This window comes from Piliocolobus tephrosceles, chromosome 15, assembly GCF_002776525.5.
Source record: "Piliocolobus tephrosceles isolate RC106 chromosome 15, ASM277652v3, whole genome shotgun sequence".
NCBI lineage: Eukaryota > Metazoa > Chordata > Mammalia > Primates > Cercopithecidae > Piliocolobus > Piliocolobus tephrosceles.
In genome coordinates, this window is record NC_045448.1 from 21,178,728 (window position 1) to 21,391,851 (window position 213,124).

The 213,124-nt window shown below is 41.4% G+C and overlaps 3 protein-coding genes, 1 non-coding gene and 1 pseudogene across 9 annotated transcripts in view; 2 read left to right on the top strand and 3 right to left on the bottom strand.

Annotated features, from left to right (window-relative positions):
- The first annotated feature begins 22,040 nt into the window (after positions 1–22,040).
- ITSN2 (intersectin 2) lies at positions 22,041–173,796 on the top strand. Of its 6 annotated transcripts, XM_026454744.1 has the most exons (40): positions 22,041–22,513; positions 55,151–55,214; positions 65,019–65,111; positions 66,698–66,761; positions 67,895–68,058; positions 69,697–69,900; positions 70,013–70,109; positions 71,615–71,754; positions 76,490–76,553; positions 78,208–78,345; positions 79,066–79,151; positions 80,137–80,399; positions 81,470–81,619; positions 84,488–84,628; positions 86,508–86,595; positions 93,861–94,000; positions 95,355–95,435; positions 104,378–104,514; positions 108,451–108,626; positions 109,624–109,721; positions 115,801–115,982; positions 116,293–116,437; positions 119,454–119,659; positions 123,436–123,500; positions 125,632–125,798; positions 127,467–127,512; positions 127,603–127,724; positions 129,505–129,601; positions 130,073–130,264; positions 155,631–155,752; positions 158,666–158,772; positions 160,290–160,473; positions 164,024–164,122; positions 165,832–165,999; positions 166,708–166,923; positions 167,493–167,614; positions 168,395–168,477; positions 171,391–171,474; positions 172,270–172,443; positions 172,890–173,796. In XM_026454744.1, exons 2-40 carry the CDS (start codon positions 55,184–55,186, stop codon positions 173,045–173,047), a joined length of 5,094 nt encoding a protein of 1,697 aa, XP_026310529.1. In that variant the 5' UTR covers positions 22,041–22,513; positions 55,151–55,183; the 3' UTR covers positions 173,048–173,796. The 6 variants fall into 6 exon arrangements, 5 of the variants coding, with proteins under 5 accessions (XP_026310529.1, XP_026310527.1, XP_026310528.1 ...); XR_003309545.1 differs by lacking the exons at positions 95,355–95,435; positions 172,890–173,796 and adding an exon at positions 170,414–170,445 and having other exon boundaries at positions 172,270–172,335; XM_026454742.1 differs by lacking the exon at positions 95,355–95,435 and having other exon boundaries at positions 127,603–127,613.
- LOC111554497 lies at positions 48,112–48,432 on the bottom strand (annotated as a pseudogene).
- LOC111554523 lies at positions 106,502–106,629 on the top strand. Its single transcript, XR_002735268.1, has one exon.
- Positions 173,797–180,812: 7,016 nt separating the features above from the next.
- Positions 180,813–197,486, bottom strand: FAM228A (family with sequence similarity 228 member A). The gene is given in 7 exon segments (XM_023229905.1): positions 180,813–180,840; positions 180,842–181,021; positions 188,488–188,638; positions 188,758–188,845; positions 194,299–194,367; positions 196,588–196,691; positions 197,379–197,486. Coding segments are annotated over 6 exon segments (609 nt in total). The 5' UTR covers positions 196,681–196,691; positions 197,379–197,486.
- Positions 197,487–202,470: 4,984 nt separating this feature from the next.
- FAM228B (family with sequence similarity 228 member B) overlaps positions 202,471–213,124 on the bottom strand; it is a 51,367-nt gene continuing 40,713 nt past the window's right edge. The window contains 5 exon segments of the mRNA XM_023229984.2: positions 202,471–202,750; positions 204,408–204,464; positions 207,931–207,953; positions 207,955–208,078; positions 210,633–210,740. Of these exon segments, the coding sequence (XP_023085752.1) occupies positions 202,714–202,750; positions 204,408–204,464; positions 207,931–207,953; positions 207,955–208,078; positions 210,633–210,740 (349 nt within the window). The 3' untranslated portion in view covers positions 202,471–202,713.

Genomic DNA, 213,124 nt, shown 5'->3' on the forward strand with positions numbered 1-213,124 from the left:
AAAGTGCTGGGATTACAGGCTTGAGCCACCGCGCCCGGCCTGTCAGGGTTGTTAAAAGATAAAATTATTTAGGCCAGGTGTGGTGGCTCACGTCTGTAATCCCAACACTTTAGGAGGCTGAGGTGGGGGGATCACCTGAGGTCAGGAGTTCGAGACCAGCCTGGCCAACATGGTGAAACCCCATCTCTACTAAAAATACAAAAATTAGCCAGGCGCGGTTGCATGTGTCAGTAATCCCAGCTACTCGGGAGGCTGAGGCAGGAGAATCACCTGAACCCAGGAGGCGGAGGTTGCAGTGAGCTGAGACTGCACCACTGTACTCCAGCCTGGGCAACATAGCAAGACTCTGTCTCAAAAAAAAAAGAAAAAATTATTCTGACCGCCAGGTGCGGTGGCTCAAGCCTGTAATCCCAGCACTTTGGGAGGCCGAGACGGGTGGATCACGAGGTCAGGAGATTGAGACAATCCTGGCTAACATGGTGAAACCCCGTCTCTACTAAAAAAAGATACAAAAAAATAGCCGGGCGAGGTGGCGGTGCCTGTAGTCCCAGCTACTCGGGAGGCTGAGGCAGGAGAATGGTGTAAGCCCAGGAGGCGGAGCTTGCAGTGAGCTGAGATCCGGCCACTGCACTCCAGCCTGGGCGACAGAGCAAGACTCCGTCTCAAAAAAAAAAAAAAAAAAAAAAAATTCTGACCTGTGTTAAAGAACAGTAAGACAGACTTTATTCTGGGGAACTGCTACAATGGAGTTTTGCAGTGGGGGAGAGAAGTTGGGCTCAACCCCCAATCCAACAAGGACAAGTGGGAATTTTTAGCCAAGGAGCAGAGTAAGGGGGTCAATGGACAGAAAACTACTAAGAGGAGATAGGAGGATTCTTGCTAAACAAACTTAATGGGATTGTTGCTAAAGGCAATCCAAGGACTTAGACACTGTGGGTGGAGGATGAAGAACCCAGCTATCAAGGGTGTGAGGGTCTCACTACACTGACTGGGCAGGATTCTCGCTGAAACTAAGCTATGCAGGCCCAGCAAGGACAGGGCCCAAGGCCTACTGCAGAGGACCGTCAGAGGAGCCTGACTAAAGTTCAGCCGAGGAGAAACTCTTGGTCGGGGTTTATAGATAAAGGGCTCTTTTTCTCTTGGTTTCTCTTTCCATTCTTTTTTTTTTTTTTTTTTTTTTTTTTACCCTTTCTAGGGTAAAATCAAAGTGTGATCCTGAGGGTAAAGGACCTGGGAGGCCTACTTTTTACCTAGGCCTTGATCTTGAAGTCCAGCCTGGCTTAGAAGATTAGAAAGGGAATGGGGCCACATTTCCAGCCTGCAAAACAGTAACTAATGTTGTTATTCTCCATTTATACATATTTTCTCAAAGATCTAGTGGGCTGTCCACCTAGGATCCAAAGTTTCTCTTTCACGCACACAACTAACTTTGATGATACAGCATTTGACTGAAATAGTAAACACAGACACACAAACACACACAAGTGCACACACACATATACATAATGATTTAGAAAGTAGGTATCTAAATATTAAAGCACCTTTGCTTTTCTAGACCTAGAAAATAGATTAAATAATACGCCTACTCTTTTTTTTTTTTTTTTTTTTTTGAGTCAGTCTTGCTCTGTCGCCCAGGCTGGAATGCAGTGGTGCGATCTTGGCTCACTGCAACCTCCATCCCCAGGGTTCAAGCAATTCTTCTGTCTCAGCCTCCCGAGTAGCTGGGATTACAGGCATGTGCCACCATGCTGATAATTTTTGTATTTTTAGTAGAGATAGGGTTTCACCATGTTGTCCAGGCTGGTCTCGAACCCCTAACCTCAGGTGGCCCACCCACCTCGGCTTCCCAAAGTGCTGAGATTACAGGTGTGAGCCACCAAGCCTGGATAATAATATGCCTAAATTTAATCTAAGACTCCCTAGCATGTGTCACAAAAAAGCAAAAATTGAATAAACTACAGAGCAATCCAAGCATTAAGACTGCCTTGTGCTTTCCTACTCAGTGTATAAGTAGAGAAGGCCTGGGATGTGCCAGGCACTGTGCCTGATAGCTCCTCACTTGAAATAAACTTACAAAAGAGATTGTATGCCCCCTTTAAAGATGAGGAAAAGGTTTAGAAAGGCTAAATTGACCAACACAAAACTGCTGGAAAGGCAGAATCAGGAGTTTAATTGGGATCTGACTATAGAATCTTACTAAAATTATTCCTATCATTTTCAAGTAATATACTTTAAACGGAAATGGCATCATAACACATGCTTTGTAACCTATTATTTCCAAATAATATGTCATGAACAATCTCATACTCTTCAAAGTCATCTTTTTAAAATAATGATTTTTAGGCCTGGCGCAGTGGCTCACACCTATAATCCCAGCACTTTGGGAGGCCAAGGCAGGCAGATTACCTGAGGTCAGGAGTTCGAGACCAGCCTGACCAACATGGAGAAACCCTGTCTCTACCAAAAATACAAAATTAGCTGGGTGTGGTGGTGCATGCCTGTCATCCCAGCTACTCGGGAGGCTGAGGCAGGAGGATTGCTTGAACCCGGGAGGTGGAGGTTGTGGTGAGCCAAGACTGTGCCATTGCCCTCCAGCCTGGGCGACAAGATTGAAACTCTGTCTCAAAAATAAAAATAAATACATAAATAAAATAATGATTTTTATACTTCTAGAAAAAGATAGCAGCTTAAGAAGACATGGTTGATTCCTCTCCCTCCCAGTTCAAAAAAAATGAAAAGGCTAAAGATGAAAAACAAGGAAAACTTTTCATCAGCACTGAAGATAGAGAAGAGAGGTATGCAAATATTAGACACTTTGAGGAATTTTGCTAGACTTGGGGCAGATGGCAACTGATTAAAGAATACACAGATAGGGATGGGCACAGTGGCTCACACCTGTAATCCCAGCACTTTCGGAGCCCGAGGAGGGTGGATCATCTGAGGTCAGGAGTTCGAGACCAGCCCGGCCAACGTGGTGAAACCCCGTCTCTACTAAAAGTACAAAAAATTAGCCGGGCTTGGTGGCAGGCACCTGTAATCCCAGCTACTCAGGAGGCTGAGACAGGAGAATCACTTGAACCCGGGGGACGGAGGTTGCAGTGAGCCGAGATCGTGCCACTGCACTCCAGCCACAAAGAGTGAAACTCTGTCTAAAAAACAAGAATACACAGATAGGCTGGGCACAGTGGCTTACGCCTGTAATCCCAACACTTTGGGAGGAAGAGGCAAGTGGATCACCTGAGGTCAGGAGTTTGAGATCAGCCTGACCAACATGGTGAAAACCCAACTCTACTAAAAAAAAAAAAAAAAAAAAAAGTAGCCAGGTGTGGTGGCCAGCACTTGTAATCCCAGCTACTTGGGAGGATGAGGCAGGAGTATTGCTTGAACGTGGGAGGCGGAGGTTGCAGTGAGCCAAAATTGCACCATTGCACTCTAGCCTGGGCAAGAAGAGCGAAACTCTGCCTCAAAAAAAAAAAAAAAAAAAAAGGAATCCACAGATAGGTTGCCAGATTTAGCATATGAAAATATAGAACGCCCAACTAAACTTCAATTCAGATAATTTTTATATTAAAAATTATTTTTACTATTGTCCCATGCAATATTTATTGTTGATCTTTTTTTTTTTATTATTATACTTTAAGTTCTAGGGTACATGTGCATAACGTGCAGGTTTGTTACATATGTATACTTGTGTCATGTTGGTGTGCTGCACCCATCAACTCGTCAGCACCCATCAATTCATCATTTATATCAGGTATAACTCCCCAATGCAATCCCTCCCCCCTCCCCCCTCCCCATGATAGGCCCCAGTGTGTGATGTTCCCCTTCCCGAGTCCAAGTGAACTCATTGTTCAGTTCCCACCTATGAGTGAGAACTATTGTTGATCTTAAACTGAAATTAAACTGGGCACTTTTACTCCAGAGCCATTCATGGCTTCCCTGAAGAAACTGCAAAACCTGGAAGGAATGAGAGAAGGAAGAAAGGAAGGAAGGAAAAGAGGAGGGAGGGAGAGGCTGGAGCTCAGGTTTGGAGGGATGAGGCTGAGATTGGAGGAGGAAAGGAGGGCTGATTACAAAGCTGAATCTGGAGTTTCAATTAGTTGCTGAGATCCTGTGGGTTGTAGTGGCCCTAAGCTCCAGGGATGTCAAGTGATATTCGGGTTTGTTTGCTTGTTTTGAGACAGAGTCTTACTCTGTCACCCAGGCTGGAGTGCAGTGGCTCAATCTTGGCTCACTGCAACCTCTGCCTCCTAGGTTCAAGCAATTCTCTGACTCAGCCTCCCTAGTAGCTGGGACTACAGGCGCACATCCCCATGCCCGGCTAATTTTGTGTGTGTGTTTTTGGTAGAGACGGGATCTCGCCATGTTGGCCAGGCTGGTCTTGAATTCCCGACCTCAACTGATCCGCCCACCTGAATCTACCAAAAAGCTGCGATTATAGGCATGAGCCACTGCACCTGGCCAATGTCAGATATTAAGTTGCAGACAGTCAAGAGTGGAAAAATGGGCCCTCTAGAACACAATTTGGCTATATATCAAAATATATAAAACATGAATATACTTTGACCTAGCAAGATCTTGTATAGCAATTTATTCTACAAAAATAATAAATATATTATTTAAAGTGTTGTGTATAATAACCAAAAATGGATACAACTTAATGGTTAATAAGAGAAGAATGTTTAAGTTATGATACATACATATTAAGGAATACTATGCAGTCATTAAAAATTATTTCATAGGCTGGGTGCAGTGGCTCATACCTATAATCCCAGGACTTTGGGAGGCTGAGGTGGGCAGATCACTCAAGCTCAGGAGTTGAAGATCAACCTGGCCAACATGGTGAAATCCTGTGTAGTAAAAGTACAAAAAATTAGCTTGGTGTGGTGGAAGACACTTGTAATCCCAGCTTCTTGGGAGACTAAGGCACAAGAATCACTTGAACCCGGGAGGCAGAGGTTGCAGTGAGCCGAGATCAAGCCACTGCACTCCAGCCTGGGTGATGGAGTAAGACTCTGTCTCCAAAAAAAAAAAAAAAAAATTAGATCATTTATTTTTATTGACATAGAAAAATTTTTACTGTATATGTAAGTAAAAAAGAGGCAAGCTACAAAACAGCATTATGGTAAGATTCCATTTGTGTAAGAATATATCTATATTTAAATATATATGCATTTGTACACATACAAAAATATCTGAAACGGTATAAACCAAAATGGTTTTTTTTGTTTTTTTTGTTTGTTTGTTTGTTTTTGAGATGGAGTCTTGCTCTGTTGCCAGGCTGGAGTATAGTGGCATGATCTCAGCTCACTGTAGTCTCTGCCTCCCAGGTTCAAGCCATTCTCCTGCCTCAGCCTCCCAAGTAGCTGGGACTACAGGCAGCCGCCACCACACCCAGCTAATTTTTGTATTTTTAGTAGAGACAGGTTTTTACCATGTTGGCCAGGATGGTCTCAATCTCCTGACCTCATGATCCACCTGCCTCAGACTCCCAAAGTGCTGGGATTACAGGCGTGAGCCACCGCACCCAGCCATACCAAAAGGTTAACAATGGTTTTCTCTAAGTAATAAAAATACATATGGTTATTTTTTTCTTTTTACTTATAACCATTTTATAATTTTTCTTAAAAATATACATTACTTGAGTAAATTTGTTTTTTGAGACAGAGTCTCACTCCATCAGCCAGGCTGGAGTGCAGTGGCATGATCTCGGCTTATTGCAACCTCCACCTCCCAGGTTCGAGCTATTCTCATGCCTCAGCCTCCCAAGTAGCTGGGACTACAGGCATGTGCCACCATGCCCGGCTAATTTTTGTATTTTTAGTAGAGACAGGGTTTACCCATGTTGGCCAGGCTGGTCTTGAATTTCTGGGCTCAAGTGATCCACCCTTCTCAGCCTCCCAAAGTGCTGGAATTACAGATATGAGCCACTGTGCCCAGCCTACCTGAGCACATTTTTTTAAGTTAAAAAAACTCTAGTGATCATATGCTTTGATTAGTTAGAAAATAAGATTGCAATTATAAAATGTGCTTTACTATTAAGGATGTCTAGTTCAGATAAATGAACACTGAGCTTCTACTGGGGACAGGCCATGTGCTGCAAGCTAGGGAGAGATGATGAATTGCACACACCCTGCCCTCCAAGAGTCTAAAGGCCACATTCCTTGCTGATGTTCCTTGGCTCTCAGCCTTGCTGGCTTCAAAACCCCATTTTGTCAGCCCACTTGAGATCATCTCTCATGTTAACCAAACTCACAGGGCCTGGTGAACAAACAGGGACAATGTGTTAATTGGTACTGAGAATTATCACAGTCACACAGGCCAGAGTAGAACTCTTTTTTTTTTTTTTTTTTTGTGAAATGGAGTCTCACTCTGTTGCCCAGGCTGGAGTGCAGTGGTGCGATCTCAGCTCACTGCAAGCTCCACCTCCCGGGTTCACGCCATTCTCCTGCCTCAGCCTCCCGAGTAGCCAGAGTAGTACTCTTAGCATGACCAGCATATGTTTTCCCTGAGAGGTGACCTACACAGGGAACCAACTTATAATTAGGATGTGGCTTGCTCACCCTGGAATCATACCAGTGGCAGGTAGTCACTTAAAAGTTTAATGGAACCCCAGTTAAAATAAACAGGTAGTATCCCTTCAATAAACATAGTCTTGCCAATGGAACCATAAATACCACAGTTTGAGATTATTTCCTCCCAGGAAAGTGGCTGGATGGTATAAGGATGTAGAAAAAAATCAGGCTGGGTGCAGTGGCTCATGCCTGTAATCCCAGCACTTTGGGAGGCTGAGGCAGGCGAATCACCTGATGTCAGGAGTTCAAGACTAGCCTGGTCAACTTGGCGAAACCCCGTCTCTACTAAAAAAGACAAAAATTAGTCGAGTGTGATGGTGGGCGCCTATAATCCCAGCTATTCAAGAGACTGAGGCAGATAATTGCTTGAACCCGGGAGGCGGAGGCTGCAGTGAGCTGAGATCGTGCCACCGCACTCCAGCCTGGGCAACACAGTGAGATATTGTCTCAAAAAAGAGGATATAGAAAAAAATTGGCCAGGTGTGGTCGCTCACGCCTGTAATCCCAGCACTTTGGGAGGCCGAAGTGGGTGGATCACAAGGTCAGGAGTTTGAGACCGGCCTGCCAAATATGGTGAAATCCCTTCTTTACTAAAAATACACACACACACACACACACACACACAGACACACAAGTAGTCGGTGGTGGTGGCGGGTGCCTGTAGTCCCAGCTACTTGGGAGGCTGAGGCAGGAGAATCACTTGAACCTGGAAGGCAGAGGCTGCAGTGAGCAGAGATCGTGCCACTGCACTGCAGCCTGGGCGACAGAGTGAAACTCCATCTTAAATTAATTAATTAATTAATTAATTAATAAAATTCAGTTTTTCCTACTGTAATAACACAGAATACTTCTGTGACCTCAGATATGTAGGGAGTTTTCCCATGCACACCAAGCAATTAATTCTGCAGCTGGTTCCTCTGCAGACACCAGCTGTGTGTTTTCTAACTCAATTCAATTCTTACACTGTTTACCTAGAGACCGAATCAGATCCCGCAGGTTGAGGGCTCAGTCTCGTAGGACTTCCTCCCACTCACATGCCAGTCACAAGTTCAAGCCTCTGGAACTTCGGAACAACTGGCTACAGTAGAATTGTCACAAACTCTTCTCAGGTTCTAATAATTTGCTAGAACAGCTCACAGAACTCAGGGAAACTCTTTACTTATGTTTACCAATTTATTATAAAGGATATTACAAAGGATACAGATAGCAACCAGATGGAAGAGATGCAAAGGGCAAAGAGGGCACACAGCTTCCATGCCCTCTCTGGACATGACACTCTCCAGGAACTTCTACCTGTGCAGATATCTGGAAGCTCCCCAAACTCAGTCCCTTTGGGTTTTTATGGTGGCTTCATTACATAGGCTTAATTGATTCAATCATTGGCCATTAGTGATCGGCTCAGTCTTCAGCCCCGCTCATGTCCTCCGACACTAGGGGATGGGGCCAAAAGTCCTATTCCTCTAATCATGCCTTGGTCTTTTAGGTGACCAGGGCTCATCCTGAAGCTACCTACCTAAGGGCTGTCAGCCACCCGTCATCTCATTAGCATACAAAAGACACTCTAACACTCCAGAGATTCCAAGGATTTTAGGAGCTGCATGTCAGGAAACTGGGACAAAGACCAGAATATATATTTCACCATATCACCAATGTGCACTGCCAAAATTTATTATTTTTTGATGTTGTAAAGACAAGGTCTCACTCTGTTGCCCAGGCTGAAGTGTAGCAGTAGAATCACAGCTCCCTGTAACCTTGAACTCAAACTCCTGGGCTCAAGTGATTCTCCCACCTCAGCTCCCAAGTAGCTGGGACTACAGGTGCATGCCACCATGCCCAGCTATTTATTTATTTATTTATTTCCATAGAGATGGTGTCTCACTGTGTTGCCCATGGCTGGTCTAGAACTCCTGGCCCCAAGGGATCCTCACACTTCAGTCTCCCAAAGTGCTGGGAGAAGCTTAGAGATTCTACTTTTATAACAACTGCCCAGGCTAACAAACCTGTTTCCTTCAGATTGCACTCTTAATACAGATTATACTCATAATACATAATTGCTCTGATCTGGAGCCATTCCATTTTTTTTCCCCCCTTTTTTTTTTTGAGACAGAGTCTCGCTCTGTCACCCAGGCTGGAATGCAATGGCACAATCTCGGCTCACTGCAACCTCTGCCTCCTGGGTTCAAGTGATTCTCCTGCCTCAGCCTCCCAAGTAGCTGGGATTACAGGTGCCCACCACCACACCTGGCTAATTTTTGTATTTTTAGTAGAGATGGGGTTTCGTCATGTTGGCCAGGCTCGTTTCGAACTCCTGACCTCAGGTGATCCATCCGCCTCAGCCTCCCAAAGTGTTGGGATTATAGGCATGAGTCACCGGGCCTGGCCCATTCTGTTTCTTTAATTTTTGTCTATTTTTTCTCTGCAACTTTTTATTTGGGTAGTTGAACACTGATCATGATCTTACTTTCTTAATTTCCCATCCTAAAAGGGATTTTTTTTTTTTTCGAGACAGGGTCTCACTCTGTCACCCTGGTTTGAGTGGAGTGGTGAGATCTCAGCTCCCTGCAACCTCCGCCTCCCAGGCTGAAGCGATCCTCTTCCCACAGCCTTCCAAGTAGCTGGGACTGCAGGAATGTGCCACCATGCCAGGCTAATTTTTGTATTGTTTGTAGAGACGAAATTTCACCATGTTGCCTAGGCTGGTCTTGAATGCCTGAGCTCAAGTGATCTACTCTTGTTGGCCTCCCAAAGTGCTGGGATTACAAGGCGTGAGCCACCGTGTCCAGTGCAACAAACTTATATATTAAATGCAGTTTTTAAAAATTAGGGAAAAAAGGGCTGGGCGCAGTGGCTCACACCTGCAATCCCAGCACTTTGGGAGGCTGAGGTGGGCAGATCACGAGGTCAGGAGATTGAGACCATCCTGGCTAACATGGTGAAACCCAGTCTCTACTAAAAATACAAAAAATTAGCCGGATGTGGTGGTGGGCGCCTGTAGTCCCAGCTACTTAGGAGGCTGAGGCAGAAGAATGGCATGAACCTGGGAGGCGGAGCTTGCAGTGAGCCAAGATCACGCCACTGCACTCCAGCCTGGGCGGCACAGCAAGACTCCATCTTGGGGGAAAAAAATAGGAAAAAAAAATACAAGTCAGGAAGAGGAGGTGAGATAATAAAATCTGGTGTGAGTTTGGTGAAGAGGTTGGGAACAACCACATAAGGCCTTCAGGAACTGCTTACTTGCTCCTCAGTCAGGGTCAAGCTTGGGCAAAATTCTCATCACAAGTATAAAACTAAGCCTGTATCACATAAATTGGTAGATACCTGGCACAGCTCTCTGCCTTGAGATGGTCACAAAGTAGTTGACCCTTGGGTGTAGCTTTCTTGGTTGCCACCTTACCTACCTAGAGTTTCCATGATAGGAAGCCAAGTCTACACAGTCTACTCCACATCCTGGGTTCTAATGAACACCCAAAAAGGGGTGTTGCAGAAGGTACACTCAAAAAGGAAAGTAAGCACATTTTCCTGGGCTTGACCAAGCAAGGGCAGGCCTTGAGCATACCTGCCTGCACAAGTGCATACACACACACACAATTATTTAGAAATAATTCTGCATTTTTATAAAAAATGTGTTGAACCGGGCGCAGTGGCTCACGCTTGTTATCCCAGCACTTTGGGAGGCCGAGGCGGACGGATCACAAAGTCAAGAGATCAAGGCCATCCTGGCCAACATGGTGAAACCCTGTCTCTACTAAAAATACAAAAATTAGTTGGGCATGGTGGCATGTGCCTATAGTCCCAGCTACTCGGGAGGCTGAGGCAGGAGAATCCCTTGAACCTAGGAGGCGGAGGTTGCAGTGAGCTGAGATTGTGCCACTGCATTCCAGCCTGGCGACAGAGTGAAGACTCCATCTCAAAAAAAAAAAAAAAAAAAAATGTTGAAGTAGTTATCAAGCAATTTTTTTTGTTTTTGTTTTTGGGTTTTGAGACAAAGTCTTTCTCTGTTGCCCAGCCTGGAGTGCAGTGGCATGATCATGACCCACTGCAACCTTGAATTTCTGGGCTCAAGCCATCCTCCTGCCTCAGCCTCCCAAGTAGCTGGCACTACAGGCACACATTACCACAGCTGGCTAAGTTATTTCATGTTTTTCTTTTTATTTAATTTCATACATGGGTGTTTTAGTGTTTAGGGCTTCTAAACACTGAATTCAGTCTTGGTGATACCAATTCCAGTATTTTTACAACTTGTTTATTTTTGAGACAGGGTCTGGCTCTGTCCGTCAGGCTGGAGTGCAGTGGTATGATCACTGCTCACTGCAACCTCCACCTCCTGAGCTCAAACCATCCTCCTACCTCAACCTCCCAGGTGGCTGGGACTACAGGCACATGCCAGCATGTCCAGCTAATTTTTTTTTGTTTTTTGTAGCGATCGGCTTTCACCATGTTGTCCAGGCTGGTCTTGAATTCCTGTGCTCAAGTGATCCACCTGCCTTGGCCTCCCAAAGTGCCAGGATTACAGGTGTGAGCCACTGTGCACTTACAGGTGTGAGCCACTGTGCACAGCCTTTTACAGTTTTTAAATTAGAATCACATGATGTTCATGTTCATCAGGCAATTTATATTTGTGTATTCTAAATTTCAACATGTCTCAGCCATGGGATACATTCCTGACTCATTCTAAGAAGCTATGAAAAGTATTCATCAGACACCAAAATAGCTCTTAAACTTAATTATACTTAGAGTCAGGATTTTTGTGCCAAACACTCAATACCAACCATTAATTATTATTTTCTAAATATTGAGAGTGTAGTATAAGCTGATAAGTACATGTCAAAACCTGGTCCCTGCCCCAAGGCTTACCGTATAAATGACAAAACTGAATCCATTTCGACTACACACTACATCAAATTAAAAGCAAGGCTAACTCAAAAGGCACAAAAAGTTCAAGGTCCTTTCCTTTTTTTTCTTTCTTTTCTTTTCTTTTCTTTTTTTTTTTTTTTTTGAGACGGAGTCTCCTTGTGTCGCCCAGGCTGGAGTGCAGTGCCGTGATCTCGGTTCACTGCAACCTCTGCCTCCCAGGTTCAAGCGATTCTCCTGCCTCAGCCTCCCAAGTAGCTGGGATTACAGCCGTCACCACATCCGACTAATCTTTAGTAGAAATGGGGTTTCACCATATTGGCCAGGCTGGTCTCGAACTCCCAACCTCAGGTAATCTGCCCGCCTCGGCCTCCCAAAGTGCTGGGATTACAGGTGCGAGCTAGTGCACCCAGTTGGTTCTTTCTGTAAATCTCTAAGAAGTTACTATAATTCTAACCAGAATTTGTTGATTTGAGGGTAGAATTTTGTATTTTTAATCTTCTAACAATGACATTGCTGCTGTTCCAGGAAAGAACATTGAACTTAAGAAGACAATGTTAGAGTTGTAATACAATTTCAGTTACGCTCTCCTGTTGTTCCAAATGACAAAATCCAATTGTAAAAGAAAGCCCTTTGCTATCACCTAGATTCCTCCTAAGCATTTAAAGGAATTAAAGTATATCAATCCATCTTAATATTCTCTCAGACAGTGCATATTGCAAAAAAGATTTTTAAAATAGACTTTGTTTTTTAGAGCAGTTTTAGGTTCACAGCAACAATTTGGTGGAGGGTACAAAAGTTCCCCACATATCCCATACCCCCACACATGCATAGCCTTTCCCATTATCAATAATCCCTCAAAATTACAGCTGATGACCTGAATTGACACATCATTATCACCCAAACTTCATAGTTTAAGTTATAGTTCACTCTCGAGGTTCTACTTTCTGTGGGTTTGTACAAATTTATTATTATTTATTTCACTTTATTTATTTATTTTTTGAGACAGTCTCACTCTGTTGCCCAGGCTAGAGTGCAGGGGTATCAACATAGCTCACTGCAGTCTCCACCTCCTAGGTTCAAACTGTTCCCTGCCTCAGCCTTCTGAGTTGCTGGGACTATAGGCATGTGCCACCATGCCCCGCTAATTTTTGTATTTTTAGTAGAGACAGGGTTTCGCCATTTGACCAGGCTGATCTTGAACTCTTGAGCTCAAGCAATCCACCTGCCTCTGCCCCTCAAAATGCTGGGATTACAGGAGTGAGCCACCGCACTGATCAAATTAAAAGCAAGGGCAAAGATACTACTCTGTATCATACAGAGTGGTTTTGCTGCCTTAAAAGTTATCTGCCAAGCTGGCCGGGCGCAGTGGTTCACACCTGTAATCCCAGCACTTTGGGAGGCCGAGGTGGGTGGATCACCTGAGGTCAGGAGTTTGAGACCAGATTGGCCAACATGGTGAAACCCCCGTCTCTACTGAAAATACAAAAATTAGCCAGGTGTGGTGTCAGATACCTGTAATCTCAGCTACTTGGGAGGCTGAGGTGAGAGGATCATTTGAACCCAGGAGGCAGAGGTTGCAGTGAGCCAAGATCGTGCCACCTCACCCTGGGTGACAGAGCAATATTCTGTCTCAAAAAAAAAAAAAAAAGGGCTAGGCATGGTGGCTCACACCTATAATCCCAGCACTTTGGGAGGCCGAGGTGGGCAGATCATGAGGTCAGGAGTTCAAGACCAGCCTGGCTAACATGGTGAAACCCCATCTTCACTAAAAATACAAAAATTAGCTGGGTGTGGTGGCACACACCTGTAGTCCCAGCTACTCGGGAGGCTGAGGCAGAAGAATCGCTTGAACCCGAGAGGTGGAGGCTGCAGTGAGCTGAGATCGTACCATTGCACTCCAGCCTGGGTGACAGAGTGAGACTCCGTCTCAAAAAAAAAAAAGGTGATCTGCCAGGCATGACGGCTCATGCCTGTAATCCCAGCACTTTGGGAGGCTGGCAGGAGGATTGCCAGAGCGCAGGAGTTTTAGACCAGCCTGGGCAACATAGGGAGACTCCTGTCTCTACAAAAAATTAAAAAAAAAAAAATTAGCCAGGCATGGTGGCACTCACCTGCAGTCCCAGCTACTTGGGAGGCTAAGTTGGGGGAGGGTCACTTGAGTGTGGGAGGTTGAGACTGCAGTGAGCCATGATCTCACTACTGTACTTGAGGCTGGGCAACAGAATGAGATGCTGTCTCAAAAAAAAAAAAAAATTATCTGTGCTCCACTATACATCCCACACTCTCTCTATTGAGAAGATGAAGCACAAGTGCAGAGATGAGACAGAGAGGGTCCCTGGACAGTGTTCAGTCCCTAATTCCATTTTGCCTGGTCCTACTCCTGTCCTTGGTGACACTGGCACACTCACCTTACCTTGTATATAATTAATTCTTTTTTTGCTTAAGCCCTTTGAGTTGATCCCTGTTATTTGCAAACATCTTAACTGATACAAATACCTGGTCACTTACATACAAAATTAAGAGTTTTATATTTCCCTATACAAAGGCATAAGAAAAGCATCTGCTGAAATTACCGAAATGGGAAGTGAGGCTTATTACTTTTTGAAACACATGAAAAAAAATCTCACCACAGTGAGCCTTTGGCTTAAGGAAGCTTTGTTCAATAGATTTCACCGAAGGAGATGTTCTCTGCAAAGCTTTGATCACTATCTTTGCCCAGAATAACTTTATTTTGAATGTATCAAAAGCTTTAGAAAACATTGAACTGAAAATCATAAAAATAGAGACTTTTATTATGTTTGAAGAGTTCTATTTCCTAGAACTATTCTATTACACAACGAAAATAAACTGGGCCTCTCCCAGGATACCACCACCAGCTTTTGTTTAAACAGGTCATACAAAGTAGTAATAGATAACTTCTACAAAAAAATGCTATTAGTGCTTATATCTTGGAAAAAGAAGAAACTAGACAGAACTTGGAAAAGAACCACCTGACTATTCTCATCTCGTAGGAGAATCTTAAAAATCCCCTGAAGGACTCCAGAGAATTAATCTTGCTGAAATGTAGATGGCATATCCTATGTCATAATATTTATTTTTTTCAGCATCCAATGGCATTTAGTGAACATTTAATGGAGCCAGGCACCATGTTGCTATCTTGTTTACTCCTACATCCTCTTTGCTTAGCACAGTCTTAGGCATATGAAAGGCACACAATAAATATTTTTGATGAGCAAATGAATAATAAAAGATAAATAAGACTCAACCCATGTTTTCTGGTAAGCAGAGAATAAAACAATTTGTGTGATGAGACAATAACTAAATGATGATTTAAAAACAACCATCTTTTGAATATTTTATATAAAAACTTATATGAATTGATAAAATAAGAATACCATAAAACATAAATGGACAGTGTCTTAATCTTTTCAGGCTGATATAATAGAATACCATAAACTGCATAGCTTCTAAACAACAGAAACGTATTTCTCATAGTTCTGGAGCCTGGGAAATCCAAGATCATGGCATGAGCAAATTCAGTGTCTGGTGTTGGCCTACTTTCTGTTTCATAGATGATGCCTTCTAGCTGTGTCTTCACGTGGTGGAAGGGACAGGTAGCCCCCTGGGGTCTCTCCTTCTTTTTTTTTTTTTTTGAGACAGAGTCTCGCTCTGTCACCCAGGCTGGAACGCAGCGGTGCGATCTCGGCTCACTGAAACCTCCGCCTCCCAGGTTCAAGTGATTCTCCTGCCTCAGCCTCCTGAGTAGCTGGGACTACAGGCGTGCACCACAACACACGGCTAATTTTTGTATTTTTAGTAGAGATGGGATTTCACCATGTTGGCCAGGATGGTCTCGATCTCTTTGACGTCGTGATTCGCCCGCCTCAGCCTCCCAAAGTGCTGGGATAAAGGCCTGAGCCACCGCACCCGGCCTCCCTGGGGTCTCTTTTAAAGGGCACCCATCCTATTTGTGATTAGGTGATCTAATCACTTCTCAAAGGCCTCACCTCCCAATACTATCATCTAGAGGGTTAGGATTTCAACATGTGAATTTTGGGGGGACACAACATTGACTCCACAGAAGATGGAGAATGTGAATACTTCACAGAGGAAAATAATTTTATCAATAAAAAAGCCCAGCACTTTGGGAGGCCAAGGTGGGCAAATCACAAGGTCAGAAGTTCGAGACCAGCCTGACTAATATGGTACAACACCATCTTTACTAAAAATACAAAAATTAGCCAGGCGTGGTGGTGGGCGCTTATAGTCCCAACTATTTGGGAGGCTGAGGCAGGAGAATTGCTGGAACCTGGGAGGCGGAGGTTGCAGTGAGCCGAGATTGCACCACTGTACTCCAGCCTGGGTGACAGAGTGAGACTCTGTCTCAATAAATAAATAAATAAATAAGGAAGGCCGGGCGTGGTGGCTCACACCTGTAGTCCCAGCATTTTGGGAGGCTGAGGCAGGCAGGTCACCTGAGGTCAGGAGTTCAAGACCAGCCTGGCCAACATGGCAAAACCCCGTCTCTACTAAAAAAATAAAGAAATTAGCCAGGCATGGTGGCAGGTGCCTGTAGTCCCAGCTACTCAGAAGGCTGAGGCAGCAAGAATTGCTTGAACCCAGTAGGTGGAGGTGTTGCAGTGAGTGGAGATTGAGCCACTGCACTTCAGCCTGGGGGACAGAGCGAGACTTTGTCTCAAAACAAACAAACAAACAAACAAATAAAAGCCAAAACTATCCTGTTGAGGAATGGCTTCCGAGGTTAATTTGCAAGCAGTGTACTTTTTGTTCTTTCTTGCTCTCCTTCATGGTTCTACTAAATTAAACATCCTTAAACTATAGGCACAAGAAAAGGAAAAAAACATATCCACTCTATACACGCAACACAAAAAACAAAAACAGAAACGGCAAATAGCACCGAGCACCAAAATCCTAATCTCCGTCTGAGCCCCAATGCAGAAAACTCTCCTGATCTGGCCATTCCTCCCTAGGGCAGATGAGGATGTTAACCAGCTTGAGGATGCAGGGCCCCACTTGGGGCAGTGATTGCATAGCTCTAAGTTTTAGATGTTCATCTTGTTTTCATGAGAGAAGTTAAGACAGGGCAAGTGTCAAGTATGTCATTTAAACAATCAAAATGTGGCCTCGCATTTGCCTGTGGCTTACCCTTGTAGATTGTTCTGTCCCCTGGCATTAGACCAAGGGCAGCTATTCCATTTCCATCTCCCTAGGGCCGTGGAAGAGGCAGTTAAGCAGTTATCTTTCTTAAATTTCATTGACTTAAGGGCTGGGCATGGTGGCTCACGTCTGTAACCCCTGCACTTCGGGAGGCCACAGTGGGACATTTCATTGGCTCAAGACATTATCTGGGAGAAGAAAATGTCAATACTACAAAAACAAAACAAAACAAAACAAAACAGCCTGGCCAGACCGGGCCAAGCAGTACAAAATGATCTGATTCATTGTATACTTTGAATTACAAAACTGTTGCTACCTAACCCCAGAAGAGCATGGCCTATGTTTCTCTAATTAAATAAGGAAAATAAAATCACAACTAGGCATGGGAAAATTCTCCAAACACAAGGCAAAAACCTGATTTTACCTCTCTTTCTTCATACCAACCAAAGTGAGGCAATCACAAACAGCACTTTACTCTAATTCCCAGGATTGTTATAAGGATTAAATGAAATAATGAAAGTACTCTGCCAAGTGCAAAACGCTACACTGATATTAGTTACGCTATTATAAGAAGGGAAGTGGTATCACTCCAGGTTTGTGCTGCAGACAGCAACGACATAAGCAGACAGCTGGGCATATCTGCCAGACAGGAAGCATTTCTGACTCTTGAACACAGATTGAATTCCCTTTTGCTGAGCTACACCTGCCAGACTGGAAGCCCCTGGTGCTTTGGCGATGAATGAACACGTCCTGTCCAGGGACTTTAGGGCCTCGCCCAGTCTGGCCTATGACTCCACCCTGCAGTGCTGGCCTAGGCCCAAGTCTGGGCTAACTTCCCCCTTCAGTTTGCCTGGTACTGCCTTTCCGGTACCATCAGGCCTCAAGTCAGAGTCTCAAGTTATACACAACATAAGTGGCCCAACAATGAGAACACTCTTTCCTTCCATGCCAGGGCTGGGAATTTCCCTTCTCTCCTCTTTCCCCTGAAGTCACTCCTATTTCCACTTCTCTGCTTTTCTTCTGCCCCGGACTCCACAAGGGGATCTGTAAGGTCAAGAAGCTAAGAAAAGATCCAAGGACCAAATTTGTCCCATTCACCATTCCTGTGAATCCAGTCTCCACTGCTCCTCACCTGTGCTCGCTCCTTATGAAGTCCTTGTTTCTAGTGGCCAGAACATGGTAGGGTCTTTTAAAAATTATTAATTAATTAATTTAAAAAATATATAACTCATACGTACTGTTCACATGGAACTCTTCCCCACTTCGGCCTTCAAAGTTCCCATCTGAGTATTTGCTACAACCGCCAAGATCTGCGCCTGCATTGGCTCCAAACAGGCCTGTGCCCCAGGCTTCAAGTCTCAGGGCAGAGCGTCTGCAGGGCTGGGAGCTTGGGATTGGGGGTTTGAAAAATGGGGAATGGCGCCGTCTGCTCAATCCTTTTCCTCCCTCTTCCTCTGCTCCTCCAGCACCATCCATTTTCGGGGTTAGTTTGTTTGGCAGGTGGGCAATATTATCATATGGAAACTCGGATCCTCAGGAAAGCATGAAGAGTGCCCAAAATAATAAATATCTGGATAAATTAAGACTATTTTTGTTGCCTGTATCCTATTAATTTCTTTATAAATTATTTATTTAAAACTTGGCTCACGCCTGTAATCCCAGCACTTTGGGAGGCTGAGGCGGGCGGATCACCTGAGGTCAGGAGCTCAAGACCAGCCTGGCCAGCCCTTGTTTCTACTAAAAATACAAAACATTAGCTGGGTGTGGTTGTGGGAGCCTGTAATCCCAGCTACTCAGGAGGATGAGGCAGGAGAATCGCTTGAACCTGGGAGGTGGAGGCTGCAGTGAGCCAAGATCGCACCATTGCACTCCAGCCTAGGCAACAAGAGCAAAACTCCATCTCAAAAAACAAAACAAAACAAAAACAACCCCCCCCTCACCAAAGTTATAGCATTGTCTTGGAGGTAAAAGTATAACATAATATATGAGCTCCAGGTTCTCAAAGTCTTCCTACTCTATATGATAATGTATTTATCTTATGGGATGCTTGGAGTCTAGAACTGCTGCTTCTACCTATTCTATACTCTTTTACATTGCAGGCTTGTTTTGAGGGTAAACATGGTTGAAATGGGATACAGAATGGAATCTTTGAAAACTAACGTAAGGGGAGATTGATAGAACATAAGATATATATGGTTGAGGAGAAGGATCAATAATACACGGAAAAGAAAACAGATCGAGACTAAATGCTCCCAGGGTAAAAGCTAGGTCACCAGGAACAAGTCTAAGAATCTTGCCTAGATTGTGGCAGAGCTAGAGGAAGAGAAAAGTAACATGGTAGGACTTAACTCCTCCAGGTATTTGATTTCCAGCTGGTGCCAGAAGTAAAGAAAAGGTGGTGGGATTTGGAGAATACTAAGGAGGAAATGTGCCGATAACTTCCAAGGGCTGCCCTATGAGAAGAGGAAGTCCAGGAACTGGGGTGGCGGCTGCATCATCTATAAGTGAATCATGAACACTGAGAGACACTAAGGATGATGAAGGTCCTGGGCAGACAGTACTGGCTGCTCCACGTGCAGAAATTCTTGATGAATATATTGAGTGCCCTGTAAGACGGTAAATGATAAGGATGAGGATAGAGGATGGGTGTAGCTAGTGTTATAAGCCTCATAGGAGAAGGGGTTTTTGCATGTGGGTGGAAAACTAGGATCTGGAAGCAGTCAAGGAGCAAGGAAAATGTTTCTTCAGCCACTTCCAAGGTCTGTGCTTCCCTCCTGTATTCCATTCTTTATCTTGTTGAATAGAACTACCATTACCCAAAAACCCAAGGACTCTTTACTCCTTCTTCTCGTTCCTTATATCCAATCAAGACCAATCAAGACCAGCCTGACCAGCCCTTGTCTCTACTAAAAATACAAAAAATTAGCTGGGCATGGTGGTGGGAGCCTGTAATCCCAGCTACTCAGGAGGATGAGGCAGGAGAATCACTTGATCCTGGGAGGCGGAGGTTGCAGTGAGCCAAGATCGCACCATTGCACTCCAGCACCAAATGCTTAATATTCAATCACCAAATCCAATCACCAAATGTTTAATATCCAATCACCAAATGCTTAATATTGCCCAAATTTATCCCTGAATTACACAGGGTGGGAGGTATGTGTGAGAGAGAAGATAGATAACTAGAGGTGCTTGTATTTTGGACTGTGATAGAGTAGAACAGGATGGACAAACTGGCCTCAAAGTTCTGAAGGGAACTCTGGGATACAGTTATTTTAGTGCTTGGGATACTGTAGGCATGCATTCAGGACCCTGATTTCCACCAGAGGTTGTTAGCTTTTTGGTAGGGAGGCTTTAAATTTAAAAAAAAAATTTCTTTATAAGCATCTCTTTCTACAAATTCCATTTTTGTCCTGCTGAGGATTTGGCACCTCCTTTAGAAGGAAAGAGGACTCAAGGTGAATTGCACCAGGTCTAGAAACCCAAAACACAAATGACATTGGTCAAAGGATGGGAGAAAAATGAAGACTAGCTATGTGCCTTACAGGAATAAAAAATAGGTTTTACCTCGCAGGCCAACTCTCTGGAGCACTATGTTGTGAAGGATTCTGGGGCTTTGACTCTCAAACATGGGTTCCAAAGGGGCACATCAGTTAACCGGTGAAGTGTGCAATGCGATTGAGGCCATGTGCTCAAGATTGCTATCCTTGGCCTGGGTAGTTTGTTTGCAGATGGGGACAGATTGGCTGGTCCCCAGCAAGTGAGGGGCCTCCTAGACTGATACAAGAGTCAGGCCTCTCTGTGTCACTGAGGCTCAGGACCTGTTTGTCAGGTCTTGGTCAGGTTCTAATCGAAGAGTTAGGAAAAACACTGAGTGTGAGAGCGGGAAAAGCCTGTTTATCATCATGGAAGTTTGGTCAATTCCTTGTGAGCTGGCTGGCCAGTTCAGATAGGCCTAGGTTTGGAGCCATTTCACCTTCACCAGCCTCAACAGGTAAGGAATGAAAGGATGCCATGGGGTAATTCGATCCACACAGATCAAATCATGGGGATATGAGTTTTGGACCCCGGACCAGCCCTCACCCTGCTTCTAAAAGCCAAAAGAAATCTTGGGTCTTTGCCGGGAGTGATGGCTCACACCTGTAATCCCAGCACTTTGGGAGGACGAGGTGGGCGGATCACCTGAGGTCAGGAATTGGAGACCAGCCTGGTCAACACGGTGAAACCCGTCTCTACTAAAAATACAAACAGCTGGGTGTGGTAGTGAGTGCCTGTAATCCCAGGTACTTGGAGGCTGAGGCAGGAGAATCGCTTGAACCTGGGAGGCGGAGGTTGCAGTGAGCACAGATCAATCGCACAGATCGCGCCACTGCACTCCAGCCTGGGCAATGGAATGAGACTGTCTCAGGGGGGAAAAAAAAATAGAAATCTTGGGTCTTATATCCAAAAATCTTGAGTCTTACATTTGGTTACGTTCTTTTTTTTTTTTTTTTTTTTTTAGACAGAGTTTTGCTCTTGTTGCCCAGGCTGGAGTGCAGTGGTGCAACCTCAGATCACTGCAACCTTTGCCTCTCAGGTTCAAGCGATTCTCCTGCCTCACTCAGCCTACCCAGTAGCTGGGACTACAGGCGCCTGCCACCACGCCCGGCTAAATTTTGCATCTTAGTTTCACCACGTTGGTCAGGCTGGTCTCCAACTCCTGACCTCAGACGATCCAACCGCCTCGGTCTCCCAAAGTGCCGGGATTACAAGAGTGAGCCACTGGGCCCAGCCGACATTTGGTTACGTTCATTAGGAAACACTAACTCCTCCCTCACCCAAATCAAAATAAAGCCTTTCCCTTAAAGGAGACTCTTGTCAAGGGCAAGCCTTTGGGATACGGTGGCGACTTAAATTGAAGCCTGGTCTTTTGTGAGGAGACGAAGAACCGGGAGGGGAGAAAGGAGACAAATTCTGAGTTTGAGCTTGGCCTTTCCCTTGGCGAGCGGTGTGGAGGAAAGTTTAGCTTCGTCGTGCTAGGCTCTATGGGGACAGAGTCTTCCTACTGTGTGACTAGCGTGGAGGATGCTCCTTGTGGGCGCTCCGCGTGTGTCACGGAGGAGGGCGAGGAATGGTGAATGGATGACAGAGGGTATGGTTAAGTCCTCCAGGTCCCAGAGAAGGGTTCAAGAGGCCTGTAACAGACCCATGGGCAAAGGTGGGATCGACCTCCTTCCCACCTTCCACCCCCCAATTCCCAGAGAATTTATGCCCCCACATCAGTGGAGAAAACTTCGGCGAGTGAGAAGGTGCCAGGGAGAGCCCCGTGGCGGGGTGCAACAGCGATGTGGCAGGCACTGCTTGGGACTTTCCAAAACCCCGGGGTCTGCCGTGGCAGGAAAAGCACCACCCAAGTTCAACATGTCACCTCGGAGAGGAGGAGCCAGGTGGGTCTCCGCAGCTCCAGGAAGGGCTGCCCGGTCTGGGGCTTTGGGGCCTCCCCGAGGGCAGAGAGGAGCGCTCCGGACCCGACCGATTCGGAGCAGACTTTCAGGGTTCAGTGCCCCGGAACTCCGGGGGTGAGGAGCCACGCCCGGGCAGTTTCGGGCTCCGGAGGGTGGGGAGTCGGTGCCCGGCAGCGGGCGGGCCGTCAGCTGCCCGGCCCGGCGCCTACCTCCCCGCCCCCCGGCTTCCTGCGGAGGCCGCGGCCGCCATGTTGTTGTGGGGCTGAGGCGGCGCCCGCGGAGCCCTGAGCGGCTGTGACAGGCTACGCAACAGGTTCGCTGGCGGCGGCCTGACGACCAAGCCGGCTGCAGCGGCGGCGACGGCGGCAGAGCAGGGTCTCCCGGCGCCTGCCCGCGCCCAGACTGCCGGTGCTGAGGAGCGCGGAGTCGTGCCGTGACGTGCGGGAGGTGCGGCGAGGGCGCCAGGTGGGTGAAGCCGCTAGCGGGGCTGCGGGAAGGCGCGGGGCAGGTGCGGGCGCCGCGCCCGCTGCCGGGAGGCTCCCCCGACCGGGCTGAGGCGGCTGCGCGCTCCGCACGACGGGGACGAGTCCTCGGGAGCACCGGCGCCCCCTGAGCTAGGCCCCTGGCGGGCTCGGCCGTGCCGGGCGGAAACCTCCGGCCCCAGGTTCCTTCCCCTGCCGCCCGGCCGGGGCGGACGCCGCGGGGGGGCCCGGGCTGGGCTGCCCCTTCCTTGCAGCCGAGCCCTGGTCCCCGACCGCGGCCTCGTCTGGCAGGTGGCGGACGCCGGCAAGGGTCGGGGGGCGGCGTGGCCCCCTCACTTTCGGGGTGCAAGCAGAAGAGAGCTCTGGGGGCACCCGCACGCCTCCTCGGGGACCCATTTTATTTTCGCGGAGTTGGTTTTCCTTCCTGGCAAGGGTTAGTGCGGAATGTCAGGTGAGCTGCATCCCAGTGCGTCAAAGTAGCCCGAGTCACGAGTGGACAGTGGGCGGATGCTTGGCGTCCACCGCTCGCGTTTCTCCGGAGTTGGAAATGTTAAATTTACCTTCGGCGTTATTGACTTGCAGGATATACAGGAAGCACCGAGAGATGTAATCTCTCAGGCCAGATAAAAGTTTATTTTTATTTTTATTTTTTTAAAGACGTCTGCATATGTATAGTGAGTGGGTAAACCGAGGCTGAAACTGCAGATGGCTTTGCATCCTGTAGAAAGATGCTCCATTTGAATTTATTAATTATGCGCTTTGTCGCTCCAGAATTACCAATGGCAAGTGTGCTTTATTTGAAACTTATGTTAATACCGAAATAGGAATATGTTTTGATGAAGCCGACCCCTTTATGATAGGAATTAAGGTTAGCACAGAAATGACTTGCTTTGCTCTGTGCTTCTAGTTTGTTTCACTGGTGTTTGTTTGCTTACTCAGAAATAGGCAAGGTGTGACTTGAAATTTTATATTGTTAGCTCAGTTTAGGTAGCATAAGCTCTTATAGGTTAAAGCTTCTTAAGCGTTTCGAAAAATTGCCTCTCTCCCTGTGCTGGTGTGCTATGTTGTTAATCAGTGATAAAACCTAAAAGCTACCTAGAAACATCGCATAAAACATTTACACGAATTAGTAATGACGTCCTTCAAAATTTAAAGATACTGACAACTCTGATGTGTTTACCTTGAGCTCTTTTTGGCCGTGCCTGTCACTCTCTTGTAATTACAAAAGTAAATAAAGTGGATTTATTTTATGTTTTTGAAAACGTGGAAAAAATGTTCATTGCTGCTATTTTGATGTAGTATTAATAAGCAGTTGAAAAGCTTGCATTTTTTCGCCCTTCCATGTATTTATAACTATTCCCTGTGCCCACCTTTATAATGAAAGGTAAACTCGTCCGAGAAAACTTGACCTGTACAGAATTATTAAGCAGGGAGGTACCATTGTTCGGTACCTCTCAAGGCTAAAATCTTGATCTCTCCTGAATATGAGGAGGTGTGTTAGGCATGTTCTGGGGATTGGATTAATAGTGTTAAAAAATTTGTATTTTCACAAAAATAGCATGTACCCGTCACCCAAACTCAGCAGCTTTCAAGACGCTTTTTTTTTCTTTCTTATTTTAAAAAATCATTTAACCTTATGTGGTTAGTGTATCTTTTTTAAAGAGTGGGAAATTTCATATGTAACCGTAGGATTTTTAGTTTAATGTATTGTAGAGTTTCACAAATTTCCATCTTTAGTAAGACAAAAGGATCACATGTTGTCTGTCTCCTTCAACTATACTTTGTTCAGTATAAAATATATCTACCATGGTTGTCATTTATCGAGCACGTAACTGCATGTTAGACTCTATGCTGAGTGTTTTACATAATCGTTTAAAGCTTACAAAGGCCCTAGGAGTAATTATTATCCTCCCATCAAAAAGATAAGTGAAATGTTAACCTGAAGTTTGACTACTTTCGGTCTCTGAGCTAGTAAGTACAATAGCCAGGTTTCAAACCAAGATCCTTTTAACTTCAGCACCTGTGCCTTATCTGGTATAGTCATCTTGGTTCATTAATTTAAAAAAGAGTTATATAGGTCGGGCATGGTGGCTCACGCCTGTAATCCCAGCAGTTTGGGAGGTTGAGGCGGGCAGATCACAAGGTCAGGAGTTTGAGACCGGCCAATATGGTGAAACCCTGTCTCTACTAAAAGATACAAAAAATTAGCCAGGCATGGTGGCGCGCACCTGTAGTCCCAGCCACTCAAGAGGCTGAGGCAGGAGAATCGTTGAACCTGGGAGGTGGAGGTTGCGGTGAGCTGAGGTCGGGCCACTGCTCTCCAGCCTGAGCAAGAGTGAGACTCTGTCTCAAAAAAAAAAGAGTTATATGGGCATTCAGTAAAAAAAAATGTGTTGAGTGAATGAGTGAAAGTACATATTAGTCCATTAGGTAGCATGTTTACATATTATATTTACTTGTAAAACATATTACCAAGTTGCAGAAATGATTCAGAATAAACGAATTACATTACCAAAAATGTGATATATTTATTACTATCTAACATGCATTTTCTTTTTCTTTTTTTGGATTCAAGTTTTTTTAGTACCTTATTTATGGAAAAAATTTGTAAAAAACTATTTTTGAAGACAGGCAGACTTTACTGTGCGCCCATTTTTTTTTTAATTAAAAAAATTAATTCTTAAAAAATTACTTCTTAAAAAAAACAAAAAATGGGATACACGTGCAGAACGTGCAGGTTTGTTGCATAGGTATACGTGTGCCATGGTGGTTTGCTGCACCTATTGACCCGTCCTCTAAGTCCCCTTCCCTCATTTTCCCCCCACAACAGATCTTGGTGTGTGTTGTGCCCCTCTCTGTGTCCATGTGTTCTCAATGTTCAACTCCCACATAGGAGTGAGAACATGCAGGTGTTTGGTTTTCTGTTCCTGTGTTAGCTTGCTGAGGATGATGGCTTCCAGTTTCATCCGTGTCTCTGCAAAGGACATGATCTCATTCCTTTTTATGTCTCCATAGTATTCCATGGTGTGTAGTATCACATTTTCTTTATCCAGTCTATCATTGATGGGCATTTGGGTTGGTTCGGTGTCTTTGCTATTGTAAATAGTGCTGCAATAAACATACATGTGCATGTGTCTTTATAGTAGAATGATTTATATTCCTTTGGGTATATACCCATTAGTGAGATTGCTGGGTCGAATGGTATTTCTGGTTCTAGATCCTTGAGGAATCACCGTACTATTTTCCACTGTGGTTGAAGCAATTTACATTCCCAGCAACAGCGTAAAAGCATTCCGTTTCACCACAGCCTCACCAGCATCTATTGTTTCCTGACTTTTTAATAATCACCATTCTGACTGGCATGAAATGGTATCTCACTGTTTGTGTGTGTGTGTGTGTGTGTGTGTGTGTTTTCTTTTTTTTTTTTTTTTTCTTTTTTTGAGACGGAGTCTCACTTTTGTTGCCCAGTCTGGAGTGCAATGGCACGATCCCGGCTCACTGCAACCTCCGCCTCCTGGGCTCAAGCGATTCTTCTGCCTCAGCCTCCAGAGTAACTGGGATTACAGACGCCCGCCACCACGCCCTGCCAATTTTTGTCTTCTTAGTAGAGACAGGGTTTCGCCATGTTGGCCAAGCTGGTCTCAAACCCCTAACCTCAGCTGAGCCACCTGCCTCGGCCTCCCAAAGTTCTAGGATTACAGGCTTGAGCCACTGCACCATGCCCGGCCATCATTGTGGTTTTGATTTGCATTTCTCTGATGATCAGTGATGTTGAGCTTTTTTCATATGTTTGTTGGCCTCGAAAATGTCTTCTTTTGAGAAGTGTCTATTCATATCCTTCGCCCACTTTTTGATGGGTTTTTTTTTTTTCTTGTAGATTTGTTTAAGTGTCTTGTAAATTCTGGATATTAGACCTTTGTCAGATGGGTAGATTGCAAAAATTTTCTCCCATTCTGTAGGTTGCCTGTTCACTCTGGTGATATTCTTTTTTGTTTTGTTTTGTTTTGTTTTGTTTGTTTTGTTTGAGACAGAGTCTTGCTCTGTCTCCCAGGCTGGAGTGCAGTGGGGCAATCTTGGCTCACCACAATCTCTGCCTACCAGGTACAAGCAATTCTCTTGCCTCAGCCTCCCGAGTAGCTGGGATTATAGGCATGTGCTACCACGCCAAACTTTTTTTTTTTTTTTTTTTGAGACCAAGTCTTGCTCTTGTCCCTCAAGCTGGAGTGCAATGTTGCGCGATCTCAGCTCACTGCAACCTCCGCCTCCCAGGTTCAAACGATTCTCCTGCCTCAGCCTCCCAAGTAGCTGGGATTACAGGCACCTGCCACCATGCCCGGCTAAGTTTTGTATTTTTAGCAGAGACGGTGTTTCATCATGTCCAGGCTGGTCTTAAACTCCTGTCCTCAGGTGATCCGCCTGCCTTGGCCTCCCAAAGTGCTGGGATTACAGGAGTGAGTCACCATGCCTGGCCTTTTTGTATTTTTTTTTTAGTAGAGACAGGGTTTCATCATGCAGGCCAGGCTGGTCTGGAATTCCTGACCTCAGGTGATCCTCCCACCTCAGGCTCCTGTAGTGCTGGGATTATAGGCGTGAGCCACCGTGCTGGCCTGATGATGGTTTCTTTTGCTGTGCTGAAGCTCTTTAGTTTAATTAGATCCTATTTGTCAATTTTGGCTTTTGTTGCAATTACTTTTGGCATTTTTGTCATGAAGTCTTTGCCCATGCCTGTGTCCTGAATGGTATTGCCTAGGTTTTCTTCTAGAATTTTATGGTTTTGGGTTTTACATTTAAGTCTTTAATTCATCTCGAGTTAATTTTTATATAAGGTGTAAGGAAGCGGTCCAGTTTCAGTTTTCTGCATATGGCTAGCCAGTGTTCCCAACAGCATTTACAGAATAGGAGATTCTTTCCCCATTGCTTGTTTTTGTCTTGTTTGTCGAAGATCAGATGGCTGTAGATGTGTGATGGTATTTCTGAGGTCTCTGTTCTGCTCCATTGGCCTATATGTCTGCTTTGGTACCAATGCCATGCTGTTTTGGTTACTGTGTGCTGATTTTTTTTTTTTTTTGAGACGGAGTCTCGCTCTGTCACCCAGGCTGGAGTGCAGTGGCCGGATCTCAGCTCACTGCAAGCTCCGCCTCCAGGATTTATGCCAGTCTCCTGCCTCAGCCTCCCGAGTAGCTGGGACTACAGGTGCCCGCCACCACGCCTGGCTAGTTTTTTGTAGTTTTCAGTAGAGATGGGGTTTCACCGTGTTAGCCAGGATGGTCTTGATCTCCTGACCTCGTGATCGCCCGTCTTGGCCTCCCAAAGTGCTGGGATTACAGGCTTGAGCCACCGCGCCCAGCCTGTGTGCTGATTTTAAAGGCAGAATTCCAAGTGTGAAGTAGAAAAATAAGAATGTTTATAATTAATTCTGTAAGTGGATAGATCTAAAGTTGAGGGTACATCAGAAATACTGTATTTTTTACTTGAGTTCATTTTTTGGATTTTGTAACATCCTACTGCTGTAGAGCGCAGACACTAATGTTAGAGTTCTCTTGGGTAAAGTGTGAGTATAGGTATTCTTGAGGAGGAGAAACTGAACTGGTCTTAAAGGATCTGAGAGCAAAGAGGAAGTGGGAGAGGAAGGGAGGGAACTGAACAGAATTAGGACAGTTGCAAGAAATATGTATTTTCACAGCTCCAAGAGGGCAGCATATTTCATTTGCAGAATGTATAGTGTTATTTCAAGAGGTTCATTTAAAATATAATTTCGTAGATACATCAGGACATTAAATGATTTATTTACTTGTGGAGTTATTCAGCAGTGGATTATGGTAGACATTTAGTGGATTAGGAGACTATTACCAGACGGTAAACACTCGTTTTATTTAACTGTTTCATATTCTTTAGATCATTTTCTTCACAAATGCATATTCCTTTTAGATAAATTGTATGTGATTTTAATACAAATTTCATTTATTTTCATCATAACTGTAGAAGATAAGAGTACAGCCTCTGAAGTTAGACCTCCTGCTCCCAGCTCTGACACCAAATAACTACATTATCTTGGGAAAGTTACTTTAATTCTCTTCAGTTTGTTTCCTCATGTGTGAAATAGGGAAATATTACCTAGCTCCTAGTGTTGTTATATGTAATCTAAAGTGCTTATTAGCACAGTGACTTCTGCTTAGTGTAAGTGCCTAATGTTGCCTATTATTTTAACTTGGTTCAGTGAGAAATTTCAAACTAACCTAACATAGTTCTTATTTTGGTCTTTGTTTTACCCCGTGACTGGAAAGGAAATTAGCCTTTTTGCCCTTAATTTTTAATCTTACCATCGGAATAATCTATATAAGAGGGCTGGAAAGTAGGGTAGAACAGACCCACAATCCCATTGGGCTCAATTTCCAAATTTGTTTTTAACATTCCCAAGGAGCCTATGAAAATGTTTAGTGAGGCCTTCTTTAAAGTGTAATTTATCTTGGGCCAGCCCCACAGTTGGTAATGGCCCTGGGCCTGAGACCTTTCCAGGATGGGCCTGGTGATGGTATCAGTGATAACGAGGTAACCATGATAACTTGTAAGGACTTGTAGTGTAGGGCTTGGCACTTAGTAAATATTGATGATGGATGGCTGCTGTTTTCATTTTTCATAATGATAAATATGCACATTTATATCAAAATGTAAGTTTTAAATTGTAAGAATATAAGCAGCTTCCATGTTATGTGGTCTAACTGAACTTGATCACAAAGTAGCTTTATTGAGATTTAATTCACGTATCATATGAATTTGATTTTAAGTGGAAGCATGATACTTGGCTTAGTATATTTTATTTTTGAACATTCATTTTTAGTTTTTTTCAGTAATTACTAATGCTGAATTCAGTAATTACTAATACCATATCTTTGTAATTAAAGCATTTCCCGCATTTACTGTTATTTCCTTATGATAGATTCCCAGAAATGAAATTATTGCTTTATAGGATATGAATATTGGTAGGACTCTTGATATATGTTTTCAGAGTGCCTTCCGAAGAGTTATACCAATATGTATTCCCATGGGCTATGCCTGCAAGCACCCAGTTTAATTCACCTTTGCTAGCCTTGGATGTTGGCCAGTGTTTTGTTTTGTTTTGTTTTGTTTTGTTTTTGAGACAGGGTCTGGCTCTGTTGCCCAGGCTGGAGTGCAGTGGCGGGATCTCAGCTCACTGCAACCTCCTCTTGGGCTCCAGCCATCCTGCCACCTCAGCCTCCTGCTGGGACCAACTAATTTTTTTGTAGTTTTTATTGAGGCAGGTTTACACCATGTTTCCCAGACTGGCCTCGATCTCCTGAGTTCAGACGATTCGCCCCTGCTCAGCCTCCCAAAGTGCTGGGATTACAGGCATGAGCCACTGTGCCTAGCCTCGTTTTCCTAATTATTAATGATGTTAACGTTTATTAACTACTTTTATTTCTTCTGTTTCTTCTTTCGTAGATTATTTGAGGTTTTAGTGTTTTCATTATCTATTTTAATAGCCCTGTGTACATTAAAATATTAACTGCTTATGTGTTGTGATTTTTCCCCATTTGTTTACCTTTTAAGTTTGTTTTCAAGGAAATTTTAAATATTTATTATATAGATGATATAGAATCTGTTTATTCTTTCTTTTGTTTTCTTGTATGGCTTCAAAACTTAAAAGTTGTCTTTGTTTCAAAGAGGCAATATTTTACTTGAAAGTGAAGCATCTATCTGAATTTCTTTCCTTCTGTACTTTTTATTCATGCCACGTAAATAGTTTTACTGTCATATTTAGTCTTGATATGAGACAGATGACAATAGGCTAAATAGTCAGGTCCCCTTGCACCCCTTATAGAAATGCAGGCTGAGTCACAAGCTATTCTTAGGTATTTTTATCCCCCTTTGTGTGGGTGAGTTGTCTTGTTTAGAGTTGTTGACTATTCTTCAAAAATTAGTTTTGATTTAAGTCTTCAATAGAATTTGAGTACTAACCACTTCTGTATTAGTTTACTATTCCTGTTCTTTTATGTCTCCTGGCTTATTGGTTGATCTTTTGAAGGCTAAACTTAACATTTATAAAAATCTGAGCTTATAATTTGTGCATAAAAATCTATATGGAGGTTGTTAAATTGCAGAACTAGAATTAAGAACTAAGTTTGTATAGAGAAATTATCTTCTTTGAGGCTTTTAGGTCTTAATGCTTTGTATATTTGGGACCCTAAGCATCTAGATAGAAATGATAACTTTTTTCTCAAATATTGATTACAGTGAGAAAAACATATCCCTTTATTAATAATTGGTACAACTCTGATTAGTTTCAGTAAAACAAGTTGATTAGTGATTGTAATTAAAATAATGTTGAAATGATTGTTGTAATCATTATTTATGGACACCTTCTATGTGCCAGATGTTTTCCAGATGTGATATCTAGGCCTTAAAATAACCTGGCATTTAGGTACAATTACAGTAGTACTTGCTTATCTGCAAGGAATAGATTCCAAAACCCCTAGTGAATGCCTGAAACCATGGATAGTACAGAAACCTATATACACTATGTCTTTTCCTGTATATACGTACCTATGATAAAGTTTAATTTATAAATTAGGCACAGTAAGAGATTAATAATAATAATAAAATTGAACAATTATAACAATATGCTGTTAACAGTTTCACAGATAAAAGATTTGTTCTTACTGTAGATCTTAGCAACCTCAGCATACAATTTTTTCCTTTCCGTATTAAGTTGAGAACTTTCACCTTTTCACTTAAAGGACGTTGCTTCTCCTTGGTATATCTGAATTGCCAGCCTCACTACTCTTGCACTTTGGGGTCATTATTAATAAAAAAGGGTTACTTGAACACAAGCACTGTGATACTGTGACAGTCGATCTGATAACTGAGACAGCTGCTAAGTGACTAACGCGCAGGCAGCGTAGACACAGTGGATACACCCTGAACAAAGGGATGATTTTCGTCCTGGTTGGGACAGAGGAGGGCAATGCAAGATTTTACCATGCTGCTCAGGATGGTGCACAGTTAAAAATTTATGAAGTGTTTATTTCTGGAATTATCCACTTTATATTTTCAGACCGTGGTCAATCACAGGTACCTGAAACTTCAGAAAGTGAAACTACAGATAAGGGGGTCTACTGTATCCACATTACTTGGTTAGGAAATTGAACCTATGTCATGTGGAAGTCCACAGAGCTAGGAAGTACTTGCACTGGGATTCAAACTCAAGTTCCTCGGTTTGTTTGTCTTCTGTGCAGTTGAAAGGATGCTAACCTGTGCTTATTAAAGAATATTTTAGTGCCTATCATGTGGCTGACTGCTGGACACTAGGTATTTGAAGTTAAAGAGCCATTCAGGAGCTCACAGTCTAATAGAAGTGGGGCAGGCATGAAAATAAAAGTAACAATACTAGCTGGTATGTAGTTTAATGAGATAATATGAGATGAAATGGACTGTGGCAAAGGAAGCTATCATTGGTGGAAGTGTTGCTCAGAAGGTAGGGGGTTCCACAGGTGCAAAGAGAGGGGGCATGGGAATAAGATCAAATGGAGGTGGAGGTGGGGAGGTTGAAATACCTGGAAAGGTAGGCAGAAAGTAGAGCCTAAAACACCTTGTGTGTCATTTGAATAGATAAAAAACAGCTTTATTGAGATATATATTACAAAATTCACCCTTTTAAAGTTTATAGTTCAGTGTTTCTTAGTATATTCACAGACTTGCGCAACCAGTATCACTATCTAATTTTAGAACATTTTCATCGTTCTTAAAAGAACCTCCTATATCCAGTGGCGGTCACTTTCCATCTCCAACACCCCTAGCTCTAGGTAGCCACTAGTCTACTTTCTGTGTCTATGAAATTGCCTTAGACATTTCATATAAATGGAATTATACAATATATGGTCTTTTGCGACTCACTTCTTTTACTTACCATAGTGTTTTCAAGATTCATCAATGTTATAGCATGGATCAATACTTCATTCCTTTTTATGGCCAAATAATAATTTATGGATTATATGGATATACCACATTTTGTTTATTCATTCATCTGTATTTGATGGACATTTGCTTCCACTTGGTTGTTTCCACTTTTTGGCTGTTATGAATAATGCTGCTGTGAGCATTTGTATACTGGTTTTGAGACACGTTTTTATTTATTTTGGGCTCATACTTAGGGGTGGAATTGCTGACTTACATGGTAACCTGTGTTTAACATTTTGAGGAAATTCTGAATTGTTTTCCAAAGCAGTTGATCTATTTTATATTCCCCTCTAGCGAGGTATGTGGGTTCCAGTTTAGGTTGTTCATTTTATGCTATTGGTGAGCCATTACTCAGAGTCACAGTGGAGAAATTGTTGAAAATTATTGGCTTAGATTCATGCTTGCTCAGTATTGTCCAAGACACACACTAGATCAGAAGCTTTTCCTGATGGATAATGAACCAGAAAAACAAGTTGTCCCTCATTTCTCAGGGGTTATTTTTATTCCATTCCCATAACCTCTGATATTTATGTATTAGAATAGGCTGCCTACCAATAATCTGAGTTACTAAGGATTACTGAAATTTAGTATTCACAAACTAAAATTAGCCGGCTTCTAGAACTTACTGAGGGCTCTAGTTTAGTTTTCCTTTAAGAAATCTGTCAGCTATACCATGCTTTGGCAGCACTAGAAAATTAATCCTATGCATGCCCACACTCAGAAGATATTATTTTCACTGCATCAGTGGTGGTGTCTCAAATTGGCTGTGGTTCCAATTGCTGTTATTTTTGGATGAATATAATTGTAGAATTAATGTTACATTTAAATTTTTGTGGACCGTTTTGCTCTTGTGTACTTGTTACATTGCTACAATTCTTCATTAGGGAGTTATTTGTGTACTAGAAAATGGGAGGAGGTAGGAAGGTTAGATCTCTTGGCCTACTTAGGTGGGTGATGGTTAGAATAGTTTGGGAGTGAGGCTGCTGCTCTGCCTATGGAGTAGCCATTCTTTTATTCCTTTAAAAAAATAGTTTGGGAATGAATGGATTACATAATTGGAAGGGTCTTTCCCACTTCATTATCTTTTTTTAAGAATGAGGGTTTGTGTATGTTATTAAACATTTAAGCTATGGAATGCATGAATTGTCTGAAAGTCTACAGTTGGCTTTGGAGGTGTGAAACCTTCGGAATTATGTGCCAGACTTTGTACATTTGTGTTTTTCCAGGGAGAACAACCGTAGGTTTTATCAGATTAAAAAAAAAAAAAAAAGTCCATGACCATCCAAATTAAAGAATTCAGGTTGATGAAAAGAATTTGTAAATTTGTGGTTCGAAATCTTTTGGGGAAGTGAGACCATGCTTTGGTTAGGTGGTGGTATGAGTGAAGGATGTTTTCTGGTTATGCTATTGGTTTTAGTGTAACAAATTCTGTGTTACAATATCTCTTTTATTTTTTCCTGGTAATTTTTTTCCCTGTTAGATTTTGGAGTTTGCTTTAAACAAATCCTCATTGCATGTTGATGATGGTGGTGGTGGTGGTGATGATGATGATGATGATGATTGTTGTTGTAGGGACAGAGTCTCACTGTGTTGTTCAGACTGGTCTCAAACTCCTGAGCTCAAGCTGTCGTCCTGCCTTGGCCTCCAAGAGTGCTGGGATTACAGGTGTGAGCCACTGCAACTGGCCCACATTTATTATTATTTTATATTTACTTTCTTGGATGTTTCTTTTGATGTTATGTTCAAAAGTGCTATTTTTGCACAGCGATAGTATGCTTTATTTGTAGTAATTGAAGTATATTGGTAATTAAAAAAAATTTTAATTGGCTTGATAGCATAGGAAAATGGACAAATGCTTTTCTGCCCATTAGCTGCTACTTGGAATTTCTTTACTCTTTTGTTCTGTTAGCCTTTTGGTTGAGATCTGAAGCTGCCAATCACAGATAAAAGTTATTCACATGCAGGCCCTTATGGGGTGTGGCATCAGCTTAGATGCCAGGCTCTTTCTGCCCCTGCAGTAGGGTGTGTTTGTTGTAGTGTACTTTTCCTCTGTAGTTTTTAGCATGAGATGTAGCATGACTGGATTTGAGATGAAGTGGTAATTTCAGTTAAATGCTTTTAGTAAAAGAGACTTGTTATTTATTATCATTTATAATAGACTGAAAAATAGACAAGGGCTGCTGGGTTCTGTGGCTCATGCCTGTAATCCTAGCACTTTGGGGGGCTGAGGCGGGCGGGTTACTTGAGGTCAGGAGTTCGAGACCAGCCTGGCCAACATGGTGAAACCTTGTCTCTACTTAAATGTCTCTACTAAAAGTGCAAAAAATTAGTCAGGCGTGGTGGTGGGCACCTCCCTAGACCTACTTGGGAGGCTGAGACAGGGGAATCACTTGAACCCAGGAGGCGGAGGTTGCAGTGAGCCGATATTGCACCACTGCACTCCAGCCTGGGCAATAGAGTGAAACTCTGTCGCAAAAAAAAATAATAATAAATAAATAAATAAATAAATAAATAAATAAATAAATAAATCATAGTGTTTGAAAAACTAGTTGTAAGTTTACCATAGACTTCTCTTTACTGAAGAGTAAGATCTTTACTAAGATCTTAGTATTTGTTTTTTACTTTTAGTTTTTATTTATTTTTATAGATACAGAGTCTCACTGTTGTCCAGCTGGAGTTCAGTCTCATGTTCATAGCTCACTGTAATCTCGAACTCTTGGGTTCCAGTGATCCTCCCACCTCAGTCTCCTGAGTAGTTAGGGCTGTAGATGCACACCACCCACCACACCCAGCTAATTTTAAAATTATTGGTAGAGATGGGGTCTCACTACGTTCCTAGGCTGGTCTTGAACTCCTGGCCTCAAATGATCCTCTTGTGTTGGCCTCCCAAAAGCGCTAGGATTACAAGCATTAGCCTCTGTGTTTAGCCTTGTCTGTTTTTAATCACTTAACATTTTGGTATATGTGGTTCATGTAAGTTTAAAAAAAAAAGGAATACCCAAATTTGCATTCATATTCTACAATTTTTTTTTTTTTTTTTTTTTTGAGATGGAGTTTCGCTCTTATTGCCTGGGGTGGAGTGCAATGGCGCGATCTTGGCTCACCTCAACCTGCGACTCCCGGGTTCAAGCGATTTTCCTGCCTCAGCCTACCGAGTAGCTGGGATTACAGGCATGCACCACCACGCCCGGCTAATTTTGTATTTTCAGTAGGGATGGGGTTTCTCCATGTTGGTCAGGCTGGTCTCAAACTCCTGACCTCAGGTGATCCACCTGCTTTGGCCTCCCAAAGTGCTGGGATTACAGGTGTGAGCCATAGCGCCTGGCCTACAATTTGTATTTTTTTAAAAAAATTTACGTTATATAATAAACATTTCCTATCTCCTGTAGCCTTGAAATTATCATTTGTAATAGGTAAATAATATTCTGAGTGAATATAACTTTAATTTTTTGCTTCTTTCTCTATTTTTGGATAAATTAGCTTATTTGTATTTTTTCTAATATTGGTAAAACTGTACTATGCATCCTTGCAATCTATTTTCCTTCTTTAGATTTTTTTCTTAAGATAAATTTCTGCAGGTTGCGGTGGCTCATGCCTGTAATCCCAGCACTTTGGGAGGCCAAGGTGGGCAGATCACAAGGTCAGGAGTTCAAGACCAGCCTGGCCAATATGGTGAAACCTCATCTCTACTAATACAAAAAAAATTAGCCAGGCGTGGTGGCGGGTGCCTGTAGTAGCAGCTAGTCAGGAGGCTGAGGCAGGCGAATCACTTGAAACCAGGAGGCGGAGGTTGCAGAGAGCCAAGATTGCGCCACTGCACTCCAGCCTAGGCGACAGAGCCTGACTCCGTCTCAAAAAAAAAAAAAAAAAAAAAATTAAATTTCTATATGGATCCAGTGGGTATTTTGTTTACAATGAATGTGGTCAAAATTAGAGGCACATGTTTACCTATACTCTTCTACTTCTGAGGTATTTGCTTTTTATAAAATTGATAGGGCTGGGCGCGGTGGCTCAAGCCTGTAATCCCAGCACTTTGGGAGGCCGAGATGGGCGGATCACGAGGTCAGGAGATCGAAACCATCCTGGCTAACACGGTGAAACCCCGTCTCTACTAAAAAAATGCCAAAAACTAGCCCGGCCTGGTGGCGGCGCCTGTAGTCCCAGCTACTTGGGAGGCTGAGGCAGGAGAATGGCGTAAACCCGGGAGGCGGAGCTTGCGGTGAGCTGAGATCCGGCCACTGCAGTCCAGCCCGGGCGACAGAGTGAGACTCGTCTCAAAAAAAAAGAAAAAAATGAAATTGATAAGCTTAATTGTTTTTTAAAGTTTTAAATTTAGAGAAAAATGGAGCAAATAGAGCAGAGTTCCCATATATATCCCTTCATGCATCCCACGCATGGTTTCCCCTATTATTAATATCTTAGCATGGTATGTTCGTTAGAAATAATGAACCAATATTGATTGTATTATTAAGTGAAGTCTATGCAGTATTTCAGTTTCCTTAGTTTTTACTTAATGTCCTTATTCTGTTCCAGGTTACCACAATCCATTTAGCTGTCATGACTCCTTAGGCTCCTCTTGGTTGTGACCATTCCTTAGACTTTCCTTGTTTTAGATGACTTTGACAGTTTTGAGAGGTTACTGGGCAGATATTATAGAAGATATATAAATATATTGTGGGTATATTGGAATTTGATGATTTGTCATGCTCGGATTAAGTTAATGAATTTTTAGGAGGAAGATCACAAAGGCAAAATGATACTTTCATCTTATCAAGAGCACATTACTGTCTGCATGGTTTATGACTGTTGTTGACCTTGACCACCTGGCTGAAGTAGTGTTTGTCAAGTTTTTCCTCTCTGCAGTTAATCCCCACCCTTCTTTCTGTGCTATACTCTACGTAGCCTTCTGCCTTTCCATCTTTGTGGGCTGGGATATAGTCTTGGGGTCATAGAGATAAGAAGGGTAGACACTACTAGACATTGCAAGTGGTGGTGGTAGAAGGGTAGTGCAAACAATTCGGACTCATACCCATTTCTTCACTCCAAAATAAAATCCACATAGATCAAATATGTACATAAAACCCCTAAATCTTAGAGGTACTAGAATAAAATATAGGACAACTTTCTGGTATAAGACCTGGTATGAGACAGGCCTTTCTTTGTATGACAAGACACTCACTCACTTAATGACTTTGTATGGCAAGTCATAAAGGAAAGATAAACAAATTTAAATTGGTATAATGAAAGATGCCCTAAAATTAAAAGACAAACAAGGTAGATTAACAGCATTTATATCATATGTTACAGGTAAAAGCTTACTATTAATATAATATCTGTCATTCTAATGCATAGAAAAAGATCCGTGGATACGGGTCATGTTGTTAACAACATTGGGTAATTTAAGAGACTTATGGGGAAGGGTGGTCAAAAGAAATTGACTTTATTTGTATGTTTTAAGTTTTTACAATGAGAATATAAATGTATTACGTGTCTATTAAAAAATAAATTTTGATCTATCCATCCTGCTGAATATTATGTAGAGTTGAATACGGTATTTCTCATGGGAAGAAGGTTAAGACAATGTAAAATACATATGGATATATATACATTTATATAATATGTAAAAATAGGCTGTGAGAATGTACTTCAGTGGCTGATACGGTTATCTTGGAGATGGTACTGTGAGGTAATAAAGAATGACTGTCATGTTTTGTTCTTCATAATTTTACATTATTTGAAGCCTTTGTTTTTAAATTATTTGTACAGTAAAAATAAAACTATAGGGGCAAAAAAGGCTGAAATGGGGGAAATCTGAGCTCTGACATGTAAAGATCCTATAGACCCACATTATCCCATACAGTAGCCTCTAGCAACATGCGGTTAGTCAGCACATGAAATGTGGCTAGTTCTATATTGAGAAGTACTCTAAGCGTGTAATACGTGTAAAAGCTGGAGTTTGAAGACTTAGTACAAAAATATGTAAAATGTCTTAAGAATTTTTATACTGATCATATGTTGAGATGATAATATTTAGATATTAACTAATTAAAATATATTAACACAGATTTTACCCGTTTATTTTTACTTTTTATGTATTTTTTTGAAACGGAGTCTCTATTATCCAAACTGGAGTGCACTGGTGCAGTCTGGGCTCACTGCAACCTCTGCCTCTTAGGTTCAAGCGATTCTCTTGCCTCAGCTTCCTGCATAACTGAGATGACAGGTGCCCGCCACCACACCCAGCTAATTTTTATATTTTTAGTAGAGACAGAGTTTTACTGTGTTGGACAGGCTGGTCTCAAACTCCTGACCTCAGATGATCCACCTGCCTCAGCGTCCCAAAGTGCTGGGAAAGGCGTGAGCCACTGCGCCTGGCCTAATTTTACTTTTTAACATGTGGCTACTAGAACATTTAAAATTACGTTTTTTAGTTTGTGTTGTATTTCCGTTGAACAGCATGCTATAGAAAATGGGCAAAATAAATGAATAGGCAATTCATAGGAGAAATATACATGATAGATATATGAAAGATGCTGAGTTCCCTAATGATCAGAGAAATGAAAATTTAGAAAAAATTTGCCTCTCAGGTTGGCAATATATAAAATAATTGTTTATATCAAATATCGGCAAGATTATACAGAAACAAGTATGTTTACGTACCAGTGGGAATATAAAATGGTACTATTAATAATTTTGGAAAGCAACTTGATACCCGTTAATTCTACTTCTAGAAGTATTGTCCTACCTAAATACTCAGTGTATATCTGTGAGGATGTTCAAAGTAGTATGGTTTGTTAAGCAAAAAATTGGGAACCGTCTTAATGTCCACCAATGGGAGTTAGCTTAATTTCTGGTACATCCATATAATAAAATACTATACACCTATTTAAAAGGATATGATTGATGTGTTATATATTGCTATGGAAGGATATCCGTAATATGTGTAATGAAAATAATAGAATATTAATTGGCTAGCATAATTTTATTTGGGTTTGAAAATAACATGTTTGTTTATGTATGCATAAAATAAATCCGGAAAAACAAATACCAAACTGTTAACTGTGGTAATCAGGACTGGGTCTTCAAATTCACCCCTCCTCCCCTGTCTGTGGAGTCTGCTTAGTAAGTTTTTCATGTTTGAGATTTTTGTGGAGCATGTGCTTATAAATTACATGTGTTTGGAGAATAAAGCTTAGTTAAGGGAAATAATGTTTGTGGAAAGTTGCTTAGAGGAAATGCAGTATGTTACTGGTATAGGTACTCTAAAATGTCTTTTGAATTAAGTCAGGGTTAGAGGGTTTTGTCTGTAAACCCCATCTTATTGGTGTTATGCTATCAGCCTGTATTGAGAGACTTTACAGGTAAAGTCCAATTTAGGGGGCTGTTTGGTATTATTATCTATTAAAATTAGAATGTTTACTCTCTAACCTGCTACTTCCACTTCTAGAATTTATCTCTGGAAACACATATCTGTCCACAGACCTATATGTACACACATGTATGAAGAATGTTTATTGTAGCATTAATCGTAACATTTGTTAAAATGAATGAATGTGAAGGAAAATATTCTAGACAGAGGTTACAGTATGAGCAGAAGCAGAGTAACTAGTGTGGTCTGGAAAAATAGAAGATTACTTATTCACTGTGAAAAATTGGTAACATGAAAAAAGCAGAACAATGAAGTATGACTTCATTTTTGTAAAAGTGGTATTTGCTAGTATATAAATAGGAAATATCTGGAACAATCTATTCAAAACTGCTAATGATTGTTTTCTTGATAATGGACTTTCACTTTCTATTATGTGTGTGTGTGTGTGTATATATATATATGTGTGTGTTTAATTTTTCCGATTGCTTTAAGGATCTTGTGCTAATTGACATTTGTATCAGCTAGGCATTGACGTAGTACTTATTTTTGTATCTGTTGTTATGGTTCCTTGCATTGTTATTAGCCTTTCACTATTCTTTTTTTTTTTTTTTTTTTTTGAGATAGAGTCTCACTCTGTTATTCAGGCTGGAGTACAGTGGCACGATCTTGACTCACTGCAACCTCTACCTTACAGACTCAAGCAGTCCTCCCTCCTCAGCCTCCTGAGTAGTTGGGACCACAGGCGCATGCCCACCTCGCCTGGCTAATTTTTTGTGTTTTTGGTAGAGAGGGATTTCGCCATGTTGTCCAGGCTGGTCTTGAACTCCTGACCTCAAGGTGATCCACTGCCTCGGCCTCCCAAGTGCTAGGATTACAGGCATGAGCCACTGTGCCAGGCCAGCCCTTCACTATTACATGTGAATAAGTAATCTATTTTTCCAGACCACACTAGTTAACTCTGCTTTTGCAGAGTAACCTCTGCCTAGAATGTTTTCCTTCACATTCATTCATTTTAACAAATGTTTTGATGTGTAGGGCCTAAGCTAATTTGAATGCAAGCTGAAATGCACATAACTGGTTGAGTCATGGGAACTGATTGGCATGTGTCTTTCTCTTTTTTGGCTTGCAGAGGAGAGAAATTTGTGCTTAGACTCCTGAGGGCCTATGAGATCAAGGAGTCTGTCTTTAGCCCTGCCCTTTGGACTGTTATCTGAGCCTGAAGAAGAGAGACAAAGAAAGCTTGCATTGGGAGGCTGAGGTGGGAGGATCTCTTGAGCTTAGGAGTTTGAGACCAGCTTGGGCAACATAGGGAGACCATGTCTCTATAAAAAATTTAAAAAATTAGCTGGACTTGGCAACACGCTCCGGTGGTCCCAGCCACTTGAAAAGCCGAGGTGGGAGAATCACATGAGCCTGGGAGGTCGAGGCTGCAGTGCACCATGATGATGCCACTGCACTCCAGCTGGGGCAACATTGACTGTCTCTAAAAGATATGTATCTATAAAAGAAAAGAAAAATGGTAGAAAAAAATCTGTACTTTCCCAACTGCTCTTTCTTCTGCTTCTAAACTTATGTGTGCGTTTGTTCGTTCTTACTACTGTTCCTGAACTTCATTCTCAGAGACAGAAGTATCTGTCCCAGGTTCTAACTTTGTGTTCTAGAGCTGTCTACGACTTCTTTTTCTGGCCCTAACTTCCATTAGGTAACTTCTCTTCCATCTCCTTTTTGTAAATTAAATCTTTCTTTCTTTTTTTTTTTTTTTTGTCTAAAAATAGTTTTGTTCTGTCACCTAAAAACCAAAGCCTTATAATAACTCTGCCTCCCTTTCTTAAACCTTACCTTTTTTCCTATGTATTTTTTGAGAGGAAATTTTGCTCTGTCGCCCAGGCTGGAGGGCAGTGGTGCGATCTTGGCTCCCTGCAACCTCCACCTCCTGGGTTTAAGCTATTCTCCTGTCTCACAGGCACTCACCACCATGCCCGGCTCATTTTTGTATTTTTAGTAGAGACAGGGTTTCACCATGTTAACCGCAAGACTGGTCTCCTGACTTCATGCGATCCGCCTGCCTTGGCCACCCGAAGTGCTCGGATAATAGGTGTGAGCCACCAGGCCCAGGCTCTTCCCCTTATTTTAAACATTTATTGCCTAATCTACTTCAATTTGGCTTTTACAGCCATCACTGTACTAGAACTACACTCACTCCAGATTGCCAACTCTAATAGCTGAGTCTTAACTTCTGTGACAATTCCATTTTCTCCTTGCAACTCTTAACTCTGTATCCTGATTTCTCCTGTTTCTGAACCTCTGTTTCTGACTAATCTTGTCTCTTTTTTCTTATACATTATTTCTCTGGATAGTGTCATTCACCCACGTGATTACAACCACTCCCAATCCCTAATGACTACAAAATCTGAGTTTCTAGATAGAGTGTTTACTATCTCTTGAACGCTTCCATTTAGATGTCTTTGTAGGTGGATCGGATTAGGTATGCTCAAAATTGAACATTTTGTTGTTCATCCCCCAAATCTAACGTCTCGATTCCTACTTTCTTAGAGCTTCTGTGTTCGTTAATATTACTGCTCTACAGTCACCCAAGATAGAAACCCATCTGTGATGCTCCTCTTTCACCTTCCACATTTAGCTGATCAGAAAATCCTGTCTATTCTACCTTTGAAATACCTCTTCTCCATTGCTCAAGGTCACGTTCTCACTGCCTGGACTATGTTAGTCACTTCATAATTGGTGTGTTTGTCTTAAGACTCAAAAATCCAGTTTGTTCCTATATTGCTTATCAGAGTTGTCTTCTTCTCTTTTTAAAAGACCAGTCTTCTTATGTATTTTTTTATATGTACTTTCCCTGGATAATGTAATTCACTGACATTACAAGTATTCCTAATCTCTGATAACTACCAAATCTGGGTCTCTAACTAGAATATATACTGTGTGTGTGTGTGTGTGTGTGTGTGTGTGTGTGTGTTTTCTTTTTTGAGAACACAGGATCTATAATGACACAACTTATAGACCAAATGCTGAACAAAAGAGAGACAGCGGGCTACATAATTTCATTCATATAAGGTACCTTAACAGACAGAACGAATCTATGGTACTGGAAGTTGGGATCATGTTTCCCTGGTGGGACAGAGGCTGGAAGGGAGCATGAGGGGACTTGGGGGACTGCGACAGTTTTGACTTTCTTTATCTTGGTGCTGGGTAAACAAGTACATTCAACTTTTTTTTTTTTTTTTGAGACGGGGTTTCGTTCTGTCACCCAGGCTGGAGTGCAGTGGCGTGATCTCAGCTCACGGCAGCCTCCACCTCCTGGGTTCAAGCAGTTCTCCTGCCTCAGCCTCCCAAGTAGCTGGGACTACAAGCGTGCACCACCATGCCCGGCTAATTTTTGTATTTTTAGTAGAGATGGGGTTATACCATCTTGGCCAGGCTGGTCTCAAACTCCTGACCTCAGGTGATCCACCACCTCGGTCTCCCAAAGTGCTGGGATTACAGGCGTGAGCCACCGTGCCCTGCCAAGTACACTTAACTTTATACTGTGTTTTAAATACTGGCTCTCCATGACTTGCACAGCAATGTCCAGAAACAATAGCATGGCTTACTGTTTTTCTTAAATTGTGTGATCTTGGTTACTTAATCTCTTTGGCTTCTATTTGTTTTTTTACATTAATTTATCTTAGAGACATTGTCTCACTTTGTTACCCAAGCTGGAGTGCAGTGGCATGATAATACAGATCATTGTAACCTTGAACTCCTGGGCTCAAATGATCCTTTCACCTCAGCCTCCTGAGTAGCTAGAACTACAGGTGTGTGCCACCACGCCCAACTAAGTTTTTAATTTTTTGTGGAGAAAGAGTCTCCCTGTGTTGCCCAGGCTAGTCTTGGGCTCCTGGGCTCAAGTGATCCTCCCACTGTGGCCTCCCAAAGTGCTGGGATTGCAGGTATGAGCTGTGAACCACACCTGACCTGTTTAGTTGTTTCTGAAATGAAGAGGATGGAGTTCAGTATGTTGTCATTTATCTCTTAAAAAAAAAAAAATCAGATGAAATCTTATGGAGAAGCCTCAATATATAAAACACAAAAACAGAGCTACTCTCGTTGAAGTTGGTATCCCTTCCAACCTTCCCCCCTTTCCTCCCTACCCCACCTTTATTGTACCGCCTTGAAACTTTTAAAACTCCAAGGAGCGTAATTTGAAGACTACTGGGTTTCTAAAGGTTTAACTCTTTTTTTTTTTTTTTTTAAAAACAGAGTCTCATTCTGTCGCTCAGGCTGGAGTGCAGTGGCACAGTCTCAGGTCACTGCAACCTTCGCCTTCCAAGGTCAAGTGACCCTCCCACCTCAGCTTCCTGAGTAGCTGGGACTATAGGCACACACCACCATACCCGGCTAATTTTTGTATTTTTTTGTAGAGATGGTGTTTCCTTGTATTGCCCAGGACTCAAACAATCTGCCTGCCTTGGTCTCCTAAAGTGCTGGGATTACAGGTGTGAGCTACCACACCTGGCCTCTTGCACCTCTTAAGATGAAGTGATTTCTTTGAAATTACATTACTCTCAAATCACATAGTTTCTGAATAGGAGTAGGAGTGGTTTTAGTGTTACACTGGCTCTTGTGCTTTCCTCCTTTTAACTAGTCCTTCTCTTAGGTTCAGAAACTTCCTTTCTTTATAACAGAGCCTATCCGCACACTATACAATGTCATTCACTCCAAGGACACTTGGAGTTCATTCAGTTTGCCACCAACTTCATATTAGATAATTCTTACACAAATATTACCTCCGTGATTACATGTACTTTACTTTGATTTACCTCTCAAGTAGTGTTTGTTCTGTTCTCTGGGTTCTCTTGGCATTCCCCAAATCCCTTTATTATTTATTATTACTTTTGTAGGGGTGGGGTCGTGCTGTGTTGTCTGGGCTGGTCTTGAACTCCTGGCCTCATCAATCCTCCTGCCTTAGTCTCTTGAGTTGTTGGGATTACAGGTGTGAGCCACTGCACCTGGCCAAATCCCTTTATTATAATGACCATTTATGTTTGATGAATAAATGAATGGTAGAATGAAAGAATGAATGAATGCTCAGGTGGGGAATATATGTATTCTGTAAATTTCATCTTACTGCAGAAACTATATAAACTAGCAGGTAATTTTGCTCAGGCTCTTCTCATGTTGATGAAAAGAACCAAACTCTCTAAAATATTTGAAGAGATTTATTCTGAGCCAAATATGAGTGACCATGGCCCGTGACACAGCCTTTAGGAGGTCCTGAGAACATGTGCCCAAGGTGGTTGGGGCACAGCTGGTTTTATACATTTTAGGGAGACAAGAGACTTCAATCAAATACATTTAAGAAATTCATTGGTTCCATCCAGAAAGGTGGGACAACTTGAAGGGGAGGGTGGCCTTCCAGTTTATAGGTAGATATAAAAATTTTCTGGTTGACAATTGGTTGAGTTTATCTAAAGATCTGGGATCAGTAGAAAGGAAAAGACTGGGTTATGATGGTAAGAGGTTATAAAGACTAAAGTTTTATCATGCAGATGAAGCCTCTGGGTGGCAGGCTTCTGAGAGGATAGATTGTAAATGCTTCATATCAGACTGTCTGTGTTGATGTTAATGCCAGTGAGGTTTAAGTATGTCTGAACCCCACTTCCCATCATGGCCTGAACCAGCCTCAGGTTAAATTTTAACAGTGCCCTGGATGAGAAGGAAGTCCGTTCAGATGGTTGGGGGGGCCTTAGAATTTTATTTTTGGTTTACATTCATATAAAACTGACCTTGATCTCCTTGGGAACTGAATGAGACAGGAACATTTTTCTCAGCTGATCAACAAGTATAGTTTGGACGTTGGCTGTGTGTACCTAGCACATGCTGGGAGTGGCAGACACCCTAGAGAAAGTTTTATAAAATATACCTGCAGGAAGCTGGGCACAGTGGTGCACACTTGTAGTCCTGGCTACTCGAGAGGCTGAGGCGGCAGGAGGATCTCTTGAGATCAGGAGTTTGAGTCTATCCTGGGTAATGTAGCAAGGCCATGTCTCTTAAAAAAAAAAAAGAAAGAAAGAAAGAAAAGGCCAGGCACGGTGGCTCACACCTGTAATCCCAGCACTTTGAGAGGTTGAGGTGGGCTGATCACGAGGTCAGGAGTTCAAGACCAGCCTGGCCAACATGGTGAAACCCCATCTCTACTAAAAATACAAAAAATTAGCCAGGCGTGGTAGTGCGCACCTGTAATCCCAGCTACTTGGGAGGCTGAGGCAGGAGAATCACTTGAACCCAGGAGACTGAGGTTGCAGTGAGCCGAGATCATGCCACTGAACTCCAGCCTGGGTGATAGAGTGAGAATCTGTCTCAAAAAAAAAAAAAAAGATATCTATACCCACATATATACATATAGACACATACACACCCCTGCAGGAACTTGATGATTGATGATTGTGCTTTTGAATGTCAAACCATTAGTCAAATTTATTTAATCAAAATGGTTCAAAATATTGAATCATGAAGTAATTAAAAAACCTGAGCCTTCTTCCTCACTCTCAATAAAAAACCTTCAGAATTCAATGGGAAATAAACCTTTATTTAAAAGTATACTCAAAAGAAAGAAAAGCCAAGTTACAGGAGAGCCATGTTGCACAACTCTGATTTCTGCAGGGTTTAATGGAAGTAGGTTGGAGCCTGTTCTGCTTCCTGCTGGGTTCTTTTCTGTATATTCATTTATTGTTGCCTCTCCCTGCTTGCTTTATTCACATCTTTTTTGGTATCTCAACTGTATTATTTACCCAATTCCTTTGTTCAGCAAATATTTATGGAGTGTTTTCTTTGGAAGATCTGATTTAGAAACCAGGCATACAGAGGTAAATAAAAATGCTCTCTCTCCAGGACATGTGAAACAGGCAATCATGAAATTAAAATAGTGGATAAATGAGGTTATTGTGGTGTAAACAAGTGTATGGACACACACAGGAGATACTGACTACTTGGGAGGATAGAAGTCTTTCAAAGACAAGATGACATTTGAATTGGGAATGAAAGAAGGAGAAGAAAGTGTGATGACCATGACAAAGGGAGCAACTCTTTATGAAGTAGAGGAGAGAACAAAAGTTACTGTTTCAAAAAAAGGTTGGTATACTTAGGACATATGGAAATAGAAAGTACCTGGAGAATGTGATAGAGTGAGATACTGAAGAGGGCCGTATTTTACACTAAGAAGTTTGGACTTTAACTTATAATCAGTGGAAGATTTTCTAAGCATATTCTAAGGAAAGGGGCATTAATTAGCGCTTTAAGAAAAAACTACTAGCTGTGTGGAAGGGTCTCAAGGCAAGAACATTTATTTAGGTTCTATTCATACTGTACAATTAGTAAATATCCCAGGTGATACGAGTGGGCAAGTTGGGAAACTTAAAAACAGAGCACTGGGCTGGGCCTGGTGGCTCACACCTGTAATCCCAGCACTTTGGAAGGCTGAGGCGGGTGGATCACCTGAGGTCAGGAGTTCGAGACCAGCCTGGCCAACATGGCAAAACCCCATTTCTACTAAAAACACGAAAATTAGCCAGGCATGGTGATGGGCACCTGTAATCCCAGTTACTCTGGAGGCTGAGGCATGAGAATCACTTGAACCTGGGAGGCGGAGGTTGCAGTGAGCCAAGATCACGCACTGCACTCCAGCCTGGGGGATAGAGTGAGACTCTGTCTCCAAAAAAAAAAAAAGAAAAGAAAAGAAAAGAAAAAACAACACTGGAAGGCTGGGTGCAGTGGCTTTTGCTTGTAATCCCAGCACTTTGGGAGGCCAAGGTGGGAGGTTCACTTGAGCCCAGGAGTTGGAGACCAGCTTGGGAAATGTAGTGAGGCCGCATCTCTACCAAAAAATTTAAAAATTAGCCGAGCATGGTGGTACATGCCTGTAGTCCTAGCTACTCAGGAGGCTGAGGTGAGCAGATTGCTCAAGCCCAGGTGGCAGAGGTTGCAGTGAGCTGAGATCATGCCTCTGCATTCCCACCTGCATGGCACAGTGATGCTTTGTCTTAAAAAACCAGAGCACTGGACATTTACATCAGAGACGTAGTTTCTGGGACCTTTGCTCTTAACTTGTGATCTTTTACAGGTTTCTTAGTTTTCTCATCTTGAAAATTGAGGGTTTTGGACTAAATGATAATTGTAATTATTATTTTTAAACATAAACTCAAGATTTTATTGTCTTTATAATAAAAGAAAGATGACACTTAGAACTGGATTACTTGGCTCTTTCTCATCTCCTCCCAGTTCAAAATGCTTGCATCTTTTAATAGCCAGCATTCGCTTAGATCTGCAGTTGGGCTCGATGCACTCAAGCCTTAGCACAATCTTCTTTGTAGTTTTAGACTTCTTCTGGAAAATCAGCTTAGTTTGCCCACCATAGCCGCTCTGCTTCCTGAGAGAAGGAACACCTTCTTTTCGTGGGCATACAGAGAATCCTTGCCCTTCTTGTACTGTGTCACTTCGTGGGGTTGGTGCTTGCCACACTTACTACAGAAAGTGCTGTGGTTTTTAAGAATGTTCACCATGTTTGCGTGAGTGCCGTTGCCATGGAAGGTAATCGTAATTCTTTCTGTAACTGTGCTTCTTAACAAACAAAAACTTTAACCTTGGCTGGGCCAAGGGGTTTGGAGTTTGATCAAGATGGTGAAACCCCATCTCTACTAAAAATACAAAAATTAGGCCGGGCATGGTGGCTCATGCCTGTAATCGCAATACTTTGGGAAGCCGAGGCAGGCAGATCACCTGAGGTCAGAAGTTCGAAACCAGCCTGGCCAGCATGGCGAACCGCCCCTCCCCCCCCCCCGCCAACTAAAAATATAAAAATTAGCTGGACGCGGTGGTGGGCGTCTGTAATCCCAGCTACTCGGGAGGCTGAGGCAGGAAAATCGCTTGAACCTGGGAGGCAGAGGTTGCAGTGAGCCGAGATCACACCATTGCACTCCAGCCTGGGTGACAGAGGGAGACTCCATCTCAAAAAAAAAAAAAAAAAAAAAAAAAACTAGCCGGGCATGGTGGTGTGCGCTTGTAGTCGCAGCTAATTAGAAGGCTGAGGCTGGAGAATTGCTTGAACCCAGGAAGTGGAGGTTGCAGTGAGCCAAGATTGTGCCACTGCACTCCAGACTACGTGACAGAATGAGACTCCATCTCAAAAAACAAAACAAAACAAAAAAACCCCTAAACCTTAATTAAGCGACTTTTCACTTACAATGGCTGTGACTTTTTCTGAGTCTTACTGACCCTTTGTAAAACAGGATTTCCTGCTTTTGTTCTAGCATTTCTGTTTTTTTTCTGTCTTAGTGTGAGTATATTTTCTACATTGTCTGAAGTACGTGTAGCAATTACTCCAAATTGCATCTGAATTATATTAAATTGAAGCAGTGTTCTTTGCCTTATGCCTACCATTTACCCAATATGTTTTATTGGTTTCTACAAAGGTAACAATGCCAGTTCTCCATTAATTTTTAATGAGCAGCAAAATCATACGAATATTCTAAAAACCATACGTAACTAACAATATTCAAAATATATGATGACTGCACATTTGCCAAAATTGCCCGTCACTACATGTCATCCCCTGTGAAGAGTAGAAACTGGTGTTTGTTGGATGCCGACTTCAGTTGCACTTGCCTGAAAGAGGCACCAGTCATGTACCTGGGGAGATGCTGGTTACCCTTTTCTTCCTTTCAGAGAGTTATACCAAGAGATAAGAAACAATTAGCACTCCCTAATTTATGTATGTGATTGATGCTGTCCAGTGTGTTGGGAGTCATCTCTGGCTTGTTTTTCTTCTCTTGGACAAATGTGTTAACAGTAAGTTCTACTGCTGTTTGCAGGAACCTGTGATGCATTATCTCCATTTAAGAGAGGAAGAGGCATATAAAGCCCATGGGAAGTTCATGGGCTTTAGAATTAGACAGACTTGGGCTTGCATTCTGGCTTCATGACATACTGAATTTGGGCAAGTAATTTAACCTCTTCAGTTTCTTCTGTGAAATGAGTACAGTATCATCTGCCTTGTAGGGATATGTAAGAGGAGTATCCGTATTATCAAAGGTGCCTAGCAGTATCTGGCACCTGGTAGATAAGTCTACAAGCTTCTCAGTGTCTGAAGCTCCTTCTGCAGAACCTGAAACATATTGTATTCTCAGTAAACATTCAGCATGACACAGCACCTCTACTGTGATCGACAGAAGTGTATTGAATTAATGGTAAACAGTAAATGTTAATGTATTAATTGCTTTTTGAAAAATGTAAAACAAAGTTTTTTGTATCTGTTGCATTTTCAAAATTTCAATTATAATTATTCTTTTAAGTACTACTCTGCAAATAGACTAGTAGAATTGTTAAGCATTAGGTAATTATTCTACAGTGGGGCAGAGAGAATGTAAATGTAATAGATATGAAATATGTTTTAAAAGCTTATTGGTTCCAACAAAATATACTCCCATATTTTACATACAACATAAATGTTACATATAATATGTGCATGGGTGGCTAAATTCCACATACCAGATGATAAAGATTCTGTAATACTAGTACCTTCAGCTCTTCAGCTTTACCCAAGGGATTTGCTCTTATTGCCAGTAATGTTATTAATATTTGGTTCATTCTCAGGTTTTATTTCAGAATTATGCCTGTGATTATTGAGTATCTGCTATTTGGCATTCTTTTTTTTTTTTTCGAAGTCAAACTGTATCCAGCTTTAGTAGAGATACTTTCCATAAACAATCATGGTATTTCAGGCAGGACATGGGCAGACAATCATTAACAGTATACAACAACTTTCTTTCCCCCCCACCCTATCTCTCTCTCTCTCTCTCTCTCTTTCTTTTTTTTTGATGGAGTTTCGCACTTGTTGCCCAGGCTGGGGTGCAATGGCCCGATCTTGGCTCACTGCAACCTCCATCTCCTGGGTTCAAGCGATTCTCCTGCCTCAGCCATCCGAGTAGCTGGGATTACAGGCATGTGCTACCATGCCTGGCTAATTTTGTATTTTTAGTAGAGGTGGGGTTTCACCATGTTGGTCAGGCTGGTCTCGAACTCCTGACTTCAGGTGATCTGCCCACCTTGACCTCCCAAAGTTCTGGGATTACAGGCCTGAGCCACTGCGCCTGGCCACAACTTTCAAACTCCCTTCTTCAGTAGAGGACCAAAAATCAGAAAGGCACTCTAAAACCCAACAAAGTCTTCATCTGATGCTGTGAACAGGGAAAGTTTAGAGTGAGCGGTGACATTTCACATTTAGCATATTGTTTAACAACTTTTCACCAGCTGACCCTGACTTTCAGGAAGTGAAATGAAAATGGCAGAATTTATCTGAAGATCCACAATCTAGAAATGGAACCACTGCTCTTTTGACAGGTGCCATCTTAGTGGCATCACTGAAGAGTCCAGATTGCCTTACACACTGGTAACTAGTGATTGGGGATCAGGTCCCAACAGATGTCTGGGTTTAAGGGAGTTAAGTCTCTGCTGAAAAGTGGAAAGGGAGAAGAGGACATAAAAACAAATTTGTTTTCCATTCCACAAAGTTGTACGTGCCAAGGTGGCCATGTGTGTTAAAGTCAGGGAATCCCTCCTCCTGGGAGCCGAGAGGAAGTCTCTCAGAACTAGAAGGGAAAGGTGTTTTCCCCACATTAGTCCAGCTTCGGAGACATTCTATTAGTGACATATGGCCCTTCCCCCAAAAAACAACAATGAAGTGTTCTGTGTGCTAACAACATAGCAAAAAAAAAAAAAAAAAAAAGTAGGCTGGGCGCAGTGGCTCATGCCTGTAATCCCAGCACTTTGGCAGGCTGAGGCAGGTGGATCACCTGAGGTCAGGAGTTTGAGACCATCCTGGCTAACATAGGGAAACCCCATTTCTACTAAAAATACAAAAAATTAGCCGGGTGTGATGATACGCACCTGTAATCCCAGCTACTTGGGAGGCTGAGGTAGGAGACTTGCTTGAACCTGGGAGGCGGAGGTTGCAGTGATCTGAGATTGTACCATTGCACTCCAGCTTGGGCAACAAGAGCCAAACTCTACCAAAAAAAAAAAAAAAAAAGTAGCCAGGCACAGTGGCTCACACCTGTAATCTCAGCACTTTGGGAGGCCGAGGCAGGTGGATCACTCGAGGTCAGGAGTTCGAGACAAGCCTGACCAACACGGTGAAACCCCATCTCTACTAAAAATACAAAAGTTAGCCGGCTGTGGTGGTGCCTGCCTATAATCCCAGCTACTCAGGAGGCTGAGGCAGGAGAATCGTTTGAACCCAGGAGGTGGAGGTTGCAGTGAACCAAGATCACGCCACTGCACTCCAGCCTGGGCGACAGTGAGAATTAATCTCAAAAAAAAAAAAAAAAGTAAAACAAAATTCTGCATTTTTATAAACTTGATAAAAAGTAGTATTTCAAACTGTACAGTCACCAGAAGTACACAGTTATAAAAAATGCACACACTTCATTTGGCATCTCCAACACTTTCAGCTTTCTGTTGCCCAGGCTGGAGTGCAGTGGCCGGATCTCAGCTCACTGCAAGCTCCGCCTCCCGAGTTTACGCCATTCTCCTACCTCAGCCTCCCGAGTAGCTGGGACTACAGGCACCCGTCACCTCGCCCGGCTAGTTTTTTGTATTTTTTAGTAGAGACGGGGTTTCACTGTATTAGCCAGAATGGTCTCGATCTCCTGACCTCGTGATCTGCCCGTCTTGGCCTCCCAAAGTGCTGGGATTACAGGCTTGAGCCACCGCGCCCGACCGGCATCTCCATTTTCTGCAAGGTTATTCACCTCCTTGCCAGCATCAGCTTTTCCCTTTTTCCCTTTGGATACCTTCTCTCCCTTCTTTGCAGGGGTCTTTTCAGGCTTGGGCTCTGCCTTTGGAGGAGCAGGTTTAGCAGACAACCTCATGGATCTTCTCTGTGGTTCGTTCTTCACCTCATCTTTATCTCCTTCAGCATCCCCTTCACCCTTTCTCTTGGGCATGGTGGTGGCAACGGTAGTGGGAGTTAAGCGCTTGGCCCAGGGTGCAGTGGCGTGCAGGCTTTGGTCAGTCCGGGGTTCGTTCTCGCCTCTTCTTCTTCATACTGCTGTCTATTTGGCGTTCTTTTGTATTCACAGAATACGTGATGACCAACAAATGGTTCTAGACAGATGATTTGTAAGTTTTAGACCTAGATCCCAACTAATTAAGGCCTTGTGTCCATGGGATCCCATTCCTCATTGGTTTTTCTGTTGTTAGAGCCATCTTTAGTAATTCACATGCTATTATGCAGAGTTAGAAAATGCATTATTTGCAATAGTGGGTTTTCTCCCACATTTTAAAATGGTCTCAGCCACAGAAAACTAATAAAGGCCCTTGCTACTGCTTATCTGTTAAGTAGATAGATTGTTTTCAGGCATATAGCTTATTTTGAGTTAACATTACTTATGATTTAAAATTGAAGAAGTAAAAATGTTATATTTGTTTGCAGTATTTCTGTATTTGAGGAAGTTGTAGTCATAACTTGATTTATGGGACTTCCTTCGGTGTTCATTTTTAAGCTAGCTATAAAATGGTGACAAACGTTGACCACGATGTATATACCACTTAATGCCTTCTTTGTTTAAAATGGCGGTGCAAATATTTTTCTTAGGCTTCTAAAAATATAAATATTTAAAAGATTTGGGTAAATATATGAGATGCAGCATGATCTTATATTAATATAGTAGGGTTTTCCTGCAATATTATGATCCATGGTTTTAATTACTAAGTGCATTGCGGTAAATTTGCTAGGCCTTCACTTCCTAACTGGTCCTATTCTCAAAATTTGTGGAACAGGCTGGACGCAGTGGCCTGTAATCCCAACACTTTGGGTGGCCGAGGGAAGCAAATCACTTGAGCTTAGGAGTTCAAGACTAGCCTGGCCAACATGGTAAAACCTTGGCTCTACTAAAACAAACAAACAAACAAACAAACAAAAATTAGCCGGGCATATGGTGATGTGCGCCTGTAGACCCAGCTACTCAGGAGGCTGAGGCTGGAGAATTGCTTGAACCTGGGAGGTGAGGTTGCAGTGAGCCGAGATTGTGCCACTGCACTCCAGCCTAGGCGACAGAGCGAGATTCCGTCTCAAGAAAAAAAAAAACCCACAAAAATATTCATAGAACAAATTTTGAATTTATTGACAGCTGAATAATGAATTCAGGGTTCAAAACGATATTGCACTCTCCTTGTCTGGATGTTTGCAAAATAGCAGCCATTTGTTGAACACCCTGTGTGGCAGGCGGTTTAATGGATTATGTTTAACACTGTAAAAAATACTTCTGCAAAGTATTTTTTATAGATGAGTAATCTGAGTCTCAAAAAAGGTTAAATAACTTTTCCATGGTCACAGATGGGAGAATAGCAGAGCTGGGTTTGAACCCAGAGCTGTGAATTTCCAAAGTCCCTTCTCTTAGAGTGCTTGACGAACACATTTAGTTATGTTATATATGTATTTTAATAATTATGTGTGTGTTTTAGTAATTACTTTTAGACTATTTTATAAACCCCTTGAGCTCACTTAAACAGCTGTGCTACATTTGTTTTGAAGAATTTTCTTGTTTGGGAGTTTTTAAAAAATGATAGTATGGGCTGGGTGCAGTGGCTCACACCTGTAATCTCAGCACTTTGGGAGGCTGACGTGGGCGGGTCACTTGAGGCCAGGAGTTTGAGACCATTCTGGTCAACCTGGCAAAACCCTATCCCTACCAAAAACACAAAGATTAGCCAGGCATGGTGGAGCATTCCGGTAGTCCCAGCTACTCAGGTGGCCAAGGTATGAGAATTGCTTGAACCCAGGAGGCAGAGGTTGCAGTGAGCTGAGATTGCACCACTGCCCTCCAGCCTGGGTGACAGAGTGAGACTGTTTAAAAAAAAAATAAAAAAAAAAAAGGATTTCCATGTTATTTTTACATACTTAGTTTATACAGTTGATTTATTTTCTTCTTTCCCAAATTAATTTCTACAAGAATGTTGGTTCATGCCAAGGGTTTCTTTATTCAGTATCTGCTATTGAATATATGACTGTTTTTCTGTATTAAGGCAGCATGATTACCCAACAGAATCTCTTACCCTTCCTCAAATTTAAATTCTGCCTGTTCAGCAGCAGCAGAAGCTCTGCATTGTTTTCTGTTGGAAGTGTGAGCTGAAGGGGACAGACATTCCTACTGCTTAGCGGGTGCACTAAGCTGTGATCTGCCCTTATTGTATTACCAACGGCACAATATTTTTATGTTGCAGATGGCCGAGAGCTAGCAAGGAAAACTCAGGACCATGATGGCTCAGTTTCCCACAGCTATGAATGGTAAGCAGCTTTGTGCTTGTGGCAAGATGGGGTTATGAATTTTTTGTTTTTGGTAGAGGTTTAAAATATTCATGTAGATAATTTTCCTTAAGCTTATAAATACAAAACTTGAAGTATTCTCGTTGAAAATATTTTGGAACACTGCATGTACCTTCTGTAAGAATATTATGTCGTAAATCCCATGACTATATTCTGGAATGTGTGTTTGCCATTGAGCAGTCAGGAATAACCGAAAGGTATATTGTATTTGATGCATAAAAGTGGATGACAAAAAGCAGAGTGCTGTAAGGTGAATATTAAAGGTATTTTGATAGCATAAAATGATCGTAAACCGATGAAGCCAATAGAGATTAACTTAGTAATATTTATGTAAGATTACGTTTTCCCTTTAGATAAGATTACGTATGCCTGCTACATAATTGTTTAATATGAAACATTTTAAAAGAAAGTGCTGGCTGGGTGCAGTGGCTCATGCCTGTAATTCCAGTCCTTTGTGAGTCCAAGGCAGGCAGATCACTTGAGGTCAGGAGTTCAAGACCAGCCTGGTCAACATGGTGAAACCCCATCTCTACTAAAAATACAAAAACTAGCCGAGCGTGGTCGTGGACACCTGTAATCCCACCTACTTGGGAGGTTGAGGCAGGAGAATCACTTGAACTACCTGGGAGGTGGCGGTTGCAGTGAGCCTGGGAAAGAGTGAGACTCCGTCTCAAAAACAAAAAAAAAGAAAAGGAAAAAGAAAATGCTTACGTAATTTCAATAATGAAAAGTTTTTAAAGTTTTGTTCTGATTGTAGCTTTAATTCTTTTTCCAAATACTAATTAACTACCCTTAATAGGTATTAAGTTACTGTGTTTGTCATTTATAATTAATTGAAAAAAATGCATTATATTTTTAAATTGCTAAAGAAATCTAGATACTGAGTTCTTAATTTTATGGTAAATTGTATTAGCTAATTGTAGATAAGTATCAGGAAATAGAGAATAAACTCAATAATTCATTATTATTTAAATTGAAAACAGTAATATTAAAGAGCATTAAAAAAAAGGAGGGAAGAATCACCATTCCACCGTCTTCATGAAGCAATTCTGTTTTGATATTACCATCTAGTGTTAATCAGTTGTTTTTTAAACTTGTTTTCAGACATAGGACCAAATCATTACATTAATAACAGAAATACATGTTGTATATCTAAAGTTTTATGCCTCAGGATTTAGGAAAATCTTGGAGAAGTAAATTATTTGTATAAGTGAAAATACATGTTGTATATCTAAAGTTTTATGCCTCAGGATTTAGGAAAATCTTGGAGAAGTGAATTATTTGTATAAAAAGTAGAATCAAATTCTAATGCGTGATAAGACCCTGTGTCATTTAAGGATAGACTTGAAGTAAAGATTTTATTGTTTCTTGTTTTATCCTTTCAACCTATTATTTAAGGATTAATGTGAGTATTGCTTCTATTGGGAAAATGGTGTGGTATTATAAAGATTGATGCCACAGACAATTTTTAATAATTAAATAATTTTTCCATAATGAGTGATACATGTAAGTTTAAAAGTAGGGCAGTAATTGTAGTAGTAACATACTCTACTCAAGTTTGAGGATTTTTATGCCCCATACAAAGGAATTTGCACTAAACAGTTGAATTGTAAACTTCAGGCAACATATTAATCAGGTTTATAAGCAAAATGAACATAAAGCAGTACAGTCCTGGTCCTTCTTTATTCTGCTTCTTCCATTCCATAAACATTTATATATCTACTTTGCAGTTCATTGCATTATATAAAATATAACATTGAGAACAAGTGAAATATTCAATAACAAAAGAATGATTATGTGAACAATCATCTAAAATATTGGAAAATGCATTTAGAAGTGCTATATAGGCATACAGATAGTACTTTTTTTTAAACTTCTGAAGAATTAATTGCATATGTAGACTGTGGTACCTTCCTACTTAGAAGATTGATGATAACTTAGACATATCTAATTTAAGTTCAATTCAGATGTTACTGGAGAGCAGCATTCATGTATAGTACGAAACTTTGCTCCTCTAGTAATCCTGACCTAGATTGTTAAATGTTTTTGATGCCCATTGCTATTGGGAGTTGTCTGTAAGTATGCCTGTGTGTGAATGTATATGTGTGTGTGTGTGTGTGTGTATGTATATATATGTATGTGTGTGTAAAAACAGAGATGAGACTACTTACTGGATGAGATCTAGCCCATAGTAGATGTTCTGTTAATGTGAAATTTTTTTTCTTCACTGACTATAAGAACTTGTTTGAAAGAGCCAGCAGGTGAGATGTGAATAAGCAACAGAAATGTTTGTGAAAATCCCGTATTTTCAATATCAGTGATGAGTTGGGGGAAGTGGATAGAATTTTAATGTATTTCTAACATGATTATTAGATATTGTAAAAGTTTGTTAGCTTTTTAGGGAAATATTAGACATCAACCCCTGAACTTAGATTTTTCTGCCTCTTCTACTGAAGAGATTATCTACAGATAAATATAGACTAAGATTAGGAGATTTTTACTTGAAATTCAAAGTAACAAACTTTTGCCTTGTCAAAGCATTCTGTTAGTTGATATATCTAAATAAGAAAGCCAGGATTGAATTAACTATTTTAAAATTGGCTTTGAATTACATGTATTGCCCAGTTTTCTTATTTCAGTGTTTTGTTTTTTGAGATAGGGTCTCCACTCTGTTGTCCAGGTTGGAGTGTAGTGGTATGAACACAGCTCACTGCAGCCCTGACTTGCTAGATTCAAGCAATCCTTCTGCCTCTGCCTCCTGAGTAGCTGGGACCACAGGCATGAGCCACCACAGCTAATTTTTAAATTTTCTGTAGAGATGGGAGTCTCACTATGTTGCCCAAGCTGATCTTGAACTCTTGAGCTCAAGTAGTCCTCCCACCTTAGCCTCCCAAAGTGCTTGGATTATAGGCATGAGCTATCACACCTGACCAGTGTTATCTTTTTGTTCCTAGAAAATTCTTTGTGCATTAATACTTTATGTTTTAATATGATTAAGTTTTTAAAAGGTTATTTGAACACTACTAAAAAATTATTCCTTGTTAAAATGCCTTAGAATATTTTTATTCTCTTGGTTACATTAATCATGATAATATGTAACCATGATTGTTGTGTGTGATTTTCTTGGCTGATGGAGTCTTTTTAAAATATTAGAGTCTGTGAGTTCCTTTAAGGTGTTTTTTGTTGTTGTTGTTCTTTGTTTTTTGAGACAGGGTCTTGCTCTGTCAACCCACCCTGGAGTACAGTGGCCTGAATGTTGCTCGCTGCAATCTCAACCTCCCAGGCTCAAGCAATTCCTTCTGCCTCAGTCTCCAGAGTAACTGGGACTACAGACATGTGCCACCATTACCATCTACTTAAAAAAAATTTTTTTAGACATAGGGTCTCACTGTGTTGGCCAGGCTGGTCTCAACTCCTGGGCTCAAGTGATGCCCTGCCTCAGCCTTGCTGCCTCAGCCCAGCCAAGTGGTTCATTTTATTCATCTTCATACCCCATAAATGTTTACTGAATGAATGAATATGAAGGTGTCAAGATTACTGATTGGAGACACGAGGAACTAAGCAGTAAACATAAACAGATGGGTTGAGTTAGCCCCTGTGAAAACACGTGGCCAAGGAAATATGAGGAGATAGTAATATATATAAGACAGCATCATATTGTGATGAGCACTGGTGATGCAGCAGAACTCTGTTTTGTCTTAAGACAGCAGTGGAGTCTATCACTGCCTGGGGATATATACCCATATATGTTAGGGCAGCTTTTAAGCCTTCCTAACCAAACTCTTCAGACTTAAAATAGTCTTAAGGTTTCTAACTAAAGAGCCTTAGTTTCAGGCTATTCCCTGAGTAAGATTTGAATGCTCTGACTTCTTTTTAATTATATTGTTCCCTGGGATTGGGTTGAATAAGGAAACTAATTTATGGAGCACTCTTCATATGGCAGGCATGTATTAGATACTTTATATTTTTGTTTTAGTTTATTTTAAAGTTGGGTTTATTGGGGGTATAATTCACCCTTTTAAAGTAATACAGTTTGATGAGTTTCTAAAACTGCGTTTAGTCATATAAATTAGGATATAAAACATTTGCATCACCTAAAAATTCTCTGTACCCTTATACCTCCACCTTTAGCCACGTATTATTGGCAACCACTAATCAGATTTCTGTCCTTACAGTTCTGCCTTTTCCAGAATGTCATATAAATGGAATACGCAATATGTAGCCTTTGGCGTCTGGCTTCTTGTCACTTAGCACAATATCTTTGTGATTCATTCATAATGTTGCATGCATTTCTCCTGTTTACTGCTGAGTAGTATTCCATTTTATAAATGTGTACCACAATTTATTTATCTGTTCAGCCATTCAGGTGCAGAACATTTGGGTTATTTCCAGGTTTTAGTGATTATGACTAAATCTGCTATAACCATCAGAGAACAGGTTTTTATGTGGAAATAGGTCTTTATTTCTCTTGGGTATTTACCCGAGAGTCTTTTGTTAATACTCAAGAGTCTATTGTTGGGTCATGTGGAAATATATATTTAACTTCACAGGAAATTGCCAAACTGTTTTCCAAAGTGACTGTCACATTTGCTTTCCCACCAGCATATATGAGTTGCAGTTGTTTGGCATCTTTATCAGCACTCTGTATTTTTTTTTAATTTGTTTTTAAATTTTCAGACATGCTAATAGACATGTAATGATACCTTTTTGTGGCTTTAATTTACATTTCCCTGATGATAGTGATATTGAGCATCTTGTCACATGCTTATTTGCCATCTCTTTATCTTTGATGTGTCTGTTCAAATCTTTTGTTCCTTTTCTTTGGAGGAGGGATTATTTTCTGATTTTTGAGTTGAATGGTTCTATATATATGCTGACCTATATTTAATTGAATATGTTTTGCAAATGTTTTCTCTCAGTCTGTAGTTTGTCTTTTCCTTAAGAGCGTCCTTTAACAGAGTGGAAATTTTAGATTTTTATGAAGTCCAGTTTGTCAAAATATTTTAATGACTTTTGCCTTTTGTGTTCCAGAGTCATTGCATAATCCAAAATCACAAACATTTTCTTCCATATTTTCTTCAAGAAGTTTTATATCTAGTTCTGTGATTCACTGAGAGTTAATTCATGTATATGCTGGAAGGTTGAGGTTCTTTTGTTGTTTTTTTCATATGGATATCCAGTTCTTTCAGCACCATTTTCTGAAAGGACTGTTTTCCACCTTGGATTATCTTCTCATCTTGTTGGTAATCAATGGACAATATATTTGTGAGTGTATTTCTTTTTAATTACCAACAAGATAGATAGTTTAAGACTCTTAATTAAGCCTGAGTAGACTCTAGTCTTGCTTTCAAAACTTAACAATTTTATTACCTTGGGCAAATTATTTAATATCTCTGTACCACTGTTTCCTTCTCTGAAAAACAGTGATAGCAATAGTTACTTTATGAGATTCTTATGAGACTTACTTGAAGCAATACATGTAAAGCTCTTAGAACAGTACCTGACACACGGTGAGTTTCATTAAGTGTTAGTTATAATGGAGGTATATTACATGTAATCTTTACAACAGGCCTGTGGAGTTACATAATATTCCTAGTTTATAGAGGTGGCATGTGAATTACAAAGAACATGAGCATCTTATCCATATATGTTGGGACATAGTATAGTGCACAGTTCAGCATGCAGGCTCTGGAGTCAGGCTACCCAGGTTCTAATCTCAGCTCTGTCACTTACTGTATGCCCTTGAGCAAGTTACTTTATCACCATGGGTTTTCGATTTCCTTACCTATAAAATGAGAATAATAATAGTACTTTAATTTATAGGTTAATGCTAGGAGCTTAGTGAGTTACTGCGTATAAAATCCCCGACAGTAGTCAGGGTTCAGTAAAGGTGGGCTGCTTCCATCTTTGTCATCCTTTGTTGTTGTCATTTTTGTTGTTTTTAAAATCAGCATCATCATTTTTCTGAAGTCATATAATAGAAAATCAGTTCTGTGGCTACACTACTTGCCTTCCTGGTGACAGGAATCCTGACAGGTTTATTTTATTTTCTGATAAACTGATAAACCAAGTAGGATTTTTACTACATATGTGGTATTTCTTTATTTAGAAAGTGTGTAGGTTTAGCTATTTTAGGTCCTTAGTTCTTCAGTACATCTGTTTCTTTATTTTTAACTATAATCTTAAAACTTCTCTTTAAGAGAGGATATTTATAGATTTTTTAATCCAGTCATTTAGGACTAAGAATAATTTGTTGAACCCATATTAGTGTTAAAAATTATAGTGAGCACCTACTTTTCAATGATATACATTCCTGGGAAATTGTAAGGCAGATTTTTATACAATACAAGCAGGAATTATATATGAGTTTATATACCTAAACATATTTGGTTCCTTATTGGCAGAAATAGAATAAATTGAAAAGGTAGTCAGAAGTATAGATGGTGATTAGTCATGTTGAATGTGCAGAACTTTACAGAAACCTCCTCAGAGAGCTGGTATAACCACATGGGAAGAGTGGACAACAAAAAGCTAATCCCAAGCTCAGGAAGAAACTCCTGTATTTGCAATGCAGACATCCTTAAAGAGAGTCTGGAACAAAAGCTACCAATCCTTTTGTTTAGAAGATGTACAGAAACTTGAGAAACTCATGGAGAATTGTCTCCCAAGAGTTTCTCTCCCTTGTTTCTCCATTATCTTGACTTCTAGCAAATTTTCTCATGAGTACACATACAACTAAGTTGACCACTCTGATTAATCTGACAAAACAGGGGCTGGGACTAGGTCTGATTTATTTTATGCAGCATTTGATTAAGACTAATCAACGGGACTTCAAGCAGCAGGTTGGTCTCAGCCTGCAGTGTTCTCAGCTGTGCTCTGCAGGGTCCCAGCTAAACAAATCCTATAAATCATCAATGTCTCCCTTAGAAAACCAGGTGGCTTTCTCCTTAAAAAACAATGTGTTTTTGTTGTTGTTTTTATTGTTGTTTTTTGTTGTTGTTGAGACAGGGTCTTGTTCTGTCACCCAGTGGTGTGATCACTGCTCACTGCAGCCTCAATCTCCTGGGCTCAAGCAGTCCTTCTACCTCAGCCTCCCAAGTAGCTGGGATTACAGGTGTGAGCCACCACCCGGCTAATTTTTTAAGTTTTATGTAGAGATGGGGTCTCACCATGTTGCCCAGGCTGGTCTCAAACTCCTGAGCTGAAGGGATCGTCCTGCCTCAGCCTCCCAAAATGCTGGGATTAGGTGTGCACCACCACGTCCAGCCTCTCCTTAAGTTTTATTTTAACTTTTCTACCTGGCCTGAATCAGTAATCTGGGTACAACAGGTTGTATTCATAATTGCACACACTTTGTCTTGGCCTGCAAAAAAGAAAATCTAGGGTAAATCTCTAACAGCCCTGACCAGTGAGTCGAGGCTGACCTGAATGCCTTCCAGGACTGAGGAAGTGTTTTTTAAAACACTTGAAGATCTGTTCATGTACATTACTGTGTTTTTGGAGGGAGGCAAGTTAATGCATGGTTTCCACAGAAGAAGTAGAAGATCAAGGGTGTGTATGGGTTATGCTTGGAAAGAAAATGGTTACAGTTATTCCCCCCGCAACTCCCGCTGCTGTGGGACCTACATCAGAAGAGGGGCACAGGTTGACAGTGCCTCTAACATAGCTTCCTGGATGACTGGCAAGTCTGAGGGTTTCCAATGCAGTTTGAGTAATTGAGTCTAGTCCTTGTTTTTGGAGGGATTGCCTGAATTAGTCCCACTTGTTTTGTTTGTCCTCACCACCAGCTGGGTGGAATTCATCCATTACTGAGATTGGGGTTGGGGAAAGACCTCTGGAAGTGATATGGACGGGAGGTGCATTTGCTGGGGTCTTTCCTGATGTTCCTGATAGACTCTTGATAAGGCTTCTGATGGGGAATGGCAGACTCATAAGGTGCTTCCTACAATTTAGGAGAGCCATACCAAGGCATTTTTTCCTGGAGAAGGGTACAGGGGCAGTTCTACAAGAGAAAAGATCATTAATTCCTCTCTCAATACCATACCTCCTGGGGTCTAAGGCATTTCTTCCTCAGGTGCCTTCTTGTTGCTCTCTACTGCTATTAAACCTTGGTTTCTTATTTCAGAGCTATAACTTTACCATTTCCTAGTGATCCAGAAGAGTTAGATGTAAGAGGGACATTTTCATAAACTGTAACCAGAATTAACTTTGAATCCTCTAGATCACTGGTTCCCAATCTTTTTGGCACCAGGGACCAGTTTCATGGAAGACAATTTTTCTACAGATTTGGGGTAGGATAGTGGGAGGGGGGTGGTTTTAGGATAAATATGTTCCACCACAGATCATTAGGCATTAGATTCTCATAATGAGCATGCAACCCAGATCCCTCACATGCACAGTTCACAATAGGGTTTGCACTCGTATGAGAATCTAATGCTGCCACTGATCTGACAGGAGGTGCCACTCAGGTGGTAATGCTCACTTGCCCACCGCTCACCTCCTTCTGTGTGACCAGGTTCCTAACAGGCCACAGACCAGCACCAGTCCATGGCCCGGGAGTTGGGAATTCCTGCTCTAGGTCCCATTTTACCTCAGTGGCCCAGCTGGAGGGTTTATGAACCAAGCCTGCCTGCAGTTGTCATTAGGGGCTAGAAAGATGCATCATGTGCAGGACTGGTCAGAGTAGAATCCTGAAATTTCACAATAGGTCTGTATATCTCCTGTGATCCCCACCCCTTAGCCTATAACTTCCAGGATATGGGTCAGGCTCTTGAAGATGGTATTTAAGACCTTTTTACAGTTAATTCCACCCTACCTGTTTATTATTGCTAACTCTAGTTATTAGTCTGCTCAGTGCACTTAACAGCACCTTGCACAAGCCTTGACTTCTCATGCTGTGCCCTTACGGTGTGAAATGTTCTTATCCCTCCTCTTCACGTAGCAAAATTCAAACTAAGCTTCAAGGCTCTGCCTCAGTGTTCTCTTTCCTGTCATCTCATCCTTGGTGCTTCTAACTCAGAATTGGCACAGCTATTTTGGTATCTGTATTAGTCTGTTTTCACACTGCTATAAAGAACTACCTGAGACTGAGTAATTTATGAAAAAAAGGGTTTAATTGACTCACAGTTCCACATGGCTGGAGAGGCCTCAGGAAACTTAAGGTGGAAGGTGAAGGGGAAGCAAAGCACATCTTAATGTGGCGGCAGGAGAGAGAGAGAAGCAGCAAGGGGGGAAGTGCCACAATTTAAAACCATCAGCTGTCGTGAGGAACTCACTCACTATCACAAGAACAACGGGGGAGAAATCCACCCCATGATCCAGTCATCTCCCACCAGGCCTCTCCTCTGACATGTGGGAATTACAATTCGAGATGAGGTTCTGGTGGGGACACAGGGCTAAACTATGTCAGTATGTATTTCTGCTTAGGATTCTTCACAGGTAAATACTGTAAGTACTGTTAGTTTTCTAGAGCATGAATTGCTTGAGGATGGGAATATTTTCTTCATCTTTTTATTGCCAGTGTTTAGCTTGATGCTTATTTCCAGTGAGTGTTATATAGCACTTGTTCAATAGACGTTAACTGAGCGAATGAGTGAAAAGCCTTAGGGCTGTGCTATGTATGGTTGTGATACAGCTTTACTCTTTGTGTCACTCAAATATTAAATACTGTCATAAAGTGAACATTTGTGTTTTCTGTTTACATTTTAGAATTGTATTTTGAGCATTCTCATGTATACACTGTAGTTTATTCTACTTATGTTTCAGGAGGACCAAACATGTGGGCTATTACCTCTGAAGAACGTACTAAGCATGACAGGCAGTTTGATAACCTCAAACCTTCAGGAGGTTACATAACAGGTTTGTGTTTATAATTTTATTTGTGAATTATGGTCCTTATGTGATATCTAAGAATTAGTTTTAATTTGACTGCCATCAAATTTGTGTTAATAAACGATAAAATTCATATCAGTCAGAATTCTAGAAATTAAAGAAATGGTAACTCTTATTTTTCCTGGAACTGTCTTAATTTGTTGTTTTGAATTTGGGATATGGAAGATTTTTCCTGAATCCCAAATGATAGTCAAGAATTTCTGTGTAATTGTCTAGTTTCACAGTTTGACATTCTATCTAGAAAGTTTTCAGTTTATTTCTTAGATTCATTTCATGGAAAATCTAGACTTTTTGTTCTGGAATCTGTTTTCCTAATCCTAGCCCTCTGTCTTTGAGGCTATACCAAGCACTGATTGTTGATGCTAGCCCTTGTTTTGCAGAAAGACCACCAGAGCCAAAATAGGATTAATTTAGGTGTGCCTTTGAAATTTTTTTCTATTAATCAAACTTTTTTTCTGTGCCAGAGTAACTTAGTGCTTTACATACAGTAGTAGTAACTATGAGAACAATGATATTTATTGAATTTTTACTATATACCAGATGCTATGCTAAGTGCATTATTTTATTTAACCTTTACAACAACCCTATAAAGTAGGCAGTATTGTTGTCTATATTTACAAATAGTGAAACTGAGACTAACAGATGTTGTGTAACTGCCTAAGGTTACAAAGATGGTTAGTGTTAATCTGGGCTTTGAAACCATTCAGCCTGACTTTGGAATCCGTCTACTTAACCATGTTATTTGTACTGCTATGATAGTAATTACCTTACCTGGTATCAGGATTTGATTACCCTGCTTACAGGTTAATAACTTTGTCCATTACTGGGGGAAGACCCAAGATTCCTGAGTCAAAGACAAAGAACCTTATGACTAACAGCATAACTAGCAAAATCAGCATTGGCATCTATCTTTCTCTTTTCTTTAGCGTAAGTCCCACAGAGACAATGCAGAGAGCCTAGAAGAATGCTACATATGCTGTGTTACAGGAGAGGAACACTGAATTTGGGGAACCCACCCTTTTGTAGCAAGTGGTAAAGCAAGTTTGTCCCTTGTCTCAGTGGGAGACATTACCTGATTCCTTAAGATTGCTCATTACGAACCCAATTCTGAGAAGTGACCCAGACAGAGAGCAGTTCGGGTCTTACATTATTGGTATACAAGGCAAGACACATAGGAGTGTGAAGAAATTCCAGTAGGACTGTCTCCTAACACCTGGTACCTTTTATATTGAAACTCTTTTAGGGAATAGTGTTTTTAAATATAAATTTTACTAAGTGGAAGTATTTTTAAGGAAGATCCCAATTGTGGAAAAACTAAGATGAATAATTTTTCATCACTGATTAATATACAATAGAAATGCAGATGTGACTTTTGTTTTAAAAATCTGTCTTATTAAAGTTATGTAAATAATTTTTATTTGTGTTTCTTTTACATTATTTAATGATTGGTATTAAAATTATAAATCATTAACATATATCCATTATTATTCAGAAGCATTGGAATAATTTCCTTTACTAATGTACTGCTTGGGTTTTGTTTTTATTACTTTCAGGTGATCAAGCACGTAATTTTTTCCTACAATCAGGTCTACCGGCCCCCGTTTTAGCTGAAATATGGTAAAGTGTTTTCTTTTGTAGATGAACCTAATTTTCTGATAGTATTTTTTTTTTGTAATATAGTGTTAACATAAAATTGTTTTTAGTTGCATTCTATTGGTTATTAAGAATATTTCTGCCAGCCCTTTGGGAGTCTGAGGTAGGAAGATTGCTTGAGGCCAGCCTGGGCAACATAGTGAGAACCCTGTCTCTACAGAAAATTAAAAAAAAAATTAGCTGGGCGTGGTGGCCCACACCTCTAGTCCCAGCTCCTCAGGGAGGCCAAGATGGAAGGATTGCTTGAGCCCAGGAATTCAGTGCTTAAGAGAACTATGATTGTGTCACTGCACCCTAGCCTGGATGACAGAATGAGACTCTGTCTCTTAAAAAAAAAAAAAAAAATTTCTTCAGTTTTTTGGACAATACATTTTATTGAGCAAATAAAATGATTGAAAGTAATTCTCTAATTTCTGATTTCATTAATTTAGATTAATTAGATAAACTAATTTCATTAATTAGAAATAATTCTCTAATTTCTAATTTCATTAGAATTTTCTAAGGGAAGATATATACATTGTCATTGAGAAAAATTCCCTTGTAATTTGGCAGAATCTCAAAATCCTCTGTTATTTTGTAGTTTCATTTATATCATAATACATAAACCCCAAATTAGTCCTCGCTTCCCCTGCTCCTTCTTTGAAGAAACTATTCTCCATAATATCTGTTTTTTAAAAAACGTTTACAATAGGTAACAACCCCTACCCCGTCTTTCCACTTGGAATATTCTCATGCCTGGCAGAGTACGAGGCACATAGCAAGTATTCAATAAATATTTGGACAAATGAATAAATTAAATTTGAAGTATTATACTCTTGAATTTTTTTATACCTAAACTGGTGGAAGTCAGCCCAAAGGTCTCTAGATTCTGTATAGACAGTCAGTGTTTTATTAGTTGTTATCTCTGGTCAGTATTTCTTAATGTGTAGGTTTTATCTTTTTGTTATTATATATTTTACATATTAGATATTTTAAATTTAGTGATGATGCACACGTGAATGCCATATCATCGTTTTTACTTTGTCAACCTCCAAAATAACGTTAGTTTTCCCACCACCACCCCACATACCGATCTACCTACCTCATGTTCCTTTTAGGGCTTTATCAGACCTAAACAAGGATGGGAAGATGGATCAGCAGGAGTTCTCCATAGCTATGAAACTCATCAAACTGAAGCTTCAAGGCCAACAATTGCCTGTGGTTCTCCCTCCCATTATGAAGCAACCCCCTATGTTTTCTCCATTAATTTCTGCTCGTTTTGGTAAGTGTGTATTAATTTAAATACCTGTATTTGCTACTTAAAGTTTATCCCTAGACATATTTGAGTATTAGAAAAGGATTTGTTAGCACAAAATGACAATCCCCAGATTCCAAGTTAATTTTCATTTTAGAGATAATAAATATTAAATTCACTGTCACAGGTAGGGGATCCATGTGTTCCAGTTTTCTAGGGACGGTTCTAATTTGTGCCTTTTGTCCTGGCACCTGGTCCAGTTAGTGTCGCCTTTCACAACTAGTTGCGGGATAAATTATATGGTTTCCCTAGGTATAGCCAATTCCAAATACTAGTCTTAGTTTCCTCTCTCTCTCTATATATATTAGTAATATAGAAAAAATTTTGAGCAGTTTTAAATTCACTTGAAATGGTTTGATTTGGGAGATAATTTAAAATTTTATGTAAGTTGAATTTTTTTTTAAAGGTTAATTAGCCAGCTAAATTTAGGGCCAAAAGTTGCAGACTTTGGGTTCATAGGTTTACATATTCATCAGCGATAACCAGGTGGTATGTTTTCTGTTAATTTTGGTCAGGCAGTTTCTTATATGTGAGAAACACTCATTTTGAATGGAACATTGAATTAGGTATGTCTGTGTATCTGAAACATGTTCCTTCACTACATATTTTAGAATATAGAATTCTAGAGCTGGTTATAGGGGTGTGTGCCTGTAGTTCTGGCTGCCTGGGAGGCTGTGGGTAGGATTGCTTGAGCCTAGGAGTTTGAGGTTGTAGCGTGCTATGATCATACCTGTGAATAGCCACTTCATTCTAGTCTGGGCAACTTAGCGAGACCCCCATCTCAAACAAACAACAAACTCCACAAAATTATTTCACTATTGTAGTGAATTCTGGAGATAAATACCAAATCATTGTGTGACCATATTTATATATTAGCATTCTGCAGTTAATAAATGAATAAGTCATCACTTTGTTCTTTTAAAGACTTGTCCTTGAATTCATAGGAATGTTACTTACAAGAAAAGGAAAATATGTGACACACTTTCTTGCAAATAATGCATATGCATAAATGGATCTCATAAAGTATCTACTACTTACAACCTTTTTGTTTGGGGGGAGTGTGAGAGAGAGAAGAGGGAGTGTGTGTGTGAGTGTGGGTGTGTGTGTAGGGGGTATGAGTGTGTGTGGGTGTGTGTGTGGGTGTGTGTGTGGGTGAGTGTGTGTGTGGGTGTGTGTGAGTGTGTGTGTGTGTGTGTGTGAGTGTGTGAGTGAGTGTGTGTGTGTGTGTGTATTAAGTAACTTAGTAGCACTGTATTATCCTATCACAAAAACCTCGTTGGATCTGGTAATATATTCTTTCCTTGAGGATACTCATATTCAATTGGAAAAGGCTGCTTAGTTTTATTTATGATGAGAGAGGAGAATATTTAACTCTTTACTAGGTATGAGAGAGGAGAATATTTAACTCTTTACTAGGTATTTTCTTAGTTCATACAGATCAGAATATTAGTATTAGAGCAGCAGTTTACCTCCCTCGTTGCTGGGTCGAAGGATAATTTCTCTGTGGTGTTTCGTTTTCTGCCCACTGTACTGTAAACTTGTTTTTTGCATGTGTTTTATAATTGATTTTCTAGCATTGGAGAAAGTGTTTTCTTTTGACTTTAGGAATGGGAAGCATGCCCAATCTGTCCATTCCTCAGCCATTGCCTGCAGCTGCACCTATAACATCATTGTCCTCTGCGACTTCAGGGACCAACCTTCCTCCCTTAATGATGCCCGCTCCCCTAGTGCCTTCTGTTAGCACATCATCATTACCAAATGGAACCGCCAGTCTCATTCAGCCTTTATCCATTCCTTATTCTTCTTCAAGTGAGTACTTTGTTTCTAATGAGTCATTATTTCATGTAAAGAAAGAAACTATTATATTTATGTTTGAACAGATACAAATTTCTTTCATACTTTCCTTCTTTTTCTTTTTTAGCATTGCCTCATGGGTCATCTTACAGTCTGATGATGGGAGGATTTGGAGGTGCTAGTATACAGAAAGCGCAGTCTCTGATTGATTTAGGATCTAGTAGGTATGACTACTCTGACAGCTTTGTATTCTTTCAATAAGAAGTCTTTATTTAGCAAATGATTTTTTTAAAGCTTTGAGTTTACCTAAGTTTTACTTTATAATGGCCAAGTACAAATACTTAAGGTAAATTTACTACTTACAACTCACATAAAATAAATTATTTATTTTTAGAATTATTAAGCATCTGTGGCATTTTAGTTTTGAAAAAATACTTCATGTAAACTAAAAATATTCTATATTTTAATTATTTTTTTTTGCCCAAAGCTGTGTACTTTTCCTTTAAAAAATGTGTATATTTCCCAAGGTGTGTCATATTCATTGTACATTGTTAATTTCTTTCTTGAGCAGATTCTACTAATTCGGTATCTTTTAAATTTTACAAAGCACAAATGCATCAGTATTCATTACATTAATTATCCTTCATATAAATCACTTTTATACTCTTCAGGGTAGTGTACGGAGAGTGTTAGATTTGACCCAGGAGAACAACATTCATATCCCAGCTTGAACACTCACTGATTCTGTGACCTTGTTTTTTCTTAACATTGCTGAGCCATAGTTTACCCATCTAAAAGATGGGAACTGTAATATTTTTTAAGTTTTTTGGGAGGATTTTAGAAATATTTGTAAAGGCCTTAGTACAATATAAGGTCTGGAACAGAGCGGATTCTTTATATCTGATAGTCTCATGGAGTTCTATATTTCTTACGGTCTTTGCTTCACTAAGAATAGTGATAATTGCTTAAAATTTTTAAAAAAATGTAAAAGTAGTCGCCATTGGCCAGGCACAGGGGCTCACGTCTGTAATCCCAGCAGTTTGGGAGGCCAAGGTGGGCAGATTGCATGAGCTCAGGAGTTCAAGACCAGCCTGGGCAACATGATGTAACCCTGTGTCTACTAAAAATATACACAAAAAGTAGCCGGGCGTGGTGGCATGTGCCTGTAGTCCCAGCTACTTGGGAGGCTGAGGCAGGAGAATTGCTTGAACCCAGGAGGTGGAGGTTGCAGTGACCCAGGATCGTGCCGCTGCACTCCAGGCCAGTGACAGAGCGAGACTCTGTCTCCCAAAAAAGGCAGTCACCATTATAGTATATAACAGCGGTCCTCGACCTTTTTGGTACCGGGGACTGGTTTCATGGAAGACAGTTTTTTCACAGACTTGAAGCAATGGTTTTAGGATGAAACTGTTACATCTCAGATCATCAGACATTAGATTCTCAAAGGGAGCATCCAACCTAGGTCCCTCACATGTGCCATTCACAATAGGATTCGCACTCCTATGAGGATCTAATGCTGCTGCTCACTGGGCAGGAGCTGGAGCGCAGATAGTGGTGCTCACTCACCTGCCACTCACCGAGCCCTGCTGTCCAGCCTGGTTTCTAACAGGTCTGTGGCCCGACGGTTCAGGACCCCGGTATATAAGATTCTTAATGCCTTGGTCTTACAAAGTTTAATTAAATATATCTTATTTAGCAACATAAAAATTTTAAATAAATTTTTTTATAGCTCAACTTCCTCGACTGCTTCACTCTCAGGGAACTCACCCAAGACTGGGACCTCAGAGTGGGCAGTTCCTCAGCCTTCAAGATTAAAATATCGGCAAAAATTTAATAGTCTTGACAAAAGCATGAGTGGATATCTCTCAGGTAAGTAGCATACAGTGATGAGGAGCATGAGAAAGGGTCTTTTATGTGGACTTCCATTGAAGAACTCTCATTTGAATTTGTGTTGTGTAGCTCATCTGACATTTTAACATCCAAAAAATTTAGCAGGCGTTTGATAAATACAAATACCTGAAGTTGTATAAGGATTCAAAGATGGATTCAACTTGATTGCTTTCTTCAGAGTTCTTATTGTCAAGTCGGGCACCAGATACACCCCCAACTTTTTGGCAAAATACCTGTCCCTTAAGAAGATCAAACCTCATCCTCTAAGCTTTGCAGTGAATGGAAAGCTATGGGTCACAAGAGAGAGTGTGTGGTACTTAGCCTCAGCTCACTTTTCCTGAGAATCCTCCTCTGCATTGGGCTTTTTCTCTGCTTACTCTTACTATTGTAAAACCTCAGGTGAGCATTGCTCACCCTTTAATGCTCTAACCCAAATGTGCCTGTAAAACTTGGCCTTAGTTCACTGTAAAACATTTGAGTCCAGGCCAAAAACGTCATCCAAACTGTACTAATTGAAAACAGCAAAGGAGACATAAACAGAGGGTAATAGGCAAGTAGAGTTCCCACCTTCTAACTTTCCCACACCCTCTTCACTCCGCAAGAAATTATGATTTAGGACCGAGTAAAACAAGTGTTTAAAAATAATAGAACTTTAAGTGCTAAGTAACATAGAATGGGATATATTAAAGCTGAAGAGTTCAGATGAGGTATCTTATAGGAAGGGAGCATTTAAGCTCCATGAAAGTCAGGATTTCGACAGAGATTGAACGTGGGGGCATTTGATGGTGACAAATAAGAAGTTAAGAGCAAAAAGTACATGGCCTATTTGGAGAATGAAAAGTAGTCTATGAAATAGGAGTCTAGGGTCGGTAGTTATGCAGAGAGGCAAGGGAACAAGCAGTAAGACTTTTGGAATTGATTGGACAAGCAAATATATACAGTATTTTATTTAAAGATACATAACTATGTGATAACTATTTTTTAAAGCAAGGGAATTATGCATACAAACTTCAGGGTAGTGGTTACCTCTTGTGGAAGCATGGGAATAAGTCAAGGAACACAGAATCAAGGCATTTAGTAATGATCTAGTTCTTAAGATGTGTGGTAGGTTCACGGGTGACTTATACTTCTTAGCTTATATATATACTTTGTATTTTTACATGTATTTCGTATTACATAACTAAGATTTTCTGTAATTTTATCAAATTGCATGAAACAAGGTATGCTTTTTTTGACACGCTTTTTTTTACATTTTAATGTCTCTAAAATTAGGATGTGTGCTACAATTAGTGATGTCTTAGCACTGTATCATAGTTTCATTAGCAGTGCTTTCTTATGCATAAAATAATAGTATGTCTCATAGCCAGTGGAATTTTAGATTCTGTGAAGTATGATATTAAACCATACTGGAGATTAAAGTCATAATTCCTATTCTTTGAAAAAATTAACTTCTTTGTACCCTACATTTTGCATTTAAAAAGTTTATTTTGGCCAGGTGTGGTGGCTCACACCTGTAATCCCAGCACTTTGGGAGGCCGAGGCGGGCAGATCATGAACTCAAGAGATCAAGACCATCCTGGCCAATATGGTGAAACCCTGTCTCTGCTAAAAATACAAAAATTAGGTGGGCATGGTGGCGCACATCTGTAGTCCCAGCTACTCTGGAGGCTGAGGCAGGAGAATTGCTTGAACCCAGGAGGCGGAGGTTGCAGTGAGCCGAGATGGCGCCACTACACTCCAGCCTGGCGACAGAACAAGACTCTGTCTCAAAAAAAAAAAAAAAAAAGGTTCTCTTTGCTAGGCATAGTGGCATGTGTCTATAGTCCCAGCTACTTGGGAGGCTGTGGCAGGAGGATTGCTTGAGTCCAGGAGTCCAGCCTGGGCAACTTAGTGAGATGCCATCTCTCTAATAAAAAGAAGTTATTTGTTTTCAGCTGAACGAAAGTTGATGAAAAAGAGGCGTACAAAAATGTTTGCAACCTAAATGTTCATCAACAGGAGAATAGATAAATGACGGTATATTTACATAACAGAATACTTTAAAGCAATAAAACCAAATGAACTGCTGACACATGCAACCACTTGAATGACTTTCATAGGTATTGTATTGAATGAAAGCAGCCCAAAAGGACCATACCATTTAACCCATTTATACGAAATTGAAGAACAGGAAACCTAATTAATGGTGATAGAAATCAGAATAATGTGTTTACTGTGTGGGGAAGGGGCCATGTGCAAACCTTCTGAGTTGCTGGAAGCATTCTGCATCTTGATATCGGTGTGTATGTGCATACCTAGGTAAAAATTCGTTAGGCAGGCCAAGTGCAGTGGCTCACACCTGTAATTCCAACATTTTGGGAGGCTTAGGCTGGCGGATCACTTGAGGTCAGGAGTTTGAGACCAGCCTGGTCAACATGGTGAAACCCCATCACTACTAAAAATACAAATTTTAGCCAGGTGTGATGGTAGACACCTGTAATCCCAGCTACTCTGGAGTCTGAGGCAGGAGAATTGTTTGTGCCTGGGAGGCAGAGGTTGCAGTGAGCTGAGATCATGCCACTGCACTCCAGCCTGGGTTACAGAGCTACACTGTGTCTCAAAAAAAAAAAAAAAAAAATTATTAGGCAGCATACGTAAGAGTAGTACACTTTGTATAAGTACTGTAAATGTAATAGTATAAACAGGTGATTTTGCATTGGGATATGAAGGGCAGTGAATGGGGAGCCAACTGTGGGGAAAGATCCTAATATAACTTCATTAGTATATGCCACATTGTATGAAGGTTGTGTATTGCGGTGTTTTTAGAGAATGTCGTTATTATTCTGAGACCTACAAGGGTAAAGCTATATATCTGTGGGTAAAGACAAGGTTTTCTATAAAAAGAATAGTTGCTGCTGGTGTCCTTAAGCTGATCATGAGCCCCAAGAATATGAGGATGAGGCTAACCTGGACTTGTATGTTTGCTTTTTTCAATAAATGTAGGAGTTGGTGATTTTTTTTTTTTTTTTTTTGTGACAGAGTCTTGTTCTGTCACCGAGGCTGGAGTGCAGTGGTGCGATCTTGGCTCACTGCAGCCTCTGCCTCCCGGGTTCCAGTGATTCTCCTGCCTCCTACAGGCACACGCCACCATACCCAGCTAATTTTTTTTTTAGTAGAGATGGGGTTTTGCCATGTTGGCCAGGCTGGTCTCGAACTCCCGACCTCAGGTGATCCGCCTGCCTTGGTCTCCCAAAGTTCTGGGATTACAGACATGAGCCACCGTGCCTGTCCAGTAGTCTGTTTTTTCCTTTTTTTCCTTCTCTTCTCCTCCCCCTAAACATAGTTTTTAAAAATTTAAATTAAGTCATTGATGTAACTGTTTTCCTGAATCACATACTTTCTGGGCACTCTCTTAGGCACAGGAATACAGAGAGGAGGAAGACATGGCTCATACCTTTGAAGAGCCCATAGTATATAGCTCATGTAATCAAGGGGTTTAGTTACTTGTTTGAAAGTGCTGTGATTAATGTAGATGAGAAAGTGACTAACTCCAGGGATATAAGAGAGAATGTTTCACAGAAGAAAAGACATTAGGGCCAGATCTTAGAGGATAGACTACAAAGTAAAGAATGGAGGGTCTGGCATTCTGAGCAGAGGATGTAGGATATCCAGAGGCTTGGCCGACTAAAAGTGTACATGTTCCAATGAGCTTTCCTTAGTAAGTAAGATACTCTGCTGGCTCTCTATGGCCCTTTGTATTACTCAGACTTTGCCTCACACCTATAAAGCCCTCCACGAGTATGAGTTTTAACCGTTTACATTCCTCCTCCTCCTCCTCTTCTGTTTGCTCTATTGCCTGATGCTAAGGGATCTTCTTTCAGTCCAGAAGGATCTTTTTTTTTTTTTGGTCCAAATGCTGAAGTAGTTTTGAACCTTTTTTTTCAGGTTTGAAATAGCCTTCCATCTCTCTTTTTTAGAAGAATCTACCTTTTAACACAAAGACCTCCTCAAATCAGATTTCCTAAGTGAAATCTGAGGAGTAATTAGTAGGGCGCGGCTCTGAGTTTAATTTCCAGTGTTTTTATGTGATTTATGTTAAATGTCCAGATTGAAAAAGTAGAATGAAAATGCTTTAAAAGTTATATAACATAAACATTTAGCTGCATATTATAATACATGGTTGCTTTGATTAGTCCTATGTTGAAAGCCCAGTGGGACAATAAATCTAGCTGCATTTGGCTGGCTTTCTTGTAGTTGGAGCTGTTGCTGAGGAAGTGTTGGCAGATGTACTCTCTTGTGTGAGAGTTGTTTTGGACAGGCCTTGACTCAGGCTGAACCCAGAGTGGCGCCTGACTCTTCTGCTACTACAGCTCAGTCACCTAGGAGTGGGAAGTGCTGCACCTGCTGGGAGTACAAGAGGGCCCACAATCTTGGCCTCTAATACTCTGTGTGCCTGATGTCTTGTTCTTTCATGTTAGCCACTAGTGTTTATTATCTTGCTGAAAAGACGGGAGAGCGCTTGATACCACTAATTCTAGATTTGAAATTCCTTGGGGCAGTGACTGTGTTTGATTACTACTGAATGCTTAGCACCTAGCACATAGTAAAAACATTTTGATGTTAAAAGTTCCCAGGATACTCTAGTAGCATTGTTATTTTACAGATATAGCTATTTTGTTGTGCATAACTTGAAAGAGACTAAAGAATTCCTTTATGATTTTCTCCACTTAATCAGGTTTTCAAGCTAGAAATGCCCTTCTTCAGTCAAATCTTTCTCAAACTCAGCTAGCTACTATTTGGTAAGTTTGTCCCTTAATTACATTTGATAAATTTAACTATACATTAATTAATTAAACTGTCTCTCCCCTATTATGAGAAAGATACTGTTTCTGTAAAAGTTTGTGACTCAGAGATGCTCTATAAAAGCAGCCATTTGAAAGTTAGTATTAAGCTTGGAGGCAAATGTAATTGTGCAGAATGTTGTTGTACCCTTAAGCTACACCACATTTACAAAAAATATTTTCCCCAACAATAGATTAATCTTGGCATACTATAACTTTTTAACTTTATAAACCTTTTAATTTTTTAAAACTTTTTGACTCTTGTAATAACACTTAGCTTAAAACACAAACACATTGTACAGAAAGATATTTATATCCTATTCTTTAAAGCTCTTTTTTATTTTTAAAATTTATTTTTAGTTTTTAAACTTTTGTTAAAAACTGATACACAAAGACACCCATTAGCTTAGGCCTACAGAGGGTCAAGATCATCAGTATCACTGTCTTCTACCTCCACATCTTGTCTCACTGGAAGGTGTTCAGGGGCAATAACATGCATGGACCCCTATGATAACAATGCCTTCTGGAATTTCTCCTGATGGACCTGCCTGAAGCTGTCTTGCAGTTAACTTTTTTTTCTGTAAGTAGAAGGAGTACACACTAAAATAACAATAAAAAATACAGTATAGTAAATACATTATCCAGTAGCATATTAATAGGTGTTTATTGTTATTGAGTGTTATATTCTGTACATAATTGTATATGCTGTACTTTTCTACAACTGGCAGTGCAGTTTGTTTGTTCACACTAGCATCATCACAAACACATAGGTCATGCATTGCATTATGAGAGCTACAATGTCCGTAGGTGATAGGAATTTTTCAACTCCATTATAATCTTATGGGACCACCATTATAAATGCAGTCCATTGTTGACTGATATGTCATTATGCAGTTCATGACTATATTTTACAAGAAAAACTGTTGTTTTCTTTGATCTAATCCCTTCTATGGAGAATCAGAGAGTATCTCATTTTTAATATAGGTAAATGTGATTTGGTAGGTGAATTAACCATGAAGTAAGACAAACCACTTTCTCAGAAGGGGTAGGTCTCTTTCTGTTTCAAAGTTTCTTCCCTCTCTTTTATGTCATGAAAATCAAGGATGAAAATTAACTCACTATTGAATGTAAATATGTACATTCAATAGTGAGTTATGTAAATGTATGTATTTACATTTCACTAAAATAAGTGTACCCAGCAGTTTTACCATCATTATCCTTCTTTTAAAAATAAAAAATTGGCTGGGCACGGGTGGCTCACGCCTGTAATCCCAGCACTTTGGGAGGCTGAGGCAGGCGAATCAGAAGTCAGGAGATCGAGACCATCCTGGCTAACACAGTGAAACCCCGTCTCTACTAAAAACACAAAAAATTAGCCAGGCGTGGTGGTGGGCACCTGTAGTCCCAGCTACTTGGGAGGCTGAGGCAGGAGAATGGTGTGAACCCGGAAGGCAGAGCTTGCAGTAAGCCGAGACTGCCCCACTGCACTGCAGCTTGAGCGACAGACCTAGACTCCATCTCAAAAAAATAAAATAAAATAAAAAATTGAACTTTTGAAGCAATATTTTACTCCAAATAGGCTTTATTAAGTTATACATTTTATTTTCTTTAGGACTCTGGCTGACATTGATGGTGATGGACAGCTAAAAGCAGAAGAGTTTATTCTTGCGATGCACCTTACTGACATGGCCAAAGCTGGACAGCCATTACCACTGACTTTACCTCCTGAGCTTGTTCCTCCATCTTTCAGGTGAGTATGCCTGGAGGTGGAGAGCTATGGTTTTAATAACTTGGCAGATGTGATTTAGAAGACAGTTAAATATTTGCACTGCCATTTATTTTAGTATTCAATGAGTAATACTGGAAAAGGGTACATGTTAGAAGTAGGTGTGGGCCAGGCATTGCAGCTTACGCCTGTAATCATAACACTTTGGGAGCTGAGGTGGGAGGATCACATGAGGCCAGGAGTTCAGGACCAGCATGGACAACATAGTGAGACCCCGTCTCTACAAAAATAAAAATAATTAGCCAGATGCGCCTGTAGTCCTAGCTACTCTGGAAGCTGGGGCAGGAGGATCACTAGAGCATAGGAGTTAGAGACTACAGTGAGTTGTGATTATGCCACAGCACTCTAGCCTGGGCAGCAGAGCAAGACCCTGCCTCAAAAAAAAAGAAGAAAAAAAAAAGTGAGTGTGTTTTCATCATGTTATGCATAAGGAAGCTAATGACTAAGGAGATAAAGAAAAATTTGCCCAAGAACAAAAATTAGCTGAACCATGATTTGAATCCAGATTTCTCTGTCTTGAATATCCATATACTGCTATATATTGTAATGACATACCAAACTGTTTTAAATATCTTTAATAGTATATTCCCAATATCAGATTGCTGTAATCACTGGTGGTCTATGTAATCTAATCTGAAAATGTCCAGACTGCATGATGCTAATTTTGTTGTTTGATTTTTTTAGAGGAGGAAAGCAAATTGATTCCATTAATGGAACTCTGCCTTCATATCAGAAAATACAAGAAGAGGAACCTCAGAAGAAATTACCAGGTATCATTGAGTGTCAAAGTTGTATATTAATACTGATTTCTTTTAAATTCTACCTTTAAATGTAACTGAATGTTTAGAATTTTTATATTTTTAATATTTTATGTGCTATATGAGAAAAAACTTTGATAGGATGTATTTTGATATTGATAAAATTAAGATGGTCAAAATGAAAAGAGTATGAAGAAGAGACAATTATATGTATTTGACAGGATTATAGACATCTGAGTTAAAGTATTTCTCCTACTTTAGCCTGAGTTATTAGAGCAAACTTTGTAATGAAATCTTTACCTTTAAAAACATTTAAATATTGGTTAAAATAGTACATTTATAGCTGTTTTAATATATTAGGATGCTAATGACATCAAAACAAATGAATAACCACACGGCTTTGATTGTCCTTGAAGAAGAGAAAAAAGTCGAAAAAGTTTTTTTTTTTTTTCCCCGAGATGGAGTTTCTCTCTTATTACCCAGGCTGGAGTGCGCAATCCCGGTTCACTGCAACCTCTGCCTCTCGGGTTCAAGCAATTCTCCAGTCTCAGCCTCCTGAGTAGCTGGGATTACAGGTGCCCACCACTATTTCTGACTAATTTTTGGTATTTTTAGTAGAGACAGGGTTTCACCATGTTGGCCAGGCTGGTCTTGAACTCCTGACCTTAGGTGATTGCCCGCCTTGGCCTCCCAAAGTGTTGGGATTACAGGTGTCAGCCACCACGCCCGGCCAAAAAAGTATTTCTATTGGCAAGTTTGTAAAACTTTATTTCTCTCTTGAATGGATTCAAACTTAAAACTTTGATTTTCTAAAATTGAATATCCTTGAAGAAAGTAGATATTTTTCCACTTAGATTTGAGTTAAAATTATCCTTAGGGAAAGTATTCAAATATTAATAGCACTCAAATGATCACAAGGCGTGAGTATTGTAGAAACTAGATTATAGGTTCTGTAGGCTGTTCATGTGTGCGGATGCTGATGGCGTACCCTGTTCAGTTACTTTTGAGGACAAACGGAAAGCCAACTATGAGCGAGGGAACATGGAGCTGGAGAAGCGACGCCAAGCCTTGATGGAGCAGCAACAGAGGGAGGCAGAACGTAAAGCCCAGAAAGAAAAGGAAGAGTGGGAACGAAAACAGAGAGAATTACAAGAACAAGAATGGAAGAAACAACTTGAATTAGAAAAACGCTTGGAGAAGCAACGGGAATTGGAGAGACAACGAGAGGAAGAAAGGAGAAAAGAGATAGAAAGACGAGAGGTTATTTTTAAATTTTTTATTTCTTAAGAAAAGCATTACATTTAGTAAGTGACTATATTTCATTTGATTAAAAAATGCTTATTTTTGAAGTTTTGTTTTGCGTTTTGCTCTGCATCATTTCATTCTTATCTTATACAAATCTGATCCATCCTTCCCTTGAGGAGGGAAAGAGGCTTCTTGCTTATAAGGAGTTTTCAGAACTGGTAAGTGGTAGAGAAAGCATCCTCTGCAGCTGATATCTCAATGAAAGGAGGATTGACTGCAGAGCTAAGTTGAGTGAGGAGCTAAGGTTAGTTAGCCAGCTGAGCAAGTCATTAGACTACAGCAAGTTTAAGATCCAGATTAAGAGTCCAAGGAATTGGAGAGGCAGAAAGATGAGAGTGGGGCATTGAAAGTCTCTCTAGAGAGGAATCAAGAAGATGGACTTACACAGGCCTTTGGGATAGTGTTGCTGGAAAAGAAGGGTCCTTAGGAGGACTGGCTGTGTTTTAAAGGGCCAGGGATGAATCACAGAAAGTTATTGTGCACTGAAATAATATAAATAGAATTTTTTCCCCCAGATACCAGAATAGAGGGGAAATTATTCCTGTTAACATTTATGTTTATAAAGTCATTCTGTAACTTATTAAGAGAAAAATGACTGTAACAAAAGGATGGTCTTCCAACCTGGGCAACATGGTGAAACCCCGTCTCTACAAAAAGTACAAAAATTAGCCAGGCTTGGTGGTGTGTGCCTATAATCCCAGCTACTTCAGGGGCTGAAGAAGGAGAATCGCTTGAGCCCAGGCGGTGGAGGTTGCAGTGAGCCAAGGTGGTGCCACTGCACTGCAGCCTGGGTGAGAGAGCGAGATGCTATCTGGGGGAAAAAAAAAAAAAGTCAGAAAATATGATAGATGAATCCACTCTTTTGGAAGTCTTTAGACCCATTAATAAAACTAGATTTGCCTAGCTACCCTTAGCCACTATAGCCACTAAGTGCTAAACTCTGCCTAACTTCTGTTGTCTTCCCAGTTTTTGAATCATGCAAAATTTTTTATTTAAAAATTAAGTTTAATTCCTTTTTTTTTCAGGCAGCAAAACAGGAACTTGAACGACAACGTCGCTTAGAATGGGAGCGAATTCGGCGACAGGAGCTTCTCAATCAAAAGAACAGAGAACAAGAAGAAATTGTCAGGTTAAACTCTAAAAAGAAGAGTCTTCATCTTGAGTTGGAAGCACTGGTATGGCTGAAGTTTAAGTGAAATCTATCTGAATGGTGCCAGAGCTACCTGTTGAAAAATGTAATTGTGGGCCGGGCGCAGTGGCTCACACCTGTAATCCTAGCACTTTGGGAGGCCAAGGCGGGTGGATCAACTGGGGTCAGGAGTTCGAAACCAGCCTGGTGAACATGGTGAAACTCCATCTCTACTAAAAAAAAAAAAAAGATAACAAAAAAATTAGGCAGACATGGGCCAGGCGTGATGGCTCACTGTAATCCCAACACTTTGGGAGACTGAGGCGGGCAGATCACAAGGTCAGGAGTTCGAGACCAGCCTGATCAATATAGTAAAACCCCGTCTCTACTAAAAATACAAAAATTAGCCAGGAGTGGTGGTGTGCACCTGTATTCCCAGCTGCTCGGGACACTGAGGCAGAAGGATCACTGGAACCTGGGAGGTGGAGGCTGCAGTGAGCCGAGATCGCGCCACTGCACTCAAACCTGGGCAACAGAGTGAGACTCCATCTCAAACAAACAAAAATTAGCCAGCCTTGGTGGGTGGTTGCAGGTGCCTGCAATCCTAGCTACTTGGGAGGCTGAGGCAGGAGAATCACTTGAACCCAGGAGGTGGAGGTTGCAGTGAGCCAAGATCACGCCACTGCACTCCAGCCTGGGTGACAGAGTGAGATGCCATCTCAAAAAAAAAAAAAAGAATAAAAGAAAAATGTAATTGTGTTTTAAAATCTCTCGTGAATTAGTTATGTCTTAGTGTCATTAAATAGTCACATTTTCATATAAACAGACTGTACAATATGGTTTACTGAGAAAAGGATGATGACTCAGAATGCTGAGAATTATGTTGTAGCGTCAGTTCAGACACTGATGAACCGTGTACTCCTGGGCAAGACATTTCCTTTCTCTATGCCTCACTTTTCCCTTGCATGAAATCAAGAGTTGTGTTAGTTGAGTGATTTTCAGCTTTCAGATTGGTCTCTGTAAGATGGTCTGAGGAGGACCAAGCAGAGGCAGGAGAGGGGAAGCTTGGGCAGCAGAACAGTGATCTCTCCCCAGCTCTTTCCACACTTCACAACAGAGAAACTTGACATTTATGTGCTTTGTTTTTCTTGGTGTTTCACTCAAGATTTGCTTGGGAAAAAAAGATTCTACTATTAAAAAGACAACAGATTTGAAACTGCTGACCTAAATGATCTCTTACAATTCCAGTTCTGCAGGATTGTAGTTCTTAGCTAATATTGGCCACTAAGCAGTTTTTACAAATCAGGTGTTAGAGGGTCAAGTTGTTAAAACACTTTCTTTGAAATGCGTGGTGAGAAGATATAAAAGATCTGGCACTATTCTGCCACAACCCTAGAATCCCATGAGCCTACCTTGATCATATAGTAGGGTTTTGCAACAATGCATACCTAGTCATGTAGTAGAGCCAGATTTAGATCTTGTGTGATTATAACATTTTATTTGGTTGATGACTTGAATTACATTAAAAATTACTTTTTAAATCATCACAATATCTTTAGTCAGAGATATTCTATGCCTTCAGATGGATAGACATACATACCACAAGTATTAATCATGCCAGAGTACTACATAACAGTTGTAAAAAACTTTTAACTTCTTTGCACTATTTTAATAGGTATGTATCATCTTGAGTATATATAATGGGAAGAGACCTTAAGATTGATTGTTTTTCCCTCAAGAATTTGTGCATCACACAAAGCACAGTAACAGGTGAATGTGCAGAGTCTGGAAAGGTCCAGAGCCTATACGTATCCCATGTTGAGGATAAGAATGTGAGCTCCAGCATAGATACACATATTCCTTTCAGTGTATGTATTTCAAATATGAAACATAGTCTTCAGTAAAACTTTTCATCAGTGATTTTTAACCAGGGATGTCATTTCCCCTCACTCCACTCTATTAGTTTGGTAGGGCTGCTGTAACAAAATACGGCAGGCTAGGTGGCTTAAACAACAGAAATTAATTTTTTCACAGCTCCTAAGATCTAAGACCAAGGTATCCATAGGCTTAATTTCTTGTGAGGCCTCTTTTGGTGGCTTGCAGGTGGCCATCGTTCGTTGTGTCCTTATATGGTCTTTTCTCTGAGCGTGTTTATCTCTGATGCCTTTTGTGTTCAGATTTCCACCTCTAATAAGGACACCAGTTAGACTGAGTTAGGGTCCACCCGTATGACTTTGTTTAACCTTAATCACCTCTTTAAAGGCCCTTTCTCCAAATATTGTCACATTCTGAGGTACTGAGGCTTGAGACTTTAACATATGAATTTTGGGGGACACAGTTCAGCCCATAACCCCCCATGTCACCCTTCTTCTTAGGTCCTATTGAGAATCTCTGCTGTTTGGTTTGATTTCTTTGCAGAATAAGAGGAAAAAAGGAGAAGAATATTAGTATAGAACAGAACTGTTGCCAAAACGTTCCTCCTGGGCACTGTTTCATTAGAGGAAATTAGATGGCAATATTTAGGGTAGAAATAGAAGTTCAGAGAAGGTAATGCTGAACATCACATGCAAACATTTATTCCTCCTCATCATTCTTTGAGAGTGTCTCTGATATTAATGTTGTTAATTAATATTGTCTAATTAATGCTGAATTCAGAAAAAAATTCAGCATGTTATGTTTCTGCTTTCCCATACTAACATATGGGCTCTTGCACTCTGAGAATATGTTTCCCACTAATAACTTGAGTTAACAGACACAACTCTGAAACACATTCCACTTGGTTTTAGGCATTTATTTCAGGATGAATATGAATGTAACTGAGGTTTTAAAATTTAACTAAAAATATTATTCTCCTTGTAGAAACATTATCTATTAGCATTTTATGTTACTATATATTTATATGATCTTCCTATAGAATGGCAAACATCAGCAGATCTCAGGCAGACTTCAGGATGTCCGACTCAAAAAGCAAACTCAAAAGACTGAGCTGGAAGTTCTGGATAAGCAGTGTGACTTGGAAATTATGGAAATCAAGCAACTTCAACAGGAACTTCAGGTAAGCCCTTCGCTGCTAAATTGTTCTTAAACATGTACAATTAATAGTTCTTCTGGGCTGGGCATGGCTGTAATCCTAGCACTTTGGGAGGCTGAGGCGGGTGGATCCCCTGAGGTCAGGAGTTCGAGACCAGCCTGGTCAACAGGGCAAAATCCCATCTCTACTAAAAATACAAAAAAATTAGCTGGGTGTGGTGGCGCATGCCTGTAATCCCAGCTACTCCGGAGACTGAGGCAGGAGAATTGCTTGAATCCAGGAGGCAGAGGTTGCAGTGAACCAAGATCGCACCACTGTACTCCAGCATGGGTGATAGAGCGAGAATCCATCTCAAAACAAAACAAAACAAAACAAAACAGTTCTTCTAATAGAGTTTTGTTTTGGGGGTCAATAACCTTTGAGTCTTTAATAGACTTGTGATCTAAATACACACAATCCTGTATACAATATCAGGAAGTCCATAGACCTACTAAAACTAAAACTCTGCTACACATCTGGTTAAGTTTTGCTTAATATATATACATAAGTGGACATTTACCACTTTGAGTTTTAACTCTTTAACAATGTTTATGCATTCTTAATTTATTACTTTTGCTATAACAAAAGACCTTAGACTGGGTAATTTATGAGCAACAGAAATTTATTACTTATAGTTCTAGAGACTGAGAAGTCCAAGATCAAGGTGTTGGCAGATTCAGTGTGGAATGAGGGCTTGCTGTCTCCTTTAAAACTAGTGCCTTCTTGCTGAATCTTCACATGCAGAAAGGGTAAGGCAGTCCCTTCAACTTCCTTTATAAGGACAGTCATCGCATTCATGAGTGTGGAGACTCCTAAAGCCCTACTTAATAGTACTGCATTGGGAGTTAGGTTCCAACATATGAATGGGGACATACCAACATTCAGACCATAACATACATTAAAATAAGGTTATTGCTACTAATTTTAGGAAATTTTGACTGTAAGTTATTCTTTTTAAAATTATGATGAGAACTTGAATGTGTCCCTTGGGGTCCTGGTAATTCTCTTCTTTGCTTGTGCAGTAGGGTCTGGTTCAATAATTACTGTTTGCAGAATGGGGCTAGGGAAGCCTTCTGCATCTCTAGAGTTCTCTTATCCAATTTCTCTTACTGCATGAACTGGCAATTAATCAGTCTTTTTGCTTTGTTTCAGGAGAGATAAAAGCCAAAAACATTTTCTATCTGATTTAAACCTGCTTTCCTAGTTTTTAGTCCCTCTTTTTTTTCCTCTATCACCCAGGCTGGAGTGCAGTGGCATGATCTTAGTTCACTGCAACTTCTGCCTCCCAGCCTCAAGCAATTCTCCTGCCTCAGCCTTCTGAGTAGCTGGGATTACAGGCACCCATCACCACCTGGCTAATTTTTGTATTTTTAGTGGAGATGGGGTTTCACCATGTTGACCAGGCTGGTCTTGAACTCCTGACCTCAAGTGATCCACCTGCCTTGGTCTCCTAAAGTGCTGAGATTACAGGCGTGAGCCACCGCACCTGGCACCTGGCGTTTAGTCCCTCTTTGATATACACATATTCATCCTGGAGTGTCATGGCGTGCTTACACACACCATCTGGCACTGGTCCGCTGTCATTCATCAGTAATCTGAAAATTGCAGGCTTCTAGACACACCATTTACAAAGACTTTCTTCACTGCCTTTTAATTTCAGCCAGTCACTCAAAATTGATTTTGGCTTAAATATTTCTTGGCATAATTTCATTCTAGTTGCTTCATAAGTTGTAAGCAGTTTACAACTATGTATTATTTCTAAAGTAAGTTTCAAAGATGAATAAATCCTGTTTTAAAGTTTTCAAAAAAACTCTTGGACACTATTATAACATTTTAATCCGGTACTATTTTTTCTTTTTATAAGGAGTATCAGAATAAGCTTATCTATCTGGTACCTGAGAAGCAATTATTAAATGAAAGAATTAAAAACATGCAGTTCAGTAACACACCTGGTAAGTCTCTAAGGTTTGTCTGATTACTTGTATCCTTTTCTGAATGACTATATCAGTAACATTGTTACTTTTTTAAAATTAAAAAAAGTATTCTGTTATAAATAACACTTTTTGCCTGTAAGTTTAAAAATAATGTGAAAAACATTATCCCAGATGTTAGAGCATTTTTAGTGATAAAAAGTGGATAAAAATAAAATAGTAATGATTGTGGTATGACTTCATATCTTGATATTTTTATTTATATAATTGAAATATCAAAGAAAATATTAGACTGTAAGATCTAAATTTGGCTCTAACACAAGACTACATGTGCATTTTGAAAAGTCCTGCACTGATTTTAAAGACCTGTTCAGGAGGCGGCTTTACGGTGGGGCTGCACCTGGAGTTCTAGGGGGTTAGCATGCAGCAGTCATAGGCTTAAGCAGGATGGTATGCCCTGCCCAGACCCTTTGTATTATCTAACTCTGTGCTTCATACAAAGAATTTTACCATCTTGGCCCTCTGACACTGGTGGAACTAAGCATTCCAGGATAATTTATGGGATTGTGACTTTTTTTGTTTTTGCTCAGGTCCCAATGAGAAAACTGAAAAAAATTCTCTGTATTGGATACCATACCAATAAAAGTGTAGCAGAAACAAGGTTTATTTAAAGAAAAGCAAATCTGCAGATGTTGTGTTACAACTGACTAAAGTATCCTAAATGTCACTCATTGAGTCTCTATCATGTCAGTTATTCCATTGTAGGTTTCTTTATTATACTTTTGGCTGTTTACAAAGTTCAGTAAATAGTATCCCCTTCTTTGCCCAAGTTCTGAACAAATTAAGAAATAAGGCAAAGGAACAAGACAAATGAGAGACCAAATCACTGTCTCATTATTGATGAAGCTGATTTTAGGCAGCATGGTTTATCTGTGGGTGGTATAGTTGCACCTATAAAACGTTGAATTCATGAACAAAGTAGAATGCAGGTTTCCTGTGGGCAGTTAAGTCTCTAGAGAGCGAGGGCTAGGAGGATTCTAGGCTGTACATTCCTAGGTCCTGATCTTGAGCTCACCATTTAGTGAAAGGAAGGAAAGAAGCTGGGATTGTTGGGCTAGTGCAGGGTCCTTCATGTGGAAGAAGTATCAGAAATAAAGTTCACTCTCGTGAACTATTTTTATTGTGTCTCCTGCCTTCCACTGAGGTGGTCTGTCCATGTCCCTGCTCAGACAGTGTTCCTTATACCTGATTCTTTTCTGTTCAAAGTATATCAGCTCCCACCTCACCCCTACACAGACATTCCAGAGACAGGGCGAGCCAACCCACCTGATCTGCACAGTGGCAGAAATATATCTTTATTATTGTCATTGTTCCTATTTGAATTGTGAATAAAATATAGAATATCTCTTATTGAGGACGTGATGGGGCTGTTCTTTCTCTGTGGAATGTAATCCAGTGCAGCTGTTACCTATTTATTTATTTAGCCATAGTCCAATTTAAAATAGGAAGCTTTTGTTTGGGATTTGAAAAGTACCCTGTATCCCTTAGATTCCTCTCCCTATAATAGTTGCCATTTAAGATTACCAGCCATGTGCCAAGCACTGTGTAAGTCAGTTTTGATGCATTCTTTCCTTTAATCTTTACAATAACCCTGTGGTGTAGTTATTATTCCCATTGTGCAGCTCAGGAAAACTGAGGTTCAGAGACATTAAGTAGTTACCCAGGATGATGCAGTCGTAGTCAAATTCATGTCTGACTGTAAAGCCCACTGTACTACCATGTTGTTTGGCTTATCTTCCAGTTACCCAACATAGTGTTCATATATATCATCAAATTTGGTATTAAAATATGCATTATTAGTGATATACATTGTTATGAATAAAGAAGAAATATGGGCCAGGTGCAGTGGCTCACACCTGCAATCCTAGCACTTTGGGAGGCCAAGGCGGGAGGATCATGAGGTCAAGAGATCGAGATCATCCTGGCCAACATGGTGATACGCTGTCTCTACTAAAAAATACAAAAATTAGCTGGACGTGGTGGTGCACGCCTGTAGTCCCAGCTACTCAGGAGGCTAAGGCAGGAGAATCACTTGAACTTGGGAGGTGGAGGTTGCAGTGAGCTGAGGTCACGCCACTGCACTGTAACCTGGTGACAGAGCGAGACTCCGTCTCAAAAAAAAAAAGAAGAAGAAGAAATATGCAGCTATAACACTTTGCTGATAGACATGAAAGATTCCTGAATAGGCTGGGCACTGTGACTCATGCCTGTAATCCCAGCACTTTAAGATGCTGAGGTGGGCAGACCACTTGAAGCCAGGAGTTTGAGACCAGCCTGGCCAACGTGGTGAAACCCCATCACTATTAAAAATGCAAAAATCAGCAGGGGTGGTGGCACGCATCTGTGGTCTCAGCTACTCGGAAGTCTGAAGCATTAGAATCACTTGAACGTGGGAGGCAGAGGTTGCAGTGGGCCGAGATGGTGCCCCTCCACTCCAGCCTGGGCAGTAGAGTGAGACTCTGTCTCAAAAAATAAAAATAAAAAAAAAAAGATTCCTGAGTAACTAGAGACATTTTGTGTTCCTAAATGAACTAGCTTAATATTATATTATACATGAATACTATGTCAGTTCTCTCCTAATTCATTTATTCCGTTCTTTTTGGGTTTCTATAAATGAAACTTGGCAAGATAACTGACAAATTCATCTAGAAAATAAATTGTACAAGATTAGGCAAAACTTGAAAAAGAAAAACTTTGATAGAGGGGAGGAGACTAACCCTATTAGATATCAAAACATAAGATATGAAAGTTAGAGTGTCTAAAGTAGTTTGTTATTGATCAGAAATAGAAAAGTAGAACAATGGAATTGAATAGAGTCTAGACAAAAACCTATGCATGAATGGCAACTTGGGATAAGATAAAGTTGGCACTTAACATTAGTGGGGAAAGGATGGACTTTCAGTAAGTGATTTGGGAAACAGTGGATTATCTGAAAGAGTTGCAGGGGAGCTCTTTACTGCTCTCTATGTACAGAAATAAATTCTAGATAAACTAGCAGGCTAAACATAAAAACAACTTAAGAAAAACTATTATAAAGCCGGAAAATATTTTATAATCTTGGTATGAGGAAAGTGTCTTTAAACAATATATAGAGTCATGAAGAAAAATATTTACAGATTTGATGATATAAAAATGAAAAAGTTGTAATGAAAGACAGTATAAACACTAAAAAATTTGAAGTACATGTAATACAAGAATTTAGAGCTTCTACAAATCAAAAATTACGACAGCCCAATAGAAAAATATAGGCAAAGGATAAGACCTAACAATTCAAGACTGTGGCGGAAACATAAATAGATGTTTCTTTGACTTCACTGGTTATCAAGAAAATATAAATTGAAATAACAATCAGGTTTCTTTTTTGCCAATTAGCAAAAATGAAAAAAAGATTAATAATATCCAGTATAGATGAGGGTTTGCAGGAACAGGTATTGTTGGTGTCGTGAGTTGATACAGCTTTTTGGAATAGTAGTTCGGCAATTTCTGTCAAAATTTAAAGTATGCGTTAACAGAATGAAAGACAAAAATCTGTGAACCACATGATCATCTCAATAAATAACAGAATGAGTATTTGACAAAGTTTAACATCCTTTCATGATAAAAACTCTCAAGAAAACAGATATAGAAGGGAATTTCTTCAACATAATAAAGGCCATTTATGAAAAGCTCACAGCTATCATCTAAGACAGGGGTGTCCAATCTTTTGGCTTCCCTGGATCACATTGGAAGAAGATTCATCTTGGACCACACATAAAATCCACTAACACCGATAATAGCTGATGAGTGGTAAAAAAATCTCATAATGTTTTAAGAAAGTTTATGAATTTGTGTTGGACCCCATTGAAAGCCATCCTGGGCCGCATGCGGTCCATGGCCTATAGGTTGGATAAGCTTGATCTAAGATCTGGTATGAGGTGGGGATATGCACTTTCACCACTTCTGTTCAACATGATACTGGAAGTACTAGCAAGACTACTCAGACAAGAAAAAGGAATAAAAGACATTCAAATTATAAAAGTAGTAGTAAAATTATCCCTGTTTGCAGATGACATGATCCTGTATGTTGAAAACCCTGAAGACGTCTATAAAACTTAGAACTAATAAATGAATTGAGTAAAGTTGTAGGACACAAAATCAGCATACAAAAATCAGTTGCATTTTTTACACCAATAAATATTCAAAAAAGAGACCAAGAAAACAATGTTATTTATGACGGCATCAAAAATAATTAAATACTTAGGAATAAATTTGACCAAGGAGGGGAAAGATCTGTAACTGAAAACTGTAAAACATTGATGGGAGAAATTGAAAAAGACATAAATAAATGGAAAGATACTCCATGTTCATGTATTGGAAGAATTATTATTTTTAAAATTATCCATACTACCCAAAGCAATATACAGATTCAACACAATCCCTATCAGAATTCCAATAGCACTTTCACAGAAATAGAAAGAGCAATTTTAAAACGTATATGGAATCACAGAAGACTTCAAATAACCAAAGCAGTCTTGAGAAAGAAAAAGTTGGAAGCATCACACTGCCTATTTGCAAATATTATGAAGCTATAGTAATCAGAACAGTATGGTACTGGCATAAAGACAGACATAGGGGCAACATGGGTGAACCTGTAGGATGTTACATTAAGCGAAATAAGCCAGGCACAGAAAGACAAATACGATATGATTTCATTTATTTGTGGAGTATGTATATTTATCCGTAAAAGTAGAGAATAGAATGGTGGCCACCAGAGCTGGTGGGAGAAAAGGGGATCACTGGGAGTTTGCTCAAAGGAAATCAACATTTCAATTAGATAGGAGGAATAAGTTCAAGAAATCTATTGTACAACCTGGTGACTATAGTTAATAACAGTGCGTTGTATTCTTGAAAGTTGCTAAGAGAGTAGATTTTAAGTGTTCTCACCACAAAAATGGTAAGTATGTGAGGTAATGCATATGTTAATTAGCTCAATTTAGCCATTTTACAATGTATACATATTTCAGAACAACATGCATACTATATATACGTTTTTTAATTGTTGAGTACAAAAGACTTATGGAATAGAATAGAGAGCCCAGCTAATTAAGGTATGCATTATGTTAATCAGCTCAATTATGCATATGTTAATCAGCTCAATTTAGCCATTTTACAATGTATACATATTTCAAAACAACATGCATGCAATATATATACAATTTTTTGTCAGTGATAAGACATATGGACTTACGAAATAGAATAGCCCAAAAATAAACCCAAGTATATATGGTCAACTAATTTTTGACAAGGGTATCAAGAAGACACAATGGGAAAGGATAGCCTCTTTGATAAATGGTATTGGGAAAACTGGATATCTACCTGCAAAAGAATGAAATTGGACTCTTATACCATACTCAAAAATCAGCTCAAAATGGATTAAACATAAGACGTGAAACCATAAAACTTCTAGAAGAAAACATAGACAAAAGCTCTTGACATTGACCTTGGCAATGATTTTTTGGATATTTCTCCAAAAGCTCAGGAAACAAAAATAAACAAGTGGGACTACATCAAACTAAAAAGCTCCTGCACAGTAAAGGAAACAACAAGATGAAAAGGCAGTCTATGGAATGGGAGAAAATACTTGTGAGCCATATATCTGATAAGTGGTTTATATCCAAAATACAAGGAATATATATAACTCAATACCAAAAATCAAAAAACCCAATTTCAAAATGGGCAAAGGACCTGAGTGGACATTTCTCCAAAGAAGACTTAAAAATGGTAAAGAGGTACTTAAAAAGGTACTCAGCATTATTAATCATCAGGGAAATGCATATCTAAACCACACTGAAATATACTATCACCTCACACCTGTCAGGATGGCTGTTATCAAAAAGATCAGAGATAACGAGTGGTAGTGAGCGTGTGGGGACAAGGGAACCATGTACACTGTTGGAGGAATGTAAATTGGTGTAGCTGTTACGGAAAATAGTATGAAGATTTCTAAAAAAATAAACTCTTGTATGATACAGCAGTCTCACTTCTGAATATATGTTCAAAGGAAACAAAATTACTGTCTCAAAGAGATATTTGCACTCCCTTATGCTAAATGCAGTAACTCAGTTACAGAAAGACAAATACTGCATGACCTCACTTACACATAAAATCTAAAAAAGTTGAATTCCTATACAGAAGCTGAGAATAGAAGAGTGGTTACCAGGGGTTAGAGGGAGGTGGAAATGGGTAGATGTTGATCTGTGGGTACAGACCCACATCTACTCAAACCCGTCAGAAAGGTAATAATATAAATTATGCAGTAGCCATAATGTAGACTGCCATGGAGCAATTTAAAAGGATGAACTAGATTATTTGTCCTGATTGATACGATATCTTATTAAATTCAAAACAAGTTGCACAGCAATGTAGACAATATGATTCTATTAAAACCCATGGAAATAAAAGTCGAATATGTACACATCTAAATGTAAATGCCTAAAAGAGGGATGAACTTGCAGTTGAGATGGAGGCCTTTTAATTTTTTACTCTATATGTTTCATTTTATTTAAATTTTGTACTTCTGTACTTTAAAAATATGATAAAGTTAAAAATAGGCATTTAAACAGATAATATTGCTATTTTAATTTATTGTAATGTATTCTGCATTATATATTTCCATCTGGTTTCTTCATCCCTGTATGAATATGTAAAAAAAGATAATATAAAATGAAACCTTCTGTTCTTACATCCTAAAATAATGTTACTAAATAATCCAGTTAGTAATACTTATTAAATCTTTGCTGTGAATATTTCCCTGTTCTTGGGAACACTAAGAATAAATGGAAAGCTACTTTAACTATAGCTTCTATTGATTGAATATTAACTGTGGACCAGAGTATACAATGGCTTTATATCCATCACCTCATTCAATGTGGTATGATGCTCATTGTACAGCTGAAAAGCCTGAGGATTAGATTGGTGAAGTATTTTTCCTAAAGTAAAATTGCACTTCAAGTCCTAGTCCTTTTGAATGGAGAACCAAGGCTTATAACCATTTCCTCTGATGCTGTTTCCAGCATATAATCTGGGAAGTGGAAATAACAACTGTTTTCTCTTGTACTGGTCTACATTATGTGTATACATCCTTTGTGTTGGTCTAGTTACATGAATTTGACCAAACAGTAAATGGCACGCTGGTAATAACATATGAACTTCTACAAAATGTAAACTGTCTGATGTTTGTTTTTCAGATTCAGGGGTCAGTTTACTTCATAAAAAATCATTAGAAAAGCAAGAATTATGCCAAAGACTTAAAGAACAATTAGATGCTCTTGAAAAAGAAACTGCATCTAAGCTATCAGAAATGGATTCTTATAACAATCAACTAAAGGTATTTATTTTTGATACTATTTATTTTTAGGTAACTAACTTCTTACCTTCGTTATTTTGATTTAATAGAGTAAATAGCTAAAGCTATTATATGTATTACGTTTTCATAATTTATTTTATAATTTCAACAAACAAAAACTTCAAGACTGTTTTTAATGTTCTAGTTATGTGTCATATAACTAAACATATACTTTATCACAGTTTCCAGTTTTTGATGACTATGTGCTGTTTGTATTGGCATCTATACATTTCCAGAACAATTGCCTTTGTCAGTATGACAGAACTGATCTCAGCCAACGTGATCCTAGGCAATTTTCAGAAATGGGAAATATGGAAAATTTGAAATAATTCAGGTGGTAGAGGCTCTTTCAACACAGTTTTTCTTTTGTTTCCTTGTTAAGTGTAATTTAATTAACCTTTGTTAATAATGCAATGATCAATGAAATCTAAAACAGAATCTGGCACTATAAAGTTTGCATGAAAAGCAAGTTAATGTTTCTTTATTTGCCGCAGTGGCAGAGCAGATGTCCAAAACATAGACTGTCTGCATATCATTCACCACAGTATTCATTGTATACTGAAGCTATAAAAGAAACTAAAAACCAGACTCATGGCATATAATATAAATTTGGGAATAGTCTCAGTTATTCCTTTGCTAACAATATAAAGTTTCCAGAGCGTAAAGTATTCTCTGTAAGAAATAAAGCTTTTCATAAAGCTTTTGTATAAGAAATCTCTCTCTTCATATGGCTTTTATCATGCTGACTTATTTAGAATAACATTAACACCAAATATAGAGTAAACAGCGTGCTAAAGAAAGGACAACATGGTGGCTTCAGGTAAGGAAGGGGAATTTGAGGTGAACAATGTTAATACACTTTACACAAGCATATATTCAGTAGAAAAAAATTTTATAGAAAACGAAATCATTTGTTGTTGCTGGTTAGACAAGCCAGCCAACTTATCTTCCCTATATTATTTCTTTAAAAAATCTACATAACTGGGCGCAGTGGCTCACGCCTGTAATCCCAGCACTTTGGGAGGCCAAGGCGGGCAGATCACGAGGTCAAGAGTTCGAGACCAGCCTGGCCAACATGGTAAAACCCCGTCTCTACTAAAAATACAAAAATTAGCCGGACGTGGTGGCATGCACCTGTAGTCCCAGCTACTTGGGAGGCTGAGGCAGGAGAATCGCTTGAACCCAGGAGGTGGAGGTTGCAGTGAGCCGAGATGATACCACTGCACTCCAGCCTGGCGACAGAGTGAGACTCCGTCTCAAAAAAAAAAAAAAAAATTAATTTAAAAAAAAAGTCTGTACATAGTTTAATTGGCTTTTTATCTGCCTTATCTTACAGTGTGGGAATATGGATGACTCTGTTCTTCAGTGCCTTTTGTCTCTGCTAAGCTGTCTCAACAACCTCTTCCTCTTACTTAAGGTTATTTTCTAATATCTAGCTTCTTTTCTTTGAGTTACTTTACTGTGGTTTTTTTTTTTTTAAACTAGACTATTCTTTGCCTTTATCTGAGTATCTTTGTTTGAAATAACATATACAATATAAACCTTTTTCTTTCTGCTTGCTTGAATATCCTTCTGCTGTCTAACTGCCTGTTCGAGTCCAATGCCAGAAATCAGTAAGGTTGCCCACGGTAACCTTTCTCAAAAGAAGCCCAGGATACTTAGAAATATAACCTGGTTCCTTTACAACATCCCTGTGAGTGGGTTAAGTGATAAGATGATTACTAACTCAATTCAAAAGAAAATGTGAGATTAAATCACTTACCCATATCACTGAAAATCAGTGTTTAAAATAAAACTAATACTTCATGAAATCTAGGGCAAGTTTATGTCATATATGCACCAGGCTGCTTCCTAATACTGTTATAAGGACAGTTTTAAAGAACTAATAATGCAGGGGCAACTTTAGTCAGGTCTAGTTACCAGGCTCATATTTAGACATGCTTGCACATCAAATAAAAATGTTTAAATTATATAAATAATTCGTTATCTTTGCCATGTATAACATACAGAGTATTTAAAATGGTCAATAAATTCATATTTTAATAGAGCTTAAAGAAATGTGCTTTATGTTTACTGCTTGCTGACTCTAGCAGATTTTGACTACACATTGTACTCAGTACTAAAATGGATGGCAATAGGGCAGTTGCCTGTTTGCATATATATTCCACAGTGAAGACAGAAACATGATTACTAAGTAGAGTTCATTTGTTACCTGAGCAAAGGTAGGGCAAATTGGAAAGATGGTAGCAGCAAGGGACCCATATTTTAGCCTTTATAGTTATGGCATGAATGACCAGATTATATGATTTTTAAACTTTTGCTATGGATTGCATAGAAACTAAACTAAGTTTCTTCATCTGTAAAGTGAAGTTTAATGATGATTTGTGGACTCTTCTCCCTCACATAGTCTAATTCTTTCAGTTAGCATTTGATTCTCCATAGGCCAGTAGTTATTCTTGTCCCTTGTTTTACTTTGTTCCTTCTGCTTCCTGCCTTCCAGACTTACACTGCTTATTGATACTTTCATCACAGCAATTTAGGAAACTAAAGAGATATGAAATCTATACTGCCAGAGCAGTCAGGAGACTGTTGTCATAGAAAGCGAGAAAAGAGGTCTTCTGTAGTCACTGGAAAATGATAGAGTTATTAGTTTAACATAGTACTAAAAAATATTGGCCGGGTGCTGTGGCTCATGCCTGTAATCCCAGCACTTTGGGAGGCCAAGGCGAGTGGATCACCTGAGGTCAGGGGTTTGAGACCAACGTGGCCAACATGGTGAAAACCCATCTTTACTAAAAATACAAAAAATTAGCCGGGCATAGTGGCGGGTGCCTATAATCCCAGCTACTGAGGAAGCTGAGACAGGAGAATCACTTGAACCTGGGAGGCGGAGGTTGCTGTGAGCCGAGATCACGCCATTGCACTCCAGCCTGGTCAACAAGAGCAAAACTCGGTCTCAAAAATAAAAAAGAAAAAGAAAAATATCCATTGAATTTGTCAAAAGGAAACTTTGAAGACCTTACTAAAAGTGCCATTTCACTTGAGTGATAAGCAGAAGCTGGATTGCAGTGAATCAGGAATGAGTGAGAGTTGAGGAAGGGTTAAGTGAGTAGCAGCAACTCTTAGAATGAAAAGAAAAAAGCATGGGGGTCAAAGGAAAACCTTTTTTTTTTTTTTTTTTAAGAAAGACTTGAAGGAAATAGTAAAGAGAAAAGAAAGGAGGAGGAGGCGAGGGAAAGAGAGAGAGATTGAGATTGTGGTAATTGATGGAGCAAAGTCCCTGAAGAAGCAGATTAAGATAGACTGGAGAGCACAGATTAAAGAATGGATAAAAAGAATACTTTCAGTGTAACATACGGGGAGAAGATGGATATGAATGCAATTAAATTTGTGGTAGAGAGTAGGAAGTTGACAGTGAAACAGGAAAGGTTCCCTTGTCCCGCTCGAAGGGCAAGTGATGGGGGTGTGGCTCACTTCTTCAGTATCCCCTGCTCAAACCTCTAGGGGAACATACAGATAGGCAGGCTGTGGGGCTCTGACCCCATGGCAGTGTCTAGGGGTGAATGTTTACAGATGAAGCCCCAGTGGGGGTGTGTTACAGGGTGTTTTTTTAGTTTGCTGTCTATAGGCGGTTTGTGTTGCCCAGCTCAGTCAGACCCCCTTCCCCTTCCTTATCACAAGGACAGAACAGAGGGATTTCTGTATCCCAGGGTTTCTTGCCTTGGTGTACTGGAAGAATTGGATCACACGTGGGCTTGGAGAATGAATACAAGTTTTACTGAGTAGAAGTAGCTCTCGGCAGTTGGGGGAGACAGAAGGGGGATGGTTTTACCTTGGAGTCGGGCCGCAACCTGACTTCTCTGACTGCTTTGGCCAAACTCTGCGTTGTTCCTCTGGTCAGGGGCCTGCCGGTGCCTGTTGACGTGCTCTTCCACCGGCGTGCTCTTAATGACCAGCTCTGCTTGTGTCATCTTCCGCCAGTGTGTTCCTCACGACGTCCAGCTGCTTATGTCTCAGCCTTCCCAGGATCTTGGGTTTTTATAGGCACAGGATAGGGGTGTGGCAGGCCAGGGTGGTCTTAGAAGATGCAACATTTGGGTGCGAAGGCAGGAGTGCCTGTCCTCACTTAAGTTCATGGGCAGAGGCCTGAGGGTGAAGCCCTAGCCAGGAACCCACCTTTCTCTACCCAGTACTTCACTAGCCCCCTCCCTTACCGACAGCTTCAAGACTTAAAATCAGAGGTAAGTTGAACCATTAGAAAGAATCTTCCTGGGTAGAGGAGGACATGATATAACTCAACTTAGGCCAGAAGAAGAGGGGTGGAGATGCTGGAAGTTCTATTGATTTTTTGAGATGGAAAGATGAGAGAGCTGTAGTCTGATGGCCTAATGAGGCAAGGTTTATAGCTGGTAGTGAGGAGAATGGATGGAGATTAGGAAGTTTCAGGAGAGAAATAGGCATGAAATAGACATTTCAGTGCAGATATGTGAGCTTAGTAGAAGAAAATCTAAGTGTGCTGAGCAATGTTGAATGTCTATTTGAAGTTGGAGGCGATGTATTTAAATTGAAAACAGTATGCCTAATTGTATGATTTTTCCTCACCAGTGTTCAGCTGTTTAGGTATAAGCACAGAGAAAGCTGATGAAATAGGTTCATGGTTCCTACACGTTTGGGGTTTTAATGGACATGCACAAAGAGAGAAGGACAAAAGAGTTACAGATTTGACAAAAACATTATGATGAAGATGAACTCTGAAACATGAACTAGACATGAAGGATGTGAAGAGAGGAAGGGGTATTAATAAAGAGAGAGAATGATGGGAGTCAACAGAATGGTCTCAGTGAGGTTGAAAACCTATTGATGGCCGGGCGTGGTGGTTCATGCCTGTAATCCCTGCACTTTGGGAGGCCGAGGCAGGTGGATCACCTGAGGTCAGTAGTTCGAGACCAGCCTGGCCAACATGAAGAAACCCTGTCTCTAATAAAAATACAAAAAAGTAGCTGGGTGTGGTGGTGCGCTCCTTTAATCCCAGCTACCTGGGCATGAGAATTGCTTGAATCTGGGAGGTGGAGGTTGCAGTGAGTCAAGATCATGCCACTGCACTCCAACCAGGGCAACAAGAACAGAACTCTGTCTCAGAAAAAAGAAACAAACAAACAAACCCTATTGATATAGATGTACCAGGTGTAAGAAAAGTTCGAAGGGTGAGAACTTACGTTTGAAGAATGGGGTATTTGGTCAGTGGTAGTTCTGTTTCTGATTATAGTAAGACTCAGGGTGTAATAATAGGAATGATGGATTAAGTAGAGTTAAAAAGGTCATTGATGAAGAGATCAGCCTGAGAGTTGAGGTTTTGATTGCATCATTTATGTGGATGTCAAAGACTTAGAGAATAGTGAGGTGAGTGAATGACCAGGTGACTAATAGATGACAATAAAAAGGAAGGAGAGAATGGTACTGCTGGATGGTAGGAGCCCCAGAAAAGCATGTAGTTGGTAAGAGTGAGGGGGAAATAACCATCTGAAAGTGGCATTGAAGAGCAAGGAAAATACCGTAGTTATCTTCTGACCCTGATGTCAATGGAGTATACGATAATAAACTGAGAGAGGACTAGCGGAAAAGTAGTATACCAAGGGGTCAGCCAAGAAGGCGAAGAGGTAAGAGAATTTTCCTTCAGAGAAGATTGGTAGCTATGTGATCATTTCCTGATCACATAGGGGAAGTTCTAGGAGAGTGGAGAGGTTTAAGGAGAGAATAAGTAGGGGATTGGGTCAGATTAAGGGATAAACAGCACTGTAGAGATAAGAATTCAGGGGATAAGGAATGAGAAGAAAGGCTGTGTCTTATCAGTAGGTGAGATGGAACTGGTCCTGATAGTGTTGGAGGAGGACAGGCACTTAGTTCTAATGCTGTGGTCCTTTGTGATAGTAGAGCGCCTGGGTTAATTACTCCTTTAGGCTTCTTGTAGTGACAACAGAAGTAAAATATTTAAAATTATTTATCTTAGAATGTTATGTTTTACTGGAACCTGCAATATGCACATACAGAATCAATAATTTTTACTCTTGCTTAAGTTATACCAAGACAAATAAAAAAGCCAGTGGATTAAAAAGTGAGACATTTGACAGGCCATTATACCATTAAGAAAATTCACACGTCTGGCCAGGTGCTCTGGCTCATGCCTATAATCCCAACACTTTGGGAGGCCAAGGCAGGCGGATCATGAGATCAGGAGTTTGAGACCAGCCTGGCCAGCATAGTGAAACCTCATCTCTACTAAAAATACGAAAAGCCGGGCATGGTGGCAGTTGCCTGTAGTCCCAGCTACTTGGGAGACTGAGGCAGGAGAATCACTTGAACCCAGGAGGAGGTTGCAGTGAGGTGAGATTGCACCACTGCACTCCAGCCTGGGCAACAGAGCAAGACTCCGTCTCAAAAAAAAAAAGAAAATACTCACACATCTTTAGCAGTGAAGTGCAATGAAAACTGTACTGGCCTAGGAATCTAAAAAAGTAAACTCTAGTCTTATCCATACCACCTGCCAGTTGTGTAACGATTGTCATTTACCCTCCAAATTTTGCTTTCATCCTTTGCAAAACAAGCTGACATTATCTGCCTGTCTTCTTTGCAGAGTCTTATGATTAAATGAAATAGCATGTAGATGAAAATGCTTTGTAAACTCTTATATACAAATATACAAATATTTTTGTTATTTGTGAAAAAAGAAAATTATTTTCCCCCACTCTTCTTAAGAAAGGGGCTGTCAGAATCTCCAAAATATCTTTAGTGTTTTGGAAAATCAACCAGTGTTGACTTGAGATAATGATTGGGGAAATGCTTGTCCATAGAGGGAAAGTAGAATCTGTTAATGGTAGAATTGTGGTTTCCTTCAATGAGTTAGGTCTTAACCCTCTGCTTCCAAGGATCTGGGGTAATCTGCATTAGTAATACCCCTCCAGGTGGCATAACCCGCCATGACCCAGTTGGATTTACCTCAGCCATACAAAGATGATTTAACGCACAGAAAAGTTTAATGTAATTTACTGTATAAATAGACAAAGGAGAAAAAGATTATGCTCATCTCATTAGATACAGGAAAGGTTTTTGTTTTGTTTTGTTTTTGTTTTTTTTGAGGTGGAGTCTCGCTCTGTCGCCCAGGCTGGAGTGCAGTGGCGCGATCTCGGCTCACTGCAAGCTCTGCCTCCCGGGTTCACGCCATTCTCCTGCCTCAGCCTCCCGAGTAGCTGGGACTACAGGCACCTGCCACCATGCCCAGCTAGTTTTTTGTATTTTTTTTTAGTAGAGATGGGGTTTCACTGTGTTAGCCAGGATGGTCTCGACCTCCTGACCTCGTGATCCACCCGCCTAATATCCATTCATGATTTTAAAAGCAAAACTTATTAGCAAACTAGTAATAGAGGTTCCTTAATGTGAAAGAGATAATCTGTCATTCTATTAAGATTGAGAACAACTTGGCTGGGCGCAGTGGCTCACGCCTGTAATCTTGGCCCTTTGGGAGGCCGAGGCGGGCAGATTGCCTGAGCTCAGGAGTTCACGACCAGCCTGGCCAACATGTTAAAGCCCCATCTCTACTAAAAATGCAAAAATTAGCTAGGCATGGTGGCATGAGCCTGTAATCACAGCTACTCGGGAGGCTGAGGCAGGAGAATTGCTTGAACCTGGGAGGCAGAGGTTGCAGTGAGCTGAGATCCCGCCACTGCACTCCAGCCTGGGCGACAGAGCGAGACTCCATCTCAAAAAAAAAAAAAAAAGATTGAGAACAACTCTTAATGAATTCTGATTGGTTTATTTTTACAAGGACTTTCTGGAAGTAGTGACTTAACCCAGAGGAACAGGTCTAAGGGTAGGAATTTTTACATCACCATAGTCAAGTAGAAGAAATACTTGGCAAGCTTTGTGGTGCTCTTCAAATCTTACTAATTTGCATAGACTATTGTTTATGCATTTTTCATTTGTCCAATAAATACTAAATATCCATATTGTACTAGGTTCTCTGTTGGCTGGAGACACCTTGATGAAAGACAGTCTTGTTGTCAAGAAACTCACTTTAGTGGAGGAGGCAATCATATAGTTGGAAGACATTATGATAGAGGAATATACAGAATGGCACGAGGAAGCTCATTAACTCTGACACTGGAGGGAATGGGATTAGTAAGGGAATACTTAGTAAGGGAATACTTAGTAAAATGGGGATAACTCATTTTATCCTCACAACAACTCTGTGAGGCATGTATCATAACAAGCTTCCCCAACCTGTGGCCCACGGGCCACATGCGGCCCAGGATGGCTTTGAATGCAGCCCTACACAAATTTGTAAACTTTCTTAAAACATTGTGAGATTTTTTTTTTCAATTTTATTTATTTATGTATTTATTTTTAGCTCATCAGCTATTGTTAGTGTATTTTACATGTAGCACAAGACAATTTTTCCTCTTTACATGTGGCCCAGGGAAGCTAAAAGATTGGACACCCTTGCACTATAATTAACTTCATTTTAGTGATGAGGAAACTATAAAATAACTTTCCTAAGGTTATACAGCTGGTATACAGAGCCTGAGTCAAGCCTTGTTAGTCTTATTCCAGATCCATGTTCCTCATCACTAAACCACCTTGCTTCTCCATATGTTGTAACCACTATATTCTTCTGCTTTTCAATAGAATTTAGAGAAAGGTACAAGAAATAAAACCCTAGAAGCTGAGAGCTGTGGAAAATTTGCTATAAAAGCAGTATTTGCATTATTATTGGCTTAAGTCGTATATGTTTTGCTCAGACATGTTGGACATAGTACTCAGATCAAATCTGCCATTTAAATCAAGTAAAAGGTTCACTTATAAAACAGTTATCTCTGAAAAGAAATGGAGTTTGGAGTTGTGTTATTGTGTATAGGTTGATACCAAAAAAACTTTTTACCAAAACATTCTACCCAAATACTGTCCAGCTCTCACCTTTGCTGTGAAGTTTCTTTTGGTTACTCTTAAGTCCCCCTGCCCCCACTTCTTTCCTCCAGCCTCCTTTTTCTACTCTCTAGTTCAGGATTCTTGGATTCCAAATGAAAGAGATGTAGTTCAAAATAGTTAAGCTAATGAGTGATTATTAGAAGCATCCTAGGACCAGTAACTGAATCCAAGGAAGGGCTGCTGGACAGGGGCAGTTCCTAGGTCTCCGAGCCATGATATTGAACATTTAGCTTCTGTAGTAGCCTTTCTCTCTGCCTCAGTCTCTAATCTTTCCTTCTCTTTTTTCTGAGTTGATTTTATTCCTATCCTCAGGTCTTATTTGGTTGTGTGGCAGCTCCAGGTTTACTTTATCCCACTTTAATGAGCTGGAGAAAGGTTTCTTTCTCCCCACTTCAACATATGTGAATCCCAGGAAAATATTCTGGGCCAGTTTGGATTATGCTTATGTCCTTTGGACCAATCATTTCTGAGCAGGGAAGTAAGGCGTTGTGATTGTTTAGGTCAGGAATAAACAATTGTGCCTGGTGGGAATGGGAGGAGCTCTGAGTTTGGCAGACCTTTTAAAACCACATAAGATGTTGGGAGGAAGGCGGAAAGATCAGTTTCTCAAAGCAAGGCAGGGTGCTGTTGAAGAAGAGGAAAAGAAAATGCTGAACAGATAATCACAAGTTTCTACTAAGGAATTTACCTCTGCCCTGCATGTTAACACTTGCCACTACACTGAGGTTGTGAACTCTTTAAAGGCAAAGTCTGTAGACTTGGGAGTCAGCCTTGTATTGGATCCCCTTGGAATGCTTTATAGCACTTAGCATACAACTAGATGCTCAATAAGCAGTTGTTTATTTCAACTCCTGTTTGGAATACTTTTCATTAGTTTGGTTCATTGTAGTCATGATTTTAGGTAGACATCTTTTCCATCTTTAGTTTTGAACTATATTATTTAATAATTCTGTGTTTAGTTCAAGATCATATTGGATAAAAATAACTTGGTTGAACTATATATGTCAAAAACATGGCTGAACAAAATGTCTCTTCAGATCTTATAACAAGCAAATTATTCCCCCATATTTTTAATGGATTGCTTTTTTTAATTGAAAATTATGTACCAAATCAAAGCACTGGCTTGTGAAAAATTCTGTGTTCCATAGAAATGAATTGATGGAAAAGTACACTATTTTAATGTGTTTATCTCAGGGGCTATATGATTTAGATACTTAAGGGTTTTTTAAATCATCTAGATATTTTTTAAAACTTTAAATCTTTTAAATGTAGTTCAACTGGCTTTAGGATTTTTATCTTTTAATGCAAATGCCACGTGAATACATATGACAAGTATATTTAAATCATTCACATATTGACTTATTTTCTTTTTCTCCTTAGGAACTGAGAGAAACCTACAACACACAGCAGTTAGCCCTTGAACAACTTTATAAGATCAAACGTGACAAGTTGAAGGAAATTGAAAGAAAAAGATTAGAACTAATACAGAAAAAAAAACTAGAAGATGAGGCTGCAAGGTAATATAGCTGATTTATTTGTTGTGCTAGATTGCATTAGAATTGTAATTTTATTGCTCATATCTTTAGTTTATGAAAATTTAAGGAAAATAAAGGGATTATCCTAATCAGATTCTAGATCTCATAAGTTCAGTCCTTTTAGGGATCAAGTTTGCAGTAACTGATTTTATTTTCCACTAGTGAAAAATAACAGACTTTGGAGTCAAACCTGTATTAGAATTCTTGCTCTACCACTTACTACCTGGGTGACCTTGGTTAAGTTATTTTATCTTTCTAAACCTCAGTTACTCCATCTGAAAAAAGAGACAATAATGCATATCTCATAGGTAATTGTATTAAATAAAATAATATAGCTGGAACTGGGCGTGGTGACACACACCTATAGTCCCAAGCTATTTGGGAGGCTGAGGCAGGATAATCACTCGAGCCCAGGAGTTCAAGGCCAGCCTGGGCAACACAGCAAGACCTTGTCTCTTAAGTTAAAAAATAAAATAATATAGCTAAAGAGCTAAGTATAATTTGTTGCACATAGTAAACACTCATTAATTCCATCTTTCCTTGGTAAATCTGTTAGTTTCCTGAAAGGTCATAAAAGCAGAATACTTAATTGTATATAGTAATACTGAATGTAGAATGCCACATTGATGCATTTCTCTTTTTATCAATGAGATATATTAATTGCCTCAATTTATAGTAAGGACAAGTAAGACATTTGTGGTATCTGAAGCCTAGAATTATTCATTTAGAAACTTTGCATGATATTTTTCTGCCATTAAGATTATTTTTCTAATATATTCCTCTCTTTCTTTTTTCTTCCAAGTTCTCTAGTGTCAGAAAGTAGTATAATTAGTTAACAAATATTGATGAACCAGTATTTCTTTGCCTTGGTAAAGAGTAGATGAGTAATTTCTGTGAAAAAGCTTATAGTTACTAGGAAGGCAAGAAAGACACATCAACATTTATCAGGCCTCTATTCTTAATGGTTTCAAAGTAGCCAAGTCCAACACCTTTTTTTGAGTGGCTGTTGTTGGCTGTGATGCTGGTGGACTTTGGATTACTCCTTGCCCCTGGGTTTCTCCTAATTCTAATAGGGGATTCAGACAGTTAAATAAATAACTATAATATTGTTTACTCCTAGACCCCCATTTATTTATTTTGAGACAGGGTCCTTGTTCTGTCACCCAGGCCGGATTGCAGTGGCATGATCAGGGATCACTGCAGCCTCGACCTCCTGGGCTCAAGCAATCCTCCCGCCTAAGCCCCCGCTGAGTAGCTGGGAATATAGGCATGCACCACCACTCCCTGCTAATTTATTTCCAATTTTAATAGAGATGAGGCCTCACTATGTTGCCCAGGCCGGTCTCAAACTCCTGGGCTCAAGCGATCTGCCTGTCTTGGTCTTCTGAAGTGCTGGGATTATAGACGTGAACCACTGTGCCTGGTGATCTAGACCCCTATTTTTGTGGCCTCCGAATGAGGTAATAGAATAATATAGAAGTAGAGAAAGTAAAGTTCAAACAAAGTAGTTCTTATTTACTGCTTAACTTGTGCCACTTAATTACACAAGGGAGCTGTGCAATGGTTGCACAGCTAATCCTTTTGTCAGAAGTTTCTATTGACATGTGCAGTTACCTTAATCCTTCTTCATCATGTTCACAATTCCTTTCAGGCCAAAAGATTATACTAGTTATACGCATTTAATTTCATTAATCATCCTTGCGCATTATCTTAGGTAGTAGAGAAGATAAATCAAAGAGAGCAGAATTACATGTAGGACCTACTCAGTCTGAAGCTGCGTCTTAGTACCACATCTTGGTTTGATTGGCCATTTGCCCAGGTATATTTCCCTTCTTTCCCTCAAGGTATTGGTAATAGGCTTTCACACTGTAGATGTGGCCTCTTTGCCCTTTGCCCAGCTTCTGAGGCATCCTGTGGCACTGGACCAGTTTCTCAACTACTAACTCTTACATAAAGTTTGCCAGAATTCTGGCCTGGTTTCCTGCAGGGTGAGCTCAGCCAGGTACCACCCCTCAGTAAGCCTAGAGTAGAGGGGCCTGGCATCCTTTCCTTAAATTAAGCAAGGAACCTTATCCAGGTTGTCCTAGTCTCATATTTATGTGGCCATGATAACCTGGCAGGAGGAGTTGATGGAAAGAATGAAGAGCTTAAAAAATATATAGAAATGTTTAATTTAATGACCCCTCTGGTTTTTTTTGTTGTTGTTGTTGTGCTAAACATGTGCTAAGTACTCTGATAGTGATATTTATAATGCTATAAAAATTCAAATGAAAGCTAACTGGGTATTAATTACTAGGCTTGTAAAAATGTCCTGGAAAGTTACAGAGGAACTGAGAAAGGGGATATTAGTTGAAATTAAGTGAGGACTGCAAGAGAAGCATTTTCCTCACAGGAGAACCGGAAGTCAGTTAAGAAAGTTGCCAGAGGAAGCATTCTGTAACATGATAGAGGATGAAGGAAGTTTGGAAAGTGTTGGAAGGAATCTAGTAAATGGGCTACTGAACCAGCAGTATGAAGTCTGAAACAGTTGGGGGATAAGGAGAAAACATTGGTGACTAAGAGCCTACAATATTTTGAATTATCCAGGATTTCCAGATTCCTTCAGGAATTAAGGAATAGAGATGGGGAATTATACCCGTGTTCCCACTTTGGTAGGGTATATATGCTGACAAATCTCAGGAATGTATCCGGCTATAATTTCACTGCCCTAATAGTGCTGAGACTTGGAGAAGGTGCTAAATTTAGTGGTAGCCGCTCTGAGTAAAGTTGTGAAAATACATGCAAGGGAGAACTGTAAGATGCATGAGTTCTTTTTTTTATTTTTTATTTTTTATTATACTTTAAGTTCTAGGGTACATGTGTACAACGTGCAGGTTTGTTACATATGTGTACTTGTGCCATGTTGGTGTGCTGTACCCATCAACTCGTCAGCACCAATCAACTTGTAAGATGCATGAGTTCTAATACTAAAATAATTGATCACAGATCACCTTGACTGGCTGGAAACCAAACTGTAGCTGTGTTAGATGTCATTGAAATGTTTACCAAAGCATGTGGACCTAGAGAGGAGAAATGCTCTATTTAAGCAAACAAAAAAAGCTTTTTGAAGTAACAATATAAAAAGTAGACCAGGCGCAGTGGCTCATGCCAGTAATCTCAGCACTTTGGAGGCCAAGGAGGGAAGATTACTTGAGGCCAGAAGTTCCAGACCAGACTGGGCAACATAGCAAGACCCTGACTCTACAAAAAGAAATCAAAAAGTTGGCTGGGTATAGTGGCATGTTCCTGTAGTGCTGCCTACTTTGGAGGCTGAGGCAGGAGGATCACTTGAGCCCAGGAGATCAGGCTGCAGTGACCTATGATTGAACCACTGTACTCTAGCCTGGGCCATACAGTAAGACCCTCTCTCTTAAAAAAAAAAAAAAAAAAAAAAAAAGGTAGGTTATTTTTCTAAAAGCATTTCCTATTTCCACAGCAACAATATCTAAACCCCTGAAACAAAGATTAAATAGGACAGTGGAAATAACAGCTGGAAGGCAGTTCTTGTCAAGTATCTGGAGAGAAAGGAAGGAAACTTAGATATAATTTTTAGATTTATTTGCTGAATGGTTCCATTTCAACCTTTTTCTTTTTTTCTTGAGTTTGGAGGTTGGTTAACAGGAGGGAATTTTAGGGTATGGAAAGTTGTCAGTCATACACCCCAGTGCATCCACTAATCAATCCAAAGCTTCCAGAGCTTTTCTTGATTGATTGATTTGTTTTCCTTTCACCTCTGATCTGAGCAGTTTCTCCCCACCCCTGTACTAATAGTTCATTGTCAGTTCTTCACCTTGACAGGAACTGGATCTTATAGGATGTTTTTATTTTGTGTAAAAAATTTCTAGGACATTATGCAAACTTTTTTTCTTTTATGTAAAGGAAAGCAAAGCAAGGAAAAGAAAACTTATGGAAAGAAAATCTTAGAAGGGAGGAAGAAGAAAAACAAAAGAGACTCCAGGAAGAAAAAACACAAGAAAAAATCCAAGAAGAGGAACGGAAAGCTGAGGAGAAACAACGTAAGGATAAGGATACTTTGAAAGCTGAGGAGAAGCAATGTAAGGATAAGAATACTTGTAAGGATAAGAATACTTCGAGACAGTAGAACAAAAGCAACAAGAAAAAAATGACCTGATAGGAGACAAAGCAAGGGAAGAAAATGCGAAAGATACTAATTGCAGAGTCAGAAAAAACCTTTTTATAAATTAAACTTGGATAAAATGCATGTAGGCTTATTAAAACAGACTGAAATCTTAACACAGCAGTAGAAATCGTAACAGCAGAAGAAAAGAAGATAGTTACTACTGATTGTGAAAAGACTCTGACACGGTTTTCATAATTGAAGTAAAATAGTTTTAAATATTTTATTCAACCACTATAAGCTATTTATTTTAATGAAACAACAGTAAAATTTTGATATACCTCAGTCCATTTCTACACTACTTTTAGTATTATTGTATCTCTTTTAGATACATAAACCATTTGAATCATTATTAATGATATAGTGTGTTGAAATTTTATGAGTTAAAGCATTTATTCTAAAGATGAACAAAGTAAAAAATTTTATTCTTATCAAATTCAGTGTGTGTACTCTTCTACTATTTTCCTTTGAGAACCATTCTGATAGATCTATAGATTTTTCTTCAGCCATCCCTGTTAACTTGCTAATCTTCTCTTTTCAGAACCCCCGCTTTTCGTCCTTTTCCTCCCTGTTATATTCAGACCTCCACAGATCAAACCAAGCCCTCTTTGCTTGGTCTCCTTCCACTTTGTACAGCTCAGCCTGGCCCCCACTCCTGCACTTCCCTTTCTACCCATGTATGCGCTTCACCCTGCAAGTCATCTCTTTGTTTTGCTGCCTCCTACCTTACTTAAGATGAGCATCCTTGTTTGCTTTTTTATTAGATGACTAGTCAAGATACAAGACTAGTCTTGTATCAAGTGTACTCTTTGGTGCTTGATTTTTTCTTTTAGATTTTAGGAGCTCTTTATTGAGTCATAGCAAAGATATGTATACATGTAAGTAGCAAATAATGACAATTGTCTTCTCTTTAGGTGAGACAGCTAGTGTTTTGGTGAATTATAGAGCATTATACCCCTTTGAAGCAAGGAACCATGATGAGATGAGTTTTAATTCTGGGGATATAATTCAGGTAGGAAATGAAGTCTTTTTTTTTTTTTTATCTTGAATAACCTGAATACATTGTAATATATTAGTTTCTGTAGTAATGTTGACTATTACTTTCATATATTTACCTTTGTAAAATATTTCTTAAACATTACCTCATTTGGCCTTTACAACATACTTCAGAGCTGCATTGGACAATTATTATTACTACCAAGTTCTAGCCAAGGAAGCTTAAACTCACACAAGTTGTAACTGTTCGCATTGCAGTGCCAGAATGGGATGCAGGTATGTGTTTTTTTATTTCCAAAAACAGCGTTGTTTCTACTATGCCATACAGCAACTGTTAAAAGAATTGAAGGAGTTAGATTCCACAGCCCTAACTGGATACAGGCAATTTGTTCCTTGGAACAGAAGTCTTTATTGTATTATCACAATCCATATCAAATAGATGAGTAAGAGAAGATCCCGGGAATAGTGTTTGATAGAGCCAGTATGATATATTGGAAAGAGTACAGGCTTTAGAAGCACACAAACTTGGATTTTAGTCTCTGCTTCTGTTTTCTTCTTGTTAAAGTAATATTAAACAGAGTATCTAGCTAGTGCCTGTTTCCCCCGCTCCCCTGCACCGTCACCAGTTAGTGTAATTTCTCAGGTGGCAAATGTGTAATGATACTAGGGAAAAAAATTTACCAAAACTCTAGCACCCAAGATAAACCCCAAACACACATTGCTGCTCTTGCCATTGCCACTATTAGTAGTACTGGAGCTGTGCCTGAGCAGGGGAAGAGGTTTGTTCTGCAACCAGCCCAAGTCCACTGTCTGCTGTCCCTACCATTCCTCCTCTCCTTGTTGGTGATGATGAGATAATGTCTGTGGATGAAGAGATACAACCTATCTCTGGGCATGTTTGGTCAACAGTTTGCTTATATTTTTGGTTATATTTTTTATTTATTCAACAAATATTTTTTGAGGGCTATGTTAGACTAGGGATTTAGTGAATAAGACATTATCTCTGCTCTTAACAAGCTTGTAGTCTAATGAAAAAGCATGACAACCTAAAGCAGTAGAGGAAAGAAGGTAAAGGAAAAGGTTGTAGACTGCTACCAGCTTTAGCACAGATCTCTTTCATGGTCAGAGAGCCATTCTGGTGGCAGTGACAATAGGAACATAAAGTTAGCTGTGTGTCTTGGGTGCTTGTTTACTCTGCTGAATCATTAACATAAAGAATTAGTGATGAGTTACTACTATCAGTCATGAGTTGCCTGATTTGAACAAATTGGTTGATGATGGTATCATTTACTAAGAGAGGAAAAATCAGAAGGGGAAAATGTAAGTAGAATTACGAGTTCAGTTCTGTATGAGTTTCAGATGTCCAGGCAGTAGTAGTTGGATCTCTAGAGGTACCTAGAGAGATGTCAGGCAGCGGTCTGGGCTGAGGATGTAAATCTGGATGTCGCTAGTGTCATGTGATGGTGATGGAAGACATGAGGGTAGTGGAGCTTATCCAGGGGAGTAGTAACGTGAGAGAGAAGAGGATTGAGGATGCAATTCCTGAGAAACATGAACACTGAAGGAATTATTAGAGGAAGTGGAGACTTAAAAGGAGTGACTAGAGGTAGGAAAAAAAAAAAAAACAGGAGAGTTTAATGTTAGGGAACTTTGAGAGGAGTGATCTGTAAGTGAAATAAAACAAGGACTAAAAAAAATACTAGATTAGCAATAGCACAGGTATTGTTAACCTTGAGGACAGCAGTATCAGTTAAGTGGACTAGTAGAGCAAGAAGCCAGATTTCAAAGAGTTGGAATACTTTGAAAGAGATGAAGAGGAGACAGTGAATATGTGAAACTCTTTGAATGAGCTTGTCTTTGAAAGGGAGAAGGAGAGAAGGTAGTAAATAATGAGAAATGTGGATTGAGGGAAGTTTTTTTTTTTTTTTTTAAAGTTGGTTGAAGCTTGAGCAAGTTTAATGGTAGAAAGGATCTGCAGAGAGGAAACAGGTTAATGATAATGGAAAGAGTGTAAATAACTGATAGAGATTGTTTTTTCTAATTAAAGTATAATTTACATACGGCAAAGTATACAACCATAAGTATACAGCTCAAAGAATGTGTACACATCTATATATCTGTGAAGCCCCCCTCAGATCAGTGTGTAGAATGTACAGCATCAGGAAGGCACTTCATGTTCCCTGTCAAACCTCCCTGTTCTGACTAATAGATGGAGATGAGGAAGGTTCTTGAAAAGACTAGAAGGCTTGAATCTGGAGCCCTGGAAGAGAGTGGTAGAAGGACTAAATACCTTTTCCTTTGTGATTAGAGGGCAGGAGGAAAGGGTGGGAGGGATTATAAGTAAATTTTGCTAAAGTAGAAGATGAAATCAGTTCCAAGGGCTTCCAAATTCCTGGTAAGATAGGAGGCAAGCTCTGATCAACTTAATGGATGAGGGTGTTACAGGAGGTTTCACTGAAAGTGAAAAGGGTTAGAAATTCCACTCAGTCTTGGCCACATTTTCGATGACAAGCTGAAATGTTTTTCTAGCCTTCTAATCTGTTAATGCTATTTTGCTAGCATTAATTAATAAGTAGTTGAAAAGAAGTAATAAGCAGTTTTGCTAGGCCTGTGAGAATTTATGTAAAATGGTCTATTTAACTCAGAAAGTAAATTGACAACTAAAAATTAATTACAACTATAAATGACAGATATGAAATAGATTAAAATTGACCTCTTACTAAAACAACTTGGCCTAACTACAGAAGAAATGAATGAGATTTTTCTTCTTGATTAGGTTGAAAACACTAGGAAAAGGTGTTATAGAAATTAATACTTTAAAAAGTTTTTGGCCAGGCACAGGTGCACACCTGTAATCCTGTTAGTTTGCTGGGAATGATGGTTTTAAGCTTCATCCATGTCTAAGACCATACATTTTAATCAGGTACAATGTTGAGCATTTTGCAGCATTGAAATACTTTCATTTGTGTAATTCCTCAGGGTTTATTGTATTCTTGTCTTCATTTATATTGCTCTGGCTTAGCTATTTTATTTTATTATTTGTTTATTTTTGAGACTGGGTCTCAATCTGTTACCAAGGCTGGAGTGCAGTGGCACGATCACAGCTAACTACAGCCTCAACCACCCGAGTTCACGCCATCCTCAACCTCTTGAGTAGTGGAGACTACAGGCACACACCACCACACCTGGCTAAGTTGTTTTTTTTTTGTAGAGTTGGAGTCTCACTGTGTTGCCTAGGCTTGTCTCAAACTCCTGGCCTCAAGCAACCGTCTTACGTTGGCTTCCCAAAGTGCTGTGATTATAGGCATGAACCACCATGCCTGGCTGGCTTAGCTGTTTGAAACTAGTCTGAACTAGATTTACAGGATAATATTTCATAAGTGTTTCCTTTCATTCTAACTATTTTAGAACACCATTTTATGGTAGTTACATTACTGTGACACCATATAGTTTAACCAGAACAGCTCTGGTTTAGGAATTTTCTAAATATTTCATTCATGATGTAATAGCCAGACATAAAACATTAAAATGAGAATTATTTACCATAAACACAAATGAAGTTTCCCTAATAATCCATTTATTATTAAGCTTTAAGTCTGTTGTTAATCAAATTTAGAATAGTCCATTCAAGTTAACATTTGTTGAGTTTGTAACCATGTGCCTCTGTTGACATACAAAAACGAATAAGGAGACCACAGTCTAGGAAAAGACAGAAATGTATATTACTATACAAAATATAACATGATAAATTTCAATACTAATTGATATGAATAAAGTACTGTGGGAACCCAGAGAATGAAGGAGAAACAACCAAATAGAATTGGGGAAGATTTTTCCCAAGAATAGGATGGAGGAAGGCCTTAAAGGGTTATGCCTTATGTTTGCTTAGTGCTTTACAGTTTCCAAAGTGCTTTCATAAATATACTCAATTTAATTCTGCAAGGAGGGCAGCGCAGGCATTTCCCCCCAGATTTGTAGATGACAAAGCACTCTAGATCGCATTCATTATCTTAACGAAGGATAACCAGGTGGCATGGCTAAGACCGAAATGTAGTTCTTTTAACTCTCAAGTCTGTAGTATTTCCTCTAAACCATGTAATATTCTGGGCAGGTGGGAATACCTTAAATAAAAACATTGAGGCGCCGGGCGCGGTGGCTCAAGTCTGTAATCCCAGCACTTTGGGAGGCTGAGATGGGTGGATCACGAGGTCAGGAGATCGAGACCATCCTGGCTAACACGGTGAAACCCCGTCTCTACTAAAAATACAAAAAACTAGCCAGGTGAGGTGGCGGGCGCCTGTAGTCCCAGCTACTCGGAAGGCTGAGGCAGGAGAATGGCATAAACCCGGGAGGCGGAGTTTGCAGTGAGCTGGGATCCGGCCACTGCACTCCAGCCTGGGTGACAGAGCGAGACTCCGTCTCAGAAAAAAAAAAAACACCTTGAGGCTTGCGTGTACCAGATGTTTTTAAAGAATGTCATACAACCATTTGCCTAGAATATCGAACAAATGGTAGGAGATGAAGCTAGAAAGGTAAGTTGAAACCTGACAAAGAAACTGCAATTTCAGAGTATTCGAATTCTACACTAAGAAGTTTGAACTTTTTAAGAGCTTTAAACTAGGAAGACAACATGTGCTAAGAGAAAAATCCTAATGGGTCTGAAATGCCTTACCATAGAGTAAAAGGCATCAAGATTGGAAGAAGAGAAGACAGACTGTATTGATTTGCAGAAGACATGATAATCTATGTAAAAAGTCTCATAGAATCTATTAAGCTACTAGAAGTATTTAAATGAGTTTAGCAAGGTTGCAGAATACAAGATCAATCAAAATCAGTTGTAGTTCTGTATAGAAATGATGACTATTCAGAAATTGAAATTTAAAATAACATTTACAATTGCATAAAAATATGAAATACAGATAAAACTGATAAAAGATTTGCAAGACCTGTTTATTGAAAATTACAAAGTTTTATTAAGAAAAATTGAAGTCCTAAATAAATGGAGAGATATATAGGGTTCATGGATTGGAAGATTCAGTATTGATAAGAAGTCAATTATTCTCTTAAGTCCTGTGTAAACAAATTTTTCAGAAAAAGGCAAGTCAGTTCTTCTCAATTCTTACACAGACTCAAAGCAATTTTAATCAGAACTTTTAACAGGCAACCAAGTGCTGTGATCCACACCTATAACCCCAACACTTTGGGAGACCAAAATGGGAGGATTATGTGAGGCCAGGAGTTTGAGATCAACCTGGGCAACAAAGGACCAAGAAGCAGAGGGAGAAACACTGTGAGGATGGAGGATGTCACACTGTAGGATGAAAATGTCTGGGAGAAGAAATGGAACTGATAAATCACCTGACATGTTTACCAGTTGGAAAATAGTATTCAGAGAAGATCTTATTGTTCTGTTAGAGAGTTAAAAAAACCTATGTAACAGGAACAGAAAAAACTAAGCCAAAAACAAAAAAAGTAATGATTATAGGAAAATAAAAAGTTTACGAAAAAGGAAATTTAATCAGCAGCATGCTGCATGACTCAGATGTGAAATATTTAAACATAGTGATAATATTATAAACATTAAATATAATTTAAATAAAGATTAAGATGTAACAGTATTGGTAGAGTAAGAGGCTGCAATGAAACAGAAGTCAGTCTTCTCTTTTCTATTGGCTTATCTATTGGCCAAAAGCCAATAGGTAATGTCTAAAATTGAAAAAATTCAAGAAATAGCAGTATAAATATGTTATTCAGAAATATAAATGGTGATACAGGAGAAGCCAGGAAGAATGGCAGGTTAGGAGTGAAAATCAGGGCATAAGGAGCCATGAGATAGAGGATTATTTTCCTTCATTAGCCATATATAATGCTATTTGTCTTTGTAAAATATTTTCATGTAACTTGGATAAAATTAAAAGTTAGAAAGACAACTTGCCAATCACTAGAAATAGTAGCCTGTTAATTTGTAGAAAATGCCTTAACTATTTAGTTAGGTGGGCTTAATTCTGAAAATGAGAATACAGTAGTCTTCGTCTCTTTCCATTGTAAATGTGTGAATTTCTAAGCACTGTTAATCCTTCTTTTTATTTCCATAGGTTGATGAAAAAACCATAGGAGAACCTGGTTGGCTTTACGGCAGTTTTCAAGGAAATTTTGGCTGGTTTCCATGCAATTATGTAGAAAAAATGCCATCAAGTGAAAATGAAAAAGCTGTATCTCCAAAGAAGGCCTTACTTCCTCCTACAGTTTCTTTATCTGCTACCTCAACTTCCTCTGAGTAAGTTTTTAGCTAACAGTAAAGTTTATATAGTTCTGCAAATGTATAAATACCTAATAGATAGTGGTGTCAGCCTACTGCTTCATCACAGTGTAATCTGGGTTGTACTCTTCAAGAGTACTTTTTGTTCCAGATTTAATACTGAAATTTAGTAAGTGAAAACATGGGTCAGTAGTTTGTTGATGAATTATTTCTTTTCCCACAAATTGTGTGTAAGCACAGCGTGTATAATATACAAGTTGATAAATTGGTAGTATTTCATTAAGTTCTAAACAATTAATATACTTATATCAAAGTGTTATATTTGCAGACCACCTTCCTCAAATCAACCAGCATCAGTGACTGATTATCAAAATGTATCTTTTTCAAACCTAACTGTAAATACATCATGGCAGAAAAAATCAGCCTTCACTCGAACTGTGTCCCCTGGATCTGTGTCACCTATTCATGGACAGGTATGTTGTCTGTTATTTTTGTGGGCTTTATTCTTTGAATTGGCTCCTGATTCATATAAAATAAAATGAAAATTGTGTACAAAGGGACCATTCACTCATTTAGCCAGTTTGTAGCATTCAATTTCTTTCTCATTCACATGTGATGTGAAGTTGAAGAAATGACTATTACTTAGAGGTTTCTCAACAATTTTTTTTTTTTTTTTTTTTGGGGGGATGGAGTCTTGCTCTGTCACCCATGCTTGAATGCAGTGGCACAATCTCGGCTCACTGCAACTTCCACCTCCCGGGTTCAAATGATTCTCCTGCCTCAGCCTTCCGAGTAGCTGGGACTACAGGTGCCTGCCACCATGCCCAGCTAATTTTTGTATTTTTAGTAGAGACGAGGTTTCACCATGTTAGCCAGGCTGGTCTAAAACTCCTGAACCTCAGGTGATCCACCCGCTTTGGCCTCCCAAGGTGCTGGGATTACAGGCGTGAGCCACTGCGCCCGGCCTAGGTTTTTCAACAATTATTTTCCATAATATCAAGTTGCTAGCAGCTAAGGTTTCTAAGCTCAAAATGTTATTTTTACAAATCTCATGATATATTGTTCTTGATTTGTAGTTATTATAAGAAGAAGATAAGAGACTTGGCCTTGAGGTTTTTTTTTTTTTTCCTTAAAGTTATTTGGGAACATCAGAACTTTTTAACATACATTTAACTTCTGATTTAGATATAACCACAGCAATAGGGTTACATTAACATTATTTTTTAAAATTGCAGACTTCATCAGAATAAAGTCCTCCAGATTTCACCTTCTCTCAAAACATGCCATGGCATAGGTTCCAGGCATTTTATTATGTGCTAGAAATTTAAGGAAAAAATAAGTCAAAAACTACCTGACATTGACACCAGGCACAGTGACTCAGTGCCTATAATCCCAGCTCTTTGGGAGTCCAAGATGGGAGGATTGCTTGAGGCCAGGAGTTTGAGATCAGCCTGGGCAATATAGCAAGACCCCATCTCTACAAAAAATTTAAAAATTAGCTGGGCGTAGTGGCATGTACCTGTAGTCCTAGCTACTTGGGAGGTTGAGGTGGGAGGATCACTTCAGCCCAGGAGTTTGAGGTGCAGTGAATTATGATCATATCACTGTACTCCAGCTTGGGCAATAGAGTGAGCCCCTGTCTCTAAAAAAATTTTTAAAAACCAGAAACTCAAACTCGCCATTAAGTAGATGATAATCTAATGAATGTGACAGACATATCAATAACTGTAAAGCATGAGAAATTCTGTATTAAAGATATCTACAAGGTCTTTAGGGGGTATGCGGAGAAGAGAGCATCTTATTCAATTGGTGAGAATTGGAGCAGCCTTCACAAAGGGCAAGGTATTTGAGTAGGGCCTTCAAAGATAAGATTTCACCAAACAGAGAAGGAAAGTTATTCCCATGAAAGAACATTTTGGGGAAAGTCACCAAGGCATGTTAACACAAGATATTTGCAGGAAACAAGAATTGTGAATAATATGACTAGAGTACAGGATTCATGGAGAAAGGGTTAAGCGAAGTTGGAGAGAGAGTTGAGGTTTATTTGGGAAGCATTTAATACTGTGCTAGGCAACTTGGCAGTGGAAAGTCCCTGAAGATTTTTAAGAGTGGAGTTGTTGTGTGTTTTGGAAAGATAATTCTGGCACTAATATAGAGGCTGGATTAGCAGAAGAAAACAACCAATTAAGGAAGGATATTACAATAGCTGAATAACAAGATATGATGGTTTGAACAAGTGCTGTGGTAATTAAGAAATAGGAAAGAGGAGATAGAAGATTATTAGGAATTGATATAAAATAGATAATCCATTGAATGTGGACAGTGAGGAAGAAATACAAGTTAAAGATAATTCTTCAGAGTCTTTAGCTTGAGCAACCAAAAGGTTAGTAGTATCCTTGTTTTCGGTAGACAGTGCAGGAGGAATGGGTTTGGTAGGTTCTAAAAATGATTATGTTTCAGCCATGCTAAGTTTAAGGTATGTGTATTAGGGACAGCTTTGTAGAAACACCCAGTAGGCAGTTTGATATACAAGTCTGGAGCTCAGGAGATAAAATTACACTGAAAATGTAGGTTTGAGAAGTCATAGACATAATTAAGAGTATTCAGGGAAGTCCTGTGAAACAGTAAGGGAAAAGTGTTGGACAAAAGAGGAGCCATCAATCACCAGAGAGTCAGCTTCAGGAACTACAAGGGTTGATGTTAGCTGTTTAGAGATCAAGAAGAATAAGTGTTTGGAAGAAGCTTTTGGCTTTGATGTTATTATTATTAAACCTGTCTGGAAGAGGTTCAGTAGTGTGATGAGTGCTGAACCTAAATTAGAAGGGATTGAGGAGTGAAATTGGAAAACAAGTTTAAGACTATTATTTAAGGAATTCAGAAGTAGAAGCAAGTAGAGAAGTAGATTGCAGAGAAGGACTTAATGTTATAAACTATTTTTAGAAAATAAAGGCATAATAGAAGACTCGGAGAATAAGTGAAGAGTTTAGCCTTATTAAAAGAACAAAACACTCCTTCCTTTGAGAGAGGAGGGAAAGAAAGAAGAATGAATAGAATAGAGGAAGTTAAGAGAAAAATCTGAGAAACAGTGGGAGCCAAGCATGCCAATTTCCTTCCCTAGTGGGGTAAACGGAATTACATTGCAAGCTGGAAGAGAAAAAAGATTTACAGTAACACTCCTTTTTTATTTGTTCCATGATGTATATTTCATGGATGTATGAATACATTTCTTGAGTACCCATTATTTACCTTCTCTACCAGTGATGTGATGAGGTTTCTTTGAATGGTGGGTTTTCAGTCTGTCTTAACAGAAGGCTAGTCACATAGTTGTCTGTCATGTATAATTTAAAGTCAGTTAGTAGACTAAGGTTATCTTAAGTCACCACCACACCAAACTGGTCTGCTGTTTGAACAGTAAGTATGTTATATACACAGAAACAAATCATGGTTACCACTGCCTTTTTAAAAATTTTGGTGGTTTTGTATTCACAGGGACAAGTAGTAGAAAACCTAAAAGCACAGGCCCTTTGTTCCTGGACTGCAAAGAAAGATAACCACTTGAACTTCTCAAAACATGACATTATTACTGTCTTGGAGCAGCAAGAAAATTGGTGGTTTGGGGAGGTGCATGGAGGAAGAGGATGGTTTCCAAAATCTTATGTCAAGATCATTCCTGGGAGTGAAGTAAAACGGGAAGAGTAAGCATCTTTATGTGTTTTCATGAGATGTGGATGTTGGTATTTTCACTAATGAGTCAGCCATGGTCTGATTGAGGGTATAATAAAATAACAGTTTTATACTTGAGTTTGAATATCAGAAAGGTAATTCTGGCCGGCCGTAGTGGCTCACACCTGTAATCCCAGCATTTTGGGAAGCCAAGGAAGGCAGATAACTTGAGCCCAGGGGTTTGAGACCAGCCTGGGCGACATGGTAAAACCCTGTCTCTACAAAACATACAAAAATTAGCCAGGCCTGGTGGCTCATGCCTGTAGTCCCAGCTACTTGGGAGGCTAAGGTGGGAGAATCGCTTAAGCCCAGGAGGCAGAGGTTGCAGTGAGCCAAGATGGCACCACTGCACTCTAGCCTGGGTGACAGAGTGATACCCTGTATCAAAAGAGAAAAAAGAAAGGTAATTCTTAGGATGAAAAAAGCATACTTCAGATATTTGTTTCGGTTTAGAATGTCTTTCATTCTAGTTATTTCAGATTCATAAAATTTTCAAGCTACTCAAAATTTTAGATCTGTTGCTTTTTAAAATTTGTTTTTGAGACAGGGTCTCACTCTGTTGCCCAGGCTAGAGTGCAGTGGTGGATCATGGCTCACTGCAGCCTTGACCACCCAGCCTTAAGCGATCCTCCCACCTAAGCTTCCCGAGTAGCTGGGACCACAGGTGCATGGTACCACTCTGGCTAATTTTTAAATTATTTGTAGAGATGGGGTTTTGCTGTGTTACCCCTGGCTGGTCTCAAACTCCTGAGCTCGAGCGATCTTCCTGCCTCCACCTCCCAAAGTGCTGGGATTACAGGTGTGAGCCACCTTACCTGGCCATTTCTTTGTACCATAAATCAGTTAGAAAAGTTACCTTTCATTTTCTTTCAAGCATTTCTCCCTTGTCTACTATAAATTGTCAATATTTAAGTAACTCTTTACTGAGGGCCTCCTCTTGGCCAAATTGGGCATTCCCATTTCTGAGTCTCCAAGATTCCTTGAATATAACGTCTCTTACTGCTTATAGCACTCTGCATTATAGTTACTGGTGTTTTGTTTTTTAAACCAATGTCCCTTATTAGGCCATAAGCTCCATGAGGTCTTACGATCTAATGTCTTTTTTTAGTTGTTCATTTTTCAGTTTCTTCATGCCTGTTCTAATCATAATGCATTGTAGCTGTTCAATCATATTAGCTGAGTGAATGAGGAGAGGCGTGAATGAATGAACAATCGAATGAATTTTCAAATGAAAACAGCTAAAAACTAGATAGGTTAGGTCTCTGGCCTTTATTTCCTACTCTGTAGGGAGTCAAGTTGTCAAATATAATACAAGGAAATAAGTACTATAGCATAGCTATGGGTAACTGTCTCTTGTGTTTTATATGGAAGTTGGTAGAAAAGCAGTCTGATTTGATGAAAAGATGCTGTTCTTTATCAGTCAAGAGGTTTGAATTTTGGCTCTGCTATTTTTGCCAGGCTGTAAGGAATAACGTACTTAATCCTCAGTTTTCTAATTGATTGAATTAAAATATTAAGCCAAATAATCTTTAAAGATCCTTTCACTGCTGAGTTTCTATGTTTCTGGAAGGTAGTGCTCAGTTTCTAAAAATTTGCTTTTCAGCCTGACATGGAATTTAGGATTGATTGATTGATTGATTGATTGATTTTGAGATGGAGTCTCACTCTTTTGCCCAGGCTGGAGTACAGTGGCGCAATCATGGCTCATTGCAACCTCCACCTCCTGGGTTTAAGCAATTCCCCTGCCTCAGTCTCCCAAGTAGCTGGGATTACAGGCATCTACCACCACGCCCGGCTAATTTTTTTTTTTTTTTTTAGACAGAGTTTCACTGTTGTTGCCCAGGCTGGAGTGCAATGGCCCCATCTCGGCTCATCGAAACCTCCACCTCCCGGGTTCAAGCGGTTCACCTCCCTCAGGCTCCCAAGTAGCTGGGATTACAGGCATGTGCCACCATGCCTGGCTAAGTTTTTTTGTATTTTTAGTAGAGACGGGGTTTCTCCATGTTGGTCGGGCTGGTCTCGAACTCCTGACCTCAGGTGATCCGCCCGCCTTGGCCTCCCAAAGTGCCAGGATTACAGGCGTGAGCCACCGCCCCCAGCCTAATTTTTGTATTTTTATTAGAGACGGGTTTCACTATGTTGGCCAGGCTGGTCTCAAACTCCTGACCTCAGGTGATCTGCCTGCCTTGGCCTCTCAAAGTACTGGAATTACAGGCATGAGCCACCATGCCCAGCCCTATTTATTTATTTTTCAAGACGGAGTCTCACTCTGTAGCCCAGGCTGGAATGCAGTGGCACAATCTCAGCTCACTGCAACCTCTGCCTCCTTGGTTCAAGTGATTCTCCTGCCTCAACCTCCCAAGTAACTGGGATTACAGAGATGCATCACCACACCAGGCTAATTTTTGTATTTTAGTAGAAACAAGGTTTTGCCATGTTGGCCAGGCTGGTATCAAACTCCTGGCCTCAGGTAATCTGCCCACCTTGGTCTCCCAAAGTGCTGGTATTACAGGTGTGAGCCACCACACCTGGCCGAATTTGGATTTAGAAGAATATAATAACAGTAACAACAACAATATATAGCTGGAATTTGTATGCATGCACTGTGCTAGGCCCTTTATAGACATTCCTTTATAGAAACTGTCTTATTTTATGTCCATAACATTTACAGAGAAGAAAACTGAAGCAAAAACAGATTAAGTTTCAATGTTTTAAAGGGTATTTCTTCTAACTTTTCTTTTTTTTTGAGTCTCGCTCTGTCACCCAGGCTGGAGTGCAGTGGCGTGATCTCTGCTCACTGCAAGCTCCGCCTCCCAGGTTTACGCCATTCTCCTGCCTCAGCCTCCCGAGTAGCTGGGACTACAGGCGCCCGCCACCTCGCCCGGCTAGCTTTTTGTATTTTTTAGTAGAGACCGGGTTTCACCGTATTAGCCAGGATGGTCTCGATCTCCTGACCTCGTGATCCGCCCGTCTCGGCCTCCCAAAGTGCTGGGATTACAGGCTTGAGCCACCGCGCCCAGCTCTTCTAACTTTTCATACAGTTACCAGTGTTTTCTAACAGATAAGTCATGTAACTTGAAAACCTGCAATAACGGAGAATTGAGCGTTAAACAAGACAGTCCATTCAGTTGTGACCAGTAGTTGTAATAAGGTTCCTCTTCTGTTTATTTAAAAACTGCCTCATTGTGTAATTTACTCACAGGTCCTGAGGAGCCCTGATGCATCCCACAGGTGTCTAGTTAAACAGGACAGTCTTCCAGATTTTTTGAAAACAGATTCCTGGATTAAAATGGAAATTAATGTTACAGCTGTTTGAGATAATAAAAACAACGTTTTATTATTTTTATTTTTTTAACGTAGTGCATTCTAAACAGATAATAAATTTATATATTGCCCTTGTCTTTTCCTACACTAAACTAATCCCTGTATGTGCTTACCACTTACCAATTTGTGGGTGTCTTTTAAGTTTCTTTAGAAAGGCGAAATATCTCATATTTGAAAAACTATTTATAAATCATATTGAAATTTAAAAAAATATATTTTAAAATGTAGAAGTGTATAATTAGGCTGTTCTTAATCCTGCAGGATGTTCTGTATAAGTCTTCCCAGTTCTGTGTACTGAGAATATATTTAGATTAATTTGAGAAAGCCCTAAAAAATGGACTACTAAAACCTGTGCATCAAATCACCTGTCTTATTTTTGCTTGTATTTGTTTGTTTTATTGTTTTTTGTTTATATATTTGGCAGACCAGAAGCTTTGTATGCAGCTATAAATAAGAAACCTACCTCGGCAGCCTATTCAGTTGGAGAAGGTAAGCTTTTGGCAATTTGTAAATTAGATGGTAATCAATTTAGCTCTTGAGTAACTACCTGACTTCACATAGTTGCTATTCTCCCCATTTCTGTGTCTGCAGTATTAAAGTGAGATTAGGAAAATCTGCCCCTATCTATTTCACGTGAATATTGAGAATATAGAGAAAACATGAATGAAAATACTTGGCACTTTAGAAAGGCAGTGCTATGAAAATTCAGCATAGATTGGTTTGATGAATAACATCATAAATAAAAAGTGTTGCAATTATTGATTATAGATGTTTAGGAGGTAAGGACATTTCAATACTTTTAGTTGCTTATAAATTTTAATTATAATTTGCCATATGAATCATTAAGGAGTACCAAGGTATACTTTATCATAAATATTGCAAATAATTTTTTTCTATATCCCTTTGGGTTGTTTGATTAGTAAATTATTTTGACTTTGTTAATGTGAGGAAAAATGAAAGATTACCCTAATTTCAGATGATATTTTTATTTAATAGTTACATAAATTTATAAATGAAATGTATAAGTCCATTGTAAAGTTAGTTGAATAGCTGAGGTACATTTTATGTTTTGCTAAAGATATCAGTTTGATGTTAAACTGAACAAAATTCAGTATCTATTATGTTGAAGATTCTATGGTAAAGCCTGGAAAGTACAAGGATGAATGACAGTTTCCAAAGTGCTCACAATAGAATGGAGCATACAATTGTGATAAATTCTTTAATGAGCAAAGAAAACCAATTTAGCGTAGGACATATGAATCCACAGAGATGGCAGTATTGCATCATCCTAAACAATAAGCATAGTGACAGAGGAGAATGCACTTCTAGACAGAGGGAATGGAGTGAGTCAAGGAACGGGGGAACCACATGTCACCAGTGGAGCTGAATCATAGGTGTACTGTGGAATGAGTGCTCTGAGGTGAGCATAGGAAAGTGGTGAGGAGCGTGTTGGAAAGGACCCTTCTTTTATCGCAGCGTACCTAAACCTTGTAATCACTTTGAATTTTGTTAAATTAATTGAATAATACTGGGAATGCCAATAGTAAATAATTGGTTGCAAATGGTGTTTCTGATCATCTCCAGTTTATGATATTAAGATCAAATTCCATGTTGGCAAATATAAATAAAACTAGAAAGAAAGAAAAAGGCTTAGAAAACCAAGTCACCAACTGTTCCTTCTAAGTAGTAACAATCACAGAAACAAAAATCAAAGGCAATATAAAAATTTAGATATTTCCCTCGAGGTCATTTGTTTTTTTTTGTTGTTGTTTTTTTGAGACGGAGTCTCGCCCTCTTGCCCAGGCAGGAGTGCAGTGATACGATCTGGGCTCACTGCAAGCTCCGCCTCCTGGGTTCACGCCATTCTCCTGCCTCAGCCTCCCAGTGGCTGGGATTACAGGCACTCGCCACCACGCCTGGCTAATTTTTTGTATTTTTAATAGAGACGGGGTTTCACCGTGTTAGCCAGGATGGTCTCAATCTCCTGACCTGGTGATCTGCCCGCCTCGGCCTCCCAAAGTGCTGGAATTACAGGTGTGAGCCACCGCACCCGGCCAAGGTCATTTGTTAACAAGTATTTATCGAGCATCTACTCCGAGTCAAGTACGGTGCTAGAAGCTGGGTCATCATGATGGAACTTGGCTTCTAGTACTGCTGTCTTCTGGATATTGAGTATTTCCATAACTGTGTACTTAAAAGAATTAAAGAGAAAATAGTGTAGCAGATTAAAATGTTTCTTATATAAAAATGTTAAAAAATACATTTTCCTATCTTGACTCCATTATCTAAATAACTGAGTGACTTAATCTCACTAAGCTTCGATATCTTTATCTATAGAGATACTAATATCTGTTTGTAGTTTTGGGTAATTCTTTGTGATAAAAAATAAAACAATTGAGAATAAAGGAAACTCTAAAGTTTTATGTTAAGTTAAATAACTTTTTTCTAAGGTATTAAATAATTGCTTCATCCTTTACATCTTTTTATATTAGGTTTCCTGAAGGCACAAGGTCTTTCACAGCAAACTTATACAATGTCTTGGAAAATAACCTAATTTCTTTTTCCCTTCTGTAATCTTAAAACCAGAATCTGCTTTTTTTTTTAACTTTATTCCCTACAGAATATATTGCACTTTATCCATATTCAAGTGTGGAACCTGGAGATTTGACTTTCACCGAAGGTGAAGAAATATTGGTGACCCAGAAAGATGGAGAGTGGTGGACAGGAAGTATTGGAGATAGAAGTGGAATTTTTCCATCAAACTATGTCAAACCAAAGGATCAAGAGGTATTTTGGTATTAAAATAAAATCAACCCATCTGGTTAATCAGGTTTATACTTAAATTATTTTGGTATTAAAAATAAAATCAACCTGTTCTTGTTAATCAAGATTTATACTTAAAACAGAGATCATGTTTATGGTTTTGATCAGTGGTAGGTACAAATTTTCTAAAATTTTCCCTGGAAATCTTGAGTTTTATCATTGGCAAAAAATCCTGTCAGCTGTTTTCCTTGAAGGGACAGGCTTACTTCATTTTTGTTTGCTAAATCCCAAGTCTAAATAGTTTTCTATTGGTTCTTTGAAGTAAAAATGTTGTTCCATGAAAAACCTAGTTGAGTGCACAATTTAGTTACACAAACGCTTTCCTTAAGACAACCATCATACTTTAGTATGCAGCACAGATGTTTTAGGCACACTTCTGTTTACTCACACAGAATTTTTAAAAGGTATGGACTTGAAGATTAAGATTTAATAAAATTTTTGCTGCTTCATTAAAGACATTGTTAAGTGAAACTGGCTCTGTTTTAGTTGGAGTGCATGGCAGTGAAGAACACTACTGTAACTTCAGTGTCATTCGGTGCCACTGCTGTGATTCACAACTAAAGCACCAATGATTTTACCCACCATTGTAAATGTCAACACAATGAAGAAGACAAATAATGTCTTAGTATTTTATGAAAATAGTTTTTATCCCACGGACCCCTGAAAGAGGCTCAAGGACTGTTTCCAGGTTCTAAAAACCACATGCTGAGAGCCATTGGTGTAGTAGAATCAGACTACCTGGGTTGACTCTCAGCTGTACCACTTAGAGGCTCAGTGACCTTGGACAAGTTACTGTACCTTTCTGTGCCTCAGTTTCCTCCTCTGTAAAATGGAGATAATCATAATTACTTAATAGTGTTATTGTGAAAATTAAATAGCAGAATATATGGAACCTCTTAGAGCAGTGTCTGTTACACAGTACTCAGAAAATGTTAGCTTTTAACTACCGTACACTCTGCTGAATACTTGTACTGCAGCTGTGTTCACTAACAGAACAAAATTCTTTTTAATCCCATCCCTTTTGTTGTTCGAATTCCTATGAAGAGGAAATGTAGTTGGGCCAGTTTATCCTTTAAAGTGAAACAGAAGTAATAGTTGCTACACAGGATAGAGGTTTTTTGTTCTTAGGTCAGATTCAGTCAGTTTGGGGGGAGCATGGTAAAATAAATAAATAAAAATAAAAATATTGTCTCCTGTTCATCAAGATCCATAGATAAGTCAGGATCCCTTAGAGAAAGCAGGAGCAAAATAACATATACCTTGACATATCCAGGACACATATATTGTGCATAGTGGGCATTGGTGCTAACACCATTGATGAATGGGGTGCATTTGGCCTGGAGGGTCGTGTTTAATATTTAAGTTTCAGAAAACAAGCTCTTCCTGTTGAGTCAGTGGTTGACGACATCAGCCACTTGTATATAATGTATTACATTAGCAGACCAGATCTCCTCATAAGTGTTGGATTTTTCACTTATTTGTTAATACTGCATGAGGTTCATTGTCGTTTTCATCTTCATTTAAGGAAAAAGGAATGCTGGGAATTTGAAATCTCTAATTCCCATTAACCTTTGTACTTTTACTTCTGGATTGTTGGAAATAATAAAACAATATGGTATCTTTTCCTTGTAGAGTTTTGGGAGTGCTGGCAAGTCTGGAGCATCAAATAAAAAACCTGGTATGTATAGTAACAATCTTAAAAAAATTACTAAAGTGTTTGCTCTGTTGCAATCTTGAATTCATAGTTTCTTGTTTGTCTTCTTTTCAGAGATTGCTCAGGTAACTTCAGCATATGTTGCTTCTGGTTCTGAACAACTTAGCCTTGCACCAGGACAGTTAATATTAATTCTAAAGAAAAATACAAGTGGGTGGTGGCAAGGAGAGTTACAGGTAATATTCATTAAATAGCATCTATAAATTTTATTATAAAAGTATTGCATGCTCCATAAAAAAGATAAAATTAATAAAAATTTTTAGATCACCCATAATCATTCCACTTAGAGGTAATCAATATCAATATTTTACTGCATTATATTTCCTTTAGTCTTTTGTGTGTACATTTTTAGTGCAGTTGAGTTGATGTTATAAGTAACAATTTAAGGAATAATTTTCTCCAAAGACATAATTGTTTTCCAATAATGCATTCCTTTATAATTCAAAGATCACGTTCTTAAAGGAAAGCACAACATCATCTTTCCCTGGGCTAGTCCCAGGCTGGCAGTATAGCCTCTCGGAGAAAGACGTGATCTAGGTGGTGCTGAGAAAATACTACTAATTGGGCTGTCCGCTAGTGGTCTTAGGTTTTTGAAACAGCAGTGCAAGGAAAAACAATATGGACATAGATGAACCTGGTTTTTTCCCTAAAATGTTAACAGTTATTGCATATGTTCTGATACAGGAAAAGGGTTCTTCTCTCACTTCTAAAATTTCCTTACTAGTTAAAACTAAAAAGCATTTGAGGGATTGAAAGATGACAAGAGATATAATAACTATTTTTATGAGTGATATATAATTGTAATATGGAGGATAAACATAGCTTCATTCTTGCAAATCAGGAGTCTTAGGATTCCTAAAGAAAAATGGGGGCTCAAATGTAATACCTTCTTGAATAACCCCCTGAAATTCCACCTTCTGATTTACTTTGAAGATGGACTGAACTAAGTGGGAAACATGACTATTTACAAATTTTACTTATGACCTCCTGATTAATTATTAACAAAGCTTCAAGAAGTATTTGTAGTCGGCTGCACCATTTTAAGGGTTGACTTGAACTTATTAGGAGAACTCTAGAAATGTCTTTTTAGAATATAAATATTTTTGTGAAATACTCAGAGAACTCTGAGCCTGAAAGACCTCCACATAGACTTCTGCAGATGCTGTTTTCAGCAGCAGTTTGAGATGCGTGTTTTAGTGTGTCTTCCAGTTGTTTAATGCTAACTTGAAAGGCTAATGCTGAGTTTGAGGCCCCCAAGACCATGCTCATATCTGAAACCAGTTCCAAGCTTGGGGGTCTCCAAGACTACTGTCAATTTCTGTAATTCACTAGAAGGACTTTACAGAACTCACTACAGCTGTTACACTCATGTTACAGTTTATTGCCAAGTTACAGCCAAATTGAGAGACACATGGGGCAGAGTGCAGTTTACAGCCAAGTTAAGAGACGCATGGGGCAGACCGAGTGCAGTCGAGTTCCAAAAACAGAGCTTCCAGTTGTCCGCTCCTGGTGGAGTCGTGAACAGTATTAACTCCTCCTGGCAATGATGTGTGACAGTACACACAGAGTATTGCCAATTAGCAAGCCTTGGTGTCCAGAGTTTTGACTGGGGTTCCTCACATAGATATAGTTGATTGCCCATTTGGCTGAACTCAGTCTCCATCCCCTACCAAGGTAGAGCTGATACTGCATGACCCAAAGCACCCACCATACATCGCATTGTTAGATTTGGCATGGCCCAGCACCCACAGGTAAACTAAGACACTCTTACCAGTCAGGATAGTCTAAGGATTTAGAGATTACTTCCAAGGAGCTGAGGGCAAAGACCAGACCTCTCTTTAGGCAAGATTAAATTATTTACTACACATGTATGGTTTTTCTAATTTTTAAGTTATGTCTCAATGATTGTTTTTAATCTCATCTTTCAATTGTATATTTCTTTTGCTAATTTTATAGGCCAGAGGAAAAAAGCGACAGAAAGGATGGTTTCCTGCCAGTCATGTTAAACTTTTGGGTCCAAGTAGTGAAAGAGCCACACCTGCCTTTCATCCTGGTATGGAAGTGGGTTAATTTGTATTTCATTTTAGAGGAGTTTGTTAAAACTCAGCAACTTCTTAGATTAGCTCACTGTTTGCAACACATTAAAAATGTGTTCTTTCTGTTTAAAAGTAACATGCCACTGAGAATTTTCTTTCTGAAAAGTTCAGTGTAGGAACAGCCACCTTATTCACTGATACTTGAACCACTTCAACTCCTTGAAATCTTTCAGTGTGAAATTGTTACACCATCATACTTAAAGTGAAGTACTTCACTTGCATTGTTAACTGTAGTTGGGAAGTTCTTGTTTTTGTAAGACCAGGAATAGGGGAAGGAGGGTGAGAAAGAAAGCAGTTCAAGGGAAATTTTTATCCTAATTTTAATATTTAATAGTAAAATAATTTAAATCCTAGGGAGATTTCAAATGATTGACCCTTGAAGAAATAATTAATTTGTTTAATGTGTTATTTTGTTATTCTTGTGATAGTATGTCAGGTGATTGCTATGTATGACTATGCAGCGAATAATGAAGATGAGCTCAGCTTCTCCAAGGGACAACTCATTAATGTTATGAACAAAGATGATCCTGATTGGTGGCAAGGAGAGATCAATGGGGTGACTGGTCTCTTTCCTTCAAACTACGTTAAGATGACAACAGACTCAGATCCAAGTCAACAGTGTGAGTAATATTAAATTATTTACCTCTCACCTAGTATGAAACTTTAATATAGAGCATTGCATTTATTCCTTTTCTGGATTAGATCCTGAACTCAGCATTCACAGCAAATATAGATTAGTGTTTAAAGTGAGAAGAAACAAAAGGAAACTGTTTACAAGGTCAGAAGTTATACAGCTTTATTTTAAATACTTGCTAGCTCCAGACCTTAGTGTATTAGACTTAATCTGAAAGAATATATAATTTTTCCTACGAGTCCTTTGGTATGACTGCCATCTATACTGCAGCTTCTTTTCACCATCTTCCTCTTTTTCAGTGTCCCATGTTCTTTTTGGTTTAATAAAAAGTCGCTAGTGTCTGGGCACAGTGACTCACACCCATAATCCCAGCACTTTGGGTGGGAGGCCATGGTGTGCAAGATTCCTTAAGCCCAGGAGTTGGAGACTATCCTAGGCAACATGGCGAAACCCTATGTCGACAAAAAATACCAAAATTAGCTGGGTGTGGTGGCATGTGCTTGTAGTCTCAGCTACTTGGGAGGCTGAGGTGGGAGGATCTCTTGAACCCAGGAGGGCAAGGCTGCAGTAAGTCATGATCACACACACTGCACTCCTGTCTGGGCAACAGAGAGAAACCCTGTCTCAACGGGGGAAAAAAAAAGTAGGTAGCAATTACCCTATTCACCTATTCAAAATTACTCTTTTAGCGTACAGAAGCTGTTAAATTTCCAACCGCGTCTCATTTATTTCTCGCTGTTTACATATCATCCATGTTGGAAGAAAATTAAAAATTAAATATTTATGACTGTTGCAAAATTCTTGTCAGGTGATTCTTTAGATAGCCACCTTTTTCCACAAGGGATGTATAAATCAAGGTCTATTTCATTATTTTCAGAACAGGGGTCCAGATCTCGAAGTGTGAAGTTTGGTATTATATAAAATCATCTCTCTGTATTTACCTAGCCATTCTTTTGATTGACAATAAATACAGCATTAGTAATCAATTAGGAAATAAATAGTACTTGGAAATAACTTTTTACCTTTATGAAACGATTATCACTTTTTCCCACTCTTTGATTTTTATTTTTAAAATATCTCGATATATGTCTTATGAAATGTAAAATACTTAGCCTTTCATTTAAATTCAGTTGCTGAGAATATATAAATGGTAATCCAAACGAAACTGAGATACACTTATGATTCAGTATAAGGATTATGAATTTATACCATACCTATAATTTTGTGCATTATTTTCACTTTAGAGCTTATAAAGATAGTTCTGACCCTGGGAGAAACCTTCCCTTTAGATAAAGCAACTAAGTTTCCCAACTTGGAGATGGGAGGAATCCAGTTTTTTGTGATTTGAATATTCCCAAAAATATTACAGAGTTTCAGAAGTGATGAAGAAAATGGTAACTTGGGTTGCCTAATAAATGATCATTTTTAAGCTCTGCTGATGGTTTGGCAGTTCACAGTGATTAATTAGAAACCAGTTTGTCTAATTAGCTGTGGCATCTTTCTTGGTGTTGAGAATGGAAAATACTTTTCAGACCTACTGGGTCTGGAAGATCTTTGGCTAGTGATCCCTGAAGGCATGCCAGTGTGTCAGTACATTTGGCTTTTATAGCATCTATGAACTAAAGTTAGGTTTTTCAAATATGTTGTTGTTGTTTGAAACACTTTTTCCAATTAAGTCTCATATAATAGGGAATATAAAGAACAGATAAAAGCCGTTTGAAAGGAAGGACAGGACTGTGGCCCCATGTCTTATACCTTTCCCCTGCCTATTTTATGAAGGTCCTTTCAGTTTCCCCTCTGCAGATAATTTGAAAATTACTCTGAAGGAATCTACTAGTTCAAGGCAGTAACAATCTCCTTGGAAAGTAACTTTCCCAGAGAGTTGAGTGACTATTTTTTATTCCAAAAAGAAGCAGCATAGTTTCTGGTTGTCAGTAAATGTTTAATACACTAATGATACAGAAAATAGATTGATATCATCTGTTAGTTATTAGTTATTCAAGGACACATTTGTCATGGAAATTACTTTTGCCCAGAGAATGCTTTGTTTACTATTTTAGTATGGGTAGAACTGGCAGAGCCTTAGTCCACCTGTAGATGAGATATCCAGTCAAAATGGTGCTATCCAGTAGAATTTTATGCAATACAGAAAATAGTCTGTATCTCCACTCTCCAATACAGTGGCCACTAGTCACTTGATTGTTTGGAGTGTGGCTAATATGACTGAGAAACTCTATTTTTAATTTAATTTAACTTTAATTTTAAGCTGAAAAGCCATTTGTGGCCTATGGCTACTGTGTTAGCGCACCTCTAGAAGACAGCTAACTGTAATGCAAGCCCTCCCTGAAATAAAACATAGAAGTAGCAGGGCTGGGCACAGTGGTGCACACCTGTAATCCCAACACTTTGGGAGGCTGAGGCAGGAAGATTGTTTGATTGTCAATATAGGGAGACCTCATCTCTACAGAAAATTTTTTAAAAATTAGCTGAGTGTGGTGGCACATGCCTATAGTCCCAGCAGCCTGGGAGGCTGAGGTGGGAGGCTGCAGTAAGCCATGGTCATGTCACTGTACTCCAGCCTGGGTAACAGAATGAGATCCTGTCTCAAAGCAAACAAACAAGGAAATATTGAAAGATTAAAATAAGAAAAAGCGTAATTGTCTTTCAGTCATTATTGACCTACACAATGATTTTATAGCTCCTATGTACTTCAGATTTTACTTTTTTATGGGGTTTTTGGATTTTATGTTAACATTCTTCCCACTGTTCATTTAAGAAATTCATCATTTGGTATTATTTGAGTGTCTACTCTGTACTGACTAGGAGTACTGGGAATACAAACAAGAAAAGACAATCCATTCTCTGAAGTAGCTTTAGAGGTTAGTGGGGAACAACATTCAGATAAATATAACAATTGCTGTAATGAATATTTATACAAATATGTTTTGGAAAAAGACCCCCTAAATCTTTATGGAGAAAGACGGCGTGTTGTGAAAGATGTAACAGAAGATATTTGAGCTGGTACATGAAGGATAAGTAGTAATGGTTTGCTGGAATGGCAAGTGTTGGGGATGCAAGGAGGAACTTATTATTTTCTTGGTCATTTTACATACTGACAGCTGGGAAAACAAAATGTTCAAGAGGTTATTTTAAAATAAGAGTAGTTTCAAATTTCTCTTTGTTATAAAGTTATTAGCAGTAACTTACCTATTACCTTGTTTCTGGCTGGTGTATGTGGGTTTTTTTAGTTTAATCAGATCTAAAAACTGAATACTTTATTGTTTTGCCTAAATGAATGGCTAAAGGCTTGTCATCCATCCTGGAATGAAAGGGCTCTCAATTCTGTAATTCTAAGGATAATTTCCAGAGAGATTCCTCTGAGATGGTTTATTGTTTCTGTAAAACCACTGTTTAAATTATCTAGGAAAGTGAGGAGTACCGATTTTGTTTACTTGAAGTAATTTATCAGAAATTGAAGAGTCATAATTGCTTTTTCAAAGAAGATGAAGAGTAATGTTAATTGTGTTGGTAGCTATGAAGTTCACTCACATTGTTTATATTAACCTATAATTTTAATAGGATATGGTTCAGAAAATGCTTAATCCTTAAAGTCAGGAATAGGTATGAGATCCTTGTTGTACCTACCCGGATTTTTAGAAAGAAATCATCTGTTTGTAGTCCTTGTAATCGTCAGTGAAAGCTAGTTAAATTACAGATTACCGTTTGTGTTTCTTTGGCCCTTATAAGTATTATTTTTCATTTTTTACATAATTAGAACTTTTTTTTAAAATAGAGAATTTTAACAGTTCAAATTTGTTTAGTTGATGTTGCATGTTGTTACTAGTCAAATTTTATCTCACCCACCTAATTTGCATTATGTTCATTTTATTCCTCATTTTCTTTTTTTAGGACCCAATGTTGTCTTCCAGTTGTGAAAGCACCCCAGAGACCCACTATCCAAGTTTCACTCTAGCGTGGAGGCAGGGCAGGCAGCCCTGCTCAGATATCTCCTACACAATTCGTTCACTTCGTTTGAATGTTAGAGCCACTTGTGATTATTTTTTTGTGTTTCTAACTTATAGTTTAAATTTATTTGTAAAAAGTTAAAGGATAGTGGGTCTTTGTGTGGCTTTCCCTGCTGTTCACTCTGGCATCTTTAGCATTTTTCTTCTTTTTTAATTTGATAATTGTAGGTCATTAGCATGCATATTGAGTTTGCCCTTATGTGGTGGGAGTTCAAACACACAAAGACCCACTATTTGCACAAACTATTCTTACTGGTTTGTAATAGGCTGCCATGCTTTTTTAATGTTATTGCAACATGTGTATTCATTTACATAATTCAGATGAAATTTGCTTATGTTCTGCTATTATGTTTAATCCTAATCACAGTGAGCTCTTAATTCGCTCAATATGTGGTTTGCCCTCAAGTGCACACTGTTTATTACTTTGTAATATGCCACTATGAGTACTGACATTTAGATTTGTTTAAAGGCCAAGAACTGGAAACAGCCATGCCCTGTTTTCTATGTGTTCAGGATGGGAATAACAACATTTTGGGGGAACTTTTTAAATCTCAGAGAAGAGGAGAGTGGCCTGCTCTGGCAGGCATGTGCAGAATAGAGTGTTTCATTTGTTTCAGTCCCAAAAATGAGCCTTGTCCTATGGTAGTTCCCTTAGAATCTTTATGTGCTCTGGGCTAATGAAGATACTGCATCATGTGCTGCAGCATTTGTATTCTTTTTCAATGACCTAAAAAGGGATTATTTTTGAGGAATGAAAGGCTCCCATCGTTGACTGTGAGATGTGAAAAACCTTTCCTAGCTTAGAGCATTTATATCTACAGTCATTTAAAAGTCAGAGTTCATTGTTACCTGCTTTGATCAGGTGACTACATATCCCAGTATACAAAAGGGCACTGGTCGACATTCTTCTTCATGTATTTAGTAAAGATCATAAGAAATCCTTTTTAAGAGTTTAAATGTCCCGGAAACAGACATGCAGGCTGTAGTCAAGAATGAGTTAGAGTGAAGGAAAGCTGTGTAACACCTGGCATTCCTCTGTGTTCATGGAGCTTCTTTGAGACTCGAAGATTGATTTTACCACTCAGACTTCTCTGGCTAATACCTGTTCTTCAACCACATTGGCTACTTTGACATAGAAATTTACTTCTTTTCCTTGAATGGAAAACACTTTAAAAAATAATAACAAACATTATTATAAACTAATATGTGTGAGAGTACTTAGTTGGAACAAAAAGGAGTTTTAGTAGACAGTATTATACTATATTTGAAAACCAAGGAGAAGTTTTTACAACTTAAAATGTTTACAAACTGCAGTGCAATCTACCGTTTGTGAATGTCAGAGTATCAGGAAAAGTGTATATACAATCACAGAACCATATTTCCTCACAAAGTTATTTACAAAGAGTGAAATATGTTTTTATACCTCTCAGTTTCAGTTAGAGGCATCTTTTGTGCAATATTTATGTTAATGTGCCTATACATTATGAATGAATTATTTCAGTCATACATTGCCTAAATCATAACTTTATGATGCTTGGGAAAGAATCAACAGTTAAAACTTCATAAAGTTCTAATGTCTGTGTTTCAAAATACATCACATTATTAGGCTGTAGGCAGATATGTATGTGTGCTCCCTAGGGTGGCAATTTCTAGTTACTAGACCACTTCTATTTTTAGCATTTGGCATCCTCATGATACTTTTATAAATATGACATTAATAGGAAAGCAATAATATCATTTTACAGATGGAATAACAGATTTGCCTGCATTCACTGAAAGAGTGCAAAGATTTGGTCCTTGTGAATTCAACTGACTCTTTCAAATTGTATTAATTACCTGTTCTTGCCTTTTATTTTCTGAACTTGCTGCTTTTGCATTCTTTTTTTTTTTTTTTTTTTTTGAGGCGAAGTCTCGCTCTGTCGCCAGGACTGGAGTGCAGTGGCCGGATCTCAGCTCACTGCAAGCTCCGCCTCCCGGGTTTATGCCATTCCCCTGCCTCAGCCTCCCGAGTAGCTGGGACTACAGGCGCCCACCACCTCGCCCGGCTAGTTTTTGTATTTTTCGTAGAGACGGGGTTTCACCGTGTTAGCCAGGATGGTCTCGAACTCCTGACCTCGTGATCCGCCCGTCTCAGCCTCCCAAAGTGCTGGGATTACAGGCTTGAGCCACCGCGCCCGGCTTTTGCATTCTTTTGAGTTCAAAGACAGTTACTTCAAATCCATTTTGAAACCCTCGGGGTAGAAATCATACCACTTGTTAATTAGCCACATTATTTTGGTCTAACATTTTTTTCTTTATAATTCTGAAACTGAGTTTATCTAATACATTGATGAATTATTTCAAAGATATTTTTATAGTGCAAATCACTTCACTTTTACACTGATAAATATAAATTACTAGGAATGACCTTCAGATAGCATTTGGCATCTGTAACCAATCTGAAAATAATGTGTTCATCAGGTACCTATGGATTAAATCATATACTGGCATATTTAAGCTGAATGTCAGTCCGGAAAATAAATTTACTATATTAACTGAAATACCACTCTTTGTGTAGGTATTTTGTCATATATTTAAGAAAAAGCTAAAAAAAATGGAAATCGTATGACGTTTTGTCATATATTTAAGAAAAAGTTAAAAAGAATGGAAATCGTATGACATAATAATTAAGTCTTTCTTAAAAGTGCATGCAGTCTTTTGCAATACCTCATTCAGCCAAGTATTTGTTCTCTTCCTCATTCAGTATAAGGCAGCTTTCAATTTTCTTAGAAGGCAACATTAGAAGGTTAGAGTTCATCAGAAACACAGAATTTTAAAATGTGAGTTCAACTGAATGAATTTGAATTTCTGTAGGAGGTAAAGAATCAAAATACCAGATTGCAATATATAATAATCACTTTTAAATTATTTGATTAAACCTTTTAGGTTTTCCAGAAATGAATCAGTTCTAAAACCAAAGCTGATTTTTAGAAAATTTGAAAATGTAAATCAGCCCTATCCATAATATAGTTTCTCTAAAACTTTATCTTAATTTTAAAATAATATAACTATTAAAAATGTAACTGATATATAAATGTTTTGAAATAGAACATTTTAAAATATAAATACTGTAGTTTAAAAGAAAGAAACTGGGGGAAGGAAAAGTAGAGAAAGAAATGCCAATTCCAGTCCAAAGCTTTATTTGCCAAGTTTTCTTAGAGTGACTTTTACCAATTTATGAATTCTTGTAAACAGAATCTATAATGGAAATACTGAAAGACTTGCCTAAAGTGGCATTATTGAATGCTGCTGTGATGCTACTGTAATGTAATAAATTATTAAATTGTTGCAAAGTGCTGTTTTTGCCTTAAAATTTTATTTTGTGTGTCTTGAAAACTATAGTATTAAAGGTATTGAGATTGTGCAAATGCTGGGCACGCTTGGCATGAGATAATCTGTTTTTATTTTTACAAAATTGTAATATAACTATGCAAGTGTGTTTATTAAAAGAACACAAACTATATTAGTTGTATTGTGTATTTCTTTTGAAACATTCTTTAAAACTTACTTTTAATTGTTTTTATTTAGTCATGATTAAATGTCTTTGGAATGTCTCTTTTTCCTTAATGTAGTCTCATGAGTACAGGCCAGCAAATTGTTTTATATCATAGGGGGCAAAAGAAATGTTTAAGTGGTCAAGATGAAAAGAATTTGTTCGGAGATAATCATATGTATCTCAAAAGTGAAATAAAGTTTGATTTTAATATGTTGTTGCTCACAAAAGTAAGGAAAACATAATCTAGGCTAATAATAGACTATTGTGTTTTCATAATTTTTACTGCAACTTTTTCCTAAAAAGATTGATGGAACTTACAAATGAATACTCATTGCAAATGTAGAGTAAGACCTTTAGTACAAAATAAGAGTTTATGTAAAAGAAGCAGCAGTGAATGCTTGGAGGCATCAAAGTTAAGCAGTGTTAAAGTTAATCGTGTTGGTGGTTATATAAGCCCTTGGGTGGAAAGAAAGATACGGATCTAAATCCAGGCCATCCATCAACATCTAGCACAAGCAACCTCTTGCCAAAAAGCCTTTCCTCATCTCTGGAAAGTTATTCAACTAACTTGTATTAAGTGTTTACATAAGGCCAAGCAGGTGCTGGAGATACAAAACTGAGTGTCAAGTGGCCATCGTCTTAGGTGGTACATAGTTCTTTGAGGGGATTAGGCCCATATGGAGATAATTATAAAACAGCATATTCAGCACAGTGATAGATACTTACCAGGCACTTAAGGACTGCATAGAAGGAATACCAAATTCAACCATAGATTGGTGAACAAGAGACTTGCTGGAGGAAGCAACTGCCAGGTCTATAAGATAAGTAGCAATAAGCCAGATTCGGTGGGTAGGATGGTGGAGTGTATGATAAAGACAAGAAACGGCATGGTCGGGAAATGTCATCGTAAGCATTTCAGTATTGTTAGAATGGAAATAACAGAGCCAGGAACTGTGAAAGTTGAGGCTTGAGAGGCAGGCCAAGGGCTGAGGCAGAAATTCTCTAGCTCAGCTGTATGTTGGAATCACTTGGGAAACTAAAAATCTGTAGTCGCTGGGGTCCTAATTTAAATGGATTGAAGTTCAGCCTGATCATGGGAGTCTTTCAAAGCCTCCCAGATGATTCTGATATGCATCCAAGGTGGAGAAGAAAATGATGAAACAGAGTTCTGAGGGAAAAATGGCAGGAATTGGGGATTGATGGGATATGAGTGTAGGTGGAAGTCAGTTATTTCCAGATTTGTGTCTTGAGGGACAGGGTGTGATAATGGTGCCACCAACTGCAGTGAAGAATTAGAGTTGGGGGAAGAAGAGTTTGGAGCACCTGTGGGATGTCCACATAGAAATTGTCAAGCAGGTGGTCAGATAAAATCAAGATAGACACCATCAGATGTACACCACTTGGTGGAATGACATACATATGGGTAGTTGTGGAACCAGTGAAAGTAGATTACTTGGGAAGAAGATCAGACCTCCTAGAAGATCAGCAGTTAAGGGTTGGATAGTGAAAGGAACCCAAAGACTGGAAACAGGTTATATGAGAAGGAGATTGTTGTGCTATTTTCACAACTTTTAAAAAAATAAGGAAATTCTGGCTCTGCAGTCATCTCTCGCACCAGTAAAAAGAGGAAAAATGCTCTTTTTTGAGGACTTCCTAGTCTACGTACTTTTCTAAGGTCCTTGAATGTATTACCTCTTCATTGTTTTCTTTTTTGAGATACAGAGATTCAAACAGATGAGATTATTTGTTCAGGATTCCACAGCTAGTAAGTGGTAGAGGTGGTCCATGGTCTGGCTCCCAAGTCCACGCTGTTAGCCTCTACACTAGTGTGCCACCATCCCCTCATAATGAACTTCGGGAGTACAACTGTTACTCATACCAGTGAAACGAAAGCAGGATGGTGGCTCATGCCTGTAATCCCAGCACTTGAGAGGCCAAGGTGGGTGATTACCCTGAGCCTAGGAGTTTGAGACCAGCCTAAGCAACATGGTGAAACCTGTCTCTACAAAAAAAATTAAAGAAAGATAGATAGATAGATAGCTGGGAGTGGTGCTGCTGCACTCCTGTAGTCCCAGCTACTCAGGAGGCCGAGGCAGGTAGGTCAATTGAGCCTGGGAGGTCGAGGCTGCAGTGAGCTGAGATCACACCACTGCACTCCAGCCTGAGTGCCAGAATGAGACCCTATGTCAAAAAAAAAAAAATCAGAGATTGCACAGGGTTTCTCTTTGTAAAAAGGACACACAGAGAAGAGTCAAAGAGTCAAAGACTGAACATAATAAGCAAGGACAAGACTCTATGACAATAGTATCCAGAAGGATAAAACTGAACTTAATCACTTTTTTTGGCAATAGCTTCGGTTTTTACTATATTCACAAAGTTGTCCAACCATTTCCACAATCACTTGTAAAACATTTTTATCACCTCAGAATGAATCTCTGTACAATTTAGCTATCATCCCCATTTCCCTAAGCCCCCCTCCAACCTCCAGCCCTAAACAGCACTAATCTTGTTTCCATGTTTGTCTATTCTGAACATTTCGTATGTATGGAATCATAAAATGTGTAGCATTTTGTGATTGGCTTATTTCACCTAGCGTAATGTTTTCAGGGTCCATCCATGTAGTAGCATATAGCTGTACATTATTCCTTTTTATGGCCAAATTAATATCCCATTGTGTGTATATACCATGTTTTCTTTATCCATTCATTAGTTAATGGACATTTGGGTTGTTTCAACCATTTGGCTATTGTGAATAATACTGCTGTGAACATATGTCCATGTTTCTTATGGATAGATATCTAGGAGTAGAATTCCCAGGTCAAATGGTAAATCTATGTTTAATTTGTTGAGGACCTGCCTCACTGGCTGCACCATTTTCTGTTTCCACCAGCAGTGTACAGGGCTTTCTGTTACTCCACATCCTCCCCAGCACTTCTTATTATCTGACTTCTATTATAGCCATCCAGTGGGCATAAAGTGACATCTCATTGTGGTTTTGATGTGTATTTCCCTGATGACTAATGATATTGGGCATTTTTTCGTGTGCTTGTTGGCCATTTGTATACCTTCTTTGGAGATACATCTATTCAGATCCTTTGCCCGTTTTAAAATTGTCTTCATAATTACTTTCTTAAAATACTTTAGAGTAGTTTTAGGTTCACAGCAAAATTGAGAGGAAGGCACAGAGATATCCCATATGTCCCTTGCCCTGACACAGGCATAGCCTCCCCCATTAACAACCCCCCCACTGGAGCAGTACATTTGTTACAATTGATGCACCTCCATCATGTCATTCTCAAAGTCTGTAGTTTACATTAAGGTTCAGTCTTGGTGCTGTGCATTCTGTGGGATTGTACAAATGAGTAATGACGTATAGCTAGCATCACAGTGTCATACAGAGTATTTTCACTATCCTAAAAATCCTCTGTGCTCTACCTGGTCAGCTCGCTCTCCCTGCATCCCCTGGCAACCACTGATCTTTTTACTGTCTCCATAGTTTTGCCCTTCCCAGAATATCATATGATTGGAATCATATAGTACGCAGCCTTTTCAGATCGGCTTTTTTCACTTAGTAATAGGCATGTAAGTTTCCTCCATATCGTTTCATGGCTTGATCCTTTCGTTTCAATGCTAAATAATATTTCATTGTCTGGGTACCATTGTCTGGGTGTACCACATTTATCCACTCACTGAAAGATACTGTGATTCCTTCCAAGTTTTGGCAATTCTGAATGAAGCTGTTATAAATATCTGTGTGCAGGCTTTTGTGTGGACGTAAGTTTTCATTTCCTTTGGGTCAATACCCAGGTGTGTGATTGCTGCTGGATCAGATAGTTTAAGAGTATGTTTAGTTTTGTAAATGGCAAACTGTCTTCCAAAGTGGCTGTACCATTTTGCATTCCCACCGGCAATGAATGAAAGTTCCTGTTGTTCCACATCTTTGCCAGCATTTGATGGTGTCAGTGTTATGGATTCTGGCCATTCTAACAGGTGTGTAGTGGTATCTCATTTTTGTTTTAATTTGCATTTTCCCAGCGACACAGGATGTAAAGCATCTTTTTATATGCTTTTTTGCCATCTGCGTATCTTTTTCAGTGAAGCATCTATTAAGGTCTTTGGCCCGTTTTTTGTTTTCTTATTGTTGACTTTTAAGAGTTCTTTCCATATTTTGAATAATAGTTCTTTATCAGATATGTCTTTTGCAAGTTTTTTTCCAGTCTGTGCCTTGTCTTCCCATTCTCTTGACCACATCTTTTGCAGAATGAAAGTTTTTACGTTTAATGAAGTTCAGCCTATCAACTCTTTCTTTCATGGATTGTGTCTTCGGTATCATATCTAAAGAGTCATCACTGAGCCCGAGGTTATCTAGATTTTCTCTTACATTATTTTCTAGGAGCGTTATGGTTTTGTGTTTCAAATTTAGGTTTGTGATGCATTTTGAGTTAAGTTTTGTGAAGAGTAGAGGCCTGTGTCTACATTTCATTTTAAAGAAATTTTTTTTTTGGCATTTGGATGCCCAGTTGTTCCAGCATCATTTATTGAAAAGACTATCCTTGCCACATTGTATTGCCTTTGCTCCTTTGTCAAAGGTCAGTCGACTCTATTGATATGGGTCTATTTCTGGACTCTATTCTGATTCATTGATCTATTTGTGTATTCTTTTGCCAGTACCACACTGTGTTGATTACTGCAGCTTTATAGTAAGTCTTGAGGTCAGGTAGTGTCAGTTCTTTAATTTTATTCTTCTCGTTTAATTTTGTGTTGGCTATTCTGGGTCTTTGCCTCTCCGTATAAACTTTTAGAATCAGTTTTAGAATCACTTTTTAAACTTTGCTTTAAAGAACAACAAATTATGAAGGACATTCTTCACAGAGACGTTTTAATGCTTGTCAAAAGGCAAAAATCACTTACTCTTTCAAAGAGAACGATAAGTGAGTGCAGTGGGAAGTATAGTGGGTGGATTGCTTTGATTCCTGTCTTAGCCAGCTCACCCCTCTGAGCCTTAGCCTGGTCCGTATAAGTGAGAATAATAATACCCACACTGCATATGAGACTTAAGGGGTTTGTAAAGCACCAGTTTAATATCTGACACATAATAGATACTAGAAATAACAGCTAACGTTTAGTAAACATTTGCTGTGATGAACTAATCATTTGGGTTGTCTGAGTAAGTAGTAGAGTTGGAACTCGCGTCCAGATCTGACTCCAGAACTCATTCTCTCATGCTGCTTTCCATTAACTGGGAGCTGCTCTTATTCCCAACCACAAAAGCAGAACAGTCATCAGTTAATTGCAAGATGGAGGGTGAAGAAAATTAACTGCTTTAAATGAATCCAAGCTGGTCAAGGTACATTCCAGGGTACCGAAGAACCTGCCACTGGGATCCCTGTGTCACCAGTGGTCATCCATTAACCACCTGAAGTCAGAGTCAGACAGTGCTATAGAATTTGTGTGTCCTAAACTCAGCAATTTGGGGCGAAGTCTCCAATTATGTATGTAGTCATAAACAAGTGGAAGATATGAGTCATATGAACATACCACTGGGGAAGATTAACGGTGTCATAAACTGTTCAGTAATACTAAGAAAAAATATATATGTGCATATGAAACCCCTACTGCCCAAGGACAGAGCTATGGTAATCGGTGTACTTGTACAAAGTGCTACAGTGCATGGAACAGTTTATTTGGAACTGGCTATTAGATACAAGGGCCTAACTGTGTGTGTGACAGAGCAGAAGGGTGTGTAAGGGAACAATTATGTCACTTAGACATAACAAAGAGTTAAAGGAGAGTAAGGGCCTTGTTTGCTTTTTCATTGCTTTGGGCTTTGGCATTCAGAATATTTATCCTAAACCTTTTTTGCCTTTCAAATTCAGTTCACCAAGCTTAGGACCTGGTAGGTTTATACATGGAATCTCCAGTGATTGCAATGTAAGCACCATTTTAAATGGCCTGCCATTACAAAATATAAGACTTGAAACAAGTTACCTAGATTTAGATATGTAGTAGCTCTAATTTCTCTGGTAAGTCTCTTCACCACCAAGCTTCAGATTCTCTATTTACTTATAGAGCAGGGGTCAGAGTTGTTATCTGTTATTCAGAGGATTGTTCAAGGGTTGTAAATCAGTATATACATACTGGTACGGTTATTTTTATTGTTAGAATTGAAAGTACTGTTTCATGATATCTCTTTATAATATTCTATATCCTGCATCTCACATGAACTCCCTCCCTTGAGTCATGGTACAAGTCTGGCAGGTTAGAAGGTTGCTGCAGAGTTTAGCCTGAACTAACTGCTCTGTGAGGCAAGGTCTGCCCTTTTGTCTGTCATTAGGAGGTTGTTGCTGTCTTAGGCTTATGACCTTTTACAGTAAATTCAAAAGTAAAAATCAAACCAATAAAATTTTTCTTTATCTTGCACTTGTCAATACAGTTGCTTTTGGAAATTCTAGAATATGACTATTTTCTGAGCCAAATAGTTTACTTTCTGATGGTCTGCAACATTAAACCATGATCTGAACTTCTTTCCTTTTTGTGCTTACATGAGCAACATAGCTCCTAATGGAGTAGAACTTGACAGGCCTCAAAAAGACATGAATTTAGAAATTTGTCCAGTAATTATTTAAATTTCCAAAAGTAAAAACAAGTATCTTTGGCTTTGTGGTGGAAGCATGCTACCCAGTACTCAATAAATATTTGCTAAGTGGATGAAAAGCTCTTCTTTTACAAAATAAAATATCTTGTAATTTTCTAGTGTCCTGATAAAACTTCAATAAAAAGATAGCCTTCAGAAAATGCAGTTTATTCATGTAGATTTACTGTTAAAGTCTCCTCTTTTCACTGAGCTTTACAGTGTAACTGGAAGCCATTCTGTGATACTCCGGCTGCATAATTGGGCACACAGAGAACAGCATTGTTCACTGGCACTGCTCTCCTCCAAATGGGCAAGGACTTTTCTGGGACTTGTGACATAATCTGAACAAGCACTCTCTGTGTTCGTCATCACAGATTGTCTTTTGTCCTTTACCTCCTGGAATCTGCGCAGATCTTTCCCCTCTCCTTTCCTAGGCATCTCTTGTTTGCTGCTTATTCTTGCTTGCACTGTAACTTGGAATAGTGGTTCCCAACTGTGGTGCGACTTACTTATGATTCGTAACTTGTCTCTCAGTCTCCACATCCTCCCACAGCATGGGGATGGGTCTTGTGGCCCAGCCCACTACTAATTATTCCTCTGGGAACATGATAGTAGCCATGATCTCTCATCTTTCCTCTTTGCCCACTCTTCCTGTCTACCAGAAAGGAGCTTCCAGGAAGTTTTCGTCAATTTCTCTGACTGCCTATAGTTAACACTGCTGTACTGTCTCCTGAAGCTCAGAGTTTATCTTCACATCACGTTCCATAAATGCTTATTGAAGCCCTCCTGTGTGTCAGACACTGGGGATGTGGCAAATTATAAAACAAACAAAAATTGCTGCCATCTTGGAGCTGGTGTTTGAGTAGGCTAAAACAGAAAACAAACAAAATGAAGTGTGTAGTGTCTTAGAAAAATAAAGCAGGGAAGGGGAATGGGAGTTCTGCAGGGAGGTAGATCCAGAGGGATTTTACGTTGAATAAAATACTCAGATGAAGCCTCTCTGAGATGGTGACGGGGGGCAGAGACTGGAGGGGTATGAGGATATCTGGAGGGAGCCGTGTGGATATCTGGAAGATATTCTGGGCAGAGGGGGTAGCACATACAAAATCCCTGAAGCAGGAGCATCCTGTGGTGCCTGAGGAATAGTGCAGAGGCCTGTGCGGTGGAAATGGAGGGAAGAGCAGGAGAGAAGGAGGAAGCGAGGGTCTGGGTGTGACCTAGGAAATAAGGGAGATTGTTTAGGTTCTTGTGGGCTATTCATAAGAACTTTGGCTTTTGCTTGGAGTGAGAAGAACCCATTGAAGAGTTTTTGTTATTTTTATTTTTTTTAATTTTTATTTTATTTATTTATTTTTTTTTGAGACAGAGTTTCACTCTTGTCACCCAGGCTGGAGTGCAATGGTGCAGTTTCCGGTCGCTGCAACCTCTGCCTCCTGGGTTCAAGTGATTCTGCAGCCTCAGCCTCCCAAGTAGCTGGCATTACAGGTGCCCACCACCATGCCCAGCTAATTTTTATGTTTTTAGTAGAGACCGGATTCCACCATGTTGGCCAGGCTGGTCTCCAATTCTTGACCTCAGGTGATCCACCTGCCTCGGCCTCCCAAAGCTCTGGGATTACAGACGCGAGCCACCGCACCCGGCCAAGGGTTTTAATTAAAGGAGTGACATGATCTGATGTGTTTTAACAGTATTGATCTGCCTTGCCAGATTAAAGAGGGGGAAGGGATCAGAAGCCAGGAGATCCATTGGAAAGCTAGTTCAGTAATCCAAGCACAAGATGATAACTTGGATCAGGACGGCCGTGGGGGACGTGTGAGAAGTGATCTGGATGTATTGTGACGATGGAGCCCACAGGTGGATTGAATGTGAAGTGTGAGAAGTATCCGGTGGCCTGAGCAGCTGGAGAGATGATACTGCCATCCACTGAGGTGGAAAATCAGAGGAGCAGGTTGGGAGATGATTAGGGGTTTGGCTTTTGATGTTACTGTGATGTGCCTTTTAGACATCTGAATGGGGATACTGAGTATGCAGCAGAACATGTGAAGAGGTTCAGAGAAGATGTTCAGGCTGGAGTGTAAATTTGGGAGCCTGTCAGTACATAAATAAGCCCTGAGAATGAACGAGGTCACCAAGGCTCTGAGTATGTAGAGGAAAGTTCCCAGGACTGAACCTTAGAGCACTGCGACATTAGAAGTCTGGAGAGTTGAGGAGGAACGAGCAAAGGAACCGTGGGAGGGCAGACCAGTGAGGTGGGAGGATAGTGAGGAGAGGCGAGGTGGTGACCTGGAAACAGTGAAAAAGGATCTCACGAGGAGGGCTCATCAGCATCACAGACATTAGCAAGTAAATAACAGAGGAGGCTACCTGGGGAGATTAGGAAGTTCTTTTGTTTTAAAGTGAAATAGCTGAAAATAATGTTAAATGTGTAATTTTCCAGCTTCATTCAGTAAACATTTTTCTACAGTAATATCGATTCCTTGGTGTTTATTGAAATTGGTTCTATGGTTTCTTTGTGTTGTTGAGACAGTGTCTTACTCTGTCACCCAGGCTAGAGTGCAATGGCACAATCTTGGCTCACTACAACCTCTGCCTCCTGGGTTCAAGCGATTCTCGCACCTAGGCCTCCTGAGTAGTTGGGATTACAGGCGCCCATCACCATACGCAGCTAATTTTTTCATTTTTAGTAGAGATGGGGTTTCGCCATGTTGGCCAGGTTGGTCTCGAACTCCTGACCTCAAGCGATCTGCCCACCTCAGCCTCCCAAAGTGCTGGGATTACAGGCGTGAGCCAGCACCCCTGGCCTGGTTCTATGGGCTCTTCAAAAGAATGTATAGTCTCTTGTATGTGTGTTCATATGTTAACCTTGTTAATAGTGTTCAAATATTTCATATTCTCATTAATTTTCATTGAGAGAACTATATTAAACTCTACTACTATGATTATAGATATGTCAGTTTTTTCTTTTTCTTTCTTTTTTGGAGGGAGGTGGGGTACGAGTCTTAAGTTTTTTATTTTACACTTTGAGGCTTTCCTGTTAGTTGCAAATAAGATCAGAATTATTCTTGTTCCTGGTGAATTGTTTCTACCATCTCATATGGGTCCGTAAAGCCTAATTTGTCTGTTGTAATAAAACCTCCCCAGTTGCTTTTAGAATTTTTATTTGGATAGCTTTTTCTAGCCCACTACTTCCAACATTTCTTTGACCTGATTTTTAATCCAGAGCCTCTCTTTTCACTGACAGATTTAAGCCATTTACATTGATTAAAACAATTTAATACTTTTATTTGTATCTATTTTATTATGTATTTTCTATTTACCAGGCATTTTCTTTGCCTTTTTGTTCTGCTGACATAGGGACTTCTGTTGCACTGATTAAGTTTCTTTGTTTCTTTTATTGCCCTCTACTGGTTGGGAAATTATGTATTCTATGTTCTTTGAGTGGTTACCTTTCCATTTTTAACATATGTGTTTACCTTTGATCAATATCTCTTCCTTCTCCTGATCAATGCAAGGATGATTTATCGCTAATGATTCTCTTCTGTCTTTCATGTTATTATATTTTTGTGTTTTAACTTCACCTTGTATTTATACCTGCCAACTTAGTCATTATTATTGTTGTTTTATACAATCAGTGATTATTTTGATTTCTTACACATTTACTAGTATTTTGGCTCACCATTACTCATATCTCTTTTATCTTTCCTTCTTATGTAATTTCCTTATTCCCGAAATACATCTTTTAACAGTTTTTCCAGTCATGTCTATTAGTGGTAAATGCACTCAGACTTTGTCTGAAAATGTGTTTACTTCTCTGTCACCTGTGAATTAGATTTCCAGCTGGACAGTCATTTTCTCTGTGTTGTGTGTTATATGAGGCCAGTCTAATTTGCCATTCATGTGGTTATTCTGGTTTTTCTTTCTGACCGTTTAATCATGTTTTTTCTTCCCTCTTTGGTGTTCTGGTATGGATTTGTTTTTGATTTTTTCCTAATCAGAAGCCATTGTTCTGAATTTGGGACATTGTATCATTCTTCAATTCTAGAAAAGTCTCAGCCATTATAATCTCAATATTACCTCTCTCAATTCTTTCTATTCCCTTCTCCTAGACTACCTGTCAGATGTATGTTAGGCCTTGTCATTCTGTCCTCTGTGTCTCTTAACCTCCATTGTATGTTTTCCATCTTTTTTTTTTTTTTTTTTTTTTGAGACAGAGTCTCACTCTGTTGCCCAGGCTGGAGTGCAATGGCATGACGATCTTGGCTCATGGCAGCCTCCACCTCCCGGGTTCAAGCAATTCCCCTGCCTCAGCCTCCTGAGTAGCTGGGATTACAGGTACCTGCCACCATGCCCAGCTAATTTTTTGTATTTTAGTAGAGACGGTTCACCCTGTTGGCCAGGCTGGTCTTGAACTCCTGACCTCAGGTGATCCACCTGCCTCAGCCTCCCAAAGTGCTCAGATTACAGGCATGAGACACCATGCCCAGCCTTCCATCTCTGTTTCTTTCTGGGCTGCATTTTAAGTAATTCTTCAGACCTGTTTTTAGGTTTACTAATTCCTAGGATGTGTTTAATCTGCTATTTTATCTATTAATATATCATTTCCATGACAATATTTGCCATTTTTATTCTTTTTCAACTCTGCTTATTCTTTATTTTAATAGACTACCTATGGCTTCAAGCCCTTCATTATGTGTCTTGAGTTAATGTTAAACATATATATTTTACATCTCCATGTGTATTTTTGTTCTTGGTGTTCTAATCCTTGGATTTTTTCCCGTTTTTTGTAATTTTTTTTTTTAATACTTTGAGCTCATCTTTAATGAGACTTGGTTTTTCTGTTGAATCTTGTGGAACCAAAGTTGTGAGTGCGGCCCTCCAGGCCAGTTGCACCATTCCTTTGGCCAGTCACCCTAAGGGTATCCCCAGTGGGCGACCAATTTTTGTGCTTTTTTCTTTTTCTTTTTCTTTTTTTGAGATGGAGTTTTGTTCTATCGCCCAGGCTGGAGTGCAGTGACACAATCTCAGCTCACTGCAGCCCCTGCCTCCCAGGTTTAAGTGATTCTCCTGGCTCAGACTCCCAAGTAGCTGGGACTACAGGCGGACGCCACCACGCTTGGCTAATTTTTGTGTTTTTACTAGAGACGGGGTTTCATCTCTACTGAGTGTTAGCAATAGGTCAAGTAAAATAACAGAGGAGGCTACCTGGGGAGATTAGGAAGTTCTTTTGCTTTAAAGTGAAATAGCTGAAAATAATACTAAATGTATAATTTTCCAGCTACATTCAGTAAACATTTTTCTACAGTAATATCGATTCCTTTGTGCTCAGACCTCAAGTGAGCACCAAGAAAAACCAGAATAACCACATGAACGGCAATTAGACTGGCCTCACGTAACACACAACACAGAGAAAATGACTGTCCAGCTGGAAATCTAATTCACGGATGAGAGAGAAATTATAAACACATTTTCAGACAAAGTCTGAGTGCATTTACCGCTAATCGAACTCCTGACCTCAAGTGATCTGCCCACCTCGGCCTCCCAAAGTGCTCCGGATTACAGGTGTGAGCCACCACACCCGGCCACTTTTTGTGTTAATTCATCTGAATTCTTGAACTCCAAGTTGGTGTAAGATGCAAGCCCAGCATTTCCATTCATTACTTAACAGACAGAAAGCTTTTTAATCATGTCACTCTTCTGGAGAGAAGACATTTTTCCTACTTCACCCTGTAATATTCAGTGTCCTGCCAGAGTTTCCTCTCATTGGTCAAACCCAGGCAGAGACCAACTAGAACAGAAACTTAGAAAAAACAGCCTGCAGGGTTGGCTTTTTTGCAGCCCAGAGCAGAACAGGAAAAAGGAGAGAAATGGACCTGGGCAACACATATTCTACCCCCTAACAAATATTCCCTGACTGCTGGCAGCCAAAACGCTGTGCTCAGCTTGCTATTACAGAAACGTGTTAGACACAGTCCCTGATCTGCAGTGAGAGCCACAGACACACTAACTACACAGATTAACAACAGCACCAGTTAGACGACATGTAATGTTAAAATACAGATACAAACCAGTACCATGGAAATGCAAAGGAGAGGCAGGTCTGGGGGTGAGTGTCAGAGGGACGGGGAAGGTTTCCCCCAAAGAAGGCTGGTTCTTTGTGGAGAATGAGGTGTGGACAGAGGATACAACAGGAGCAAAAACAGCAGAGCTGTGGAAAGTGTGTGCAGCCTATGAGGCTGGGGGAGGAAAGGCGGGCAGCGTAGTCAGAGCTGAGGCTGGAAAGGTAGGCCGAGGCTGGCTTCTGGAGACTCTGGAGCCTCTACCACCGAATTAGGACTTCATTCTGCAAATAATGAAAGCCGTTGAACGTTTGTGAGGGAAGGAACACAAAATATGTGGTGGCTGGCTTGAGCTGTTCAATAGAAATCAAGTGTGAGTCACAAATGCAGCCCCATATGTAACTGAAAATTTTCCAGTAGCCACCTTAAAAAAGTCAGAAGAAACAGATGAAATTAATGTTTATATTTTTACTTCATCCAATTTATCCAAAATATCTTTTCAATATGCAATCAGTATATTATGAATGCAGCATTTCCCATTTCTGTTTTTCTGGAACAGGTCTTCCGAATTGAGTGTGTGTTTGACACTGACAGCACGTCTTTATTTGGAGCAGCCACCCTGCATGTGTGCAGTGGTCACAGGTTGCTAAGGGCTACTCTATTGACAATGCAGGTATAGAGGGTGGCAAAGGGGTGTATCCCATCCATAAGACCCGAATTCCTCAGTTTATCAGGACTTTTCTCAGGACAAAAAAGATTTTACCCTCCCTCTCAAAACAAAGAGGATTCTCTGGTCGAATACGTGTTGGGAACTCTGAGCTCATCAGATTTTTCTGTAGCACAGAGTTTCTCACTGCCTAATACGCTCGTGTGCACTGGGGCCCTGCGAGCGAGACACAGAGTCTGCTTCATTGTCTGGATTCATCTGACTGCACGGGACAGGAGTGTCAGGAGCCTATTTTGACATTTGCTGGACCGGGGAGCAGAGAGCCGGGCAGCCGGCAGAGGCAGAAGACAGAAGGAAACATCAAGAAGAGGAGAGACGCAGGGGCTGAGAGAGGCAGACTCGAGCCTCCAAAAAGACTTTTCATCCAAGGCACCCGTGCTGTGGGCCGGCAGAGGAGGGTGCAAGCTCAGAAGGGGTCGCTGAACTTGGCAATGCCGAGGTCACTGTTACCTTCCCGAGAGCAGTGTCAGGGGCGGTGGGGCAGGAACCAGAATCCCGAGTGGAGATGTGACCCGGAGAGCTGGCAAGAGTTGGCCATGGGTGTAAACCCCTCCAGTGACATTTGCCAGTGAGACCAAAGAAAGGCGGTGCTGAGGAGGGGGCAGGGTTGGAGGAAGGGTGCTTGTTGGTTGGTTTCAAACAGTGGGGTAACAGGGACGCTTTGCAAAGTTTATAGGCTGAGAAGGAAACGGCGAAGAGTGAACATAGAAGCTCGAAGGAAAGGGAGGGGCCCTGGAGGACAGGCCAGTTACAGACTAGCTTTAGAAAGAAACAGGACCCCTCCTTCCCTGACTCAGGAAGGACACACAGGGACAAGTGGACAGACAGAGGGGAGGAAGAGGGGCCTTGTGTCTTTACTTTTACCCTGACATCAGAGGTAAGAACGTCTGAAAGTGAGGGTAGGAGTCGGGTTGGAAACTTAAACAGAGGGTAAAAATTTAAGAGCAGGCCAGGCGTGGTGGCTCATGCCTGTAAATCCCAGCAGTTCAGGAGGCCAAGATGGGCAGAGCACTTGAGGCCAGTAGTTCAAGACCAGCCTGGCCAACATGGCGAAACCCCGTCTCTACTAAAAATACAAAAATTAGCCAGGCGTGGTGGCATGCACCTGTAGTCCCAGCTACTCGAAGACTGAGGCAGGAGAATCGCTTGAACCCGGGAGGCGGAGGCTGTAGTGAGCCGAGATCAGACCACTGCACTCCAGCCTGGGCCACACAGTGAGACTGTCTCAAAAAAAAAAAAAGTCGAAGAGCCATCGTGATGAAATGCAAAAGGGTCAGCTAGGCATGGCATGCCAGGGTGTCCCCACATTATCCTGCTAAAGCTAATGCTATGTATAGTCCAGCTTTAGAAACAAATATCTGAGGTTCTTCCTATTATTCCAAGGTATTATTCCAGATAGAGGGGCCGGTACTCGTGGTTTTTAATGTAAATCATTGTTTCCCAAGTGTGATAGTTGTATCCTCATGGTACTCAACGCAGTGGTACACAAAATGGACCTGTTTTATTTGAATGATTACATATTTGCTTTAACGATTATTAGAAGAAACATAATGAGCACATTTAACTTCAAACATGAGTACGTTTAGAGAAAAATATTAAGTAAATAATAATAGAGATGGAATGTGGATGTGGCAAAAGTCTTGAAAGCAGAACATGAAGTTTGTAAGACACTGGTGTGGGAGGTGGGGCAACCTTGGAAACTGGCCTGAGTTCCCTCCATCAATCACCTGGCCACACCGAGTAGCACCACTGGATCATATCAGGACCAGAGCCATTTCACCAGGAGTCTGGTCACCAAGCCTGTCCTCCCTGCTCCACAGCCTCCTCAAGCAGACGTTTGGATTAGCCTGTGTTTAACACTCAGTCACTATGCAGTTCCCCCTGGCAGAAGATAAATACTGTCCCCCTAAAAGCTTAACAATTTTGAACACGACAGTGGCATTATTATTTCTCTTTCTTTTCTTTTTCATTTCTTTCTTTCTCTTTCTTCCTTTCCCCTTTCCTTTCCTTTTCTTTCCTTCCTCCCCTCCCCTCCCCTTCCCTTTCCCCTTACATTCACTTTTTCCTTCCTTTTCCCTGTTCCTTTCTTTTCCTTTTTTTTTGAAACAGGGTCTCACTAGGTTATCTAGCCTGGAGTACAGTGGTGCAGTCACGGCTCACTGCAAACTTGAACTCTCAGACTCAAGCACTCCTCCCAGCCTTTGCCTCCCAAGTAGCTGGGACTACAGGCACGTGGCACTGCGCCTGGCTTTTTTTTTTGGTAGAGACGAGAGTCTCACTTTGTTGCCCAGGCTGGTCTTCAACTCCTAGGCACGAGTGATCCTCCCGCCTCAGACTCCCACAGTGCTGGGATTACAGGCATCACATCCAGTCTATGATTTCTTTTTAGAAACACCAAACATAACCTGTCCTATTATTTCTTGTTGTTCTCTGTGGGGTAATTTCTTTAAAGCTGTTGGCAACATCTGTAGGACATAGAAAAGCTGTCTTCCTTAGAACTGTCTATAAGCCCAGATCCATACAAAATATATGCAAATGCAAAGGAAATTAGAAAGGGCAACACACCCTGCTGGATGCACAGTGTCCTGGCAGGTGCAGGGGTGCGTCTTCTCTCTGCTGCCCTTCCTAATTGCCTTAGCTACAGAAGGTCTTCCCTACTTCATTCGTCTCTTTCCCAGTTTTCCGACACAAGCATTTGCTGCCTCATGTTGTAGCTTGCTGGGTACCTACATGCTGTCAACCTAAATGACAGACAGAGAGGGAGACTCTAAGATAAACTGATGTTCATCTAGAATAGTTATTGCACTGGGCGCGGGGCTCATGCCTGTAATCCCAGCACTTTGGGAGGCCAAAGTAGGTGGATCACGAGGTCAGGAGTTCGAGACCAGCCTGGCCAATATGGTGAAACCCCGTCTCTACTAAAAATACAAAAATTAGCTGGGCGTGGTGGTGTGCGCCTGTAATCCCAGCCACTCAGGAGGCTGAGGCAGAAGAATCACTTGAACCCAGAAGTCGGAGGTGGCAGTGAGCCGAGACTGTAACACTGTACTCCAGCCTGGGTAAAAAAAAGAATAGTTATTGCAGTGGGAATATGCATGCCAACAGGTGCATATTCAGAGAGGTAAAGGAGGACAAAATTTTTTAAAGGAAAAATGAAGAGGATCACATAATTATATATATATATATATATATATATATATATATATAATTATCCTTGGCCGTGAGAACCAATGACAAGGGTGGCACCAGTGTCCGAGGTTGGACAGGCAGTTGCTGGGCAGATAACCTTTGCAGGACTATGTTTTTGTGTAAGGTCACCATGGCCTTTATGCAAGCTTGTGGTTTTGCAGTCTTTTGTGATAGTTCTAGTTATCAAGCATTCATGGATGAGAACTCTCTCTTCATGACCTTCCCTGGCCCTTTGTCAGGATTTTTAACACAAGTGACTCCATTTTGATTCTGACAACTTCCACTGCTTTTGCTTTTTTTTTCTAAGAAGGGTATCCTGAGGTATTTCACCACATCACTGTGTATAGACAAGCCCTCAGCCACTTACTTGTTAAGTGACTCTGGAATTATGTCACTTCATAGTTTGACATCTAGTTCAGCTCTGATGTGCCTGTAAATTGATCCAAAGTGAATGCAGTACCTCTCACCCTGATGCGAGGCTGCTTGTGGCTTTCCTGTCATTTGTGGCTGGATGTCGGCAGTGTACCAGGAGTTACTTGTTCTAGTGAGATGAGGCAGTGGTCTTCTGGGAATTACCGGGATCTGGGAATTTCAGGTTTTATAACCTTAGAACTTTCCTTTGAGAAATCTGGAGACACGTTTCTCGTTTCTTTACCAGTAGCTCACCGTGAGAAATCTATTTTACATTTCGAACACATATACGACTAAACATTTCACAAGATTTACGAAAGCCATATGCATGGTAATTTCTGTTTGTTTATTTTTTAATGCTGGGCCTGACCAGCATTTTAAAAACCAAAATGATATAATGACCCAGTAATGGCTTATGACCTGCAGTTTGGAGTGGTCTGAAGCATCTGATTCATTTAATCATTTCAGTAACTTCGAAAAATGTCTTGAGATGGTGAGATTCTTCACACGCTCTGCACAGTTCTGAAAAGAAATTAGGAGCACATTGAAACGTTACAGACATTGCTGATTTGCCACTTTGGAGCTGTGAGCGCCGGCTCATTAACGCCAACACTCCGCGTACACACGCCGCTCTGCAGAAGTTAGCAGCGCTCCTTTTAAGGCTGCGGCATTCTTTCAAAGCAGCATTTGTAAACCCAGCATGTCTGCTGACAAATGTCTGTTTTCTACAAAGTTGACTAAAGTAATATTTTAAACTACCCTGTTTTTTCCACAGGGTGTGCTGATCTGCAAACCCTGGACACAATGCAGCCAATTGAGAGGAAAAGACAGGGCTATATTCACGAGCTGATTGAGACCGAAGAGCGGTACATGGCGGACCTTCAGCTCGTGGTCGAGGTGAGGAGGCCGCTGCTGGCTAGCTCTCGGGGTATCTGCTGTCTCCCACGAGAGATGGTGGGAACCAGACTCAGGGCTGCTTCCACGCAGAGGCAAAGCAAGGCAGCACTTTTGATGTGTGAGTTCACAAATAGGGACGGAAGCTCTCACACCCGCCGAACGCCGTCTCTGCCTGCCAGATAACGCTTCCGACTGAAAGTCTCTAATGAGCTCTTCCCCAGATGAGGCCACTCAGAGTGAAGCGGGAGAACAAGGGGGCATTCGCATGGCTTCGCTGGATGTGGCAGGAGCCCCATCAAGGACGGACGGGGATCGAGTGGATGGGAAGGGCCTACGGCAGACCGCAGCTTCCTCGGATATTTGCCTAATATCTGTTTTAACATCTGACATTTTCGTAAACTGGCATCTCTGGAGGAACTGTGAAACGGTGGAAGTGTTCACCTCATGTTTGTATCAGTTTGGAAAACCCAGTGGGAGCCTACTGTAAAATAGTTCCCAAATATCATATAGCGACTGTTTGTTTGTACCAGTGACCTCTGTGCTGGTAACAGCTATCCTTATTCAACTAGCACTTTAAAATGATTTGTGCTTCAGTGAACAAAATAAGACTTTCTATTTCTTTTATACCTTCGTTCCCATGCCTTTCAGTTCCCAGTGTACAGACCCTCAGGTGAGAAGACCAGTTAAATTAACAAACCACCTGAAAAGAACAGGCGTCCCCCACCCCCACATACCCAACGGGTGCAGCGTATACCTGGCCATGCCTTTCATAGCAGAGTGGAGCAGAGGCTGCGTCCTTCTGCGTCTGTTCCCCAGCAAGCCCTGCCCTGGATTCACTCTGCACCTTAAACACAGGCCTAGCCTGGGATATCCAGACGCGGAGTACTTGTTCCCTCCCATGCAAACTATATGGCACTTCTCGGGTGGTGATATCTGTCTTCCCCACGAGCCTGTGGCTCCCTGAGAGCCGGGACTGTGCAGCCTCCATCCTGTGTTCCCACAAGTTATCCCGGCCCGTGCTCGGCCTTTCCGTAAGCAGTCAGTGGGGTGTGTTTATGTCCGCACCTCTCTGGCCAGGACAGATGGCCTAGAAGAAACGCCCACCATTTCGACCCCCGACAAGGATCAGCCCTGCTGCTGGTCAGATTCCAGTCCTAAGGGACTGTAAGTAGGTGTGGCGGCCTCCCTAACACTAGGACAGAGGTGAGCAGGCACTGGGTGCTTGCCCCTTACTCTGAGGAGTGAAGCGTCAGGTCCGGGTCCAGGATTCAGGGCGAAAAGCACCGTTCACAGGTGAGGCCTTCTTATGACCATCCTCACGAAAGTTCCCAGAGGCCTGACCATCTTATTCCCATCTGTTTACCTCACCAAGCCCGGCACAAAGCAGCTACATGGATGGCTAGAGGGGCATGAACGAATCAGCGAATAAACAAACAGATGGACAGCCAGACGCTTCTCTGTCCCTCCACAGCAGCCTCCGAGCAGGCCGGCCGGCTTTCCAGGGCTGCTGTCACAGGAGTGGCCTGGTGTCTCCAGTGTGATGTGGAACTGTAAAACTCTCTTTAGAGAGTGTCCAGCACTTTTACTTGAATTCTGTGAATCCATGTTCAACTCAAATCAGTAAACATGAACTACAAACCACGATGTGCAAAGGGCTAGGCCAGAGAACAGAGATGAAAGACAGTTCTTGTCCCCCAGGAGGTGAGAGTCCTGGCGGATGGAGAGAGGTACAGTGGGGCCAGCAAGGCTGAAACCGGGGTGTAGTGACCACCCCAGCCAGGAAGGAATTCCCAGTTATGCTGTGGACAAGGACAAGTTTGCTCCTCCAGGAGGAGGAAACAGAAGTGGGACGGCATGTATGGAGGGATTCAGGGGCCTACAGGCCATCCAGGGTGACTGGAGTGTGAAGTAGCTGAGGGCCAGGCTGGTGAGGTCGGCAGGGGGCAGGTCTCATAGGCCCTGGAACCTCCAGGAGGAGTCTGCGTCTTAGCACATGGACAGTGGAGAACTTTGAGCGATTCTAATAGAGAGCAGCATGTCATGGGCATTTTGGAAAGATGACATAGGAGAAGAGTGTCTCAGATAACTTCTCTATTTCCTTAAGGTGTTTAAAGTCATTCATTCCCTAGGAATCTCAGTTATGCAGTAGAAACTTAGATTTAGAATCAGAAAGAGTTGAATTGTGGTCCTCAGTCTTTGTGACCTTGAGCAAGTCTCATTCTGAGCCTTTACTTCTTCATGGGTCAACTGGGAATAGTAACACCTGACTCAGTGTCACCTCCATCACCCGTGAAGCTCATTGAGAACGCTGCAAACACACACGCATGCGTGTACACACACACAAGCATCTGCATATCTGTACATATCAGTGCTTTGTAAATCCTCAAGTGCCATGTAACACAGATGTAGAGTATTATTATTTCTTCCTCAGGAGCCAACTTCTGAAACCCACATCTGCTCAGAGTTATGTTAGGGGTGGCATAAGTTGTTACTCTGGTTCTCCCGTTGAATGTCTCATAAATTGTTGTCTAGAACTCTGAGATGCTCCACCTCACAATGGCCTGCTTTCTCAATTCTGCAAGCTCACACAGTGCATAGGTGTTTATGCCTTTGGCTCTATTTAACCTTCATAACATCCCTAAGAGAGAAATCTGACAATCTCCTCTTAACCAGGAGATGACTAGATTCAGTCCTTGGAATCAGCCTTGATAGGAGCTACGCTAGCAAAAAGAAAGAACATTATGCAATATAAAATGTGTCATAAGTATACTTACTTGGATGATTAGCTTCAGTTTATGAAGTCATTGTTTGATCTGATTAGCTTCAGTTTATGAAGACATTGTTTGATTTAGACCACACGTAGGCTGTGTATCCACACTTAAGCTAACTAGTTTTTCTATGTTTTGACTTTAGGTTTTTCAGAAACGCATGGCAGAGTCAGGCTTTCTCACTGAAGGGGAGATGGCCCTGATTTTTGTTAACTGGAAAGAGCTCATCATGTCCAACACGAAGCTGCTCAAGTGAGTCCTGAGCATCACCTGTCATTGCCGCTGACCCCAAAGGCCCCAGACTGAGACTCACACAAAACCCTCTGCAGGGGCTTCTTAGCAAAGGAACTTCAACCGCTCCCTCAGGCTTGTTATTTTATTATCATTTGATGAAATGTCCTGTGACTGTAAGATACATAAGTATTGAAGAAAGTAAAGAAATATAACAAAATATTTTGGTAAAGAAAAGATTAAATCATTACACAACATAATCAATCTATGATTCCAAGATATAAGATGTCCTTGACCCTGGCAGGGCAGAAGAGTCAGAGGAGAGCTGCAGCTCGCAGTGCAGGTAAAACTGCCTAGTTTGGTGGTCTCCTAAGTCTCCATCCCCATGTAGGTTCTGTTGTTGGGGTGACTGTCCATCCTTCGTGGCTGTGAGGACAGGCCCCCAAGGGAGGATGAGCAGTCCCAGCTTCCCTCGGAGATAGTGCCCCTCTGCCTCCACCCCTGGCCCCTGCGGCTCCTGCTCCCTTTTTTCTCTTACAGACTGAAACTTTCCTTCATGGTTCAACTGAGAACAAGTTAGAATCTTTTAAAAGAAACTTTGCAAGAAGCTAAGGTGAAACCAAAACAATTCTAAAGGCCTTGAAACACCAAGTGTATTTTTTTTTTTTTTTTTTTTTCGAGATGGGGTCTCGCTCTGTCTCCCAGGCTGGAGTGCAGTGGCACGATCTCAGCTCACTGCAACCTCCACCTCCCGGGTTCACGCCATTCTCCTGCCTCAGCCTCCCGAGTAGCTGGGACCACAGGTGCCCGCCACCACGCCCGGCTAATTTTTTGTATTTTTTAGTAGAGATGGGGTTTCACCGTGTTAACCAGGATGGTCTCAATCTCCTGACCTCGTGATCCACCTGCCTCGGCCTCCCAAAGTGCTGGGATTACAGGTGTGAGCCACCATGCCCAGCCACCCAAGTGTATGTTTTTAAAATTTATTTTTATTTTTATTATTTTTTAGAGGCAAGCTCTCACTCTGTCACCCAGACTGCAGTGCAGTGGCGTGATCATAGCTCATTGCACTCTTGAACTCCTGGGCTCAATCGATTCTCCCACCTTAGCCTCTGGAATAGCTGGAACTATAGGTGTGCACCACCATGCCCAGCTAATTTTTCATTTTTTGTAGAGACAGGGTCTCACTATGTTTCCCCAAGCTGGTCTCAAACTCCTGGGCTCAAGCAATCTTCTTGCCTTGGCCTCCCAAAATGCTGGGATTAGAGGCGTGAGCCACAGTGCCCGGCCCATCCAAGTGTATGGACTTTATTTACTTTTTTTTTCTTTGCTAACATCACACCCAGTTTGGCTTGACCAGCAAAGCTTTTGGCCCAGGCTGTCTCCTCTTCCTCTCGACTTTTCCTTCCCAGTGCCAGAGGTTCTCAGGTAACTCACTGGTTATCCTTACCATCGCTCTGCCATCTGCCATGGGATTCATCCTTCAATTAGCTGAGACATTCACTTAGAAACACGGAATGAGAGCGTGTTCTTTGCAGGGCTTTGCGGGTGCGGAAGAAGACCGGGGGCGAGAAGATGCCGGTGCAGATGGTTGGGGACATCCTGGCAGCTGAGCTGTCCCACATGCAGGCCTACATCAGGTTCTGCAGCTGCCAGCTTAATGGAGCAGCTCTGCTACAGCAGAAGACGGACGAAGACACAGACTTCAAAGAATTTTTAAAGGTAATTCCACTCTGGGCCTTGCATGGCAGGCTCCTTCTGAGGCTGGGGGCAACGGCACACAATAGCCCAGCAGGGAATCCCGGCAATGGAGAAGGGCATCCGCATCAGAGGAAACACCAGGACGGCAGATAATTTTCCCATTGTTTTGTGTCGCCTTTTTGTAGACCTGATTTCTTCCTGGCACTGGGACCATAACTTTTTCCCCATCTAATAACAGAGTGTTTTTTTTGTTTGTTTTTGTTTTTTTGACACGGAGTCTGGCTCTGTGGCCCAGGCTGGAGTGCAGTGGCCGGATCTCAGCTCACTGCAAGCTCCGCCTCCCGGGTTTACGCCATTCTCCTGCCTCAGCCTCCCGAGTAGCTGGGACTACAGGCGCCCGCCAACTCACCCGGCTAGTTTTTTGTATTTTTTAGTAGAGACGGGGTTTCACCGTGTTAGCCAGGATGGTCTCGATCTCCTGACCTCGTGATCCGCCCGTCTCGGCCTCCCAAAGTGCTGGGATTACAGGCTTGAGCCACCGCGCCCGGCCGAGTGTTTTTTTTTTTTAAGCATACTTGCTTATCAGCTACTGTATACTCCCAAGAAACACCCGGAATGTCACTTTCTTAATTTTGTAAATTGCATTCATTTGATACCTATCTTATTCCAGAAAGAGTATAAAATATCTTACTTTTTTTTTTTTTTGAAACAGAATCTCGCTCTGTTGCCCAGGCTGGAGTGTAGTGGTGTGATCTTGGCTCACTGCAACCTCTGCCTCCCGGGTTCAAGAGATTCTCCTACCTCAGCCTCCAGAGTAGCTGGGATTATAGGCACGTGCCACTATGCCTGGCTACTTTTTGTATTTTTAGTAGAGATGGGTTTTCACCATGTTGGCCAGGTTGATTTCGAACTCCTGACCTCGGGTGATCTGCCCACCTTGGCCTCCCAAAGTGCTGGGATTACAGGTGTAAGCTACCGTACCCAGCCCTAAAATAGCTTACTCAAACGTATAAAATGCAACAAGATAAAATTTAACATAACTAGATGAATAAACTGGGACAAAAGGAAATGAGAATAGGAAACAGGAATTAGGATAATATATAAAATGCGTATCTGTGATCCTGTACATATACCAGAAGTGTGCACGGATGTCATCAAAGCTTCCAGAACCTGATGAGCAGAAGAAGAAAGGATTGGTTCCATGATGCCACATCACAAGTTAAACATGAGAAGTAAAGTTACAGCTGTACTCAGAGAGAAAACACTGTGTATAATGTAATGAGTCAACAACATCCTTCGTACAAGTTATCACAATAGAAAGTCACATTTTGAGAAGTCATTTGCATTAATGTTGTTCAGTAGTAGAAACTATTATTATAGCTGTTAAAATGGTAAGGGAATAGAAAGTAAAATCTGTTTTCTGGCTTTTTTTCATATTTCCTGTTGGGGGTTTTTTTGTTCATGAAATACTGCATATTGGGATCTATTAAACAGCCATATCAGTACTTAAGGGAGAGAGTACATAATTTAAACATTTTCATTGTCACAAAAGAATAGAAAATAAGAATAAACTATAAAGATGTTTAGGCAGAAAATAGAAATTCCAAAAGGAAAATGGAGGAAATAATAAAGATAAAAAGCACAAATTATATAAATATATTCAAGAACTGGTATGTTGAAGAGAAATAATAAAATATAACTGAGGAATCTAATAGAAAAAGGAAAAAACACAAGTAACAGTCAGAATGGATGTAAGGAGAGCTCTTAAATTAAAGCGCATATAATTCCAAAAGACATGCTAACAAATGTGAAAACATGAACAAAATGTGTAATTTTCTATTAAAACTTGAAAACTGGCTCAATAAGAATAGAAAATCTTTTAAAAATAGAAAATCTTACTATTAAGATACTATTAACCAAGGAGAAAATTGAGAAACTTACCCCAAAAAGGAGCTGGGTTCACTTGATGGATTTAACACTGAATTCTTTCCAACTCTAAAAGAATAGATGATTCTATATTATACAAACTGTTACAGATCACAGGAAAAAGTAGAGAGGTCACGTAGTTCATTCTATAAAACAAAAGTGCCATGATTCCAGGCCTGTTTAAGTTAAAACCCACTATCTTTTACAAATACAGCTGTTAAACTCTTAAAGTAACAGTTCATAAAATTAAGCATCACACGAAAAGAAGAGTCTATCATAACCAAATAGGATTATCCTAGGAGGCTATAGCATACCATGCTTAGAACAAGACAGGCTCTAATTGTGTGACCAGAGGCAATTTATTTAACATGTAGGAGCCTTCAGTCCCCTCATCTATAAAAGGAGATTATCATACAATACTTTTAAAGGACTTTAACTCAGAGACCAACACATTATTATTAGCATTCAATAAATGATTCTCGTATTTTTCCTTATGATCTCAGGGATGCAAACATGATTCAATATAAGGCACTGAGGACAGAGCCCTTCAATTTGTGGTAAGGGTAGGAGGCGGGGAGTTGCCTCGAAATGAACTGGAAGAAACATGGAAACCAAGATCATAGACTTAAACATTCATCAGAATAATGAGATAAACAGAATTGTTAGTATATTTGCATGTTTTAAAATAATAATGATGTAAATAGGATTTCAGTGTCATCACAATTGTAACAATAGTAAAAATAAATAAAAATACTGCCTCATAATGAAAGGCCTGCTATAGCTTACCTTAAAAAGCAAAATCTAGCCATAAGCTGTGTTCTAAAATGTTACTTTTAAAAAGACTCAGAAAAATATGAAAATAAGAAGCACGAAGATGCCTGTGACAGCAACATATACAGATATGGCCAAAACAAAAGGGGGCAATTTAAATATCCAGTCGTGGGGCAATGATCAGGTAGGTTACAGTGAGTGTACTTTTCCGCCATTAAAAGCTGCCATCCTAGAGCAGCAGCTGCTCTGTCTAGGCAGTGTGCCAGTGCTAGAGGTAGAGGCAAGTAAGATGTGGGCCCTGGGCCTGGCGTTCAGTCGGGTGTGGAATAGAGACACTGCAACACGATGCCTCTCCCTGTATCACCTGGTGCACATGTGGTGTGGCCAGGGAGGGTCCTGGAAAGGAGGGAAGGTGCCCCAGGGGAGAGCCTGGACAAGGGGAAGCAGGACTTTGAGTCTTGAGGGTCGAGTGTGAATCAGCCCCGAGAAGACACGGCGGGGACAGTCCCAGCACAGGCTCTCACATTCGTGAGAAAGCTGAGGAGCATCTGCTGGGCTTGGCACGTGAGGTGAGATATTCCTACTGTGAACCCAATAGGTATCATTTTAGATCCTGAGTTATTAAAAGAAAGTTGAAGGCCCTCACTTTACTACAGTGCAAAGTATCAGTGTAGCAAAATTACCGTTCTATGTTGTGAATATATACATGTTTTAAAATAAAAATAAAACATGCACCTAAAAAAATTATAAAACAGTAAGACAAGGAGAAACATAAATAAATAAAAGAAATGTGAAATCTAAAAGGTGATCAAAGACCAACGCTTCCTGTGGTCGGAGCTGTGATTTCCTCACGAGCCTCGCTGTTGTTTTGCAGAAGCTGGCATCTGACCCGCGGTGTAAAGGAATGCCCCTCTCCAGCTTCCTGCTGAAACCCATGCAGAGGATCACCCGCTACCCACTGCTCATCAGAAGCGTGAGTGTGCAGGCCGGGCGGTGGGGTCTGAGGAACAGGACGCGCTGAGGTCCACAGAGGCCAGATCCTCAGGGAACCTCTGACCATGCCACCTTACCCTGCACACAGTGTGACGCCGCAAAAGTGATCCCACTGTCCCGGGAACCAGACGCCTGTGTGTGTGTGTGTGTGTGTGTGTGTGTGCACAGAAACACGCCGAATCCTTGAAGTGGGCAAATGAGAGAGGAATCCAGTGTCACTTGGGTAACCTGTCATCCGCCTTTCAAGAAACTCCCCAGCATCTCAAAGTCATCGGTGTACTTGTCCAGGCAGGGAAGGGCCCCTCCAGGTCTCCAGTTTTGGAGCCCATCTGGAACCCAGGGAGAGACCAGAGCAACCTGACTCCAGTCTTTCCTCTGAGATCTGCCTCCATCCACCCCTGAACACCTTTCCTAGATGTCCCAGGAGGCTCCATTCGGCACATCCTAAACAGAGTTCATTTGTGTCCCTCGCTGTATTCAGCTTTGACATTCCTTCAAAATTCCTTATGGCTTTCTTTTCGATAAGCAATATGGCCCTCTTGAGCCCATAAGCCTTCTAAGGAAAAGGCAGACTTTACAAAAGATTATGCCACAATTAACCACTGATTACAGTAACTTACAAAGAAAAACAGCAGGCGTATGATAAGCCTGTTACTTCTATTGATGATTCCTTGACTTTTGGTCTGTTAGCTGTGTGACCTCAACATAGACCTCATGTGATAGATGCCTGTACTAAACTGAACCATATGCAGGTTCACAGCCCCTTCATTGAAATACTTGGGGCCAGATGTGTTTCAGAATTCGGAATGTAGTTCAAATACCGTATAATATATGACTCCTCAACTGAGCGTTGGGGCAGCCCTTATAACCAGACACACTAATATTCCTACAGTGAAACACAAGAACAGTCACTGTAAGCAGAATAAGTAAATCTCTCTCTTCTGTTTAGGTTAGATTTTGCCACCAAATAGGTACTGAGTAAAACCTTCAGGCTCTCAGGCTTTTCTGCATTTTAGAATTGTAAACGAAGGACTGTGGACTCATCCGACTAGAGTGACAGAGTCCAGACGGGGCGTCTGGTGATGGCCCCTAATTTCTGGAGGGACCACACACGTTTGTGTTCTGGCCTCTACACATTCACAGTTGCAGCATGTGTCGTTTGAAATCGCTTCAGAATGAACAGAATGCATTTCTTCCACATGCTGACAATGTGATTTTATTGTATTTTTCCTGTGGCAGGGGAGTCATTGCTTTCATCAGGTATTTTCAAAAGGATCAGTGACCCCCAAATTGTTATGAACCATTGTTATTCAGCAAGTTCATGCTTACCACAGCTGCAACCAGTTTACTCTGGAGGGCTCGCCCTTACATGGCTTCAATTTCGGGAGTAGGGCGGCTCCCGCCTATTACCAGGAGCCAGTCAGGGAGCAGCCAGAGACCCACACAGTTCAGAGCCTTGATCCGTTTAGCACTGTCACCTTGACGCAGCAGCGTTACCTGTCCCTGTGTCCCCACGAACGTGTGGGAGTACGAGTTTCTCAAGGGCAGAAAGTGTCGTCTTGTTCCCCGCCGCACTTGAGGGCACGGAAGCAGCCCATAACGGGGGGTGGCGGAGCGGTCCAGCGAGGGTCCCGGTGGGCGGGTGAGAGACGCAGCTCCTCCCACGTGACGCTGTCCACTGTCTTCCAGATTCTGGAGAACACCCCGGAGAGCCACGCGGACCATTCCTCCCTAAAGCTGGCCCTGGAGCGGGCAGAGGAGCTGTGCTCTCAAGTGAATGAGGGAGTCCGGGAGAAGGAAAACTCGGACCGACTGGAGTGGATCCAGGCGCACGTGCAGTGCGAAGGCCTCGCGGAGGTCAGGCCTGTGCGGTTAAGCCGTGCGCCTCCAGGGAGGCTGTGGGTGGGGAACCAGCTCCGAGCCTTCCCTCGCATGGACAGCCTCCGCCTCAGGCAGCCTGCGTGGACTCACCACCCTGTCCCTGCAAAGGCTTTTTTTCTTTTTTCTTTTTTTGAGACGGAGTCTCATTCTGTCGCCCAGGCTGGAGTGCAGTGGCAAGATCATCTCGGCTCACTGCAAGCTTCGCTTCCTTGGGTTCGAGCGATTCTCCAGCCTCCATCTCCCGAGTAGCTGGGACTACAGGCATCTGCCACCATGCCCAGATAATTTTTGTATTTTTAGTTGAGCTGCGGTTTCACTATGTTGCCCAGGCTAGTCTTGAACTCCTGGCCTCAATTGATCCTCCCGCCTCGGTCTCCCACAGTGCTGGGATTGCAGGCATTCTCCCTTCTCCTAAGGAGAGAAGACTGGGATGTTTTGTTTTGAGTTATTTGAATTCAGCTGGTAGAATCAGTGTTCTGTGGCTGGAAGTAATGATTTTCACTGGGCCAGTTTGAACTCTGAGGAGGAATGTATTTAAGGATCTTTCATGCAAGGTGAATGATTCTAGCTACACTCCCACCTAGAAAACTCCACTACAGTATCCTCAGGCCCAGGGCCCTGGCCTCAGGGGCACTGGATGGTTTGTGCCGGGATTTAAAAAGTGAAATTTTCTTTCTCTTTAAGCAACTTATTTTCAACTCTCTCACCAACTGCCTGGGGCCCCGGAAGCTCTTGCACAGTGGGAAATTATACAAGACCAAGAGCAACAAGGAACTGCACGGATTCCTCTTCAATGACTTCCTGCTTCTTACCTACATGGTCAAGCAGTTTGCTGTTTCCTCTGGCTCTGAGAAACTTTTCAGCTCGAAGTCCAATGCTCAATTCAAAATGTATAAAACGGTGAGTATCACACGTCTGGAGGTAGCATCAGGGGCCTAATGAGGTGTCGCCTCTATCTTAAGGGCCTTCCTGGCGGACCCTGAGCTGACCTTACGGGACCCTCCTCACCTGGTTCCAGATGGCTCCTGCTTCCTTTGCTGCTTCCCACACATTCGGGCCCCATGCGGCTGGGCTCTCCCCACCCGCTGCCGGCCATCGGCCATCAGCCAGACTCCAGCGGAGATTCTGGCTTCGCGTGACACCTGGGCTCACCGCTGTCCGCATTCAGCACTGGGTCTCTGTAAGTCGAGCCCCAGCACAGCACCAGCGTTGGTAGCAGAGAGAGCTTTTTGCACCAGCCGTCGTGGGTGCTCGGAGCTCCTATCCCCAGTCCCAACACCTGACCCACCTCGATGGTGACTTTTCCAGAAATGGAGGTTTCATTTGTTCTGTGTAGAAGACCTTTGACACTAGACCCCTTTCTCCTTCTCAGCAAGGCTCTTCAGAGCAAACAGAATTCTCTCTGGTCATAGGCGGGTGGAGTGTTCTGGCCCATCTCACAGCCTATGTTTTGGCCCTAATTCTTTCAGCCCATTTTCCTGAATGAAGTCTTGGTGAAACTGCCCACAGACCCTTCCAGCGATGAGCCCGTCTTCCACATTTCCCACATTGATCGGGTCTACACCCTCCGAACAGACAACATTAATGAGAGGTCAGTCCTGACCATGTGTGGCCTGCCTTGAACTCTGGGAGAAGGCCTGGACGTCTCCCTCTGCCTAAACCCATCTCCAGCCGTGCTCAAGCCCCACTAATTCTGTATCCTGAGCCTCTCTTAACACGTCCCCTCTGCTCCGGTCCCACGGTAGGCCTTTGTCACCGCAGCTGCCTCCTAACATGCTTCCCGGCTTCTCTCCCCACACCACTCAGCAGCCTTCCCAAATGGCAGATTGGCACCTCAGGCCCCGCTACAGTCCCTGCAGGGGCTGCCTGCAGGTGACAACCCACTGTGCTTTGCTGGTTTCCGAGGCCTCCTTGGGCCACAGGTCTCAGCCGCCAGCCCTCCACCTGCAGCTCTTCGCCCCCCAGGCGCCCTTATGTGGGTCCCATCCCCGCTGTTCCCAGCTTCCTTCAGCCTGCAGCTCCAACAGCGCCTTGGGGGCGCCCACCCAGGAGGTGCTGCTGCTCCTCTGTGTGTGCTAGAACCCCCTCATGCCAAGTGTCATCCGTGGGGCCAATGCATTGTCTATCTCCGGGTCCCAGCGCCTTGCGAGTGCCTGGCATTTTGTGGTCAGTCAAGAAGGGGCATTAGCAGCTCTCAGCTGGATCCTCCATTAGCATAAGCATCTTTCGGTTGACTGATATCAGGTCTTTGATAGGAAACTTGTGAAAGCTGAGGTTAGCAAAAGACTGAAGAACATGTGCAGAGCTCTGGGGCCCCGGGCTGACCTGTGAGGGTGGATGCCGCCAACGACTGCCCCTGCTTCTCCCGCAGGACCGCCTGGGTGCAGAAGATCAAGGCGGCGTCTGAGCAATACATCGACACCGAGAAGAAGAAGCGCGAGAAAGCTTACCAAGGTATCGGGGTGGCTGGAGGGTGGGACGCAGCGGCCAGGGGCCCTAGGGATGCCGGCCACTGCTCCTGCAGTCAGGCTGATGAAATGGGGACAGGCCTGAAAGACCAGACCTGCTGCGGGATCAGACCAGAAAGCCCTCCCCTCTTGAAGCTGCCACTGCAAACCTCCCTGGGGCCCCTGCCCACACAGACACAGGCTGGCAGTGCCAGCTCCGGGACCTCCCTCTCTGCAGCGCCTCTATCCCTCCCCCTCCACTGCACCTTCTCCACTCCTTTCTCTCCATGACTCACCTCACCTCTGCTTGGGCTGTGTTGCTCCATCACATGCTGCTCCTGTGGTCTGTCTCCCTGTAGCTCCCGAGCAGCCCCTGCTCCTCCTCACCCTCTTCCAGGGCCTGCCATCCACCCTCTCCCTTTGCAGCCAGGGGGCCTAGACCCTAAGTCTGCCCTCTCCCCATCCTTCTGCCCCTGCTTCCTCTCCCTTCTCACCTCACCAAAATTCAGTCCACGTCCTGTCCCCACAGTGACACCAGTGGCCTAGTTAGTGCTCAGTTCACTTTCCCTGCCCCAGCTCCCTGCACTGAGGGCAGTCACTGAGGCTCTGCCTTCCCTCTGGACCCCATGGCCGCCTTCCCAGCTCTTCTTCCACCTTTGCCCAGGCCTCTCCCCCGCCTCTGTAGCTCTCTCCCTCGGGGACCCCACTGACCCCCAGCTTCAGGGTCAGGCTGGCCACACTCCCCCAAGCCCGGGCCTCTGAACAGCGCCCTCCAGAGAGCCACCTGCCCCATTGTTCCCGCATCACACGACTTTTCCCAGGGGACCACCAGCCTCCCTCCAGCAGCAGCTCCTCCTCCTGGGAGCCTCTGTGGAACGTAGTGTGGTCCCCAGCCACCCAGGCCCCTCCCTGGCGCCTCCCACCTGGTCAGCTGCACTGCAGTCCTCCTCCCTCGCAACTTTCCCATCACCCTGCTTTCCTGTCCCCGTGTCACAGGCCCCCAATCTCCCACCCAGGCTGCAGCACAAGGCTCTCTTCCTCTCTGCCACCCATCCTCTTCATTTCTGGAGTATTCTTTTTTCCAGAGCTGCTCTTAGTGCACCTCTTCCTGCTGAAGTATCTTCCCTATTGCCTCCCAAATTAAGGACACGTTTCTTATCCCGCACTCAGGGCCCATCCCCACTGTTACCTGCCACCCAGCCCCATCCCCAGCTCTTTGCTGTGCCCGGCCCATCCAGCTGCCTAGTTGGGCAGCCCATCGTTGCCCTGCCTGGCCTTCCTATGTGTGCTCACCCTCCAGCTGAAGTGCTCTGCCCCCACCTTAAAATCTCCCCATTCTTCGAGGCCCATGTCAAACACAGCCTCCTCCATGACACCTTCCCTCCTGCCCTAGCCAGCGTGACTTCTACCTGGAGCCCCCACTGTCCTGAGGCTGCGATCATCCTCCAGCTCTCCTCTGTTGCCTCTGCTTACGCCCCCTCAGTCCCTGCTGTTCTCACTTAATGGCCAGAAGCTCCCTCAAGGCAACTCCCCCCGCACCGGGCCCGGAGTGTGACTTATGCCGGTGGGGCTCCAGCTTTGTTGCATTGGTGGTGTCCTCTCTGTTCATGGCACAGATCACTCACCTGCTCCAGTGGAGCCGCAATGGTCTTTGTAAAGCACCTGCCACCCTACCCCGCCCCACCGTGGGCCTCCGACCAGCACTCCCACATTCTTCTCCAGCCTCCACATGAATGCCAGGCCCCAACCTCCCTGCTGCAGCTCCAGCTGTGCCAGGCCAGCCTGTGGCCTCCACCCCACGGGGTGGGGAGGGTTGTGCTCTGAGCCAGCTGCACCTCCACCTTCCTCCCCACCCGGCCCCCCATGCAGCCTGTCCTCCTGCCCGGGCCTCCCGCCAGCTTCCTGGCTGCTATAGTTGCAGCTCTTTATGTTTTTTTATTCAGGTTTCCCCTATTTTGTTATATACTCCTAAAAGGTATGTTTAAAACAGCTTTTGCTAATTGAATGTTATTTTAATGGTACTTTAAAAGCTTGCTGTTGAAAAATCAATGATTCATAACACATATAATGATCTCTTAATTGGCCAAAGATGCCAATCCAGTTTTTCTGCCTGAGTTCTGCTTCCCATCAGCATCTGCATATGTTGCTGTGCCTCGTCCGTGTGTTCAGTCCTTTCCACGTTTGTCGATTACTTTGTGCCAGGCTCTGTGCTAGGCTTAACTGGGCCTGGACTTTGGTATCTGATGTTTAAATTTTGACCCTGCCATTTAGCAGCTCTGAGTGGATCACACTCCAGTCCTTTCTAAGCCTCAGTGTTTCTCATCAGTAAAATGGGGAGCTACCTTATCAGGTAATTATGCAGTTTAAATAATATAACTTATATAAGTCTAGCACATGCCTAACACAAAGTAAGTATCCAATAAATATTAGCTTCTATTAAGTGCTGCACAAATACCCTGTATTATTTTATTAATATTACTATTTGCTGGGCACTTGAGGGGTTAATACAAAGATGATCGAAACACTCCATGCTCCACCCTGGCTCCTGTCTGGCAGAGGAGACAGACATCATACAAGATTTCAGACCCAGCAGGCTGTGGGCTGCTCATAAGCCAGGGATACTGGATGCAGAGGAGGGAAGGGATCTGGGAGATAGATGTGGGATCAGACCTGCATCTTGAAGGATGAGTAGGATGCTGATGGGCAGAGACAGCAGGCAGGGCAGAAATAGCAAGCAGGGCCTTTCTAGCAGGCGACACAGCCTGGGGAAAGGCACAGGGCAGCCAGATGCTGGGCTGTTGGGCCCAGGGCAGTGGTAGATGGGGACAGGGAGCCAGTAGTGTTATGGTTGGTTTGAAAGACAGTGAGGGGCTGCATCCTTGGAGAAGAGATGAACGAGACTTGTCTTCCTCTTTTGTAGCCCGCTCCCAAAAGACTTCAGGCATTGGGCGCCTGATGGTGCATGTCATTGAAGCTACAGAATTAAAAGCCTGCAAACCAAATGGTAAATCCTGCTTTCATTCCTTCAACAGACATGGTAACTGCCCTGCCCCAGTTTTTGCTGATGACTTTTTGAGACGGAGTCTCGGTCACCCAGGCTGGAGTGCAGTGGCCCAATCTCAGCTCACTGCAACCTCTGCCTCCGGGGTTCAAGTGATTCTCAAGGCTTAGCCTCCTGAGTAGCTGGGATTACAGGTGCGCACCACCATGCCTGGCAAATTTTTGTACTTTTAGTAGAGACGGGGTTTCACCATGTTGGCCAGGCTGGTGTCGAACTCCTGACCTCAAGTGATCCAACCACCTCGGCCTCCCAAAGTGCTGGGATTACAGCACTTTGTCATTGACAAAGTGCCACTGCGCCCGGCCACTGATGACGCTTCTGAACATTGAGTAAAGGAATGCTTTCTAATAGTGTGTCCAGTGCCACTAAAATGCACATAGTGGACCAATATTCTTATCACTGTTTTCCCAGTAAGTGCCAGTGCCCGCCTTCCCAAGTGTGTCTGCACCGAGGAAGCATGCAGCAGGTTGCACTGGCACTCGCCCAGGCTTGCTCCGTGGGGAGCGGTCCTGGCGGTGGAGCTCTCGGCCACTCCCCAGTTAATGCTGCTGTCAGCACTGGGAACTTGGAGACTCTGTTACTAGACCACAGGGATACGGTGCCCCAGGCAGCGGCTCCTGCTGCCGTGGTCTCAAGTGACCCATTATCTGGGATCCTGCTTCTGCTCAGGGAGGACACTATCAATCACTTCGTTTCACCTGCATGTACCACATGTGTCTGTGGTTTGTTTTTGTTCAGGGAAGAGCAACCCATACTGTGAAATCAGCATGGGCTCCCAGAGCTACACCACCAGGACCATCCAGGACACACTCAATCCCAAGTGGAATTTTAACTGCCAGTTCTTCATTAAGGATCTGTACCAAGATGTGCTGTGTCTCACCCTGTTTGACAGAGACCAGTTTTCACCAGATGGTAAGTGTCGCTCAGCCAGGGGATCTAAAGGCTTTCCAGTTTCCTAGATCCTGGAGTCCTGATCCAGGGGCCTCAGCTGTGTGCAGACCCCTTGCCACTTCGGGGAAGTGACACAGGCCTGTGTCATCTCGCTTTGGCAGCAGGTGGGTGGCCTCAGATAGTTTCAGGCCTTTGACCCGTCACTCCCTACACACATGATGCGAACACCACTCCTGGAGCATTCTCAGAATGGAGATTTGAATTCCACATGGCAGCTTCTCACACATAAACCTGCCACCATTCCCCACACACCCATTCACGATATTCAACAGCCATGAACCAGAAGAAGTTCCTTGTTTCAGATGTGAAGGTTTTATGAATCCTACTTCAGACGCTCTTACGGATGTAGCTCTTTAATGATTTTATAAAGAAGAAAGACATCTGACTCTCCTATGTTTATTCACCAGATTTCCTGGGTCGTACTGAAATTCCAGTGGCAAAAATTCGAACAGAACAGGAAAGCAAAGGCCCTATGACCCGCCGACTGCTGCTGCACGAGGTCCCCACCGGGGAGGTCTGGGTCCGCTTTGACTTGCAGCTTTTTGAGCAAAAAACTCTCCTGTAGGGGTTCTAAAGGACAGCACCAGTGGGACAGCCCACAAGGCTAGGGCTGGAGAACGATACTGCGCTCTCTTAGGGCTGAGGGAGCACCATGCAGCTTCACCCCTCACAAAGCCATGCACGCTGGGGGCTCTGTTTTCCTGCACACTAAATAACTAGCAATCTATGCAAACACCTTTCCTAAAAAGAAACCAAACCCCATAGTACAGTGCCTTGTCCTAGTGTTCACATGTTCAGCTGTGTTTCGATGCCAAGGTTTCCATTTTCAGGGCTATAAAAAGTATTACATGGAAATGAGGCATCAGACCACCAGACGTTACTGCTCGGTTGAATGTGTCCACCATGGAGTGGTTTGGTGACGCTGTAACCATTCCACGCCAGTGACCTCTGCTGGGTCACAGCCACTCAGGAGGGGAAAGGTCAGGATGAGAGGCTGCAGCCTCCACGCTTGCGCAGCCCGATACTGAAATAGCGTCTACTCGTGCACTGAATAAAAACAGAAACTTGATCATTTTATTCCTGATTAGATTTTATCACTCTCTGCTAAGACAATATAGTCTGGAGTATAAGTGGGAAAGCTTGATTTAAATACTGTGAACTCTAATAATGTGGAAAATATTTTTCAACTTTAATTTTCTGAAGTATAAATTATTTATGTAAATTGTTTTTGCATTTCATAGGACATGCATCTTTAAGCTTTATCATTGCCAATATGTACAGAAAGAGAATAAAGACATATGTTTATGGATGGAACTTCTGTCAAAGTCTGACTGATTTACTTTCTATATGAAAGCTTCTTTTTTTCTTTTTAATTTTCTCAGCCAGATGAAAGGCACTTAAAAGGTACCTTCAGAAGTTGCCTATAATGAAACCAAGTTTCCTTCCTGGTATGTGGGAAAAACCAAGGACAGAGTGAGGATGAGGAGGTCAGGAGACCCAGCGCCTCATCTTGACTCTGCCACTGATTTGCTCTGGGACTTTGGTGAATCTACCTTGTCTTTCGGTGCTGGGTTTCTTTAATGGGTGGAATGGATGATCTCAGTGGGAGCCACTGACCCTCTGCGTCCTTCAGCTTGCCTCATTGAGTGATAACCTCAGGGTAACTTACTTACAGCAAAGAAATGCACAAAGGTCTTAGACACTAAACCCCCTGATTAATGAGTAAAAACTGGGAAAAGATCTGTCCTTTTGTTGTTGTTTTGAGACAGAGTCTCACTCTGTCACCCAGGCTGGAGTGCAGTGGTGCGATCTCAGCTCACTGCAACCTCCGCCTCATGGGTTCAAGCAATTCTGCTGCCTCAGCCTCCCAAATAGCTAGGACTACAGGTGCCCGCCACCATACCCAGCTAATTTTTGTATTTTTAGTAGAGATGGGGTTTCACCATGTTGGCCAGGCTGGTCTCAAACTCCTGACCTCAAGTGATCTGCCTGCCTGAGCCTCCCAAAGTGCTGAGATTACAAGCATGAGCCACTGTGCCCAGCCAGGTATGTCTTTTTGAAGGAATAATTTGGATTGCTAGGGCCCTGATTTCTAAGGGAGCAGGTCTCCAGGCAGCTGGAGGAACCAGGAAGGATTCAAATGTCCCAAAGGCTTGGGCCTCCCCCCTAGCCCCTGCTTCTGTTTAAACATAATCGCTGGACAAAGGACTGGGAAACAGAACCGGCACATTCAGATTTAAAAATCCATCACTCACTCACTCAGCTATAGATCCTGGGCACTGATTGGTTAAAACACAGACATAAAAAAGGTAAGAGATGTCACTGGATATATGAAACTGAAACAACTGGACACACTGCTTTTGCTTATGGGAAAGTCTGGCTAGTCAGGCCCAGTCTCATGGAACAGAGTGAACTGCTGGCTCTCTCTAGGGTTGGGGCTTGTTGGTCACAAGGCAGCCTGGCTGATGTCAGCAGCAAGCCTGCCCCTGATGACTCAAAACCAGCTCTAGGCTTACTTGGAACGAGAGCTACAGAACGATCCTGTGTTCCCAGGGCTGCAGGGACTGTAATCCTCACTGTGGTGAGTACCATTTCTCCACTGCTAGATATGAGAGGACTCTGGTCAGATTTAGGGCAGAGGAGACTCAGGACCAGAGTCAGACAACCTCTATGAAACCACGGACCACACGGGCGTCGGCACACCCGGCCACTCCAGTTGTCCCCTTATGCCTAGGAGCACACACCTGCCCCTTTAGATATCAAACGTAGGCCTGACTTTTGGGAGGATATGGGATGTGCCTGAGTCTCCATACCCCGAGTCTCCGTACTCGCCGAGTCTCTGTACCCCCGAGTCTCCGTACCCCAAGTTTCCATACCCCCTGACTCTCCATACCCCGAGTCTCCGTACCCCAGATTTCCATACCCCCTGACTCTCCATACTCCGAGACTCTGTACCCCGAGTCTCTACTGCCTGAGTCCATATACCTCTACCCCAGCAGGACCTGGCATATGTACCTCATGCGCCCAGACATCTCCCCTCTGCTGAGGACCCCCTCAGCAGCTCCCTCCAGTGCTCTTCAGGAGCAGGTGCTGTGGCGGGGGAGGGGCACTCCGCTCTCTTAAAGGCAACCCATATTCTGAGCAATTTGATGATCAAGTCTGAGTGCACGTGAGGGGGGGATAAACATGCTATGTGGCACCTGAGGGACTGGCCTGAGAGAACACTGCCACCTGTGAGCAGCTCACCGAGCCTCAGAGCATTGTGTGTTGGGAGAGGATAACAGTGTCTTACTGCGAAAACTTTTCAGTGAACAAAGTACCTCACAGGGCTCCTGGTTTACAACAGGAGCTCAAGAAACAAGAACTACTGTGATTTGAGTATTTCTTGCAATTTATTTCCACTTCTAGAGAAAGAAAGTATGTTTAGAGTATTTTAACTGTTGTACAGACACTGTCAAGTCAAGTCCACCAAACTTCAGTACTAAGGGTGGCCCTGCCTGGCCACCTTCTGCAGGGAGGCCAGGTGCTGCCCTAGGACCTCAGCTGTCATCACTCTTCTTCCTACAGGCTGAGGACCCCTGTGCTGTTGGCTGTCCCCAGCAGCCCAGGAGCGGGGTCTCTGCTGTCTAGTTCCTAAAACCTAGCAACAGAAGAGAAGGGCTAAGTGTGGTGCAGGGATGCGGGGCTTCCACGTGCAGGGAGGACCCCCGCTGACTGTGCCCCACACTCAGCCCTCCTGCTGGAGCTGAGACCCCCGTTTCAGGCAGGTTTCCAGCCAGCCCTCTTGCTTTACCTGTCTCTCTCTCTCACTCTGGTTCCTGCAACTCTCAGACAAGGCTGTCTGTATCTCTGAACTCCACAAAGAACTATCTTTTTGTGGTATGTGCAGTAGGGATGACCAGATGTCCACAAAATGTTCTCCTGCCATTGTGGGCAGACCAGCCATGGAATACTTTTCCCCGTGCCCCGCACCCTACAGTTAGGGACAGACGTGGGACTGGGTCCTAGCCTGGGAACATCAGAGGAAGTGACACGCCGCCTTCAGCCCGGCCCACATACACCTGACTCCCAGGAGGAACTCATCCACCATCTCTTCCCCTTTCAGGTTGACAGGAATGAGTTCCTGGGGCAACCTCGGAAGCCAGGTGCTGAAGATGACACAGGCCCATGAGATAGGGCCCCAAAAGACCGCACACAGGAGGGACAGCCTGCTGACCCACTGGGACGTGCTGGGACATAAGCAAAACTTAACTGCTACTGCATTTAAACCTCAGTCCACTTGGGTCTACTAGTGTAGTCCACCCAACCATTAAGGGTAGAACTGACCACAGTCACATAAGATCTGACATAAACAAGTGCGACTATATCAAACTAAAAAGCTTCTCCACAGCAAAGGAAACAAAACAAAAAGGCAACCTACAGAAAGGGAGAAAATATTTCCAAATCATACATCAAATAAGGGGTTAATATCCAAAATACATAAGGAACTCATTCACCTCGATAGGAAAAAAGTGAATAACCCAATTTAAAAATGGGGACAGAGCCTCAACAGAGATTTTTCCAAAGCCTCCCTCCCACCCAAAAAATGTACAAATGGTCAACAGGTATATAAAAAGGTGCTCAATGTCCAACGTCACTAATCATCAAGGAAATGCAAATCAAAACCCCAATGAGATGTCCCCTCACACCTGTTAGGTTGATTAGAAAAAAGTCGAAAGATCACAAGTGTTCGCTTGTGTGGGACTGTTAGGTAAGAGTTCTAAATTTCTTTTCAAAGAATATGTCAGTATGTTCAACTCTTTGGCTTCTACTTTTAAACTTCCTCGTAAAGCAACCTTTTTCAATTACCTGCTCCACCCTGACTCATTCTGATCACCTCCTCCACCCTAACTCATTCCAATTATCTACTACCTGCTCTGCCCTGACTCCCGCCAAAGCACTCACCCCGTCATTCTCTTTAAATTCGCCAATCGGAATTAGTTTAGCCTGTGCGGTCTAACCCTAGCCAATAGGGGACCGACACAGCAGCAGGGGCCATGTGCGTCAGGGATAAGAATCCCCTCTCCTCCCTTGTCCAAGTGTGCGCTCACCATTGTTTCATCTGTAAGGGCACCTTCTATCCAGAAGTACCTTGCCTTGGGGCCGGCCACAGTGGTTCACGCCTGTAATCCCAGCACTTTGGGAGGCCGAGGCGGGCAGATCATGAGGTCAGGAAACTGAGACCATCCTGGCTGACACGGTGAAACCCCATCTCTACTAAAAATTAGCCAGGCGTGGTGGTCGGGGCCTGTAGTCCCAGCTACTCGGGAGGCTGAGGCAGGAGAATGGCATGAACCTGGGAGGTAGAGCTTGCAGTGAGCCGAGATCACGCCACTGCACTCTAGCCTGGGTGACAGAGCAAGACTCCATCTCAAAAAAAAAAAAAAAAAAAAAAAAAGAGTACAATGGGGACAGTAAATTTAGATAGCCATTACCAGTTTTAGTTGGTCAACAACAATAACTAGAAGTACCTTGCCTTGCTGAGAATTAAAAAGAAAATGTTATATTCGAGTGCTATTTCTTTTGTGGCACCGAAACTTTACATATAACAGGACCCTTGTACACTGTTGGTGGAATGTAGATTACTACAGCCATTACAGAAAACAGCATGGAGGTTTCCAAAAAAACTAAAAATAGAATGACCATACAATTCAGCAATCCCACTTCTGGGTATATATACATATATTCAAAGGAAATAAAATCACTATCTTGAAGGGCTATCCACACTCCCGTGTTCATTGCAGCATTATTCACAATAGCCAAAAAATGGGAACAACCTAAGTGTCCGCTGACACGAACTGGTAAAGAAAATGCATATGATACACAAACCACGGACCATTAACCCGCCTGAGAAGAGAAGGAAGTCCTGTCATTTGCAACAACATAGGTGAACGTGGAGGATGTTATGCTAAGCGAAAGAAGCCAGGCATAGAAAGACAAATACTGCCTGCTCTCATATTGTCAGAGGTGTGTGAACCAGGACAATGCCATCTTAAATAGGAGCTGGGTAAAATAAGGCTGAAGCCTACTGGGTTGCATTCCCAAACGGTGAGGCATTCTAAGTCACAGGATGAGATAGGAGGTAAGCACAAAATACGGTTCATACAGACCTTGCTGATAAAACAGACTAATAAAAAGGAGCCAGCCAAAACCCGCCAAAACCCACCAAAACCAAGACGGTGACAACAGTGACCTCTGGTCGTCCTCACTGCTACACTCCCACCAGCACCGTGACAGTTTACAGATGCCATTGCAAAGTCAGAAAGTTACCCTATATGGTCTAAAAGGGAGGCACGAGTCATCCACCCCTTATTTAGCACGCCATCAAGAAATAACCATAAAAATGGGCAACCAGCAGCCCTCGGCGCTGCTCTGTCTATGGAGTAGTCATTCTTTTCTTCCTTTACTTTCTCAATAAACTTTACTTTCACTTTGCACTGTGGACTGGCCCTGAATTCTTTCTTGCTTGAGATCCAAGAAACCTCTCTTGGGGTCTGGATCGGGACCCCCTTCCTGTAATAATATGTGGCATCTAAAGACATCGAACCCAACCAAACAGTAGAAGGGTGGTTACCAGAGTCAGGGCGTGGGTGCAGTGAGGTGACAAGTGTTGGTACAAACTTTCCATGGTAAGTATTGAGGCAGGAGAACAGGGTCTGGAGACAGGGACAACAGCAAGGTCTGAGAAAACAGCAAGGTCTGGGCACAGGAAACCCAAGGCCAATTCGAGCTGCCTCCCCAAAGCTGGGTCACAAGACAAACACCTGGGTCTGGGGGCAGGGAACCTGAGGCAGTTAACACACACTTCTGAAAGTGGAACCAAAAGGAAAACCCCCTGTCCCCAAGCCGAGCAGCAAAGGATCAAAGCCTACTCTCCCTACAACGTCTCAGATGGAAAGGGAGAGTGCCCTGGATTAGCTGCAGGCAACGCAGGGACCATCCCTTCATCTGCACAGGGCGCCAATTCACCTCAGCCTTTAATCAGCCAGGGACCAAATCCTTCATCCAGATACGGAGTAGCAGATAAGAACCTCAAACAGGGAACTTAACACCCATGAGCCCTTGCTGGGCCCGCTCCCACCCTGCAGAGCGCTTTCTCTCTTGAATAAATCCCTGCTTTGGCTGCTTCGCTCCCCGCGTTTCATTCCTCTGCTACTCTGTGTTTTGGTCAATTCTTTGTTCAAAATGCCAAGGACCTGGACAACTCATAGTAAAGACCCTCCACGAGTAACAGCAGGTTCTAGAGGCCTACTGGACACACGGACACTACAGTTACTAATAACATATACTTGCAATTGGCTCAGAGAGTAGATCGTGAGTATTCTCACCACACACACGAAAACAGTAAATGGGAGCTGGTGGGTATGTCAACAAGCTTGACTGTGGCGAACATTTCACAATGAATACTTACAGCAAATCATCACGTTGTACATCTTGAATATTTGAAAAATATACGGAATGAGGAGCCCCCTGTGCTCTCAGATATAATTATGCTCAGAGGAAACTGCTGAAGAGTCACAGGTAACTTACCACAGATGGAGAATCCCTGACTCCCTGGAGAGACCGGGGACAGCGATGGGACTGAGCAGGAGCTGGGTCACAATAGCTATCCAGGCTCACAGGCTGGAGAGCAGCAGCAGTCCCCCATCCTGTGTGTGTGGTGGTGAGGGGTGGGAGTGATGCTGTCAGGTACCGAGCCCGAGGCCCTAGGCCTTCCCTGGGAGGGTCCTGCGCCTCAGGCCTCAGTACGGGGCGTGGCAGAGAGAATGAAAGGGGAAATAGACCAGGAGCTGAAAACCATGTCAAATGAACCATGAGCTCCAGATATCTGTACTCAGAAAATTCTTACATATAAAAATACCTTTTAAATATTAAAAAATCTCATCTTGCCCTAATTTTTTGGTATAAATTTCATTTCAAAAACTTCCCACCTGTTGTGTGTGGACTAAGGAGAACACAATTTTTGGTGCAGTTTGGATGGAGTAAGTGGAAAATGGCGGGAAAGTGGCAGAAGGGCAAAGGCCCAGGCAAAGGCGCTGAAGAAATCTCAGGGGGAAAAGCCCCTGTGTCCAGGTTGGCCCTCACCTTGGAAGGACAGGATCTGTCTCCAGGAAGTGGGGTCCAGGTCCCACATTTACCACTTGTCTGAATTTCTTCATACAAGGCTTCCCCGCCTGAGGGGCCTTGTCAGAGCTGCAGTGCTGAGCCTGAGGCCACCTGCCATTTCTCCCTTGGGCCATGCCTCCTCCGCCCTTGGGTGCTTGTCTGACAGGGAGGGCTGTGATGGTGGCTCATTCTGGAACCAGTAGGTGCTGCTTGAAGCCCTGCATGCCAGCCCCGCCCCAGGCCTCTGCTTACCAGACCCTTCCTTTCACCCACTTTGTTCTTCTGGCTGAGTTTTGAGGAAAGGAACTGCCTTTCAAACGCAGCCTGACTTAGGTCGGTGGTCTTTTTCTCTTTTCTTTTCTGTTCCTTGTCTGCACAGATGAGCTTTTCAGGACTGTGAAGAAAAGCAAAAAAAAATTGTCTCGATTCAGCACAGATGGAATTGTACCATCAAATAGTTTCTGAAGATTAATGTATTGAACTCAATCGTCGCTTCTGAGAAGGAACAACTGACCAGCCATCACTGGTGGCTGTGCCTCAATTTGCCTGCCCAGTCCGTATCTCTGCTGGCCCAATTCCTAGGGAGGTAGTGACTCGGGGACCCTTCCCCAGCCATGGCTGAGGCACCAGGTCCAGAGCCTCAATCCCTATTGCTGTAGTTGGGACAAAGGGGCTTCCAGGCAGCCTCCGAGTGCTTAAACCAGAAAGTCAGGCAGGACGGCGCCTCCACTTGCCAGCACTCACAGGAAAGCACAGAAAGCCCGTGTGCAAAGATAGAGAAACGGAACAGGTTCACAAAGAGAAGTGATGCTGAGTGCCACATAGCCCCAAAGAGGCAGCCTGGCTCCAGCCTCCCAGTCGGTCCCCCGAGCAGCCTGGCTCCCTTCCTGGCTTGGCTTCCATGACATACCGGTGCTCTCTAACATATGGAGCCCCTCTCTCACCTTTCCTTTGAGAAAGACTCTGGCTTTTGTAATCAAACTGTCTCTGCCTCACCTCGCCACGTACTGTCAAGTCCTTTTCTTACTTCATCAAATAGCCACGCGAGGCATCCTCTGGGTGTATCTTCCCGGAGGAATTTCGCCAGGGCTGCCATCATTTCTGCCCCAGGAAGCCTAGCCCTATCGAGGGAAATAAGCCTTCTCTTTTCTTCCCCCATTCATTCATTCAACAACCACTTATTCATGATCTACTATGCTCCAGCTAAGTGCTGCGAACACCAAGATTAGTAAGACACAGTCCCTGCCCTCAAGGGGCTTGCTGATGGAGGAAAGGGCCAGTAGGGTGCTGGAGAGTTCTGTGTCCCTGTGATGACTGCCCTCTTGCCTGCACTGGAATGGCCAGTGACAGACAGAGGGAGCAAAGGCAGGCAACAGCCTGGCAGGTCAGGGAGTTATGAATGTGCTGACTTGAGCCAGAGGTTTTTGTGGTTAATCAATCTTTCTTTTCTTTAGGTCGACAGGACTTCTGGGCTGAGGCCGGAAAGGGGGGTAGGGCCCAGATGGTGCCTCATGTGCCATGTTGAGGGCCTGGGCTTTGTCTTAAGGGGAATGGCACTGAAGGGTTCCAGTGGAGGAGCGCTGATCACTTAAAAAAGACCACTCTGGCTGCTGGGCAGAAAATGGATTGGAGGAGACCAGCCTGAAGGAAGAATACCAGCGGAGGAGCCACAGGGGAGATGACGCCAACAAAGCAACATGAAGCCTTTGTCTTGCTGCGGGGGTTGGGGGTTGTGTAATTACTGTTGTTTAAATAAAAATGTTTGTTAAAATGATAAAGGAACCATAAAACCAGAAATAATACATAAAACTTCAAAATCACTAGGGGAAGCAGAAACAAAGTAGCACTGTTTATTCCAACAAAACTCAGGATGGGGAATGAAAACAAAATGTTGAGAGAGTATAACAGACTTCCACGTTTGTGTAGAATATAGAAGTCGGCACAGGCTAAAAGTCCTGCTGAAATAAATAGAGAATAAAAAACAGAAAATTTACCATCAAAAATAAGAATTTTAAAATCATTAAACAGCTTTAAAAACAATTCCAGAGATGGGAGAGCCTTCAGGAATGAGTTGACAATCTCGAACTCTTGCCTTCCTCTGTGGGAGCATTTTAAATACCAGGTCACCAATATTAAGTACCAGTGTAGAGACTGATTCCTCTGTGCTTCTAGCATCTTTGGTGGATTTTTTTCTCCTCGGGTCTGGTTGATGTCCTGGCAGATGGGTATTTAACCTTGTTCTCAACATCACCCTCCCCCTAATAGGCAAGTCAAGCAATGCACTTGGTTTCTCAATGGAGGACAGAACTCTCCAGGCCCCAAGTACAGACAGCATTCCCCAAAACCTATTTGAAAAAGAATCAAGGAGGGGTGGGGAGGGGGAAGGGAGAGCATTATGAAAAATAGCTAATGCATGCTGGGTTTAATACTTAGGTGATGGGTTGATCACCTAGGTGCACATTTACCTGTGTAACAAACCTGCACAACCTGCACGTGTATGCTAGCACTAAAAATAACAAATTTACAAATCAAATAGAAATTCTAGATCTATAAAATAACTGAAAATAGTAATTCAATGGATGGCTTTAACAACAAACAGACACAACAAAAGAGATAATAAAATATCTGAAACCACACATGGAAACACAAAAAGGATAGAAAATATACAAAAATGATAAGAGACAGAGAGGGAATCAGTGAGAAAATCTAAAATATGTTTAACTAGAGTACCCAAAAGAAAGGAGAGGAGAATATGGCAGAGGTAACAAAGAAAAAATAACTGAAAACTTTCTAGAACTAACTAAAAACATTAACCTACAGATTCAAGAAGACCCATGAATTCCAAGTAGGATAAATAAAAAGAAATCCACATCTAGAAACATCATGTAAAACTACAAAAAAATCAAAGACAATGAGAAAATCATAAAAGCATTCGGGGAAAAGACAGATTACCTTCAAAGGAACAACAGTAAGACTAGTAACTGACTTCTCAATTGAAAGAGTAAAAGACAATAAGATACATGCTGAAAGAAAATAACTGCCAACCTAACATTCTTAATCCCGAAAACATCCTTTAAGAATGAAGGTGAAGTCTGAAAAGGCTAAATGTTGTATGATTCCAACCACATTACATTGTGTCAAAGGCAAAACAATGGATACAGTAAAAAATAAAGAAATAAAAATTAAAAGTAAAAGTAAAAAAATAAAAAATCACTGGTTGCTAGGGGTTAGTGGGGAGGAGAGATGAATGGGCAGAGATGATTTTTAGGACAGTGAAACTATTCTGTGTGACACTGGAACAGAATGATGGATTCATGTCATTGTACATTTGTCAAAAAGCATAGAATGTACAATGCCAAGAGTGGAACCCTAATATCAACTATTAACTTTGGGTGATAATGTAGTTTGTGCCACTGTGGTGCAGGATGTCAACAGTCGGGGAGGTTGTGTTTGTTGGGGGACAGGAGGTGTATGAGAACTCTCTAGGTACTTTCCACTCAAGTCTGCTGTGAACATAAAATTTGTTATGAAAAATAAAGTTAAGTTGAAAAAAGAAGGGAAATAAAGATGTCTTAAAGCAAACAGATTTTTCATGAGCAGATGCACATTTATGAAAACTGGGAAACAATATTTCTGTGTTATTTGTCATGAGGTACATAGTAGAGTATAAATGACATGACCTGAGACCTAGAATTTTCCCACAAAAGTGTGAGCACAAAAGGGAAAGTGGGGTAAAGTGAGAGAGAGAGAGAGAGAGAACGGCAAAATGTTGATGGCTGCTGAACCTGGGTGATAGGTACATAGGAATGTGTTGCACTCTCTACATTCAGAGCATTTGAAAATGTTTGTAATAAAATATTTTTAAAATGAGTCAGTGTAATTTTCCACAGAAGGGGCGCAGAGGCTCACGTCTATAAATCCCCCAGCACTCTGGGAAGCCAAGGTGAGTGGATCACTTGAGGTCAGGAGTTTGAGACCAGCCTGACCAACATGAAACCCCTTCTCTACTAAAAATATAAAAATTAGCCAGGCATGGTGGTGGGCGCCTATAATCCCAGCTACTCAGGAGGCTGAGGCAGGAGAATCACTTGAACCTGAGAGGCAGAGGGTGCAGTAAGCCAATATCGTGCCATTGTACTCCAGCCTGGGTAACAGAGCAAGACTACGTCTCAAAAAGTAAAATAAAATAAAAGTGTCCACATTAACAGAACAAAGGAGAAAAAATTGTAATATCAATAAATGCATAAAAATTAATATATGTCAAAATCTATTCATGATCTAAAAAAAAAAAAACTCATAGCAAACTAAGAAAATGAATGCCTTAATTTATTAATGGAAATCTAAAAATAATGTAAAACACAAAAAACACCAAAAGTTTTCCCTTTAAAAACAGCACAAGGAAGCCAATTTTCACCACTTCAGCTTTGTGCCAGAGATCTTAACTGGTACTGAAAGGTAAGGAAAATAAATAAAAGGTAAAAGGAATGGAAAACAAGACATAAAATTCTCTTTATTAGAAGATAATATTGTGGGCTGGGCGCAGTGGCTCACACCTGTAATCCCAGTACTTTGGGAGGCCAAGGCAGGTGGATCACCTGAGGTCAGGAGTTCGAGACCAGCCTGGCCAACATGGTGAAACCTCATCTCTACTAAAAATACAAAAATTATCCAGGTGTGGTGGTGCACATCTGTAATCCCAGCTACTCAGGAGGTTGAGGCGGAGGTTGCGGGGAACCAAGATTATGCCACTGTACTCTAGCCTGGGTGACAGAGCGAGACTCCATCTCAAAAAAAGAATATTGTGTACATAGAAAATCCAAAAGACTCTATAGATAAAATGTCAGAACTCATAATAAAGTTTAGCAAGGTTGCCAAATACAAATTCAATATATGAAATAATTTTTATTTCTATACATTACAATTACCTAGAAAATGAAATTACATATAATAATAAAATAGGAATAAGTAGGAATAAATCTAAACAAAGATCTACAAGACCTTCAGACATGGTTTCTTATCCATAGTACTTACTGACATTTGGGGCTGAGTATTCTTTGTTGTAGGATATTTGGCCACATCCCTGCCCTATGTCCCGTATCAGATGCCTGTAGAACCCCACGCCCCTGACAACCAGAAATGTCTCCAAACATTGCCAGCTTCTTAATCAATATGATTAAGAACCACTCCCTTACATAAAATAAGACCCACATTAATGGAGAGATAGATACCATGTTCATTGATTAGAGGACTCAAAATTGTAAAGATGTCAATTCTCCCTAAATTGATCTACAGATTCAATACAATCCCAATCGAAATCTCAAGCATTAGGTTGGTGCAAAAGTAATTGTGGTTTCTGCCATTACTTTTTTGTTTGTTTGGGAATTTGTTTGCATGTGTGTATGTCTACATGAAACTTGAGCTAATTATAAAATATATATTGGTGTATTTGTTCTATCAGGTATCAAAACTCATTAAAAAGCTATAGTAAACAAATAGGCAAGGATGGAGAACCTGGAAATTAAGTATACATAATAGCACTGAATTTGTATAAAAGTCTACGCTGCAGAACAGCAGGGAAATTATATTTTCAATAAATGGTACTGAGGAAAATGGGTGTCATTAAAGGGAAAAAATTCAACTGGGTCCCACATAAAATATATACAAAAAGCAATTCTAACTGGATTATAAGCCTAAATTTGAAAAGCAAAACTATAAAAGCAGCACTTTGGGAGGCCAAGGTGGGCAGATCATGAGGTCAAGAGATAGAGACCATCCTGGCCAACATGGTAAAACCCCATCTCTACTAAAGATACAAAAATCAGCTGGGTGTGGTGGCGCACGCCTGTAGTCCCAGCTACTCAGGAGGCTGAGGCAGGAGAATCACTTGAACCCGGGAGGCGGAGGTTGCAGTGAGCCGAGATCGTGCCACTGTACTCCAGCCTGGCGATAGAGCAACACTCCGTCTCAAAAAAAAAAAAAAGAAAAGAAAAAAAAAAAAAAAGGCTATACAGCTTTTGGAAAAGACATTTTAAAATAATGTATAAAAAGCACTAGTTATAAAGGAAAAGAAAAATCGGTTTGACTATATCAACATTAAGAATATCTATTCATTAAAAAATACCATTAGGAAGAGTAAAAATGCAACCCACAAAATAGGAAAAGATATTTATAACACAAATAACTGAAAAAGGGTTTATAGCCAGAATATATAAGGAAAATCAGTAAGAAAGACCAAACATCCCAACAGAAAAAAAAATGGCAAAAGTCTCGAACAGATGCTTCTCAAATGAAGAAACCCAACAGCCAATAAAGACATGAAAAGTGCTCAGTTTCACTGATAACGTGAAAAATGCTGTTATATAGCTGCCAGCTTTACTCAGATGATAATATTATACACCAAGGGTAAAGGAGAATGAGAAGCAACAGTATTTCTCCCCCATGCTGATGGGGGTGTAAACTGAAACAGTCTCTTGGCAAAACAGTTTAATATTATCCCACAACTCAACAAACTCCACTCTGGGGTATATATTCTAAGAAATGTGGATTGTGGGCCAGGCACGGTGACTCACGCCTGTAATCCCAGCATTTTGGGAGGCCGAGGCGGGCGGATCACAAGATCAGGAGTTCAAGACCAGCTTGGCCAAGATGGTGAAATCCCGTCTCTACTAAAAATACAAAAATTAGCTGGGCATGGTGGCGGCCACTTGTAATCCCAGCTACTTGGGAGGCGGAGGCAGAGAACTGCTTGAACCCAGGAGGCGGGGGTTGCAGTGAGCTGCGATTGCATCACTGCACTCCAGCCTGGACAACAGAGTGAGACTCCGACTCAAAACTAACTAACTAAATAATAAATGTGGATTGTGGGAACCAAAATACCAAACTGGATCGTTCATAATAGCCAAAATGTGGCAACAACCCAAATGTCCACAACAGTGGATTGCCTAAATGATGGCATAGTCAAATACAACAGAATACACTCTGAAAATAGAAGTTAACACGCTGGAGCTATATGAACAACAGAAAGGAATCTGAAAAACTTAATGGTGAGTAAAAGCAGTCACACAATGAACTACACATGTACAAACCCCCAACAGATGAATTTTATGGTATGTAAGTTGCATCTTTTTTTTTTTGATGGCGTCTCACTCTTTTGCCCAGGCTGGAGTGCAGTGGCGTGATCTCGACTCACGGCAACTTCTGCCTCCCGAGTTCAAGTGATTCTCCTGCCTCAGTCTCCCGAGTAGCTGGGATTACAGACATCTGCCACGACACCCAGCTAATTTTTGTATTTTTAGTAGAGATGGGGTTTCACCATGTTGGCCAGGCTAGTCTCAAACTCCTGACCTCAGGTGATCCGCCCGCCTCGGCCTCCCAAAGTGCTGGGATTACAGGCGTGAGCCACCGTGCCCAGCCTGTAAATTATATTTTAATAGAGATGTTTTTTAAATAGTCAGTCATAAAAGAATAAATACTTTCAGGTTCTGTTTATATGAAATTCAAAAATATGCAAGATAAACTATATTGTTTAAGGACACAAAGTTAGTTGATAACACCACAGGGAGAGCAAGGAAGTGAACACTTATAAAGTGAAGAGAGCTCTGGGGCAGGGAGGAGACTGTCTTGGGAGGGGGCAGGATCCCTTTCTTGAAATGGCTGGTGATTCCACAGGACTGACTCAGGGACTTGTTAAGCTGTTTATGTTTTATTCTGTCCTCTACATATATTTCATAATACAAATGTGATGATAGTAACAATAAAACTATAAACTACTAAAAGACAAAAGTGTGACAGTTACAAGAGCTTCAGTAGGAAATAAAGGAAGTTGCAAGTTAAACAAATATTTGTTCTGCTCATCTGTACCTGTATTTGTAAGTTTTACTCCTGGCTCTTGCGGAGGCTTTATGCCACTCTTTTGGAATCACACGGTGTGAAGTGAAAGTGAAGTAGGGTGAGCTGGCATGCAGCCTGGCCTTCTCTATTTCCTTCAATTCTTTGATGGAATGTCGTTTTCCTACAGGAAGATAAAAAATCAAAATCAACACTCTTCAAGAACTCCAGTTGCTGTTGGAGTGAGAAGTCACTGGACAAATAGCAGTCTCAAAAAAATGAGGCCCAGTGATCACAAAGCACCTGTCTCACATTGAAGACCAGTTCTCTTCTCTTCATCCACCTCTTGCTGTCTTTGAAACAGAGGATCAACAAATGGTGGGACTGTAACCTACAAGAAAAATGAGACTCTTTGAGGACCAGAGTGCAGTCTGTATTAAGCTTTTAAAACGTGTTCCACATAAAGATGGGAACAATAGACCCTGAGGACTACAAGAGTGGGAAGGGCAGGAGGGGGCAAGGGTTGAAAAATGACCTATTCGGGACTCTGCTTACTACCAGGGTGACAGATTCAATCGCACCCCAACCTCAGCAGTATGCAATATACCCATATAACAAACCTACATGTATACCCCCGAATCTAAACGTTGAAATTTAAATAAATAAAGTCTGACCTAAGCATGCAAGTATGCCCTTACTGTACACCAAAGCAGCTGAGAAGAAAGGCCCAGGAATGTGCCAATCTACACAGCAGTGGAAGGGCATCACCTCAGATGAGGATGTCGCACTGAGCCTTAAATGGCTGAACTGAGGGAGGGAGGGAGGGCCGCCCAGATAGGAGAGATGCACTTCTGTTAAGTGCTCTACTGTGTCATTGCATCAGCCAGTAAATATTTGTGTTGCCATTGTGTGCCACATCCAGGCTAGATCCTGTCTTCAAAGATCTCCTAGTCTAGAACAGCCTAGTCATCAATACTGACAATCTAGTCCTGAGAGGGGCCAGCTCAGGATCCTGTAGGAGCAGGGGCACTGCTCCTAACCCAGGCTGGGAGGACGCATGTCTCCTAGGGAAGCTGACGACTGGTCTGTAAGGGCCTGTGAGAACAGAGGGTCAGGTGACCAGAGCTATGAGTTTGTGTCAAAGGGTAGGGACATACAGAAGTATTTTTTCTCCCCGCTCCTGATAAGCCTTAGACAGAGGGACTATTTTTCCCCTCCATTTCCCCCACAGCACTCATCCCAGTGCTGGACTGAAGTGCTACGTAAGCAATTACTGAACAAACCAGGCAGCATAACATGTACTGCCTCCAGCACCCCAGATGGTGACATTCTACCCAGAACCAAAAGAATCTGTTCATCTTCATATGACTGACCTGGCTTGGTTCTCTGGCAGAAGCAAAAGAAACCGCTTCCACCTTCAGAGCCTTACATATCTTTTAAAAAGTAATAGTCATATCAGGTAGCTACTTCTGCTGCACGGGAGCGAAAAACTGAAACCTACATTTCTCAATTTTAACTCCTGTATTGGCGGTTTAAAAATCTGAAGACTCATTACAACCTCAAGTATGAGCTCTCACGGGCAGCCTGTGCTGAAATTCCTCCTGTATCTCGGGTAGAAAGGAGTGTTCCCTCCCAAATCCCATAATCCCTGTGCTGACTTCTGTGACACTCGCCGCACTCCACTGCACAAGCTGTCCACACCTCTCTCCTTCTTGTGCTTCAAGTTTGCTGAATGTGAATAAATGAATGAACAAGTGATCACACATATCCGTGCCTTGTGCACAGTGTAAATTCCACAGGAGTCTAAACTACTCTAAAACTCAAAGGAAATGCTTTTGTAGACTTTTTTAAATAGAGAATAACTATAAGACTTCTAAAATGACTAGGTTTCCCCCAACTCCAGAGCTCCTAAGAATAAAAAACCAAAGAAACCTGCTCTACCCTTTTATAATCTGGTTTTTCTTCATATAAAAGGATTGTAGGCCGGGCACAGGGGCTCACACCTGTGATCCCAGCACTTTGGGAAGCCAAGGCAGGTGGATCACTTGAGGCCAGGAGCTCAAGACCAGCCTGACCAACATGACGAAAACCCTTCTCTACTAAAAATACAAACAATTAGCCAGGCGTGGTGGTACATGCCTGTAATCCCAGCTACTTGGCAGGCTAAGGCAGGAGAACTGCCTGAACCCCGGAGGCGGAAGTTGCAGTGAGCCAAGATCACACTATTGTACTCCAGCCTGGGCAACAAGAGCGAAACTCCATCTCAAAGAAAAATTCAAAAAATTTAAAAAGGGATTGTATACTTCAGGATTATAACGGTCTTCACATATAATTTCCTTCAGATATAAAATATACTTAAGGGAAAAATCACTAGATACAAACTGTTTTGCGAGATTCATATTATAAAAGTCAAATACTGTATTTCATTTTTATATAAAAGCATAGCTTCAAAGGGTTGGAAGAAAATGCTGAAGTAATTTAGACTGCAGTGAGACTCCACTACCTTCTGGGAGAAGTAATCATCTAGCTTTAGTCTGAAGTCATCCATGGGCCTTTGAGAACTTTCTGCTCCATGAGGCAAGTACTTTTTTTGGTAATTTTAACCTCAAGAAAGTCTACCCTTAGGTTGAGTTTAAATCTGCCTTGTAACTTGCAGGTACAGACACTAGTTCTATAAGTTCTATACATCTAATTCATTGGCTAATGTCTGCCTTTAAAATACTTAAAAGGTTCATTCCCACTCGTGTCGTCTTTTCCTTGGGCCAAATACCCCACCTCTTTCCAGTTTTCTTCCTATAAAGTGGTGTCAAGACTCAACTCTTTTCTAAAGGTTTTGCAACTGATGAGTGTCCCTTCAACAGTGTGACATCAGGAATGACAGGATAAGGACAGGATGGACCAAGACGCTGATGCTTCCCACTCTTAAGCACAGCCTCTCTTGCCTGACAGCTTTTGTTTTCTGGGAACCCAGCTCATACAGTTGATTTACAATGACTTTACTGACATTTAAAATCACTTGGACTTCGACACATGCCATTTCTAAGATCTTCCTCCCTATACCCATGAAATCACATTTCTGGACACAAATATAAGACTCTGCACTTTGGAGATCTGGATTCAATCTTGAGCTCTGCCCCTTAAGAGTGTGTAGGAAAACGTATTTAAGGTAAATATTCAGAAACTGTGCTCAGTAAATATACGTAAATGTTCTAATATTTCAGCTAACCTACTCTAGGGTCTCACTCTGTCACCCAGGCTGGAGTGCAGTGCCACGATCATGGCTCACTGCAACCTCTGCCTCCCAGGCTCAAGTGATCCTTCCACCTCAACCTCCCAAGTAGCTGGGACTACAAGTGCACAGAACCACACCTGGCTTTTTTTGTTTTTTTGGTACAAACGGGTTTTTGCCATGTTGCCCAGGCTGGACTCAAACTCCTGGACTCAAGCAATCCATCCACCTCAGCCTCTCAAAGTGCTGGGATTACAGGGGTGACCCACTGCACCCAGCCACTACTCTAGATATCTACTAGATATGTGGAGGTAAGAAAGAAAGATCCAGTAGTGCACACTTGAAGTTAACAGATTTGTATTTGGTACTGCAAATAGATAGACCTAAATTCTGAAAGAGAGTCCTGACCTCAAAATCAAAAAAATCTTCAAATTAAGAAACCAAATTTTGTTGTTTTGTAAAGCCAAACTGTAGAACAGAGTATAGAAACTGTTAGTCCTAACACCTACTGGTTGGCTAACTCAGCCATGCAATAGCATTCTCCTTTGTCCACTTCCTACTAGAGAGATGAGAAAGCCACAGTGGCTTTCCAGGCCCTGCTTATGGCTAGGATTTGCCTCATGACCCAGTCCTGGCCAAACAGACCTAAGGGAAAGCGGACTAGGGGCCTCTGGGGACTCTTTTTGCTTCCTGCAAAGGAGTAGTGTAAGAGAAGAGGCCCCTGGTACCATTCCTTACCCCTCCTTCTTCCTGCCCTGAATGAAGACCTAATGTCTGCAGCTATAAGCAACCATCAGGCAAATGTGAGAATGATAGGGATAAACTGAAAATACTAAGGATAGCAGAATAGGAAAAAACCTGACATTGTTATGCTGTCAGAACCTAACACGAGACCACCTACCTCTCAATGTCTTGTGAAGTAAATGATAAATGTCCTTATGATTTAAGCCACAGTAACTCCATTAACATCTACATAAAATCATTCCTGACAAATCTAGTTCCAAGTCAACACGCCTATCCCCTCCGACCTCAGGCTTAAGAATGCAGTATGTGTATCACAATTCAATGAACTCATCTTAAATACAAAAATAAGCTGGAGACTATTTGTATAACCAGTGAAACTGTTAGACTAACTCTTCAAATTATACTTTATTTGAAAAATAAAACATCAGTACCATTTTATGTCTGTGCTGTAAATAATATTCAACATTCTCTTGTTTCATTTTTTTAAGCCCTTTATGTGAAATTACTTTTTCCATAATTCTCTGCTGAAGAGGCTCTGCAACGTTTTCAACCCATTTTTTATGTAACATCTCTTTTCTTCTTTCCTTAAAAGTATCCAGATGCTGAAAATACGTATCCAATCTCTAGTGAAGTGATACAAACAAGGAAAATAAATTATAAAGAAATGTTTCACTTATTGTCATTTGAGTAAAGGGGAAAAAAACATCTGTTCCCACTACTAAGCTCTCAGCCACATTTGGGTTGCAAAGCCCCAGTATAAGAGAACTGAAGCACGGAATAAAGTACAGTAAGAGAAGCTGGGAACAGAGAGAAGAACTCACATAAACTTCTAAACCACAACTGTGCCTTCAGATTAAACCACATCTAACTCATGAATCAGATTAAGTTATTCCTAACTCATGAAACTCTTGTTTCTTTTTCAGGATTTCCAAGCATTCCCTGGTCACCCATCCTGTGTCTAGCCTTCACCATCAGGAAAGTCTGTGACAAAATTGGTAGAGTAGAAAGCACACTAGACTGTGACACCTCTCTCTGGCCTGTGAAAGAGAGGTAATCCCATCTATCTCTTCGGATGCTTAAATGGGAATTTATGTGCACTTTCTTTATAAATTGTAACTCGCAATTCAAATGTCAAAGCCTTATTCTTTTTTGTCCGTTTAAAAGATAAGGTCTCACTCTGTCGCCCAGGCTAGAGTATAGTGGCATAGTCACAGTTCACTACAGCCCCAACCTCCTGGGCTCAAGCGATCCTCCTGCCTCAGCCTCCTGAGTAGCTGGGACTACAGTGCATGCCACCATGCCTGGCTAATTTTTAAATTTTTTGTAGTGACGGGGCCTCACTATGTTGCCCAGGCTGGTCTCAAACTCTCAAACTCCTGGTTTCAAGCAATGTTCTTGCTTCAGCCTCCCAAAGTATTATTATAACTCCATCTCTCTCATTGAAATTATATGTCCCTTAAGCTAATTTCGTAGTGACTATCAGTTACTGACTGGTCATAACCCTTAAAAGCTTATTTTGTTTCTAGTGGTTTTCTATATCCCCACTGCAACGTGGGAACACATGAGAAAGAGGCAAGTGTGAGTAGGAAAGAGTTTCTATTCAGTACCAGGACGAAGAGAAGGAGCAATTAGGACAGTTTCTCAGATCCCTTCAGGACAGATCCAAGTGGGATTAGGGACCTCTTAGTCATCCTGCAAGAAGGGGGCATGACCTCAGATCCATGTAGTACAAACGAGTAAATTACAGGATCCTCATTCCCCCTGCAAAATGAGTCTCTTGGATCATGGTGACATGACTCTTGGCCATGTCGTTCTGCACACTCTTGCTCCCCTAAAACACACTTAGAATGCAGCGTGGAGCCAACTCTTACCTTCACAACAGAATTTTCTCTAAATAATATTGCACGTACTGCTTCATCAATGTCTTCTCTAGCTAATACCTAAAATTACAGAATTGGATATTAGGCTGTAAATCCTGAAGAAACAAACTACAATGACGAAACTCAGTGTACTTTACCCAATAGTTTAGCGTAAATCTTGAGGCTTACTGTGTAACATAAATACATGGAAAATTTCTAAACCCATTCTCCATGAACCCATCAACCAGGTTCAAGAGTGATTAATTCTGAGTCAATCTTATGTCATCTAATAAATCTCATTTTTCAGCCCCCCACCCAGACTATTTTAAAACAAATCCCTGATAGTATATTATTAAATTATGTTTTAAAGCACTAAAAAGCTTACTAAAGGAATCCTCTTTTCAGGCATTCGGTAGGTGTTTTTTGTTTGCTTTTTGAGACAAAGTCTGGCTCTGTCACCCAGGCTGGAGGGCAGTGGTACAATCTTGGCTCACTACAACTTCAGCCCCCCGGGTTCAAGTGATTCTCCTGCCTCAGCCTCCCAAGTAGCTGGGATTACAGGCATGTGACACCACACTTGGCTAATTTTTGTATTTTTTAGTAGAGACGGAGTTTCACCATGTTGGCCAGGTTGCTCTCGAACTCCTGACCTCAAGTGATCCACCCACTTCGGCCTCCCAAAGTACTGAGATTATAGGTGTTAGCCACCCCACCCAGCCAGTAGGTGTGTTTTAAAGAGCCCTTGAAGTTTTCTGCCTTTTGCTAGATCTCTTCATAAGTCAAAAACCACAGAAAATTCCCTTTAGTTCAACTAGTCCAGAGTCTCAGAGCTAATTAGTGGGAGCTCATGGCCTCCAACCAATATCATCCACATCTAGGGACTTGCTGTTTCCATTATGAGTTTGGGTAAAGCTGACGCATTTTAATCACCACTTTAGGGCTTTTTCAGTTGGATCACTATGAACTAATCTCTAGCTTTTATTCTTACAGGACTAAGTGTGAACAAATGAAAAGGCAATAAAAATCCAGTATCTGGAAGAGATAAACTATTACATTAAAAATTATTGATGAAAAATGATAAAGGTTCTTAGAACTGTTATTCAATTTCTGATTCTTCTTTCTGTTCTGCCACACTGAATGCATCACAACAAACTTAACCCCAAACTCAAATACCAAATCTGTGAATAAGAGAAATCTCAAAAAGGAAAGTTGTTTTTACCCATATATGTAATAGCTTCACATGAGACCTAAAATGACATTCAAACAGCTACCCAGGTCTTCTCTAAAATAAAGCTCTTTGTAATATGAAGAGGATCTTGCTTTAAAGCCTTCTCAGACTTATTTTAAGATGACAGGCCAGGCAGGGTGGCTCACGCCTGTAATCCTAGTGCTTTGAAGGCCCAGGCAGGAGGATTACTGGAGTCCAGAAGTTTGAGGTTACAGTGAGCTATGATTGGGCCACTGCACCCCAGCCTGGGCTACAGAGCAAGAACCTGTCTCTAAAATATTTTTTTAATTAAAAAGAAGATGGTAACTGAAAAAAGTATGTAAAACAATTAAACATGTATCCTGACACTACAATATAAATTTAGAATCAGTCTATTTATTTATTTGGAGAAGCAGAAACACGTTGACAAGCATCTTGGGAAGTCACCTTCTTAAAGAACATCCTAGTAAGACTGTTAGCAAATGTTATGTACACTCTTGAGTCAGATTGTCAAATAATCTTTTTCTGTTTAAAGAAATTAAACAGTTTTTGTCTTTGATGGCTCCTCTTTGTGATTTTGTCAGGAAATATAAGGAAAAGGTCATGATTTGCGGCAGCACTTCTGAAATCCACGGCTTTCTGTGCGCACACACACAGAAAAATTAAGCCTCTCACTACTCCGACCGCCACTAGGGCAAAAGGGGAAAAACAAAGGAAATTTCCAAGAGTTTTTCACGGCGAGGCAAATCATAGGATGATACAAAATAATGAAATTTTATGAGAAAATCATTACCAGATCCTAAAGCAGAATTGACTGGCAAGCCCAGACCTGGCTTTTCCTGCCGGGGAGCTGGGGTTGCTGCCTTCACCCACCCGCCTGCCCCCGTCGGTGCATCAGTCCCCAGGCTGGCGACTGGGAACACTCTTGGCCACACTCTCGGCCAAATCTGAGCCCAGAACACTCCCCTTCAACGCCTGCTTTAAACCGGGCACTGTCCCAATCCTGAGAACAGAAGCGAGATTAAGATAAACAGTTCCCAGACTCGAGGGGTCCCATCGCCAAAATGACGTCTCAAAACGCCACGTTCTCTCACCTCCATTAAAGAAACGGACTCGGGCTCCGGCCATTCTCTTAACTTTTCTGGCCTGAAATGTTCACCATAAATCCAAGTTTTGGTGGCAGCCATGGACGGAATCCCTGAGGGAAGAAAAGGTAAACTGAGGCTGAGGACGACGGTTACTGTTGAGAGCTAGGCCTGTGGGCTCAGGGAGTGTTCGAATCCCGCTCGGCCCCTTTCTAGCTGGGCCGAGTCACCCAACAAACCGGGATCCTCGGCGCCCTGGGCGCTTCAACAGGCCCGGCTACCCGCTCCCGTGTCGTCCTTGGGCCAAAGCGGGCCCTTCCCCTGGGCCGCGCCGCCCTGGCCCTGCCACGGCCCTCCCTGGGCTCTGAGACCCCCAGGCCCGCAGGCCTCCCTGGGCCCCACCTCAGGCCAGCCCCGGGAGTGGTCGCAGGCCCCGCGGCTCTGTGCCCGTGGGGCTCCCCCGCGGCCGCGTCCTGGAACGGCAACGGAGAAAGGAGCCCGCGAGCCCGCGCGTCGGGGCGCATGCGCCACGCCAGCCCCGGAGTGCTGCCCCGACGCCAGCTGGAAGGTGACGCCGACGTCCCGGGAAAGGGAAGGGCGCCATTTGATTTCACAGCAAACGGAAACGCAGTGATGACACCCAGCGCCTGGCCCTCGCCCTCCCTCCACGGCTGTCTCGGGGGCGCCCTTCCCTCGCGGCCCCGACGGGCACGCGGGCCTTCAACCGTCGAAGCCCCCGCCGCCCTTCTGGACTTTTATCGAGGCCTGTACATTAATACGAAAGAGAATTTGCTATTTACCTGTAAGATTGAGGGCGACAGCGTAAGAGGAATGGTTTTAAGTGACGCGTCCGGCTTCTTACTCCCACTGAAGGGTGAAGGTGCCACAGGTGGGCCTGGTTTGGATTCTGATGTGAAGAAACCGACTTCAAAACACGTGGGCCAATCAGGAAAATACCAAAACTCTGACTACATATTTAATGATATCTAGGAATTGTTGTTAGTAGTTTCAGGTATGGTACATTATCACAACCAAGATTTGACATAGCTACATCAAGATACAGGATATTAACAAGGATTACTGTTTTCAGCCAATGTTTCTTCAAGTATTTTTTTTAGTCCTGCCTGTTTCTCTCGTCCTGGGATTCTGATGATATGAATATTATTATAGCCCCCACAGCCCTTAAGCCTCTGTTCTTTCCTCCACCCCCAGTCTATTTTCTCATTTTTTCAGATTTGGTAATTTTTATTGTTCTGTCTTCCAGCTCACTGATTTTTTCCTCCATCTTCTCCATTCTACTGTTGAGCTTAACCTGCTGAGCTTTTTATTTTGGCGATTGTAATTTTCAGGTCTACAATTTTCATTTGGTTCTTTCTATCTCCTATTTGCTCAGGATTTTTATTTTTTCATTTGCTTCAAGTGTAGTCATATTTGCTCATTGAAGCATTTTTCTCATAGCAACTTTAAAAGTCTTTTTGGGCTTATTCTAACATCTTTGTCATCTCAGTGTTGGTGTCTATTGATTGTCTTTTTCATTCAGTTAAAGATCTTCCTGGTTCTTGGTATGACTATTTTTTATTGAAGTCTGAACATTTTCAGTTTATGAGGCTCTGGACTTGAAACTTTGTTTTAGCTGGCTTTCTCCAACACCAATCGAATAGGGTTAATGAGGTTACCACCTCATTACTGCCAGGTGGAGATAGGAATCCAGGTGCCCCAGTTAGCATTCATTGATACTTGAGGGGCCAAAGTTCCTCGTTTACTGCTGTGTAGACCATGATTTAGAGATTCTAGTCAGGCTAACTGAGGGACCATTCAGCAAATTAGTTCCTTATATGGTATAATCTTCTCGAGAAAAGGAGCTGAATCTATCTCATCTTTACATCTTTCTCATAACAACATTGGGACCATCTATGACTGACCCAAATAGCAGGCAAACAGAAAATTCCTGTTGAATAGACATACGCAGAAAAGTAGAATACACTGATGGCTTAAACTGCATTAAGTATAAGCAAAAGGTGATTCAAAATAGGATTTTTAATTTCTACCTAGCTTCCTTACTTCATTTGAAAATAAAAGTTTCCCTGGTTTACTGAATCAAATTATTTCAATCTCATATGATTTAAAAGCTTACCTGAGCATTTGTCTCTTTACTTCATGTTCCCTGGCAATGTCACCTTTTTTACATGGTGGAAATAACTGTTAAGGATTTGAAAGATTCTCCTTTCAATAGGTAGTGCTTCACTGAGTCTTAACCTAGGCTCTTGCTGCAGGCTCTGAGTCTCTTTCTACATACCACAACTAAGTTAATCTCATAGTATTAAAATCTTTTGTCACTGTTTCTCCTACTAACTTTAAGACAGAGGGCCTATGTTGGCTCATCATTATATCCCCAGAACCGGGCAGAGCACCTGGGAAAAACAGGCACTTAGATACTTACTAAGTGAATGATGAATAAATAAATGAATGAAACATAATCCCGACATCTACACAAAATGAAATTTCAATGTCAACATATTAAAAAAACATTTAAGAGACTGAAGACTTGTCTACCAGGAGAGCATCAAACCTTTTGAAGCTTTGCAGTTGGCCTCTGGTTGCCATTTTGGCATGGCTAGTGTTTTTAGTCATTTATAACTGTAACAGAGAAAAGCATTTCTATCCAGAGTCTCTTTAAATCAAAAAGTCTAGGCCAGTCATGGTGGCTCATGCATGTAATCCCAGCCCTTTGGGAGGCCAAGGTAGGAGGATTGCTTGAGACCAGGTGTTCAAGACCAGCCTGGGCAACACAATGGGACCTTGTCTCTACAGAATGTCTAAAAATTAGCTGGGCATGGTGGTGGGCACCTGTAGTGCCAGCTACTCAGAAAGCTGAGCAGGGAGGATTGCTTGAGTCTGGGAGGTTGAGGCTGAGGTGAGCCGTGCTTGTATCACTGCACTCCAGCTGGGAGACAGAACAAGACCTTGTCTCAGAAAACAAAAGTCCCAATGTTTGTGAGGTGTACGTTAATCTTAACCATAAGAACAAACTTGCACCTAGATTTTTATTTTAAAAGTGTGAAATAGATTTAGGCTGCCTTTTATAAAGAAAACTTAAGAGAATTTCTAAACTTACTTACTTGAACAGAGGAATGGCTATGGAGAAGGCATTAATGACTGATTCATGGAACAGAATTGATTTACCGAAACTTTTCTCCTTCTATATAAAGTCAAGGTGAAGTAACAATATCCCTTTAATGCTGGTGTGATTTCTAGAAGTCTGTTTTGACTGATGAGGTAATATAAAAGGGAAAAAATGCCAAAAACTGTAGAGTATTATAAAATCCTTCAGGGTCTCCCCATAAATTCCAAACCCTTTAGCATGACGTGTAAGATTCCTGTCTGCCTTTTCGGGCTCAGCTTTCTTCAGTGATTCCTGGCCTCCTTGCTCCACATGGTGGATTAGAAATGCCTGCGTGGTCCCATCTCTCTGGCAAATCCCTGATTCCACTCACAGAGGTAGACTTTTGTTTGTTTGTTTGCTTTTGAGATGGAGTCTCTTGCTCTACTGCCCAGGCTGCAGTGCAGTGGCGCAATCTTGGCTCATTGCAACCTCCCCGTCCTGGGTTCAAGCGATTCTCCCACCTCAGCTTTTCTGAGTAGCTGGGATTACAGGTGCCCCCACTACCATGCCCAGCTAATTTTTGTATTTTTAGTAGAGATGGGGTTTCGCCATTTTGGTCAGGCTGGTCTTGAACTTCTAACCTCAGGTGATCCACCCGCCACGGCCTCCCAAAGTGCTGGGATTACAGGCGTGAGCCACTTCACCTGGCTCGATGGAGCACCTTCCTGTTCTTCTCTGTGACTAATTGGTCAAGGAGTGCACACCTGACCCAAGTCTAGGATCAGATTCTCCTGGCTTTCTTCTAGGATTACAGACTTCTAGCCAAAACAGAGGCTTGGAAAGGTGCGAGAGTCATGTTCATGACAACAGCCTAGGAGGGTCTGAGATGACTGCTGCTCAGAGGCCAGTGCAAGGTTCCTGCCCTTCCTGTGGAATTCAATGTTTTCTCAGGGTTCTGTAAGATGCTTTGGCACTCTTCCAATGAATTCTTTTTTTTTTTTTTTTTCTTTTTAATCCCAGCCACTAGACCACCAGGGACCAATGGATTCCATTTGTGCTTATGTTAGCTCTGGTTAGCTTGTTACTTACAACACAAATGATCTCAATACAGAAATAGTACAAGGCTTCAGAGGAAATGTGAGGTATTTGGAATTGGTATTCATGTCAAAGTGCAGGGAAAGGAAAGGTGTCTTCTCTTCACCATGTGGAATGAGCAACTATATTTGTGATACTGTATCTGGGATTTGCTTCAAAGTCATCCAGTTAGAGTTGAGAAGTAGGTATGCATATCCACAAAGCAAGACTGGCCATGAGGTAATCAGTATTGAAGCTGGATGTCAGATACATAAGGATTCATTTTACAATTATCACTATTTTTTCTATACTTCTCTGAAATTGTTCACAGTATAAAGTTTTTAAAATCTAGTTTTCAGCCAGGTGTAGTGGCTCACGCTTGTAATCCCAGCACTTTGGGAGGCTGAGGTCGGTAGATCGCCTAAGCCCAGGAGTTCAAGATCAGCCTGGGCCACATGGTGAAACCTCATCTCTACAAAAAATACAAAAAAGGAGCCAAGCGTGATGGTGTGCACCTGTAGTCCCAGCTACTCGGGAGGCTGAAAGGCGGAGAAGTGCTTGAGCCTGGGAGGTCCAGGCTGCAGTGAGCCATGATCATGCCACTGCACTCCAGCCCGGGCAACAGAGACCCTGTTTCAAAAAGAAAGAAAGAAAGAAAATCTAGTTTCACTTAGAACCATATGTTGTTTGGGGGTGAGACATTGGGAGACTAGATAACTGTCATGGTAGAATAAAGAGGATGAGGAATATGGAATAAGAGAAAAATGGATAATTTAAAGCAAGACAATATGAAACTCAGATGCCAGAATGTGAAAGGCATTAAAATATAGGGCCACCATTTTTAATAAATCTTATTCCATCTGTGACCCTCAAGTTCATAAATTGATCCTGTAGGTTGCTGAATTGCAACTCCAGTTGGATTAACACTGCTGCCAGTCTTTTATGCGAAATCTAGGGCACTGACTAGGAAAGAGGGGGATCTTGGAATTATATGTATGTGGGGAACAGACAGAACTGAAGAAATCAGACTCCCCCAAGTCTTTTAAAAAGGTTACTATGGTGTCCCTTTGCCTAAGGAAAACAGAATTCCACTCTTCTATGCTCTGTGTCCTACTGTGTCTTCCTGTGACAAAGATTCAAATTCAACAAAAGCCAGAAGGCAATGTTTAGAATCAGCAAGCAAGTAATTATACCCTACATGAATTTTTTTTTTTTTTTTTTTTTTTTTGAGATGGAGTCTTGCCCTGTTACCCAAGCTGGAGTGCAGTGGCGCAATCTCGGCTCACTACAGCCTCCACCTCCAGAGTTCAAGCAATTCTCATGCCTCAGCCTCCCAGGTAGCTGGGATTACAGGTGTGTGCCATCACACCTGGCAAATTTTCATATTTTTAGTGGAGACAGGGTTTTGCCATGTTGGTCAGGTTGGTCTCGAACTCCTGACCTCAAGTCAGGTGTTTGGATGGAGGCTGAGGCGGGTGGATCACTTGAGCCCAGGAATTCAAGATCAGCCTGGGCAACATGCCTCAGCCTCCCCAAAGTGCTGGGATTATGGGTGTGAGTCACCTCACTTGGCCAACTCCAAATGAATTTTTAAATTTTCTAATGTTGAAAAAACCTCAGGAGGATATGTGGCTGTGGCTATGAAGGGTGCATGACCAAAGGGACCATACCTTAGTTTAGGCACAAACCAAATAAACAAAGATGGACACTTAGTAAGGGAGCTGTAATTATTTTTATTGGTTCATTCAGCAATATTTCTTAACTTCCGGGGAAAATACATGGTATTGCCATTTCTTAATTATCACAGACACTGGACTCAAAAATTAAAGGAAGTTTGTTGCAGATGCTTTTTTTTAGAGACAGGACAATTCTTGACTGCCTTCCTTGGCCTTCACCCTGATTCCTGCGAGCACATGATTTCCTCTGAAGCAGCCTGATTTTGCGTATCCTTTCACCAATCAAGGATCAGAGTGCGTGCTCCTTGGTTGCTGAAACCTTTTGAAGGTGACAAAACGGAAGAGTTGAGTGTGGTATGGGGATGAGGGGCTTGCAAGAGCAGAAAGCGTTCCCCAGCTAAGCTGGGCTGATCCCCCTGAAGCCTGTCCTGCCAGAGCCCAGTGACTCATCTCTCAGGCAGGGTCTCCACCTAGGCCTCCTGCCTCAGCCTTTCCTCAGGCTGTCTGGAGTCAGAAGCACTGACATTCAGGGATGTGGTCACATAGATGGGCAGATCACTGATGTGTGATGTGATCTGAGGGAACTCCAGTGGTCTCAGCTTTCAGATGTCAACATGTTTGGAGTACTAATTTCCACTTGGATTGTTGTGATTCAGAAAATACTAGGTTCCTTTCTTCCCTTTGCTCTTCAAACCTCTAAAAAATCTCTATTCTATGCTTATCAGCTGATGATCTCACTTCATTGAGAAGATGAGTAAATAGAAGGAAACAATACTCTTTTGCAAAATCCACTGAGCTAGTTTGAACTATGTCCATGTACTCCGCCCTCCCTCTTCATACAATGGATAGAGTGTCTTGTCCACCTGAGTCCAGGGTGCTACCTCCTCACCTGTGGACGGACTCTGCCCTTCTATTCTGCCGCCTGTCTCTCCAGCATCATCAAATCTCCCTCTCTATGGGAGCATTCCCATCAGGAAACATACATGTTATCATACCAATATCGCTGATAAAAACATTCCCTTGCCTTACCTTCTCCAGCCACTTTATAACAAAAGCCCACAAAAGCATTGCTTATTCTGTCTCCACATCCTCACCCCAATTCTCTCCTGAACCCACTCTAATCAGCTTTCATTTCAGCTGCTCCACGTAAACTCTCTGATGAAAATCAGCAGTTACGCCTATATCTCCCAGTCCTCATTTTACCTCCCTCTCAGCAGCATTGCCACGTGGCTGAGCGTGCCCTCTTTTCTGAAACTCTTTCTCTACTGGCCTCTGCAGCAGCACACACTTCTGCTTTGCTTCCTTTCATACCAGCCTCTCACCCCATGCATGTTCCTTCACCAGCTCTGCCTCCTTGCCCCAACCTCTAAATCTTGGCATTCCGCAGGACTAGCCCTTGGTCCTCTTCTCTTTGACACTCACCCCCAGGTGATTGCATGATTTCACGTAGCATCTATATGAGGATGACTCTCAAAAACCTATCTCCACCCCCAGTCTCCCCTGAACTCCAGACCTGTGCCTCCACCTGCCTACTGTATATCTCCTCTTGGGTGTAGGATGGGCATCTACAAAGATACTGAAATGGATCTCATTTTAGTCTCGGTATCTCTTTAGGTGATAGAGGCTATGTTCCTAAGTGAACAATGAAGTAGTGGCAGTTCCATCAGATACTTAGAGCCAGAGACAGTCCTAAGCAAACAGCTGGAAAAGAAATCCGGCAAGAAATTCCGAGCAATAGGAAGATTACTTGGATGTGCCCCATGAGAAAAACCATAGCTTCAAACCCCTGCCAAGCCCAGAGAATGCCTTACACTGAAATAGAGAGTCATAAAATTAATAGGTAAGAACTTTCCTGCCCACCCATTACTTCTCTTTCCTCCCTCCCACTGTGGACTCTGCAGATATCAGAAATCACAGTGGCAAGAAAGATGGGTAAGGAATAGGAGAAGAAGAAGGGAAAGAGAGAAGACATCTACCTCCCTCTTCTTTCTTGTAGCTCCGGCTTCAGCAGCCTCAAATGGGGGGAGGGAGACCTTAAATGAAGATTGAAGCATTGGTCGTTATGTCATACGAGACTGACCGTGTTAGTTACTGAACAGACTGTCTTCATAACCAGAGGCTTTTTACTGTCTGAGAATGCCCAGGGCAGGGGAAGAACCAACCCCAACAGAACAGGTTTAAATGGACAGTGAGGGGAAGAGTTCAGTTGCTCTAAAATCACACCCTACAAATCCTCCTTCGGTATTGTAATGATTGCAATGGAATCCGCCCCAAACACGATTATTCCTCACTTCTGTACTTCTCTCCCTGCAAACCTGCTTTCCCCCAGACCTTCCTAAGGGGTCAGTGACTACGACAATCCACCCAGGCCCCTCTGCACTGATTTCTCGCTTTCACCCACTTCCACGCCGACAAACAAGCTCTGCCAGCTCCTCTCCACCCACACTGGAGCCTGGAGTCCTCGCTCTCACGTGGCCTGGAACCCTCACTGCCTGACGGCCCTGCCTCGGCTCCAGCAACTGCAGTTGTTTATGCAGCAGCCATGTTCTTCTTTGTACAATGCTGACTAGATATTATTCCCCCTACTCCAAACCTCCGCACAGCTTCCCCTCACACTTTGAATTTTATTCTAACTCCCTGGTCCGGCCTGTAACCCCCACCTGCCTGGCTCCTGCCTCTGCTCCAGCCTCACCTCCCGCCCTCTCTCAGCACTCACTGTCTTCAGCCTCCCCACTTTTTCTTGCTGTTTCCTGAACACACCAGCGTCACTCCCATCTCAGGCTTTTGCCTGGGCCCATCCATCTGCGCAACACTCTTCCCCTAGATCTCTCCACGCCTCACTCCCTGGGTTCCTCAGGCTGCTGCACAAACGTCATCTCAGAGGAGAAGCCTCCTCAGACTTCTCCACCTAAAACAGTCCTCTTCATTCATCCCCCACCCTCCCACCCCACCCCTCTACCTGCTTTGTTTTCCTTATTACTAACTCACATGATGTTATGTGTTTATTTGGTTGACTATTGTCTATTTCTCCACCAAAATGTAAGCTCCAGGAAATAGGAGCCGTCTCTGTTTTGTTTCCCACTGTGTCTCCAGCCCCTCAAACACTGCCTGGCTCAGAGTTAGCGCTTGTTAAAATTTTGAGGAAGCAAGCAAGAACATGGGAGGATACCAAAACATGGCAGTAAAAGGAGCTAAACACACAAAAGAAAAGGTTAGTAAATTTTCATGAATGAGTAAAAAAAGTAGCGCCCCTGTCCTTTAGGGATAGGAGTGGGGAAATGGAGAGACAGAAAGGAAGATGGCAAGATTGAAGGATACTCAGAAGACAGGCCATTCACGTGGGGAGGAAGGCCATGACTTCTCAAATACACTCCTAAGAAGCTGACTCTGGGCAGGAGAACTGGAGGGAGAAGCTCCACCTAGACCCAGAAATGGTAGGTTGGGCTAGCTCAGTCAAATGGCCACCATTACCTTAGGATGAGAAATCTGTGCTCTGTAAACACCTATAGATAGATAGATAGACAGATAGATAGATATGTAAATATAGATATGTATAATCTATATATATGTAAATATATATCTATATGTATATCTATATATGTAAATATATCTATATATCTATATATGTAAATATATATCTATATATGTAAATATATATCTATATATATCTATATATGTAAATATATCTATATATATGTAAATATATATCTATATATATCTATATGTAAATATATATCTATATATCTATATATATGTAAATACATCTATATATATGTAAATATATATCTATATATATAAAATATATATCTATATGTATCTATATATATGTAAATATATATCTATATATAGATAGATTTTTTTTTTTTTGAGATGGGAGTTTTGCTCGTGTTGCCTGAGCTGGAGTGCAATGGCATGATCTCAGCTCACCGCAGTCTCCACCTCCCGGGTTCAAACGATCCTCTTACCTCAGCCTCCTGAGTAGCTGGGATTACAGGCACCCTCCACCATGCCCGGCTAACTTTGTATTTTTAGTAGAGACAGGGTTTCTTCATGTTGGTCAGGCTGGTCTCAAACTCCCAACCTCAGGTGATCCGCCCACCTCGGCCTCCCAAAGTGCTGGGATTGCAAGCGTGAGCCACTGCACATGGCCCAACACCTAGTATTTCTATAAACTTTACATTTTAAATGTTGGGGCTTTTTTCTTCATTTATTGCACATTCTGGGAGAGGAAGGAGTCATGCACCAGGGTATAAAATTGTGCTCTTCCATGGTCATTCACACAGAATCAAGAATCCAGGTTCTAAATGTCTTTAAGTTCAAAATCGAGATCAGGGTCAGAAGAGGTTGACAGCTGCTGCTGGGGCTGGGGGCTGCAGGGACAACGGCAGACAACAGGCATGGAGCTGACCGTGGAGGGCCCCCATCTGGGACCTGAAGATCCTTCTTGGAGATCACACAGGGGACTAATAGCAGAGCCTCGGAGCAAACAGGGGCTGGCACTAGGAGTTGGAGGGACGATCACATCTGCACAGAGGACCTGAAAAGGCATTGTCCTTTTATCTGTATCCCAGAATCCTGTGTAGGGCCTCTCTGTAAGGACAGGGCCAGGGTTGCTCCCTGGCCTTGAGTTGGCCTCATGAGGAGTCCAGTATGAGCCCTGCAAGCTTGTCAACTGGAGATATAGGCGCCAGCTCTTCTTTATGACCCCCTGCTTGAGACACTAGGCAATTCCTCTCAATAATTCATGATTCTTCTTCTCAGCTCTTCAAATGCAAGAAATTCCCATTCTTTCAGGAAACTCTGGATCTCCTGGTTACTCCAGGTTTTAATTAACTGGTCTGGTTCCTCAGTTTCATTTTCCTCCTTTACTTCCAAGCATTTCTAGTAATTTCAGTCTGAAGTCTCACTTTCTCCCTTATTCATGAGTTTTCTCCTGGGATCCTTTTCACCAGTCACAGGGCCTACTCCAGGGTCCACAGAGAATAAGCCCTCGCTCGACCCTAATGCAATCCAGGAGTCACGAGGTGCCGAGTGAGAAAGCACGGGTGCTCCTCTCTGTTGCCAGCAATCTCTCAATATGGGGGCTTTCACTTCCCAAATTTTACTACTCTAATTTAGTATTAGTCCTTTTGAAAATTTTCTACCTATCTTGACTGCCTTAAGAATAACAAAATGTGGGCCCTGGCTTGGCTATGCTAAGTGGTAGACAGTAGAGACAGGGTAGAGATGGCAGAACGAGAGAGGGGCTAGGGAAATCCTGGACAGTGTGGCCCACCCACCGGGGGCACCCTCATCGTGTGGCTCCACCAGGGAGCCAGGTGGCTCTCTCCATTCCCTCTGAATAAAGGACACCTGCCCCTCAGCTGCTTCTAACCTATTCCCCACTGCCTCCTCTCTTCCTGGAAGCCTGCCGTACAAAGAAAGTTCCCAGGTGCTCAGATTTTGGTATCAGCGGTTGCCGCCTTATGTATGATGAAATGGGACAGCCCCAGCTCTTACCCATTCTGGTCTTCCTCTCGTTCTGCCTCCTTCCTGGCTGAGGCTCAAGGAAGAAAAATACCCTTCAGAGGTGGCCTCTTTGGCACTTGGATTCTTTCCGTCTCGATAACACAGCGGTTCTCTTTCTAGAAAGGATGACCCTTTGTTTCTGCATGAAGGAACCAGAAAGGAAGGGATTCTCTTAACTCTCAACTCAACTGTAGCACTTAATATTTTTATTTAAATTTGAAGGTGATGAGTTCTATGTGAATGTATGTATTTTTGTGAAAATAAATGTATTTACATGTTTTTTGTGTGAAAATAAATCCAAATAAATAGTATTGCCTTGCTCTAGTCACCGTTTCATCTGCAGTCTCTGTGCTGCTTCATCAGACAGCTTTGGGTCCTCTGGAGTGAAGGATCCCTCACAGAGCTGTCCAGTTTGCCCTCCCTGAGAAGGTCTAACTCTGCCAAAGACAAATGTGCCTTCTCCACCCCTGCTGCCAGAATTGGGATGCTTCCCTTTTCATGGAAGAGAATCCAGTCTTCCTCCGCCTTCTAGAGTAAGCCTAGACTTAAGCCTCTAATCTAAAATATAGGACCCCACTACTCCAGCAACACAATATCCTCCTTCACATGTGGGTCTCGCTCTGCTAGAAGATGTATTTGAGAACAAAATCTCTCCTTTTATATCATTTATCAAAATTAAATGGAATGAAGATGCCGATTATCCTAAAATCTTACCCAACCAGGTCTATTTGAGACTCTGGCAATTAGGGATTGCAGAGGAACTTACTCCTTTGGACCCTAATATGCAAGAGTGATTCTCAATTCTATCTTTTCAATCAATCATTGTATCTTTTAAGGCCTTCAGCTACCAAGCAAATAGGGCTTAGTTTGGACACTTCCTTTTTCCCCTCAATTGTGGCTCCTATTCAAAAGACAACCCAGCAAATGGTTACACCACACCTCAAGAACAGTAAGCCCATGTTGGCCAGCGCCCTCCCCAGCTGTCATCTGTTTCTACTTTACATCACTAAGGTCCTTGGGAGACAATCAGTCGTTCTCTCTGCTGGTCATACCAGCATCTCCAAAAGCCCTCCAGCTTGTGCCACACTGTATTTATTCAACAAATTCTGAGCCTGTTCAGGAAAAGAAACTACTGCAGCTTACTTTGGGCACTTTTTAGGAACAGAGAATTGTAAGCTTATCTCCTAGAAAGTCACATAAGCTCACTTTTCTTCTACCTTGCCAGGTTTTTTTTTTACTATTGTTATCAACAATTTTAATAAGGTATAATTTATATGACATTAAATTCACCCATTTTAAGTGTACAAGTCAATGGTTTTTAGTATATTTACAGAGTTGTGCAACCACCACTACAATCTTATTTTGGAACATTTTCACCAACCCCAAGGCTCCATGCTCATTAACTCACTCTCCACTCCTATCCCCAGACCTAAGCAACTACTATCTGCCTTCTGTCTTTATAGATTTGCCTTTTCTGAACATTTTGTATTTAAAAACATACTATATGTAGCCTTTTGTTATTGGCTTCCTTCACTGAGTACAATGGTTTTGAAGTTTGTCTATGTTGCAGCATGTATCACCGTTCCATTGTATGGATATACCACATCTTGTTTATCCATTCATCAGCTGATAGACATTTGGGTTGTTTCCACTTTTTTGGCTGTTGTGAATAATGCTGCTATGAACACCCACATCCTAGCCTCTATGTGGATATATGTTTTCATTACTCCTGAGTAGAAACCTCGGAGCAGAATTGCTGGTTCACATAATAATTTAATGTTTAACATCTTGAGAAACTGCCAAGCTGCCTTCCAAAGTTGCTGCACCATTTTACATTCCCTCCAGCAATATCTGAGGGACTGCATGACTTTTAACCAGATAGTTACAAGTTACGTAATTATGTAGAGAAATCTCTTAATTCTATAACTAGTTAGCTGAGATGATTCCTCACATTATATACATAGTATTTGATAGTATGTACCACCTCTCTGATTATAACATCTTTCACTCTGGGTAAGATATTGTAACAGCTACTACCCACCCAAACCAGTCCCAAACTCCATTTATACTACTCCAATTCAATTTTAAATCTCCTAACCTTGTAGCTTTAGTACAAGTTGTTAACAATTTTTTTCCATTTCTGTGTTTGTTATTTCTGTATTAGCGACTTGTTTTTGTTGTTGTTGTTCATTTTTTGTTTGTTTGTTTTTGAGACAGTCTTGCTCTGTCGCCCAAGCTGGAGTACAGTGGCACAATCTTGGCTCACTGCAACTTCTGCCTCCCGGGTTCAAACAATTCTCCTGCCTCAGCCTCCCAAGTAGCTGGGATTATAGGTGCCCACCACCATGCCTGGCTAATTTTTGTATTTTTGGGAGAGACAGGGTTTCACCATGTTGGCCAGGCTGGTCTCAAACTCCTAACCTCAGGTGATCCACCCGCCTTGGCCTTCCAAATTGCTGGGATTACAGGCACGAGCCACCGCACCCAGCCTACTTGTTCTTTAAGACCAGAAAAGCCTGGGAAGTGTTGCCACCTCACCAGACACAGTGGTGGGAGATGCCCAGTGTCCTCCCACAATGGAGCCTGGTGTGTGCCTCAGCACTGTCTCAGCAACATGACAGGATGGCAGGGGATGACAGCACAGTCTAGCATCTTAGCAAAAGAAAAGCAACACTATGGAAGAACAGACTTACTTGTAAATAACTGTTTTTTCTTCTTCCTGGGATTCCAAAAGATAAGGAGCTCTTGCCAAGGGTTTCAAATCAAAACTACAGTCGTTAAAATTCACTTTCACTTTTAACCTTTAACAAGATAACAAGTGTGAGAAGGTTTTTTTCTTCTTTTTCAATATTGTTTTTTGAGACACGGTCCAGCCTCAACCTCCTGGGCTCAAGGGATCCCTCCCACTTCAGCCACTCTCCAAAGCAGCTGGAACTACAGGCATGCACCACCACGTCAAGGGATTTTTTATTTTTTGTAGAAATGGGGTCTCAATATGTTGCCCAGGCTTGTCTCAAACTCCTGGCCTCACGCGATCCTCCTGCCTCGGCCTCCCAAAGTGCTGAGATTATAGGCATGAGCCTCCACGCCTGGCGGTATGAGAATGTTTTGAAAACAATACTAGCTTACATTTATGTCGTAAGTATTATTATACACTGACTACTAAACATAGAGACAAAAACATCATTACTCCAAACTAGTATACATTCTTGGATGAAATTAGTTGTTTTAGAGTTTCTGAAACCATGATGGAGATTGATTTACTATTCACTGAGAACCAAGGATCAGTTAAGCAAAGTTTAAAGTACTCCCTATCCACTAAGAGTTTAAACTCTGTAGTAAAAATAAGCCACAGAAATTGTGTCATTTATAAGCATTATGTAAAATGTTTTTCCCTAGAGAGAATCCAAACATTCCACTTTCCAGTCCTTTGCCATGGGGTGGCAGACAGGTACCTGAGAGTCCTTCAATCTTGCACCCATGGAAGGGTTGATTGGAACGGTGATATTGGCCCTGAACAGAACACACATTTTGCTGGCACAGAGCAGACATAGAATGTAGTATAGCAATGTGTGAAATGCTTCAAGAAGAAAAGGAAGCAATCACCAAGATAAGAAAGCAATAAGAGGCCGGGCGCGGTGGCTCAAGCCTGTAATCCCAGCACTTTGGGAGGCCGAGATGGGTGGATCACGAGGTCAGGAGATCGAGACCATCCTGGCTAACACGGTGAAACCCCGTCTCTACTAAAAATACAAAAAACTAGCCGGGCGAGGTGGTGGGCGCCTGTAGTCCCAGCTACTCGGGAGGCTGAGGCAGGAGAATGGCACGAACCCGGGAGGCGGAGCTTGCAGTGAGCTGAGATCCGGCCACTGCACTCCAGCCTGGGCGACAGAGCGAGACTCCGTCTCAGGAAAAAAAAAAAAGAAAGAAAGCAGTAAGAGCCTATCGGGAATGAACAAGCATATTGGGGGAAAAAAGGAAATTTAAGAAATTAAAATCTTAATATCCAACACAGTGAAGAAAGAATTAGCAAGCTGGAAAATATATACAAAGAAATTGCCTAGGAAAATGGAAAATATAAAGGACATATTAAAAGATACTAAGATAATAAGAAGGCCTAATATATATCTAATCTAAGCCCAGAAGCAAAATGCAAAGAATTAAGTAAAAGCAATATTTAAAATAATTGCTGTATATTTTCCTGAACTGATGATAAACATGAATACGGAGATCCAGGAAGCACAACATATACCAGTAGGTTAAATAAAAAGAAATCCAGCTGGGTGCAGTGGCTCACGCTTGCAATCCCAGCACTTTGGGAGGCTGAGATGGATAAACCCCTTGAATCCAGGAGTTCGAGACCAGCCTGGTCAACATGGTGAAACCTCATCTCTACTAAAATCACAAAATTAGCCGGGTGTGGTGGTGCATGCCTGTAGTCCCCTGGGGAGCTACAGGACGGGGGATCGCTTGAGCCCAGGAGGTCAAGGCTGCAGAGAGCCGAGATTGCACCCAAACTGCACTCCAGTCTGGGTGACAAAATGAGACCCTGTCTCAAAAGAGAAAAAAGAAAAGAAACCCATACCCAGACACCAGCAGTGAGAATGCAGGACACCTAAAGACAAAGAGAAGATCTTAACAGCAGCCACAGAAAAAGGACAAAAATATCAGAATGACAGCAGACTTCTCAAAAACAATAGAAGCCAAAACACAATAGAACTATGTCTTTAAAACATTAAGCGAAATAAATGTCAACCTAGAATCGTGTGCTTGGCAAATTATCTTCAAAGGTAAACAAACATTGAATTGTAAAGGCCAAACTTTAGAACAAAGGAAAATGATCCCAGAAATTTGGTATAAAATGGAAAGAGGGGCTGGGCACGGTGGCTCACGCCTGTAACCCCAGCACTTTGGGAGGCCGAGGCGGGTGGATCATGTGAGGTCAGGAGTTCAAGACCAGCCTGACCAACATGGAGAAACCCCATCTCTACTAAAAATACAAAATTAGCCAGGCATGGTGGCGCATGCCTGTAATCCCAGCTACTCGGGAGGCTGAGGCAGAAGAATCGCTTGAACCTGGGAGGCGGAGGTTGCGGTGAGCCGAGATTGCACCATTGCACTCCAGCTTGGGCAAAAAGAGCGAAACTCTGTCTCAAAAAAAAAAAAAAAAAAAAAAAAAAAAAAA

Bases quoted from the DNA above. Each gene is read 5' to 3' on its own strand.
- ITSN2 (XM_026454744.1), top strand. From the start codon at position 55,184: ATGATGGCTCAGTTTCCCACAGCTATGAATG. The intron at 70,110-71,614 runs GTATGACTACTC...ATTTTTTTATAG, and splicing joins ATTGATTTAGGATCTAGTAG to CTCAACTTCCTCGACTGCTT. The intron at 158,773-160,289 runs GTGAGTCCTGAG...TGTTCTTTGCAG, and splicing joins TCCAACACGAAGCTGCTCAA to GGCTTTGCGGGTGCGGAAGA.